At 43.6% G+C, this 288,358-nt stretch overlaps 1 protein-coding gene across 1 annotated transcript; it reads left to right on the forward strand.

The window, feature by feature from the left end:
• Positions 1 to 107,862: 107,862 nt before the first annotated feature.
• BUB1B (BUB1 mitotic checkpoint serine/threonine kinase B) lies at positions 107,863 to 216,669 on the forward strand. Its single transcript, XM_073610189.1, is given in 24 exon segments — positions 107,863 to 107,954; positions 112,913 to 113,062; positions 122,028 to 122,087; positions 132,200 to 132,344; positions 133,934 to 134,130; positions 140,290 to 140,456; positions 144,219 to 144,418; positions 145,033 to 145,127; positions 151,991 to 152,208; positions 160,128 to 160,240; positions 176,289 to 176,437; positions 184,212 to 184,249; positions 185,501 to 185,573; positions 185,928 to 186,006; positions 188,655 to 188,908; positions 189,315 to 189,457; positions 192,824 to 192,955; positions 196,487 to 196,599; positions 196,756 to 196,917; positions 198,953 to 199,095; positions 206,754 to 206,797; positions 206,800 to 206,921; positions 214,229 to 214,335; positions 216,273 to 216,669. Coding segments are annotated over 23 exon segments (3,075 nt in total). The 5' UTR covers positions 107,863 to 107,954; positions 112,913 to 112,922; the 3' UTR covers positions 216,454 to 216,669.
• The last annotated feature ends 71,689 nt before the right edge of the window (positions 216,670 to 288,358 follow it).

Here is a 288,358-nt window from a genome sequence, read left to right on the forward strand (position 1 = left end):
CCAACTGAAGTTGACACAATTCAAAATTCAAAAAGTAAAGGTCCACCAATGTTGATTGGAATACATAAAAGTGAAAAAGCCACCACCAAGAATCTTAGGGGGCTTACCAGGACAAAATAATAAAAGGGGCCATTGTCCACCTAGACGTTTAAGGAAAAAAGACCAACTGGACCAAACAGGTAGGTAGAAATGTGGAAACAGCAAGGGTGAGCAGAGGAGCTGTTGATGGTTCAAGAGCCGTCACCGAAGGTACAAGAGGCTTACCAGAGGTAGTTGACTTGAAAAGACTTACGTCATCCAAGTCAAGAAAGCTTAATGACCACCTGGTCAAGATGATGGATCTTCCTCAAATATACTCAATGACTACCAAATAGGGATGGCAGCTTAACCTCCACAGTTATCCATACGTTATAGAAATAGGATCCCAAAAATGCCACGAACAGATATCATAACCCATGTGAGAAATGGATAGAAAACTCACATAGTATAATGCCCCGTACACACGGTCGGACTTTGTTCGGACATTCCGACAACAAAATCCTAGGATTTTTTCCGACGGATGTTGGCTCAAACTTGTTTTGCCTACACACAGTCGCACAAAGTTGTCGGAATTTCCGATCGACAACCACGCGGTCACGTACACCACGTACGACGAGACTAGAAAAGGCCGGTTCAGAACCAAGCGCGGCACCCTTTGGGTTCCTTTTGCTAATCTCGTGTTAGTAAAAGTTTGGTGAGAGACGATTCGTGCTTTTTCAGACTCGTGGCTTTCAGATCGTTTTCTGCCATTCAGTTTGTGCTTGTGGGTTTGTATCTGCTCTTCAGTGCGTGCAGCAAGTTCCGCGTGACTTTAAGTAGTCATTGTATTCTTGTTCGTTCGTTACTGGTTTTCAGGTGGCTCTTCACAGGCCTTGCTGTTCTTCAGTGCGTTCTGTTACTTCGTTCTGAGCAGCCGACCGTTTTCTAGCCATGTTTCGTATGCGTACTCCTCGTAGAGTTCGTGCTGTGCGGGAGCTTGGTGTTGGGGTCCTGACCTTGACACAAGTCCAGTCCATGAACAGGGTGAGGAGGAGTTCATGAACCAAGAATTGGTTGCTTCAGCGTGACCAGTTCTGTCATATGCCATTGCTCCGTGAGATCCGTGAGAATAATCCTGATGATTTCAGGAACTTTCTCAGGATGACGGACCCCGTATTTCATCGTTTGTTGGCTTCGCTGACCCCCTATATTAGCAGGCAGGATACCTGCATGAGGCAAGCCATCACTCCGGAGCAGAGGTTGGTCGCTACCTTGCGGTATTTGGCCACAGGGAGAATCCTGCAGGACCTCAAGTTCTCAACAGGCATCTCCCCCCAGGCTCTGGGGATCATTATCCCAGAGACCTGTTCTGCCATCATCCAGGTCCTGCAGAAGGAGTATATGAAGGTAAGATTTTTATCCTTTTATATCACATTTTATCGTATTGAATGTTTGCTAATATATTGTATTTCTTCCCTCATTCCCTAATTACCATGATTGTAATATGCTGTGAATGTCCCCTTTGTTCTCATGCATGCTGGATTTTTATGTAATTATTATTTTATGTCCTTCATACATATTTGCCCTTCAATAACCTCCCCAGCATGGTGTCTCCTGGCCTATATTCACCTCATGTAGTCACTTAACAATGTATTTTATCAGCTCCATAGTAGTGCTTTACCCCAAACACCCCCTAAAATGTTTGGAAATGTTATTTTTGATTTAAATTCAGGCAGAGTGCCAGAGGCTTTTTTTTGTGGTGTCCCCAAATTTTTTGTAACCCTCCCTCCCCCAACTGCTAAGTCAGCTGATCCCAATTCTCTATCCTCAATCATCTATCTGACTTTGCCAAACCCATACACACTATACCCACCTCTTTACTGGTCAGATTTATGGATGAATTGCCCAAAGCATGTAGTGCAAGGGCCTGCCTGTATACTTTCCAATGGTACTGTTTAAAGTTTTTGTATCCTATTATTATCTTGATAGGTAATATCAGAATGTTCAAATGTCCTCAAATGTGTACAATGTGTATTTATATCTTTGTATTATGACACTTCTTACCTGTCCAGTGGTCTGCCAATAGTGTAACTAAGGAGGGGCTGTTCCAAGTAATACCCTGTATTTAGGCATTCATTTCTCAATGAAGTGAAGAGGGTTACCTGTCCAAGAGTCCCCCCCCCCCTATAATGTTAGAAATGGCCCATGAGAGGGGGAGGGGGAATATGATAGGTGTACCTTATACTTTGTTGTTGTTAAAGTCCCCTTAGTAAATGCTATCTGGAGGTTGCCCCATAATGTTTGTGTATAATCTGCTTGCCATGTATCTTTGAAAAAATAGTAATGTTTATTGTTTTTTCCTCAACAGTTTCCTTCAATGCCACAGGAATGGCAGACTGTGGCCTCCCACTTTGCCCAGCGGTGGGACTTTCCTAACTGCGGAGGGGCAATTGATGGGAAACACGTCCACATCATCCCACCACCCAACTCGGGGTCGTACTATTATAATTACAAGGGGTTTAATAGTATAGTGATGTTGGCGGTGGTGTCGGCTAATTACGAGTTCTTGTATGTGGACGTGGGGAAGAATAGCCGGATGTCCGATGGTGGAGTGATCGCCCAGACGGAGTTCTACAGGCGTCTCCAGAATGGCAGCTTGGACTTGCCACCTCCAGAGGACAATGTTGAAGGTCTCCCATTTGTGTTCGTTGCTGATTAAGCATTTGTGCTGGGGGACCACCTGATGCGGCCATTCCCGATGAGGACCCTCACCCCGGAACAGAGGGTTTTTAATTACCGGCTGGCCAGAGCCCGAAGAGTGGTGGAGAACACATTTGGAATCCTGGCCAGCCGGTTCCGATTATTTCTGACACCCATCCATATGGCGGAGTATAAACTGAACCATATAATATTTGCCTGCTGTGTTCTCCATAATTTTTTAAGAAAACATTCAGCCAACTATGCTGGCTCAGTTGGGCCTGAGGCCGGAATCCCAAATCCATCAACACTGACGGCGCTTGAAAGTGGCCGTCCTGGTTTGCCCTCCCTGAATGCCCGTGATGTCCGGTTACGCTACCTGGAGTTCTTTGCGGGTAGGGGGGCTATCAATATGCCAGACAATCTGTGACACCTTTTTCAAATAAAAAACAACCAAAAGAAATTCTTTGTGGACATTTACTGCTTGTGTTTGTTTTAGCTGACCCTGACAGAAATGTGTTGAGTGCAGAAAATGTCGTGATTGGGTAACCTTATAAAAAACAGTGTTGGCTGGTACTTCCTAAATGCAAAAACACATTTCACTACAAGTGCACTTGCAACTGCACTGAACCTGCACTTGTAGTGCAAAGTGTATTTGCCCTTAGGAAATAACCCCCATTTTTGCATAAAACAGCAATTACATCACCCCAAAAGTGTTGTAGTGTTGAGACAATAATCCACACATTCTTGAGTAAGGCACTTTTTTATACCTGCACAATCACATGTGCATTTACCAAAGGTTTTTAAAACAAACCAACATGTTTGTTGTATAACAATGTTTGCAGTAGCATTATCAAAAATCGAAATATCCATTTCAGATAAAACAGGCCTGTGTAAAACCAACAAGAAAGCCAAAAAACTTGAACTTACAAAGTTCACATATGGTAAAACCTGAAGGTTATATCAGACATCAGTATTTAGGAACTGGGTTTGATATAGCGTTCAGATGGGGGGAAATCACCCCTGGAAAAGCCAAATTTGGAAGATGCACACCAATTTACGAATGTCAACATGTGCTATCTGCCATCAGGGGGGATCAAGGGACGTGTTTTGGGGGAGCAAGCCCTTCCTCAACGCTACTTTATAATTGAGGAAGGGGTTGCACCCCCAAAACGCGTCCATTGATCTCCCGTGATGGCAGATAGCACATGTTGGCACACTGTGTGCATCCTCCAAATTTGGCTTTTCTAAACATTGAAAAAATTTTGGTAAGATTGGACCACGATAAAACAGGTGATTTTGTGGGGTTTAAATTCGCCCCAAAACATCAATGATGTTATTATTTTTTTTAATAACATCACTGATTTGTTGCTGGATGTTTTGCAATTGGAGATTACACCCCATGATCTCCCCGATCAGTATCTGGGCACTTTCAGATGTAAAGCGTTCTGGATCACGATCACCTAAAAAGAGATAAAGAACAAAAAAAAAAGGTCTCAAAAATCTGCCACCATCCATCTCTTTTACCTGAGCCTGTGGTCGCAGACACTCACCTGTTGTGGTGCCAATCTCCACCACATCTTCTTCTTCCTCCTGCTCAGCTTCTTGGGTTGGTATTTCCCCTTCTTCCAGAGGGGGGGGGTCTCTGGTCACCTGGGATGAGGGGTGTCCGAGTCTTTTCTCCCCTATGTAAAACAAAAATGGTATAATTAGCACACAGATATTTGATGGCAGAACTAGAAATAGGAACCATTGCTTGGAAGTGGGGTACAATTGTCTATTTTAGCCGAGTTCCAAGATGTATATTTTTTATTGCCCTTTGTCAAGCTGCAATACTTTACCTGTTTAGTACAAGCTTCACAGATGTAGCCCCCCCTATAGTATACACTGGAGCATCAGTGTGCCCCCCCTAATAAAAATGGTGTTCTTGTGTCCCACACTAGTGCTCCAGTGTCCAGATGTGAAAACAGCTGCTCAGTGTCCTCTCCTTACACACAATCTAGTTTGCATTTCATTCTAGTAACAAACCCATCTACACAAACAAATATTTGGCATCCAAGTAGGCCCCCAAAAATGTGTGAAAATGCATATGGCCTAAACAATAGTGTTCTAGAGGCCGAAAGAAAAATGTTCGATACGAACGAATAATGGGCCCATGAACATTAAAGTTGACCTTTTTAAACGTTACAATTAATAAAAGCATATGGAGCAGAACGAACGTAATAAAGACAGAAAGAATAGGAACACAGCACAACTACTTACTTTTTTGCAGCACTCTCCGGATCTTTCGGTACTGCTCTGGCTCTCTCAACTTCAGGTCCGACCACCGCTTCCTGAGCTATCTTTAGATCTTCGTACCCCGAAATTCCGCTCAAGACTCCTGACCACTTTCGCCATGATTTTGGCCTTTCGGATGTTGGGGTTGGGATAAGGCCCATATTTTCCGTCATAGTCGGACTTCCTCATGATGTCGACCATCTCCAACATCTCCCCAAACGACATATTTGTGGCCTTAAAACGTCTCCTTCTGGATCGGGACGTGCCTGGATCCGGGCTTTCCTCCTCCTCGTTACTAGAATTAGCACCCACCTGTTGTAACTCCGCCATCATGCTCTTCCCCCACTGCGCCGAACGAAAAGGGGCGGGGAATACACTAGAAAGAACGTCAGGGGCGGGCGGAGTTACACGCATGCGCAGTGTGTATAAAGCGTAACACGCGGGCGTATTACGTACGATCTGTGAGCGGAGGAAGGAGCATTGGACGCGCCGATCGTAAGAACGAAGGTAAGAGACAAACTTGTGCCTATACTGCTTCTAGATTGAGGCCTATATTGTAACAAGATTAGGAGAGTTTTGTCTGACATTAGGCTTTGTCTTGTGTTGTGTCTTGCAGTGAACATGGATATCTTAATGAAAGACAATGACTTCATGTCAGTATTCATAGAGATGCTAAGTGAACTGCCCTGTCTGTGGGAGATTACCCACCCCCATTTCAAGAACCAAGCAAAGAGGAAGGCAGCACTGGAGCAATTGTGTGAAATTGTGAAGCAGGTGATCCCCACGGCAGACATCACTTATTTAAAGATTTTCATTGGTGGCCTGAGGAGCACATATCTGAGGGTGCGCAAGAAAGTCCTGGATTCACAGAGATCCGGAGCAGCAGATGACATCTATGTCCCCAGGATGTTGTACTATGACAGGCTGCACTTTCTGGCAGGCCAGACTGAACCCAGGTCATCACTCTCCAGTCTTCCTTCCACGCTTCCTTCCCCCCTGGCTGAGGCTTCTGACGCCCAACCTGGGCCTTCCAGGCCACATGTAGAGGAGCCCAGATTGAGCCAGGTATAGCATTCCTCTAAATATTTCTGCTTGTACAATCAATGATGTTAACTAGATGTTAGTTGGGAGTACTAATTTAGGATTGTGATTGATGATGCAAAAACTAAAACTATGTCCCTTTTTCATACACAGGGAAGTCTCAGCCAGGAGGTGGCCGGGCCGAGCCGGCTGGCTGATATCAAGGTCCCTCCACCCCCCTGAAAAGAGAAAGTGGCAGTAGGAGGAGTACCCTAGAGGAGGCTGCTATAGCATTCTTTTGGAGGGCTACAGAGGTCCTGGGAGCACCACACACCATGCAGGAGAACATTGCTGCCTTCATAGCCTATAAAATGCAGAGGATGGAGGAGGGCCAAAAAGCCATGTGTGAGGCCCTCATATCGGAGGCTCTGGAGAAAGGTATGAGGGGCCAAATTACACCTCACACACATCTTTGGGATGGTCCTCCTCCTCCTCCTGCAGGTTCTCCTCCTCCTCCTCCCTCTCCTCCAGGTCCTCCCAGTCCTCCTCCAGGTCCCCCCAGTCCTCCTCCTCCTCCAGGTCCTACTCCTCCTCCAGGTCCTACTCCTCCTCCTGCCACATCTCCAACTGCACAGCCACAGCCGTGAAGGAAGCGTGGAAGGAAGACCAGACAGTGATTGCCCTGGGTTCAGTCTGGTCGGCCAAAAGATGCAGCCTCTTGTGGTACCACAGCCTGGGGACACAGATGTCATCTGCTGCTATCCGGATCTCTGCGAATTCTGGACCAGACTGGCCTCCCTTACATATGGACTCCTCAGGCCACCAATTTTGATGTTGAAGAATTGATGTCTGCCGTGGGGGTCCCAGGCTTCGCTAATTTCTCCTGTTGATCCAGTGTTGCCTCCCTCTTTGTTTGGTTCTGATCCCTTAATAAAGGATTTTTGTTTTGAATTATACTCTCCTATGTGTTTTACTTCAAAAAGGACCGTTTGTTTGTGAGGATTCAGGTACAATTCAAATATACAATGTGAAATGAACAAGGGACACCAACAACAAACAATCTCCTGGAGATTAAATAATAAAAGATATCAATGGTGTTGGGGTAACTTGACACACAAAACACACCCAAAAATATTCTGGAGTAAAAATAAAAATAACATTGAACAAAGATCAGCCTTGGAAAAAATCCAAACATTAAAGAAAAAAAAAGGCTTAAAATCCAAAATAAAAAAAAATTAAAAAATATAAAACTGTCAGATGTGACAACTAATAACAATATATTCAGGGAATCCCACTAAAAAAACACAAATAAAAGTTTGTGAGAAGTGTGTGTGAATATGAGCAGCAAAACGACTTAATTCTTGTCACATTATAAAGAAGAAGAGAGAGCACTGTATTAAACCATTTTTAACATTGCAGCGTGACGAAAGTGCTGTATCCATTGCGAACGCTAAGTTTACCAGAACGAGCTGTCCCGTGTCGGAATTTCTTCTGAGCATGCGTGGCACTTTGTGCGTCGGAACAGGCCACACACGGTCGGAATTGACGCGATCGGATTTTGTTGTCGGAAAATTTTATCTCCTGCTCTCCAACTTTGTGTGTCGGAAAATCCGATGGAAAATGTCCGATGGCGCCCACACACGGTCGGAATTTCCGACAACACGCTCCGATTGGACATTGTCCATCGGAAAATCCGACCGTGTGTACGGGGCATAATACTGTAAAACTGGTTTATTTAAAAAATATTACAAAAATAGACTCACATGTTGGAAGATCATCAAAGGCAAAAAGTTAAAATAGCGGAAATTATGAGGGGTCCACCAAACATGTTTCTGCTAAAGAGCCGTCATCTGGGGTGCGGAATCCCCCCACCTCACCGATTTATAAAACAATAATGACCCCTCTTGGAAAGTGTCATAATACCGGAAGTGCATCTAAATTAAATCACTTCCAGTTAGAAAAACTTCAAACTTTACTTTATGTAGGTATAAAACCCAAAAGGTACCACGCTGAAAAGCAAATATAATAATTATAGATCAATATAACCAACTAAGAATGACAATAATTGGCCATAAATTGTTAGTAAGTGAAAAACGGGACCAAGCCTCGCTTTCACAATAGGACATGAGAGGCTGCATAAGCTGTGCACAGCCAAGCCTCGTTCTACAATTCGGATATGACGTCATTACCCGGTGTAAACCCCACTGCATCACCGCGTTCCGCACCAGGAAACCAAGCCTCAATCTGAGGTCAGTCTGGTAATGCGCTAACGTTAGAACGTATTCGACGCCTCAGGGGCCGTAGGCAGGGCCGAATCTTAATAGCGCCATACGTCGTAGCATCACTAGTCACGACGGCGGCGCAGCGTCGTCCTGGCACCACGTAGAAAGCAAACCAGACCTGGACGGTTCTATCGACAACACAAGGGTGTGGCAATGGGAGCTAAGTTTGCTCCCAGCCTGGCTAATTTATTCGTGGCCAAGTGGGAGGAGGATGTCCTCTATGCCATGGGTAACCCACAGCTTCTGCTGTGGGCCCGGTACATAGACGACATCCTCCTCCTATGGACTGGGACCCTCAAAGGTCTGGAGGATTTTTTTCAGGTTCTTAACGATAACGATAGAGGTATAACCCTGACTTTTGAGGCCAGTAATACACTTTTTGGACCTTGCCATTGAAAGAACTGACCATAAATTTACATTTAGTACCTATTTCAAATCAACTGATAGAAATGGGTACATACCCACAGACAGTTGCCATCATAGATCATGGATTAGGTCAGTCCCTAAGAGCCAGTTCCTGCGGCTGCGCAGGAACTGTACAGATCTAAACACCTTTAAGATTCAGGCTAACATCCTGAGAGATAGATTCCTCAAAAAGGGTTATGACCCTTCTGACAAAGATAGAGAAATCGCCAATACTTGTGACATTGACCGTTCTTCACTGTTGGAGGATAAGCCTCGACAGGAAAATGAGGATTTTAAATGGTATTTTTTAACATCTTTTTCCATCCAACACAAGAAAATCAAGAGAATCTTTGAACATCTTTGGGATGTCCTAAAGACTGATAAGGTCCTGGGCCCCCTATTGCCCGATATACCGAAAGTGGTCTTTAGGGGAGTGCCTTCGGAGTAAGTTGGCACCTAATATCAATATCAACCCTCTGAGTAGACCATCTTTTTTCCATGACTGGATTGGGTTCCATCCATGCAAAAAATGTTTGGTATGCCAGTTTAATTCATGCGGTAGGAGAGCTAGTTACAACTTTATTTCCACCGTCACCGGCCGCACATATCAGATTAAGCATTTCTGTACCTGTGCCACCACAGCAGTAGTATATCTGTTAACCTGTCCATGTGGCAAACAATATGTGGGCCGGACCATCAGATCTTTTTCAACTAGAGTATCTGAGCATATAAATTTGATTAAGGCGGGTAGTACTAAGCACACGATCCCCCGGCACTATAGGGAATTTCATGACCGGAATCCTAAGGGCACACAGTTTCTTATTATTGATAAGTATGTTGCCCCATGGAGGGGTGGAGCTATTCTAAGGGGTGTCTCGCGATTAGAGACACATTGGATATATGAGTTGCAGTCCCACTTTCCGCAATGTGGAGTGGGACATCAACTCATTTATCAATCAAGCCTAATAGTAGTTTTTCTTTTTCTTTCTTTTTACTGTTATTATATTTTTTATTGTTAATACAACCCTTTATGGTAATATTAATCCAATTTTTTTATTTTATATCTTTGTTTGGGAATTGTTTATTATCATGTTAATATGCAATGATGACCCCCTTTGGTTGGTGGTATTCAATTATGACCCCCAGTCGACATAGGTCGTGATCTGCATTGTGTTTAGACTTTCCCATACACAAGTATACTGCTCATTTAATATGGCTCATGTTTTATTTTAACCCACAATAAGATCCCCTTTGTGGTCTATGTCCATATTTAATTATTGTAATTTAAACACCAGCTGTCCAATTTGTCCTTGCTTATAGACACTGGTGGACAGTACTGTTTACACTAGGGAAGCCATGTGACCATCCTCATAATGATGGTCTGGTTTGCTTTCTATGTGGTGCCAGGATGCCGCCGCGCCGCCTTCGTGACTAGTGATGTCACGACGTATGGCGCTATTAAGATTTGGCCCCGCCTACGGCCCCTGGGGCGTCGAATACGTTCTAACGTTAGCGCATTACCAGACTGACCTCAGATTGAGGCTTGGTTTCCTGGTGCGGAACGCGGTGACGCCGTAGGGTTTACACGGCATCATGACATCGTATCCGAATTGTAGAACGAGGCTTGGCTGTGCACAGCTTATGCAGCCTCTCATGTCCTATTGTGAAAGCGCGGCTTGGTCCCGTTTTTCACTTACTAACAATTTATGGCCAATTATTGTCATTCTTAGTTGGTTCTATTGATCTATAATTATTATATTTGCTTTTCAGCGTGGTACCTTTAGGGTTTTATACCTACATAAAATAAAGTTTGAAGTTTTTCTAACCAGAAGTGATTTAATTTAGATGCACTTCCGGTATTATGACACTTTCCAAGAGGGGTCATTATTGTTTTATAAAGCGGTGAGGTGGGGGGGGTTCCGCACCCCAGATGACGGCTCTTTAGCAGAAACATGTTGGGTGGACCCCTCATAATTACCGCTATTTTAACTTTTTGCCTTTGATGATCTTCCAACATGTGAGTCTATTTTTGTAATATTTTTTAAATAAACCAGTTTTACGGTATTATACTATGTGAGTTTTCTATCCATTTCTCGCATGGGTTATGATATCCGTTCGTGGCATTTTTGGGATCCTATTTCTATAACGTATGGATAACTGTAGAGGTTAAGCTGCCATCTCTATTTGGAAGTCATTGAGGATATTTGAGGAAGATCCATCATCTTAACCAGGTGGTCATTAAGCTTTTTTGACTTGGATGATGTAAGTCTTTTCAAGTCAACTACCTCTGGTAAGACTCTTGTACCTTCAGTGACGGCTCTTGAACCATCAACAGCTCATCTGCTCACCCTTGCTGTTACCACATTTCTACCTACCTGTTTTGTCCAGTTGGTCGTTTTTCCTTAAACGTCTAGGTGGACATTGGCCCCTTTTATTATTTTGTCCTGGTAAGCCCCCTAAGATTCTTGGTGGTGGCTTTTTCACTTTTATGTATTCCAATCAACATTGGTGGACTTTTACTTTTTGAATTTTGAATGATGTCAACTTCAGTTGGACTTTCTGGACTCTATTTATTATTTTTCATTACCATCCTTTATTTCATTATTTTTACTATACATACAGTACACTATATTTAGTTTGTACGCACCTTTATTGTTTATTTTGTTATTAACATGTACACAGTTATTGTACCTTTAGAGTACATCTAAGCTTTTGATGTTAGTTGTTTGTTACACAACTTTCACTGTGTCTAACAACACTTATTTATATATTTTTTGGGGTTTATAGCACTACACCTTTTTTTTATATTTGTATCTTGATGGACGACTCAGCCCAAGAAAGGGTAACCGAAACCAGGGGCTTATCCTTCTGGATAACTGGGGATGAAACAACGCCACCTAAGGTCTGTCCATGACAGGACCTCAAGGTTTGGGCGTTCCCTGGACGGATAGGACAAGACTTCAAAAAGTGACCTGCCTAACCACAATAAAGGCACAATTTCTCCCTCCTCCTAAAGGCTCTCTTATCCGCAGAGAGACGCGTGAAGCCCAAGTGCATGGGTTCATCTTCCCTGACCGACTCGGTAACAGGAGGCATGGGAGGTGAGGGAAGCACGGGTGGGACTGCAAAGCTTGGAGGCAAACATACAGAAGGTTTCCACAAGTGCTCCTTAAAAGAGAGTCTTTCTCTGGGTCTGGAGTCAATGAGGATGGCAAACGTGATCAACCTCTCCAGCTCAGTGAGTATATCTCGGGCTGCTATCTCATCCTTGATGGAATCTGAGAGACCATGAGAAAAAGCAGCCACAAGGGCCTCATTGTTCCAAGCAACCTCTGCTGCCAGAGTACGGAATTCAATGGCGTAGTCGGCAACAGTTCTCGTACTCTGTTTGATGGACATGAGGCACTTAGCAGCAGAAGCAGAGCGTGTGGGAACGTCAAATACCCTTTTAAAGGAGGCCACAAAATCAGGGTAACTCAAGACAACAGGTTTTTGTGTCTCCCATAGAGGTTTGCCCAGGCCAAGGCTCTCTCAGAAAGCAAAGATATCATAAAAACTACTTTGCTTCTGTCCGTGGGAAACGCCTGGGGCAGCATCTCAAAGTAAATCTTAACCTGGTTGAGAAACCCTCTTCATTGAACTGGATCGCCCCCAAATCACTGGGGAAGTGGAGTGGAACCAGACATACCTCTTGTAGAGGTAATACTCAAGGCGGGTGTCTGCACAGAGACTGGTGCAGCAGAAGGGACGGCCTGCAATTCAGGTTGTACCGGAGCAGCCACAGTGGGAGTTTCCAGGTGAGCCATGCGACTCAGGAGCATTTGTAACGCTATAGCAAACTGATCCATGCGGTGATCTTGCTCATCCAATCTGGAAAAAAAATTACCAACAAGTGGATTGACTGTACCTTCTGAATTCATGGCCTTCGCCTACTATCAGGAACCATGAATCAGACCAAGACAGAAGTATAGTTAAATCACACTTGTTTAATAATAATAATAATAATAAAAAGGTAAACAGAGTAAGCATAGTCAAAACAAGCCAGTGTTCAGTAACCGGATCGGGTAGTCAGCCAAGCAAATGTCAGAGAGCCAGGAGTAAACGTAGTAGTACAGCAAGCAGGTTCAGGAGCCAGAAGGGACGTCAGCCGAGCAAGTCTTCAACAGGAACGCAGGAGAAAATCTCTGTGATGTTGACAAAGGCGAAGGCAGAGATCAAGTGAGCTGGACGACTTTAAGTAGGAAGGACTGACGAGCAGAATCAACAACAGATGGGTAACCGTGGAGAGAGATGGGAGCTGGCAATTAGCTGACAGCTGAGTGGCCAGCTCAGAGAAGGAAGGGCTGAGCCCAGCCCTGACAAATCGCTAACGGCCATTGTGTGTATGATCCCCAAACCCCTCATTGATGACACCTCTTGTACAAATTTTCATCCTATTTCCCTTCTAAACTTAGATATTAAAATCCTAGCAAAGATTTTAGCAAAGCGCTTTAACAGAATCATAGGCAGTCTGGTTCACAGAGACCAAGTGGGCTTCATGCCGACTCACCAAGCTGGTGACAATGTGCGTTGGGCAGTTCTCCTAACACATATCGCTAAAACTTGCCATATCCCTTCTTGCTTTCTCTCTCTTGATATCAAAAAGGCCTTTGATTCTGTATCCTGACCCTATTTACACGACACTTTACAGAAATAGGGTTTTGGCCCACATTTTATGAAATTGATCACAGCACTATATGATAATCCTACAGCATACATAAAATATGCAGGTTATAAATCCAACTCCTTCAATATAGAAAGGGGTACACTTCAATGATGCCCACTTTCCCTCCGTTATTTGCCCTTTTAATAGAACCCCTAGCCCAACAAATCAGAATTGACCCAATGATCACCGGTATAGAGACAGGAGGATAACAACATAAGCTGTGTATGTTCGCAGATGACATCTTCTTGCTTCTGTCATCTCCATAAGTCTCAGGCCCTAACCTCCTGCCCACTCTCAACAGGTTTGCAACATTTTCTGGTTTCTCAATCAATCCCAAGGAATGCTTGGCCCTCAATATGTCCCTCTGTAGATTGGAAATGGACTCAGAAAAAGTTGCGCTTCCATTAACTTGGGCTGAGAAGTCAATTCCTTATCTTGGAATTCACTTGACAGCCTCTTTTTCAGACCTCTTCTCAGCTAATCTTGAAACAGATTACAAATCTTCTGAAACAATGGTTTCATTTTCCATTATCATGGATAGGCAAGATCAATGCAATAAAAATTACAATCCTGCCAAAACTTTTGTACCTGTTTAGAGTCTTACCAATCCCAATCCCTTCCTACTACTTAAGATTAGTGCAGAAAAGGTCAACAACATTTGTTTTGGGTTCCTCCAAACCACTTATACCCTTACACACATTGCATCTCCCTAAAATAAGCGGAGGCCTCGGATTCCCCAATTTTGCAAACTATTATAAAGCTGCGCATATTGCCAGTCTCTCCAAATACCACGCAACACAGGAAATCCCTTTATGGGTGATCATAGAAGCATCACAATTCTACCCTTTTTCAATCTCAAACTTATTATGGCTCCACCCCAAAGATCGTAGGGGCTTGCACAACTCCATCACTAAACATTTTATATCCTTATAGGATAAACTCAAATTTAAACATCACCTACAGTCTTCACACAACCCCCTACTATCCTTCCTCAAAAACCCTGCTTTCTATCCAGCATGGGTTTCTCCCAAATCATTCAAAGCCTGGACCTCATTGGATATCCTTAGGCTACATAAACTTGTCTCCCCCAAATCCTTTCTCTCCTTCCCAACTCTCTGCAAGACTTATAATCTACCACATTCTGAATTGTTCAGATATCTCCAAATTAAAAACTTCTACTCACCTCTTATAAACACAAACGCCTCTATGTCCCAAACCACTAATTTTGAATCTATATGTATGAAGGACCCCCACTCAGAGGAATGATCTCATCCCTGTACACCCAACTTTCAATTAATCCTGACCTGGACAAACCATCCTACACCCAGAAATGGGAGGAGGATTTGGGACGAACCTTGGATATTGCTGATTGGTCTGAAATTTGGTCTGTAAGTAAATCATCTTCACCCAAAATCCTGGCAGTAAAAGCCAATTATAAAGTTTTAACCCGTTGGTACCTTGTGCCTTCTAGAGTGGCCAAATTTGCGCCTACTCATTTAGCTCAATGCGTGGCTGCTGAGATTTAGGTACTCACCTGCATATATGGTGGTCCTGTCCGATAGCCCAAACATATTGGAAAGAAATAATTGAAGTTGCCTCCAGAATGTTTGAACTAATGATACAACCAGATCCAACCACTGCAATACTTAATTTGAAACCAGATTGTTTAACAAATACCCAATTCAAATCCTTTGTTCAACTCCTTACAGCTGCAAAACAAATGATTGCAAAAGCATGGATGTCCCCTACTTTGGTGATGGCTGAGACAAAGCATAGATTAAATACATCCCTGTCTCACGCCAAAATGGTGGTGATTGAAAGAAACCAAATTTCCAAATTTGAAAAAACGTTGTACCCCTGGATAAAATATCACCTTCCACCAACATTTGATGAATCTGTTCTTCTGCCGTGGTAGCTGATTTACATATTTGGATATTTGGATATTTGGATATACAGATATCTAACAGTTTGGGAGATTGTATATTTGTTTGTTTGGATATTTGAATATCCATACAGTCATACTGCAGTCAATCCACTTGTTGGTAATATTTTTTCCATATTTAAAGAAAAAATAGCTAAGGGGGTACCACATCCATATATAGACTGTTTAAAGAGTATAGGACCATTTGAGCAGACTTTAACAGTGCCAGAAAAGAAACATTACATAATCTTATAAAATACAGTTTGTTACAAACATATTACAAGAAAAAAATATTTACAAAATAAAAGCAAGAACATTTGAGCTCTCATTGATATAACCAAATAGTGTATGTAAAACGTATTAGATCCCTATTGCTGCTAGGTCAGGGAGGTCGACGTTTCGCTTTATGCTTCCTCAGGACCCTTATTCCTTGACTGTAAGCAGAGGGATTCTGTATGGTAGACAAAGGAGAGAAACATCATGTTTCAGCAATAGATATAAAATGCAGCATAACATTTGATAATATCATCCCCATATATAGTATGGAGAACAGTGTGATACAAGGGCCACTCACATGTCAGAGGACACTCATACATGTAACATGCCTCTTTATACAGTCTATATATGAATATTTTTTCTTTAAATATAGTATATCAGGCGGAAGACGGTATCTTTAATCCTCACTGTCATTTGAGGTGAGGTTAAAAGGAGATACTAGATTTATTAATACATACGATTATTTGATTTGATATTTTTGGACGCTATGACAGACTATACAGGCATAGAATGGGAGGGACTAATGTTCACAATTCCTTACATGTGGGGATGATCATCTAATTGAATCTCTCCATGTTAATTATATTGCATTACTGATGGAACAATGTTACCCCCATCTGCCTCTGTATGTCCCAATAGGTTGGTTGTCAGTACGGGCATTGAATGAGGGGGGGGGTAATGTTCAAAATTTACTAAGAATGTGGGGATGATCATGGAGTAGAATCTCTCCACATTGGAAATTATTACTTTAAATTAGTGATAGAATGATGTTGCCCCCATCTGCCTGTGTATGTCCCAATAGGTTGTTCGTCAAATCATTAAACTGATTTGTATGTTATAAACTACTATTTTGAGAATAAATACTATAAGGAATTTAATAATGTGCAAACAACAAATTTTGGAGGTTTGGATAATAAATACAGCAATTTTTTATAAGGGTCTGGAAGACATTTGGTAAGTGTACAATGTTGAAGCATGTTGTTGTGCTTCCTGAATGGGGTCTGGACTAAGGATTTTATTCCACCCTTATGCCTGAGGCAACCCCCTGCAGGGAAAATATCTGGCAGCATGGTGGCTTTTTTTATAGCCCCTGCAGTTCCATAGTGGTGGTGTTGCGGTGGTTGGAGCGGGGGGATATCCCCCTAGAGGCATGGATCATACAGACAATGGGTTTATTTTGCATTAGAAATAGGCCCTTGTTCGTAGATTATGTTGCTGATATCCAACATAGCCCCTTGTGAGTAGTTTATATGTTGTTAGGGTATATGCATCTGGCTACAGGTGTCCTTGTTCTGTCTCGGTTGTCTGTGCGACTTTGCTACCATTGGAGATTTTGCTTTTCTATGGTTTAATTTCTAGCCTTATATATAATGCAGGGTCCAGTCTTCCACTCAGGCCACCGAGGTGTGTGCCTTCACAGCTGATTGAAGTCAGCAATTATTTGGCAGTTTCTATTTAAGACTGATGGTGTCAGCAGTAATTGTTGTTGTGGCTTGATCTAGGGTAACACTGCTAGGTAAGTTAACTGATTGTATTATGATGGTGATTCTGATTATCCCTGTCAGTGTTATTATGTGCTATGGAACGACAGAACGTTTATAATTATTTTTACTTTTTAGACATTCTTGCTGATACTGTCTCCAGTGAATGTTGATTATATCTGCGCTGTGCAATCGCATGGTAACTGATGTTAATCTTCACACTGGTCTATTGGTAAGTTTGCATTTGAATGTTGTTCATAATTTGAACAGCTATTCTAACTTTCATTCAGTTGATTGGTGGGTAATTTTCTGACAATATATCATGACTTTTTATCTGACTATTCACTGTTTGGTCTGTGGAAGAGATCTATGGTCCCAATAAGCCACTTCACCACTTACTCCTACCTGTAGACCATTATGCCGCGTACACACAAGCGGACTTTACAGCAGACTTGGTCCGGTGGACCAGAGTCTGCCGCACAATCTGATCGTGTGTAGGCTCCCTCGGACTTTTTTTTTGCGAAAGTCCGAGGGACCTAGAAATGAAACATGTTTCAAATCTTTCCATTGTAACTCCGCCGGACCAGATACGACGCAAGGGCAGGGTACTGTATCTCGCGCTCGCTGCAATAGGAAAAACAAATTTTCCTGTTGCGGCGAGCGTGGGGCATACCAGGCCCTTAGGTCTGGTTTGGATTTTAAGGGGAACCCCCTACGCTGAAAAAACGGCATGGGGTCCCCCCAAAGTGCATACCAGAACCCGATCCGAGCACGCAGCCCGGCCGGTCAGGAAGGGGGGTGGGGACGAACCCCTTATGCCACTGTGACAGCATAAGGGGGCGTTGTCACCGGGTGATGTTGACCACGCCCCCTTATGCTGTCACAGTCCCAGCATGCCCAGTGACTGTGACGGCATAAGGGGGCGTGGTCACCGCCTATATAAGTCACATCGGAGCGCTCAGAGAGCATTCCAGCCAGAGAGAGCATTGTGTCAACATCAGAAGAAGAGAAGAGGGAAGAAGACAAGAAGGCAGAAGGCAGAAGTCTGGGCCACCGCTAACAAAAGAGTGGCAGAAGAGCAGAAGATAGCAGAGGGGCCCGGCAGAAGACCCGGAGAGCGCGGAGAAGAGGTCGAACAACGGGAGAAGAGGATGGAGACAGTGGAGAAGAACCTCCACAGTGGAGAAGAATCCCCGAAGTCAGAAGAAGACCCCCAAAGCCAGAAGAAGACCCCCGGAGCTGTCTAATAAATTACTTTAAAAAACTGTGTAGTGTGTTTTTTTATTGACACTTTTTCCCTAGGTGAATGGGTAGGGGTACCATGTACCCCATACTCATTCACATAGGGTGGGGGGCTGGGATCTGGGGGCCCTCTTATTAAAGGGGGCTCCCGGATTCCGATAAGCCCCCCGCCCGCAGACCCCGACAACCAATGGCCAGGGTTGTCGGGAAGAGGCCCTTGTCCTCATCAACATGGGGACAAGGTGCTTTGGGGTGGGGGGGCCGCAGGATGCCCCCTCCCCTAAAGCACCCACCCACCATGTTAAGGGCATGCGGCCTGGTACGATTCAGGGGGGGTGCTCGCTCGTCCCCACCCCCTTTCCTGACCGGCTGGGCTGCGTGCTCAGATCGGGGTCTGGTATGGACTTTGGGATGGATCCCACAACGTTTTTTTTGGCCTGGGGGGATCCCCTTAAAATCCAGACCAGACCTAAGGGCCTGGTATGCCCCGCGACAGGGCTCGCAAGGTGCCAATCTCGCCGATAAAAGCGGCGAGATTCACTTCCTTTTTCTATCCCGTCGTACCCGAGTCACGTTCAAAATGAACGGACTTGTCTGTGTGTGGGCAAGTCCGTTCATTCTGAAAGTCCGCTGTAACTTCGGCGATAGCCAGTCGGGAAGACCGGCAGACCTAGTCTGCCGGAAAGTCCGGTCGTGTGTAGGCAAGTCCGTCCGTTCAGAAAGTCCGGCGGTAGTCCGGCGGGAAGAATGTCGGACCTAGTTTCCCAGAAAGTCCGGTCGTGTGTACGCGGCATTAAGGTATTTGATTTTGCTTGTTACTTTATTCAGTGACCCCTACGGTTAGAATATGTTACATCTGACATACCGTTTATTTTATGTTTGTTATACTTTATATAGGAGTTGGTTGGATAACTAGCCAGATTGATAAAACACGGCATACTGATTATTAACCCTTATCCTGGTGTAGTGAATCTGGGGATTCTTCTGCCCAGTAAGTAGTGTATTACCGTTGACTGGAAGTTACTATTACTATGCTTATTCTCTGTAGGCTGATTTTCCTTTCTGTCCCTTTCATAGAAGGGGGTGCATTTAGATTTATTGGCTGATTGATCTTGGGAAGCTATTGCTAATCCATCCATGTATGAGTGTCCTTGACATGTGAGTGGCACTTGTATCATACTGTTCTCCATACTATATATGGGGACGATATTATCAAATGTTTTGCTGCATTTTATATCCTTTGCTGAAACATGATGTTTCCCTCCTTTGTCTACCATACAGAATCTCTATGCTTACAGTCAAGGAATAAAGGTCCTGAGGAAGCATAATAAAGGAAATGTCGACTTCCCTGACCTAGCAGCAATAGTGATCTAATATGTTTTACATACACTATGTGGTTATATCAATGAGAGCTCAAATTTTCTTGCTTTTATTTTGTAAATTTTTTTTTATTGTAATATGTTTGTAACAAATTGTATTATATAAGATTATGTAATGTTCCTTTTCTGGTACCAGTAAAATCTGCTCAAATGGTCATATACTCTTTAATATTTTTTCCAGGTTGGATGAGCAGAATCACTGCATGGATTAGTTTGCCATGGCGTTACAAACGCTCCTGAGTCGCACGGCTCACCTGGAATCTACCACTGTGGCTGCACCGGTACAATCTGTGTTGCAGGCCATCCCTGCTGCTGCTCCAGTCTCTGTGCAGGCACCCGTCTCGAGTATTACCTCTATGAGGTATGTCTGGCTCCGCTCCGCTTCCCCAGCGATTTGGGGGCCATCCAGTCCAATGTAGAGGGTTTCTCAACCAGGTTGAGATATACGTTGAGATGCTGCCTCCGGCGTTTACCACAGACAGAAGCAAAGTAGGTTTCATGATATCTTTGTTTTCTGAGAGAGCCTTGGCCTGGGCAAACTCTCTATGGGAGATGCAAAAACCTGTTGTTTTGAGTTACCCTGATTTTGTGGCCTCCTTTAAAAGGGTATTTGGCATTCCCGCACGCTCCGCTTCCGCTGCCAAGTGCCTCATGTCCATCAAACAGAGTATGAGAACTGTTGCCGACTACGCCATTGAATTCCGTACTCTGGCAGCAGAGATTGCTTGGAACAATGAGGCCCTCTTGGATGCTTTTTCTCATGGTCTCTCGGATACCATCAAGGATGAGATTGCAGCCTGAGATATACCCACTGAGCTGGAGAAGTTGATCACATTTGCCATCTTCATTGACTCCAGGCTCAGAGAAAGACTCTTTTAAGAAGCGCTTGTGGAAGTCTCCTGTATATTTGTCTCTGAGCTTTGCAGTCACACCCTTGCCTCCCTCACCTCCCATGCCTCCTGTTACCGAGTCGGTCAGTGAAGATGATCTCATGCACTTGGGCTTCACGCGCCCATGAGATAACCCTTAGGAGGAGGGAGCGATTGTGCCTTTATTGTGGCAAGGCAGGTCACTTTTTGAAGTCTTGTCCTACCAGTTCAGGGAACACCCAACCCTTGAGGTCCTGTCACAGACAGACCTTAGGTGTCGTTGTTTCGTCCCCGGTTATCCAGAAGGATAAGCCCCTGGTTTCAGTTACCCTTTCTTGGGCTGAGTCGTCCGTCGAGATACAGGCTCTAATCGACTCTGGGGCTGCAGGCCTGTTCATTGATGCTGCCTTTGTATCGAAGCACTAAATTCCGCTGCAGCTGCGAGACACTCCACTTGCCATTGAGGCTCTTGACGGGAGACCTCTACAGCCTGCCCATGTGACTCATGAGACTGTTCCGTTGTCCATGGTCGTAGGGGCTCTTCACCATGAGATAATCCAATTCCAAGTTATTTCCTCACCTAAGTTTCCGCTGGTTATTGGTTATCCTTGGTAACAGAGGCACAACCCCTCTTTTGATTGTCTCCGTGCTGAGGTTCTCTCCTGGTCGCCACAATGGAGTAAGACATGCTTCCAGAAGGTAACCAAGGTCCTGTGCACTTCTTCTCTCTCTCCTCCCCGCCGGAAGAGTACAGCGATTTTAGCGATGTCTTTGACTGAGGTTAAGCTGGTAGTTTGCCTCCACACCGGTCGTATGATTGCGCAATTGACCTTCAACCTGGTGCCATACCCTCTCGTGTCCGGGTTTACCCTTTGTTGGTCTTGGAGGATAAGGCCATGAAGGAGTATGTTGCAGACGCACTTTCTCGAGGTTTCATCCGCAAATCCTCATCTTCTGCTGGTGCTGGTTTCTTCTTTGTGAAGAAGAAGAAGAGTGGTGAACTGAGACCTTGTATTGATTATAGGGGTCTCAATCGTTTCACGATTAATAATGCCTGATGTCGGAATGTCTGATTCCGTTGATCACGGAGTTATTTGACTGACCTCAAGGGAGCAATGGTTTTCACAAAGCTTGATTTGAGAGGGGCATACAGTCTCGTGAGGATTAAGGAGAGCGACGAGTGGAAAACTGCGTTTAATACCAGAACAGGCCATTATGAGTACCTCGTAATGCCTTTTGGCCTTTGTAACGTCCCAGCAGTTTTCCAGGAGTTTATTAACAATGTCCTCCGAGATTTGTTGCAGTTATGTGTGGGGGTTTATCTCGACAATATCCTCATATTTTCCAAGTCCCTGGAGAGCCACCACACAGATGTCTGTCGTGTGCTTTAGAAACTAAGAACAATCTCTATTGTAAATTGGAGAAATGCGAATTCCATCGTGAACAGGTTAAATTCCTGGGTTATGTCATTTCCACTGCTGATTTTTTGATAGACCCAAAGAAACTTTCAGCAGTCCTACAGTGGCCCCGACCCGTGGGTTTATATCCTCTGCAGCGTTTTCTTGGCTTTGTCAACTATTATCGAAAGTTTATTCATAACTTCTCGTCTTTGGTCAAGCCCCTGACTGATATGACCAGAAATGACGGTAACCCACAGTGTTGGTCCCAGGAGTCCATTAAGGCCTTTGAGAGTCTCAAGGCTGCCTTTGTTTCTGCTTCTGTGTTGGCATATCCTGATCCTACGTTACCTTTTATCCTTGAGGTTGATGCTTCTGGGACTGGAGTTGGCGCCCTTCTGTCTCAACGTCCTACCTCTGAGAGCTCTATGCTTCCTTGTGGCTACTTTTCCAAGAAATTGTCACCTGCGGAGTGCAATTATGAGATTGGTGACAGAGAGTTGTTAGCGATCATTTTAGCCCTGAAAGAATGGAGACATCTGAAAGGAAATATAACTGGACAGCTGACCACCCTTTGTTCCTTGGTAGCCCACCAGGACCCTTCAGAATTCTGGAGACCCCCAAGGCAGTTTCAGTGTTCAAAGCAGGTCTAAAGTCTTTATTCCGAATTGATAGCTTTATATGCAAGTAACAACACAAGAGGGAGGGGGGTAAACTTACTCCTAACGTTTCTAAGGGTTATGCAAACTTCTACAGAGAGCCCAAAACCTCCTAGACCTTTTAGAGGATCCCAATTTTGTGCAATGTTATCGGCTTCTTGTTGCAACTTATTAACTTCTTTCTGATGTTGTGCAATTATATGATAATAGTCAGGCACTTCCATACTGGTATTGTATATCCAAGCAGAATACTCATAGTCCTCCGTGTGTTCGCAGAGACCAGTCAGTGCTGCACTCATGCTTTTGATAGCCAGATTATGTAATTCTAACTTCTTTCTGAGTGCCCTTTGCTCAATGCTTAATAGATCAATATCATCTGTGTTCTTTTCCATGATATCATCAATAATCCTAAAGTAATTATTTAGCTTTTTCATCATATCTATTCCCCATCCTGTCAATGAAGGGAATCAGGCCCAGGCCTGGTATCCCTTAGTAAACAATTCTCTCTTCATTTTATGCCTAAGAGGGTATCTTGGATACATACTGGCCTCAAGTAGGTGTAGTATTGTTAGTTGGTGTAGTATAGCACTTACATTATCAGGGAGGGAAGAAAAGTTAAACAAGGTATTGTTTAAATCAGGATTAGATATGTGGAACAGTGAACAGGCAGAGTTTCCCTTAGGTTTACATGCGGAAATGTTCAATATTGACCTACTGCATGTAGAGGGGTTAGTCTGTGTATCATTTCCTAAATTGAAACACCAGTCAGGGAAATGAATTCTACCAGTTATTGGAAAATTAACAGTGTTTTCATATAAATATGATATGTTGGTTAAAACAATGGGAGGAGTTTCATCTTTTAAAAAAAGGGTGAAATTTAGATGTACAGTCATAAGGGGAATACGGGCTGTACCAGGATGCAGTTTACTACATATCCAACATTTCTCAAAACCTTTTCGTGCATATGCATATTTGAACTTCTTCAGTAACATTTTATCATGGAATTTGGTTAACCCTTACCCTATCTTATTTTCTCCAAATAATTCTCTTTTTTACCAGTTACGTGTGTCATGTATAGGTTGTGCTCCACATATGCCTTTTATGGCACCCAAGTCCTCAGGGTGATATATTCAGTTAGTTATGATCCATGTGGGTAGGAACACAATCAAAGTGATCAAGAATAGGAGGCACAAGGCCTTCCCAGCAGTCTGTGGTGAAATAAGCGAGGTCATCTTTTTCAGAGTCTTGACCACCTGCTTCACTCACTATTCGAGGATTTTTAATGCTTACTTCACCTCCTTTGTCTTTAATCTTCCTCTTAGGTGTTTGGTTCACCTTCTTCACACGACTGGCATGAATCCAGGCCTGTTATCCCTCTACCAGAATAGCTGTGCAGGTAACTGCGATCATTGTGGTTGAGGGTCTGAAGGGATACTCCTGCTTCTTGGTGTGGTTCAATTGCTGGACACGGTGTCACCCACCTGGAAAGGGTGTGTAGGTTCCTGTGAAGAAGGAGAGGTGCGAGCAACATTTCTTTCAACTGTATCCAAAGTTTCAATAAGTTTCTTTACATATACTTCCTGAATGATATCAAGGTCCCCTGAGTGAAATGAATTTGTAAATGAGTGAATGGTGTGGATGGATAGATTAGGTATTCATGTTTTGCCTTGTAAGGGTTTCTGGGGTTATTCCGGATGCATGTAATGCATCTGGAAACATATGCCTTCACTAAGGAGGGATGACCAGGGATGTAAAAATCCTTGTCTATTAATTCACATGTGACCTGCCAGCCTCTGTGTACTACACCATGGTATTGTGCAATGAATAAAAGAGCACTTGCTGCAGGAATACTTGGTCTCCCCTCTTGGCAGACAAGCTCAGATTCTGAGCTCTTCTGTACACCAACTGCGTTCCATTGTTTTATAACAGTTTCTGTGGCATACCTTTGGAGGTCATGCAATACTTGATCTAGTGGTGGCATTTCTGGTGAAAGTAATGGCATTTGTATGATCACTTGCTGAGTAGCTGCTGCTTCTTTTGCTTTTTTGTCTGCAAGGGCATTTCCCTTGGCTATGTCATCCTGCTGACCTGTATGTGCCTTACAGTGCAATATAGCAATGGATTTTGGTAGTTGTATGGCTTCCAACAAGCTTGTGACAAGTGTGGAATGTGAAATTGACTTACCATCTGCTGCTGTGTAGCCCCTTCTTTGCCATATGAACCCAAAATCGTGCGCTACCCCAAAAGCGTATTTTGAGTCAGTGTCTATGTTTACATCTTGTCCTTTAAAAAGCTGACAAGCTCTTGTGAGGGCTATTAGTTCTGCAGCTTGTGCTGATTGGAATGGGACAGGGTTTGCTTCCAGTATTTTATCTGGCAACTGTACAACAGAGTACCCAGCATGGTATGTGTTATCATTTGGTCTTGAACAAGACCCTTCCACAAAGACATTCAGTGCTCCAGGGAGAGCAGTTAAAGACATGCCTGGTCTGGGGGATGTGTCTTGGTGTATGAGGTCCATGCATTCATTATTATTATTATTAAAGCGGGGGTCCACCTATCTATCGTTTTTTTTTTTTTTGAGTTCATTCACAAACTTTTCTTCTCAGCATTACATACTCACATATTGTGTGTAATATGTCCGCCTGTGTCAGATTTCGTCGGAAAGAATAACTTATATTATTCACTGCAGGCGGTTTCCATCTTCATTGTGGGCATTTGAAGCCCACAAGCATTTATTTCCTGGATGTGGTGAATGCTGTGCTCCCAGCATTCACCGCTCGTTCCTGCACATGCTCAGTGGCATCCTGGGAAGCCTGAGACTAGCTCCCAGGAGTCTGGGAGAGGCTAGATACACGCCTACTCCCACGGGAGGAGAACCAGGAAGTGCAAAGAAGAATAGAAAAATAAAAGGTAATTACGGCGATTTACATTTTTTTAAACGGCATGTCAGCATCTAGGCAAGGAAGAGAATACATACAGATATTGTTCAAAATTTGGGTGGAACCCCGCTTTAATATTATTATTATTATACAGGTTTTATATAGCGCCAACAGTTTGCGCAGCGTTTTACAACATGAGGCCAGACATTACAGTTACATTACAATTTGGTACAAGAGGAATCAGAGGGCCCTGCTCGTTAGAGCTTACAATCTAAAAAGGAAGGGTCAATTGATACAAACGGTAATAGCTGTGAGGGGATGAGCTGATGGAGGAAGTAAAACAGTGTTAGTTAGAAGCAGGATAGGCTTCTTTGAAGAGAAGGGTTTTCAGGGATCGCCTAAAGATGGATAGATTAGGGGACAGTCGGACAGATTGGGGTAGGGATTTCCAAAGAACGGGATTAGCTCTGGAGAAATCCTGGAGGCGAACATGGGAGGAGGTAACAAGGGAGCTAGAGAGTAGGAGTTCTTGGGATGACCGAAGAGAGCGGCTTGGTTGGTATTTTGGGACTAGGTTAGTGATGTAGCTGGGGGCAGAGTTATGGATGGCTTTGTAAATTATTCTTAATACTTTTAATTTTATTCGTTGGGTGAGTGGAAGCCAGTGGAGGGATTGGCAGAGAGGGGTGGAGGACACTGAATGGTTGGTAAGGTGGATGAGTCTTGCAGCGGCATTCATTATGGACTGAAGGGGGATAGTCTATGTAAAGGTAATCCAATGAGGAGGGAGTTGCAGTAATCGAGGCGAGAGATGACCAGGGAGTGAATTAGAAGCTTGGTGGTGTCATTAGTTAAAAAGGGGCGTATTCTGGAAATGTTGCGGAGGCTAAGGCGGCATGATTTGGACAGGGATTGTATGTGGGCCTGAAAGGACAGTTCAAAGTCTAAGGTTACCCCTAGCACCCTGACATATGGGGACGAACTGATAGATGTGCCATTGATCTTGACAGAGAAGTCAGGGTGTCATATACCAGATAAGACCAGAACTGTGTGGACTGCAAGAGAGGGAACCCAGACGTGTATAGTGAAAATATAAATGATTTATTAAATTAAATGAATATAACACAACCACCTCTAATATCACTCAGTGCACCACAACCAATACAAAACAGAACCCCACAAATAATAACAGAGCAAATATATACAAGTAAGGGAAATACTGAGATCTTGATCAGAGCCAGGGCAGAGTCGTCAACGGGAGGTCAGCAGCTGGGGAAGGGAAACAAACATGACACACAGAGAATGGATGGATCACAGGAGGGATGGGTCAGATACAAGGCTCAGGGTCCAGGGTTCAGGAAACAGACAGGGAACAGGATCAACAGGTTCAAGGAATCAGGTTTTAGGAATCAGGTAAACAGGATGCAGGCTGCAGGTCAGGGCTCAAGGACAATACCAGGGCAAGATGAGTGTGCACTTTCCGGGTATTTATACTGCAGCTGCTAATTAAGGTCAGGTGACACCTGTCTGCAGAGGCGAATACCTGCTCCATATTGCCAGGATTCCTCCACTGGTGGACGCCAGTACTTCGGCCCAAAGGTGACAGAATACCAGCAGGAAAAGGCTCTTCTGACAGCTCCAAACTGCCAGGAGACACCTGCTGGTGGACCTCAGTACTGCACGCCAAATGATCGATATTACCAGTGGAGGAAATCTTTCCTGACACTACCCCCCTCGAAAGAGCGACCTCCGGACGCTCCAACTAGCCGTTGCTGGGGAAATTCCATGGTGTCCAGCCGGGCAGCGGGCACCTCAAGCTGGGCAGCAAGCAGTGGCACATCAGGCTGGGCAGCGAGCAGGAACACATCAGGCTGGGCAGCGGGCAGGAACACATCAGGCTGGGCAGCGGGCAGGAACACACCAAGCTGGGCAGCGGGCATGGGCACTTTAAGCTGGGCAGCAGGCACGGGTACTTCAAGCTGGGCGGCAGGCACATCAAGCGGGGCAGCAGACACAGGCACTTCAATCTGGGCAGCAGGCACGGGCACTTCAAGCTGGGCAGCAGGCACTTCAAGCTGGGCAGCAGGCATGGGCACTTTAAGCTGGGCAGCAGGCACGGGCACTTCAAGCTGGGCAGCAGGCACGGGCACTTCAAACTGGGAAGCAGGCACTTCAAGCTGGGCAGCAGGCATTGGCAATGCAAGCTGGGCAGCAGGCATAAGCACTTCAAGCTGGGCAGCAGGCACGTCAGGCTGAGCAGCAGGCACGGGCACTTCAGCTGGGCAGCAGGCATGGGCACTTCAAGCTGGGCAGCAGACACATTAAGCGGGGTAGCAGGCATGGGCACTTCAAGCTGGGCAGCAGGCATGGGCACTTCAAGCTGGGCAGCAGGCACTTCAAGCTGGGCAGCAGGCACGGGCACTTCAAGCTGGGCAGTAGGCACTTCAAGCTGGGCAGCAGGCACGGGCACTTCAAGCTGGGCAGCAGACACTTCAAGCTGGGCAGCAGGCACATCAGGCTGGGCAGCAGGCACGAGCAATGCAAGCTGGGCAGCAGGCACAAGCACTTCAAGCTGGGCAGCAGGCACATCAGGCTGAGCAGCAGGCACGGGCACTTCAGCTGGGCAGCAGGCATGGGCACTTCAAGCTGGGCAGCAGACACATTAGGTGGGGCAGCAGGCACGGGCACTTCAAGCTGGGCAGCAGGCACGGGCACTTCAAGCTGGGCAGCAGGCACTTCAAGCTGGGCAGCAGGCACGGGCACTTCAAGCTGGGCAGTAGGCACTTCAAGCTGGGCAGCAGGCACGGGCACTTCAAGCTGGGCAGCAGGCACTTCAAGCTGGGCAGCAGGCACATCAGGCTGGGCAGCAGGCACGGGTACTTCAAGCTGGGCAGCAGGCACGAGCACTTCAAGATGGGCAGCAGGCATGTCAGGCTGGGCTGCAGGCATGGGCACTTCAAGCTGGGCAGCAGGCACTTCAAGCTGGGCAGCAGGCACATCAAGCGGGGCAGCAGGCATGGGTACCTCAAGCTGGGCAGCAGGCACTTCAAGCTGGGCAGCAGGCACTTCAAGCTGGGCAGCAGTCATGGGCACTTCAAGCTGGGCAGCAGACACGGGCACTTCAAGCGGGAACACTGGCCCCTCAGGCTGGAACACTGGCCCCTCAGGCTGGAACACTGGCGCCTCAGGCTGGAACTCTGGCGCTTCAGGCTGGAAGGCGGGTACCAGGACATCAGGCTGGAAAGTGGACATCAGGACATCGAACTGGATAACAGGCACTGGGACGTCAGACTGGATTGGATTAGCTGGTGTGGAGGCAGGTTGGGTTACTGGCTGGATCGTCTTGGTTGGAAAAAACTTACGTTTTTTCTTGGGGTTTAGTCACTGAGGCTCTGTAGGTGGGGGGTACAGCAGACTGGAAAGGAGGATTGGGATATGGTGGAGAAGAGAAAACAGTAGCTGGGGGAAGTTTTTGTGGATTAGTAGGCAGCTGAGAAGAGGCAGGTGGGTTGAATGCAGGATAGGTATAGGGAGCAGAGACTGGATATGAGTATTTGGTTGGGAGTAATGTATACTGAGCTGCAACTCAGTTTGGCGTGGGTGATGGGGAGACAGACTTGTGGGCAGGTAGGTGTCTGATGGCAGAGGTGGTTTGTTGTGGATTGGTTGGGGCTGGTTGTAACATATCAGACCATGCTGAGAGTATGGGTTGGACAAAGGATGGATCACATGCTGCCTGTCTAACAAGGGTCTGTACTGAGTGAATGCACTCCAAAAGCTTCTGCTGAGAACAGATGGAATAGTGCTTAAAAAAGCATGCAGAATCATCCTCTAATAGCCACACCAGAGACTCCACCTGATCAGCACTGAAAGGGGGAGAAAAATCATCACTGGTCTTAGGAACAGGGATAGCTCAGCACATATTTGCATCAAAGGCTGCACATCCCCAAACAACATACAGCCCTGGTCAACCAGGGAGTGGGCCAAATGGATGATCTCAAGTAGCTGGTCATTGGTCCACTCTTTTAGTGACTGGCGGAGATACTCGCCACTTTCTGATGCCAGCAGAGCATAATATCGGATCACATTGGGATTCATTCCAGCAGAGCCAGCAGAACCAAGATGGCTCCTCTGTGCAGCCACTTCTGGTCAGGGATGGCCCTGGTATTCTGTCATATACCAGATAAGACCAGAACTGTGTGGACTGCAACAGAGAGAACCCAGACGTGTATAGTGAACATATAAATGATTTATTAAAATAAATGAATATAACACAACCACCTCCAATATCACTCAGTGCACCACAACCAATACAAAACAGAACCCCACAAATAATAACAACAGAATAAATATATACAAGTATGGGAAATACCGAGATCGTGAACAGAGCCAGGCCAGGGTCATCAACGGGATGTCAGCAGCTGGGGAAGGGAAACAAACAGGACACAGAGAGGATGGATGGATCACAGGAGGGATGGGTCAGATACAAGGCTCAGGGTCCAGGGTTCAGGAAACAGACAGGGAACAGGATCAACAGGTTCCAGGAATCAGGTTTCAGGAATCAGGTAAACAGGATGCAGACTGCAGGTCAGGGCTCAAGGACAATACCAGGGCAAGATGAGTGTGTACTTGCTGGGTATTTATACTGCAGCTGCTAATTAAGGTCAGGTGACCCTTGTCTGCAGAGGCGAATACCTGCTCCATACTGCCAGGTTTCCTCCGCTGGTGGACGCCAGTAGGTGACAGAAGGTGACAGAATACCAGCAGGAAAAAGCTCTTCTGACAGCTCCAAACTGCCAGGAGACACCTGCTGGTGGACCTCAGTACTGCACGCCAAATGATCGATATTACCAGCGGAGGAGACCTTTCCTGACACAGGGGAAGGGGCACGTGGGGGAGGAAATATTAAGAGCTCAGTTTTAGATTCAGTTTGAGGAAATGGTTTGACATCCAGGCTGATATGTCTGTTAGTAGATCAGTGATGCATGAGGAGATTGATGGGGTGAGCTGAGGGGCAGAGAGATAGATGTGGGTGTCATCAGCATATAAATGGTAGTGAAAGCCATGGGAGGCTATCAGCTGACCCAGGGAGGATGTGTAGATCGAGAATAGTAGAGGTCCAAGGACAAAACCTTGGGGGACCCCAACGGTAAGAGGAGTTGGAGAAGAGGAAGTGGAGTTGTAAGTGACACTGAAGGTGCGATGAGATAGGTAAGATTTGAACCAACGGAAAGTGCAGCCATGGAGACCAAGCAAATTGATTTTTTGAGGAGGAGGGGGTGGTCAACTGTATCAAAGGCAGCAGTAAGGTCCAAGAGTAAGAGTATGGAAAAATGACCGTTGGTTTTGGCTGTTAGTAAGTCGTTTGTGAGTTTTAGGAGGGCAGTTTCTGTGGAGTGCTGTGGGCGAAATCCAGACTGAAGGGTATCAAGAAGGTAATTCTCAATGAGGTGGTCGCTCAGTCGATTGTAGACTAAACGTTCAAGGAGTTTGGAGGCAAAAGGGAGTTAAGAGATGGGTATTAGGTTGTTAAGATTGGTGGGGTCTAGTGAGGCCTTTTTTGTTATGGGAGTGACTAGCGCATGTTTTAGAGGGTTGGGGAAGATGCCAGTAGAGAGGGAGAGGTTGAAGATATGAGTTAAGGAGCGTAGGATTGAGTCAGATGGTGACTAGTATTTGAGAAGGAACAGGGTCCAGGGGGCAGGAGGTTAGGTGGGCATTAGAAAAAAAGTTTAGTGACTTCCTCTATAGTAGCTGGGTTAAAAGAGGGAAGATGATTGATTGTGCAGGAGGACAAGGAGTGTAAAGTGAGGGAGATATCTGTAGAGCGGAGATCTTGAGATGAATTGTCTCAATCTTATTTTTGAAGTGATTAGCAATCTCCTGGGCAGTGAGTAAGTTAGTGGGTGGGGGTAATGGAGGACGAAGTAGAGTGGTAAAGGTAGAAAAGAGTTGATGGGGACTGCGTGAGAGGGTGTTAATGAGAGTGATAAAGTAGGTCTGTTTGGCAGTGTGGAGGCAGGAATGGTATTTTTGGAGGGCAGATTTATATTGGCTGAAATCTTGCTGTGACCTAGTTTTACGCCACAGACGCTACGTTTTTTGAGGCTTCTGGTACTGTCTGTCTGCCAGGGTTGTAGCGGTCAGGCCTGATTCTGTGCATAGTGAGGGGGGAGAAGGTATCCAGGGTGGATGACAGTGAACTATTGTAGACAGAAGTGGCCAAGTTGGGGAAGGACAAGGATGAGATTTTGTCATAGAGACAATCTGTAGCAGAAAAAGAAGAGAAGGGTTAAGATGGTGAAGGTTTCTACGGGTAATAGTTTGGTAGTTGGAAGGCAAGGAGGAGGCAGACAAGGAGAGAGTGAAACTAATGAGGTGGTGATCAGAGAGAGGAAAAGGAATAATGGAGAGGTTGTGCGGAGTGCATAGGTAGGATAATATGAGGTCAAGGCAGTTGCCAACAGAGTGAGTAGAAGCACTTGTCCATTGTTTTAGAACAAAAGAGGAGGTTAGGCTCAGCAGCTTAGAAGTAGCGGGAGTGTTAAGATTAACAGGGATGTTGAAGTCACCAAGAATGATTGTTGGAATTTCAGAAGAGAGAAAGTAGGCTAGCCAGGCAGAGAAGTTGTCAAGGAAGTTTGATACCGGTCCAGGTGGCCGATAGATCACAGCAATTCTCAATGAAACTGGAGAAAATAAACAAATACAGTGAGCTTCAAATGAAGAGGGGGGGGGGGTAGATGAAGAACCTGAAAAGTGCTTTGAGGGGATAGGAGGATTCCAACACCATCTCCTTTCCGTCCACTAGGCCTGGGAGAGTGAGTCCACAGGAGGCCACCATAGGAGAGAGAAGCAGGAGAAGGAAGGTCAGATTCTAGAATCCAGGTCTCAGTAATTGCAAGTAGGTTCAGGGAGTTTGTGATAAATAGGTCATGGACGGTGGTGAGTTTGTTACAAACAGAGGGGGCATTCCAAAGGGCACAGGAGAAGGGGAGGCTGGTTCTAGGCTGACGAGGAATAGAAATGAGATTGTGTGGATTGCGGCTGATATCAGAGGATGGGGGGTGCTGGGTATGTTGGCCAAAGGTAAATGATGGCGGTCCAGGATTTGGGGAAATATCTCCAGAAGTTAGGAGAAGCAGAAGGGCGAGAGAGGTAATATGTGAGTGTGACTTATGTGGGGGGACACGTCCCAGTGGCCTGCAGGTTTTATCAGTATATGGGTTCAGAATTAGCCATAATTGCTGATAAGTGCAGTAATAAGGTGAAGACAGGAGTGAGGGTGATATATATAAGCTGTGGGGTGGAGCAGATGTGTGAAGGAGTGAGAATTTAGGGAGAGAGGATGCAACTGTGAGAAGGAACAGTAGGAAGTGCATGATACAGGGTGGTGAAATTGAGAGGAAGCCTGAATGAGAGATGAAAAAGTTTGATGGAGAATCAGGTCACCTGTAGTCTGTTTAGTGTTCTGCAGAAGTCTGTTGTATATTTTCGCTTTGTGCATTCGCTGAAGTGCTGAGCGGAAGTGTAATACTTAATCCAATATGAATACTTTATCCAAGATGATAATTGCCAATGAAATCCCAGCCTGTGCATCCCCCAGATAAGGTCTAAATTTATACTGAGTTTGGGTGGGGGTATTGCCAACTAATTAGTCAGGATTGCATAGGAGGGACATGGCTAACAGAATGAACTTCTCACACCAAGGCTCACTACAAGACACAGCAAGAGAGCAGAAAGGTCAGAGCCATAAAGATAGGAACTGCTCATAATTTAGATATAGACAATAAGAAAGTAAAATAAACATCACCCTGATATGGACAGAGGTAAAGAATTTGAAGGCAGCATAGATCAACAAAAGCACATATACAGAATTTAGCAAGCAGATCCCAGTTTCAATTAAAGGTGGAGGAAGATGTGGTTGAGCTGACACATACACAGAATTTAGCAAGCAGATCCCAGTTTCAATTAAAGGTGGAGGAAGATGTGGCTGAGCTGACACATACACAGAATTTAGCAAGCAGATCCCAGTTTCAATTAAAGGTGGAGGAAGATGTGGCTGATCTGACACATACCTGTAGGAGGGGTAGAAAAGAGTTGTGTTAGATAGTGCTGAGCAAACGTGTAATAGGTAATCCAATATGAATACTTTATCAAAGATGATAGTTGCCAATTCAATCCCAGCCTGTGCAAACCCCTGTTTGTGCATTCCCCAGGTAAGGTCTACATTTATACTGAGTAATGGAAATTTGTACGTTCTGTATATAATTGTATTCTATTTTGTATGTATTGCACACTGCCCTCACTGTGCACATGGCACTAACAATGTTTTCAGTACATGTTTACATTCTTTCGAGTCCTGATTAGAATTAGCCTGCCTTGATACCATAAACGTACAATTTTAATATTAATGTGATACCTACGTAATCATGTGTATAAAAACCTTCAATTGCGTCATAATAAGGCAGAACAGTTATTTGGAAAGATGCTGAGCGTATCTTTTGTGTCTGTTCCCTACTGCAGTAGTTATTATTAATCTGGAACCACTTATCAATATGAGGATAGGAGTTGCCTATCATCAATTTAACTAAGTCAGCATGGCAAGCTTTGCCTAGGAGGGGTTTCCAGGTGACCCTGAGTATCCAAAACGAGGAGCTTGAGACGGTCCAGAAATATCTGATAATCAGCCGGCTGAGGTAAGCCTTTTGCTTATGTAGCACTAACTCTCGGTGGAGCTGCTGGTTTAAACGGGCTTGTTACCTTCACTCTCGACACCCCTGCTTCACTGGCACCGGGTCTAGGGTTTCGTTGAGTTTACCTGGACGATGAAAGCACCAACACTTGAATACGTTTTCCATGCTTTATTGAACCAAGTAAGGAAGGAAGTAGCAGGAAAGAGGCAGGAGGGAAGCTACAGGGAAGTTCAAATACCCCTCCCCAGGATTCCTGAGAACGTCCTTTAAAGCTGAATATTATTATCGGATGCAATCCCCTTGTGGGACACAATCTTTGCTCGCCTGGATAGGCCTCTCTCACTTGCCTAGCAGCCAGTACGTAGCACGAACAAAAGTCTCTGCCACAGACTTGCTTGAAATAAATCCGTACAATCTTCTGCCACAGGATGTATTAAACTTTGCGGTGAATGTCAGACACAGTACTTGAACCTCTAAGCCAACCCGGCAGTACTATGCTGTAAAACTACTTTAGGATACGTCCTCCAACCGAGTCACCAAGACCCTCTCCAGACCAGCACTCTGCATGATCCTTCCATGATGGGTCCTCCCCTGGGATCTTCTCGGTTGTCCAGCTTCTTCACTCTGGATAGACAGCTCAGGACCATTCCTCGGCTGCTGTGGTAGGCCCAAGACATGCTTCTGGGCCCACCCACGCGCCACAGCGGCGCGGGCCTCCGGAATGGAGGACTACAAGGTAGCACTCTAACGCATACCTGAAGGCCAGGAGGGCCAGCAGCTGGCTGAAAACGAACCCCAAAACATGGCGTCTGTCCCATAAATACCCTCTCCCAGAATGCAACTCGGAGGACCACCTCCACCGAGTTGTCTCCGGGACAGAGGAGCACCCATACGCTTCGACACGTTACCTTTCCAAAACTAGCCAATGGTAACAGCGACACCCACTGGCTCAGTGTGGAACCACACGCAACGTCAGCCAAGCTGGAACAGAGGCAAATCTAACTCCCCTAACGAGCAATTTACTAAATGTACCTATCAGTTGGTAGATCATAAATCTACCAGCGCTACATACTCCCCCCACTACAATAGACGTTGTCCCCAACGTCTGTCCAAAAGTAATGATAATAACTCCCAAGCCTGGGAGCAGGTATTTGAGCTTAGAACTTGGATTAGATAGAGAAGAAGGAAAGACAGTGGAAAGACATTATGAGATTAACATCTATAAAACAATATGTTCACGTCCGTAAACAAAACCATCCTATAACTGTACACAACCTCACTATCTATCTAGCGGAAAAGCCTCACAGCTTGATAGGAGATCAAATGGTTCCTGAATAGGAAAACATGTTAAACACACATATATACTGTACAACTTCAGGAGCAAAGCCTCATTTAAAAATGAAACTCTTCCCATAATCTATTATCAAAATAATCTTTAGGAGTCCATCCCTGTATATAAAAAATTTTTCACATGAAAGGAATCCGGCTAGCAACAAGAAGTCCTTGGATTCAAAACACTGAGATGAATATCCAGACCTTGACCACGAAGATCTCTTTATACTGACACTAACTAACTAACTAACTAACTTCAGAGTTCTATTGTCCATAGTTACCAATAAAACCAGGGATCTGGCAAGGTCAGTGTCTTTCCCAGTTTATCCACCGTGGTAATGAAATATACAGCGTCATCTTTTCCGGGCCTCCAGATGACCACTTTGTCAGCATAGATGTGCCGACCGAAGTTCCAGTGCATAAAACATCCACTAAAACGTTCATCCATTTTAACAGAACATCCAGTCTTTCGGAAAGGCTTAGGCACAGACAAATAGTCCCAAACAGCTTCACTGTACCAAAGTTCCCGGTTAACTTCAATAACTTGCATTACATCCTGGGGAACATAGGGGAACTCCAAGCCATACTCTGTAGCTACATGCTTGTTGAACATTCTCTGCAAACGTGCAAGCTTGGGCAAAGATCTGTTCTTTCCCATGCCAGGAGGCACACAGGAATCCAATGATTCGCTCACCATAGACCCAGCCAGTGTCTGTATCTGTAGTGAATTAACAACTTCCGACAAAGTCTCATTTACAGTGCTGTGTGACTCCACACAGGGTGATGTCTTCCCAGAACTCAGGGCTGTCCATTCAGGGAAAGTCATAGCAGAGGCGACATCCTCGCCTTGTGACCATAACAGTTCTTGTGACATAGTCTCAAACAGGTCATTATCACCGGAAAGATCCGACATGGATTCTATTTCCGAATCTCCCAACTCTTCCGCTGGCAGATATTTATTTACAGTCCCAGATACATTCCCCATCAGCTGCTTACCCATTCCTGTCGCTGACTTTTCTGGATCCGGTTCGGGTAACCTTGGGGGTAGGCCTCGGCCACAGCCGAGGGAAGCCTTCACATATCCCACCCTCCTCTGTACAGGTATAACAGAGACAGGCATGGTGGACTCAGAATTCAAAGCAATGTCCACTGATGAGACGGCAACAGCAGTGTCTCTCTCCAGAACATTCTCAGCAACAACAGGCAAAGTAACGGCCTGCCGCTCTCTCTCCGTAGTAATAGCAGCTTCTACTGTGGCGATACCTGTTGCCCAATCCATCCAATAAGCATGGGGCGACATGGTAGGCTGCTCCACTACAAACAAATACTCTCCACACTGCGGACATCGGCCAAATGGACGGAGATGTACGGCCAGTCCTTCACATTTATGGCAAATCATGCCCAGTCCCTCAATATCTCCTGAGGTATACAGAACAAACCTCCTGCGGCTTCAGGCGAACACCGGTATCTGTAAGCAGGGTTACGGTCAGCACAGTATTTAACGCGGTGCTTGCAGGGAAAATTCTCGGTCCCATAATTGACTGCATCGCTGAAAAAGACATGGCCACACTCTGATCTTCTCAGCTCGATCACAAGGCCTCTCTTCTTCTCTGGCGCCAAACACATACACGCGTCCCACGCGGTATCAAGTAGGGTAGACTCCTCCCACTTGTTCTTCTGATCATGTAGTTCCCGGGCTTTTACTGGCGCCCGCCTCCTACGCATTCAGAAATAAAGTCCTGCAACTTTTAACCTCTTCTTTTCCTGAGAAAATGACAAAGTCCAGCTTTCACCGTAAACTCCCGGGGAAACACCTCTCTGGGTTGCGAGTATTGATGGTCAACAAATCCCAGATGACGCCCCCACATGTAGCACTAACTCTCGGTGGAGCTGCTGGTTTAAACGGGCTTGTTACCTTCACTCTCGACATTCCTGCTTCACAGGCACTGGGCCTAGGGTTCCGTTGAGTTTACCTCTGGACGATGAAAGCACTAACACTTGAATACGTTTTTAATGCTTTATTGAACCAAGTATCGAAGGAAGTAGCAGGAAAGAGGCAGGAGGGAAGCTACAGGGAAGTTCAAATACCCCTCCCCAGGATTCCCGAGAACATCCTTTAAAGCTGAATATTATAATCGGATGCAATCTCCTTGTGGGACACAATCTTTGCTCGCCTGGATAGGCCTCTCTCACTTGCCTAGCAGCCAGTACGTAGCACGAACAAAAGTCTCTGCCACAGACTTGCTTGAAATAAATCTGTACAATCCTCTGCCACAGGATGTATTAAACTTTGCGGTGAATGTCAGACACAGTACTTGGACCTCTAAGCTAACCCGGCAGTACTATGCTGTAAAACTACTTTAGGATACGTCCTCCAACCGAGTCACCAAGCCCTCTCCAGACCAGCACTCTGCATAATCCTTCCATGACGGGTCCTCCCCTGGGATCTTCTCGGTTGTCCAGCTTCTTCACTCTGGATAGACAGCTCAGGACCATTCCTCGGCTGCTGTGGTAGGCCCCAGACATGCTTCTGGGCCCACGCGCCGCAGCGGAACGGAGGACCATGAGGTAGCACTCTAACGCATACCTGTCGGCCAGGAGGGCCAGCAGGTGGCTGAAAACAAACCCCAAAACATGGCGTCTGTCCCATAAATACCCTCTCCCAATATGCAACTCGGAGGACCACCTCCACCGAGTTGTCTCCGGGACAGAGGAGCATCCATACGCTTCGACACGTTGCCTTTCCAACACTAGCCAATGGTAACAGCGACACCCACCGGCTCAGTGTGGAACCACACACAACGTCAGCCAAGCTGGAACAGAGGCAATTTACTAAATTTACCTATCAGTTGGTAGATCATAAATCTACCAGCGCTACACTTAAATTTGAAAAAAAGGGAGATTAAGGTCTGGTGTGACCCCTCTGACACCTCCATCCCTAATAGTGCACAAAAAAAAAAAGAAATAGCCCTGGGACTTTAGATGAGGTGAGAGAGGTTTAGCCAATGTTCACAGCGAACACTGAGACAAAATCAATTGATTCATTTCAAAATGTTATGTAACGGAGTGGCAACAACAATGATTGTGAGTTACCCGGCATAATAGCCAATGCACACAACACAGATGAAAGTAAATATACAAAGATGTATTACAAGTATTGTACATCAATGAGCAACAATGAAACTTAAGTTTTTTTTTTTTTTTGCTTACATTTGAGTTATCAGACTTCCTTGATCAGTAAGGCATTTTTGGGACAAAGGGTACCTATTTTACTCCCCTTAATAGAACTGTATTGATTGGTGGGTATATGTTATGTTGACACTGTCTATTGTCCATCGGAGTATTATAGATAAGAAAGGGAAGAATAGTGCTGTTCACATGTATATGTAGTACATCTGCTAGATAAAGTAGTTTAGAGGCAAGAGGGTATAGGCACATGTAGAGAAGAGAGAAGACTGGCCAGTCATTATGGGCATTGAATTAAGTAAGGGAATGAAGGGTAAGGGACCCTCAAAAATGCCCAGTGCAAAAGGAGCGCTATGTATGAACCGAAGGTGCGGTTCCACCTATACTGAGCCCCTAGATTAATGGTTAAAGTGGACAGGGATCCACAATGGGTAATTGGGTTACCAAGGTCCACAGGGACTAAGAATCATACAGAGTAAACAGCTAGAGAAACAGCTATCTATGTGAGCAGGATGGATCAAGGGTGACAATTAACACTAGACAGAAAGGAACATTTTCATGTTAAGTTGTGGGATGAATTTGGGGTCAGGCACTACAACTAGTAAAATCAGAAATAGAATACTTTATATGTTGTCAGAGAGGGAAAATGGGATGAGCACTCTGGCTGCCCGTCTGATCATAGAAGCTAGATATAAAGGATTTCTGAACAAAATAAAGAAAAGCAGAATTTAGGCAGGGAAATATTAATGAGAGTTAAATGAAAGTGAGAGAATGATATGCATGTGTTGTGTACAAATGGGAAAAATGTAAGCAATTTTAGAGAGATTGGTGTATGTGTGTGCGAATGCTGGGACCTTTAGTTCTATTGCTTGTGTGTGTCATGTACACAGATGTGACCCCCTCCTTTGTGCTCTCCTGAAAGAATGTGGCTGAGAAGAGAGGTCAGTGATAAGCTGGAAAGACACCATGCCAATTCCATTTTTTTTAGACAAAACATTTATAACAAAATGTGCCAGGTTAACGAATCTAATGGTAAACAATGTGATCACAATTATTTTTTTGAATCTGTTTTCCAGGCATGGTAAAATGAAGGTTACATTTAACCGTGTATTACACAAATTGAATATCCTTTGATAGTGGAAACCGTGCATTTAAAAAAGGGAAATTAATTAAAATTAAGTAATAATGAGTATTCATAGCTAATATGAGTTTAACAATTTTATTAATAATATAGATATATTGAAACTGGTTTAGACAACCTTTGGTTGGAAATGAAATCCAGGTTATTGGGGAAATTTTTAAAAATGGGATTAGTTTAGATTAGGATAACAATTTTGTAATTTTACATTTATTCAATAAGCCCTTATTGAGAGAAAAAAAAGATTAAGATGAGGTTGTTATTTGGAATACAGCTGCCATAATATTTAACAAAGCCAAGATGGATGGGAAACATAAGAAGTTTTTCTACAAAAATGCAATTTTAAGGTTTTTGATAATAACTTGATGTGCGGTCTATGATGTGAGAGTAATAATAAATAACATTTAAATATAACAGACCCATCACATCAAGTCCACACACCCAGTTAGGATAGATGCCACCTGCAGCCAGTTGTTTTATAGTTTTTGATGCTTTCTGGTCGATCATACAGAATGTTGGTCCTTTTGTTTTTATTTATTTTTATTTTTGAAATCCAAAGCAGAATGTGTGGATTGTGAAATGATGTGCCCCTTTTCCTTGTAAGTACAGTGGTATAAGCAGAAGAATATTTTGGATTTATGGGCATCTCTCCATGACCGCAGGGTATTGTTATCATTTATTATAATATTGCCAGGAAAAAGTTGTCTTTTGAAACATGAAACTGGAGTTCTTACACAAACAGCATGATAGAAAACAAGCCATTGTAATATATTTATGCAAGCTGGACCCAGTAATGAAGGGTTCATCCCGATATATCAGAGCTGTAGCTTTATACAAAGGTGCTATTAGACAAAGTTAGATATTGTTTTGGTCAAACATTTCATTTTTAATGGTCCGACATTCTGTGCAGCAAATATACAGCTAACTAAATGTTTGTCTAATGAAAGGTTTAAAATATGAGTTTTAAACAAAAAACAAGGCGCCTCTAAGTGCAGAAGTAGACATATTTAATATCCCCAGCGGGAACGCCAACTGGTTCCTTTTTCAACCTATGACCATTAGGGGAATGTGCAGAATATATATACTAACAATAAGATGGCAGTGGGCGGGAACAATAAGAGAGGACGGGACGAAAACACTTTGCAATAATTAAAATAGCGTTCTTAAAGAGAAGAAAGATGTTAGAACAAAAAGAAATATTAAATATTAAAAAGGAGTATTAAAAAATAATATATAAAAAAAGACCATGATAAAAAAACATATTAAAGATATATGGGAAATGATGTATATATAGAGAAAGGGACAATAATTGTTGTTTTGTATAAATAAATGAGTAATGTAAAACTGGTAAGGATGACATACATGGTGTTCCAGATATACGCATGCCAGTCTATATATACGCATACATGCATGTATATACAAAGGACATGTATGTCATAGGTATGTGAATAGCATTACCTATTAGCAGATGTGCATATAATATGATGGCATAGCCGAACAGTAAATGAGATCTTAGATTATAGCACTGACTTCAAAATCCTCATTTAACCCTCCAGGGGCCAAAACGTTTAACAAAAAAATCCAATACATTTCCCTATGACAAAGTCTTCTATAGCGCTCGGCTGGTGGGAGGTCTCTAGGCATGGCTTCAATGACCCAAACCTTCAGACCATCTTTAGATTTATTGTGAAATTGGAGGTAATGTTTAGGAATGTTTATTTTTTTCCTTTTACATGGAAGTTTTTCTGAACATGCGTCACAAACCCGCAGGTTTTACAAAGAGGTTTGCAACATGATTGCTATGATTGTCTAGTCCACCAGTGATAAAACGGCGATGTTCGCCAAACCGTTTACGTAATGGCCGAATGGTTCGCCCTACATAAATAAGGCAACAAGGGCATGTGAGGCAGTAAACGACATGGTCAGAAGAACAGGTGTGAAAGCCCTTTGTTTGGTATGTTTTTCCTTTTACATGGAAGTTTTTCTGACCATGCGTCACAAACCCGCAGGTTTTACAAAGAGGTTTACGACATTGGTACATCCCAGAAATAGCTAAAAAGGTAGGTATATGCTGACCGGGGGGCGGAGGTTTCACTCTTAATTTACTGGGTGCTACCTTACTCTTGATATTAGGCGCTTTCCTATAGGCAAAATGTTTTTTTTTTAGGCAGGGCAGAGGAGAGATGTTCATCTTGAAGTAATAGCGGCCAATGTTTTTTTATAATATTTTCCATCTGTCTGTATCGGGAATGGAACTGAGTAATAAAATGTAAATTATTGTTCTGAGTCTTGGCACGGGAAGAAGAGCCCACAGAAACGGATGAATTCTTATATTGAGAATAGGCCGTTTCAGCAAGGTGGGCTGGGAAACCCTTGTCAAGAAATTTTTCTTTTAGGATTTCACTCTGATTGTCATAGTCCTCACTTAAAGTACAGTTCTTTTTTAATCTACAAAACTGGCTTTTTGGAACATTATTAAGCCATTGAGGATGATGGCAGCTGTTATAGTGAAGAAACGAATTACCATCTGTCGGCTTGGTGTAATTTTTGGCATGTATGTCCTTACCAACCGAAAAAAGTTTGAGATCTAGAAAAGCCAATTTGTTCTTATCTATGACAGAGGTAAACTTGAGGCCCATGTTATTATTGTTGCAATATTTAACAAAATCTGAAACCATGGATGCACTGCCATCCCAGGTGATGATCATATCGTCTATGTAACGACCATAAAAGACGATGTGAGGGGAAAAGGGGTTGTTGTGCCATATGTAGAGGTGTTCCCAATGCCCCATAGGGAGGTTGGCGTATGAGGGAGCAAAATGCGCCCCCATGGCAGTCCCATTTATTTGATGGAAAAAATCATTTTCAAACTTAAAATAATTATGGGTCAAACAGAAGGACGTGGCATTGACAATGAAGGAGGCTTGTCTGGAATTTAACATGGGATCCTGACATAAAAAGAATTGTAGAGCACTGAGACCCACATCATGTGTTATAGAGGTGTACAATGATTGTACATCAAGGGAGACCCAGTGATAACTAGGCTCCCAAGAGTATGTGGACAAAAACTCTAGTAGATGGATACCATATCTGATATAGGACTGGAGAGATTGGGCGAGTGGTTGGAGAAACTGTTCTATATATTGTGAAAAGCCACTACTAATACTGCCCATCGCTGCAACAATGGGTCGTCCGGGAGGATTATTGAGATCCTTTTGCACCTTAGGTAGGTGATAGAAGTATGGGTTAAAATGAGCATCCTTAACTAAGAATGACGCTTCTTGTTTCATGATAAGATGATCACTCAATGCTTCCCTAACAAGAGAGGTAGCTTCAAGGGTAAAGAAGGGCAACGGGTCTTTATTCAATTTGATATATGTATTGTTATCAGATAGAAGTCGGAGAGCTTCTGTAACATAATCAGCCCCATTTTGTATGACTATGCCCCCTCCTTTATCCGCACTCTTAATGACAAGATCAAAATTATTAGTTAAAGTATCAAGAGCACTTTTTTCACAGTTGGTAAGATTTGAAAAGGCCTTATTTTTATTGTTATGTTTGTTCTTCACTGAGTGACACAAATCTTGTATTTCAAAAAAGGCATCAATACACAAGCCTTTTGAATGAGTAGGGTAAAAAACAGATGTGGGTCTAAAAGTGGTGTTTCGGATTGGTGGGGAAGTAATAAGGTGCTGTGTGTATAGAGAATAATCTATCTCAGATTCATCCATGCTGGAAGAGTGGGTGGAAGAATGGCTGTATAGTTCTTCTAAAATAATTAAGCCGTCTGGATCAGTATTGGTACATGAAATATCAACTAACTGGGAATCAACGCTAGACTGATGTTTAGTGGACTGGATATTAAAAAATCTTTTGAGAGTGAGGCGACGGATAAATTTGTTGAGATCCTTAAAAAGGAGAAAGGGATTGGGCTGGACAGATGGTGGAAAATGGTGCCATCACTATTATTGTTGGACATTTTAAGAGACATTCATTTCTTTGAAGCCCTGAGCGCCCTTACTACCCTCTTGTTGTATTGTATTTGTTATTGTCTGAAGCATTTTTTAGTTAAGTTGCTGCACAGGTCTTCTATGGTCTCTGTTTTTAATATACATTTTTTATACACATTTCTAATATACATTTTTTATATATTCAATGCATATTATGCCTATGTTATTGACTATGTAATATCTCCCATGTTCTCTAGCGTTCCTTTCATATTGTCTTCTTTTTTTTTTCTTCTTTTATATATACCTCTTTCTCTTCTTTCAATTGATTTTTTATCAGAAATAGACTCTTTTAAATACTCTAAAATAAATGAACTGTTAGCCATTTTTCCCAATGCTTTTTTATATCCACTCCCCATTTTCCCACTCTGAATTCAAATCCATTTGCCTATTGTTTCGTAGATTAGAGAAACTAATCATCTCTGCCAAACAACACTGGTAGGATGAATTTTTTCTCCTTAAATATCTATCAGCTCACATCACTCCTAGAGGCTTGAGGATTTTAAAGTCTTGTTCCTTTTTGGATTCTGAATCAAAAAAGGAATGGTCCTCTATATCAGAATTTTGTACCAATAAATGGATCAAAATCATTGCCACTCAGAGACACATTAGATACGAACAATCCATACATCAGGTACAAATATTGTTCTCCCAGATTTCAGAACTAACTTCCCATTTGCCCTCTACAGGGGGTCCCCTAGTTACAAACATCCGACTTACAAACAACTCCTACTTACAAACGGAGGCAGACAACAGGAAGTGAGAGGAAATCTACCCCTAGGAAGGGAAATTCTCTCCTGTAAGAGCTATTTTGGGGAAAAGGTACCTCCACTGATGCTTTATCACCAAGGCTTGTTTCCACAACAACCCAAAATTTTCAAAATCTAATTGTCATTGGGACAGAAAGTGAGGTGAAATCTTCTGAACAGGGGCACAGACAGCAAAACAAATGTCACAGGGGTGTTAACCCTTCCCTATGCTATCCAAAAAGCTTAAAAATAGTTTTTTTGGCTGGAGCTACACTTAAAAAATGTACCTGTTCCGACTTACAAACAGATTCGACTTAAGAACAAACCTATAGTCCCTAACTTGTTTGTAACCCGGGGACCCCCTGTATATGGCTGTCGACCATTACCAAAAAAACTCACATGAAGGAAGATACCCTTATCAAATTAAAGCTCGGGAAATTCAGTAGGGACCTGAGAGATTACAGCAACAATAGAATTTTTTCTTGGAAACGGGGATCCATCCATGATTTACCATCTCTCATGGAGATCAATCTATTTGCTACTGTTGTCCCTCGCCAAATTACTTCTGTTCAAAAAACATCTATTTCTGCATCATACAAGCCCACTACCTCACATAATAATAATAAAAATAAAAATATTACCACTCCTCCTCCCACATCGATAGCCATGTCAACTATTGACAATTCAGATCCTGACAAATCAGAACATAAGGTCTCTCCCATAGCTGTAGATGTTCCAGATGCTCTCCCCTTGATCAATTGTTCTTCTATGTCTATCAACACCCAAAAAGAGGCCGTTGCCTTGGATGCCCCCCCCTTGACTACTTGCCCTGCTGCACCAACTAAGATTCCTGTTAGTGTCTCTGTATCCAACTCTACCAGCAATGTAGACAGAGTATCTCCCACTCCATCAGTATCTTTTGGCCCAAATTCCCTTCTTGTGATGCCTACCACAACTATTCACCCCTCTGACTCCACTGCGGTCCCTTTTTTAGCATTTGACTCCCCTCGGGCCAAGCCTCGAAAAAGAAAATACGAAGGCGAGGCTGCCGAGGTGGAAGAGGCAAATCTAAACCCAGACTCCAGCAAAAAGAGAGCACTGTTAAGATCTTCAACCTCTCCAGGCACACCTTAACAAAGGAAGAGACTTCTTTATTGAGTCGAGGTCTAAATTTTGCACCATCTGTCCAGCCCAATCCCTTTCTCCTTTTTAAGGATCTCAACAAATGTATCCGTCGCCTCACTCTCAAAATATTTTTTAATATCCAGTCCACTAAACATCAGTTTAGCGTTGATTCCCAGTTAGTTGATATTTCATGTACCAATACTGATCCAGATGGCTTAATTATTTTAGAAGAACTATACAGCCATTCTTCCACCCACTCTCCCAGCATAGATGAATCTGAGATAGATTATTCTCTATACACACAGCACCTTATTACTTCCCCACCAATCCGAAACACCACTTTTAGACCCACATCTGTTTTTTACCCTACTCATTCAAAAGGCTCGTGTATTGATGACTTTTATCGTATTGTTCATGCTGAAATACAAGATTTGTGTCACTCAGCGAAGAACAAACATAACAATAAAAATAAGGCCTTTTCAAATCTTACCAACTGTGAAAAAAGTGCTCTTGGTACTTTAACTAATAATTTCGATCTTGTCATTAAGAGTGCAGATAAAGGAGGGGGCATAGTCATACAAAACAGGGCTGATTATGTTACAGAAGCTCTCCGACTTCTATCTGATAACAATACATATATCAAATTGAATAAAGACCCGTTGCCCTTCTTTACCCTTGAAGCTACCTCTCTTGTTAGGGAAGCATTGAGTGATCATCTTATCACAAAACAAGAAGCGTCATTCTTAGTTAAGGAAGCTCATTTTACCCCATACTTCTATCACCTACCTAAGGTGCATAAGGATCTCAATAATCCTCCCGGACGACCCATTGTTGCAGTGATGGGCAGTATTAGTAGTGGCTTTTCACAATATATAGACCAGTTTCTCCAACAATTCGCCCAATCTCTCCAGTCCTATATCAGAGATGGTATCCATCTACTAGAGTTTTTGTCCACGTACTCTTGGGAGCCTAGTTATCACTGGGTCTCCCTTGATGTACAATCATTGTACACCTCTATACCACATGATGTGGGTATCAATGCTCTACAATTCTTTTTATGTCAGGATCCCATGTTAAATTCCAGACAAGCCTCCTTCATTGTCAAGGCCACGTCCTTCTGTTTGATCCATAATTATTTTAAGTTTGAAAATGATTTTTTCCTTCAAATAAATGGGACTGCCATGGGGGCGCATTTTGCTCCCTCATACGCCAACCTCACTATGGGGCATTGGGAACACCTCTACATATGGCACAACAACCCCTTTTTCCCCTCTCATCGTCTTTTATGGTCGTTACATAGACGATGTGATCATCATCTGGGATGGCAGTGCATCCATGGTTTCAGATTTTGTTAAATATTGCAACAATAATAACATAGTTACATAGTAGGTGAGGTTGAAAAAAGACACAAGTCCATCAAGTCCAACCTATGTGTGTGATTATGTGTCATGGGCCTCAAGTTTACCTCTGTCATAGATAAGAACAAATTGGCTTTTCTAGATCTCAAACTTTTTTTGGTTGGTAAGGACATACATGCCAAAAATTATACCAAGCCGACAGCTGGTAATTCGTTTCTTCGCTATAACAGCTGCCATTATCCTCAATGGCTTAATAATGTTCCAAAAAGCCAGTTTTGTAGATTAAAAAAGAACTGTACTTTAAGTTAGGACTATGACAATCAGAGTGAAATCCTAAAAGAAAAATTTCTTGACAAGGGTTTCCCAGCCCACCTTGTTGAAACGGCCTATTCTCAATATAAGAATTCATCCGTTTCTGTGGGCTCTTCTTCCCGTGCCAAGATTCAGAACAATAATTTACGTTTTATTACTCAGTTCAATTCCCGATACAGACAGATGGAAAATATTGTAAAAAAACATTGGCCGCTATTACTTCAAAATGAACATCTCTCCTCTGCCCTGCCTAAAAAAACCCATTTTGCCTATAGGAAAGCGCCTAATATCAAGAGTAAGGTAGCACCCAGTAAATTAAGAGTGAAACCTCCGCCCCCCGGTCAACATATACCTACCTTTTTAGCCATTTCTGGGATGTACCAATGTCGCAAACCTCTTTGTAAAACCTGCGGGTTTGTGACGCATGGTCAGAAAAACTTCCATGTAAAAGGAAAAACATACCAAACAAAGGGCTTTCACACCTGTTCTTCTGACCATGTCGTTTACTGCTTCACATGCCCTTGTGGCCTTATTTATGTAGGGCGAACCATTCGGCCATTACGTAAACGGTTTGGTGAACATCGCCGTTTTATCACTGGTGGACTAGACAATCATAGCATTCCTAAACATTACCTCCAATTTTACAATAAATCTACAGATGGTCTGAAGGTTTGGGTCATTGAAGCCATGCCTAGACACCTCCCTCCAGCCGAGCGCTATAGAAGACTTTGTCATAGGGAAATGTATTTTATTTTTTTGTTAAACGTTTTGGCCCCTGGAGGGTTAAATGAGGATTTTGGAGTCAGTGCTATAATCTAAGACCTCATTTACTGTTCGGCTATGCCATCATATTATATGCACATCTGCTAATAGGTAATGCTATTCACATACCTATGACATACATGTCCTTTGTATATACATGCATGTATGCGTATATATAGATTGGCATGCGTATATCTGGAACACCATGTATGTCATCCTTACTAGTTTTACATTACTCATTTATTTATACAAAACAACAATTATTGTCCCTTTCTCTATATATACATCATTTCCCATATATCTTTAATATGTTTTTTTATCATGGTCTTTTTTTATATATTATTTTTTAATACTCCTTTTTAATATTTAATACTTCTTTTTGTTCTAACATCTTTCTTCTCTTTAAGAACACTATTTTAATTATTGCAAAGTGTTTTCGTCCCGTCCTCTCGTATTGTTCCCACCCACTGCCATCTTATTGTTAGTATATATATTCTGCACATCCCCCTAATGGTTATAGGTTGAAAAAAGGAACCAGTTGGTGCTCCGAAACGCGTCCCTTCTTTATGACCACATCCGTCCAGTGCTGCGGTCCAGGCTGGTTTGCTGTCTCTCCCGACTGACATCACTTCCTGGTCTCTCTCCTTTCGCCTCAGATGACGTCAGTTCCGCCGGCGCTTCAGCGTCTGAGATACCCTGCTGCTGACTGATGCTGGATCTCTGAGGATTTCCTCCTGCTGTGACCCCTTCCAATGCCGTATAATACATTTTTATGATGTGCTGGTTTTATCACCTCATCCTGTAAGTGTCTTTTAGTCCCGCTGGGGATATTAAATATGTCTACTTCTGCACTTAGAGGCGCCTTGTTTTTTGTTTATGTCTCCATAGAAACTGCTTCTTTCTGCTAGCTGCTGCCCTTAGTGTTGAAGAACCTTCCCCTTCCTGCCATCACCATTATTGTTGGACATTTTAAGAGACATTCATTTCTTTGAAGCCCTGAGCACCCTTACTACCCTCTTGTTGTATTGTATTAGTTAAAATATGAGTTTGTTTATGTACAAATCTAACAATGAAAAACGCCTCATTTATTCAAAAGAAAGGAAAAACCACATGCGTTAAATTGATGGTGTAGGAATCAGCTGCTGTGAGCCCAGTGCAGGACACACTCCCTGAAGACCCAGATATTAAAGTTTTTGTAGATTTGAGTATGCAGTTAATCACCTAGAAGGATACTCTGTATTCAAAGTCATTGGATCCTTTTTTCCCCAGCTCAAGAAGCAGAGCTCCATGTTTTAGCTAAGCCTGTGAGCTATAAAAAGAATGTATATTTATATAGATAGTCGAGATATAGAGAGCTTTTGGTTCTATTTGAAGGGCCAGAAGTTTGTTTTTACTTCGGCAGGTAAACCAATCAAGCATGCTAAGTTAATTTGATTGGCTGTTTTCAGCCTTCCAGGTTCTTGCTGAGGTAGCCATATTAACTTTCACACATGGAAGCAGACCAGGTGACTAAGGATGCTGCATTTACAGCCCCGGACACTTGATGGGTCTGTGAAACTCACAGATTCCACGCTAGTTCTGGCCCAGTATAGCTGGGATTAATAATTCAACTTTAAGGACCCCAGAACGAGAAGAACAAGTGGTCCACAGGGGGCAACTTCTTATGAAACAGGACTTTGGAAAAGGTGATCATTTATGTCTGCCAGCCACTCTTTTCCCTCCAGCTTGACACAAGGACCGTGTCATCAGTCACAAACAGTTATGGCTGTCTTAGTAAATGAGCGTGGGATAGAGCCAGGGTTCTCCACAGTTGTTTTTATAACATACTACTTCTTGTTTTACCTGTTACCAAAGGTGTTACCAAAAGCTGAATATCCCTTCCAGAGATTACAAAAAGATATATCCAGATGCCCAAGTCAGGATCTTACGAGTATGCATTTTGTCTGTATGGACATGTTTTCTGGATGTTCAGTGGCAAATGCTACTGCAAAGGCCACAGTAAAAAGTGTTATCAGAAGTAGTTTGTAAATTTATGCCCCGTACACACGGTCGGACATTGATCGGACATTCCGACAACAAAATCCTACGGATGTTGGCTCAAACTTGTTTTGCGCACACACGGTCGCACAAAGTTGTCGGAATTTCCGATCGCCAAGAACACGGTGACGTAAACCACGTACGACGATCTAGAAAAGGCCAGTTCAGAACCAAGCGCGGCACCCTTTGGGTTCCTTTTGCTAATCTCGTGTTAGTAAAAGTTTGGTGAGAGACGATTCGCTCTTTTTCAGACTTGTGGTTTTCAGATCGTTTTCTGCTGTTCAGTTTGTGCTTGTGGGTTTGTATCTGCTCTTCAGTGCGTGCAAGCAAGCTACGCGTGACTTGTCATTGTGTTCTTGTTCGTTCGTTACTGTTTCTCAGGTCGCTCTTCACAGGCCTTGCTGTTCTTCAGTGCATTCTGTTACTTCGTTCTGAGCAGCCGACCGTTTTCTAGCCATGTTGCGTATACGTACTCCTCGTAGAGTTCGTGCTGTGCGGGGGCTTGGTGTTGGGGTCCTGACCTTGACACAAGTCCAGTCCATGAACAGGGTGGGAAGGAGTTCATGGACCAAGAATTGGTTGCTTCAGCGTGACCAGTTCTGTCATATGCCTTTGCTCCGTGAGATCTGTGAGAATAATCCTGATGATTTCAGGAACTTTCTCTGGATGACGGACCCCGTATTTCAGCGTTTGTTGGCTTTGCTGACCCCCTACATTAGCAGGCAGGATACCTGCATGAGGCAAGCCATCACTCCGGAGCAGAGGTTGGTCACCACCCTGCGGTACTTGGCGACAGGGAGAAGCCTGCAGGACTTGAAGTTCTCAACAGACATCTCCCCCCAGGCTCTGGGGATCATTATCCCGGAGACCTGTTCTGCCATCATACAGGTCCTGCAGAAGGAGTATATTAAGGTAGGATTTTTATCCTTTAACCTCACATTTTATTGTATTTAATATTTGATAATATATTGTATTTCTATCCTCATTCCCTAATTATCATGATTGTAATATGCTGTGAATGTTCCCTTTGTCCTCATGCATGCTGGATTTTTATGTAATTATTTTTTTTCTCCTTCATACATATTTGCCTTCACTAACTTCCTCAGCATGCTCTCCTGGCCCTATATTCACCTCATGTTGTCACTTAACAATGTATTTTATCAGCTCCATAGTATTGCTTTATCCCAAACACCCCCTAAAATGTGATTTGTGCTTTAAATTCAGGCAGAGTGCCAGAGGCTTTTTTTAGGGGTCCCCAAATCATTTGGAACCCTCCCTCCCCCCAACTGCTAAATCAGTTGATAACAATTCTCTATCTATCCTCAATCATCTATCTGCTGACTTTGACAAACCCATACACACTTTACCCATCTCTTTTGTGCTGAGATTTATGGATGAATTCCCCAAAGCATGTAGTGCAAGGGCCTGCCTGTATACTTTAAAATGGGACTGTTTAAAGTTTTTTTATCCTATTATTATCTTGATAGGTAATAGCAGAATGTCCAAATGTGCTCAAATGTGTACAGTGCGTATTTATATCTTTGTATTATGACACTTCTTACCTGTCCAGTGGGCTGTCAATAGTGTAACTAAGGAGGGGCTGTTCCAAGTAATACACATTATTTAGGCATTCATCTCTCAATGAAGTGGAGAGGGTTACCTGTCCAAGAGCTCCCCCCCTATAATGTTAGAAATGGCGCAGGAGAGGGGGGGGATATGATAGGTGTACCTTATACTTTGGTGTTTAAAAATTCCCATAAATAAATGTTATCTTGATGTTGGCCAAGAATGTTTGTGTCTAATCTGCTTTCCATGTTTTTATGTGCAAATAGACTAATTTTTTTTTTGTTTTCCTCAACAGTTTCCTTCCACGCCACAGGAATGGCAGACTGTGGCCTCCCACTTTGCCCAGTGGTGGGACTTTCCTAACTGCGGAGGGGCAATTGATGGGAAACACGTCCACATCATCCCACAACCCAACTCGGGGTCGTACTATTATAATTATAAGGGGTTCAATAGTATTGTGATGTTGGCGGTGGTGTCGGCTACTTATGAGTTCCTGTATGTGGACATGGGGAAGAATGGCCGGATGTCCGATGGTGGAGTCATCGCCCAGACGGAGTTCTACAGGCGTCTCCAGAATGACAGCTTGGACTTGCCACCTCCAGAAGATGTGGAAGGACTCCCATTCGTCTTCATTGCGGATGAAGCTTTTGCGCTGGGGGACCATCTTATGCGGCCATTCCCAATGAGGACCCTCATCCCGGACCAGAGGGTTTTTAATTACCGGCTGGCCAGGGCCAGAAGAGTGGTGGAGAACACCTTTGGAATCATGGCCAGCCGGTTCCGCCTATTTCTTACACCCATACATATGGCGGAGTATAAACTGAATCATATAATCCTGGCTTGCTGTGTTCTACACAACTTTTTACGGCAACATTCCGCCAACTATGCTGGCTCAGTTGGGCCTGAAGCCGGAATTCAAAATGAACCAACCCTGACGGCGCTTGAAAGTGGCCGTCCTGGCTTGCCCTCCCTGAGTGCCCATTTTATCCGGCTAAGATACCTTGAATTCTTTGTGGGTAGGGGGGCTATCAATATGCCAGATAATGTGTGAAACCTTTATGAAAATAAAAAAAATAAATTAAGCAAATCTTTGGTGACATTTACTGCTTGTGTTTGTTTTAGCTGACCCTGACAGAAATGTGTGGAGTCCTGAAAATGGCATGATTGTGTAACCTTACAAAGCACTGTTGGGTGTTATTTACTAAAGGCAAAGACACTTTACACTACAAGTGCACGTGAAACTGCGCTTGTAGTGCAAAGTGGATTTGCCCTTTTAGGAAATAACCCCCATTGTCACAGAAAGCAGCAATTAGAGCACAACATAAGTGTTGGAGCGTTGAGACAATTATCCACGCATTCTTGATTAACAATCTTTTTAATACCTGCACAATCACATGTGCATTTAGAAACGGTTTTTAAAACAAACCAACATGTTTGTTGTATAACAATTTTTGGGGTCACATTAGAAAAAGTAGAAATGTCCATTTAAGATAAAACAGGCATGTTTCAAACCAACAAGAAAGACACAAATCTTGAACTTACAAAGTTCACTTTTGGTAGAACTTGAGGGCAATATCAGACATGAGTATTTAGGAACTGTGTTTGATATTGCGTTCAGATGGGGTGAAGTCACCCCAGGAAAGCCAAATTTTGAAGATGCACACAAATTTAACAATGTCAACATGTGCTACCTGTCATCACGGGGGATCAAGGGATGTGTTTTGGGGGAGCAACCACTTCCTCTCAGCTACTTTATTATTGAAGAAGGGGTTGCACCACCAAAACGCGTCCATTGATCTCCCGTGATGGCAGATAGCACATGTTGACACACTGTGTACCTCTTCAAAATTTGGCTTTTCTACAATTCGACAATTCGACAAAAAATGTAAAAATTGTAGCACACCATAAAAGAAAGGGATTTGGTGGGGTTTTAAACTCTCCCCAAAACATCAATGATGTTCTTATTTTTTTGAATAACATCATTGATGTTTTTCTTGATGTTTTCCAATGCAACATTACACCCCATGATCTCCCCAATCAGGATCTGTGCACTTTCCGAGGTGAAAGGATCAGGATCCACAACATCACGATCACCTAAAAAGATAGAAACCAAAAAAAAACATGTATTATAAATATGCCGGCATCCATCTCTTACCTGAGCCTGTGGTCGCAGACACTCACCTGTTGTGTTGACTAGTTCTACCACATCTTCCTCCTCCTGCTCTTCTTGTCTTTGGGGGATTTCCCCTTCTTCCGGAGGTGGGGGGTCTCTGGTCTCCTCGGATGAGGGGTGTCCTCCGAGTCTTTTCTCCCCTATGTAAAAAAAAATGGTATACTTAGCACACAGATATTTTATGGCAGAACTATAAATATGAAACATTGCTTGGAAGTGGGGTACAATTGTCTGTTTTGGCAGAGTTCCAAGATGTAGAATGTTTTGTGTCCTTTGTCAAACTTTAATACTTTACCTGTTTTGTCCAAGCTTCACAGATGGAGACACCCCTATAGCATACACTGGAGCACCTGTGTGGGACCCCCTAATAAAAAGGGTGTTCTTGTGTCCCACACTAGTGCTCCAGTGTCCAGATGTGAAAACTGCTGCTGAGTGTCCTCTCCTTACACAGAATCTAGTTTGCATATTATTCTAGTAACAAACCCATCTACACAACCAAATTATTTTCATACAAGTAGGCCCTAAAAAATGTGGTCAAATGCATATGGCCAAAACAATGGTGTTTTATAGGCCGAAAGAAAAATGTTTGATACGAACGAATAATGTGCCCATGAACATGAAAGTTGCCATTTTAAACTATACAACAGTTAAGAAAAGCACATGGATCAGCACAAACGTAATAAACACAAAAAGAATAGGAACACAGCACAACTACTTACTTTTTTGCAGCACTCTCCGGATCTTTCTGTACTGCTCGGGTTCTCTTAATTTTAGGTCCAACCACCGCTTCCTGAGTTGATCTTTCGATCGTCGTACCCCGAAATTCCGGTGCAGACTTTTGACCACTTTCGCCATTATCTTGGCCTTTCTGACATTGGGGTTGGGGTAAGGTCCATACTTTCCATCATAGTCGGCCCTCTTCAGGATGTCGACCATCTCCAACATCTCCCCAAAGGACATATTTGAGGCCTTAAATCGTCTCTTTCTGGATCGGGACGTTTCCGGCTCCGGGCTTTCCTCCTCCTCATTGCTGTAATTAGCACGCACCTGCTGTGTCTCCGCCATGTGCTCTTCCCCCACTGCGCTGAGCGAAAAGGGGCGGGGAATAGACTAGAAAGAACATCAGGGGCGGGCAGAGTTACACGCATGCGCAGTGTGTATAAAGCGTAACACGCGTGCGTAATACGTATGATCTGTGAGCGGAGGAAGGAGTATAGGAGGCGCCGATCGTGATAACGAAGGTAAGGTCTAAACTTGGGCCTATACTGCTTCTAGATTGAGGCCTATATTGTAACAAGATTAGGAGAGTTTTGCCTGACATTAGGGTTTGTCTTGTGTTGTGTCTTGCAGATAAAATGGATGGCTTCAATGACCACAACTTCCTCCCCCTGTTCATAGACAAATACAGGGAGCTGCCCTATCTGTGGCAGGTGAGACATCCACATTATAATAATAAGCAAAAGAGGCAGGCAGCGCTGGAGAAACTGCTGGAGTTGGTGAAGCCGGTGGTCCCCACAGCAAACATCCCCTATTTAAAAGCCAAAATTGGTGGCCTGAGCAGCACTTATCTTAGGGAGCGCAAGAAGGTCACAGATTTCCAGAGATCCGGAGCTGCAGCAGATGACGTTTATGTCCCCAGGCTGTGGTACTATGAGAGACTGCGATTTCTGTCAGACCACACTGGAGTCAGGGAATCCCTCTCCACTCTTCCTTCCACTCTTCCTTCCACCCCAGCTGAGGCTTCCGATGTCCAACCTGGGACTTCCAGCCAGGAAGAAGTGGAGGAGCCCAGATGGAGTCAGGTATAGCATTCTTCTACAGATTTCTGGTCAAGAAATAAATGATGTTTACTAGATGTTATTATTGATCACTGATTGCTGATTTAATAAAATGTTTTACATATCAATAGACAGTAGTGGGCAAAAATATTTGGGACAAGAATGAAAAATGCTGGGCTCATAATGATCATCAGTTATATTTCTTAACATTCAATTTGCAACAGTCATGAGGTGACAATTGTGTGTGATTGATGAATCAAAAACTCAAACTATGTCCCTTTTTCATACACAGGAAGATCTCAGCCAGGATGAGTCTCTGGAATGTGGCACACAGGAGGAGGCTGTGGAATGTGGCAGCCAGGAGGAGGCGGGGGTTAGTGGCAGCCAGGAGGAGGCGGGGCTAAGTGGCAGCCAGGAGAAGCCTGGTACCAGTAGGAGCCTGACCGAATCACAGGTTCCTCCCCTCCGCCTTCCATACAAAAGACCCAGGAAGGGGAGTCACGTTCAGGATTTAGCACTCAGGCTCATTCAGGAGGCTTCTGCGTCCCTCAGAGCCTTACCCACTCCTGAAGAGGCCTTTGCCTGCATGGCTGCCACCAAACTGAAGGGCATGCAGGAGGGTCAACGCCTCATGTGTGAGAAACTTCTTTATAAAGTCCTAACTAAGGGGGTGAGTGGCAAAATCACACCCAAGACCGACGTGATTGAGTTGGTCCATCCTCCTCCTCCTCCTCCTCCTGCTGCCACAACTCCACCACCACAGCCACAGCATGGAAGGAAGCGTGGAAGGAAGACCAGAGAGTGATGGCCCTGGGTTCAGTCTGGTCTGGCAAAAGATGCAGGCTCTTGTATGACCACAGCCTGGGGACACAGATGTCACCTGCTGCTTTCCGGATCTCTGGGACTTCTGGACCAGACTGCACTCCCTTAGATATGGACTCCTCAGGCCACCAATTTTGCAGTAAAATAATTGATGTCTGCCCTGGGGGCCAAAGGCTTCGCCAATTTCAGCTGTTTCTCCACTGTTGCCTCCCTCTTTGTTTGGTTGGGAGCCCTTAATAAAGGAATTTTTGGTTCAATTATACTCGCCTATGTGTGTTTTCCTTAAAAAAAAAACAGTTTGTTTGTGAGGAGGCAGGTACATTTCAAAAATACAATGTGAAATTAACAAGAGACACCAACGCCAAACAATCTCATTGAGATTAAATAATACAAGATAATAATGGTGTTGTGATAACTTGACACACAAAACACACCCAAAAATATTTTTGATTAAAAAGCAAACAAAATTAGAAAAAAAAAAACAGCCTTGAAAAAAAATTTTTTACAATTAAAAACAAACAAAAAAAAAATTGGTCAGATGTGACAAATCCAAAAAATATATTGAGGGAATCACAATAAATAATAAAGAAAGAAGTTTGTGAGAAGTCTATGTGAATATAAGCAGCAAAACTACTTCATTCTTCTCACATTAGAAAGAAGAAGAGAGTGCGCTGTATTAAACCATTTTTTACATTGCAGCGTGACGAAAGTGCTGTATCCATTCCGAACACTAATTTTACCAGACCGAGCTGCTCCGTCTCGGAATTTCTTCTGAGCATGCGTGGCACTTTGTGCGTCAGAACTGGCCACACACGGTCGGAATTGACGCGATCGGATTTTGTTGTCAGAAAATTTTATAGCCTGCTCTCAAACTTTGTGTGTCGGAAAATCCGATGGAAAATGTCCGACAACACGCTCCGATTGGACACTTTCCATCGGAAAATCCGACCGTGTGTACGGGGCATTAGAGTGCAGAAAGTACAGAGAGTAACAGAGGAAATCATTTTTATAGGGGAGTCCTTACTAGAAGTTTTGAGGTTTTATTTTTTACACCCCCTACTGTCTACAATGTAGCGGACAAAGTAGAGTAAGAAACTAGAAAACTTTTGCCTGAATGTTTTCTTATATTTTATCAAGCCTCTAAGGGGGGTGTTGGACTCTCTCCCTATGGGATTTGGTTTGGGAGTGTGTTACTCACTTGCTTATATTTTGTCTCAGCAGCTGAAATCCTCCATTCGGACCTCACAGAGAATGTTGGTGATCTTTTAAAGTTTTTGACAAACTCATTTATGTGTTTTCTCCCCAATTCCAGATCCTAAAAGTTTGGAAGGATCTAAAACTAAAGCCAGGTGACTTGTGGATTGTTAAGAGACATTTATATATAAGGAAATGTTTGGAGACTCAATACAGCATCTATTTCATGTACAGTTTTTGCAAAACTTGAAGGAAAAGTCACCTGGATCCACACCAGACACTGCAAAAATGACTAAATTAAAGAAATCTCTGTGTTTGATTTGTTTCCCTCTTGTGATCACAGTCTAGGGTACTTTTTGATTCAATTACTTTAATTGTAAGGGATATATATATTTGAAAAGTAGTTTAGCCATGTTGAAGTGATATTTTGTTTACATATGCTGATAAGTCAGCATGCCAATAATTCAGCTAGAAGGCCATTCTGGCCACAGTAGTGTACAGCCAGTACTCTGTAAATATGTCTTATCAATCATTTGTTTTTCACAGCTCGGCTATTATATTCTCCACAATGGAGTTTTTGCCTCTTTGGTCGGGACTACCTCCACCTAAGCGTGTGGAGGTTCCAGGTTAAAGGTGATAGCAGGTATGGTTAGTGATCAAAATATTGATCAAAAGAAGGGAGACTGTAATGGAAATTTGTACGTTCTGTATATAATTGTATTCTATTTTGTATGTATTGCACACTGCCCTCACTGTGCACATGGCAGTAATAATGTTTTCAGTACATGTTTACATTCTTTCGAGTCCTGATTAGAATTAGCCTGCCTATGTAACGCCCCTTGTTACCATAAACGTACAATTGTAATATTAATGTGATACCTACGTAATCATGTGTATAAAAACCTTCAATTGCGTCATAATAAAGCAGAACAGTTATTTGGAAAGATGCTGATCATATCTTTTGTGTCTGTTCCCTACTGCAGTAGTTATTATTAATCTGGCACCACTAATCAATATGAGGATAGGAGTTGCCTATCATCAATTTAACCAAGTCAGCTGACACATACACAGAATTTAGCAAGCAGATCCCAGTTTCAATTAAAGGTGGAGGAAGATGTGGTTGAGCTTACACATACACAGAATTTAGCTAGCAAATCCCAGTTTCAATTAAAGGTGGAGGAAGATGTGCTTGAGCTGACACATACACAGAATTTAGCAAGCAGATCCCAGTTTCAATTAAAGGTGGAGGAAGATGTGGTTGAGCTGACACATACACAGAATTTAGCAAGCAGATTCCAGTTTTAATTAAAGTTGGAGGAAGATGTGGTGAGCTGACAAATACCTGTAGGAGGGGTAGAGAAGAGTTGTGTTAGATAGTGCTGGGCAGAAGTGTAATACTTAATCCAATATGAATACTTTATCCAAGATGATAGTTGCCAATGCATTCCCAGCCTGTGCAAACCCCTGCCTGTGCATCCCACGGGTAAGGTCTAAATTTATACTGAGTTTGGGTGGGGGCATTGCCAATTAATTAGACAGGTTTGCATAGGAGGGACACATGGCTAACAGAATGAATTTCTCACACCAAGGCTCACTACAAGACACAGCAAGAGAGCAGAAAGGTCAGAGCCGTAAAGATAGGAACTGCTCATAATTTAGGTATAGACAATAAGAAAGTAAAATAAACATCACTCTGATATGGACAGAGGTAAAGAATTTGAAGGCAGCATAGATCAACAAAAGCACATACACAGAATTTAGCAAGCAGATCCCAGTTTCAATTAAAGGTGGAGGAAGATGTGGTTGAGCTGACACATACACGGAATTTAGCAAGCAGATCCCAGTTTCAATTAAAGGTGGAGGAAGATGTGGTTGAGTTGACACATACCTGTAGGAGGGGTAGAGAAGAGTTGTGTTAGATAGTGCTGAGCGGAAGTGTAATACTTTATCCAATATGAATACTTTATCCAAGATAATAGTTGCCAATGCAATCCCAGCCTGTGCAAACCCCTGCCATTCATGTTGAGGCACTACCTCATCTTCCTCACCTTTCAAGCCTAGCAAGGCATTCAGGATTGGAGCTGGGCCAGAAGTGGGAGAGGCATATTTTATCTCAAGTTTTGGGTTAGAAAGTAAAATTACTTCATAACCGCTCAGCCTCTGGGCTGATGTGCTGGGTATGGATATTTTTTAGTAGTATGGATACATTGTAAGTGGTGTGTAAGGTGGTGGCATGTCCTAGAGTGAATGAAGTAGCCATTTCCACCACGATCGCACAGGATGCCAGAGCTCTGAGACACTCCGGCATGCCCTGTACCAGCATAGGCACGACTCTTGAAAAAAATACAATAGGGCGGAGTTTGCCCCCATGCTCCTGCCCTAGGACCCCCACCATTTTTTTACATTTGTCCCTGGCAAACAAGTGAAACATCTTGCCATATTCAGGTAATCCAAGACCAGGGGCTGTGACCATTGCAGTTTTAAGATACACAAAAGCATTGTACATTTCATCATTCCATTTCACACAATCTGGCATGTCAGTGCCTGTGGCTTGTCTCAGGAGATTATCATAGTAGGAACAATCAGGTATCCATTGTCAGCAGTAACCAATCATACCAAGAAAGGATAGCATGGCCTTCTTAGTGAGTGGGCGGGGCAGACCCATGAGAGCCACAGCTCTCTTATGACTGATTTTAATTTCTCCTTTGGAGAGTACAAAACTAAGGTATTCAACAGTCTCCTGACACCATTGTAGCTTTTTCTTAGAAACCTTATGACCATTATCTGCTAACCAATGTAACAGATCTAAACCATCTTCTTTGCATGCAACCTGGCTTGGACTACACAACAACAAATCATCAACATATTGCAGTAGGACGGAACCATGATGGGGTGTCCAGGACTGCAGGGTTGCCTGGAGGACCACTGAATAGACTACAGGGGAGTCTACATAGCCCTGGGGCGTTCTGCACCAGGTCATCTGGTGTTTTCTAAAACAAAAAAAGCAAGGATTGGCTCTGTCTCCTCATCCACGGGGACACTAAAAATGCGTTTGTTAAATCAATCACAGAAAAATACTCTGCATCGGATGGTATGGAGGTAAGGAGTGATGGCACATCAGGCACTATAGGCGCAATGGGCACCACCAGGTTATCTATAGCTCGAAGGTCTTGAACAAACCTATAACTGCAATCCGGCTTTTTAACTGGGTTGATGGGTGTGTTGTAGGGCGATACAACTTCTTTTAGAGTGCCTTTCTTCACTGGGAAGTCTTGTGTCTGTCTCCTGTACTTCAGTATTTAGCGTTATGGGCCATATGGGGACCTTTTTAGAATGAACAATCACACCTCCCTGATTGGTTATTGTCAGGAAAGGCATAGCCGTGCAGCAGGAATTGCACAGCAGACACGCGCATTCACGGCGCGTCAGCGCGCGCACACATGAACGCCTGTCACCAACATTGGCGCCAAAGGGGTTATTTAAAGTGAGTACACCAAAGACTCTTTCCTGTTTGGTCTGCAGCTTCTGTGTGTCTGAAACCTGTTACCTGTGCTGACCCCTGATCTTGAACCCGGCTTGCTCTCACTAACCTTGTCTGCTTGATACCCTGACTTTGGCTTGTTTTGGACTTCTCTTCTGCCTGCTGCTCTGCCTGATCCACCAGAATGCTACCAACCCGACCTGCCTGACTCTGCATTTGCCTCTCTGCCTGCTGCAGTTCTGCTCTGCCAATCGCACCAGTTCCTGTCTCATCTGTGATCCAGCCTGCCACAGCCCTGGTCTACCCAGCCCTGCCGGTCTGCCTGTTGCATCACCAGCCACGAACATCCAGCCATACCAAATCCCGGACTGATTCTAGGCACTCCTGTGCTTCTGTGGCTACTGTCTCTGCGGTAAGAGAGGCTCTCCTCTACATATCAGGCTCACGATCCAGGTACGTGACAGTACCAAACAGCCATGATTGAGCCTGCAGGAGGATCCTCTCCCTTAGAAAGGATCTGCCAGCATTTAGCTTCTCTCTCCCAGGTGATAACCTCCCTGCATAAAGACTATACTCGGCTAGAGGATCGTGTTCAAGGACTGACTACTCCTGCTGCAACTTCTGCTACTTCCACTGGGGTCTCTGCTTGCCCTCCAGTAATGTTGGCACCCCCCGAACCTCTAGTTCCAGCCCCCAAGAGGTTCTTTGGTGATCAAAGACAGTTTAGAGCTTTTCGGAATGCCTGTCAGCTCTACTTTGATCTACGGCCAAGGACATTCTCTCTGGAAACTACAAAAGTGGGATTTACTATTTCCTTGCTTCGAGGAGAACTACAGTCCTGAGCTCATTGCCTACTGGAAGAAAAGAACGTACAGCTAAATACTCTGCAACTATTCTTTATGGCCGTGTCGCTGCTATACAATGACCCACAACAAACCGCCACTGCAGAATCTGCTTTTTAACATAAAGTTTTTTTATTTAATAAAAGCAAATACAAAAAAAAAAACATACAGTTGATACATTGTGCAGTGGTTACAGTACAGGGTGTACAGGTGTTTAGCAGCAGATGTTACAGAGCAAGTCTTATAGCACATATATAGGCACCAGAAGTAGGTCAGTAGGAACAATGGTGGTGGGGGGGGGAGGGGTATACATGAATTGAGAATATTGTGGCTACATCCCTTCTAAGACCTCCTCATCTTTTCCTTAATAGTAGACTAGTGACTTCAGCTTTGTGTACAATATAGCTATATACTATATAAGCATAGGGGGGGCCCCCTTGATTCACAGATGACCCAACATGGAGATCAGCAGAGTAGAAATAGCTTGCATATGTGAGAGTCGACATGCCCACTGCGCATGAGGAGGAGTTTCGCATCTGCGTGTCAACTCTCTATTCTAAGTCTAGGTGTTCCGCACATATCCAGGGATCCCAGATTTTCCCCAATTTTTTTGGGCAGTTACAGCTTAGATACGTTAACTTATATATCGGTAGTGCCTTGTTAATGAGAGTTTTCCAAAAACCTATTGATGGGGGGACAGATCCCTTCCAATGTAGCAAGATTGCCTTTCTGGCGTAGAAGGCTGCATAGAATATAAAATGTTTTTTAGCTCGGGAAGCATCTAATGTGTCAACTATTCCAAGCAGTAAGGGTATTGGGTCACAGGGGACTTTAAAAACCACCCCTCTCCAGAACGTCTGTATATAGCGGCAAGACCAAACCACATGGAAGAAGGACCCCTCCTCTGCTGCACATTTGGTACAAACCGGGTTGTTAGTGGGGTATATTTTGGCTAGACGCTGAGGAGAGAAGTAGGCTCTGTGCAAAAATTTTAGCTGGATGAATCTGTCTCTGGCAGAGACCACCAGGGGCAAATATTACTGGATACCCTCTTCCCAATCGTCATTGGCCAGCGAAGGTATATCCTTCTGCCAGACCGAAAACAACTGCGAGACTCTAGATGTGTCCAGGCCCGCCAGGGCCGCGTATAGATTGGATAGGACCCTACCCTCACCCTCTTCGCGCAGCAATCGCTAAAGCCCAGTAGTTATGAGTGTCAGGGGTGTGAGAAATTGGGAGTGGTAGGCATGTCTGAGCTGTAGGTATCTGAAGAACATACTGTTGGGTAGTCCTTTTTGTTGTTTTAGGGTATCGAAGGGAAGTAGGCCATCTCGTGATACTATGTCCGCCACGGTGGTTATTCCGTAGTGGGCCCATAGCACTGGGTCTGGGATGGTCTGGAAGTGCGGTAACCGCAGATTCCCCCACAAGGGTGTGCGGGGGGACCAACTGTCCGCTCCTCTAATCTTGCCCCTAACCGTCTCCCAAACCTTCAGAGTAGTTTTCATTGAGGTGGTAACACCAGAGCTAGATCTGGGCCCTCTGTGTATCAGGTTTCTTAGTTCTGAGTATGAGCCCAGCAAAGCCGCCTTCAAAGTGGAAGCAGGATTTGCTGGTTCCTTAGACAGCCACCAGCGGGTAACCAACACCGCCGCCCAATAATACTTTTGGAAGCACGGTAGAGCAAGTCCCCCTAGTGTCAGAGGGAGTTGTAGAGTAGATTTAGAGATTCTAGGTATGCTACCGTTCCATATAAACGCAGTGATCACGGTGTCAATTTTTTAAAAAAAGGCATTCGGTATGTGTACAGGTGTCTGTCTAAAGATATAAAGAAATTTTGGCAATATGGACATTTTTATCAAGTTCACCCTGCCTACTGGGGTCAGAGGCAGTGTTTTACAAATGGTGCATTTTTGGGTCAGAGTAGACATTATAGGAGTTAAGTTAAGGGAATAAACTGCGCAAAGTCTCTGTGTATTTCTACTCCCAGATACCTAAATTGAGATACCTTTTTGAGGGGAGTGTTAGCAGGTATCGAGGCTTCCCCGGGATGTAATGCAAAGATTACCGATTTGGTCCAGTTAACACAGACGCCGGAGAACCCACCAAAGGTATTAATAAGTGACAGGGCAGCACCCAGGGAATCACTGGTATTCCTAAGGTACAGCAGGGTGTCATCCGCATATAGGGATATCTTTTCGAGTACCGTGCCAATCATAATCCCGGTAACTAAAGGGGAGGATCGGAGGAGGATTGCCATTGGTTCTATGGCCAGGGCGAACAGGGCAGGGGAAAGTGGGCATCCCTGCCTGGTACCTCTATGCAGATAGAAGGGTGGCGAGATTGTCGTTTCCGTACGAACCCTAGCCCGTGGGGAAGTATAAAGGGTTTGTACCCAGGATATGAATTTAGGACCAAGGCCGAATCGACGCAGGACCTCCCATAGATAACACCACTCTACTGAGTCGAATGCTTTCTCAGCATCCAGGGAGGCCACTGCGTCAAATTCTGTCAAATATTCCCTGGCACCCATGACCGTGTATAATCTACGAAGGTTAATGTCTGTCCCCTTACCCGGCATGAAGCCAGTTTGATCTTCATGAACCAAATTATGTATAACTCCATTGAGTCTTTTAGCTAGGATCTTGGCAAGTATCTTGGCGTCTGCGTTAAGTAGAGATATGGGGCGGTAGGAGGTGCAAAGCTCAGGATCTTTACCCGACTTAGGTATGACCACTATTATCGCCTCTGTCATGGATGGCGGAAGTGTAGAGTCTTTCAGGGTCCCCACAATCATCTCGTGCACTTTGGGTATCATTTGCTCCCCGTGTTGTTTATAAAATTCAGGAGGGAGGCCGTCCGAGCCCGGAGTCTTCCCTACCTGAAGTTCGCCTATGGCCTGTTTCACCTCCTCCAAGGAGATGGGTGCGTCTAAACAATTTCTGGTCTCCTCGGTAAGTGTAGGGAAGGCGAGTTGACTAAGGAAGGAGTCCAGCTCCCCCTCAGAGTAGCCCGCCCTAGAAGAATATAGAGATTTATAGTATGTGGCAAAACAAGCGTTGATAGCAGCTGGATCGGTCACCAAATTCCCATCATCAGTTTTAATACGGGCTATGGTAGACGCAGGCTGTTGTTCCCTCGCCAACCAAGCCAGCAGGCGTCCTGTCTTTTCACCCTGTTCAAATATACGTTGTGTCTGTGTCAGTTGTTGTTTTCTAGCCCCCGCTACTCGGAGGAGCATCACCTCACGATGCGCCGCCTGCATATCAGACCGGGTAATTGGGTTCTGAGTCTGAATGTATCGGGACTCAAGGTCCTGTGCCCTATTCTCAGCCTCCTCAATGGAGACCCTGGCGTCACGTCTGGCAAGGGAAATCGCGGTCTGATAGCTTCCCCGAGTGTACGCCTTGAAGGCGTCCCACCTAATAGGCAGCACCGAGGAGTTAGCATTAGAGGTCCAGAAGAATCTGCTTTACACACCCTGCAGCAAGGTCACAGACCAGTCGAAGACTACATCACAGATTTCAGGTGGTGGAGTGCGGACGTCGACTGGAATGACGCAGCCCTGCGTCACCGATTCCGTCTGGGCCTCTCGGAAGGACTTAAGGATGAGTTGGCCCGGGTAGGAATACCAAGTACATTTGAGACTTTAATAGCGCTTTCGATTCAGATCGATCGCCGACGACGTGAGCAAAGGTTTGAGAGGTCTTTTCAGCAGTTGGGATCAACATGGACATTAACCAAGTCACCCAGGTCTGCTGACCCCGAGTCCGGAAATTCTGTCCACTTGTTTCCAGTGGCACCCAAACCAAGGCAGTTGGGTTTGATCCATCCGTCACTAACCCCCAAAGAATGTCAATGCCGACAGATGAACAACCTCTGTCTCTACTGTGGGGAGTCCGATCACTACATCTGCACCTGCCTGGCTAAGCCCTGTAAATGTCTTCCTCCTTCTTCAGCTGCACAATCCAACATATCTGCCAACTCTGCCCATGTAGTTGTGCCTATATCATTCCAGCTTCTGGGAAGGACTGTGCCAGTGACTGCAATTATAGATTCAGGTGCCTGTAGTTGCTTTATTGATCTGTCCTTTGCGGCCCAGCAGCACATTCCACTGCAACCAAAGAACCAAAGGCTCTCCATGTTCTTGGCAGATAGATCCTGCATTAAATCAGGACTGGTGACCCAAGAGACTCCCCCACTTCTAACTACAACCAACACCAATCACCAAGAGCTACTTCGCTTGGATGCGATTTCTTCACCTCTCTTCCTCGTTATCCTAGGCCTCCCTTGGTTGCAGGCTCACAACCCACATATTGACTGGGAGTCTGGAAGAATAGAATTCCTCTAATCTTATTGTCAAAAACAGTGCTGCCCGGCACCGCCTCAGCTTCCTGCTTCCTCCATCTCATTAGAGATCCACTGAGGACATGTCAAGAGCGTACTTCTCTGGCTCCACCAGCAAGGACTTTAAGCCAAAGCGGAGAAGTGCGACTTTGAGCAGCAGAGCATCCAGTTCCTTGGATTAATTATTTCCACTGAGGGAATCAGAATGGATCCTCAGAAAGTGTCCGCAATTTTAGATTGGCCAGCCCCTACCGCTAAGAAGGGAATCCAACACTTCGTAGGCTTTGCCAATTTTTGCTGTAAATTCATTAGGAACTTCTCAGCCATTATCTCCCCAATCACTCAACTTACTAAACAAGGCATCCATTTCCACTGGTCCGCAGAGGCACAAGCTGCATTTAAAACCCTGAAAGAACGTTTTTACCACTGCTCCTGTTCTAAGTCATCCAGATTCTTCCCTATCTTACATCTTGGAAGTGGATGCATCAGAGCGCAGTCAGAGCAGTTTTAGCGCAGGGACAGGGCCCAAAGAATGTGATCAATCCGGTCGCTTTCTTTTCTCAGAAACTTACCCAACCAGAAAGGAATTACAATGTGGGAGAAAGGCAGATCCTAGCAATCAAGGCAGCATTAGAGGAGTGGAGGTACCTGCTAGAAGGAGCCACTTACCCGATATTGATCTTCACAGATCATAAAAACCTTGAGTACTTAAGAACTGCAAAATGCCTGAGGCCACGTCAGGCCCGTTGGGCCCTCTTTTTCTCAAGGTTTGTTTTTCACATTACTTACAGACTCGGATCGAAGAACACTAAACATGATGTGCTATCATGCATGTTTGATGATCCAAAAGACATACTTCCACCATACACCATCTTACCAGCTGGAAACTTCCTTCTGTTACAGTCAGGCCTACTACCTAAGTTGCAGCAAGCCTCAGCAGGCACATCCAGTCCTCCAGGGGTCACCTTGCAGGCAAAGAACGGCCTATTATGGAAAGAAGGGCACATTTTTGTACCAGAAAGTGCTAGAGTGGCTGTCCTAGGGCTCTGCCATGACCACCCATTAGCAGGCCATTTCGGTACCCACAAGACCATAGAATTGGTCCAGCGTACGTTTTGGTGGCCTGGGTTGGAGAAGGACTGCAGGGCCTATGTCAATTCATGTATTATCTGCACCCGGAACAAGAGTACCCAAAATAAAGGGCCTTGGAAGATGATTGCCATGGACTTTGTTGTCGAGCTTCCACCTTCTGAAGACTGCTCTGCTATTTTTGTGGTGGTGGATCGCTTATCAAAAATGGCACACTTCCTGCCCCTGAAAGGAACTCCATCTGCAGCCGAGACCGCTCAGGTATTTATCAAAGAGGTTGTCAGACTTCATGGCATTCTGATGAACATCGTATCTGACCGTGGAGTCCAGTTCACGTCAAGATTTTGGAAGGCATTATGTGGATCCCTAAAGATTGAACTATGTTTTTTTCATCAGCATATCACCCCCAGACCAACGTTCAAACAGAACGGACCAATCAAACCCTGAAGCAATATATCTGATGTTTGACGTCCTTCGCCCAAGATGACTGGGTACCTCTCCTTCCATTGGCGGAGTTCGCGTATAATAACTCCAACCACTCTGCCACCAAACAATCCCCATTTTTTGTGAATTATGGGTTCCATCCAACCTTTTCACCTGACTTGATTCCTGAAACTGCTGTTCCTGCTGTCCAGAGCACTCTGGATTTTTTTTTCTTCTAACACCTTGTTGTTACAAGAGGCGATCAAGAAAGCTCAGGAGGACAAGAGGAATTTCGATAAGAGGAGAAGAGGGGAACTGCTGCTGCAACCTGGGGACCAGGTATGGCTCGCCACAATGAACTTAAGGTTGACTTGCCCATCTAAGAAATTGGCACAGAAATTCTTGTGACCCTTGTTGAGGCCATTATAGACTGCAGGAAAAGAAGGGGACAAACGCAGTACCTGATCAAATGGAGAGGTTATGGTCCAGAGAAAAACTCTTGGGAGCCCAGTAATAATGTGCACGCCACGGACTTGGTTCGTGCATTTTTCCATAGCCACCCCTGGAAGAGGAACCAGTTGGGCACCCGGAGGTTGCCCATGGGGGGGCAATGTCAGGAAAGGCATAGCCGTGCAGCAGGAATTGCACGGCAGACACTCGCATTCACAGCGCATCAGCGCACACGTGCGCCTGTCACCAACATTGGCGCCAAAGGGGTTAGTTAAAGTGAGTGCACCAAAGACTCTTTGCTGTTTGGTCTGCAGCTTCTGTGTGCCTGAAACCTGTTACCTGTGCTGAGCCCTGATCTTGAACCCGGCTTGCTCTCACTAACCTTGTATGCTTGATACCCTGACTTCGGCTTGTTTTGGACTTCTCTTCTGCCTGCTGCTCTGCCTGATCCACCAGAACACTACTGACCCGGCCTGCCTGACTCTGCATCTGCCTCTCTGCCTGCTGCAGTTCTGCTCTGCCAATCGCGACAGTTCCTGTCTCATCTGTGATCCAGCCTGCCACAGTTCTGGTCTACACAGCCCTGCCGGTCTGCCTGTTGCATCACCAGCCACGAACATCCAGCCATACCAAATACTGGACTGATCCTTGGCACTCCTGCGTCACCATGCTTCTGTGGCTACTGTCTCAACCTCAGGGTCCCACAAGCCAGTGCGGCAAGAGAGGCTCTCCTCTACACGTCAGGCTCAAGATCCAGGTACGTGACAGTTATCTCCATTCTAATTCCCAACTTAACTAGTAAGTCTCTCCCCAAAAGATAAACAGGGCAGTTTGATATTATTCTGAAACTGTGGTGCAACAACACTGATCCGCGTTCTACATTTACTACTGGGAGGGGAGGGGTTTTGAAAGTTTTGGTGAGTATCCCATTAATTCCCATAGAAGGCTCAGCATTCGTTGTCTCTCCTCTGAAATAATCCTCACTCAGGGTCGATTTAGTTCCGCCTGAATCAAGAAGGAAAGGAATTAGCTTTCCTTGGACATGCAAAGTCACTATTGGTTGTTCATCAAAGGAGCAAGGGACAAGGGGGAATGCTGGGATACTACCTCCTGGGCAGCTTCATTGCTATTGTGGTTTGAGATGGGGTATTTCACTCCCTAATTTGGCTGAGGGTTCTGTATCTGGGCAGGGGCTTGACTGTTGTTGATTTTGTTGTTGTTGGTCAAAAGGTTCATATGGGCATTGATTTTTCCAGTGGCCCTCCTGACCACAGTTGAAACAACTGGTTCTGGTTTGTTCAGGACCCCTTGAAAATCCTCTTCCTCTATTTATTCCTCTTCCTCTGCTTCTACCTCTTCCTCTTCCCCACTGCCCACCATTATCTTGGGGAGGCACTTGTTGCAGCCCCCTTTGATAATGGGCACTTACTGATTTGTCCCTCATATCAAAACATCCTGCAGCATCCTTTTCTGTTAATGTTTTCTGAAAAACATCCAAAATACTTGTTGGCCATTCAGAAATTATTTGCCTGACCATTAGTCCCATCTGTGGTTTCAGGGTAGAGATGTAAGTCTGAATCATCAGACTAGTCATATCTGCCCGCAAGGATAACTCGGCCTCTTGAGTCCAGGTATCCATGAATCCCTTCCAAAAATCCAATACTGATTCACTTGACTTTTGTTTACACGCTATAGCAGTGGGGAGAGAAGACTTATATTTAAAAGCATTTATTATCTCAGCTTCCACCTCCTCCCATATTTTCTTTCTACCATCCTCAGTGTTTAGTGCATAAGCTCCTGCTTTGGTATTGCTATCTTGTATTTCAGACACGGTTTTAACATTTGCCCAATTCCATGCGGTTGTGTGTCCGATTATTCCATCAATAATCAGGCGCATGTCTTCCTGTGTGTAATTTCTACCCTTACAGGCTTTCTTTAAGTAGGTTAGGGTGCCTCCTGTGGAAATACTGGACTTGGGACAATGCTTAATTAATTTATTTATGTCCTCAATGTCTATAACCTTTTTAACCACTTGCCGACCGCCTCACGCAGATATACTGCGGCTGAATGGCACGGGCAGGCAAAATCACGTACCTGTACATGATCTGCCTCCCACGGGCAGGGGGTCCGATCGGACCCCCCCCCCCCCCCCAGTGCCCGAGGCAGTCGGCTTCTGTCCGGGAGCGATGAGAGGTGAGGGGGAGGCCATCCATTCGTGGCCCCCCCCTCGCGATCGCTCCCATCCAATGAAATCCTTCCTTTGCTGCTGTATAGTAAACATCAGCAGAGGAAGGGATGTCATCTCTCCTCGGCTCTGTATTTTCCGTTCCGGCGCCGAGGAGAGAAGACATCCGAGTGAGTGCACAACACACACACAGTAGAACACGCCAGGCATACTTTTCACCCCCCATCACCCCCCGATCACCCCCTGATCACCCCCCAATCACCCCCCCCCCCCGTCACACTGACACCAAGCAGTTTTTTTTTTTTTTCTGATTACTGCATTGGTGTCAGTTTGTGACAAGTAGTGTGGTAGGGCAGTTAGTGTTAGCCCCCTTTAGGTCTAGGGTACCCCCCTAACCCCCCCTAATAAAGTTTTAACCCCTTGATCACCCCCCGTTGTCAGTGTCACTAAGCAATAATTTTTCTGATAGCTGTATTAGTGTCACTGGTGACGCTAGTTAGGGAGGTAAATATATAGGTTCGCCGTCAGTGTTTTATAGTGTCAGGGACCCCCATATACTACCTAATAAAGGTTTTAACCTCTTGATTGCCTCCCAGTTAACCCTTTCACCAGTGATCACCGTATAACTGTTACGGTGACGCTGGTTAGTTAGCTTATTTTTTATAGTGTCAGGGCACCCGCCGGTTATTACCGAATAAAGGTTTAGCCCCCTAATCGCCTGGCGGTGATATAAGTTAGGTTTTAGGGTCAGATAGGGTCTGCATCGCCCCAGGCAGCGTCAGGTTAGCGCCAGTACCGCTAACACCCAAGCATGCCCCGTACACCTCCCTTAGTGGTATAGTATCTGAACGGATCAATATCTGATCCGATCAGATCTATACTAACGTCCCCAGAAGTTTAGGGTTCCCAAAAACGCAGTGTTAGCGGGATCAGCCCAGATACCTGCTAGCACCTGCGTTTTGCCCCTCTGCCCAGCCCAGCCCACCCAAGTGCAGTATCGATCGATCACTGTCACTTACAAAACACTAAATGCATAACTGCAGCGTTCACAGAGTAAGGCCTGATCCCTGTGATCGCTAACAGGTTTTTTGGTAGCGTTTTGGTGAACTGGCAAGCACCAGCGGCCTAGTACACCCCAGTCGTAGTCAAACCAGCACTGCAGTAACACTTGGTGACGTGGCAAGTCCCATAAGTGCAGTTCAAGCTGGTGAGGTGGCAAGCACAAGTAGTGTCCCGCTGCCACCAAGAAGAAGACAAACAAAGGCCCGTCGTGCCCATAATGCCCTTCCTGCTGCATTCGCCAATCCTAATTGGGAACCCACCACTTCTGCAGCACCCGTACTTCCCCCATTCACATCCCCAACCAAATGCAGTTGGCTGCATGAAAGGCATTTTCTTTATGTCCTCCCGAATACCCCTACCCAACGAACCCCCCCCAAAAAGATGTTGTGTCTGCAGCAAGCGCGGATATAGGCGTGACACCCGCTATTATTGTCCCTCCTGTCCTGACAATCCTGGTCTTTGCATTGGTGAATATTTTGAAAGTTACCATACACTAGTTGAATATTAGCGTACAGCATTGCACAGACTAGGCACACTAACACAGGGTCTCCCAAGATGCCATCGCATTTTGAGAGACCCGAACCTGGAACTGGTTACAGTTACAAAAGTTACAGTTACAAAAAAAAGTGTAAAAAAAAAAAAACACAAAAAAATATATAAAATAAAAAAAAAAATAGTTGTCGTTTTATTGTTCCCTCTCTCTCTATTCTCTCTCTATTGTTCTGCTCTTTTTTACTGTATTCTATTCTGCAATGTTTTATTGTTATTATGTTTTATCATGTTTGCTTTTCAGGTATGCAATTTTTTTATACTTTACTGTTTACTGTGTTTTATTGTTAACCATTTTTTTGTCTTCAGGTACGCCATTCAGCTGCAGCGCGGATTTATTTATTTTGCCAGCAACAGCGTTTGCTCCCACGATATACAAAGCCGTAACTTTAGCGGAGGTGATATATGCCGAAGCATGGGGGCAGCAGAGGCAGAGGAGCGATTTGCTCCTACCTTTTGCGGGAGGATGCCCCCATGCTTCGGCATATATAAATGGAGCATGTATGCCCATCATTAGAAGTGGGTGGATGAAGGGAGGTATTCTAATGGTGGGCATACCCACCGATCAATCTCTTTTTTTCGTTCAGCCCACAGGCTGCATGAAAAAAAAAAAGATTACAATATATGCCCAACAAGGACCAGCAACCTACTGGTATGTTGCTGGACTTTGAGTAGTTATACCAGAATGATGCCAGCAGGTTTAGGTATCATCTTGGTATCATTCTTTTCAGCCAGCGGTCGGCTTTCATGTAAAAGCAATCCTAGCAGCTAATTAGCCTCTAGACTGCTTTTACAAGCAGTGGGAGGGAATGCCCCCCCACCGTCTTCCATGTTTTTCTCTGGCTCTCCTGTCCCAACAGGGAACCTGAGAATGCAGCTGGTGATTCAGCCAGCTGACCATAGAGCTGATCAGAGACCAGAGTGGCTCCAAACATCTCTATGGCCTAAGAAACCAGAAGCTACGAGCATTTCATGACTTAGATTTCGCCGGATGTAAACAGCGCCATTGGGAAATTGGGAAGGCATTTTATCACACCGATCTTGGTGTGGTCAGATGCTTTGAGGACAGAGGAGAGATCTAGGGTCTAATAGACCCCATTTTTTTCAAAAAAAGAGTACCTGTCACTACCTATTGCTATCATAGGGGATATTTACATTCCCTGAGATAACAATAAAAATGATTAAAAAAAAAATGAAAGGAACAGTTTAAAAATAAGATAAAAAAGCAAAAAAAAATAACGAAAAAAAAAAGCACCCCTGTCCCCCCTGCTCTCGCGCAAAGGCAAACGCAAGCGTCGGTCTGGCGTCAAATGTAAACAGATTGTGGATGAGGAAAAATTACTCCTGCGCTTGTGAGGGTCTGATTTGGTTTTGAAAAGGGTAGTATTGTAAACTGTAGCACAGCTTGAAGAGATGGTATTGCTTGTCCCGCTGCCCAGAGAGTGACCCCGGGGTGGTCAGGTAAGGCTAAGTGGAGAGTGGTGGATGAAGGGCGCGTGATCAAGCTTACATCAAAACATATAAAATTTATTTCGGAGGAAATAAAGAGCAAATAAAAGCAGTTGAATAATACCAATACTACGTATCATGCAAACAGGTGACAAAATATAAAAAACATGAAAAATTAAAAATGGGTTAGGAATATCATGAGCCCATGTTGAGGCAAGTATTTAGAGTTGGCTAACGCGTTTCGAGGATGACCTCTTCATCAGAGCCTATTTTAGAACCAGGGTGCAGTCTCTATATGCCAGTAGGCCAAAAGTATGTACATCATCTTGATGGCTAGTTGGAAAAAGCGGCCTGAAATGGAAGATGCGATTTTCTGTGTTCCATACCAGTCCACGTTCAAGCGTTCTAGGTGGAACAGAGGTCAGAAAAGAAATATATATATATATATTTATACATATATATGCACACATGTGTACGGATTACAGACGCGTGTGCACCTGTGTGCAAATGCACAGGCACACACGTATACACAAACAGTATAAAGAAGAACATTTATACATGTGTACAAGTCGTACATACATATAGAGAGACAGAATATCAGCTGAAAATACAGTATGGAGCACATGGCGAGAGAATGCAACAAAAAATCAAATAAACGAAACAGAAAACGCATGATGAGTGAATATGCATAAAACAAAAGCACAATCGCACAATAAGTGAATATAAATGGATTGATGAATGAATGTGATAGACTGGACACACAAATGTGTACAGAGAATTGGTAAAGGAACAATGTCTATCCCAATTGGATATGGCATGGTGTTTAGAGATAACAGACATGAATGGTCAGAGAGAGAAAAATATATAAATAAATAAAAATAATAATACATATATACGCATACATGTATGACTCAAAGGGGTTTATTTGAGGGGTGGTTGTATTTGTAGGAAGACATATATATTGGTGAGTAAGAAAAGGTAGTGGGGCTGGTGCCTTATCATGTGAAAAACACACCTACCTATGTGATAGTAGATGGTGTGTAGGTTCTCCTTTAAGTTAGTAGATAAATGGTTATGGGGTGGCGTGAACCTGGAGGAGGGGGGAGGGAGAAAGGGAACATGATGTTAGAGGAGGGGGGGGGGATCCCCCAGGACACTGGCAGACAATCGTTTTAAGGTATATAGCTAGATCAATAGATGGAAGAAACTGTGTACCTGTCTCTGGCTGGGTGGAGGGGAGATCTTTTGACTTGTAAACTCCTGGTGGGGTGCTGTCCAAAAGATGGAGGATGGAGGAGGGTGAAGGTCTCACGAGAGAATGCTGCAGCCGTGTGTGTCCGCAGCAGTCACTCAGTCTCAGGTGAAGGAGGATGGCAGACGAGGAAAGCTTCTAATAGAGCCGGTTGAGGGGGCGGGCCTGAGCTTGGGCTGTAGGAGGATTGGATGAGTGGAAGGTGTATGTGTGGCCAGCGGTGGGACGCACGCCGTCAGGCGGGTGGGCGTGGCTGTGCGCTCCAAGGGCGGTCACATGATCTGGCTCCTGTCAGCGCCTGGAGACGGAAGGAGCTCCAGGCGGAGAGTGAGCCTCTCCTACACTCCTACACTGTTTTCTCTTTCTGCCAGCGGAAAAATGAAGCAAGCGGCTCACTTTCGGGAGTCGGTACCGGCTGCCGTTCGGTTCCCTGGACCCAAAATTTCTACCACATACAGCCAGCGGTGTTCCCTAAAAGTGTGCCAAGTTTGGTGTGTTTTCATTAAGGGGGTTCCCGGAAATCAGAGCTCAAAGTATCTCCTCTAGCCTCTCCTACACTGTGCCTCTCCACTGTATTCTGTGACTCCCGTCGGAAAATGCATCCGACGAACTGCGCATGTGCAGTCTTACGTCATGCCAGCTGATAGGGGAATCAGCTGGTGTGACGTAGTGGATGCATTATTCGACGGGAGGCACTAATCGACAAGACACCGGTCCGGTGTGTGTTGTGTGGGACGGATGGAGACACACGCACATACACACACACACGCTCAGGCGACTCAGGTGTGCAGGAGCATCAGGATGGGGAGGGGGGATGTGTGTTGGGATACAGTTGTATGGAGGATGAAGATGGAATTTATTGAAATGTAAATGAAATGGAAATGAAAATGAAATTAATATGAGAATGAGAATAATAGTGATGGCATTAATAACAAAAGAATAACAATAAATATAAATAAACATAGGAATATTTAGATAAATAAAAATGGAAATAAAAATAAAAATAAAAATAAAAATAAAAATAAAAATGAAAATAAAAATAAATAATAATAATAATAATAATAATAAAGAGACAAGAAAAAAGAAAAACGAAAAAGGGAAAAAGAAAAAGAAAAAAGGAAAAAAAGAAAGAAAAACATATAAATGCATAGTATATGATAAAGTAAAAAAAAAAAAATATATATAAATAGAAATAAAAATAAAAATAAAAATAAAAATAATAATAAAAATAAAATTAAAATAAAATTCAATTAATATAAAAAAATGAAGAATGGAAAATAAAAATAAAAACATTATTATAAATATTAATAATTAATAATGAAAGTGGTGGTGATAACGGCAAAAACGGTAAAAATTGAGAAATTATATGTATATATATATACACACATATACACATATATATATATATATATATATATATATATATATATATATATATATATATATATATATATATATATACATACACATCTATACATACATATATATATATAGGAAATTCGTTATTATATAATGGAATTATCAATACTATCACCATCATTAGTACATACTGAAAGTAGATGGGAATGACAAGTTGGCGGAGGGTGGGATGAACAGAGTGGAACAGGGGGGGTGGGAAGTGCTCAGGGGGGAATGGTGATGATGGAAGCCAATGTAAACTTGGAGCTAAATGATGCCATGTATTTCCAAGTCCTCATTCAATCCATCAGGAACCATAGACCCGAGGGAGAATATCCAGAAAGATTCATGTCTGCAGAGTTTTCTGAATCTCCTCCAGCATCATCGTCTTTTTTGATGGTTTCGATACCAAACACTTTAAGACCTGTTGGGTTTCCATTGTGGTGTTCTCTGAAGTGCCTGGGAACTGAGTAGTTTTGGTTTTCTTATTTTTTATGGACCGATGGTGTGTATTGCTGTTGATGATGCTGCATTTATGCTCGCTAAACCTTGTCCTCAAGGGACGTGTTGTACGTCCGACATATAGTAGCCCGCATGGCAGATTAGGCCATAAATCACATAGGGGGTGCCGCAATTGATGAATTGGCCAATCTTATGGTTTCGGCCGTCTGTTCCAGAGACTTCTTTTTTTCTATGTGCCATGAAGGGGGCAAGCTCCACAGTTTCTGATTCCACAATTTGTAATTACCCTTCTGGTCAAACAGGGATGTCCAGCGGCTGTAGGGGTCTTGGTTAGGTTCAGTGGTTTGCGTACTCTGCTTGGTGCTATTAGACCTCTGAGGTCTTTTGCTTTCCGGAATACAACTTCAGGTTTGGACGGTAGGATTAAATTGAGGATGGGATCTTGCTTGAGAATGTTCCAGTTTTTCTGGATGGCTCTCTGTATGTCAAAGGCTTTGGTGTTGTATTGTGTGCTAAATCTGATGGAATTCTTCATTGTCTGCTTTTTTCTCTCTGTTTTTTTTTCTTCCATCTATTGATCTAGCTATATACCTTAAAACGATTGTCTGCCAGTGTCCTGGGGATCCCCCCCCCCTCCTCTAACATCATGTTCCCTTTCTCCCTCCCCCCTCCTCCAGTTCACTCCACCCCATAACCATTTATCTACTAACTTAAAGGAGAACCTACACACCATCTACTATCACATAGGTAGGTGTGTTTTTCACATGATAAGGCACCAGCCCCACTACCTTTCTTACTCACCAATATATATGTCTTCCTACAAATACAACACCCCTCAAATAAACCCCTTTGAGTCATACATGTATGCGTATATATGTATTATTATTTTTATTTATTTATATATTTTTCTCTCTCTGACCATTCATGTCTGTTATCTCTAAACACCATGCCATATCCAATTGGGATAGACATTGTTCCTTTACCAATTCTCTGTACACATTTGTGTGTCCAGTCTATCACATTCATTCATCAATCCATTTATATTCACTTATTGTGTGATTGTGCTTTTGTTTTATGCATATTTTCTGTTTCGTTTATTTGATTTTTTGTTGCATTCTCTCGCCATGTGCTCCATACTGTATTTTCAGCTGATATTCTGTCTCTCTATATGTATGTACGAATTGTACACATGTATAAATGTTCTTCTTTATACTGTTTGTGTATACGTGTGTGCCTGTGCATTTGCACACAGGTGCACACGCGTCTGTAATCCGTACACATGTGTGCATATATATGTATAAATATATATATATATATATTTCTTTTCTGACCTCTGTTCCACCTAGAACGCTTGAACGTGGACTGGTATGGAACACAGAAAATCGCATCTTCCATTTCAGGCCGCTTTTTCCAACTAGCCATCAAGATGATGTACATACTTTTGGCCTACTGGCATATAGAGACTGCACCCTGGTTCTAAAATAGGCTCTGATGAAGAGGTCATCCTCGAAACGCGTTAGCCAACTCTAAATACTTGCCTCAACATGGGCTCATGATATTCCTAACCCATTTTTAATTTTTCATGTTTTTTATATTTTGTCACCTGTTTGCATGATACGTAGTATTGGTATTATTCAACTGCTTTTATTTGCTCTTTATTTCCTCCGAAATAAATTTTATATGTTTTGATGTAAGCTTGATCACGCGCCCTTCATCCACCACTCTCCACTTAGTCAAATGTAAACAGCAATTGCACCATGCATGTGAGGTATCACCGCGAAGGTCAGATCGAGGGCAGTAATTTTAGCAGTAGACCTCCTCTGTAAATCTAAAGTGGTAACCTGCAAAGGCTTTTAAAGGCTTTTAAAAATGTATCTAGTTTGTCGCCACTGCATGTTTGTGCGCAATTTTAAAGCATGTCATGTTTGGTATCCATGTACGCGGCCTAAGATCATCTTTTTTATTTCATCAAACATTTGGGCAATATAGTGTGTTTTAGTGCATTAAAATTTTAAAAAGTGTGTTTTTTCCCAAAAAAATGCGTTTGAAAAATCGCTGCGCAAATACTGTGCGAAAAAAAAAGAAACACACACCATTTTAATCTGTATGGCATTTGCTTTAAAAAAATATATAATGTTTGGGGGTTCAAAGTAATTTTCTTGCAAAAAAAAATAATTTTTTCATGTAAACAAAATGTGTCAAAAAGGGCTTTGTCTTCAAGTGGTTAGAAGAGTGGGTGATGTGTGACATAAGCTTCTAAATGTTGTGCATAAAATGCCAGGACAGTTCAAACCCCCCCCCCCCCAAATGACCCCATTTTGAAAAGTAGACACCCCAAGCTATTTGCTGAGAGGCATGGCGAGTCCATGAAATATTTTATATTGTGACACAAGTTGCGGGAAAAAGACACATTTTTCTTTTTTGCACAAAGTTGTCACTAAATGATATATTGCTCAAACATGCCATGGGAATATGTAAAATTACACCCCAAAATACATTCTGTTGCTTCTCCTGAGTATGGAGATACCACATGTGTGAGACTTTTTGGGAGCCAGCCGCGTACGGGACCCCGAAAACCGAGCGGCTATGCTCCCAAAAAGTCCTACACATGTGGTATCCCCGTACTCAGGAGAAGCAGCTAAATGTATTTTGTGGTGCAATTCCACATATGCCCATGGCCTGTGTGAGCAATATATCATTTAGTGACAACTTTGTGCAAAAAAAAATAAAAAAAATTGTCACTTTCCCGCAACTTGTGTCAAAATATAAAATATTCAATGGACGCAACATGCCTCTCAGCAAATAGCTTGGGGTGTCTACTTTCCAAAATGGGGTCATTTGGGGGGGGTTGTGCCATCTGGGCATTTTATGGCCTTCAAAACCATGATAGGTAGTGAGGAGTGAAATCAAAAATTTACGCCCTTAGAAATCCTGAAGGCGGTGATTGGTTTTTGGGGCCCCATACACGGCTAGGCTCCCAAAAAAGTCTCACACATGTGGTATCCCCATACTCAGGAGAAGCAGCTGAATGTACTTTGGAGTGCAATTCCACATATGCCCATGGCCTGTGTGAGCAATATATCATTTAGTGACAACTTTTTGTAAATTTTTTTTTGTCATTATTCAATCACTTGGGACAAAAAAATTAATATTCAATGGGCTCAACATGCCTCTCAGCAATTTCCTTGGGGTGTTTACTTTCCAAAATGGGGTCATTTGGGGGGGGTTGTACTGCCCTGCCATTTTAGTACCTCAAGAAATGACATAGGCAATCATAAACTAAAAGCTGTGTAAATTCCAGAAAATGTACCCTAGTTTGTAGACGCTATAACTTTTGCGCAAACCAATAAATATCCACTTATTGACATTTTTTTTACCAAAGACATGTGGCCGAATACATTTTGGCCTAAATGTATGACTAAAATTGAGTTTATTGGATTTTTTTTATAACAAAAAGTAGAAAATATCATTTTTTTTTCAAAATTTTCGGTCTTTTTCCGTTTATAGCGCAAAAAATAAAAAACGCAGAGGTGATCAAATACCATCAAAAGAAAGCTCTATTTGTAGGAAGAAAAGGACGCAAATTTAGTTTGGGTACAGCATTGCATGACCGCGCAATTAGCAGTTAAAGTGACACAGTGACAAATTGTAAAAAGTGCTCTGGTCAGGAAGGGGGTAAATCTTTCCGGGGCTGAAGTGGTTAAGCATGTCATCCCCTATTGTCATAAACGGGGCTTGGAAGCTTGGGTATCCCTCCTCCCCTATTATAATAAGGGGTGCTTGTACATCAGGTGAGTCTTTCTTGTCCTTTTGCCTTCCATACTGTGTTCCTCTTTTGGTATGAGATGGGGTGAGCTGAGTAAGATCATTAACTATCTTTTTAGCTTTCTTAAAAGCTGCTCTGGCTTCTTCTAATTTCTGCATATATTTGTCATGGTAGAAGATGTTGGTGTCCCCCCAGAAGCCCCCTGTTCCTGGTCCTCATTTTCTGTATCAGATGTTTCTGATATGTCAAAGGTACCATGCTCTGACACTACTGGGGTATCATTTCTATCTACCTGTTGAACCTGTACGGGTAGTCGGACCGGAACCTATATAGGCTGCTGTCCTGGAGCTGATGCAGGTGCCTGTCTATGGTGTACAGCATGATGTCCTGCTAACAGATCTGTATCTTCTTTTGTGAGACTGGGATAGATTTGGTTTGTGTATGGTGGAGGAGTAAATGGAAGGGGGGGCAGTTGGGTCTGTTCTCTTTTTATCTGCCTCTTCCTTGTGCTTTCTCTCATAATCCTCCTTTGTTACACACTTGTTGGGTTTCTTTTTTTTCTTATTATCCCTCTGGAATCAATACCGGGGGGAATTTTAACCACTTGCCGACCGCCGCACGACTATATACGTCGACAGAGCGGCACGGGCAGGCAAAAGGACGTGTATGTACGTCCTTGCCTGCCCGCGGGTGGGGGGTCCGATCGGACCCCCCCCCGGTGCCTGCGGCGGTCGGCAAATCTCCCCCGGCGATCGGAGGTGAGGGGGAGGCCATCCATTCGTGGCCCCCCCCTCGCGATCGCTCTCAGCCAATGGGATCATTTCCCTGCCTCTGTATTGTACACAGAGGCAGAGGAAATGATGTCATCTCTCCTCGGCTCGGTATTTTCCGTTCCGGGCCGAGGAGAGAAGACTGCAATGTAAGTGCACCAACACACTACACACAGTAGAACATGCCAGGCACACTAAACACCCCGATCCCCCCCCCGATCGCCCCCCGATCCCCCCCCAATCACCCCCCCCCCCGTCACAAACTGACACCAAGCAGGTTTTTTTTTTTTTTTTTTTTTTTTTCTGATTACTGCATTGGTGTCAGTTTGTGACAGTTACAGTGTCAGGGCAGTGAGTGTTAGGCCCCCTGTAGGTCTAGGGTACCCCCCTAACCCCCCCTAATAAAGTTTTAACCCCTTGATCACCCCCTGTCACCAGTGTCGCTAAGCGATCATTTTTCTGATCGCTGTATTAGTGTCGCTGGTGATGCTAGTTAGGGACGTAAATATTTAGGTTCGCCGTCAGAGTTTTATAGCGACAGGGACCCCCATATACTATCTAATAAATGTTTTAACCCCTTGATTGCCCCCTAGTTAACCCTTTCACCACTGATCACTGTATAACCGTTACGGGTGACGCTGGTTAGTTTGTTTATTTTTTATAGTGTCAGGGCACCCGCCGTTTATTACCGAATAAAGATTTAGCCCCCTGATCGCCCGGCGGTGATATGCGTCGCCCCAGGCAGCGTCAGATAAGCGCCAGTACCGCTAACACCCACGCACGCAGCATACGCCTCCCTTAGTGGTATAGTATCTGTACAGATCAATATCTGATCCGATCAGATCTATACTAGCGTCCCCAGCAGTTTAGGGTTCCCAAAAACACAGTGTTAGCGGGATCAGCCCAGATACCTGCTAGCACCTGCGTTTTGCCCCTCCGCCCAGCTCGGCCCAGCCCACCCAAGTGCAGTATCGATCGATCACTGTCACTTACAAAACACTAAACGCATAACTGCAGCGTTCGCAGAGTCAGGCCTGATCCCTGCGATCGCTAACAGTTTTTTTGGTAGCATTTTGGTGAAATGGCAAGCACCAGCCCCAGGCAGCGTCAGGTTAGTGCCAGTACCGCTAACACCCACACACCGTACACCTCCCTTAGTGGTATAGTATCTGAACGCATCAATATCTGATCCGATCAGATCTATACTAGCGTCCCCAGCAGTTTAGGGTTCCCAAAAACGCAGTGTTAGCGGGATCAACCCAGATACCTGCTAGCAACTGCGTTTTACCCCTCCGCCCGGCCCAGCCCAGCCCACCCAAGTGCAGTATCGATCGATCACTGTCACTTACAAAACACTAAACGCATAACTGCAGCGTTCGCAGAGTCAGGCCTGATCCCTGCGATCGCTAACAGTTTTTTTTGTAGCGTTTTGGTGAACTGGCAAGCACCAGCCCTAGGCAGCGTCAGGTTAGTGCCAGTAGCGCTAACACCCACGCACGCACTGTACACCTCCCTTAGTGGTATAGTATCTGAACTGATCAATATCTGATCCGATCAGATCTATACTGGCGTCCCCAGCAGTTTAGGGTTCCCAAAAACGCAGTGTTAGCGGGATCAGCCCAGATACCTGCTAGCACCTGCGTTTTGCCCCTCCGCCCGGCCCAGCCCAGCCCACCCAAGTGCAGTATCGATCGATCACTGTCACTTACAAAACACTAAATGCATAACTGCAGCGTTCGCAGAGTCAGGCCTGATCCCTGCGATCGTTAACAGTTTTTTTGGTAGCGTTTTGGTGAACTGGCAAGCGCCAGCGGCCTAGTACACCCCGGTCGTAGTCAAACCAGCACTGCAGTAACACTTGGTGACGTGGCGAGTCCCATAAGTGCAGTTCAAGCTGGTGAGGTGGCAAGCACAAATAGTGTCCCGCTGCCACCAAGAAGACAAACACAGGCCCGTCATGCCCATAGTGCCCTTCCTGCTGCATTCGCCAATCCTAATTGGGAACCCACCACTTCTGCAGCGCCCGTACTTCCCCCATTCACATCCCCAACCAAATGCAGTCGGCTGCATGAGAGGCATTTTTATGTCCTCCCGAGTACCCCTACCCAACGAACCCCCCCAAAAAAGATGTTGTGTCTGCAGCAAGCGCGGATATAGGCGTGACACCCGCTATTATTGTCCCCCCTGTCCTGACAATCCTGGTCTTTGCATTGGTGAATGTTTTGAACGCTACCATTCACTAGATGAGTATTAGCGTAGGGTACAGCATTCCACAGACTAGGCACACTTTCACAGGGTCTCCCAAGATGCCATCGCATTTTGAGAGACCCGAACCTGGAACCGGTTACAGTTATAAAAGTTACAGTTACAAAAAAAGTGTAAAAAAAAAAAAAAAAAAAAACACAAACAAAAATATAAAATAAAAAATAATAGTTGTCGTTTTATTGTTCTCTCTCTATTCTCTCTTTCTCTATTCTCTCTATTGTTCTGCTCTTTTTTACTGTATTCTATTCTGCAATGTTTTATTGTTATTATGTTTTATCATGTTTGCTTTTCAGGTCTGCAATTTTTTATACTTTACCGTTTACTGTGCTTTATTGTTAACCATATTTTTGTCTTCAGGTACAGCATTCACGACTTTGAGTGGTTATACCAGAATGATGCTTGCAGGTTTAGGTATCATCTTGGTATCATTCTTTTCAGCCAGCGGTCGGCTTTCATGTAGAAGCAATCCTAGCGGTTAATTAGCCTCTAGACTGCTTTTACAAGCAGTGGGAGAGAATGCCCCCCCCCCCACCGTCTTCCGTGTTTTTCTCTGGCTCTCCTGTCTCAACAGGGAACCTGAGAATGCAGCCGGTGATTCAGCCAGCTGACCATAGAGCTGATCAGAGACCAGAGTGGCTCCAAACATCTCTATGGCCTAAGAAACCGGAAGCTACGAGCATTTTATGACTTAGATTTCGCCGGATGTAAATAGCGCCATTGGGAAATTGGGAAAGCATTTTATCATACCTATCTTGGTGTGGTCAGATGCTTTGAGGGCAGAGGAGAAATCTAGGGTCTAATAGACCCCAATTTTTTCAAAAAAGAGTACCTGTCACTACCTATTGCTATCATAGGGGATATTTACATTCCCTGAGATAACAATAAAAATGATTAAAAAAAAAAAAAAATGAAAGGAACAGTTTTAAAATAAGATAAAAAAGAAAAAAAATAATAAAGAAAAAAAAAAAAAAAAAAAAAAAGCACCCCTGTCCCCCCTGCTCTCGCGCTAAGGCGAACGCAAGCGTCGGTCTGGCGTCAAATGTAAACAGCAATTGCACCATGCATGTGAGGTATCACCGCGACGGTCAGATCGAGGGCAGTAATTTTAGCAGTAGACCTCCTCTGTAAATCTAAAGTGGTAACCTGTAAAGGCTTTTAAAGGCTTTTAAAAATGTATTTATTTTGTTGTCACTGCACGTTTGTGCGCAATTGTAAAGCATGTCATGTTTGGTATCCATGTACTCGGCCTAAGATCATCTTTTTTATTTCATCAAACATTTGGGCAATATAGTGTGTTTTAGTGCATTAAAATGTAAAAAAGTGTGTTTTTTCCCCAAAAAATGCGTTTGAAAAATCGCTGCGCAAATACTGTGTGAAAAAAAAAAATTAAACACCCACCATTTTAATCTGTAGGGCATTTGCTTTAAAAAAATATATAATGTGTGGGGGTTCAAAGTAATTTTCTTGCAAAAAAAAATAATTTTTTCATGTAATCAAAAAGTGTCAGAAAGGGCTTTGTCTTCAAGTGGTTAGAAGAGTGGGTGATGTGTGACATAAGCTTCTAAATGTTGTGCATAAAATGCCAGGACAGTTCAAACCCCCCCAAATGACCCCATTTTGGAAAGTAGACACCCCAAGCTATTTGCTGAGAGGCATGTCGAGTCCATGGAATATTTTATATTGTGACACAAGTTGCGGGAAAGAGACAAATTATTATTTTTTTTTTTTTTTTTTGCACAAAGTTGTCACTAAATGATATATTGCTCAAACATGCCATGGGAATATGTGAAATTACACCCCAAAATACATTCTGTTGCTTCTCCTGAGTACGGGGATACCACATGTGTGAGACTTTTTGGGAGCCTAGCCACGTATGGGACCCCGAAAACCAAGCACCGCCTTCAGGCTTTCTAAGGGCGTAAATTTTTGATTTCACTCTTCACTGCCTATCACAGTCTCGGAGGCCATGGAATGCCCAGGTGGCACAAACCCCCCCCAAATGACCCCATTTTGGAAAGTAGACACCCCAAGCTATTTGCTGAGAGGTATAGTGAGTATTTTGCAGACCTCACTTTTTGTCACAAAGTTTTGAAAATTAAAAAAAGAAAAAAAAAATTTTTTTTTTTGTCTTTCTTCATTTTCAAAAACAAATGAGAGCTGCAAAATACTCACCATGCCTCTCAGCAAATAGCTTGGGGTGTCTACTTTCCAAAATGGGGTCATTTGGGGGGGGTTTGTGCCACCTGGGCATTCCATGGCCTCCGAAACTGTGATAGGCAGTGAAGAGTGAAATCAAAAATGTACACCCTTAGAAATCCTGAAGGCGGTGATTGGTTTTCGGGGTCCCGTACGCGGCTAGGCTCCTAAAAAGTCCCACACATGTGGTATCCCCGTACTCAAGAGAAGCAGCAGAATGTATTTTGGGGTGCAATTCCACATATGCCCATGACCTGTGTGAGCAATATATCATTTAGTGACAACTTTGTGCAAAAAAAAAAAAAAATAAATAAATAAATTGTCACTTTCCCGCAACTTGTGTCAAAATATAAAATATTCCATGGACTCAACATGCCTCTCAGCAAATAGCTTGGGGTGTCTACTTTCCAAAATGGGGTCATTTGGGGGGGGTTTGTGCCATCTGGGCATTTTATGGCCTTCAAAACTGTGATAGGTAGTGAGGAGTAAAATCAAAAATGTACGCCCTTAGAAATCCTGAAGGCAGTGATTGGTTTTCGGGGCCCCGTATGCGGCTAGGCTCCCAAAAAGTCCCACACATGTGGTATCCCCATACTCAGGAGAAGCAGCTAAATGTATTTTGGGGTGCAATTCCACATATGCCCATGGCCTGTGTGAGCAATATATCATTTAGTGACAACTTTTTGTAATTTTTTTTTTTTTTTTTTTTCATTATTCAATCACTTGGGACAAAAAAAATGAATATTCAATGGGCTCAACATGCCTCTCAGCAATTTCCTTGGGGTGTCTACTTTCCAAAATGGGGTCATTTGTGGGGGTTTTGTACTGCCCTGTCATTTTAGCACCTCAAGAAATGACATAGGCAGTCATAAATTAAAGACTGTGTAAATTCCAGAAAATGTACCCTAGTTTGTAGGCGCTATAACTTTTGCGCAAACCAATAAATATACACTTATTGACATTTTTTTTACCAAAGACATGTGGCCAAATACATTTTGGCCTAAATGTATGACTAAAATTGAGTTTATTGGATTTTTTTTAGAACAAAAAGTAGAAAATATCATTTTTTTTCAAAATTTTCGGTCTTTTTCCGTGTATAGTGCAAAAAATAAAAACGGCAGAGGTGATCAAATACCATCAAAAGAAAGCTCTATTTGTGGGAAGAAAAGGACGCAAATTTCGTTTGGTTACAGCATTGCATGACCGCGCAATTAGCAGTTAAAGCGACGCAGTGCCAAATTGTAAAAAGTGCTCTGGTCAGGAAGGGGGTAAATCCTTCCGGGGCTGAAGTGGTTAACCAGTTCTCCCCTCCCTGTCTCATATAAGTCATGTCCCATTGTGGGTCCCCGGAGTACCAGGGAAACGCTTTTTTATCTCCTAGACATAATCCTTTTACCATATCCATATGGAACTCATCATTGTCACCATCCCAGGGGAAAGGATCGGAGCTATGCATAGTTTCAGTCCACCCTGATAAATGTGATACCCAGTGGACTATAAACTCATAATCCGTACCACAAACCCTAGCTACATAATTTTACATGTTTCCCCAGGGTTGGGAAGAGGGGGAAGAGCCTCTTTACCATGTAGTTGACCCATATTGACAGTGGGGAACGACTGTCTTACCTTACAGTTGTCTGATCCATAAAACAAATTATCTTATATTTTTATGCGACAGAAAGGAATAAGCAGAAAAGTTTTAGGTCGCGGTGGATTTACCTCATAGACTATTCTCCTTCTCAAAAGGAGTCACAGCACTGTTTAAAATGTTATGCCCTTCCAAAGGGCTTTCTTAGGTCTACCAAAGACCTTTTTCTATATTAGTCTATGTAGGCGTGGTCCGTCTCCTTTCTATACAATTTAAAAGGGACTAAAGCTTTATCAGATCCGCGGCAAGAAAGTAATTTGTCAGATAAGACAAAAATTCACTTACCGTGGATGATTGCTTTATCCTGGACGAGCCCTCATTTGAAAGGAAATATTACTGGACAGCCGACCACCCTTTGTTCCTTAGTAGCCCACCGGGACCCTTCAGAATTCTGGAGACCCCAATGACACACACAACAGACAGTTTCAGTGCTTTAAGCAGGTCTAAAGTCTTTATTCGGAATTGATAGCTTTATATGCAAGTAACAACACAAGGGGGGTAAACTTACTCCTAACGTTTCTAATGGTTATACAAACTTCTACAGAGATTTTTTTCATCATGAGTTTAGGTAGCTAAAAGGAATTTACAAAGATAGCTTATCTCACAAGGACACAGGATGCCGTTCCCGAGAATCGGCCTAACAACAATGACTCATAGAGTAGGGGGTTTAATTAAACTTCAACTCAAGCAAGAAGTTTAATAAACTTTAACTCAAGCAAAAAGTGTAAGATAAGGCACGTACATTCTGAAAAACAAGAACTGTAAAATGGAGGGAAAATTACAAAATGGAGTCGCAGTTGATTATATGTTCTATTACAACATCTCCTCGAAGGTACCACTGTGCCGGTTCTCATTCTTACTGACCATAAGAATCTCACATTCTTGTCTGTGGCTAAAAGTCTCTCCCAGAAGGACACGATGGGCTCTTTTCTTGTCTAGTTTCAACCCCATTGTCACATTCTTACCCGTTACTAAGAATGTAAGGGCTGATGCTTTGTCACTACAATTTTCCTCCACTTTCAAGATGGGGTCGGTTCGGTTCCTGTGATTCCTCCTGATCGTATTCTTGCTACGGTTCGCACCAGTCTTACTTCTCATTTGGGTGACAAAATTATTGCTGCTCAAGTTCATGCTCCTCCTGAGAAACCTTGTGACCACTGCTGTGTCCCAGAGAGTCTCCGTATTGCCGTGCTCCACTAAGTATTCCACTTAGACCCCTTTCACACTGGAGGCTTTTTTCAGGCACTTTAGCGCTAAAAATAGCGCCTGAAAAAAGCCTCAGCTGTAATCCCAGTGTGAAAGCCCCAGTGCTTTCACACTGAGGCGTTGCACTGGCAGGGCGTCACAAAAAGTCCTGCAAGCAGCTGCTTTGCAGCGCTGTAGGAGCGGTGAATACACCACTCCTAAAGTGCCCCTGCCCATTGAAATCAATGGGCAGAGCCGCTGAACGCTGCAGCAGTGTTTTGAGGGCGGTTTTAACCCTTTTTCAGTCGCTAGTGGGGGTTAAAACCACCCCGCTAGCGGCCGAATAGCACCACTAAAACGGCGCTAAAAATAGCGCCACTTTACCGCCGCTGCCCGGGCGCTGGCAATGTGAAAGTGCCCTTAAGAAGTTGGACAATTCCCCTAAAAAAGCGCTAATGAAGAAACGTGAAGATCTCCTTACCACACAGAAAAAAACCCACACAGCAGCTGAATCATGAGGAGGATTTTCCTAGGATTATTACCAGATTTGGTTCCCAATGGACTGAAGTCTATCAGATTCTTAATAGACACTGGCATATTTTGAGGTCTGCTCCGCTTACTGCCAATATTGTTAGTCCAAAACCCCTACTAACTGCTAGAAGAGCATGTAACCTGGGTGATGTTCTAGTCCATTCCGTATATACGCGAACCACAAGTGAGAATTGGCTTACTAGATCTAAACCTCCCCCAGGTATGCACGCTTGTGGACACTGTAGCATTTGTAAGTATATACACCAAACTGATATGTTAGACCAATCCATGCGGAGGTAAAACTTATAAAATCAAACAGTTTATTAACTGTTCAACTACAGGAGTTATCTATATGCTTACCTGCCCCTGCAATAAAATCTACATAGGCAAAACCAAACGCCAACTGCTCATTAGGATTGGCGAGCACATCAGTAGTATTAAGAAAAAGGACGATGATGATTCCCATTCACTTTGCTAAATTCCATATTGGTGATCCAAAAGGCCTCCTAGTAAAGGGTATCTATGTTCTAAATCTGCCCTCTAGAAGGGGAGATTTCGACACCATTCTTCTCCAGAAAGAGAAGATGTGGACGTACCATTTGGACTCTCTAGTACCTAAAGGGTTAAATACCGAATTTAGTTTACAGCCTTTTTTTCAAAAGTGACAACTGTGCTAATCTATTGTTCTGCTATCGGGTCCTATTCTTCCCTTATCTGTCTATTATATGTGGATTCTTGCGGTATTAAAACCTTGTTGTTTGAAATATTGATATATTACTATTGTCTATATCCTCTATTTCTGCTTTATTAACAGCGAGACCGTTAATGAAACTGTTTGATTTTTTTCTCCACCTCTGCCGTTATCTACAATCTCTTCCCCCTGACTTTAATAAGCCAGTGCACTTCTTGAGTATTTTTGCTGAACGTTTGAAGTGAGAAGTGTTTCGGATGACATCTAGTGGTACTTGTTAGGAATCACACCTAAATTGCCTATTTAAACTTACTTCCCCAACTCCTCCCTGCTCTGAAGAAACCAGGGTCTATTGGCTGGTGAAACACGTCAGCGGTGTGACGTCAGCACATTTCTGGAAGCCGCACGCTCCTTGACTTGAGTGTCAGCATGGAACAAACAGCTGACTGCTTTTTTTCTTTTCGGACCTATGTCGAAACATACGGAGGCAGCGAACACTTCTTGAGGGGTTCCCCTCTCCGGTCGAATTTCCGGGTCGAATATCCCGGTCGAATATTGCTGCTGGCTAATGCGGAGCGGGGCTCTTAGCCATTATCCATTCATCCACTCAGGGGTAGAGTTACGCTGCAGGAAGACGGTGGACCTCATTCAGTTGGTGAAAGTATCCACATTATAATTAGAAGCCACTATATGGATGCCTGCTTAATTCATCACAGCACTCCCCCTACTGACATCAAATCTGAATAGTTCATTGCTATGTTTGCCTCTACTTCTCTTATCTGCTGTTTATGAACATCCGTAGTCAAGCTGTTTGGTACATATGCTATATTGCCTGTTTATTCACCTATGCTGATAGTCTGTGTTCTGACCTTTAAGACCCCGCTGAATGGTTACGCTCATGCAAACAGGACCAGTACACTCAAGTCACCCACCTGTTGGAGCTCATATATTGTGAACTGTACCGATTAGGAATCTCTAGGTTTTTTTCTCACTCCCAATAGCCATTTTTCTAACTAGTGTATGCTAGGGGTTATATTGGTGTCTGGTGTGCATGTGTGGGATGTGTTGCCGTGGCTTCCTTTGTTTTTAACAATGTGACAACGTTGTCCCATTTTTTAAATTGTCTATGTTAGTCATTTATAGTCATTTATCTGTGCCTCATTTTCGTTAAATTTAGTTTGCTGTGGTATTTTTTTGTATTAATAAAGCTAGTTTTGTACTAACCACGAGTCTTCTGTTTTGGCCCTCTTAAGAGAACTCTATTCTCTTAGTCTTTTTTTGTATGCCCTAGGGTTACCAGAACTGCACCCTACGAGTATCGTATGGGTGAAGGTTATTTACATACTTGCTAAATTTACTCTATATCCTTATTATTTAGTTTCGGTTGATGCAGGCAGTTCTCTTTTGTTTATCCCTTAAGAAGTTGCCCACTTCTAAGGAACTGGCTTCCATTTTTGCTCGGGGGATCTTTTGCTTACATTGGCTACCCAAGGTGATTGTCTCGGACAGGGGTAGTCAGTTTGTCCCGGTTCTGGCAAACCTTTTGTGCACAGTTGGGAATTCAGCTTGCTTTCTCCTCTGTGTATCACATGCAGTCTAATGGGGCCGCAGAACGAGCTAATCAGTCCTTAGAGCAATTCCTACGTTGCTATATTTCTGACCATCATAAAAACTTTGCTCACAATAGTGCCTTGAATTCTGCTTCCCGATTGTCCCTGTTTATGGCGAACTATGGTTTCCAACCTTCCATGTTGCCTGACTCATGTGTTCTGCAAAGTATTCCTGCATTAGAGGAGCATCTCCGTGGTCTTCGTTCCACTTGGGCACAAGTCCAGGATGCTTTGCGACATGCTAATGATAGGTACAGACTCCATGCTGACCGCAGATGCCTGCCTGCGCCTTCCTACCAGGTTGGGAACAGGGTCTGGCTGTCATCTGCGCAACCTCCGACTTCATGTTCGCTCTCTGAAGTTCGCACCTCGGTTTATTGGGCCTTTCCTTATTCTTCGCAAGATTAACCCAGTGGCTTACGCATTAGACCTTGCTTCTAATATGCATATCTCAAATGTATTTCATGTCTCCTTATTAAACCTTTGGTTTGCAACTGCTTTACCACCTCGGTGCCTCGTCCTCACCGTGTACAGGTTGAGAACCATGAGGAGTATGAAGTACAGTCCATTGTTGAATCCCGTAGGTTCCGTGGGCGCATATAGTACCTGGTACATTGGAAAGGGTACGGTCCGGAGGAAAGCGATTGGGTCCCATCCTCGGACGTACATGCCCCGTCCTCCTTCGTGATTTCCATAGATGTGTTCCCCTCAAGCCTGGTGGTCCTCCGAGGGGGAGGGGTCATTGAGGAGGGGGGTACTGTCAGGGCTGGGCTCAGCCCTTTCTTCTCTGAGCTGGCCGCTCAGCTGTCGGCTAATTGCAAGCTCCTATCTCTCCACAGTGACATACCTGCTGATGATATCTTGCTCATCAGTCCTGCCTACTTAAGTTGTCCAGCCCAGATGATCTTTGCCTTCACCCTGGTCATATCTCTAGACACGCTCTCCTGTGTTCCTGTTAAAGACTTGCTTGGCTGACATTCCTTCTGGCTCCAGATCCTGCTTGCTGTTCTACTACGCTCATCTCTGGCTCCCTGACATTTTGGCTTGTCTGACTATCCGTTCGGGTTCCTGAACTTTTTTAATTATTATTAAACAAGTGAGATAATAATAGACTGAAGGGGGGATAGCATGTGTAAAGGTAGGCCAGTGAGGAGGGAGTTGCAGTAGTCAAGGCGGAAAATAACCAAGGAGTGAATAAGTTGTTTTGTGGTGTCTTTAGTTAGGAAGGGGTGAATTCTGGAAATGTATACACAAGAGATCATGGTGCTTGACCAAGTAGAAATCAGTGTGGATGTAAGATTAGGGAAGGTGGGAGAATTTATATATGTACAAGGGGTCTTTAAAACGTTTCCGCACTTTTATATTTTCGTTGTAAACAGAGAGGATGGGAGGAGTGGTAATTGGCCATGTCTGAAAGTGTTCTGTGACTAGTCTGTCTGGCTGACCTTGCAGCTTAGTATAAAGGTCAGTTCACATCAGATGCAGTTCTGTTCAGTTCTGTGCGCTTTTTTTCTGCACTAAAAATGCATGCACAGTGTTTTTTATGTATTCCAATGGCTCTAGTTCACACCATGCAGTCAGTTTCCGGTCAGTTTCCGGTGCAAAAACTGACCGGAAACTGACTGCATGGTATGAACTAGAGCCATTGGAATACATGGAAAATACTGTGCATGCATTTTGTGCAGAAAAAAAGCACACAGAACTGAACGGAACTGCGTCTGGTGTGAACTAGCACTAATGCCATGTACATGCGGGTGGACTTTTCGGCATCAAAGGTCCGACGGTCTTTCCGACTGACTTTTGACGGACTTTCAAACGAACGGACTTGCCTACACACGATCACACCAAAGTCCGATGGATTCGTACATGATGACGTACGACCGGACTAATATAAGGAAGTTGATAGCCAGTAGCCAATAGCCGTCCTAGCTTTGGTTTTCGTCCGTCGGACTAGCATACAGACAAGCGGATTTTTCGACTGGATTCAAGTCAGTCGGAAAGATTTGAAACATGTTCCAAATCTAAAGTCCGACTGATTTTCCACTGAAAAAGTCCGCTGCAGGTCCGATGAAGCCCACACACGTTCGGATTGTCCGACAGATTCATCCCGTCGGACCAGTCCGTTCGAAAAGTCCGCCCGTGTGTAAACAGCATAAGAGTTGTCACGCTGTGGTGAAGATGGCTGCAGACACTTATAAAAAAAAGTGCGGAAACTTTTTGAAGAACCCTTGTACATATACCAAACAATGGTGCACATTTTGCTTTTCTTTTTTTTATTCTACCTAAAACACACTGACACTAAAGCTGGCTATACATTATACAATTCTCTTCTTCAGTTCCCTTTAGATTTACCTTCAACTATGTAGTGCAAGGGCCTGCCTGATTGCACACAAATTGAAAATGTTTAGGTTTGACCTCATATTATATGGTTTTGGTAAATCTAAAGGAAAATTGTACAAGAAAATTGTATAATGTATGGCCAGCCTAACTGACACTATTACTATTGTAAAAAATGTTTTGTTTTTTTAAATCCTGCCCAAAAAATACTGACCATGACCTTTGACCCTTACTTGATCCAAACACTATCCCTGGCACTGACCTAGATCACACCTTGACCTAGCTATTTTTTCTTTAATTCTTCTTTATTTTTTTATTATTATTTTTTCTACACGCTTTTGTTTATATACATCAGGGGTAGGCAACCCCCGGCACTGGTGCTGCAAGCGGCACAAGAAGCCTCTTTTGCCGGCACTTGACTCCCTCCCTATCAGCAGAGCAGCGCAGGTAAGTGTCAGTGAGACACTAATGCATTCCAATTTCAGAGTTCCCCACACCGCACCTGCATTGAGGGGAAACATTGATTGGTTCTCTAACTTTGCTGTAGCTGCGATTGTCAGCTCTGATGAGGAAGAGATTGGGTGCAGTTCTGCTGGGGGGAGGCGATCCCTGTTTCCAGGAGGAAGACTGTCATTAGCCACTGCTAAAGCCAATCACAGTCCTGCTAGCCCCGCCCACCATCTGGAGGAAGATGACTAGCTTGGTTGCCACTACCAATCTCAGAATGAAGGGATTTCACTGTGATTAAGAAAAACACAATCAGGTGACAGTTTGTGGAATTATTGTTGAGCTTCTGGGAACTTTTTTGAAATTATTCCTGAACCTTTGCGTCACTTACTACTGAACCCCTGCACTCTGTGTCCCTTTAAGCCACAGCCAGCATTCAGTGCAATGAAAATCATACCCAACTTTTGCTGCAGCGCAGAGTGCCACACTTTTCCTCAGCTGTGGGGGCCCAACTTATGATCCTGCACACAGGCCCACTGATTTCAGAAAATGCCCCTGAACTGAGCTCATCATTGCGCATCCATTTCATATGTGCAGGGGGGTACAGTGGTGAAACAGATTTGCAGGGGGGACAGTGATCTGAGGTGTGAAGGTGCAGGAATTGGGGCGGATCTAAGGATTGAACGTGCAGAAATTGGGGCTGATCTGAGACGTAAAGGTGCAGGAATTGTAGCTGATCTGAGGTGTGAAGGTGCATGAATTAGGGCTGATCTGAGGTGTGAAGGTGCAGGAATTGGGACTGATCTGAGGTGTGAAGGTGCATGAATTGGGGCTGATCTGAGGTGTGAAGGTGCAGGAATTGGGGCTTATCAGAGGTGTGAAGGTGCAGAAATTTCGGCTGATCTCAGGTGTGAAGGTGCAGGAATTTGGACTGATCTGAGGTGTGAAGGTGCAGGAATCGGGGCTGATCTTAGGCATGAAGGTGCAGGAATTGGGGCTGATCTGAGGCATGAAGGTGCAAGAATTGGGGCTGATCAGAGGTGTGAAGGTGCAGGAATTGGGGCTGATCAGAGGTGTGAAGGTGCATAAATTGGGGCTGATCTGAGATGTGAAGGTGCAGGAATTGGGGCTGATCTGAGGTGTGAAGGTGCAGGAATTGGGGCTGATCTGAGATGTGAAGGTGCAGGAAATGGGGCTGATCTGAGATGTGAAGGTCAAGGAATTGGGGTTGATCTGAGGTGTGAACGTGTAGGAATTGGCGCTGATCTGAGGTGTGAAGGTGCATGAATTGGGGCTACACTGAGGTGTGAAGGTGCTGGAATTGGGGCTGATCTGAGGTGTGAAGGTGCAGGAACTGGGGCTGATCTGAGAAGGTGCAGGAATTGGGGCTGATCAGAGGGGTGAAGGTGCATAAATTGGGGCTGATCTGAGGTGTAAAGGTGCAGGAATTGGGGCTGATCTGAGGCGTGAAGGTGCATGAATTCGCAGAAGCGAATGCGTATGTAAGTCGCACCCGCATATGTAAACGGTGTTCAAACCACACATGTGAGGTATTGCCGCGATCATTAGAGGGATAGCAATAATTCTAGCAAAAGACCTCCACTGTAACTCAAAACTGGTAACCTGTAAAAAAAAATTAAAATGTCGCCTATGGAGATTTTTAAGGCTCAAAGTTTGTCACCATTCCACTTGTGGACGCAATTTTAAGCTTGACATGTTGGGTATCAATCTACTTGGCGTAACATTATCTTTTACACTATAAAAAAAAATGTTTTTCTTATTAAATCAGATAATTTTTATTGTGAACAAACGCAAGAAACAAACAAGTTTTTCATTTCACTACAAAAAACAGTCCTATACTTGGGAGGACACAGAGGTATCAATGTTAGGTGACCAGCCGGTCATACATAACATACGTTTATACAGCAACAGTTGCAACAGTGCATTCAGAAATAAAGATACAATTGCAATACAAGGTAACTGAGATTGTAGTTCTTGGGTCTTGTTACATGTCACTAGGGATGAGCCGAACACCCCACGGTTCGGTTCGCACCAGAACCTGCGAACGGACCGAAAATTTGCACGAACGTCAGAACCCCATTGACGTCTATGGGACTCGAACGTTCGAAATCAAAAGTGCTCATTTTAAAGGCTAATTTGCATGGTATTGTCCTAAAAGGGGTTTGGGGACCCGGGTCCTGCGCCAGGGGACATGTATCAATGCAAAAAAACTTTTAAAAACGGCTGTTTTTTCGGGAGCAGTGATTTTAATGATGCTTAAAGTAAAAAAAAAAGTGAAATATTCCTTTAAATATCGTACCTGGGGGGTGTCTATAGTATGCCTGTAAAGTGGCGCGTGTTTCCCGTGTTTAGAACAGTCCCTGCACAAAATGTCATTTTTAAAGGAAAAAATCTCATTTAAAACTGCTTGCGGGTTTAATGTAATGTCGGGTCCTGGTAATATGGATGAAAATCAGTGAGACAAACGGCATGGGTACCCCCCAGTCCATTACCAGGCCCTTTGGGTCTTGTATGGATATTAAGGGGAACCCCGCACCCAAATTAAAATAAGGAAAGGTGTGGGACCACCAGGCCCTATATACTCTGAACAGCAGTATACAGGCGGTGCAAACAAGACAGGGACTGTAGGTTTGTTGTTAAGTAGAATCTGTTTGTAACCCCACTTTTTGTCCCAATGACAAATGTTTTTTGAAAATTTGGGTTTTTTTGTGAAACAAGGACTGGAAAACATCAGTGGAAAGGAGAAATGTTTTTCCCATATTAACTCTTACAGGAGAGAATTTCCCTTCCCAGGGGTAGATTTCATCTCACTTCCTGTTGTCTCCTTCCGTTTGCAAGTAGGAGTCGTTTGTAAGTTAGATGTTTGAAAGTAGGGGCCTGCCCTATATACTCAGCAGAAATTTGGGCCTTAGGTGTTGTAGTGGCCACAACACTGTAAGCCCTCACAGGGCCCTGCTGTGAAATATTAGATCAAGAATTGTAATTACATGCCCCTGTTGACCAGGGGCAGAAAAATTGGGCCTTTGGTGGTGGTGCTGGTGCCACAACACTGTAAGTCCTCACTCGCTCTTGGTGGGCGCAGAAATGGGCCCTGCTGTGAAATATTAGATCAAGAATTGTAATTACATGCCCCTGTTGAACAAGGGCAGAAAAATTGGGCCTTTGGTGCTGGTGGTGGTGCTGGTGCCACAACACTGTAAGTTCTCACTCGCTCTTGGTGTGCGCAGAAATGGGCCCTGCTGTGAAATTTTAGATCAAGAATTGTAATTACATGCTCCTGTTGAACAAGGGCAGAAAAATTGGGCCTTTGGTGGTGGTGCTGGTGCCACAACACTGTAAGTCCTCAAAGACACTCTAGTTGGAACGCAGGAACGAGCCCTGCTGCAAAGTATTGCATCAAAAATTGTAATTACACGCCCCTGTTAAACAGGGGCTGAAAAATTGGGCCTTAGGCACTGGTGCTGGTGCCACAACACTGCAACCCCTCACAGATACTCTAGTTGGAAAGCAGAAACGAGCCCTGCTGCAAAGTATTGCATCAAAAATTGTAATTACACGCCCCTGTTAAACAGGGGCTGAAAAATTGGGCCTTAGGCACTGGTGCTGGTGCCACAACACTGCAACCCCTCACAGATACTCTAGTTGGAATGTAGAAACGAGCCCTGCTGCAAAGTATTGCATCAAAAATTGTAATTACACGCTCCTGTTAAACAGGGGCTGAAAAATTGGGCCTTAGGCACTGGTGGTGGTGCCCAGAACCAAAAATGTTCTTACAAGCTATCAGCGTGATCATTGAGGAGGAAGAGGATAATTACTCAGGGATAGTCACTCAGCATCAGCATAGGCAGTCTTTGAAGGGATCTGAGATTTCAAAAAAAATTATTCGGTTACATCAGCATCAGGTGCTTGGTAGCTGGTGGTGATCCAAGACTGATTCATTTTTATGAAGGTCAGTCGATCGACCGAGTCGGTGGACAGACGCACCCTGTGATCGGTTACAAAGCCTCCAGCAGCACTGAATGTGCGTTCCGAAAGAACGCTGGATGCAGGACAGGCCAGTAGCTCAATTGCATACTGTGTAAGCTCTGGCCAGTGATCCATCCTCAAGATCCAGTAACCCAGAGGATTTTCGGTGGGAAAGGTGTCCAAGTCAGATCTTGCCCCTAGGTATTCCTGCACCATGTAAAACAGACGCTGGCGATGGTTGCTGGAACCGATCATACCTTGGGGCTGCGGACCAAAAAATTGTCTGAACGCATCGGTCAGACGGCCACCTTCTCCACCGCTCCTTCTTTGACCGAAGCCTCAGCAACACGTTGTCCAGAAACAGGAGTTTGTAACCTCCCAGTCTCTGGGAACACGTTGCACAGACCTTTCTGCAAGGCCTCCCGAAGATGTTTCATCCCCTGCTCCCTCTGCAATGGCAAGATAAGGTCCGCAACCTTACCCTTGTAACGTGGATCAAGGAGGGTTGCCAGCCAGTATTGGTCCTTCTCCTTGATACCACGAATACGAGGATCCTTACGCAGGCTTTGCAGGATCAGGGAGGCCATGCAGCGTAGGTTTGCTGAGGCATTCGGTCCGGAGTCCTCTGGGTCACTAAGGACGACATGGTCCGCAGCCACCTCCTCCCAGCCACGTACAAGTCCATGTGTTTCTTATGACTGATCCCTTAAAGACTGCTGCTGATGCTGAGTGCCAGGCTCCACCTCCATACTGACACAATCTTCCTCTTCCTCCTCCTCCTCGTCCTCTTCCTGTGTGATCAGCGGGCACGCAGGAACACTGTCTGGATAAAGTGGGCCTTGAGAGCTAAAGAAGTCCTCCTCTTCCTGCCTCTGTTCTGCCTCAAGTGCCCTGTCCATTATTCCACGCAGCGTGTGTCCAACAGGTGGACAAGGGGGACAGTGTCACTGATGCATGCACTGTCACTGCTCACCATCCTCGTGGCCTCCTCAAATGGTGACAGGACAGTGCATGCATTCCTGATCATGGCCCACTGGCGTGGGGAAAAAAAAACAAGCTCCCCTGACCCTGTCCTGGTGCCATAGTCGCACAGGTACTCATTGATGGCCCTATGCTGCGTGTGCAGCCGCTGAAGCATGGCCAACGTTGAGTTCCACCTGGTGGGCATGTCACAGATTAGGCGGTTCTTGGGCAGGTTAAACTCCTTTTGGAGGTCCGCCAGCCGAGCACTGGCATTATAAGACCGGCGGAAATGCACACAGACTTTCCTGGCCTGCCTCAGGACATCCTGTAAGCCCGGGTACCTGCCCAAGAACCGCTGCACCACCAAGTTAAGGACGTGAGCCAAACAGGGCACATGGGTCATTTGTCCCTGTCGGAGGGCAGAGAGGATGTTGGTGCCATTGTCGCAAACCACCATTCCTGCCTTAAGTTGGTGTGGCGTCAACCACCTCTAAACCTGCCCCTGCAGAGCTGACAGAACCTCTGCCCCAGTGTGGCTCCTGTCCCCCAAGCACACCAGCTCAAGCACCGCATGGCATCTTTTGGCCTGCGTACTTGCGTAGCCCCTTGAACGGCTACGGAGCACCGTAAAAAGCAAAAAGCACAGGAAGAGGCCATGGAGGAAGAAGAAGAGGAGGGGGTGGAGGAGAGAGATGTGTCACAATCATTAGTAGTGGCATTTTGGAGGCGTGGTGGCGGAACAACCTCCAACGCTACTGCACCTTGTCCTGCATCCTTCCCAGCTGCCAGCAGAGTCACCCAATGCGCCGTGAAACTTAGGTAACATCCCTGTCCATGCCTGCTGGACCATGAGTCAGCGGTAATATGCACCTTACCGCTGACCGCCCTGTCCAGCGAGGCATGGACATTGCCTTCCACATGCCGGTAGAGAGCCGGAATCGCCTTCCATGAGAAAAAGTGGCGTTTGGGTACCTGCCACTGAGGAACCGCACATTCCACAAACTCACGGAAGGGGGCAGAGTCTACCAACTGAAAAGGCAGCAGTTGAAGTGCTAGCAATTTTGCCAAGCTAGCATTCAACCGCTGGGCATGTGGATGGCTGGGAGCAAACTTCTTTCGGCGGTGCAGCAGCTGGGGCAGGGAAATTTGCCTGGTACAATCTGACGTCGGTGTACCAAAAGCAGATTGCCCACAAGTACTTGGCTGTGACACACCTAATTCTACACCTTCATTCCTCTCAGTGCAGGTCTCAGAGAGGACTGAAGGTATAGTGGGGTTGGAGATCTCAGCTGATGAGGAGCAAGGAGAGGTCCTCTTTGTTCTTTGGTGTGTGTCTTTTAGATACGCTTGCCAACGAACTGCATGGCAGGTCAACATATGTCTGGTCAAGCATGTGGTACCCAAGCGGGAGATGTTTTGGCCACGCGAGATACGCTTGAGACATATGTTGCAAATAACAGCGGTGCGATCTGATGCACTCGTCTCAAAAAAGGCCCACACCAAAGAACTTTTTGAATAACGCGCACAGACTGCAGCGCCCTCCACATGTGGAGCTTTGGGGTGTGATGCAGTCAATGTGCTGCCCTTAGGCTGGCCCCTGGAGGGCATCCTGCCTCGTTGGTGATGTGCCGCCTCCTCCTCCTCTCTCCTATCAGGCACCCACGTTGAGTCAGTGACCTCATCATCCCCTCCCTCCTCATCACTGGAGCAAACCTGGCAGTATGCTGCAGCAGGGGGAGCATGACTGCCAAATTGCTGTCCTTCTTGGGCACCCCCTCTGTCCATGCTCATGTTACTGCCTTCATCGAGCTCAGTATCATCATCAGAGCCTTCCAAACGCTGGACATCCTCCTGGAGCATGTACCCAACACTGTGGTCAAACAGTTCGAGGGACTCCTCAGGAGGACATGGTGGGGCTAGGGAAGGAGTCACTGATGACACTGAGCCGAGGGAAGAGGCCGCTGCTTTGCCAGACAAAGTACCCTGAGCATGAGTGAGAGAGGATGAGGAGGATGAGGACAGCTTGGTCATCCACTCGACCAAGTCTTCGGCATGTTGCGGCTCAACGCGGCCAGCTGCCGAAAAAAAGGCCAAGCGTGTCCCACGGCCACGTGCTGATGAGGATGCACCGTCTCCACGACCAGCACTAGACACAAAGCCTGCTTGCCCTCTCTTATTGGCTTGTGACTGTCTGCCTCTCCTTCTTGGCCTTCCAGACATAATAATGGCCTGTAGCTGCACTAAGCTGGGATATATATATATATATATATATATATATATATATATATATATACTGATACTGCAGCTAGCAAAATCAACTGCCTTCCTGTAGTATGTAGAACACCACCAACCTTCTACAGGTAGCTTTAGCTGAACACTGTGCAGAGCTCGCAAAAAAATAACTTGTAGGTTTAGCTGAACACTGTGAGGAGGACGCACCACACTAACATGTAGTTTTAGCTGAACACTGTGAGCAGGACGCACTACACTAACTTGTAGTTTTAGCTGAACACTGTGCAGAGGTCTTACTACACTAACTTGTAGTTTTAGCTGAACACTGTGAGGACGCACTACACTAATTTGTAGTTTTAGCTGAACACTGTGAGGAGGACGCACCACCTTAACTTGTAGTTTTAGCTGAACACTGTGAGCAGGACGCACTGCACTAACTTGTAGCTTTAGATGAACACTGTGCAGAGCTCGCAAAAAAATAACTTGTAGGTTTAGCTGAACACTGTGAGGAGGACGCACCACACTAACTTGTAGTTTTAGCTGAACACTGTGAGCAGGACGCACTACACTAACTTGTAGTTTTAGCTGAACACTGTGCAGAGGTCTCACTACACTAACTTGTAGTTTTAGCTGAACACTGTGAGAACGCACTACACTAACTTGTACTTTTAGCTGAACACTGTGAGGAGGACGCACCACACTAACTTGTAGTTTTAGCTGAACACTGTGAGCAGGACGCACTACACTAACTTGTAGCTTTAGATGAACACTGTGCAGAGCTCGCAAAAAAATAACTTGTAGGTTTAGCTGAACACTGTGAGGAGGACGCACCACACTAACTTGTAGTTTTAGCTGAACACTGTGAGCAGGACGCACTGCACTAACTTGTAGCTTTAGATGAACACTGTGCAGAGCTCGCAAAAAAATAACTTGTAGGTTTAGCTGAACACTGTGAGGAGGACGCACCACACTGACTTGTTGTTTTAGCTGAACACTGTGAGCAGGACGCACTGCACTAACTTGTAGCTTTAGATGAACACTGTGCAGAGGTCTCACTACACTAACTTGTAGTTTTAGCTGAACACTGTGAGCAGGACGCACTGCACTAACTTGTAGCTTTAGATGAACACTGTGCAGAGTTCACAAAAAAATAACTTGTAGGTTTAGCTGAACACTGTGAGGAGGATGCACCACACTAACATGTAGTTTTAGCTGAACACTGTGAGCAGGACGCATTGCACTAACTTGTAGCTTTAGATGAACACTGTGCGGAGGTTTCACTACACTAACTTGTAGTTTTAGCTGAACACTGTGAGCAGGACGCACTACACTAACTTGTAGCTTTAGATGAACACTGTGCAGAGCTCACAAAAAAAATAACTTGTAGGTTTAGCTGAACACTGTGAGGAGGACGCACCACACTAACATGTAGTTTTAGCTGAACACTGTGAGCAGGACGCACTGCACTAACTTGTAGCTTTAGATGAACACTGTGCAGAGGTCTCACTACACTAACTTGTAGTTTTAGCTGAACACTGTGAGCAGGATGCACTACACTAACTTGTAGCTTTAGATGAACACTGTGCAGAGGTCTCACTACACCAACTTGTAGTTTTAGCTGAACACTGTGAACAGGACGCACTGCACTAACTTGTAGCTTTAGATGAACACTGTGCAGAGGTCTCACTACACTAACTTGTAGTTTTAGCTGAACACTGTGAGCAGGATGCACTGCACTAACTTGTAGCTTTAGATGAACACTGTGCAGAGCTCGCAAAAAAATAACTTGTAGGTTTAGCTGAACACTGTGAGGAGGACGCACCACACTGACTTGTTGTTTTAGCTGAACACTGTGAGCAGGACGCACTGCACTAACTTGTAGCTTTAGATGAACACTGTGCAGAGGTCTCACTACACTAACTTGTAGTTTTAGCTGAACACTGTGAGCAGGACGCACTGCACTAACTTGTAGCTTTAGATGAACACTGTGCAGAGCTCGCAAAAAAAATAACTTGTAGGTTTAGCTGAACACTGTGAGGAGGATGCACCACACTAACATGTAGTTTTAGCTGAACACTGTGAGCAGGACGCACTGCACTAACTTGTAGCTTTAGATGAACACTGTGCAGAGGTTTCACTACACTAACTTGTAGTTTTAGCTGAACACTGTGAGCAGGACGCACTACACTAACTTGTAGCTTTAGATGAACACTGTGCAGAGCTCGCAAAAAAAATAACCTGTAGGTTTAGCTGAACACTGTGAGGAGGACGCACCACACTAACATGTAGTTTTAGCTGAACACTGTGAGCAGGACGCACTGCACTAACTTGTAGCTTTAGATGAACACTGTGCAGAGGTCTCACTACACTAACTTGTAGTTTTAGCTGAACACTGTGAGCAGGATGCACTACACTAAATTGTAGCTTTAGATGAACACTGTGCAGAGGTCTCACTACACCAACTTGTAGTTTTAGCTGAACACTGTGAACAGGACGCACTGCACTAACTTGTAGCTTTAGATGAACACTGTGCAGAGGTCTCACTACACTAACTTGTAGTTTTAGCTGAACACTGTGAGCAGGATGCACTGCACTAACTTGTAGCTTTAGATGAACACTGTGCAGAGCTCGCAAAAAATAACTTGTAGGTTTAGCTGAACACTGTGAGCAGGACGCACCACACTAACTTGTAGTTTTAGCTGAACACTGTGAGCAGGACGCACTGCACTAACTGTAAATAGTCTAGCTGCCTGACTGTGGTACTAATAGGATCAAAAGAACACCAGCAATTTTCTTCAGGTAGCTGTAAATACTGTAACAAGACAAGCCTGCCTGTCAGTAAGAAGATAACAGGAACGGATCTAGCTAAACTGAATACAGTGTATATATATATATATATATATATATATATATATATATATATATATATATATATACAACACCTGGGGTGCATATATATATATACACAATACACTGTAAGTGCAGCTAACTCACTGATTGTCCTGCCTAATCTATCTAACTCAAATGAAATGACACTGTCTCTCTATCTATCTCTCTTTCAACGCTGGAACACACACTACACAGGGCCGCCGTGCAGGCGGCCTTATATAGTGTGGGGCTTGTTCTAAACCCCCTGAGCCATAAATGGCCAAAGCCACCCTGGCTTTGGCCAATTACAGCTCTCTCTCCCGACGGCGCTGTGATTGGCCAAGCATGCGGGTCATAGTGCATGCTTGGCCAATCATCAGCCAGCAATGCACTGCAATGCCGCAGTGAATTATGGGCTGTGACGCGCCACACATAATTCGGTGAACGACTGATCAGCCAATGTTCGAGTCGAACATGGGTTCGACTCAAACACGAAGCTCATCCCTACATGTCACGTGTGTCCTCGTTATATCCTTATTTCCCTTTCCGCTCCCGACCCTTTTCAGGGCCACCAAGCGGAACAGGGGTGCCACCACTGGCGCCACCATAACCGGCGGGCTATGGTTTACAGTGATTCTGTACATTAACCATTGGGTAAAACTAAACAAAAACATTTAACCTCTGCAGAACCTGACACCATCATAAGTGCTTCTCATTGGAGTAATTGTATACATGAAGTGGCGTTACGCCCTTTCCCCTTATTCTGTACAAGTTCATCTAGGTAATAGGTTCTAAAGTTAAGTGGGTGCTGGTGTTGTCTTACCACAGAGAATTCTATTGTGAACCAGGTGTAGTGGAGCTAAACCAGGGGTTTCCAGCCAGGCATCCCATATGTTGTCAAATTTTCTCGGGCTACCTTGATGTTTGTATGTTAGTTGTTCCCTCATAAGAGAATTGCTTACGGAGGCAGTCCATTCTGTATGTGTAGGAGGCGCCGTTGATAGCCACTTTCTAGCTATGAGTTTCCTAGCTAGGAATAGTACCCTAAGAATGGCAGTATAGGTATGGGGTGTATGTTGTTCTTCAACCAGCCATCAAAGTAAGCAGAGTTTAGGGTCAGCTATAAGTTTGAGGTTCCATATGCTATTGATAGTGTTTATCACTGTGGCCCAATATCTTTGCAGCTTCGGGCATTTCCATAGCATATGGACAAGGGTACCGCTGTCTATCAGGCAGCGAGGGCAAAGTGGATCATCCCTTCTATGCCATTTGTGCAAATTCTCAGGTATGCGGTATGTGCGGTGGATAATGAACAACTTGGTAAGTTTTTGAGGAGGAGAGTGACACCTTAAGTACATTATCTAGTAAGGTGTTCCATTCCTCATTTGAAATACGTCCTATGTCATCTCCCCAACCAGTTCTACAGTTCAAGGACATAGCTTTAGATACATGACAAAGAAGAGAGCTATATATAGAGGAAATTTGTCCCTTCCGAGATGATGACAACATTAGTTGTGTTAGTACCGTGGGCCAAGTTGGTTCCCAAGTGGAAGCCGTGGCTTGTGCCGCTATAGCGCTCCTAAGTTGTAGGTACTGGAAGAATGAGGTGTTTGGCAGGTTAAATTCCACGCGCAGTGATTGGAAGTCTTGAAGTATGCCCCCACAATATAATTGCGGGCTATAAATTATTCCACTTCTAGACCAATTTGAGAAGCCCTGTAGTTTGTTTAGTTCTGGGTAATTTTGGTTATTCCAAATACGTGACCAGTTAGTATAGCCTGTATATTGCCGATGTTGTTTAGTTTTATTCCATATTCTATCTATAAGTAGTAATGTGGGGTAAGAGGTCAATGCCCCTAGCTCACCTGCCTCTATGCATTCCACAAGTCCATCGCCAGACATCTGCGTACGTACAATGTTCCAAATAGGGGTTTTCGTATTTTTTAATTTAAAAAAAAAAATAAATGTATTTTTTCCAAAAAGAATTGCGTTTATAAGACCGCTGCGCAAACACGGTGTGGCATAAAGTATTGCAACGACTGCCATTTTAGTTTTATTCTAGGGTGTATAATATATATATATATATATATATATATATATATATATATATATATATATATATATATATATATATATATATATATATATATATATATATATATATATATTATAAATGTTTGGGGGCTCTAAGCAATTTTCTAGGAAAAAAATATGATTTTAACTTAAACTTTAACGTAGGTTAAGCACTCCTCACCCCCACATTTGGCATGTCATTTTTTTGGGGGGGGGGGAAGCAGGTACCTAGTTTTGACAGGTACCCAGCTCCCACTTCGCTCGGGCTGCCTAGGCAACTTGAGTGGAAGTTCTCCTCTCCCCCTCCCTCCCTGCAATCTTTTGGGACACGTCACAGGTCCCAGAATGCCCGACCATTAAGGAGGTGCAGCGTGACTCATGCATGTGCAGTGTGCGCCCAGGTGTAAAGCCACAAGCTGTCACAGCCGGGTACCCACACTTGTAATGCCAGCGCCGGGGAGAGGAGAGGGTGAGAACTGAGGGTTTGGGCGGTCACATCGCTGGATTGTGGAACAGGCGAGTGGCTGTTTATTAAAAGTCAGCAGATACACTTTTTGTAGCTGCTGACTTTTAATAAACACAAATAGTTGGAACTCTGCTTTAAGGAGATTCACCCTCTCTATTTGTCCTGTTTATCATTATCATTCAAAGTAAAAGAAAATCTCAAATTTTGAGTTGTCCCCACAAAAATAATAGAGGGGAAATCTTCAAATGGGGACACTGGTTCTAGTGACCTGGGGGGGCCCCCAAAGAATTCCCTTAATTTGCATGGATTTCCTCTCCCTTCCTGTTTGTCTTTAGAACAGGAAGTGAAGCAAAATATCCACAATGGGACGCAGATGGCGAAAAAAAAATTTGATGGGTTTTAAACCTCTTTTGCTCGATCCAAAATGAAAAAAAGAAGTTTTGCCTATAGTTCTACTTTAAGGTATAAGTGAGGATACAATAGGTATAAGAGCTTACAATCTATTACGGTACGAAAGAAAACCTTTATATTTCGAATTAATCCAAAGCAACTTGTTAGGCTACATTCACATCTGTGCATTTCACTGCAATGTTGCGCTTGCAGTGTCAGAAAACGTTCATGGCACCCCAAACGCGCCCGTTTTGTGGCACAACAAATGTGTGCTATACAAACTCCCCAAGCTCCGCACCCGATAAAGGTTCAGGGGCTTGTTTGGCACATTTGCCATGCACAGGACGGCCCATTCAATGACTGTGACAATGCTCATTATTGTAATGCACAGAAGTGAATGGGGACTTGTAGGAAAGTGGAGTGCTGCTAATGCTCATGAATGGTGATCAGGCTCCTGATTTCTATACCAGACAGGTCCTGTACTCTTTATCGTTCGCACAACACTAACATTTCATAAAATATCATCCCTTATTCTATAATAATGAACACAAGTCAGCAGAAAATAGGAAAGCGAAGCCTGTCACATACAGCAGGAATACCGCCATTCTCATGGGTATGACAATAAACTACATTTCCCGGAATGCTTTGCTCCTCGATAAGTGGTCACGTGAGACGAAATATCTGGTGAACGGGAGGGGTTTTCACGTGACAGGGTACACCGCTGACCAATCAGAATACAGGCGTGTGATTTGAATGTACGGAGCGCAGTGTGTTCTGTGGAGGATAGGACGGGAGGTGAGTGTGGGGCTCTAGATTTCTGTACACCTCAGATAACGGCGCTTTACAGCTGATGTAACCGAGTGACTGACCCGCCGGGCTGTGTGTGCAGTACTGTTCCCAGAGACTGGCTGGGTGAGGCCTCTGTGAGTGGTGGGGACTGGAAGTCTGCTCCATGGCTCGGCTGCTCAGGCCTGGCATAAATGTGGGGCAGCAGTGCATAGTAACCAATCAGCTTCTACCTTTAGCACGTTCAGTTAAGCTTTGAAAATGAAAGCTAGAAGCTGATTGGCCGCCATGCACAGCTAATCCCCCATTATAGTGATATTAGTGGTATTTGATGGAAGCATTGTAATGGGTAGACGCTCCTCCACACATGTTATATAACGGTGGTGTTCTGTCAGATTAGCGAACCCGTCAGAGTAGGTAACAGAAGTGACGGACCACTACCAGGTTTGCTCATCTGACAGAACACCTGCAATTAGAAGAAGGCAGCGGACATCTTAGTACACCCAGCTATGTCCTGAATGTAATATTACGTTTAGCAATAAAGCGAGCGTATAGAAATCTAGTATATTGACATCCGTGATGCTGTTTGGATGTTGAATTTTGAAAGCCTAAAGTTTTAGCGCTGAGCAGTATGGGGTGTACCAACATGACCTCTGCCACCTTCCTATTGCTGCTGTCCAGCTTCTTATAAAATGTAATATCCAAACAGTATCACAGATGTCAATATACTATATTTCTATACGCTCACTTTATTGCTAAACTTCGTGTTAAATTAGCTTCTTCTGACTGCACAGACAGCCCAACCTGCAAAAACTCATTTCAGGGAGGTGACGCTTTGCGCCGACCCGTCGACTGGGCACACATCAGGACATAGGGCATGGGGCACACAGCAGGGCACACATCAGGACAAGGGGCCTACAGCAGGGCATGGGGCACACAGCAGGACACATCAGGATATGGGACACACAGAGGGGCATGGGGTACACAGCAGGGCATAGGGCACACATCAGGACAAGGGGCCTACAGCAGGGCATGGGGCACGCAGCGGGGCATGGAGGACACATCAGGACATGGGGCACACAGCAGGGCATGGGGCATACATCAGAACACGGGGAACACAGCAGGGTATACAGCAGGGCATGGGGCATACAGCAGGGCACTGGGCACACAGCAGGGCATGAGACACACAGTAGTCACTATGCACACAGCAGGGCACTGGGCACACCATGGGACATGCATCAAGGCATGGAACATGCAGCCAGCCACTGGGCACACCATGGGACACGCAGCCAGGCACTGGGCGCACCATGGGACACACAATGGGGGAAACACATCAGCAAGATCCAAGCAGCTGCTGTTTACATTACTTGCAGAGTAGTGTGGGAAGCGGCTGTTATTAGACCTCACCGCCGGCCCCTCCTCTCTTCTTGTCCATCCCAGGTGATGACAGATCTGGTCCCTGCAAAGCGGCTGTCATTAGACCTCTCATGGCTCCTCCAAGCCGGCCCCTCCTGTCCACCCAAGAAGCACCTAAGGTGGATGGGAGGGAAGGAGGGACCGGCAGGGAGGAGCGTGCTACGAGAGGTCTAATGAAAGCCGCTTTGCAGCGACCAGATCTACCTGTCAACTAGCTGTGATTGACGGGTGGATCGCAGTCATGGGGACCCCTTTTGGCAATGTGCCGCCTCAGTGTTCACCAGCGGAGTGCTCCCGGCTCTGTCCTGCCCCCTCCCCTGGCCACAGATAGAAGACAGAGCAGCCAAAGCAGGCGCCATGGCTGTACTCCATTCGGCTGCTCGGGCTGCTCTGTCAGTGGCTGAGTGACAGGCTCAGCCGGGAGATTGTCCGGGAGACCACAGTCAAATGCGGGAGATTTGGGATGTCTGGACTGCAGGTGTTCTGTCAGATGAGCAAACCTGGGAGCAAATACCAGAGCACAGTACAGAACATTTGTGGAGTAGTGAGATCCTGCAGCTTCCAAATCTTGAATGATCCATTGCAGCTCAAAAGACAAGAAGACTGGGCATGGGATCCAAATTTGAGTAAAAGCAACTGATTTGTTCTCCTTTATGATGAACATCTGTCTCTTAGAACGGAAGATTACACCAGATCATAAGTCCAGTGCTCCAGCATCACCCACTATGTACTTCCGCCATAAGGCAAAATAGGTTCTTTTCGTGGGTCTGGCAAGGACATAGTGAAGCTGATGTTTTTTTCAGAATAGAAAGCACCCTGAATAACGGGGATCATTGCAACCTCCAAAATGCATTGGACTTATCTTGTGGACGCCTTTGTAGTGGAGTGACATTGTTATTGCTACTCTTTCTTCATGCCATGACGTGGGACTATTACTATGGTTGTGTGGGACAATATGGTGGTGCCCCATAGGGAAGTGACTACAAAGGTGTGAATGGAGCCCAGGACAAAAAGACAAAACGGAACCAAATTACAACATATGTTCTGTCCTTATTGTATCCCATAGCCCAGAGAGGTAGTGAGAGGAAATCCCTGCAAATTAAAGTGGTCTTAAAGTCCCTATTGTTTACTTGTACTTGCATGTAAGATATTGTCTAAACATGCACCATTTAAAGGAGAAGTACAGCCAAAGCTTGTCTGGCTGTACTTCTCCTGTGGATCACAGGAGTGCAGTTCGTTCTGCACTCCTGTGACCCTTTTTTAGCAGACAGCGGGGTGAAGCTACAGAGCCAGTCCAGGCTGAGGCAGGATCGTGACAGTATGGTCAGGATCCACTCACAAGCCTGGAACAGGACCTGGCTCAGCCTCTCAGCGAACCGCTGAGAGGCTGAGCCAGCCACTCCCGCCCCCTCCACAGCCCAGCGCTCCATTGAGCGTGGGGGGGGGCTGACAGAGCAGAGAGCAAGCAATCCTCGTTTCTCAGTCTTAGAGCTGGCGGGGGACCAATCATTCACCTAGGTAAGTATGATTCTAAAAAAAAAAAAAAAAAAAATATTCCCATACTTCTCTAAGAGATATTTACTATATAGTTACATAGTAGGTGAGGTTGAAAAAAGACACAAGTCCAACCTATGTGTGTGATTATATGTCAGTATTACATTGTATATCCCTGTGTGTTGTGGTCGCTCAGGTGCGTATCTAAAAGTTTTTTTGAAATTATCGATGCTCCCCGCTGAAACTACTGTCTGTGGAAGAGAATTCCACATCCTTACTGCTCTTACAATAAAGAACCCTCTACGCAGTTTATGGTAAACCGCTTCTCTTCTAATTTTAGTGAATGGCCGCATGTCTTTTTAAATTCCCTTTCGTGGAAAAGTTTTATCCCTATTGTGGGGTCACCAGTACGGTATTTGTAAATTGAAATCATATCCCCTCTCAAGCGTCTCTTCTCCAGAGAGAATAAGTTCAGTGCTCGCAATATTTCCTCGTAACTAAGATCCTCCAGAGCCTTTGGCTTCATTCTCACGAGGCGGATCCGCTGCCTCGGAGTCCGCCTCTGTCCGCCAGCTCAGCAGGAGATCTCTCCGTTGATCTCCGAGTCGGCGGATGACAGGTCCCTCTCTTCTCACTGAGCGAGGAGGGGCTTGTTGAGCGCCACTGGTTACTATGGAGAGATCGGAAGAAAACGGACAGCATGTCTCACCCGATCCGATGCGCCAGGGACGGATGCGAACGTAGGGGCATCCGTCTGATTGGGTCAGATGTCAGCGGACATGTCACCGCTGACATTCGCCGCTTCATAGACTAGCATGGAGCGCCCGTTCAGGTCCGCCGACAAAACTGACAGGTGGACCTGAACGGTCCGACAGTGTGAAAGGGACCTTTATTAGTTTTGTTGCCCTTCTCTGGACTTTCTCCAGTTCCAGCACATCCTTCCTGAGGACTGGTGCCCAGAACTGGACAGCATACTCCAGGTGCAGCCGGACCAGAGTCTTGTAGAGCGGGAGAATTATCGCTTTATCTTTTGAGTTAATTCCCTTTTTAAAGCATGCCAATATTCTGTTTGCTTTTCTTTGCAGCAGCTTTTGCTGAGCCTATCATCTACTAGGACCTCCAGGTCCTTTTCCATCCTAGATCCCCCCCAGTGTATAGATTGCATTCATTTTTTTTGCCACCCAAATGCATTATTTTACATTTTTCTACATTAAACCTCATTTGCCATGTAGTTGCCCACCCCATTAATTTGTTCAGATCTTCTTGCAAGGTTTCCACATCCTGCAGAGAAGTTATTGTCCTACGTAGCATTGTATCGTCTTCAAATACTGAGATACTATAGTAGCAGTTGGTGACCTCACCAGCGCATGTTATTCTGCAGGGGATCATTTGGTGGAACTTTTTTTTTTTTTTTTTTTTTTGCGGTTTTCCTCCACTTTAAGGGAATCTCTTGGGGGGGGGGGGGTTCCCCTAGGTCACCAGAACTGGTTTCCCCATTGGAAGATTTCCTCTGTATTTTCTGGGGACAACCCAAAATTGGGATTTTCTTTTACTGTCACGTTTAATAATAAAGGTAAACAGGAAAAATGCAATAAAAACTGACACGCATTCTAATCCCTCTGCACTTTTTACACAATAAAAAAAAAAAAAAAAAAAAAAAGTTTTACCTTTTTAGTTATACATTAAAAGCCCATTTGGATTTGACATGTTCACTTTTTGAGATCACATATCTGGTTACAAGCAGGTCATAAGAAAAAGCTTTGCATTTGTGTTGCTGACTGCAGAGTTTATCCCAAACCTGAATGCTTTTTAGACATTGCTGGAGTTTTGCGTTGATCATATTGGCAGTCTGCATACAGTATGGTTTAACATGTTGTCTGAGATTATTTTTTTCTCAGCTTTTTGGGATTATAGAGAAATATAATAAACTGTGGAAAATCATATCCTCCTTCTCCTTGACAACTGGTCTCGCTTTTTTTTTTTTTTTTTGTTTGATTAAAAAAAAAAAAAAAATCACCTGACCTATCTACATTGTGTACCATTGTTTTGTCCTATAGGCTGTTCACCATGGCACAAGCTGGGGATGAATGGGAGCTGTCAAAAGAAAATGTTCAGCCTCTTCGACAAGGGAGAGCTATGTCTACTCTTCAAGAAGTGCTTTCCCAGCAAGAAAGCTCTAATCATAATTCCATTCAGCAACAGAAACAGTAAGTGTTATTATACTGCCTCAGCATGATACATAATATCTTCAAATAACACACGATTTTATTTTTATTTTTTTTTTTTTTTGTATAGTGGTATCAACATATATACATACACTATATTACCAAAAGTATTGGGATGCCTGCCTTTACACGCACATGAACTTTAATGGCATCCCAGTCTTAGTCCGTAGGGTTCAATATTGAGTTGGCCCACCCTTTGCAGCTATAACAGCTTCAACTCTTCTGGGAAGACTGTCCACAAGGTTTAGAAGTGTGTCTATGGGAATGTTTGACCATTCTTCCAGAAGCGCATTTGTGAGGTCAGGCAATAATGTTGGATGAGAAGGTCTGGTTCACAGTCTCCGGTCTAATTCATCCAAGAGGTGTTCTATCGGTTTGAGGTCAGGACTCAAACACCCCAAACTCACTCATCCATTTCTTTATGGACCTTGCTTTGTGCACTGGTCCAAATCATTTGATGGGGGGGATTATGGTGTGGGGGTGTTTTTCAGGAATTGGCCTTGGCCTCTTCATTCTAGTGAAGGGAACTCTTAAGGTATCAGCATACCAAGACATTTTGGACAAATGTCTTGGTATGCTTCCCAACTTTGTGGGAATGGTTTGGGGATGGCCCCTTCCTGTTCCAACATGACTGCGCACCAGTGCACAAAGCAAGGTCCATAAAGACATGGATGAGCGAGTTTGGAGTGGAGGAACTTGGTTAGCCCGCACAGAGTCCTGACCTCAACCTGATAGAATACGCTTGGGATGAAATAATGCGGAGACTGCGAGCCAGACCTTCTCATCCAACATCCATGCCTGACCTCACAAATGTGCTTCTGGAAGAATGGTGAAACATTCCCATAGACACACTCTTAAACCTTGTGTACAGCCTTCCCAGAAGAGCTGAAGCGGTTATAGCTGCAAAGGGTGGGTCAACTTTGCTTTTTGGTAGCATAGTGTGAACAACAAAACAAAAAATGGTCTCCTGCAGTGTAATGGCATAATGTGCAAGTATGCATGAAGAACTTACCATAGAACGCAGCCCTCCAGTGGTGTGCTGTCACCGCTGACAGGGCTTCCATGTTCACCCGGTCTTCCTTTCGGAATCGCCGGCTCCGGCTGTTTTAATGGCTGAGCCACGGTGAGAGTATGCCGTCTATTGAGAGCGGAGTGCGCATGCACGGGTGACGTTACCGGCTGCTACTATCGTAAATCTTTCCTAAAAGGTGCATGTTTAGGAGATATGTACTGTATCTACAGGCATGCCTTATTATACAGTGTATGTCAGGCCAAAAAAAAAAATTTTTTACATCTGTAATACATGCACATTTCCCTATATTTTGTCTCTAGACAGATTCAAGTTTTGATTTGGTAGTGGATTTGGAGACATAAGTTTGGAGTTCCTTGTTTTTTCATATATTTTATTCAGGATGGGCGATCAAGTGACCACTGTAACAGTGGTCACATGATCGTAAGCTGGTCCCGCCAGCTACCATTCTGTAGCCCGGACTGAGAGCTGTCTACGGCAATATTTGATCCTTCTGCCAGGAGTGAGCACATAAACAATGGCCGATCAGTGATGCATATATGTGGGAGTTAAAGCCCACCCTTTTGCTGACACAAATATGTTGGGTAGTCATAAAGGGTTTAAGAATGCTGAATTTGCAGGAAAAAAAAACCTGCCAATTTCACATGCGAACACCCCACCTTCGTGTTATGGTGAGGAGGAATTGTTCTGCATTCCACAAAGGAAAACTGGGCAGAGCTGGCGGCTCTGCCTCTGCTGCACTAAAATCCAAGGCAGTTTTTTCATCTTTGCCCAGTTTTATATGTGGACTGCAGAACGTTTCCTCCCCTCCTTAACATAAGGGTGGGGTGTTCTGACATCCAGCAGAGAACTAGGCAGGGATGACAACACTTCCTGGGAATTTTGTGCAGAGACAGTATTGTTGGCACATGGCAGGAATTAGAAGCTCACAGCATTTCATAGCAGATATTTTTCTCTGCTCATACAGACAAGCACTGTACTAGTGCTTTTAGACAATGGAGAGAATGTGCTTGTAGAGATTTTATGCATATTATTATTTATTTATTTTTTATTTTAATTTGTCCAAACATACTTAAACCACTTAAGCCCTGGACCATTTTGTTGGTCAAAGACCAAAGCTCTTTTTGCGATAAGACGCTGCGTCACTTTAACTGACAATTGCGCGGTCGTGGCTCCCAAACAAAATTGACATCCTTTTTTTCCCACAAATAGCGCTTTCTTTTGGTGGGATTTGATCACCGCTGCGGTTTTTCATTTTTGCGCTATAAACAAAAAAAATCGCCAATTTTGAAAAAACACATTTTTTACTTTTTGCTATTATAAATATCCCCAAAAAATATATAAAAAAAATTTTTTTTTTCCTCAGTTTAGGCCAATACGTATTCTTCTACATATTTTTGGTAAAAAAAAAATCGCAATAAGCGTTTATTGATTGGTTTGTGCAAAAGTTATAGCGTCTACAAAATGGAGGATAGATTTATGGCATTTTTATTGATATAGATAGATATATATATATATATATTTTTTTTTTACTAGTAATGGCGGTGATCAGCGATTTTATTTTTTTATCGTGACTGCGACATTATGGCGGACACGTCGGACAATTGACACATTTTTGGGACCACTGGCATTAATACAGCGATTAATGCTAAAAAATTGCATTGATTACTGTAAAAATGTCACTGGGAGTGATTCTAACTGTGGGGGGGGGGATGGGCTTTGTGTGACACATCACTGATCGCTGCTCCCAATTACAGGGAGCTGTGATCAGTGACCGTGTCACTAGGCAGAATGGGGAGATGCTTATTTACATTAGCATCTCCCTGTTCTTCCTCACCGTGAGACGATTGCGGGTATCCCCGCGGACATCGGGTCAGCGGGACCGGCGATCACGGAGCTCCCAGCGGGCGTGCGCGCAAGCTGCCTCTTAAAGGGCAACATAAAGGTACATTAATCTGCCTGTATGTGCCCTTCTGCCACAGTATATCTGTGTAAGGCGGTCAGGAAGTGGTTAAAGTGTAAACCCCAATTTTTTTTTTTTTGTCTGCAGTATATGTTGTATTAGATCCTGCTGTATACAGTTTTGTGTCTATAGCCAAACATATTTTATTTTTATTTTTTTTTGGCTAGAGTAAGGAAAGGTTAAGAACATCTTTTTAACTGCTATGCAGGCCTCCTGTTCTGGGGACAATCTTTTACCAGATGGAAAGTGAAGGAAGATCTTCAGTGGGGAAATGGACTTCATTCAGTACCCGGTTGTGTGGCCAGTGCCTAGGAGTAGACTAAAATTGGCTGGGGAACTGATGTTCTGTCAGAAGCAGACAGTGGCAGTGCAGAATGTGATGGTATGAGTCGGGGTACCCAGCACCAGTGTGTGAACCCCCAAGTTTAGTGGTAGATCAGGTAAAGTTTGAGTGTGTGTATGTATAACATAAATATATAATATATGTATATGTGAATGCGTAATCTATAAGTCCTGTCTGCCACTGTGGCAGATGAACTTCTAGTTTTGGTTGCAGTGAGTAATCACTTTGGTTGCAGTGAGTAATCACTGCACTCGTAATCAATTGACCCTTTTTCTAGCTCTCAAACTGAAAGCCTGTACCTTGGTATGGACATATAGCTGGAGGAAGAGTCTGCAGGAGCCTGGCATTGCACACTGCTTTGCAGGCTCATTGCAGAAAAATTGTGCATTTATTCATTTTTTTTTTTTTTTTTGCAAAATGTGGCGTTAGCCTGTATGCTTAGAAGCAGAACCTAACATGCTGATAGCTTACACAACACCACTACCTACAGCCAAATAACTTAAGACAAGAAAAAGACCTTGACGGTTCCAGTTAATCTTTCAGCTGCAATAAAATCAGGATTTTTTTTTTTTAATCAAGAAAACGTTTATTGAGCATAAAAGAAAAAGGATATATAATCAAGTACCAAGTGCAACAGGCACTAAACAAAGGGATGACACATTTGACATTACTTTCATATAAGCGATACACTGATGACTGATCTCAGCAATTAGAGCATGACCAGGAGTCCGGATGAGGGGATCAGTAGGTCTACCCAAGAGGGTGACCCGCAGCTCTCACCCATGGAGACATATAGAATACAGAAGGCACATAATATTGTACTTGGTAACAAATCATGGGGTTAAGGGGCATCAAGCAAGTGCTTAGGTCACATTGAGGCAACGCCACAGCTGGGGATTGGTCCTACTCAGTACATGTGGACGTGTCTTCCAGCCACCTGTCCCAAATTTCGTTTTGTACTAGGCTGTGCAGCCTCTATGCAAGTACACCACCTTTTTGTAAGGAAGGGTGACGTTAACCGCCCCCATCCATTGCTGGATGGTGGGGGGAGTTGCTTTGATCCAGGTGCGGGCGATTTGCATTCTCGCGAGGAATAGAGATTCCTGTAGGAATATATTGAGGTACTTCTCCTCTTCGGGAAGAGAGAGGATGCCGAGTAGACATTGGTGGGGGCACAAAGATAGGGGAGAGCCCATGCAGTCATGGAGGAACTTAACCACCTGGGACCAGTATTCCTGAAGTCTTGGGCAAGACCATAGCAGGTGGTAAAATGTGCCTTGGGGGTCTCCGCACTTGGGGCATGCCGAGCTGTAACCTGTCTTGAACTTGGATTGGCGAGTCGGGGTGAGGTAGGACCTATGCAAAATGTATAAGTGTGTGAGTCTGTCTGATAGTTTAGGAGAAATTGTCTTAGAGGTGGCCAATGCATCCTCCCAATCCTCATCCTCCACGGCCCCCAGGTCCGTCTCCCATTTGGACTTCAGTCGGAGAGCCTGTGAGATGGCCATTGGTAACATAAGGTGGTTGTAAAAAAAAGGATATCAGTCCTTTGGGGTCCTGACCGCGGACCACACTCAAGTCTGCCACTGAAGTCTGGGAACGGACTCTCCAAATTGGGAGTTGAGGGCGTGTCGAAGCTGGAGGTAGGGAAAGAGCATTTGGTTGGATAGGTCGAATTCATCTTTAATGGCTTGGAACGAACTGATTGTCCCGTTATCTAGAACATGGGAGAGGAACAGAATTCCTTTGGCTATCCAGAGATTTTGGTCAGGGACTGTGCGTAATTCAGGGAGTTGGGAATTGTCCCACAAAGGCTTGTGGGTGTGAAATATAGGGGTCTTGGTTGTGGTCATGGCATGTTGCCAAATTTTACAGTGATGAGACATGTAATTTCTGATGTCCGAGGGCCCATGGGTGCCACGCAGGAGAACTAGGAATGGGTGGGCGACCTGGCCGATACGGGGGGGAGCACACTAGGGATAAGTAGCGGTCCCTATCTATTTGGTTGTAGTAGTAGAAATGCGACAATTGGGAAGCAATATAATATAGGGCAAAGTCGGGAAGGGCAGTGCCCCCCAGGTGGACAGGACACTTCAGAGTGTGCCAGGATGAGCCCCATACAAATGTGTTGAAGATAGCTTCCATGGACTTAAAAATTCGGGGGGGAATGTAGAATGGAGCATGCCAGAACAAATAAAGCAGCATGGGGAGGAGAATCACCTTAACTAAGTTAACGTCCAAGAGGGAGTCGGGACCAAACTTGGGTCTTTGTTTTAGGAGGGCAAATAGAGGTTCTAGGTTCAGGCTTATATAGTCTGCTAGGGCTCTTGAACGATGCACGCCTAGATACTTAATTTGACTTGCTCTGATGAGGGGGAGTGCTGCCTGGGCTGCAGATTGGGCATCCAGGTCCAGCGGGAGGATTTGAGATTTGGACCTGTTGATTTGCCAGCCGAAATATTCCCCACATTGCTTTATCAGCCGCAGGGCTGCCTCAAGGGAGGGACCCGAGTCTTCTAAATAAAGGAGCATGTCGTCCGCGTATAGGCTAAGGGTCACAGTCACCTGGCCCATGCGGAGACCTTTAATATGGGGGTGAGCCATGATGGCAACAGCCAAAGGTTCCACGGCCAGAGCATACAGTAGTGGAGATATGGGGCACCCTTGTCGAGTGCCTCTGGACAGTGAGAACGGATCAAAAATCCTGCCATTGACCTAGATCCGGGCAGTGGGGGCCTGGTAAAGAAGCTGTAGCCATTTGACAATTTTGGGGCCGAAGCCAAATCTGCGGAGACATTCCCAAAGGTAGCTCCATTCCACAGAATCGAACGCCTTAGCGGCGTCCAAACTCACCACTACCCCGGATCCAGTATTGTCATGTATGGCCTGTAGATTCATAAAGAGCCTGCAAAGATTGAACGCAGTGTTCTTATTGGGTATGAACCCGGTTTGATCAGGGTGGATCAAACTAAGTATTACTTTGTTGAGTCGTAGGGCAAGAATTTTGGCTAGGATTTTTATGTCTAGTTGCAGGAGCGATATGGGGCGATAGGACTCTGGAAAGAGGGGGTCCTTGCCAGGTTTAGGGATGAGGACAATGAGAGCCTCTCCCATGGATGATGGGAGAGTCGCGGAGTCAAAGATGTGGGCATATAGAATTTGTAGTTTGGGAGTGAGGACGACTTGGAATTGTGTGTAGAATTCTCGTGGGAGGCCATCAGAGCCTGGCGTCTTAGAGGCCATCAGAGCCTGGCGCCTCTAATTGGGACCTTTGGGAGTGGGCGAGTTTGGGAAATCAATGTTTTGGAGGAACTGGGTTAATTCGGTTTGTGTGTGTGTGTGTGGCACGCCGTGGACGTATAGAGATTGGAGTAGAATCGCTTGAACTCCTCTGCCACCAGGTTGGGGTCCGAAATCATGGCTCCATTAGCTGTCTGGAGCTGGACCACGACTGGGGGGCTGTGGTCAAGATGAGCCATGTAGGCTAGCAGTTTACCCACATGTTCGCCATGTTCAAATAATTGCTGCTTGCTGAAGAAAATACCGTGCTACGCCTTTACAAAGTGTAGTTGATTGATTAATCCAAACTGTAAACGGACAAGGGAAGCGTTGGCTGCCGAGGGGTCTGCAAGAAATAACTGTTCGAAGGGAGCTCAGCCGCTCTTCAGATTGTTGTAGCGCAAGTTTGGATGTGGCATTGTGTCTATTTATGCGTGTAGACAGGACCAGTCGGCATGAAGTTTGAAAGCCTCCCAGACCAATCCAATAGGCGCCCGAGCCCAGGATAGTGCAAAAGTGTATCCACTCTCTCTGGATGGCTTCCAGGTCTGGCAGAACAGTGAGCCAGACTGGGTTCAGCCACCGCATACGGGGGAGCCAAGGGAAGCCTCTTTGTCATCCAGTATGGGGAGTGATCTGAGAGCAACCTGGTGCCGAACCCCACGTCTCTATGAGGTCGGGCAACAGGGCGGGGGAGATCAGAATTAGATCTATATGCGACATGGCTAGTTGTGAGGGGTTGAAACAGGAGAAAGCTATTTTGGTTGGGTATTTATGCCTCCAAAAGTCTATCATGGCAAACTCTGATATGAACCTGCCAAACCTGGTGATAGATGGGGGGGTGGCTGGGCTGGGATTAAGTGTCATGTTGAAGTCACCCAACCACATTGCAGGTACTGTGGGGTATTTGGACATTTGAAAGTAAGTCCCTCCTGTAGGGCATGGAACTGGAATGGTGGTGGGATGTAAAATGCCATATGAAGCACCTCCAGGCCACCCATGGTAGCATGAAGGAACAGGAACTGACCCTGAGGATCCGACTACAAATCGTGAAGTTGGAATTGCACTGTTTTGGCAATGAGGATGGCTGTTTCGCGGGAGGTAGAGGTGTATGGGGCATGATATAGCCAGCCAACCTAGGGTTTCTTGAGTGCCATTTGGGTTTGGCCCGTAATGTGGGTTTCAACTAGGACAGAAACATCTGCTCGTATATGTTTTAAGGTGAGAAAAGGACAGCTACTCGCTTAGGCTTAGCGCATAGCCCTCGAACATTCCAAGTAATTATCTTAAACGAGGCCATGAGGTGTCTTGGGGGTTTTGGGCATGCAGTCTGATCCTTCAGTGGAGGCACCCAGCAGAGGGGTCAGACATGTAACATGCAACATAAAACAATGCAAAATATAAAGAGAAAAAGGCATTACACGTGGGAGTGCAGCGAATCTGTGCAAGCAGACGGCTGGGGTGTAAGGATCTACATGACTAGTTGCACAGAGTATCACTCTTGGCATTGCAAAACAAGCAAGACACAGTATGAAGTATATACTGTTAAATTGAAGCATACAGTGAGCAATATGTCAGGTAACACTTATAAACTTTGCCATCTCTTGACCAGCGTGGCATGATGCAGAAACAGTCACCCACGACGGCCATTGGGGTGGCAGCTGGCCAGGGAAACAAAATTTGTTGAAATGTTAATAACCGTCAGATCAAAACAGCAATGGGGGGGATGCACAATACTGTGTGCGACCATAGCGGGTTTATGGGGGCGACAAAAAAAAAACTGCAGAGCACACAACTGAGTGGGGTGGAAAGTGTGCTGTTAGTCCAAGTGAGTGCCCATTGAGTGTCTGAGAACAGAGCAAAAAACAATGGAAGAGGGGGAAATGCAATGACCGGGGACGGAGTGGGAAAGGCAGGGTGCCCAGTATGTTGGCACATGTATGGAGGCTGACTGAAGGAGCCAAACTGTTCATCTTAAGTCTCTGGGAACGGGAGAAAGGGGGGTGGTAAAGGAGGGGGGGGGGGGGGAACAGGCATCGGTAAACTCACAGTTCGTGTGGGAGTTGGCAGTCCAGATCCGGAGCAATCAGTACACATCCAGGGGGTCACATGCAGCAGGTGGGGAACGTGTGAGGTGGTTCAGCAGTTAGCAGGGCTAAAAGAGGCTAAAAAAACTGATTCAGCCACCACATCTAATGATTGTACTCTGCAATATTTAAAATATTTGGTTTTCGGTTTAATACTGCTTTAACTACAGGGGTGGTATGTGGTGTAATTTAATCTGATAAATCTGTCTTTATGAGTCTTTAATTAAACATTTTTATTGTTTCAGAACGTTTGAGTTAGAACTTCGCTTCTATAATGGCGATGACCCATTGGATGTTTGGGACAGGTATGAATTAATTTAATTCTTTTTTTAATTCAACAATATCTGTGAGCCATATTCTAGATCTCATGTAACGGAGTGCGGAGTGAAAGGTGGTCCAGTGTCCCAAATGAGGTCATACTAACCACTTCAGCTCCGGAAGGTTTACCCCTCCTTCATGACCAGGCCATGTTTTGCAATACGGCACTGCGTTACTTTAACAATTGTGCGGACATGCGACACTGTTCCCAAATAAAATATGTCCCCCACCCCCCACCAATAGAGCTTTCTTTTGATGGTATTTAATCACCTGTGTTTTTTATTTTTGATGCTATAAACAAAAAAGGATCAACACTTTTGAAAAAAAAAAAAAAAATATTTTTTACTTTATGCTATAAAACATCCAATAAAAAAATGAAAAATCAAATTTCTTCATCAATTTAGGCCAATATGTATTCTGCTACATATTTTTGGTAAAAATAAAAAAATCCCAAAAAGCGTATATTGATTGGTTTGTGCAAAAGTTATAGCGTCTACAAACTATATGGGATATATTTTTGCAATTTTTATTTATTTCATTTTTTTTTTTACTAATAATGGCGGCGATCAGTGACTTATAGCGGGACTATAATATTGCGGCGGACGAATCGGACACCTTACTGACACTTTTTGGGGACCAGTGACACTAATACAGTGATCAATGCTAAAAAATATGCACTTCACTGTACTAATGACACTGGCAGGGAAGGGGGTTAACATCATGAGCGATCAAAGGTTTAAATGTGTTCCCTGGGAGTGCTTGCTAACACTGTGGGGGTGTTTGTACTGTGGTAAGGCAGAGTTCCGTGTTCTTGCTTAGCGGAAACGCAGGACCTCTACCTCGACTTCTCACCGAACGGAGATCTGTCTTGTTTACTTAGGCAGATCCCCATTCTACCTGTCCCCCGAATGATCAGTGGGTCCTGGTGAACATTGCGCCCCCCTGGACCCGCTGATTGGACAGGTACGTGATTCTGCCCAAAGGGGCCGCCCTTTCCCAGTAAAAGTACACGGGGCATCTGGTTAAGCTGTCGTAAGAGCATGGTACATAATCCATCTCAACCGCTATGTAAACCAGCCTGCCTTAACCTTTTTTTCTCCAAACATCTTCCAGGACAGCCCATGAGACCTTGGGCTCCTCCTACCAGGACAGGAAAACATCACCCCCACCAGATAAAAGGGCGGTCCTCCAGGCCCATGTCAGTTATTTGTGTTTCCACCGGACGGGGGGGTAACATGTTCATGGAACCTGCTCCCATAGGCCTTATAAGCAGGGGCTTTGTATGGCTATTTTCTGGGGCATATCACTTACCTCTTCCTCTGCCAGAAGCAGCACACCGCTGGGGAGGGACCCCTAAAATAGTTTCAGGTCTCAGTGAACCCCTACTAAAACTATAAGACGTACAGCTTATAGAACATTAGAGTGATCAGTGACTTGTAGGTTTTAAATAAAAATAGTCATGAAATAAAAAAATATAATGCAAGAAAGGAAACGCAGAATGCAAATTGTAGTGACCCCTTACTTTGGTTGTCAGCGTAAAATTAATTAGCTTTTTCTTTCTCGAACATCACGGGACACAGAGCCACAGTAATTACTGATGGGTTATATAGGTATCACTGGTGATTGGACACTGGCACACCCTATCAGGAAGTTCAACCCCCTATATAATCCCTCCCCCTTGCAGGGATACCTCAGTTTTTACGCCAGTGTCTTAGGTGATGGACGTGTAAAGATGTCCTGTGCTGAGCTCCAAAGGGAATATCCTAAGATCCTATACTGGGGCAAGCCAGGCGAACCGGATCCATTCAAAGTGTCTTTTTATGGCCGAATTGAATGGTACCTGGGCCTCGTGTCCGAAGAAACCCGTAATGCTTCTCTTTTTAGAGAGCTGGACCCCGCAGATCAGAAAATGGCTTTAAACTTCCTAATTTCTGGCGAGGTGCTTTACGGTCCCAGAACTGTTGGATCCCCCTACTGATGGGGGCCCCAGTCTCTGATGGTTTTTTCAAACGGAGCCCACCGTGAGAGGTGAAGATTGGGTCTGTGTAAACAGCACCCTGCGGCTGGATAAGGTAAGAGGAGATTCCACAGAATTTTTGAGTTCTAGTGGCTTTTCTCCTTTAAGGTAAATGCATGCTATGCCTATTGTGACCACCGGGGGCTGCCAAGAGCACAAACCTACACATGCTGACTCTGTCTCAGGTGTTGTAATCGCTGTTTATGTCCCAGCGTCTCAAGCAGACTGCAAACAGGTAAGGTGGAAAGGGGGATTTCTCATGTTTGAATGTTCCCCCCCAGGCTAGAGAGAGCCCACAGGGGTCTAGAAAGTGGTTATACCACCCGGGCTCTGCGGCCTAATGGCCACCATCTCTCAAGATAGCCGTTCAGGCAGATCTTGTTACCAGCCTCCCTCCCCCCCCCCCCCCCCATCCCCAGCCTTTCTCCGGAAGCATGACAGGAGAGTCGGCAGCGCGGGAAGCGCTCGTTTTTTTCAAAACTCGAGGGGGGGGGGGGCGGTAGAGGAGGGGGCGGGACGTCAGCACAGGTGCTTAGACTCCCACTCAGGCCAGCTGCAGGCTATTAGAGGCACTCTGTACAGGTGCACACAGCCTTCTGAGAGACACAGAGCTGACGGTCGCATGTAAGGTGGGACACAGGCATTCTCCTAGGCAGCATTTACTGAAGTAACACCAGACTGAGCATTGGGTAGCAAGGCTTTTAGCCAGACTACATCGCTCAGCGGGCAGTGTTCATTTGTAAACCTCACACCTTGTTGCTTTGCACTATGGGTAGAAGAGGTTCAAGCACCCCAGGAACCAGAGACACTAGGGGATCTCGTTCAGGTTCTGAGGGCCCCCTGTCGGCAGCATCTTCCCCCCCTAAAGATGGGCCAGGGACGGCTAGCCAGGGAGAGCCATCGGGGTCAGGGGCTACACCTGCTTCTGGCACTTCAGCCCCTGTATATATTACACAAGAGGTTTTTTCCTCAACCATTAATGGTCGTGATTACGTCTTCACTCAGTGGAAGAAAACGCACTAGGCTTTCCTCTGTTCCCCAAGACCATCAGACAGAGGAGCTCTGGGATAAAGGAGATGAATCCCTTTCAGAGGATCGGGATGGAATGGATGATTCCTCTTCGGAGGATTCAGGTGGAGAGGGACCCTCTGCGACTTCCCAAGAGGAGAAAGTCTTAGTGCAGATCCTCACTGGATTGGTCCGCTCCACATTTAAGTTGCCCATACCTGAAACTGCTAAAGAATCCTCTTCTGCTTTGGGGTCACTGAAACCTTTCCAAGCAGCACATGCTTTTCCTGTTCATACTTTACTTGAAAAGCTTATTTATTCTGAGTGGGATCACCCAGACAAACGTTTTTTTCCGCCGAGAAAGTTTTCAACACTTTATCCGATGGAAGAAAAGTTTATTAAAATGTGGGGAATACCGGCTATTGATGCCGCCATTTCCTCCGTAAATAATAGCCTGACTTGTCCTGTAGACAATGCTCAGATGCTCAGGGATCCTGTAGATAAAAGGATGGAATCCCTATTGAAGGATGTTTTCTCCTTAGCAGGATCAGTGGCCCAACCTGCAGTAGCAGCGATTGGAGTCTGTCAATACTTAAGAGACCATGTTAAGCAGGTCATCAAAGTATTACCTGAACAGCAGGCCCAGGGGTTTGCTAACCTTCCAGCGGCCTTATGCTTTGTGGTTGACGCCATTAGAGATTCTATCGTGCAAACCTCCCGTCTTTCACTGGGGTTGGTGCATATACGTAGAATCCTATGGTTGAAAAATTGGTCAGCCGAAGCACCATGTAAGAAGCTACTGGCTGGGTTTCCATTTCGTGGTGCAAGGTTGTTTGGAGAGGACTTGGATAACTATATCAAGAGAATCTCTTGTGGGAAAAGCACTCTCTTACCTGTCAAGAAGAAGAGTAAGCGTCCCTCTTTCAAACGGACTCTTTCCCCAGCGCCGGGGGCTTCAGCCTCCAGGCAGTCTCGACGGCCGCCTCCATCGGGGTCCAGAGACGAGTCAACCCCAGGGACAAAAGAAGTCCTGGGGAAAGAAGCCTACTAGGCAAAACACTAAGACCTCTGCATGAGGGGGCGCCCCCGCTCACTCGAGTGGGGGGAAGACTGCGACAGTTCTCAGAGCTCTGGCACGAGGACTTCCAGGACAGATGGGTAGTCTCCACGGTAACCTTAGGGTACAAGCTGGAGTTTCAGGAATTCCCTTCTCCTCGGTTCCTCAGATCAAATGTTCCCAGAGACCCAGAGAAGAAGCAGTCGCTCCTTCTAGTGTTAGAGCGACTTTTGTCGCAGGAGGTCATTATGATAGTTCCCGCAAAGGACCAGGGATTGGGCTTCTATTCCAACCTTTTTACGGTCCAAAAGCCAAATGGGGATGTCAGGCCCATTTTGGACTTAAGGGATCTGAACCGATTCCTAAGGATTCAATCCTTCCGCATGGAATCAATTCGAACAGTAGTTCCCACCCTGCAGCAAGGAGAATTTCTGGCATCAATAGACATCAGAGATGCATATCTGCATGTGCCCATTTTTCCTGCTCATCAGAAGTTTCTGCGCTTCGAGGTAGGAGGGCGCCATTTCCAGTTTGTGGCTCTGCCTTTCGGGATAGCCACTGCACCTCGAGTGTTCACAAAGATCTTGGCTCCTCCTCTGGCCAGATTAACCCCTTCCCGCCGACCGTACGCACATATGCGTACTCGGATTTCCGGGGTTATACCGTGATGATGCCCGCAGCTGCAGGCATCATCCCGGTACCGTTGTTTACAGCGGGCGATCGGCTACCCGTGTATAACAACCGATGCGGCTAAAAGCCGCTCGGTTGTTATACCGGAGGAGCGGGAGGGGACATCCCCCCCCCTCCCGCCGCTGTTACCGGGCCTCCCGTGCGATCGGGAAGCCCGGTATCCAATCGGGTACTTTCGGCGGCTGGGGGCGGGCTGGAACGAAGCTGTGAGCAGCTTCGTTCCAGCCTTCTTGTTGTAAACGCGGAAGCGACGTCATGACGTCACTTCCCGTTTACTCGGCTGCCAATGGCGCCGAATTTAAAAAAGTACACAGTATTCAGAATCGCCGTTTTCGGCGATCTGAATACTTTGAAGTGTAAAGGAGGGATGGGGGGTCTTTTAGACCCCCGATCTCTCCATAAAGAGTACCTGTCACCACCTATTACTGTCACAAGGGATGTTTACATTCCTTGTGACAGCAATAAAAGTAAAAAAAAAAAAAAAATTTTAAAACACAATTTATAAAGTAAAAAAAAAATAAAATAAAAAAAAAAAAAAAATTTTAAAGTGCCCCTGTCCCCGCGAGCTCGCGCAGCGAAGAAAACGCATACGGAAGTCGCGCCCGCATATGTAAACGGTGTTCAAATCACACATGTGAGGTATCGCCGCGATCGTCAGAGCAAGAGCAATAATTCTAGCCCTAGACCTCCTCTGTAACTCTAACCTGGTAACCGTAAAAAATTTTTAAAGCGTCGCCTATGGAAATTCATAGGTACCGTAGTTTGTCGCCATTCCACGAGTGCGTGCAATTATAAAGGGTGCCATGTTTGGTATCTATTTACTCGGCGTAACATCATCTTTCACATTATACAAAAAAATTGGGGTAACTTTACTGTTTGGATTTTTTAAAATTCATGAAAGTGTCCCTTTTCCAAAAATTTGCGTTTAAAACACCGCTGCACAAATACCGTGTGATAAAAAATATTGCAACAATCGCCATTTTATTCTCTAGATTCTCTGCTAAAAAATATATATATATAATGTTTGGGGGCTCTAAGTAATTTTCTAGCAAAAAATATGGATTTTAACTTGTAAACACCAAATTTCAAAAATAGGCTTAGTCATGAAAGGGTTAAGGGCTCAGGGTATAGCTGTCATAGCATACCTAGACGACCTGCTCTTGATAGACCGGTCGGTAGCCTCTTTGAATGGAAACTTGAGGACCACGGTCAGGTATCTAGAACACCTGGGTGGGATCCTCAACTTAGAAAAGTCTTTCCTAAAACCAGTAAGAAGACTGGAGTATTTAGGTCTGATTATAGATACAAGCCAGGAGAAAATATTTCTACCCCAGGCAAAGATCACTGCTTTGAGAGAGCTGATTCTGACAGTAAGGACCAAGAAGGGTCCCTCAATCCGCCTTTGTATGAGGCTACTAGGGAAGATGGTGTCTTCATTCGAAGCAGTTCCCTATGCTCAGTTTCACTCAAGAATGCTGCAACACAGTATTCTGTCAACCTGGAACAAGAAGGTTCAGGCATTAGACTTTCCGATGCACCTGTCGCATGCGGTGCGTCAGAGCCTCAATTGGTGGCTCGTACCCGAAAACCTGCAGAAGGGGAAAGCCTTTCTACCGGTTACCTGGACGGTGGTAACAACAGATGCCAGTCTGTCAGGTTGGGGAGCAGTTCTGGAACAGGCTGCGGTCCAAGGGGTATGGTCCAAGACAGAGAGGACCTTACCCATCAACATTCTGGAGATCCGGGCGATACATCTAGCTCTAAAAGCCTGGACTATCAGGCTACAGGGTTGTCCGGTCAGGATCCAGTCCGACAATGCCACAGCAGTGGCTTATGTCAATCATCAGGGAGGCACCCGGAGCCGAGCTGCTCAAAAAGAGGTGAACCAGATCTTAGTCTGGGCAGAGATGCATGTGTCATGCATATCGGCAGTTTTCATCCCGGGAATAGAAAATTGGCAGGCGGACTATCTAAGTCGCCAGCAGTTACTTCCAGGGGAATGGTCTCTGCAGCCCGACGTCTTTTGGGCCATATGCCAAAGATGGGGGGTTCCAGATGTAGATCTCTTTGCATCCCGATTCAACAAAAAGATAGACAGATTTGTGGCAAGGACAAAAGAACCTCTTGCATGCGGGACGGATGCGTTGGTGATTCCGTGGCATCGGTTCTCACTGATTTACGCATTCCCGCCTATTCTGCTACTACCACGACTCCTTCGCAGGATCAGGCAGGAAAAGAAGTCGGTACTTCTGGTGGCCCCCGCTTGGCCCAGAAGGACTTGGTATGCAGAAATAGTAAGGATGACGGTGGGTTCCCCGTGGACCCTACCGGTACGCCCAGACCTGTTATCTCAAGGTCCAGTGTTCCATCCTGCCTTACAAACGCTAAATTTGACGGTTTGGCTATTGAGACCCACGTTCTGAAGAGTCGTGGGCTCTCAGGTCCTGTCATATCTACCTTGATTAATGCAAGGAAGCCAGCTTCCAGGATGATTTATCATAGAGTCTGGAAGGCTTATATAACCTGGTGTGAATCCAGAGGTTGGCATCCCAGGAAATATGTCATAGGTAGAATCCTTGATTTTCTACAGATGGGCACAAATTTTGAGTATAGCCTCATGTAAACAAAAGTAATAATTTGTTAAAAACGTACCATCATCCAAATTTAATATACAACAACAAGGAAGAGTGGGATCAAGGGGACAGTGGCTGATGTTGGCCCAATCATGCTCCCACCCTGGAAAAGACTGGACTATATCGGTACAGATAAATAACAATGAACAGTTGAGTAAAAGGATTTATTACAAAGAAAGAAATTACATAGTGTACTTGTTAAAATTGCAAAAACAGAGGCTCGGAATTGCCTTGATTTTATTTGTATATTGTCTGTATTATTATGTACTATCTTTTTCATAGATTGGTCCTGAGGAAGCGGTAATACCGCGAAACTAGTCGAGAACCAGACCATTCTATACCCTGTAACAACAGATGCCTCTTGGGCAATTCCGAGCCTCTGTTTTTGCAATTTTAACAAGTACACTATGTAATTTCTTTCTTTGTAATAAATCCTTCTACTCAACTGTTCATTGTTATTTATCTGTACCGATATAGTCCAGTCTTTTCCAGGGTGGGAGCATGATTGGGCCAACATCAGCCACTGTCCCCTTGATCCCACTCTTCCTTGTTGTTGTATTTCTACAGATGGGATTAGAGATGAAGCTGGCCTTGAGTACCATCAAGGGTCAGGTTTCTGCTTTATCAGTATTATTTCAGCGGCCACTTGCTTCGCATTCTTTGGTCCGAAACTTTATGCAGGGGGTGATGCGTCTTAATCCTCCGGTTAAAGCGCCCCTAAACCCCTGGGACTTGAATTTGGTCCTGGCTGTGTTACAGAAACAGCCTTTTGAACCAATAAGTCAGATTCCTTTGGTCTTGTTGACAAGGAAATTAATTTTTCTGGTGGCCATCTCTTCTGCTAGAAGAGTATCAGAATTAGCAGCTCTTTCCTGTAAGGAGCCTTATTTGATTATACACAAGAATAGAGTGGTACTACGCCCTCATCCTAGTTTTTTACCGAAGGTGGTTTCTGATTTTCATTTAAACCAAGACATTGTTCTACCTTCCTTTTTTCCAGATCCCTGTTCTCCGGAAGAGAGATCTCTACATTCGTTGGATGTAGTAAGAGCAGTTAAGGCCTATCTAGGGGCAACTACTCAGATCCGCAAGACGGATGTTTTGTTTGTGCTGCCAGAGGGTCCCAATAGAGGACAGGCAGCGTCAAAAGCTACCATTTCTAAATGGATTCGACAGTTGATCAATCAAGCTTACGGTTTGAAACAGAAGATTCCTCCGTTTCAGATCAGGGCACATTCCACAAGGGCTATTGGTGCTTCTTGGGCAGTGCATCACCGGGCCTCTATGGCTCAAATCTGCAAGGCCGCAACCTGGTCTTCAGTTCATACATTCACCAGATTCTATCAGGTGGATGTGAGAAGGCATGAGGATATCGCCTTTGGGCGTAGTGTGCTGCAGGCAGCGGTACAGGGTCCTCAGGTCTGATTGCACCCTACTTGGTCGTGGTTCCCCCCCCTCAGGTAGCATTGCTCTGGGACATCCCATCAGTAATTACTGTGGCTCTGTGTCCCGTGATGTTCGAGAAAGAAAATAGGATTTTTTAAAACAGCTTACCTGTAAAATCCTTTTCTTTCGAAGGACATCACGGGACACAGAGGTCCCGCCCCTCTTCTAATACACTATATTGCTTGGCTACAAAACTGAGGTATCCCTGCAAGGGGGAGGGATTATATAGGGGGTTGAACTTCCTGATAGGGTGTGCCAGTGTCCAATCACCAGTGATACCTATATAACCCATCAGTAATTACTGTGGCTCTGTGTCCCGTGATGTCCATCGAAAGAAAAGGATTTTACAGGTAAGCTGTTTTAAAAAATCCTATTTTTCCACAATTATCTAATCTTACAGATTGCTCTATCATGTAACCTGAAAAACCCATATAAAGAAAATGAGTTCTGCCCTGAACAGAGAAACTTATTGTTTTAATACCCAGCGGTATTCAGGCATGAAGATGAACCTTTTTATTGTCTTTCTAACAATTTTTTGAGCAACATCTTCAGGGGACCCATGTTTTCACATGTACTAGTATGGTGATGCAACAACTCGGAGTTGGGAGGGTGTTGGCAGGATAAAGAACTGTAATTGCTTTCCACACTGCTATATGTTGTTTGCTGAGACAGAGCGTTAAACTTGTAGGCAAATGTATAACATGGAGAACACTATTCAAATCGATTTGTTGCAGAGGGAAAGTTTTTTCTTCCTCGTTAATTGAGGGACACAAGGAGTCTTGAAGGATAAGTTCACCTTCGAGAGCATGTTACACGCTACACTCATATTTAGGGTGTAATGTGTAACATGCTCCAGCAGACACTCCCCCTTTGACAGCAGGTTGGGATTCCTTTCCCTACACCCGCTGTCAATATTTAAAAATAGCACAGCTGTGTGTGGTTCTACCTACACAGCCACATCATTCATTCACCGTGATCTGGCAGTGGCAGATGGCTTGTAGCTCTTCATGAGCTGTGAGGGTGCTGGTGAATGCTCTCATAATTCATTCATCTTCCTGCTCTTTAGTAAGTAAACTGTAGGCCAGCCCAGAGTATAACTCCCCCACTCCAGCTTCAGGCAAAAAGCCCTTCAAACGTTGTTTTGAGCTATAGGCAGTTGCCTGTTCATGTTTTGTATGGGGCCTGTTAGCTGATTTGTTTTCTGTTCTTTATATTGTAACCTTTTGTTTATAATCTAATATATTTCAGGTATATAAAATGGGCAGAACAGGCATTCCCCCAGGGTGGTAAGGAAAGCAATCTGTCTCCTCTTCTGGAGAGGGTGGTCAAGATCTTCCATCAGGAGAAGCGCTATTATGATGATTTGCGCTACCTGAACATCTGCCTCAAGTTTGTAAGTATGAAATGTATTAGTTTACATATGACAATATAAAGACTGAGGGGGTAAATATGAGATCACAACGCAGGAAGTTATTGGAAGATGGTATTAATGTGTTACAAAACCCATAACAGTTAAATCAGTCTGTATATGCAGTAAAGCATGCTTGCTGCACTTACTGTGGAACCTAAGGGGTTAATCCTCCGCACTGTGTAAAAATACTGTTTGATCCGGTATGCACAGATCCTCCCTTCCTTCCACTGTCCCCTGATAATTTCCTGATAACACAGAGCCTATGGAGTCAGGTTGCACATGCTCAGTTTGGTGTGTATTGCTAGAGGGTTTTTTTTTTTCCTTGAGAGGGTGCATGTGATCAGCACAGGGCCAATCAGCACTGTCCAGACAGAGGGTCCAGGCTCTTGCAGTCTCATAGGACAGTTGGAAAACTACTTCTACAAACTTTAACTAGTGCTTGGCTGGACAATGAGAGAAGTCACAAGACTGCTTTAACTGCTTATGAGAAAATGTATTTAGCAGTTTATATTTACTAAAATAGTTGCATCCCCATGTTCTGTGTACTGTGGGAGACCAGATATAGTGAATGCAGGGTCCTGGGTTTAGTAACACTTCAAAATGCATTTGGTGTTTGTATTTTTTTTGTTACAAACATACCAGTCTTCAAGTGTAACACTTGACGATAGTTTATTACCTTTCACAGATCATAGTATGCCTTCTGACAATGGCCTCATCTGGCATATTTTATTTAGACATCATGCTGAGTCAGTATGTACTAAATGCATTAATGTCCTACAATAGATTAAATAATTATTTAAATCCAGATTAAATGCATGCTGACCATTAGTCAAGCTTCCAGGGTCCAACACTTGTTTACAGTAATGATACTGCTGAAGTGTAAGTACTTTGTAATGTCTGAAACTACTTGTGTTTGGTCTTTAAATCAGTCCTATGTTCCTACATTCCTGACTTGGGCTGTACACAGGACTTTGGCTTCTCTTCAAATCCTCAGCCCTGCACTACCATTATTCCAAGGTCAGAGCCTTGTAGTGTGTGTGTGTGTGTGTGTGTGTGTATGTATCTCACCTTTCTGTTAACTTTTTTTGTATTTCTTTCTGTGATCCCATTGAGCAGATTATTTTTCAAATACTGTCATTTCATTGTGACACCCATACTAGAAATGCAAGGTTCAATTATAACCAAAAAGGCTTGGACAGTAATGGAATCATTGTCAGAAGTCTAGCTCTTTCTCGCTCTACTGAAAATGTACTTTGGCACATTGACGGATTTCTTTCTGATCTGTGCATTGGTCCCACATGGATGCACAGTCGGGGATGCGCTTTGAGGTCCATGCAACCACCCGCCTGTCATTGATTTAAATGGGCTGCCAAAACATCTGTGCATCTTGCACGGGTGAAGATGGCCCTTCGCATGGATATACAGATCAGTACGCCCATGTGAATGAGGCATAAATCCATTTATTGAATGCCAAATTATCAGCATGGACGTCAGCCTTAAGATTTATTGAGCTGACCTTTTCTGCAATGTGATCATAATTCTTTTTTTGTTTTTTTTGTATTTTTTGTTAGGCTAATTGTTGCACAGAGCCTGCAGATTTGTACAGCTACTTACACAGCCAAGGAATTGGAGTTCTACATGCACAGCTGTACATTTCCTGGGCAGACGAATATGAAGCCAAAGGCAATTTCAAGAAAGCAGATTCTGTGTTCCAAGATGGCATTCATCGCAGGGCTAAACCTCTGGATAAACTGGAGGCCAGTCACAGGTAAGGAACTGAAAAGTAAAGAACTTTCTATTTTGGTGAGATTTCCCTTTTATATCCTTTCCAGAGACACAACAGGACCTGAGTGAAAATCTCTCTAGAGTGAGAGACAATTCCCACATACGTCACTGAAACAGGTGTCCCCCATGGGAAAATTTCCGCACCTCCCTGTTCTGTTGACATCCATCGCATTTTGGATTTCCCTTTACTTTCTATCCCAGTGAAAATGGTCACCAGAATAAATAGGAACAGCAAAAAAGACTTTAAAGAGATTTTTAGTAGCCTGATTATTATTGTACATTTTCTTTAACTGTCCTTATAGGTAGAACAATGGAATGTAGCATAAATGTCATGTGTTCAATTAATCGAGTTTAACCGGCTCATGCAGATACACTGCTGCACAATGGCTCTCCTGGGTGAAATCCCGTATGGGTACGTCCTTCCCTTTTTCGGCCGCCAGAGGGCGCGTGCCCGCCACTTGGCGTTCATGATCGCCGCCGGCCATGCGCGATCGCGTGCACGAGCCCAAGCACGGGGATTTGTGTGTAAACGCACAAATCCCTGTGCTGTCAGAGAGGAGACATGTCGTTTGTTCCTACTAAGCAGGAACAGCGATATGTCTCCTCTCCTACTCAGTCCTATCCCCATACATTTAGAACACACATTTAACCCCTTGATCGCCCCCTAGTGTTAACCCCCATTACATTCAGTGACATTTACACAGTAATCAGTGCATTTTTATAGCACTGATCGCTGTATAAATGTCAGTGGTCCCAAAAATGTGTCAAAAGTGTCTGATCTGTCTGTCACAATGTCGCAGTACCGTTATAAATCACAGATTGCCGTCATTGCTAGTACAAAAAAAAAAATGCCATAAATCTTTCCCATAGTTTGTAGACACTATAATTTTTGCACAAACAAATCAATATACGATTATTGCGATTTTATTTATTTTTACCAAAAATATATAGAAGAATATATATTGGCCTAATCTGATGAATTATAGTGAAAAGTAAAATATATTGTTTGTGTTTTTTTTTTTTTTTTTTTCCTCTTTCTTTTTTTTTTTTTTTTTTTGTTAGCACAAAAAATAAAAACTGCAGGGGTGATCAAATACCACCAAAAGAAAGCTCTATTTGTGGGGAAAAAGGATGCAAATTTTGTTTGGGTACAGCATTGCATGACTGTGCAATTGTCAGTTAAAGCGTTGCAGTGCCAAATTGTAAAAAGTGCTCTGGTCAGGAAGGGGGTAAAATCTTCCGGGGCTGAAGTGGTTAAAAAAACAATGACTACACGGTTATTTGTATAAAGTACCCAGCCAGTAAGAGAAGAGGCAATGTACTACCAGTGGCCTGTTAGTTAAAAACCCTGCCGCTTAGCTGGTCCACAGCCCCTGCATGTATTCCTCATTTTCCAGTGTGTGTGGAATACCTGCCCCTATTTCACACTGTGGTTTCTCTTGCTGATTTGTATGTTGCCACAGGATGTACATGCTAGCTGGAGGAACCGCTGTGTGCGGCTTAGGTTTTTGCAAGAATTTTGGGTGCCAGAATGTTCCACAAGGAGGGAAGTTTTTAGACTAGAAGACAAATCCCTCTCACATTTAAGAATAAGCCAATATTTCAGGGAAAATAAAATGTTTTGTCCATTCAGAGACAATTTTCTTCTAATGCAGATGAATTGTTCTTTCACGACACTATTAACTAAGAAAGATGGTGCCAGTTTTTTTTTTTTTTTTTTTTGCATATGTACCCATTTCTGTCAATGGCTTTGACATAAGACTTTGTATGTAGCTCACCATCCTTTACACAAATAATAATATCGTTTTTATTGAGCCGTGCAATAGGTATTCATCGATTTTATATCATACCTATTCTATATAAACAAAATGTTCTCAATATACCTTCTCCAGTGTATTAAGCAGATTTAGTTCACGTTGCTACATCCTTCTGCTTAATATAATAGTCATTCCCTAATCAAAAATAATTGTGGGACATTGCAAATGTAAGACCGTCTCTAAAAGAAAATCAGCCTGTATACTAATCCTCTGATTCATGTAACAATCCTACAAGCTCAAATCTCATAAGAAGAACACAATCCTCTTTGTGTCTCACCTTAATAACTAATCGGTACACTGTAAAATTTGTCAGCTTTGTGTATGTCTTAAAGGGGCAAGCCCAGAGGGAAGGGGAACTAAACTCTTGAAGCTGTGGACTAGTGTTGCCAGTTGTCACCCTGCAGGTAATCTTTTCCTCTTTTACTTACTTGCCGTGTCTCTGGGTGGAGGGGCCATGTTGGTAGATGCAGGGCTTTGCTTCCTCATGTCAGAGCCTCCAGCAATGAGAACAGTAGTGACATCGCCAAGTTTAACTCCCCAATTTCTCTGAGTCTAGCAGTCAGACAGCAATGCTTAAGTTTCACACTGCAGCTATACAGTTATAAGGTTGGAGACACAGATCTATCACACACATGTAGGAAGAGCATTCACAGGCAAACAGAGCGCACCATGCAGCTGGAAGCTGTTCCTTCTTCCCTTTTTTTTTTCTTTATTTATTACAGCAGCTCTCCTACATTTGTGATGTGACACAGAGCGGATGGCAAGGCATGCTTGGGACTCTGTGTGACCTGGAAAAGGAAGGTGACTTGTTCCTTTGGTGCAATGGGACAAGGTAGCTGAAGCAATACACAGACATAGGGGAATCAATCAGCTATCGCTACAAACTGCAGCTACAACATTTGAGCCCATCATTACAGGGCAAACAAATTACAGGAAATATGACTACACTAATAAGTTAAAAGTGTACACTACCTTTAAAAACAAAACCTGTAACAGGTGCATACTGTAGTTGGCACCTCAAGGTGCCTAAATGTCTAGTTTGCTACTTAATACTGCCCTGTGAACCCAGAAAAGCATTGCACATTCATTAAGACACACAGCAGTATCTGTGGTGGCTGGCTCTGATCCACCCACCCTTGCTTTCCCTGCCTCACACTTGATTAGGCTGCCTGTGATATTGAATATTAAAAACTGCATGACAGCAGCTGGAGTCTTCAGATACAGTAGGCGAGTATCTGTTAGATATGTTTAATAAGGACACAGATTTAGTTTAGTACTTGGGAGTAATTTAGTAACTGGGGGTACCTCTTTTGCCAGGTAAGTACCCTTAGTGCTGGGAGTAACCTTATTACCTTGGAATACCTTTTTAGTAACTGGGGGTGTCTATAGGGCCTGGGAGTACCCTTAGTCCCGAGAGTGTGGTAGGGAGAGCTGGAAGTAGTTTAGGATATCAATAGCAAGCTTTTTCTTATTATCCCCAATAGAATAGCGGGTAAAATGTCCAACAAGATCTGTGATGCCAAACGGTGTACATCCTGCTCCATGTATGCGTTCCTTGATTTGCTAATCGAGGGCGAATACTGTGTGCGACACGTGAGTGAGTTGTTTCTTTGGAAGCCCAGATCCTGGAGAATCAGGTGGCAACACTGAGAAGAATTCGCAACCTGGAAATGAGCTTGGACATTACCCAGCAGGTGCTGGCAGGGGTCAGTGAAGAGGAGGTTGGAGAAATGGAGGCCCAGGAGCCAGAGGTAGGTAGCTGGGTGACAACTAGAAGGTGGGTTATGGGGTAGAGTGCTAGGGAGGCCAGTCCTGAGCTGGTACACCCCAACAAATATGCCAAGTTGTATGATGCTGGGGATATAAGCTCAGGGGTGGCAGTGCTCGAGCAGGCGCCATCCCCTAGCTGCCAGGGGAGTGATGGCTCCAGTATGGAGGTGGGCAGAGATGCAGGTAAGGCTAGACAAGTGCTGGTAGTGGGGGACTCAATTATTAGGAGAACAGAGAGCAATCTGCCAGAAAGACCATGGTCACCGAACAGTATGTTTACCGGGCGATCGGGTTTGGCACATCGCGAATTGGGTGGACAGATTTTTAGGCGGGGCTGGGGAGGACCCAGAGGTCATGGTACACGTTGGCACCAATAACAAAGTGAGAAGAAGGTGGAAAGTCCTAAAAAAATGATTTCAGGGACTTGAGGAATAGATGGAGGAAAAGGACCCCCAAGGTAGTTTTCTCTGAAATACTACCTGTACCTCGAGCCACACCAGAGAGGCAGCAGGAGCTTAGGGAACTGAACAAGTGGCTGAGGAATTGGTGTAGGAAAGAGGGGTTTGGGTTCCTGGAGAACTGGGCTGACTTCTCAATCAGTTACCGTCTCTTTTGTAAGGACGGGCTGCACCTTAATGGGGATGGTACAGCCCTACTGGAAAGAAAGATGGCCACTAAGTTGGAGGGGCTTTTAAACTAGGTATTGGGGGAGAGTCAGAGGAAGCAATAGCCGGCAGCGAGCAAAGGACAGAGGGTAATAGTGGAGTCAGCAGGGATAATACAGCTGTAATTTCTAATCCTGGGGTGAATGCAAGGACAATTTGGAAACAAAGCCTGAGGAAAACTAAGGGGAAGTTAATATGCACCCATACAACGATAAGGGGAAGTTACACAAATGCTATGAGACTAGCTAACAAAATGGAGGAACTGGAGCTGCTATTACATGAGGAGGACATAGACTTTATTTGAATAAGTGGGGTGCCCTAGGGTTCTGTCTTGGGTCAATTCTATTCAGTTTATTCATAAATGATATAGAGGATGGAATAAATAGCTCAATCTCAGTTTTTGCAGACGACACAAAATTAAGCAGGGCAATAACTTCACATCAGGTTATAGACATTTTACAGAAAGACCTGAACAAAATAATGGAGTGGGCAAATACATGGCAAATGATGTTAAATGTGGAGAAATGTAAAGTAATGCACTCGGGCGCAAAAAACATAAATGTAAACTACTCACTAGGGGGAGAACCGCTGGGGAAATCAAGGATGGAGAAAGATCTGGGGGTCGTAGTAGATGACAGATTGAGCAATAGCATGCAATGTCAAGCTGCAGCTACCAAAGCCGGCAGAATATTAGCAGGCATAAAAAAAAGGGGTGTACTCCAGGGATAAAACTATAATCCTGCCACTTTATAAAACTGGAGTCTGGAGTATTCTGTGCAGTTCTGGTCACCAGTCCTCAGAAGGGATGTGCTGGAACTGGAGAAAGTCCAAAGAAGGGCACCAAAACTAATAAGGGGATTGGAGGATCTCAATTATGAGGAACGACTGCAAACACTAAATGAAATATATTCTCGTTGGAGAAATGACGCTTGAGAGGAGATATGATGGCGATTTTACAAATACCTCAATGGTGATCCCAGCATAGGAAAAAAAATATTCTGCCTCAAGGGACACGGGGCCACACAATGAGATTGGAGAAGCGGTTTAACCTCAAACTGCGCAGGGGGTTTTTCACTGTCCGGGCAATAAGAATGTGGAACACTCTTCCACAATTGGTAATAGCTTCGGGGAGTATGGATATTTTTAAGAGGCTCTTGGATGTGTATCTTAAAGAACACAACATGCAGGGATATGGGAAATTAATTATAGACACTAACACACGGTCACCTACACAGGTTGAACTGGATGGACTATTGTCTTTATTCAATCTTGCTTACTGTGAAGTATTTATAATTACTTGGCAGTTAAAGTGATATATTTCAAGGGTTTTTTTTTTCCTAAAATAACAATGTTATACTTGCTGCAGTGGTTTTGCACAGAGCACCCCTGATCCTCCTCTTCTCGGGTCCCCCGCTGATGCTTCTGTCCCCCTCCCCCGGACCAGTGCCCCCAATAGTAAGCCGCCTGTCCCACTATATGCGTCCATAATACACATAGAGCTGTGGCTTGGCTTGCCCCCACTCTCTCCTCATTGGCCCACTGGCTGTGATTGCCACCCGCTACTGTGTTGCAGGCAATGAGGAGAGAGAGACCCAGAAAAGCCGAGGCTCCCATTCATGTCACTTGATCGAGAGGGGACTCGGGTGCCTACTGGGAGGCTGTGGGAAGAGCAGCACACAGAAGGTTTTTTACCTTCATGCATAGAATGCATGAAGATAAACCTTCAGCCTTTCTAACTACTTTACTTTAAGTACATCATTCTTATTTATTTCACATATACAGATAGTGTTGCTCACAGCAATTTAATTTAAGAACTTTAATCTTTTAAATTTGTGCTGCAGTAGTCTTTAATAAACTTCCGAAAGTGTTTTCCTCATAATGTCCTTGCAGGCAGTTCCAGGCCCGGGTTTCTCGTCAAGTGTTGCAAAGTCTTGCTGATGAAGATATTGAGGAGCCTGAATCCTCAGAACCTCAGCGCAGCTCTCTGTTGGATTTAAAAGCCAGAGGGAAAAATAAAGCAAGAGCTCCAGTGAGCAGAGTGGGAGATGCCATAAAACGTAAGTCGTTGTTCAGAAAACTGTTTTTCTCTTTGTACTGCAATTGTTTGTTTGTATTACATACTAGTAGTTTTTTTTTTTCTTTTTCTGTAAAGAACTCCACCAAATTTTATTTTCTGTTGGGATACCTGACTAGCTCTTTTGAAACTTACTCCATGCCCTTGTTACATTTGTAGCACTCTGATGTTTAGGCAGGGTTGCTAGTAAATTTACCTGCCAGGTATAGTCGCCTTGGCCAATTGATAGGGGATCAATTGATTCCACCCTAAATCTGGAATTGCTGCACTTCTCTCTTGTGTCACTAGATGGCCGGGTATCTGGTGGCATTGAATAAAACAAGGGCATTGCAAGGACAGATTAGGAATAAATGGGGTATCTCAGCCAATGGGCAGGGATTTTCTCGGGTCCCTTGGCCTGCTGGGAGAGTCTATTTATTTGGATGAGCTCAGGTGGTCGGAGTTCTGTGCCACCTGGACGGATGTCTGGGTGGACGTGTGTTGTGCTGCCCCAGCTTGCAGTCCAACCAGAAGTGACGGTTCTGCTGACTGGAGAGCCTGTTGTGGTCGGAGGTAGAGGGGAAGCTGTCGCCACTAAGGAGCAAGTACCAGAGCAGCATTCTCGCCAACCGGGGACGGTGAAGAATTGGGAAACTTTAGCAGGTGTCAAGCCAGGGACCCAGCCAGCGGAGGTGATGCTTGCAGAGCTGTTTTGTGTGCCAAGCCAGGGACCGAGCAAGCCAGTGGGGTGTCTGATGGCAATGTTCATACCTCACTTAAATTATGATACATAAAATAAGTGATTAAAACCTTTTGTCTATATAAGAATCAACCAATGCGGTTGCAGCTATTACGGATAGGATTAAAAACGAATGATAACTGTGCGAAAAGAATAAAAATCAAATTTATTTATGCAGAAAAGAAATGTTAGAATAATCAGATATTACCAAATATAACATAGTAATGTTACAAATAATGGACATACAAATGCTATCAGTGTATTAAGGCAAATCCTAGGACAGAAAAAGTTAGATAAAAGAAAAGAGAAATAAGATAATATGGATATGTTACACAGACAGATCTTACGTGACCATGCTTTGTCTTCCATGAGGCTAATGCCGTGTACACACGGTCGGACTTTTTGACAGGTCTGCTCCGACGGACGCCGGTGGACAATCCGATTGTGTGTGGGCTTCACCGAACCTTCAGCGGACTTTTCCAGTTGCAAATCTGACGGACTTTAGATTTGGAACTTGCTTCAAATCTTTACGTCGTAACTCCGCCGGACCCAGAAATCCGTTTGTCTGTATGCTAGTCCGACGGACAAAAACCGACACTAGGGCAGCTATTGGCTACTGGCTATCAACTTCCTTATTTTAGTCCGGTGTACGTCATCACGTACGAATCCGTCGGACTTTGGTGTGATCATGTGTAGGCAAGTCCATTCGTTAGAAAGTCCGTCGAAAGTATGCTGGAAAGTCTGTCAGACCCGTCCGGTCGAAAAGTCCGACCGTGTGTACGCGGCATAAGAGAGGGCATCAATGGGAGCTTTGATTTTTATGTTCCCTCTCTACCCATCCCCACCAATCGCACAAATGGACTCCTTTTAATTGGTTCAGAGTTGCATCAAATTCTGATTGGCTGTACCTGAAGCCTAGTTGGCCATCATGCTTCTCACATAAGCATTAGACTCTTCAGTGCCTCTCTGTCTACCATGTTTATGGTTGTTAGGTAAGCAACCCTCTTTGATCCTAGCATAACCAGTTCTGTTGATATGGCTATCTCTATAAACAATAGGGTAACTTGGTTATCACCTGACTATTACAGACATCAAATGGCTTTTGAGAAACCGGAAAAAGAAGTCTTGTGAGCCGGGCCCATATCTCATAATATCATAAAATATATTATGTACATCTTCCTGTGAAAATTTTTTTTTTTTTTTTTATATATAAACGCAATGTAACACAATGGTTCCCTTGATATAAAGATGAAGCTCAATATTTCCACATCAGGTGACGCTTGAGGAGTATGTTGGATGCCAATCTAGGGACCCAGCAGGGAAGGGGGGGTGGATGTGTTACGCTTGAGAAAGATACTGAAAGAGAAGGTTGGAAGATCTCAGGAGATCCAGTAGAAGTGGATCAGCAAATCTAGTGAGAGACTGGGAGCTCAGTTGAGTGAAGATCTACAATAGGAGATGGTATTGGAAGTGTAAGAGTTAATTGTAACCTTTGTTAGAAACTGTTCAAGATTATTGCCATAGGAGACGGCATGTTTACACATGCAGATGTGGTGTCCGGCTGGGGGCATTTCCCTGCATGGCTGTCTACCTATAGAAGTCTCAGAATCTGCCAATTAACATTGCAACTGCTAAAGGGTGTTCTGGCCCTAAACCCTCCCACAGTTCTGTTTAAGAGACAAAAAATCTCTTTACATTCAAGAAGTGTCTGGCGCCCATGAAGCTACCTTGCATTACACCAACCATGCCTCATAACCCACTCTACATAGGATGTCAGCTATCCCTAACTCAGGAGGTTCTGTAACCACTTACCGACCACCCGCTGTCGTCATACGTTGGCTGTTTACAGAGTTGTTATTGTTATGGTAGCAGCTAGCTACCATAACCCCGGTATCCTCTTCTTCAGCGGGCGGACTGCTTTCAGATAAAAGTGGTCTCTGCGGCGGATTCGCCGGAAGATCACTTTTATGGGCGGCGGGAGAGGCCCCCCCCGCCACTCTTCGGTGTTACTGGAGCCGTCGGTAGCGGCGGAGACGATCGGATCCTTCTCCCTGTTGGGTATGGAGATGAGTGAGGGGAAGATGGCCCCCACCTGTCTCCATACCATTGCAGGGCGGAAGCGGGCGTCAAAGTGTCACTTCCGCCCTAGCTCTTAAAGCAACATTTTATTTTTTATTTTTTTATTGCATTTTAGTGTAAATATGAGATCTGAGGTCTTTTTGAACCCAGATCTCATATTTAAGAGGTCCTGTCGTGCTTTTTTTTTTTCTATTACAAGGGATGTTTACATTTCTTGTATTAGGGATTAAAGTGACACTTTTTTTTTTTTAAAGAACAGTGCAAATTATTAAAAATAAAAAGGCAAAATTTAAATAAGAAAAATTTTTTTAAGCGTGCCCCGTCCCGCTGCGCTCGCATGCAGAAGCGAACACATACGTGAGTAGCGTCCGCTGCTGAAAAAGGTGTTCAAACCACACGTGAGGTATCGCTGCGATCGTTAGAACGAGAGCAATAATTCTAGCCCTAGACCTCCTCTAACTCAAAACATGCAACCTGTAGATATTTTTAAACATCGCATATGGAGATTTTTAAGGGTAAAAGTTTGTCGCCATTCCATGAGCGGGCGCAACTTTAAAGCGTGACATGTTGGGTGTTAATTTACTCGGCGTAACATCATCTTTCACAATATAAAAAAAATGCTATGAGGGGCAGACATAGAAGAGGAGGAGACAAGATCCCCAGTGGAGGAGGTTCAAGGCTGCTCTGTACAATACCATTGCACAGAGGTGAGTATAACATATTTATTATTTTAATAAAAATAAAAATTGCCTTAACAAATGCTTTAAGCTGATTTTACCATAACTAAATAATTGTCATTTACCTATTACTGTTAACATGCTATCTTGCCTTGAAAATGCTTGTTTCACTCTCATTGGAAATAAATAGGACTTCAGGTGGCCTTAAAGCATTATATGATGGAGGAAGTTCCCAGATTACAGTGTGTTTTTTTTATTTTTTTTATTTTAGGCTCTAGCCAGAGTTTTAGTGCACCGATGGCTCCCCCGCAACAAATCCCCAGCCGGACACGTTTTGCTGTGTTTGATGAAAGTTCAAGAATTCCTGTCCCTAAAAGTCAGCCAACGCTTGCTGCTCAACCCTGGGCAGCGTTGCCTCCATCACGGGCCAAAGAAAATGAACAAAAAGCAGGGACCTGGAACTCTGGCCGGGTAAGAAGAAAAAGCAGGTCTAAAAAGACAACGAAACATCTAGCATCAGATATTTTTGATGTTATTCATTACTTCTCACAAAGATATCAGGTCTACCCAAGGCAATGCTTTCATCTGATTTTATCTCCAGAACAGAGCCATCTTTGTTTAGGCATCATGCAGGGTAAGCAATTTGACTGGATTGGGATGATGGCTTGGAGATAACACAGTAGTGATTTGCAGGTTGCCATAGTTAATTGAATTCTGATTGGTTGCCATGAAGCATTTCACTTCGCAATTACTGTTTACTATATCGGCTACAGTAGTTTGTATTTGGTTCCATATTGTGAAGTTTTGCATACTTTGCTTTCCAAGCTCTGATTTTACACATGACTAAAAAGTGCAAAAGCTTTAAGGCAAGTGGATAAATTACATTTGGAGTTTGGATGTTATGGGTAACATGGTTTAATGTATTCTGATTACCTTCGTAATCACAATCTGCATTTTTTTAAATTTTATTTATTTTATTTTATTGCGCAAGACCTATGCCATGAACAGAAATAAGGATAAAATCTTTATACTTGCTGTTTTCTTTGAACTTTCAGTTACGTTTTTATATGATTGTTTTGTTTCAGCCTCGCAGCACCCATCAGAGTTCCGGCCATGACTCAACTCCATGTCTTCCCAGCTTCACACCCTATGTGGATGAACTGGCAGAGCAGCAGACAGTGTAAGATTTATTCAGGCATTATTTACAACTTTTCAGATAAGTACACTACCTAAAGTATATCATCGTTTCTGTGGAATTCTCCTTGTAAAGAAGGAAGTTGGAATAATGTTCAGACAATGAAAGAACAACAGTTTATAGTGTCCATAATGATCTGTCTGTTTGTGTTGTACACGATAACCTGCCCTAATCTCAGCTTCATTTTCTAAACTGCAGTCAAACATTAGCAGCAGTTATAGGCAGCACAGGTAATGACTGTTACAAAGTTTTAACCATGAGACTATTGTTCAACAACTTGGTAGACTTAATACTTTCTTTTCAGCTTATGTACATCTGTTATACGTTGCTTTTATAATTTACCGCTAATATAGATGGATCTGTGTTGGTGGAATTATGTATGTTGTGAAACACCTTGTGATTAAAACAAACCTACATTTTACCTGTTCAGAGCAAAGCAACAGGTTTGCTATAATCTCCCCATAGCTAGCAGAACATGCATATCATTTATTACTTCCTCCAGTGACTTGTAACTTGCATCTGGTTTTTCTTCAATTCCCAGTGGATGAACAGCAGGGGAGCAAAAGGGAAATATGTGCCTATGATGGCCTGGGTAAAAGTTAGTCTGTTATGCCCTTTGTGAACAAAGCACTGATTTAATTTACGGCGGCATTAAACACAAAAACAAAAAATGTAATCTTGCATCTTACCAATTCTTAGATGCGGTAGCTGCGCTACTTTCCTTTTTTAGGCTTTTTGCCCCCCCGCCCTTTTCATCTGTTGATTTGGCCAGTAAGTCAGTTATTTACCTTTGTTTGACGGACCGAGCTGTCCAGCAAGAGTCAATGTTAGAATGATGAGACAAACCATTTATCATGGAGAGTGGTGCTTACAATGATCAGATTATATATAACTATGAAAAACTTTTATTCCAAAAGAAAAAAAAAAAGTGTTAACTGGGGATCAGCTTTAAATTGTTAGTCGCATCCATCCAATTCTGTTAGTGCAATCTAGTCTAGTTTCATATGGACTATGCTGCTGTTCAGGGGTATATTAACAGGTGTTACTGGCCAGATGACGAGGTGGAAAAAAGCCTACATTTTTTTTTTTTTTAAATGGAATGTGGCTGGAACACATAACAAATATACTGTATGTAGTGGGGGGTGTCTTAAATTTTAGCTGCAAAAGTTGAAATACAGTTTAATTTATCACTTATCTTTGTACTTCAAAAGTAAAAATTTGTGAACTTGGGCTCCATTTACTAAAGCAGATTGCATGAGGTATTTAGGTGTCCGGACACATTTTCCTCAAATATCGCATGCAGTCCTGAAACTGTCAGTTCACTTTATAGGTTTGTGGCATTTACTCCTAACTCTGAAAACGTTCGGTAAATGCCACATGAAAAGGTGTTAAACAAAATTCACAGAAGGAAATGATTAAACGTGTGCTGTAATTGGGGAGTGGTCCAGACATTCAGTATTTAAGGAATGTAATTTTTTTGTTTAGTAGACTCTGCCTATTTGGAGCAGTTCTCTCAACAGTAATACATATGAACCTAAATATGGAAATCATTGGGAGCTTTACTTAAAGAGACCCCCTGACATGCCACATTTTGGCATGTCGTTTTTGGGGGGGGCGCGAGACCCTCTTTTTAGAGGGTCCCAGCTCCCACTTCCTCCCGACGCACGGCGGCACTGGAAGGGAGATCACCTCTCCCCTCTCCCTCTCGGCAATCATCTGGGACACGTTACAGGTCAGATGATTGCCCGGCCAGTCTTGGCGCGCGGCTCGCGCATGCGCAGTGGGTGCCCAGCTGTGCGCCCACAGTTACAATTCCGGCGCTGCAGAGAGGAGGGGGAGATGAGTGGGGCTTCGTTCCCCCGCATTGCTGGACCCTGGGACAGGTAAGTGTCCGATTTATTAAAAGTCAGCAGCTGCAGTATTTGTAGCTGCTGACGTTTAATTTTCTTGTTTTAAGCGGAATTCCTCTTTAAAGTATAACTAAAGGTAAAACTTTTTTTTTTTTTTTTCAGCTTTGGATAGAGTAGAGGTGGATTAGTACACCTGTCAGGTTTTTATTGTCTGTGCCCCCATTAGGGAGATTCACCCTTTTCTATTTGTTCTGTTTACCATTATCATTGAAAGTGAAATTAAAAGAAAATCACAAATTTTGGGTTGTTCCCAGAAAAGTAATAGAGAGGAAATCTTCCAATGGAGGCACTAGTTCTTCTTCTTTTAATACAAAATATCTTTAAACACACATAATAATACCCTTCTTCCACCAATAAAAAATAAGTTGTGTGTTTTTTTTTTTTTTTTTTTTTAATTGACGGAAGAAGGGTATTTATATATGTGTAATTTTCATTCCTATTTTCGTTCAATATTTTACATTTACAAAGATCTTTTGTATTTGCTTCATTTGACTTTGTTCTTTTTGATACTTCATGTGTGTCCTGTGGAAGCAGATTTCTTTTGACTGGTATTCCTGTCACCTATTTTCTTTTGTATTAATACATGCCGCAGGGACCTCACTGACTTCGTGAGTTGGCATATTTCTACATAGTTACATAGTAGGCGAGGTTGAAAAGACACAAGTCCATTAAGTCCAACCTATGTATGTGATTTTATGTCAGTATTACATTGTCTATCCCTGTATGTTGTGGTCGTTCAGGTGCTTATCTAATAGTTTTTTGAAAATATCGATGCTCCCTGCTGAAACCACTGCCTGTGGAAGAGAATTCCACATCCTTACTGCTCTTACAGTAAAGAACCCTCTACGCAGTTTAACGTTAAATCGATTTTCTTATTTTAGTGAATGGCCGCATGTCTTATTAAATTTCCTTTCGCAGAAACGTTTTATCCCTATTGTGGGGTAACCAGTATGGTATTTGTACATTAAAATCATATCCCCTCTCAGGCGTCTCTTCTCCAGAAAGATTAAGCTCAGTGCTCGTAACCTTTCCTCATAACTAATGTCCTCCAGTCCCTTTTATTAGTTTTGTTGCCCTTCTCTGCACTCTCTCCAGTTCCAGCCCATTCTTTCAGAGGACTGGTGCCCAGAACTGGATGGCATACTCCAGGTGCGGCCAGACCAGAGTCTTGTAGTGTGGGAGAATTATTGTTTTATCTCTGGAGTTAATCCCCTTTTTAATGCATGCCAATATCCTGTTTACTTTGCTTGCAGCAGCTTAGATGCCATTGCTGAGCCTGTCATCTACCAGGACCCCCAGGTCCTTTTCCATCCTAGATTCCCCCAGAGGTTCTCCCCCCAGTGAGTAGATTGTATTCATATTTTTGCCACCCAAATGCATTATTTTACATTTTTCTACATTAAACCTCATTTGCCATGTAGTTGCCTACCCCATTGATTTTGTTCAGATCTTCTTGCAAGGTTTCCACATCCTGCAGTGAAGTTATTGCCCTGCTTAGCTTAGTATCCGCAAATACTGAGATTTAGCTGTTTATCCCATCCTCCATGTCGTTTATGAATAAATTAAATACAATTGGTCCCAGGACAGAACCCTGGTGGACCCCACTTTCCACCCCCTGGACCATTCTGAGTACTCCCCATTTATCACTACCCTCTGAACTCACCCCTGTAGCCAGTTTTCAATCCATGTACAGTAAAAGTTTATGGGGAACTGTGTCAAATGCTTTTGCAAAATCCAGATACACCATGTCTACGGGCCTTCCTTTATCTAGATGGCAACTCACCTCCTCATAGAAGGTAATAAATTGGTTTGGCAAGATTGCTTCTTCATGAATCCATACTGATTACTGCTGATACTGTTCTCATTACTAAACTCTTGTATAATAGTCCCTTATCATCCCCTCCAAGAACTTGCATACAATTGATGTTAGGCTAACTGGTCTGTAATTTCCAGGGATGTATCTTGGCCCTTTTTTTAATATTGGTGCTACATTGGCTTTTCTTCAATCAGCTGGTACCATTCCAGTCAGTAGACTGTTCGTAAAAATTAGGAACAATGGTCTGGCAGTTACTTGACTGAGTTCTTTAAGGATCCTTGGGTGCCACTCATCTGGTCCCGGTGACTTATTCGTTTTTCAAGTCTATTTCTAATTCTGTCTTCTCTTAGCCATGAGGGTGCTTCCTGTGACGTGCATGAGGCTAAACATTGCAGTTTTGGTTACTGAAGCCCCCCGATTCCCTCGTGAAGACTAATGAGAAGAATACATTCAGTACCTTTGCCATCTCTCTATCCTTAGTAACCAGATTCCCTTCATCATTCTTTGTGGGACCAATATGATCTGACCTCCCTTTCTTACTATTTATGTACTTAAAGAATTTCTTGGGATTTTTTTTACTCTCCTCCGCTATGTTTCTTTCGTGTTCTATGTTAGCCACCCTGATTGCACCCTTACATTTCTTGTTGCATTCTTTGTAAAGTTGAAATGCTGATAATGATCCCTCAGCCTTGTATTTTTTTTTTTTTTTTTAAGGCTTTCTCCTTTGCTTTTATATGCATTCTTACATTGGAGTTAAACCACCCAGGATTTTTATTAGCTCTTTTAAATTTCTTTCTCATTGGGATGCTCTGGCTAATACCCTTGTTTAATATGCTCTTAAAGCATACCCATTTTTCCTCCGTGTTCTTTGTTCCTAAGATTTTATCCCATTTAGTATCTTCTAGCAAGGATCGTAGTTTAGGGAAGTTGGCTCTTTTGAAATTCACTGTCTTTGTATTCCCCTTATGTTTCCTATTTGTGTGATTTATACTGAAACTAATTGACCTGTGATCGTTGTTTAATAAATTGTCCTGTATTTCCACATCCGTGATCAGGTCTGTATTGGTAATCAGTAGGTCTAGTAACGCTTTGTTCCTAGTTGGTGCATTTACCATCTGACCTATGAAATTGTCCTGCAAGACATTTAGGAACTGGCGAGCCCTAGATGAATGCGCGATTCCTTCCACCCAGTCTATGTCTGGATAATCCCCCATTATAATGACACTTCCCATCCTTACCGCTAATCCAAATTGTGATAGGTCTGCCTCCTCCCTCTGGTTAGGGGGCCTATAGCATACTCCCAGTTTTACTTTTCCCTTAGTTTCCTCCGTTTTGTAGCTCTACCCATAAGGATTCCACCTCCTCCTTTGCTCCCTTAGTGATGTCGTCTCTCACATTCACTTGTACATCATTTTTGATATACGGGCATACCCCTCCCCCTTTTTTACCCTCTCTATCCCTGCGCTATAGGGATTAACCCTGAATAGTTGCCAGCCAATCTACGGTTTACACCATTTTACCTGTTAGCAATAAAAACTGACGGGGGTTCTAAATCTTCTCTACTGTATCCATCTCACTGGATCACATCATGAGATAAAATACCACATGGTTTCATGAGATAAATACTGCATATTTCCAAAAAATACTGCGTGCAGTATTTTAAAAGCATTTTTTAGAGAATGACATTTGTTTGGGAAAAAAACATTATGCTGTATTTTAATGCATTTCATGAATGGATACCCTTATGTTTATAGAAACTTCATGTGTAACGTGGATAATCCACCCAAAAAATAGTGCTGATAAAAATAGATCTATATAAAAAAAAAATCTATACTTTGATGAAAACTGTAAATGTGATGGTGCTGCAACTTAAAAAAAACAAATATTCAGCTCAAAAACGTGTATAACATAAAATTAGATGCGCAACCAAACAATGTGCAAACAAATATGTGCAAAGTAAATATATCATCAACATGTGTTAATTAATGAATGAAAAATGTCCATAGTGAATGACATTCAGTATAACTCCATTGGGAGTAAGTCCTTCGGTAGGAAGGCAGATAGTTCTTTTCACTGTATACTCCCACAAGACAGCCAAGGAAAAATGAAATGCCAGAGGGCCGCTTACCAGATCTGTAGGATCTCTATTACGGAGATCTTGTGGGCACATACAGGAGGGATCACTCAGGCAGGGGCGGTAAATTCACACATCCATCTGGATCCTCTCCTCCACTGGCAATTCTAAATGCTACAATGCTCTCCGTAGGACCTGTATCAGGGTAGGTGCACTCGTGGGGTATATTCTAAAAGTAAGAGAAAGGGCTTCATAGTGCAGTAGGTTTAAAATCAATTTCCATGTGATGGGCAACTGACAATGTTTATGCCTAGTATGGAGAAACGCTGCATCGGGTGGAGCTATAGGACCTAACGTCACCACGCACCAGCTGGCTGGCCTGACCAGCGGCTGTGTATTTCGTTTGAATTGTCTGCAATCGCTTTTTAAGATGTCAGTTGCCCATCATATGGAAAAAAGGAACCTCGGATTTTAAAACCTACTGCACTATGAAGCCCTTTCTCCCTTTTTTTTTTTTTTTTTTTTTTTTTAGTATACCCCACGAGTGCACCTACCCTGATAGGGGTCCTACGGAGAGTATTGCAGCATTTAGAATTGCCGGTGGAGGAGAGGATCCAGATGGATGTGTGAATTTACCGCCCTTGCCTGAGTGATCCCTCCTGAATGTGCCCATAAGATCTCCGTAATAGAGATCCTACAGATCTGGTAAGCGGCCCTCTGGCATTTCATTTTTCCTTGGCTGTTTTTGTGGGAGTATACGGTGAAAAGAACCATCTGCCTTCCTACCGAAGGACTTGCTCCCAATGGAGTTATACTGAATGTCATTCACTATGGACGTTTTTCATTCATTAATTAACACATGTTGATATTTACTTTGCACATATTTGCACATTGTTTGTTTGCGCATCTGCAGTATAGAAACTTCATGACTTGGTGTGAGAAGGGAGTAGATCATAACAGTTTGTAGATATAGGCACAGTGTTAGTAGGGGATAAACGGCATATAAGGATTCACGTTTATGTATTCTTCTCTATTGTTTGATTCTCAGCACGCCGTGCAAGATTAACCCCTCAGTTACTAGTGTACTGAGTGCTCGTAAGCCTAGCAAGGAGGAGGATCCTCTACAGAGACTGCAGAGCAGCACACAAGGGAAAGAGGAGATGGTTATGTACTGTAAAAACAAGGTCTATGCTGGAGTGGAAGAGTTTTCAATCGAGGAAATCCGTGCAGAAATGTACATGGCAAAGGTTCGCAAGAAGAGAGAAGGTAATCCAGTTACACAATGTTATTCTATTTACTGTGTATTTCATAGTAATTATCACAGCCAGTATTAGGTAAATTATTTATGAATGCTGTCAGTTACCAGATTTTACATTACATATCCAAAAACTTTCATACTTCGAGCCACTGACCCAGAACACCCATGATCATGAGGAGTTTTAGTTTCATAGTTACATAGTTAATCAGGTTGAAAAAAAAAGACACATTTCCATCTAGTTCAACCATAAAAATAAATAAAAATTATCATACAATCCCATCAAGTTTCCTCTGACTTCTAGTTGGGTGCTCTTTCTTGGGACAATTACTTAAAGTTCTCAGGCCTCTGCAATAGCCTTGCCAATGCCTTTTGTATTTCTTTCCGTACAGGTTTTCTTTAACAATTAAAGAAGCATCGTAATTAATTGTAATCTCTTTAAGCAGGCTATACTTCATGCAATTTTCTTTTCTTCAATCGCAGGTTGAAGGAAGGAAAATTGCTCGATACCCCCATAAACACAGACAGTGTTGATGGGGGAATCCCTCCCACAGCGTTATTGTGTTCTGGCGGGTAGCCGTCCCAACCGGCAGAATACAGTAATCACTGCTATCGGCTACAGCCACCAGCAGTGATTGGACTAAGAAAACCCGACAGGCTGGTTGTATTGATGTTGATCGATGGACCAACTGCAGTACAACTAGCCTTTCCATAGAAGGATCGTAATTTATCCATTCCTTGCTGAACCAGCTGCATTTCGATCTGTCTATGGCCGGCTTTACACTGCCTATGCAGTCTCTGCCTGGAGGTAATTTTTTTTTTTTTTTTTTCATTTCTTTTTATTTTATTTTTTTTTTTTTATCTGGTATATTAAAAACCTTACCTTGTTACTGTTGTGTCATTATCTAAAAATGTAAGGACAGCCTTTTCTTTCTCGAACATCACGGGACACAGAGCCACAGTAATTACTGATGGGTTATATAGGTATCACTGGTGATTGGACACTGGCACACCCTATCAGGAAGTTCAACCCCCTATATAATCCCTCCCCCTTGCAGGGATACCTCAGTTTTTACGCCAGTGTCTTAGGTGATGGACGTGTAAAGATGTCCTGTGCTGAGCTCCAAAGGGAATATCCTAAGATCCTATACTGGGGCAAGCCAGGCGAACCGGATCCATTCAAAGTGTCTTTTCATGGCCGAATTGAATGGTACCCGGGCCTCGTGTCCGAAGAAACGAGGTTTTACCCGTAATGCTTCTCTTTTTAGAGAGCTGGACCCCGCAGATCAGAAAATGGCTTTAAACTTCCTAATTTCTGGCGAGGTGCTTTACGGTCCCAGAACTGTTGGATCGCCCTACTGATGGGGGCCCCAGTCTCTGACGTTTTTTTCAAACGGAGCCCACCGTGAGAGGTGAAGATTGGGTCTGTGTAAACAGCACCCTGCGGCTGGATAAGGTAAGAGGAGATTCCACAGAATTTTTGAGTTCTAGTGGCTTTTCTCCTTTAAGGTAAATGCATGCTATGCCTATTGTGACCACCGGGGGCTGCCAAGAGCACAAACCTACACATGCTGACTGACTGTCTCAGGTGTTCAGTGCTGATTATGTCCCAGCATCTCAAAGCAGGCTGCAAGCAGGTAAGGTGGAAAGGGGGATTTCTCATGTTTGAATGTTCCCCCCAGGCTAGAGAGGGGCCACAGGGGTCTAGAAAGTGGTTATACCACCCGGGCTCTGCGGCCTAATGGCCACCATCTCTGAAGATAGCCGTTCAGGCAGATCTTGTTACCAGTCTCCCTCCTTCCCCCCCCCCCCATCCCCAGCCTTTTCTCCAGAAGCATGACAGGAGAGTCGGCAGTGCGGGAAGCGCTCGTTTTTTTCAAAACTCGAGGGGGGGGGGGGGGGCGGTAGAGGAGGGGGCGGGATGTCAGCACAGAGTGTTTAGACTCCCACTCAGGCCAGCTGCAGGCTATTAAAGGCACTCTGTACAGGTGCACTCAGCCTTCTGAGAGACACAGAGCTGACGGTCGCATGTAAGGTGGGACACAGGCATTCTCCTAGGCAGCATTTACTGAAGTAACACCAGACTGAGCATTGGGTAGCAAGGCTTTTAGCCAGACTACATCGCTCAGCGGGCAGTGTTCATTTGTATACCTCACACCTTGTTGCTTTGCACTATGGGTAGAAGAGGTTCAAGCACCCCAGGAACCAGAGACACTAGGGGATCTCGTTCAGGTTCTGAGGGCCCCCTGTCGGCAGCATCCTCCCCCCCTAAAGATGGGCCAGGGACGGCTAGCCAGGGAGAGCCATCGGGGTCAGGGGCTACACCTGCTTCTGGCACTTCAGCCCCTCTATATATTACACAAGAGGTTTTTTCCTCAACCATTAATGGTCTAGAGGAAAGATTAATGGCCGTGATTACGTCTTCACTCAGTGAACAAGAAAACGCACTAGGCTTTCCTCTGTTCCCCAAGACCCTCAGACAGAGGAGCTCTGGGATAAAGGAGATGAATCCCTTTCAGAGGATCGGGATGGGATGGATGATTCCTCTTCGGAGGATTCAGGTGGAGAGGGACCCTCTGCGACTTCCCAAGAGGAGAAAGTCTTAGTGCAGATCCTCACTGGATTGGTCCGCTCCACATTTAAGTTGCCCATACCTGAAACTGCTAAAGAATCCTCTTCTGCTTTGGGGTCACTGAAACCTTTCCAAGCAGCACATGCTTTTCCTGTTCATACTTTACTTGAAAAGCTTATTTATTCTGAGTGGGATCACCCAGACAAACGTTTTTTTCCGCCGAGAAAGTTTTCAACACTTTATCCGATGGAAGAAAAGTTTATTAAAATGTGGGGAATACCGGCTATTGATGCCGCCATTTCCTCCGTAAATAATAGCCTGACTTGTCCTGTAGACAATGCTCAGATGCTCAGGGATCCTGTAGATAAAAGGATGGAATCCCTATTGAAGGATGTTTTCTCCTTAGCAGGATCAGTGGCCCAACCTGCAGTAGCAGCGATTGGAGTCTGTCAATACTTAAGAGACCATGTTAAGCAGGTCATCAAAGTATTACCTGAACAGCAGGCCCAGGGGTTTGCTAACCTTCCAGCGGCCTTATGCTTTGTGGTTGACGCCATTAGAGATTCTATCGTGCAAACCTCCCGTCTTTCACTGGGGTTGGTGCATATACGTAGAATCCTATGGTTGAAAAATTGGTCAGCCGAAGCACCATGTAAGAAGCTACTGGCTGGGTTTCCATTTCGTGGTGCAAGGTTGTTTGGAGAGGACTTGGATAACTATATCAAGAGAATCTCTTGTGGGAAAAGCACTCTCTTACCTGTCAAGAAGAAGAGTAAGCGTCCCTCTTTCAAACGGACTCTTTCCCCAGCGCCGGGGGCTTCAGCCTCCAGGCAGTCTCGACGGCCGCCTCCATCGGGGTCCAGAGACGAGTCAACCCCAGGGACAAAAGAAGTCCTGGGGAAAGAAGCCTACTAGGCAAAACACTAAGACCTCTGCATGAGGGGGCGCCCCCGCTCACTCGAGTGGGGGGAAGACTGCGACAGTTCTCAGAGCTCTGGCACGAGGACTTCCAGGACAGATGGGTAGTCTCCACGGTAACCTTAGGGTACAAGCTGGAGTTTCAGGAATTCCCTTCTCCTTGGTTCCTCAGATCAAAGTTCCCAGAGACCCAGAGAAGAAGCAGTCGCTCCTTCTAGCGTTAGAGCGACTTTTGTCGCAGGAGGTCATTATGATAGTTCCCGCAAAGGACCAGGGATTGGGCTTCTATTCCAACCTTTTTACGGTCCAAAAGCCAAATGGGGATGTCAGGCCCATTTTGGACTTAAGGGATCTGAACCGATTCCTAAGGATTCAATCCTTCCGCATGGAATCAATTCGAACAGTAGTTCCCACCCTGCAGGGAGGAGAATTTCTGGCATCAATAGACATCAGAGATGCATATCTGCATGTGCCCATTTTTCCTGCTCATCAGAAGTTTCTGCGCTTCGAGGTAGGAGGGCGCCATTTCCAGTTTGTGGCTCTGCCTTTTGGGATAGCCACTGCACCTCGAGTGTTCACAAAGATCTTGGCTCCTCCTCTGGCCAGATTAAGGGCTCAGGGTATAGCTGTCATAGCATACCTAGACGACCTGCTCTTGATAGACCGGTCGGTAGCCTCTTTGAATGGAAACTTGAGGACCACGGTCAGGTATCTAGAACACCTGGGTTGGATCCTCAACTTAGAAAAGTCTTTCCTAAAACCAGTAAGAAGACTGGAGTATTTAGGTCTGATTATAGATACAAGCCAGGAGAAAATATTTCTACCCCAGGCAAAGATCACTGCTTTGAGAGAGCTGATTCTGACAGTAAGGACCAAGAAGGGTCCCTCAGTCCGCCTTTGTATGAGGCTACTAGGGAAGATGGTGTCTTCATTCGAAGCAGTTCCCTATGCTCAGTTTCACTCAAGAATGCTGCAACACAGTATTCTGTCGACCTGGAACAAGAAGGTTCAGGCATTAGACTTTCCGATGCACCTGTCGCATGCGGTGCGTCAGAGCCTCAATTGGTGGCTCATACCCGAAAACCTGCAGAAGGGGAAATCCTTTCTACCGGTTACCTGGACGGTGGTAACAACAGATGCCAGTCTGTCAGGTTGGGGAGCAGTTCTGGAACAGGCTGCGGTCCAAGGGGTATGGTCCAAGACAGAGAGGACCTTACCCATCAACATTCTGGAGATCCGGGCGATACATCTAGCTCTAAAAGCCTGGACTATCAGGCTACAGGGTTGTCCGGTCAGGATCCAGTCCGACAATGCCACAGCAGTGGCTTATGTCAATCATCAGGGAGGCACCCGGAGCCGAGCTGCTCAAAAAGAGGTGAACCAGATCTTAGTCTGGGCAGAGATGCATGTGCCATGCATATCGGCAGTTTTCATCCCGGGAATAGAAAATTGGCAGGCGGACTATCTAAGTCGCCAGCAGTTACTTCCAGGGGAATGGTCTCTGCATCCCGACGTCTTTTGGGCCATATGCCAAAGATGGGGGGTTCCAGATGTAGATCTCTTTGCATCCCGATTCAACAAAAAGATAGACAGATTTGTGGCAAGGACAAAAGATCCTCTTGCATGCGGGACGGATGCGTTGGTGATTCCGTGGCATCGGTTCTCACTGATTTATGCATTCCCGCCTATTCTGCTACTACCACAACTCCTTCGCAGGATCAGGCAGGAAAGGAAGTCGGTACTTCTGGTGGCCCCCGCTTGGCCCAGAAGGACTTGGTATGCAGAAATAGTAAGGATGACGGTAGGTTCCCCGTGGACACTACCGGAACGCCCAGACCTGTTATCTCAAGGTCCAGTGTTCCATCCTGCCTTACAAACGCTAAATTTGACGGTTTGGCTATTGATACCCACGTTCTGAAGAGTCGTTGGCTCTCAGGTCCTGTCATATCTACCTTGATTAATGCAAGGAAGCCAGCTTCCAGGATGATTTATCATAGTCTGGAAGGCTTATATAACCTGGTGTGAATCCAGAGGTTGGCATCCCAGGAAATATGTCATAGGTAGAATCCTTGATTTTCTACAGATGGGATTAGAGATGAAGCTGGCCTTGAGTACCATCAAGGGCCAGGTCTCTGCTTTATCAGTATTATTTCAGCGGCCACTTGCTTCGCATTCTTTGGTCCGAAACTTTATGCAGGGGGTGATGCGTCTTAATCCTCCGGTTAAAGCGCCCCTAAACCCCTGGGACTTGAATTTGGTCCTGGCTGTGTTACAGAAACGGCCTTTTGAACCAATAAGTCAGATTCCTTTGGTCTTGTTGACAAGGAAATTAATTTTTCTGGTGGCCATCTCTTCTGCTAGAAGAGTATCAGAATTAGCAGCTCTTTCCTGTAAGGAGCCTTATTTGATTATACACAAGGATAGAGTGGTACTACGCCCTCATCCTAGTTTTTTACCAAAGGTGGTTTCTGATTTTCATTTAAACCAAGACATTGTTCTACCTTCCTTTTTTCCAGATCCCTGTTCTCCGGAAGAGAGATCTCTACATTCGTTGGATGTAGTAAGAGCAGTTAAGGCCTATCTAGGGGCAACTACTCAGATCCGCAAGACGGATGTTTTGTTTGTGCTGCCAGAGGGTCCAAATAGAGGACAGGCAGCGTCAAAAGCTACCATTTCTAAATGGATTCGACAGTTGATCATTCAAGCTTACGGTTTGAAACAGAAGATTCCTCAGTTTCAGATCAGGGCACATTCCACAAGGGCTATTGGTGCTTCTTGGGCAGTGCATCACCGAGCCTCTATGGCTCAAATCTGCATGGCCGCAACCTGGTCTTCAGTTCATACATTCACCAGATTCTATCAGGTGGATGTGAGAAGGCATGAGGATATCGCCTTTGGGCGTAGTGTGCTGCAGGCAGCGGTACAGGGTCCTCAGGTCTGATTGCACCCTACTTGGTCGTGGTTCCCCCCCCTCAGGTAGCATTGCTCTGGGACATCCCATCAGTAATTACTGTGGCTCTGCGTCCTGTGATGTTCGAGAAAGAAAATAGGATTTTTTAAAACAGCTTACCTGTAAAATCCTTTTCTTGCGAAGGACATCACGGGACACAGAGGTCCCACCCCTCTTCTAATACACTATATTGCTTGGCTACAAAACTGAGGTATCCCTGCAAGGGGGAGGGATTATATAGGGGGTTGAACTTCCTGATAGGGTGTGCCAGTGTCCAATCACCAGTGATACCTATATAACCCATCAGTAATTACTGTGGCTCTGTGTCCCGTGATGTCCTTCGAAAGAAAAGGATTTTACAGGTAAGCTGTTTTAAAAAATCCTATTTTTTGTTCCTCTTATCTCACTGTGGACTTTGGTCAGAACTTGCAAAAAAACCTAATGATCTCCTAGACCCAATAACAAAGATTAAATATATTGCTGCTTACTAGTTCGAAGATTTTTAATTTTTTTTTTGTATTGTTCAGGCTAAAACATTTTCCCCAAGTACAGAAAATATCTGTTGATCTTGCCGGGATCAGTGTCCTTATCAATGCCTGTAAGCTGAAATGAAACCCAAAGATGTTATCATTCTGTAAATTGCTAATGTGCTCATCTCCTCATTATGGAAATAAAGAGAGGAACACGTGTGTGAAATCCAGCCAGGGCTCCCTCCTATAGATATAGTGGAGTCAGCATAGGTACCACTAGACAGGAAGCCGGTTATTCATAGGAACAAAAAGGGGGGAAAAAAGTTTGAAAAAGAGAAAAATAATGCAGCCACGTCATCTAAGGACTAGTAAGCTGCAATATATTATGTTTTAGTTTTGGGGGTTTAAGGCTCACTACCACCTGCCTCCTTGAGAATTTTTCAAGCAGCTGATTAAAGTGCCGGGGGAGCAAAGGGAAGGTGAGGGTATATGGGAGAGAGGGCATTTAGGAAAACTTGTTGTTTTGCCCTACATATGAAAAATATAGATTTGCTTTAAGGCGGAGGTTTGGCATCCCTGTCGACCGCAGCTGTCTGACAGGTAGATTGCGACTGCTGGACTGCCAGCACCTGACTGCGCCTGCCAGCTCTCAGATCACAGAGGCATCTATAACAGACAAGAAAAGTACTAAGGGGTGGGCTGGGCCAGGCAGAAACAGGAGAGCCAACGCCAGTTAGTGAGCAATGCAAGCTCCCCTCTAGCTAGCACTGCAAAGCAGCAACACTTAGTTTAGTTGATTCAATAAAAAAAAAAGAGGGCTTTTCCTCCAACAGTCAATCTGTCACTGAATTTTACTTGAGGGATAAAACCTTTTGTTACGGACAGTGCCGATACTTTTGTTTCAGTTTTGATAAATCATTGCCATGTCTTCTTAGTCTTTGTGATGATCTGTGCCTTACTCTGACACCTTCCTAAACCTGTCTGTCCTGTGACAACATTGCTTTTGCATTGATTTTGCAGAAGATCTTCTAGCCAGTGCTCTACGTCGACATGAGATGGAGAGGCAAATTGAAGAGTTGGAGAAGAGGCTAAAAGGATCATGCACTGAAAACCAGAAACAAGTGGGCATGGAGGTAGGATAGAAGCGCCATTACCAAGGCTGATCTGTGCTTCAACTTTAACTTTGTTGCACGATCTAAACAATCTCAACCTTGTCTTCACTATACTCAGACTTCCAGGCCTAACTTCAGACTGGTGTCTCAGTATAATGTCCTCCAGTTCTACTTATTTAGCGTTCTCTGTGCTTCCTAACCAAATTAAAACATGATAAATATGTTTCATTTTGTCTTTAATATGTGTGCAATTTGCTGTATGACTTCTCAGCACTTTTTCTCTACATTTAATTTGCATATCAGGCTATGCTCTTTGAATGTGAAAATCTCCTTCTGAAAATGCTAGTGGTCTTTGACTTTAGTTCTTGGTTCACTGATCCAAAACAAACCTGGAAATCAGGGATGCCATAGTGAAGTTAGAATCCTTTTATGTGCATTTGTTATCTAGGTTAGTCACTCAGAAATGACTGAAGCCATTGATTCATCATGGCTGTTGGACAGCTATAATTCTCATGAGAGGCCAGCAAAGGCAACCTACATAGTACCTGAAAAACCCAAACACAGAAAATTCAAATATTTGTGTTACATTTTTTCATAAAGAACATGTATAGATTTCTTAGTGATAGAATTGTACTCAGGTGATTGTCAACTCCTGTCCTGAAAATTCAAATTAATCCAAATTAAAAAGGTTCTGGACTATATTGCACACCCATGAGCTTTTTTGACTTTTAATGAGATGAAATGCCTTTTATTCTGGAAATGTTATCAATAGGCAAATCTTATCCTCATATTTATCAGTGGTTCCAAATTAAATAACTACTACTCCAGTAGGGAACAGACACAAAGATACTCAGCATTTTTTCAAATAACTGTTCTGTGTGTCTGTGTGAAAACATTATTAGTGTAGTGGGCACAATGAGTGCAGTGTGCAATACATAGACAAAGCATACAAAATAGAATACAATTCTATACAGATTTTACAATTTCTTTAAAGAGGAGGAGGGGAGGGGAGAGTCAGCAGCTACAAATACTGTAGCTGCTGACTTTTAATATAAGGATGCTTACCTGTCCAGGGATCCCGTGATGTCGGCACCTCAAGCCGATTCATCAATTGTAAGTAAGTAAAACCAGGAGTGAATCCTTCAGGCTTCACAGCTGGTTTCCTACTGCACATACACGAGTTGCGCTGTGCTTTCTGAATGGTCCCCCATTGTCTTGGACCTGCGTGTCCCCCGGAAGGGGGGGTGGGGTGGAGGAGGGTCCGGAAATGCACGTCGATCTTACCCGGAAGTGGAAGCGTGTACCTGGCAGTGGAGGGCGGAGGGTGCGAACAAGCGGAGCTCTGCTTTAACAATTTTGATCAATATTTTACAGTTCTTTATCGTACATCACGGGACACAGAGCCATAGTAATAACTATGTGGGTATATAGGCCACCTTTAGGTGATGGACACTGGCACGCCCTAAGACAAAAAGTTCACTCCCTATATAACCCCTCCCATTACTGGGAATACCTCAGTTTTTTTCGCCAGTGTCTTAGGTGTTGGTCATAAGTAAAGATGTGCTATGCAGAGGCTCCACTGGAGTAATCCTTGCTGGAGCAAGCTTTGCAACCGGATGCATTCAAAGTGCCATTGAGGCAAAGGTGGATGGTACCCCGGCTTCGTGGCGGAAGAAACAAGGTTTTGCTTGTAACGCTTCTCTTTGAGAGCTGGACCCTGGGATCCAGTGCTTGGGTCATACTACAATACCATAAAGCTTCCTGGCAGGGTGCTATACAGGTCCAAGGCAGTGGAACCCCGATAAAAAGGGACCCCGTTCCTTGAAGGTTTTTTAACGGAGCCCGCCGCGATGGGTGAAGATTGGGTCTGTTTGGTTTTACCACAGAATCTTGCGGCGGAATAAGGTAAGTGGAGATTCCTAAGGAATTTAAAACATTTTCTTTGGATTTCTCCTTGCAGTAAATGTTGTCGTGCCTAAAGTTGCCACTAGCGTGTGTAAAGAGCACGTACCTGTTCCATTGCTCTGTGTCAACAGAAGCTGCAGACTCCTCCAGCTATCCGTTCCTGGCCACCGGTAAGATGTTTGGAGGGGGGGGGTTTTGGTTGGAATTACCCCCACCTGGGCAGTGTTTCCTCTCCCCTCTCCAGGAGCAGGCAGGGGGACGCTAAAGGGTCTGGCGGTTTGCCACTCCCTTCCACCGCCCTCAGCAGTGGCGGCTCTCCTCTCTTCCCCCAGTGCCTTCCTCCTCCACAGCCAGCCCCCCCACACACACACAAAAACGCTGATCCGATGGGATGCCCGCACGCGAGTGGGAATCACTTTTTTAAAAAAGAGAGAGGGGTGTAGTGAGGAAGTAGGGGACGTGGCTTGGCACGGGCGTCACAGCGCAAGGAGAGATAGATTACAAAACCTCCATTGCCAGACTCATTTGGCTGACGGAAGGACACAGAAGCAGACCTGGGCATGTGGGTGCGTTTTTCTTTGTAAGTACCTCTGCATTTGTGATTAGGACTATGCTTAGGACTATGCATTCCAGAAGGGGACGTATAAGTTCCTCAAAAAGGAGACCAAAGGTATCACCCTCAGGCTCTGAGGACCCTAGTCTCACCTCAGCAATGCCACCCCCCTGAAGATCCAGGGGTAGCTGATCAGGGTGAGCCATCGGGTTTGTCAAGTGTTGCAAATGTTTCCAACACTTCAGCCCCTGTCTACATTACTGAGGATGTTTTCTCCTCAGCCTTGGTGGGGTTGGAGGAAAGATTGACTGCTCTAATCGCATCTTCCCAGCATGGGAGAAAACGCGATGGGTCCCTTTCTACCACCCTGGACCCTCAGAGTATCAGTGGGCGGGGGAGGATGAGGGACCGTGAGGAGGCTGACTCCTCTTCCGAGGGGTCAATTGTGGAAGAACCTTTTTCAGCTTCACAATATGAAAAATTGCTGGCACAATCACTTACAGAAATGGTTTGCTCCACATTTAAGCTACCCTTAAATGAGTCAGGTGAAAGACCCACTTCTTTGGGTTCCCTAAAGCCTCCCCAAGCTATGCATGCTTTTCCTGTCCATCCATTTCTGGAACAGCTTATGTATTCTGAGTGGGATCACCCAGATAAGCATTTTCTCCCGCCTAAAAAGTTCTCAACACTTTATCCTATAGAAGAAAAATTCACAACAAGGTGGAATATACCAGCAATTGATGCTACTATTTCCTCTGTGAATAAAAATGTAACTTGTCTGGTAGACAATGCTCAAATGCTTGGGGGTCCAACAGATAAAAGATTGAAATTCCTGTTAAAAAGCTTGTTTTCTTTGGCAGGAACAGTAACTCAACCTGCAGTGGTGGCAATAGGTGTATGTCAATCCCTGAAGGACCAGTTGAGACAGGTACTCAAGGTCATCCCTGATCAGCAGGCACCGGATTTAGCCGAGCTGCGGGGGGCATTATGTTTTGCTATTGACGCTATTATAGATTCTATTCTTCAGTCTTCACTCCTTACGCTTGTACTTGTGCATATGCGTAGGATCTTTATGGTTAAAAAATTGGTCAGCCGAAGCGCCATGCAAAAAACTCCTGGCTGGTTTTCTCTTTCACGGTGAATGGTTGATTTGGATAAATACATCCAGAAAATTCCAAGTGGAAAAAGAACCCTTTTGCCTATTAAGAAAAGGAATAAACGTCCTTCATTTAAACAGGCTCCTTCTCCAGGGTCAGGGGCATTGGCGCGACGGCCTCCACCGTCAGGTTCAAGACATAAACTTCAGGGTCAACCCCAGGAACAGAAGAAATCCTGGGGAAGGAAACCTACAAAATAGAATGCTAAGGCCTCTTTATGAAGGGGCGCCTCCGCTCGTGCGAGTGGAGGGAAGACTTCTGCAGTTCTCAAGGGTCTGGCAGGAAGAATTTCGGGACAGATGGGTGGTCTCCATGGTAGCTCTAGGTTACAAACTAAAGTTTCTGTCTCCTCGTTTTCTGAGATCAAACATCCCCAAAGATCCAGAGAAAAAGAAGTCTTTCTTTCAAGCATTAGACTGGCTTTTGTCTCAAAAAGTGACCATGGAGATCCCCATGGAAGAGCCAGGGGTTGGGGTTTTTTTTCAAACCTCTTCATGGTGCCAAAACCAAATGGAGATGTCAGACCCATTCTAGATCTCAAGGATCTGAACCGATTCCTAAATATCTACTCGTTTCGCATGGAATCAATCAGATCAGTAGTCTCCATCCTGCAGGGAGGAGAATTGGCATCAATCCACATCAAGGATGCATACCTGTATGTGCCTATTTTCCCCACTCACCATAAATATCTGTTTCGAGGTAGAAAAGCTCCATTTTCAGTTTGTGGCTTTGCCTTCCAGTCTAGCCACTGCACCTTGGGTGTTTACAAAAGTTCTCCTCTGGCCAGACTAAGGGCTCAAGGTATAACAGTTGTTGCATACCTAGACGATCTGCTCTTGATAGACAGGTCAGTAGCCCGCTTAGACAAAAGCGTGGTCACCACAGTCAACTACCTGGAAGACCTAGGTTGGATCCTCAACCTAGAGAAGTCTTCCATTAAAAAGGCTAGAATACTTGGATCTGATCATAGATACAGACCAGAAAAGAGTATTTTTGCCCCAAGCAAAGAACAGCGCCATAAAGGAGCTGGTCCAGGTCATAAGGGCAAAGAAGGACCCTCCTATTCGCCTTTTGCATGAGGTTGTTAGGGAAGATGGTGGCTTTGTTCGAAGCCGTTCCCTATGCTCAGTTTCATTTGAAACTGCTGCAAAACAGTATCCTATCTGCTTAGAACAAAAGGGTCCAAGCCTTAGACCTCCCAATGCATCTGTCTCCAAAGGTGCACCAGAGCCTCAGTTGGCGGTGGTTAACTAAGAATCTGCACAAGGGGAAATCCTTCATATCAGTTACATGGAAAGTGGTAACAACAGATGCCAGCCTTTCAGTTGGGGAGCAGTCCTGGAAGAGGCGACTGCCCAGGGGAAATGGTCCAGAACCGAAAGGACCTTGCCCATCAATATTCTAGAGATTCGAGCAGCACACTTGGCCCTGAGGGCCTGGACATTCAGATTGCAGAATTGTCCTATCAGGATCCAATCCGACAATGCCATGGCCACTGAATTTTTGTATAGATCCTGACCTAGATAGTACGTTTCGGGTGCAGGGGACGAAAAACGTATTGTTAAAAATGATCAAGCAGAAAATATATCAGTCAAATGTTGGATGTGTGGAGGGTCCAACAACCTAAAATACGAGATTACACGTTCTACTCCCCTGTACATGGGACGTACTCCAGGATCGATTATATAATGGTAGATCACACATCACTGGAATTGGTAACTGAAACATATATATAAAAATCTACACTATCTGACCACTCCCCCGTGACAATGAAAATGAGAGCAATAGGTATCCAAAGACCCCCTTACTCATGGCGACTGAATGAAGCTCTAATTCAGGATAAGAAAGAAGCAGAATTGGTTAAAAAAGAAATAGTACAATATTTCCTAATCAATAATACAAAATAAATATCGAATGCTATCCTATGGGAGGCCCACAAGGCCTACATTAGGGGTATCCTTATTGCTATAGGAGCAGGGAAAAAAAGAGAGAACAAAAAATATTAACTCTCTAATAGAAGATATATACAGATATAAAGGCCAACATCAAGAAATATATCACTCATTCGTCATGAAGAGAGACGAATTAAAAGATCTGATGGAATTGGAGACGAAAAGGACATTCAATAGAATTTCAAAAGAAAGATACCTATGGGGAAATAAAGCGAGTAAACATTTAGCCAGGATGTTAAAGAAAAAAATCAATTAATTTTATAGAAAAAATACACCAAATAAGAGGGGGGAGATGGTATATAAGACCAAGGAGAGGGGCAACAGGATACAGAAAAAACAGAAAAGATAAAAGATTTCTTAAAAAATGCATGCTTACCCCATTTATGTGAAAGTGAAAAGGATATGTTAGAAAAACCTTTAACTGAGGAAGAAATCAACAAAGCATTACTAGAATCGGCCCCGGGTAAAAGTCCAGGACCGGATGGTTTTATGACTTTTTTTATACTTTATTTAAAAAAAAAAAAAAGAGATCCGAAATTATGCCATTATATGAACGGATTGGGGACAGAATTTGGGATGAGTGGAAAAGCCCCGGCGGCCTCAATAACAGTCGTTTTGAAGGAGGGGAAAGATGGTACCCTCTGTTCTAGCTACCAGCCAATATCCTTGTTAAATGCTGATACAAAATTATATGCTAAAGTATTAGCGACAAGGATGAAGGATTTGATGAATAAGCTGGTACACTTTGACCAGGTGGGGTTCATCCCAGGGAGGGAGGGGAGAGACAACGGAGTGAGAACATTGCTCCTCTTCCAGGAAATAAAAAAAGGGGGGTCCCCAGTTCTATTCCTGTTGATTGAAGCTGAAAAAGCTTTTGACAGGGTAGACTGGGGATTCATGATAACACTGGAATCCATTGGAAGTGGGCCCAAGAATGATCCAATGGATCAAAGTATTGTATAAACAACCGACTGCGACAGTAAAAAGCAACGGGGCGCCATCACCCTTCTTTGAAATGAGAAACGGGACGAGACAGGGGTGTCCCCTTTCACCACTTCTTTTTGTGTTGTCTCTAGAACTTCTCCTTGCAATGATTCGAAGCAACCCAGATATAAGTGGTATTAATACAGGGGAGAAAGAACATAAACTGGCAGCATTTGCCGACGATGTGGTGTTCTATTTATCGAACCCTAGGACGACAATGCTAAATCTAATAAAAACATTAAAACAATATGGAGAGTTGTCAAATTTTAAAAAAAAACTTACTAAATCATAGATACTCAACATAAATATAAGTAAACAGGAAGAACAGAACCTGCAAAAGGAATTCCAATTCCCATGGAGGAAGGTGGTAAAATATTTGGGGATAAGGCTAACGTCGTCCTTGGGAAAATATATAGAGCAAACTATATACCAGGGATCTTCAAACTACGGCCCTCCAGCTGTTGCAGAACTACAAGTCCCATGAGGCATTATAAAACTCTGACAGTCACAGACATGACTAGGCATGATGGGAATTGTAGTTCCTGAACGACCGGAGGGCCGTAGTTTGAGGACCCCTGCTATATACCCTTATTAGACGAAATAAAAAAAAAATAGCAATAAGGCCCCTTTCCTGGATAGGGCGTATTAACACTGTAAAGATGGTAATGGTACCCAAAATAATGTATAAGTTTCAAGTGCTGCCTATATCATTACCGCAATATTATTTTAAAGCACTAAAAACTGATAATGACATTTATCTGGCAAAATAAAAAACCTAGAATCTCATTTTTCGTATTAAGCCAAGGGAAAAAAACAAGGGGGCTTAGGGGTCCCCGACCTTCAAAAGTATTATAATGCAGTGGTGTTATCACGAGTAGTTGAATGGGCAAAAGACAAAAATGATAAGAGGTGGGTTTTAAATTAGAGAATAATATGTGTAGCGCACAATTAAGAAGTATAATATGGAATCCCCCACAATACAGGGCACTGGGTGTGAACACGCACAAAATGACACGTAATGCACTTAAAATCTGGGACTTAATTCACAAACAAAATAAGTGGTATAACAATTCACCTTTAATTTTGTTGAAGCAAAATTATTATTTTAAACCGGGAAAAAGGATAATAGGTGGGAATTGGATAATAAGGGATAATGCACAATTAAGAGATATCATAAGAAAGGGGAAAATGAGCACATTTCAAAAGATGCAATATAGCACTGATTTAATGGTGATAAATGAATGGTGCTACCTCCAGTTGAAGCACTTTGTAGAGCATTTGCCTCAATCAACAAGAACAGGAGAAGAATTAACGCCGCTGGAACGGGTATGTACAGCATACTGTACTGAATTATACAAAAGGGTAATTTTGTATAATTCAGATGTAAAACATGATGCGGAATGTAAACTGTGTGGACTATCTTGTTTTATAATTTTTGTATGTTGAGAATTTTGATAAAATTAAAAAAAAAAAGACACAAGTCCAACCTATGTGTGTGTGAGATTATATGTCAGTATTACATTGTATATCCCTGTATGTTGTAGGTTCTATCCGGAAAAGCCTCTACAGGGGCATATATATCAACCACCAGGGCGGCACCAGGAGTCATGTGGCTCAGGAGGGTGAACCATGGTCTGTCTGGGACAGCACAAGTGCTGTCTCTATCGTCAGTGCATATTCCAGGTATAGAATAGTGGCAGGTGGTACTCTGCAGGTGAATCTACTAGATTCCAAGTTCTACAACAAGTTGAGACAGGTTGTGTCCAGGACGAGGATCCCTGTGGCAATAGGGATAGATGCACTGGTAACTCCTTAGGGACCAGTGCTCCCTTATTACATGCTTTCCTTCTGTTTTGACTTCTTCTGCCACATCTTTTGCAAACAATCCAAAAGGGGGTAACACTGATAATGTTAGCCGAATTAGCCCAGGAGGGTTTGGTACACTGACATAGCAAGTCTTGCGGGGTTGGCTTCTTGGACACTCCCTGTCCAGCGGGACCTAATGGTCTTGAGTCCTGTATCTCAGCACTGTTGGGCCCCTGGAAGAAGGGGAACTTCAATTACAGGACTTGTAAATATATATATTTTTTTTTGCCTGGGGTGAAGCCAGGAAGTGGCACCCGCAGAAATATGTGAGTGGGAGATTTTCTTTCTCCAATCAGTAGGGGAAAGGAGATTGGCCTTAAGTACCGTTAAGGGTCAGAGTTCGGCCCTATACATTTTTTTTACAGAGGCCGTTGTTTCTCACTCCTTGATTTATACTTCATACAGCGTGTAACGTAGACAGTCCCGCATGTCAGGCCATTCTTGTGTTCTTGGGACTTGAATTTTTAATCTTGACTGTCCTTGCAGAGGCCACTTTTTGTACCAATCGGGGGATTCTGTTGGTCCTTTATCTTGGAAAGTGGCTTCTTTGTGGCTATCACTTCACTAAGTGGAATGTCAGAGTTGGCGACTCCTTCATGCAAGGTGATCAATATTCCTATTGCACACGTTCCTGGTAGAAATGGCTCACAAATGGACGAATAACTGCTGATCCATGGTGTGCTGGTGAATATGTACGCTTCCTTCATGCAAGGAGCCGTTCCTGGTCTCACATAAGGTGATCTTGCGTCCTCATTAATTTTTTGCCTAGAATGGTGTCTAGTTTTCACTTGAATCAAGACAATGTCTTGCATTCTTTTCTGATCCTCAGTTGATAGGCGTTAGATCACTGCATACTCTGGAGGTAGTTCTGGCGGTCAGAATTACTTGATTTGTCAGTATAGGTCAGGAATCCTGGTTTGTGCTACCAGTAGAGCCCAGGATGAGCAGGAGGCATCCACGTTAACTAATTTAATTGGGTTTGCCAGTTAATTATTCAAGCCTATGTCTTGAAAGGGCAAGGTCCTCCACCCCTTTGGTAAAAGTACTTGCTACCAGGTGTGTGGGGGCATCTTGGGCCATCCACCATCAGGAGTCAGTGTCTCAGGATTTTAAGGCCATTACATGGTCTTTTGTTCATACATTGACAGAATTTTACCAGATGGATATCAAAGCCACGGAGGATACTGCTTTGGCCACGGTATGTTTTGGGCGGCAGAAGAAGTCCTCCTCAGGTGGCAGTTTCTGTGATTGTCTCCCTCCCCTCAAGTGCATTGCTTTAGGACATCCCATATAGTTATTATTATGGTTGCTCTGTGTCCCGTGATGTACGATGAAGAAAATAGGATTTTTTCATCAAACTTACCTGTAAAATCTTTTCTTGGAGCACATCATGGCACACAATGTCCCTCCCATCTTTTTTGGGATATTCATTGCTTTACTACAAAACTGTGTAGGAGGGGGTTATATAGGGGAGGACTTCCTGTTTGACTATCTGCCAGTGTCCATCCACCAATAGGTGGCGTATAACCCATATAGTCATTATTATGGTTGCTCTGTGTCCCGTGATGTACTCCAAGAAAAGGTTTTTACAGCTAAGTATGATGAAAAAAATCTTATTACAAATTGACCTTTCATTGCGATTGAAACAAATGATTGATAAAAAAATATGTATACAGTAATTGGCTGTAGACACAGATCATGTGGCCAGAATGGCCTTGTAACTGGCTATGCTGACATATCGGCATAGTTAAACACAGACAATTCTACATAAAATGGAAGACCTATAAAAGTCAATATGACTTCAAAATGGATAAACTACTTTTTAAATCGCATTAAATTTATATATTTGAACCCCTTACAAATAAAACATTTGAATAAATAGTACCCCAGACTGTGATTCCAAGAGGAAAGCAAATCAAACCCCGAAATACTTTCATTTGGTCATTTTTGCAGTGTCTGGTGTGTATCCAGGTGACTTTTCCTTCAAGTTTTGTAAACTGTACATGAAATAGACGCTGTATTGTGTATCCAAACATTTCCTTATAAACAAAAGGCTTAACAGTCCACAAGTCACATGACTTTAGTTTGAGATCCTTCCAAACTGTTAGGATCTGGAATTGGGGAAAAAACACATAAATGAGTTTGTCAAAAACCTTAAGAGATTAGTAACATTCACTGAGATCCAAGTGGAGGACTTGAGCTGGCGAGCAACACACTCCAAAACAAACTCATAGGAAGAGGGTCCAGTGTCCCCTTAGGGGCTTAAATAAAATATTAGACATTCAGGCCACAGTTTTCTAGTTTCCAAAATCCCTTTAGTTACTCTACTTTTTTTCACTAAATTGTAGACGGTAGGGGGTATAAAATAGAACCTCAAAACTTCTTGCATGAACTCTCCCAGAAAATGAGTTTCTCTGTAGCTTCTGGCACTCTGCTTACAAACTACTTCTGGCAACACTTTTTGTTTTTTTTTTTTTTTGTTTTTTTTACTGTGGCCTTTGCAGTAGCATTTGAAACTGGCCAAGCTTCTGGCCATCCGGAAAAAATGTCTATACAGACAAGTGCATACTCTTAAGATCCTGACTTGGGAGTCTGGATATATCTTTTTGTAATCTCTGGAAGGGATGTTCTGCTTTTGGTACCAGGTAAAACGAGGACAGTATAGTATAAAATCAACTGTGGTGAATCCTGGCCCTATCCCATGCTAATTTACTAAGGCGGTCAATGCTTTTGACTGATGTCACGGTCCATGTGTCAAGCTGGAAGGAAATGCATGGCTGACAGACATAAAAGATCACCTTTTTTTTCCAAAGTCCTGTTTCATAAAAACTTGCCCCCTGTGGACCACTTGTTTTTTCTTGTTCTGGGGTCCTCAAAGTTAAATTACTAATCCCATCTCTACTGGGCTGGAACTAGGGTGGAATCTGAGTTGCACAGACCCAGCAAGTGTCCAGGGCTGTGTTGCAGTATTCTTAACCGCCTGGTCTGCTTCCATGTGTGCATTCTAATATGGCTACGTCTGCAAGAAACTGGAAGAATGAAGACAGCCAATCAATTAACTTGGCATGCTTGATTGGTTTACCTGACGAAGTAAAAAACTTCTAGCCCTTCAAATGGAACCAAAATCATGCACCACCCCAAAAACCTCTCTAATTTTCTACTATCTATATAAATGTATACACTTTTGATGGCTCACAGGCTTTGCTAAAGCATGGAGCTCTGCTTCTTGAGCTGGGGAAGAAGGATTCAATCACTCTGAATACAGTTTGCAAGCTTTCATGCTGTCATCCTGATCCTGGCTTCAATACCTAGTAAATCACTGACTAAACAGGCACGCAGGGTGGGAGTTCAGACTTTACTGAGTTTGCTGGCTGCATTCTTGTTCTAGGTCATTGACAAACAGATGTTGAAGCCAGGACAGGATGAAAGCCAGGTAACTAAAATTTTCAGAAGAATGGCAGCAATCCATCTGTCTTATAGTACAGACTTCCCTAAATGGTCTTTAAAGTGAATGTGAGACAAAAAGTGATTAAAAATAAAACCTTGGTGCTATATAAATCCTGTATTATAATAATAATATAGTGTTGTCACTGAAGCAAGAGGTGAGGGTTTCATTAATGGGAACAAATGTTCCAGTGACAGCTATCTCAGATAGGAATTTCCATCTCTTTGATGAGATGTTCCCTTGTTTCCTGTTGTGCCTGCAGAAAAGGAAATGAAGAGAAATACACCCAAGTGGGACACAAACCACAAATACCCTGATGAGTGTTTTAACCGCATTTTTACATTTGACTTCACATATATTTAGGGTTTTTATAGACTTTTTATATTGTCTGTTTTCATTCTATGAAAAAAAGGGGAGCGAGAGGATTAATGGACTTTAAAGGTGCCACTATGTCTCGAATTGAAAAAAGAAATTTCTCACACATATGTATGTATAAAATTTACATTTTATTATGACATATAAAATTGCATATTAAAAAAATATGAAATGCTGTGTGTCTGTCTCTCTATATATCTCTCTATCTATATATCTCTCTAGCTCTAAATCACAAGGCTACACAGACACCTGTATGGATTGGCTCACAAGTAAAATAAGACATATGTGGTAATCCTGCACATGGGTGTGGGGGTCAGCTCCAGAGTCACTGTGACAACACCAATAGATCGCTACGGATTTCACCAAAGGCTTCTTCAGGGGATCCTGTTGGTACTGGAAGATATGCCAGAATTGGCATCTAGTTACAAAAATTCATTTATAAATAAAGCTTTAAACATATTGCAATAAAAAAAAAAAAAAAAGTGTGGGGGGGGGGGGGGGATCCAGTGCTTACGTCTCAACTTACATGCTACAATCTCGATAAGGGACATGGAGTGCTCAGTTCACCATACACAAGGGAAGGGAGGAATGTATAGTCAGCCAAAGAGAGGGAAGGGCCCTATGTTGTAGCCAAATAACAGGGGCTCACCCAGGGTCCAATCTATATAGCAGTATATAAGTAAATAGATCAAAGATCATTAATGGTCCCCTCTCTCAATCCACGGGAAACGATACCTATCGGTTATTAGACAAGATTGATCACAAGGTTCTCTCAACAACATTCACAAGTATGTACCATATTGGCACCTACTAACCGATAATGCCATAGTAGCTAAATACGTGGGTAAACAGCCATTTGTGACCTACAGGAGAGCTAAATCTCTTCAAGGCCATTTAACAAGAAGTCACCTCCCTAAGAGTCGTACACTCTCACATACCAAACTGAAAGTAAGAGGAACCTTCTCCTGTAGAAGTGTTTGAATATTGTGAGTGGATTCAAATAAGTAGGCACATAATCCTGCCCAATGGCTCAACATGGACTCCTCGATACAGTATAAAATGACAAACAATAGGGGTGGTATATATGATATGCAAGTGTAAAGTGTTCTATGTTGGAAAAATTCGAAGGCCATTTTGGAAATGAATACCTCACCATGTCTACCGACTTAGAAATGGCAAAATGGAATCGGCCATTAGTAGACACGTTGGATTGTATCACAACTTTGATTTATCGGTTATGAGATTTTTCGCTCTAGAACATGCTCTGACCTCAGAGGGGGTAATCTTGACCCCCCCAACTTCTGAGACTAGAAACCAAATGGATTGTCAATCTACAGGCCACAAAGTTTCCAGGCCTGAATGAATGTGTGTGCTATAAGCCCTTTTTGTGTGGGGCTAAAGACCACTGGCAATTGGGGTGTAGGACAGATGGGAGATGGTTCGTTTGTCAATCATCTGTTCACCCTCACTTCATGTTTTCCTCCTCTCCCCTCCTTTTACCCCCCTGGGTCATTTCATATTACTATTCCAACTGATGGGAATACCTATGGGTTGGGATAACCATTCCCAGACATATACAAGATCACTCATTATTCCTCTTCTTCCTTTTTTTTTTTTTTTTACCTCCCTTTTGGATGATTTGTTCTTAAATCCAATGCCATCAAGTATCTAAATATTTTTGTATAATCTTTGACTGTATATCTAATTTGGACCGTTCACTTTGTTAGGCACTGGTAACATGGAGAATGCTGATGTTTCTTCATGGAAGTGTATGGGAGGAAGTTGTGTGAGCTGGCCGAAGAGATTGTGTGTGTATATATGGGGGTTGTGTGTGTATATCTATATACATAGATTTATTTATTTTTGCAGCCAAAAAAGTGTAAGAGGATTGCGGCTTGGACCCGTCATGCTAATTATGGTTATCCCCCACTTCTCTTTGGGTACCAGGAAAAGAACCGTCATTGGATTTAGGTGTTGTGCTGTTCATTCAGCATGCTGCCTAAAGGAGATATGTAAACACATCGTTGAGATGCGTATCTCAGGCTGCAATCCTTGGGGCCTCTTGGTCTTCTGCTGCCTTCAAACCCCCGTCCTGATTTCCTGCTGATCCGAGTTGCAGGGGAGACATATTATTGGCCCCGCCCGCCATGCGCAACGTGGTGGGCGGGGGGGTCTCACCCAGAGCAGCTATCTTTCTTTCTTACACACATAAATAGGATAGGAGGATACAAGACGGCGGACGTCTTGCTGTCCCCATCTGGGGGTCTATTTGCGGCCGGGATCGGTGATAGTTGCACTTTTTTTGGAGTCTTAGCTATCAGGTTGGTACCAAGGGACATTACGAGGAAAAACAATTATGTACTGGACACTTGGTCAGTTTTTTTGTATTCATACATCTACACATTTGTTTCATAGTGAGTATACATACAAGACTCTAGTTCCTGGTGTTACACATCCTGATTGGCTCCTTACAATTTGACTGTGCGGACCCCAATGGCACTTATATTTGTAAGTGAGTTTCCGTAATACATGCATTTGTGTTTATAGAGATACAAAACTATGCACATATATACTGGTGACCGCAATGACCCCCTGTCTGTCCACGGGATATCATTTCCCATGGATTGAGAGAGGGGACCGTTAATGATCTTTGATCTATTTACTTTGTTATATAGATTGGACCCTGCGTGAGCCCCTGTTATTTGGCTACAACATAGGGCCCCTCCCTCTCTTTGGCTGACTCAACATTCCTCCATTCCCTTATGTGTGGTGAACTGGGCACCCCATGTCTCTTTTCGTGATTGTGGCATGTAAGTTGAGGCGTAAGCACTGGATCTCCCCCCCTTCTTCTTTTTTTTTTTTTTTTTGTTTGATTGCAATATGTTTAATGCTCAATATGTAATATATTTGTAATGAGATTTATTTATAAATTTTTTGTAAACTAAAATTTTTTAAAATTTTAGTTACCTGGCTTTCATCCTGTCCTGGCTTCAACATCTGTTTGTCAATGACCTAGAACAAGAATGCAGCCAGCAAACTCAGTAAAGTCTGAACTCCCACCCTGCGTGCCTGTTTAGTCAGTGATTTACTAGGTATTGAAGCCAGGATCAGGATGACAGCATGAAAGCTTGCAAACTGTATTCAGAGTGATTGAATCCTTCTTCCCCAGCTCAAGAAGCAGAGCTCCATGCTTTAGCAAAGCCTGTGAGCCATCAAAAGTGTATACATTTATATAGATAGTAGAAAATTAGAGAGGTTTTTGGGGTGGTGCATGATTTTGGTTCCATTTGAAGGGCTATCATGTTGGTACTGGGAGATATACCAGAGTTAGCATCTAGTTACAAAAAATGTGCAGGATTACCACATATGTCTTATTTTACTTGTGATTGACTTGTGGGCCAATCCATACAGGTGTCTCTCTGTAGCCTTGTGATTTATACACATGGGGGAGATATATTTAGACAGCATGCATACATTTCATATTGTTGTTAATATCCAATTTTACATTTGTCATAATAAAATGTAAATTTTATACATACATATGTGAGCAATTTATTTTTTCAATTTGGGGCCATAGTGGCACCTTTTAAAGTCCTTGAATCCTCTTCCTCCCCCTTTTTTTCTTATTTTTTTTGTTTGTAATTACTCTTGACGTGGTTCCCCACACAGTGAACCACATCTCTACATTTTTTGCATACTCATTCTATGAAACTTTTTTATTTTATTTTTGTTTCTGCTTTGTCTATAATTTGCAAAGCACATTTTGCTATTTGTTTCAAGTTATAAATGTAACCAGCTGACTGAAGTTTATTTACTCGGAATTTATTCACAGGCGACACAAGCTGAAGGGTCAAATAGAATTCCTGGGACGGTGGAAAGTGAGCCTCAATCTGAGCAGACCACTGCGTCCAGCGATTGTACACCTTCAAATAAAGATGTGGATCCTGTGCGATGCTCCCTTTCAGCTCTTCTGTCACCAAGGTATGTTCTGATTTTTATGTTGACCTATGAGCGAATAGACTTTCCCTAGATATTATTACACTGCCTTCTTTAGTTCTTTTGAAGTTACTAGAATGGTGAGGTCCCAATTCCTTCAGAAGTGCAGTTTTCATATTGCTACTCGCCCTATGATTTTATTTCCCAAGTTAAAATTAGAGGGAGTTTGGTAGACTGAGCCCAGCATATCCTAGATTAAAGTCCTTCAGAGAACCCACCTGCTTCTACTTCCAGACCTTTAACAGCTACTAGTAGCAACAACCTATAACTTTTATAGCTTTTTTTTTGTTCAAAAGCCTCAAAGACCAGAGTTTAATAGTCTGAAAACGTACAATGCAATAGAATATCCTATGCTGTCCGTGTGGAGGGGGTCAGGAATTTTTAGATGACCCAAAGCTGATCGGATTATCTGACAAGGTTGCTGATAATTCATTTGTTCTGTAAACCTCATGTGCCTTTTTTGAGTCAAGGCTGTTGTATAGAATTACTGTAACCGTTGTGAAATAAATAATATAACCCTTTTATTTCCTATTAAGCTAGCCATTGTGATTATGCACACCTTTTCTTTTATAAAGTTTTCTAGCAGTATGGGTTCAGCAGGGTGCTCTAGAATTCCCCAGTATTATGTCCATATTACAGAAGCACAGTAACACAGCTTTTTTTCTTAAAGTATCCCTAAATAGGGAGGTCAGGGATGATAAAGCTGAAACTTTTTTTTTTTAAATGTAATTCTTATGCAGTGAAGAACTATCTTACCTACATTTCCTGCACCTACCATACTATTTCTTATGCACCATAGGGGCACTGTCCTGTTATTTATAGCCTAGCACCACTGGTCAGTTGTTATAATTTAGGTTAAACATGTACTTTGGCTTCTGTCAAACAGTTTGGTCTGTGCTGCAGCAGTAAGAAATAAAGTGGTTCTAAAGTCTAATTTTTTTCTTGCCATAATGCAGGGAATGCGTTAAGGTAAAAAACATTCTGTACTTGTGCCCCCTCCCTAAACACTCACCTGACTCCTCCACCGATCCCGCGCTGTCCCATCTGAAGCACCGCTGTTCGCTCTTCCTTGTCTCACAGGAGACACTGAGATCACGGGAGCCATAGCTGTAGAGAAGTGAGTGGGGGGGGGTTTGGGGCATGGCTGAGCCATGCTGTGTGTGTCTATGGAAGCACTCAGGAGAACTCAGGAGTGTGCCCACACAGGTGCCACCTCAGCACACAGCTTGCTGAAGGGGCACCCATTGGAGAAGGAGGAGTGGAGAGCGCTAGTGGGGGACTGCTGAAAAGGAGGTAGGCCACTGCTCTGTGCAGTAGTGTTTCACAGAGCAGGTAAGTTTAACTTTTTTTTATTTTTTTAACTGCCTGCCAACCAGCCACCGTTATTATACGGCGACAGGTTGGCTCTCCTGCGCAAAACACCGTAGCTGTACGTCGGTTCGTGCAGTTGCGGACGCTCGCGCCCAGTGCATACTGCGGGAGCGCACCCGTGGGTTGAGCGGAGTCAATGTCCGCTGGCGACCCGCGATCGCCTAGTACAGAGGCAGAATGGGGATCTGCCTTTGTAAACAAGGAGAATACCTGTTCTGACAGGGGACATGACTGAGATCTACTGTTCCCAGTCATCGGGAACAGGGATCTCTGTCATGTCCCTGGCAGCCCATCCCCCCTACAATTAGAACACACCCAGGGAACACAGTTAACCCCTTGATCACCTCCTAGTGTTAACTCTTTCCCTGCCAGTGTCATTTTTACATTGATCAGTGCATTTTTATAACGCTGATCAATGTAATAATGTCACTGCTCCCCAAAAAGTGCCATTTGGGGTCAGATTTGTCCGCCGCAGTGTCGCAGTCCCGCTAAAAATCGCAGATCGCCGCCATTACTAGTAAAAACTATTTTTAAAAGTACCTAAATCTATCCCAAAGTTTGTGGGTGTGATAACTTTTGCTCAAACCAATCAATATACGCCTATTGGGATTTTTTTTAACCAAAAATATGTAGAATATATATCAGCCTAAACTGATGAATAAACCTGTTTTTTATCATATATTTTGTTTTTGATATGTTTTATAGCAAAAAGTAAAAAAAAAAAAATTTTTTTTAAAAAGATTTTTTTTGTTTATAGCGCAAAAAATAAAAACCGCAGATATTACTAAAAGAAAGCTCTATATGTGGGGGAAAAAAAGGACGTCAATTTTGTTTGGGTACAGCGTGGTACAACTGTGCAATTGTCAGTTAAAGCGACGCAGGGCCGTATCGCAAAAAAATGGCCTGGTCATTAAGGGGGCAAATCCTTCCAGGGCTAAAGTGGTTAACCACTTGCCAACCGCCGCACTCCGATATATGTCGGCACAATGGCAGTGGTGGGCAAATGGGCATACCTGTACGTCCCCTTTAAATGGCAGGGTCACAGCGTGACCGTGCCCGTGGGACTCTATGGCCGCCGGTGTCCTGGCGATCGTGTCATGGAGCCGCAGAACAGGGAAATGCCCCGTAAACAAGGCATTTCCCCCGTTCTGCCTAGTGACATGACTGATCACTGCTCCCTGTCATCGGGAGCAGTGATCGCTGTTATGTGAGTTGTAGCCCATCCCCCCCCCCACAGTTACTCCCTAGGACACACTTAACCCCTTCATCGCCCCCCCCCCCCGTGTTTAACCCCTTCCCTGACAGTGTCATTTATACAGTAATCAGTGCATTTTTATAGCACCGAATGCTGTATAAATGACAATGGTCCCAAAATAGTGTCTGATGTGTCCGCCATAATGTCGCAGTCACGATAAAAATCGCAGATCGCTGCCATTACTAATTAAAAAAAATAAAATAAAATAATAAAAATGCCATAAAACTATCCCCTATTTTGTAGACATGATAACTTTTGCGCAAACCAATTAATATACACTTATTGCGATTTATTTTATTTTTATTTATTTATTTTATCAAAAATGTGTAGAAGAATACATATCGGCCTAAACTGAGGGAAAAAAAGTGTGTTTTTTTTTTTTTTTGTTTTTTTTTTGTTTTTTTTTTTAATATTTTTGGGGGATATTTATTATAGCAAAAAGTTAAATATTGCTTTTATTTCAAAATTGAGGCTTTTTTCTTTGTTTATAGCGCAAAAAATAAAAACCACAGAGGTGATCAAATACCGCCAAAAGAAAGCTCTATTTGTGGGAAAAAAAGGACGTCAATTTTGTTTGGGTGCAACGTCGCACAACCGGGCAATTGTCAGTTAAAGCGACGCAGTGCCGAATCGCAAAAAGTGCTCTGGTCAGGAAGGGGGTAAAATCTTCCGGGGCTGAAGCGGTTAAAAAAAAAAAAAAAACTATCCTTTTAATATTACTTTAAAGAGGAACTGCAGTATGCTCACATAATTTGTAATAAAAACATCTTTGCCATTCTGAAGCTTCCCTCCAACCACTTTGCATATTATTTTATATATACTGGGATTCTGTACTTGCCAAATATGCTGCAGAAATCTCCCTCCACTGAGTCTGGCTGCAACCATTTTAACTGTGGGCAGCTGAAGCTGCTGCCTGTTTACTTCCTGGATTTACAGAGGTACACCTCCAGCCCTGCAGCTCTCATTGGTCCTCTTATGACTCATCTCCCTCCCTTCCTGGAAAACTCTCAGGAGAGTGAGAGAGAGATCTGTTCATGATTTCAAAAGCCTAGCCTTTTTACCAGACAACAAACCAGAAGTGGGCTGTACAGTGGAACCTCGGATTGCGAGTAACGCGGTTAACGAGCGCTTCGCAATACAAGCTATTATTTTTTTAAAATCCTGACTCGGTTTGCGAGTGTTGTTTTGCAAAACGAGCAGGAGTTAAGCCTCTGCCTTGTGCAGTACCGCATTTGGCCAGAGGTGACACTCTGAGCCGTTCAGAGCCGCTCGGAAATATTCCGATTCCAAGTGCATCCGAGCGATTATCCGGCGCCCCCCCACCTCTGGCCACATGCGGTACTGCATGCAATAGAAGTCAATGTGGATCAATTTATCTTCGTTTCCATTGACTTCTATGGGGAAACTCGCTTTGATATGCGAGGGCTTTGGATTACAAGCATTCTCCTGGAATGGATTATGCTTGTAATCCAAGGTTCCATTGTATAAGGTATTTACTGGCAGAAAAAAAGTTTTTTTTCTATCCAAAGTTAAAACAAGGGCAGAAGATTTAATAAATGGAAAGTGGAAAAAAAATTACTGAAGGTCCGTTCCAATACGTAGCACTAGACTAGGGAGGTTGCATATTTGGCTTTTTTAGGGACAAGCAGGCATATATCTAAAAGTCAACGTTAGTATAATTGAGAACTAGATATTGTTTACACTATGCAGCCTGCTGATTCTTTGCATGGGTATTGTACAATCAGGTTGTATGTGGCTAGCATTATGTGGACATGTGAAGTCTAGAATTTGCAGGTTCCTTACCACTGTATTTACTAGGGATGAGCCGAAAACACCCCCCGGTTCGGTTCGCAGCAGAACATGGCAAAAAAGTTGTTTGAACACCTTTTAAAGTCTATGGGACATGAACGTGAAAAATTAAAAGTGCTAATTTGAAAGGCTTATATGCAAGTTATTGCCATAAAAAGTGTTTGGGGACCCAGGTCCTGCCCCAGGGGACATGTATCAATGCAAAAAAAAGTTTTAAAAACAGCCGTTTTTTCGGGAGCAGTGATTTTAATAATGCTTAAAGTGAAACAATAAAAATGAAATACCGTATTTATCGGAATATAACACGCACATTTTCCCCCTGAAAATCAGGGGGAAATCGTGTGTGCGTGTTATACGCCAATCCCTGCTGTCTCTGAGGGAAGGGGAGCGAGCGCCGCTGAATTACATAGAGCCGCGATCTCCTCTGTACTTGGTGCTCCGTCACTCACAGCCACGCCTCCTGGCCCCGCATTGGGCCACTGTTCTGTCTATCATATGAGCAAGGCCAGGAGGCGTGGCTGTGAGTGACGGAGCGCCGGGTACACAGGTGATCGCGGCTCTGTGTAATTCAGTGGTGCTCGCTCCTCTTCCCTCGGAGACAGCAGAGATAATCCAACACTGGCGAGGTTGCAATGATGGGAAAGGTGAGGCTGCAGATGAGCACTGAACAGGCTGCATTGTTGGGCAATTTAATGGCTGCAGATGGGCACTGAGCAGGGCGCATTGATGGGCAATTTAATGGCTTTAGATGGGCACTGAGCAGGGTGCATTGTTGGGCATTTTATTGGCGGCAGATGGGCACTGAGCAGGGTGCATTGTTGGGCAATTTTATGGCGGCAGGTGGGCACTAAGCAGGGTGCATTGTTGGGCAATTTAGTGGCTGCAGATGGGCACTGGTGAGGCTGCATTGATGAGCTGTGACCCTAATTTTGCTTCAAAGTTCTTTATTTAAAAGATTTTCCTTTTTCCTTCCTATTTAGAAGATTTTCCTGAAAATTCCCCCCTTAAAATGAAGGTGCATGTTATATGTCGATAAATACGGTATTCCTTTAAATATCGTGCCTGGGGGGGTGTCCTTAGTATGCCTGTAGCATAAAGTAGCGCATCTTTCCCATGTTTATAACAGTGCCACAGCAAAATGACATTACTAAAGGAAAAAATGTCATTTAAACTGCTCGCAGCTGTAATGTATTGTCGGATCCCGGCAATTTAGATAAAAATACCAAAAAAAAATGTGGATGTCACCCCCAAAATCCATACCAGGCCCTTCAGGTCAATGTTTTTAAAAAATGGCGTGGGCGTCCCCCAGGCACTATATACTCCGAACAGCAGGATATATTCTATACGGCCTGCCCTATATACTCTGCAGAATATTGGGCCTTAGGTGTTGTTGGTACCAGAACACTGTTACTCTTGTTGGGCGCAGTAACATGCCCTGCTGTGAAATATAAGCTCAAAAATTTTTTTTTTTCACAATAGAGTAAGCTCAAAAATTTTAATTATATGCCCCTGTTAAACAGGGGCAGAAAAATTGGGTCTTGGGTGGTGGTGGTGCCCTAAACCAAAAATATTGTTGGAAGCGAGCATCATCAAGATTGAGGAGGAATAGGATAGTCAGCATAGGAAGTCTTCAAGGAATCCCACATTCATAGCAAATTCAATCAGTTACATCAGCATCAGGTGCTTGATAGCTGCTGATCCAAGACTGATTCATTTTTAGTCTGTGGACAGGTGCACTCTTTGATCCATTACAAACTCTCCAGCAGCACTAAATGTGCATTCAGAAAGCATGCTGGATGCAGGACAGGCCAGTAGCTCAATTGCATATTAAGCAAGTTCTGGCCAGTGGTCCATCCTCAAGACCCAGTAACCCAGAGGATTCTCTGTTGGAAAGGTTTCCAAGTCTGCTCTTGCCCCTAGATATTCTTGCACCATGTAATGCAGACGCTGGCGATGGTTGCTTGAACCGATCAGACCTTGATGCTGAGGACTGAAAAATTGTTTAAAGGCCGGCCACCTTCTCCACCGCTCTTCCTCTGACTGAACCTCAGCAACACGTTCTCCAGCACCAGGAAATGGTAACCTCCCAGAGTCTGGAAATGCGTTGCACAAACCTTTCTTCAAGGCCTCCTGAAGATGTTTCATCCTCTACTCTCTCTGCGAAGGCAGGATGATTTCTGCAACCTTACCCTTGTAACGTGGCTCAAGAAGGGTTGCCAGCCAGTAATGATCCCTCTCCTTGATACCACGAATCCTAGGGTCCTTTTGCAAGCTTTGCAGAATCAGGGAGGCCAGGCAACATAAGTTTGCAGAGACCTTCGATTCTGAGTCCTTTGGGTCACTAAGGATCACATGATCCGTAACTACCCCCTCTTAGCCATGTACAACTCCTTGGGTTTCTGGGGACTGAAAACCATCCCTTAAAGACTGCTGCTGAGTATCCTCCCTCCCTCCTCCTTCCTCCCTTCATGCACTGACTGAATATATAGTCTATGCTAAATGCAGAGTATATATGTATATGTGTATATATATATGTGTGTGTGTGTGTGTGTGTGTATATATATATATGTGTATATATATATATATATATATATATATATATATATATATAATATATACACATACACTGTATATCTATCTAATATCTATATATACACACACTCAAATAACATGATTCGCAGCAGATTGATAGCTTACCGTGAGTGGGACATCATCATGAATAGCAGCAAGTGGACATATACACACACAGTGGGGACGGAAAGTATTTCTTAAATTTTTTAAGTTTCTTAAATTTTTCACTCTTTGTTATATTGCAGCCATTTGCTAAAATCATTTAAGTTCATTTTTTTTCCTCATTAATGTACACACAGCACCCCATATTGACAGAAAAACACAGAATTGCTGACATTTTTGCAGATTTATTAAAAAAGAAAAACTGAAATATCACATGGTCGTTGTGAAGCCACTCAGGACAGGGCACAAGCTGGATAATCAAGAAAATATTTTTTGGATTTCTACTTTAAATAACTAATAATAATAATATATAATTCTACTTTAATAACATTTTGTTCACAATAATTTTGTTAGCCATATTACATCTTTCTGGTCAATCTGCCTCAGATATTGATCTGTATATTTGATACTGATCTATATTGATCTGATCTACTATGATGCTTTATATATTGCAGTATGAAGATAAACTGACTCCTGCAGTTGTGTTGTTGGATATGTTCCCCCTGCCTTGTAGTTGCCCTTTATTAATGGTATTTTAAATTTTCAAGTATTTTTTTTTTTAGATAAATGTGTGTGTATTTTCTTTTAAAGCATTGATGTCTTGGATCAAAACAAACCCAGATGTACTGGTAAGTACAGATGAACGTCTGATTAGTATTTTCTATATAGATATATGCAGTGTTCAGGTTTTGTTTGGGGAATTAGTCGAATGATGTTTGAAAGAGGCAGTATCTGAAGGAAATACGGAACCTATGGAAGTAATACCAGAGAATCCTCTTGGCTTGCTTCCTACTATAGCCAATGTGGAGATGATTATTAAAGTGGATGTAAACCCTCACATATTACCAGGGGATGAAACAAATCTCCCTAAATAAGTTTTACATGTATATCTGCAGTCTTCAGCTTTCTACACTCTTGTTATAAAGTGCGCATTGTGTTACAAATTTGATGGCCCTCTGCTGCGTGTGCAGCCGCTGCAGCATTGCCAACGTTGAGTTCCACCTGGTGGGCATGTCACAATTGAGGAGGTTGGTGGGCAGGTTGCATTCCCTTTGAATGTCCCTTTGAATGTCAGCCAGCCGAGCACTGGCATTGTATGACCGACGGTGCAGCCTCATCAGTGCCCATTAGCGAAGGAGAAAATTTACTTATATACAAAATTTTATAACAGAAACAAAAACTTTTTTTTCAAAATTTTTGGTCTTTTTTTTAAAATTTGTTTAGCAAAGAAAAAAAACCCCAGAGGTGATCAAATACCACTAAAAAAAAGCTCTATTTGTGGGAACAAAATGATAAAAATTTAGTTTGGGTACAGTGTTGCATGACGGCGCAATTGTTATTTAACCATTTCAATATCAGGCTCTTTTGTCCCTTCCTGCCCAGGACAATTTTGAGCTTTCAGTGCTGTCGCACTTTGAATAACAATTGCGCGGTCATACAACACTGTACCCAAACTAAATTTTTACCATTTTCTTCCCACAAATAGAGCTTTTTTTTGGTGGTATTTGATCACCTCTGTGGTTTTTATTTTTTGCTAAGGATGTCATAAGCCTAGACTAATGACCAGACAAGAAAGAGGAAGCTGGCTGTATAAGGTATTTACTGGCAGAAAAAAAAAGAAAAATGTTGTACTGTCCAAAGTTAAAACAACAAGGGCAGAAGATTTAATAGATGGAAAGTTGAAAAAAATGACTGAAGGTCAGCTTTAAACTCTTATGTGTTAGTGAGAATACGGGAGTCTTCAGAACTGGCAGCCATATTATTTGTATTTTGAGTTTTGCTGCCACATTATAGCTCTGTACAGCCTCTATTGTCTATACTGAATGCATCTAACATCTAGTTACTGCAGGTGATCCATTGCTGTGCATTCTTATTCACAGACCTGTCATCAATGCTGTCCACTGATGGACTTTTTACCATTTATGATGAAACATGTGAAAGGCAGCCCAGCGTGTAAGTGCTTTTTTGTTCTAACCTGCTTATGCTAAAAAGTGTTTATCCAAAGTTCAATTGCTTACTCCACCTAAAACAGAATCCAATAACTGGAGAAGGATATAGTGGATAACCAGTCAGGTAAAACCAGTCACCTTTACAGGCATTTGCAGTTCTGACTTTTAACACCTTTTTTTTTTTTCCATTACTGTAAACTAGACAACAAAATATGTAGAGCTGACACCAAATAAAAGTGTTTAGAACTGAATCAGATTCATCTGTACAATATACACTGTCTAACAGAAACTCTTAGTTACTAAAAGATTGTTCCTTTCCTTACTTTATTGGTTATCAAATCTACCTTTTCTTTAATAGTGCCTCACAAAGTTTAAATAGGATGCCACCTACAGCCCGTTGTCCACTTGCTGCTATTCATGATGATGTCCCACTCACGGTAAGCTATCGATCTGCTGCGACTCATGTTATTTGAGTGTGTGTATAAAGATATACAGTGTATGTATATACATGTGTGTGTGTGTGTGTGTGTGTGTATATATGTAATATATATATAAAATTTGTTTAGCAAAGAATAAAAACCCCAGAGGTGATCAAATACCACCAAAATAAAGCTTGATTTGTGGGAACAAAATGATAAAAATTTAGTTTGGGTACAGTGTTGCATGACGGCGCAATTATTATTTAACCACTTCAATACCAGGCTCTTTTGTCCCTTCCTGCCCAAGACAATTTTGAGATATATAGTGTGTGTATAACTCGTATGCTCTAGAATAAACTGTCATAAATATCTTATAGCATTAGCAGCGCTTCCTAGAAAAATCCACCCAGTGTTTCTCCAATAATAACACAAATAAAAGTCCTATACAGACTATACGATAACTATAACACGATTCTTAGACCAATGTCAGAAAACAATCCACAGTCCTGTGAAAATGCGCCTGTAATAAATCCGTTCCTGGATCTGGGACCGTCTTTAATCTAGTTAGCACTCATGACAAAAAAATAGTGCACTTGTTTTATGCGCCTTTATACAGGCTAGAATTTGTTTCTGAGTAACACGATAATTCTGCATACTGCCAATGGTTGAAAGCTGTGCACGTCTGCATTGAACTATGCCATTGGCCAAAATTTTTGTTGATTATAAGCCAGAAGTACTTTCACTACTACAAAGTGTATTTTCCTGTACCTTTTATGTTGGAAATTCCTTTTTTCTTTAAAAATCAATAAAAATTGTCAGTTCTCAAAAAAAAAAAAAAAAAAAAAAAATCGTGAACATAGCGTGATACCGTCTCAAAATATTTATTTAAAACAAGTACCCCTTTACAGATGTACACTTACAAACAAAACCGTAGTAAAAGCATGTGACATAATATGGTGCGGTTTTTGTGTCCACGGATCTCTCGATGAGCGATGTTACCCGGGCAGAGACTTCACCTGCTTGCACATATGATGGTCACGCCCTGACCGGTTTCGTCATTACTTTGTCAGGGGGGATATATATATAAATTTTATATTCTCTCAAAAAAATTTAAGGAACACTTTGAAAACGTATCAGGTCTCAGTGGGGAAAAATATATCATGCTGGATATCTATACCAACATGGTCTGGGTAATGTGTTAGGAACGTAAAGGATGCCACATTTTCCGTGATGAAAATAATCAACCTACAGGGGGCTGAATTCAAAGACACCCATATCAAAGTAAAAAAAAAAAGATGCAGTAGGGTAGTCCATTTTGCTGAAATTTCATTGCACCAACTCAAAATGGTACTCAGTAGTTTGTATGGCCCCTGACAACATCGAGGCATGCTCCTAATGAGATGACGGATGGTGTCCTAAGGTATTTCCTCCCAGATCTGGACCAGCGCATCACTGGGCTCCTGAACAGACTGACGTGCAATAATGGCCAAAACATAATGTCACAGAGATGTTCTATTGGATTTAGGCTATTCAATGGTATCAATTCCTTCATCCTCCAGGAACTGGCTACATACTCTCGTCACATGAGGCATTGTCGTGCACCAGGAGGAACCCAAGACTCACTGCACCAGCATAGGCTCTGACAAAGGGTCCAAGGATTTCATCCAGATACCTAATGGCAGTCAGGGTGTCATTGTCCAGCCTGTAGAGGTCTGTGCATCCCTCTATTGATGTGCCTCCCCAGACCATCACTGACCCACCACCAAACCGGTCATGCTGAACGATTTTACAGGCAGCGTAACATTCGCCATGGCTTTTCCAGACCCTTTCATGTCTATCTCATGTGATCAGGGTGAACCTGCTCTCATCTGTGAAAAGCACAGGGTGCCAATGCTGGACCCATTCAATGGCAAATGCCAATCGAGCTACATAGTGCGGGGCAGTGAGTACAGGGCTCAATAGAGGACGTCGGGCCCTCAGGCCACCCTCATGAAGTCTGTTTGGTCAGAGACATTTACACCACTGGCCTGTTGGAGGTCATTTTGTAGGGCTCTGGCAGTGCTCATCCTATTCCTTCTTGCACAAAGGAGCAGATACCAGGCCTGCTGATGGGTTAGGGACCTTCTAGGGCCCTGTCCAACTCTCCTAGAGTAACTGCCTGTCTCCTGGAATCTCCTCCATGCACTTGACACACCGCAAACCTTTTGGCAATGACACATGTTGATGTGCCATCCTGGAGGAGTTGAACTGCCTGCGCACCCTCTATAGGGTCCAGGTATCGCCTCATGCTGCCAGTAGTGACAGTCAGAAAAGATGGATAAGGGAAAAAAATGTCGGTGACCTCTACCTGTAAAAAATTCCTGTTTTGGAGGTTGTCTCATTGTTGCCCATCTAGTGCACTTGTTAATTTCATGAACGCCAAAGAAGCCGATTAACAACCCCCTCTGCTACTTTATTGACCAGATCAATATCCCAGGAGTTTAATTGGGTTAATTGACTTGATGCTATACTCTGAATAAAAAGTGTTTCCTAAACTTTTTTGAGCAGTGTATATGTACTGTATGTAAGCATGTCCATTATTTTTAAAACTGGTTTTCCCAAAATTTGATGTTAAATTGTTTTTGTAGTTTAAAAGCTGGTAATTTCTACCTGATCTTTCTATAAAGGACACACTTGATGGTATTGAACCCCTGAATGAAGAGGCTATAGTGTCTGGGTCACACAGGAACAAGACTTTGTTTGCAGATCCAGAGGACACCTGTGACTTTATAAGAGCTGCTCAGCTGGCGTCCACACCTTTCCACAAGACCAAAGACGAGTTAAAAGAAAGCGACTTGTCTGATCTGGGAAGGCTTCCACTTAGAGAGAAAACTCCTGTGTATGAGGAGTCTTTCCAACAAGTTTGTCCCAAGAAGTTGAGGTACAAGAGTAGTATGTATACGTTTGTTTATTGAGGGTATCCCTTATTTTGCTGATGTCATGTAGTCATCCACTGCACAATTCTAATGCCAGGCATTGATTTTTGTAGTGTTTCAGAATAATTCAGAAGAGACCTGACGTGATTTATATAGTAGGATTGTCTTTTTTTTTTTTTTTACTGTTATAGAAATTGGAAATCTATCAGAGAAATTTTCCAGCTTGCGTAAATATTTCTGTTATTTGAGAAACTGAGGTAACCTAAATCTGCTTGTTGGAAACTACTTATTGAAAAAGAGCATTATTGTCCCTCTAATAAATTCTTTGATGTGCAAAAATGGTCTTTATGCTACATAAAGGAACCTACAGCCACTGTATTACACATATATTTGCCTTTTTGTGATCAACAGCCCAATTTTAGAAGCAAGTAGAGAGGATACTCCTTCCTCTGTGTCTTCTGGATCTACTAGCCTGCTCACCTCGAAGACTCTGCTTGTCCAAGAAAAGTTCGACCCTGCAGGCCAGATGTCAGGGGTGTATGAACATGCTCTGGGTATGTTTTAATATTTTTGAATTAATTTCTGTAGCTGCCCACAGATTTGAGACCAAAGAATGTGCAACTGAAAAAAATTGTTCTGTGAGAAAACATGTGAACATGCTTAGCTGGACCTGTTTCAAATGTGCTAAAAAAAACCACGTTGCACAATAAGACCATTTGCACCTATTAAAATAATTTTTAGAAATTCAAGAAGAAGGTGTGTATGTGTAAACAATTCTCAGTAGGCAAAAATGTAATAAGATTCCCCAGCACTTAATCTAGCTAAGTAGTGTCTAACCTTTTAGATCAAAAACAGGTTATTGTTGGATACGTACTGTGCAACTCTGAAGTATGGCCCATATTCTGAACTATCTGAACACCCAAACTGTAACTAATATTAATATTTATATTAAATGCTGTCTGTTGATGCGAGGCAGAGCTAGGATAAAGATCATTAGCTTTTGTATAATGAAGCTACTAGAAAGCCAAATACATGTGTAACCGCTTGCCGACCTCATCAGTTAGATATATAGCGTCAGATCAGCTCTTATGTGCCAGATCACGTACCTAGTACATGATCTGGCACTTCCGGGTAGAGGGCGCGCTTGCTGCCAGTGACCCGTCTGTGCTGTGATTAGACACAGCACAAGCTGTTCAGCGGGTGCTGGCCAATGGCTATCTGCCTGCATGTAATGATCGGCGAGGAGAGAGACAAGACAGTGCTCTATGTAAACAAGGCAGAAATCTGTCCTGTCAGTGGGGAAGTGATGAATTTTGATGCCCTGCAGGTAATGAGATCTACTACATCCCTTAGTAAAACCACAACATAGTACACAGAAAAACATGTTAGGCACACGGTTAACCCTTTGCATGCCCTAGATGTTCAATATACGCTTATTGTGATATTTTTTTTTTTTTTTTTTTTTAACAAAAAAAAGCAGAATACATATCAAATACCACCAAAAGAGAGCTCTATTTGTGGGAAACAAATGACATTAATTTTATTTGGGTACAGCATTGCATGACTGCGCAATTGTCGGTTAAAGTAACGCAGTGCCATATCGCAAAAAAAGGTCATCAAGTAGAGCTGCACCATTCGGGCTAAAATGAGAATCACAATTTTTTTGCTTAAAAGATAGATCACGATTCTCACGGTGTAACATCATCTTTCAGATTAAAACAAAAAAATTGGGCTAAGTTACCGTTTCGTTTTTTTTTTTTTTTAATTCATTGAAGTGTTTTTTTTTCCCAAAAAATTGCGTTTGAAAGACCACTGGGCAAATACAGTGTGACATAAAATATTGCAGCAATTGACATTTTATACCCTAGGGTCTCTGCTAAAATATATATAATGTTTGGGGGTTCCAAGTAATTTTCTAGAAAAAAATATTGATTTTAACTTAAACAAGTGTCAGAAAAAGATTTTAAGTGATTAAACTTCCTGCCTTGTTAAAAACTTGGCAGACTGCCTGGATTTTTTTTCACACAGAAGTTTATCCCTTTGATCCAAGAAGCAAGAGTTAGTTACAATGTTTCATGCTAAAAACTTGGCAGACTGCCCGGATGTTTTCTTTTGACAGCTGAGTGAGCAGATAAGTCTCTCCATTTGTTATATGAAAGAATCGGCAAACTCTGCAATAGAGATTGTCAGGGGGGTTAAATCGAGATCACGATTTTTTAACGATTAATTGTGCAGCTCTATCATGTAGGGGTTATTTTATTTGGCTTCCTTATCCCAAAGTCTGTATTCAGGCCTAAGTATCTCTACCTTTTTTTTCTTCTAAAATTCAAATTTTTATTTGTGGGTGGATATGAAAATGTTTTAATGCCTTCTGTAAGAAGGCCTCCCGCAGACCTCTAACCCCAAACATTATATTAAAGAGGAAAACCCTGGTGTGTTTTTACTTCCTCTTTTGCTCCCTGCAAAGCCTGCAAATCAAAAGCATAATGGGCTAGTGTGAATCGCATACTAGCCCATTATGTGACGCTTACCTGCAAACAAATCCATCACTGTCCCCTGTGCAGGCTGCGTCCATCTTCGCCTCTCTTCCTTCCAGGGGCCGCGGACTCCGGCTCTGTGACTGGCCAGAGCCGCGTGACATCACTCCCGCGCATGCGCGCGGGAGTCGTCAGTAACGGCACACGCTGGGGAAGAAATGGCATGGAATTCTGTTTCTTCACAGCGCATGCGCCGATTACATCATCGACGCACTGAGAGAGTGAAATATCTTCTAGAAAGCGCACGTTTAGATATTTCCACTACCTATAGGTAAGTTTTATTCTAGGCTTACCTATAGTTAAAAGTCACTAGGGAGGGTTTACAACCACTTTAAGAAACTTTTCTTGTCAGCCTTCCTAAATTATTGTTGCATGATACAGTACATCATGGTGAATGTACATGATGTTGGGAAAAGATGTTTAGTAATGTTCATCAGGATTCAGGGTGCAAACAAAATGATTTGAAAAACCCCTAACAAAAGTGAATGTCATTAATAATGCCCAGTATAGTAAATATGTTGAGTAAGATGCAATATGCCACTGCAAAAGCTCAGGAGTGTATGCTGTTTGTAATTCCATAGGGCAACACTGGTCAGTAATGCTCATCATCTTTATGTTTATTTAAAGCGTTTGTTACACTAAAAAAAAAAAAAAAGGATCCTGTTTCTTTAAAGCATGAATAACAGCACAGTGCTTGTGCTGTGTAATTTGGCCCCCCACATCACCTGAAATACCTGGTTGATCCTGCCTTGCCTTGTAAGGATAAGCTCAGGCATGTTTGCAAACAGCACGTGCAGAGCCCGCCAAGAAGTCGGCACTGTGGAGAACTAATCACAAGCAGTGAGACATTGTCCCGATGCACGGCTGCAGAGATCGGGAAATGTCTTGCAGCTTGTGCTTTGCGTTTCCCAGTGCCGACTTCCTGGCGGGCTCTGCACGTGCTGTTTGCGAACACGCCTGAGCTCATCCTTACTGCCTGGCTATGTCTCCCAACCCCCCCAAACTGACAATGGTTAATCATGGCTGCTGAACCCTGACACCATGGTCAGTTTATGAGGGAGATCGCGTGACCGCCCAGCAAATGTCAGAGGGAGATCTTGGCCCCTCTCTCCCTAGGTACGCCATACAGTATATACTACAGGTTATCCTTGCAGAGAGGGCGGTCAGTGATTGTGTGCACTGCCTTAACAACCTTTAAAATTGTTGACCACTATTGTGCCTTGCCCACGTTGACATATAATACTGCAATATTACTGTCACCAAATCATGATACCAGGAGATTTTTATACATTTTAAAGCTCTTATAGGGTAAAAAAAAAATTTTTTTTTTTTTTTTGTTCTGTTCTGATCGGTTTTGTTTTGAACTTCTTACTGCACTTTTAGACTGCTCTGTGGATTTAGAGGAGCTGCACAAAAACTTGCTGTTGCCCACATCTGAACTATTGACATTACAGCATATCCACCAGGAGGCCAGACAGATGCCCTCTTTGAAGGACCAGGAAGAGTTCCACCTTGGTAAGAAAAAAAGCATCTACAAAGGTAGTTCTTTTGAGTTGGGCACATGTTGTGATTAAAGGGATTACAATGCATGCAGTAACTACGGTTAGTTGGTTTGGCCCCTTGGTGTCAAATCTCGTGTTTTTTTTTTTCGGGCACCTGAGAGGCACAGATTTGCCCAGCCTGCCATGATATAGTGTACGCCCACCACGTATTTCCACATATCGAGCAGTACACACATTCAAGGCTATATGCATTGAGGGAAATTGCCCTGAATGCCCAATTACTGCATTTGGGGCATACATCCCTGAATGCTTATGGCTGTAAATGTGAGTACCTATCAGTGTAGTGTTAGGCCGCTGCGTATTTTAGTCGGTCATGAATTTTGACAGGCTGTTAACAGCAGGGCTGAATGCTGCACCTATGCTTCCCAGAAGCCCAAAAATGCCAGGATTGACTCCTATGACTCTTATGGCATAAAGCCTATGGAAACGACTGAAATGATGTTTAATATAAAAAGCTATTTAGCTATCACCACAATCTCATGTATAACGAACCACACCAAGTATGAGATGTTTTAACAATGCAGCATTTGATGTTGCTAGCATCTCTTTATAGACATAAACCAACAACAACAAGTTTTAAAGAATAAGTTCACCTTTTGTAAAAAAAAATAAAATAAAATAAATGCACATATTTTTGCAGGTAAAATATGCATTTATTTTTTTACTTGGAGCCTGAAAAGCATTGCATCCGCAATCGGCAGATTGTGTAGTAGCCAGGCGTGTTTTAAGCCAACATGATAATTACAATAAACTTTAATTCTGAGAGACCACACAAATCCTTTCCCATGTATCTCATAGAACACAAGAGAACTGAAAACCTACAGTAGGTTAGGTCCGATCATAGGCCAATACAAAACAGCTTCTGATTCTCCATTTTGTTATCATCAATCTCTCCTTTTGTTAATTTTCAGAGTTTGTAAGCACTTATCTATCGCATAAAAGGTTTTACTGAAGCCAATAAAGTAGAGGATTTAATGTAAGGTTCCAGAAAACTATCCCCACTAAAGAGGCAACAAGTGCCAACAGCAGTACACATTCCCACATGACTGGCAGTTGGCGAATATAAAAACAGCCTGTGCTGAACACTGGTATCATTTTGATTCTGATCTACGGCTTTTTTCCTCTGCGTTACTTTCTTGCCTGTTCTGTGGGATCGTGATGGAGGGCATCCTGGTAATAATTCTCGCAATGAACTGTGGGCTCCCTAGACCATGCAGATCTTTTGTCCCAAGGACCAGTTTACCACCCTGCTTCGAGGTCACTGGCTTTAACATGGCTGTTAAGGCCCAGGTCCTAAAGGATAGGTGTCTGATTCTTTCTTTCCTACGCTACAAAAAGCAAGGAAATATGCTTCTAACAAGGTCTACTATTACACTTGAAACGCTTACTTCGCTTGATGTAGGGCTAGGAGGTTTTTTCCAGAAATAGTCTGTGGGATGCATTATGACCTTCCTCCAATTAGGTCTGGATCAACATTTTGCCTTGTACTTTCAAAGGCCAGCACCCTGCTAGCTCTGTAATTGCCCTTTGGGCCTTTCAGCATCAGGCATCGGTTTCTCAGATTTTCAAGGCTGCCACCTGGTGTCCTGTTCACACGTTTCCAAAGTTTTACCAGGTGAATGTTTAGTACTCATCTGATGCCAGTTTTGAATATAAGGCCCTTCAGGCAACTCTTCGAGCTGAAAACGGCTCCACTATGGTTTTGTTGGCCTGTTTGCATTTTGCTTGCCCTGTTGTCCATTTGGACTGTTTTGGAACATCCCATACTGTAAGACCCCTTTCACACTGGGGCGGTTTTCAAGCGCTTTAGCACTAGAAATCTGCTTAGTGCCTGAAAACCGCCTTTCATTCATTCCTATGTGACTTTTCACACTGGGGCGGTGCGCTTGCGGGATGGGAAAAAAGGTCCTGCAAGCAGCATCTTTGGGGCATCATAGGAATGAATGGGCAGCGCTTTCAAAGTGCCAAAAATGGGTGTTTTTAACCCTTTTTTGGGGTTAAAACACCCCGCTAGCAGCCTAAATGCGCTGGTTAAACAGCGGTAAAGTCCCGCTAAAACAAGCAGTGTCCTCACCTGAGCCAGTCCTTCAATCAGCTATCGGGTGCTGCCGCCCCCATCATCTCTACTAAGGGAAACCAGCATTGAACCCCTGCAGCTTCACAGCCACTTCCCTACTGCTCGTGCACGAATCACGCTGTGCTCTGTGACTGGGCCAGCTGCCGGAAAAGGAGGCGGGGGGCTGAACTTCTGGCTGAGTTTGCCACGGGAGCGAGTTCCTGTCAAATCCACATTTGCCTAATTTGGCACCGTTGAGAGGGGGTGAGGGGAAACAAGTGAAGCTTTCCCTTTTTGGGTGGAGCTCTGCTTTCATAAATTAATCAGGAAAAAGGATTTTTGACTTGCCATATGTTTGATTTTTTTTTTTTTTTTTTTTTTTGGAGTTTATTAAAAGATGCAGGCCCATACCCATCTGTCTTAAGAACACTCCTCCTCTTGCTTTTACACAAATCTAAAGCAGGATGGGAGTGGTGGAATTATACTGGCTGATTTAAAGCAGTAGTAAAGTCGTATCTTAAAAACACAAAAGCTGGTCCCCTGGTAAGTTTAAGTCATAATGTACTAGTACGCACTGCATACTGGCACATTATGTCAGACTTGCCTGCAAATGGAGACCTCCAGCGCAGCGCTGTCATCTATCCCCCAGTACTTCCATCTTCCCTGGTGTTCCTTCTAGGTTTCAGATCTTCAGCCCGCTTGAATGGCTGGGCTGCAGTGATGCCACTCCCCACGCATGCTCAAGAGAGTAATGTCTCTTCTGTTTTAAAAATCCTGCCTGTCAGCGAATTTTAAATACCAAGACTTAACTGCCACTTTTGACCTATTGAACTCCAAGAAAATATACTTTTTTCTTTTTTTGGAAAGTCAAAAATCTTGTTTTTTTTCCAAGAGCATCCAACAGGGTTGAGGTCAGGGCTTTGTGCAGTCCATTCAGATTTCTCTGCAAACTTGTCAAACCATCTTTTTATATAATTGGATTTGTTCTCGGGGACACGGTTATGCTGGAACAAAAAAGGGGTGTTCCCTAAACTGTTGCCATGAGGTTGAAAGCGCACAATTGTCTATACAATACCCTTCACTGGAAACCCCTGCACTCAATAATCTGGAGACATGAGCTCATAATTTTAGCTATATAGTGTAGGTGTGATTGGTTAGTTGACTGCAGATGCTTGGCCATATAGTATAGATGTGTGATTGTCAGGTATCTGCACATTTTTGGCCATATAGTGTAGTCCTTATGTCTTGGCACAGGGGTGAGAAAACTTTTACTGCTGTCAGATGTCTGCAACTTGGCCTCTGTACGTGATGCATTTGTTGAATAGGTGGCTGCTTGCATCCCTTCTAGCTTCATGGTTCCAGTCATTTAATGACCTTTTCATGGTTTCTGTCACTGAATTGTGTTTATCTGGTTACCTTTATTTACAGATGGTGAAACATATCAACTAAGAAGTAAACTTAGTATCGGAGAGAGCAGAAACCTTTTTAAAGCAACATTGTCTGATGAGGAGATGGAAAGTATTAAAGGGGTATTTATAAAGGTTAGTTACATTTTGTGTTTGTCCTACCCATAATTTTGTGTTAAAAAGCATTTAAGCTACATTTCTTTGGTACTGTCAAATTTTTGTTTTTAGTTTTTGTGCAATTTTTAATAATGTGGACCTGATTAATGTCTTATTTAATATTTCCTCTTGCAGATGGACTCCCAGCCAGTTCCGTGGGATTTCTATATTACACAGCAACTGACAGAACGGCTCGGGGAGGCCTTTAACAGTTGTCTCTTAGAACAAAGTGACTGCTTCCTCTTCCAGGATGGCTGTTTTATGGTTTATAAGGATACCACTCACTTTACTATTCAGGTGAATGTCCGTTCAAAAACATTTAAAAATACTAAATTATGACCAAAGCAGGTTTTATAGTCTGTCAACATAAACCCGCCAGTAGTGTGAGGATTCTTCTACCAGAGATCTAGGCTCTGTCCACTCCAGCTATTTGAATGACTTTAGCTAGACAGTGCTCTTTCATCTTATTTCTCATCGCTCTTGTGAAGATTTACACAGAAGTTAGACTACAGTATGTCCACAGAAGAACATATTTGGAAAAGCGGAAATCCTTGTGGTGGCCTGACCTTTCATTTACTGATATTGAATATCTGTGCTTATAGTTGCGTTCCATCTAAACAGCTGAATATACAGATTAACCAGTTCCCGACCGCGCTATATCCAAAAGACCGCTACAGAGCGGCTCTCCAGTTCTGGGAGGACGTCCATGGACGTCCTCCCACACGTGCACCCCCTGAGGTATAGATGATCACAGATCAGGGTAAAGAGCCAATTACAGTGGCCCTGTACCATGTGATCAGCTGTGTTCAATCACAGGCGGTCACATGTAAACAGACTCGCCGGTTATTGGCATTCCTTTCCTCACATGCTGTCTCTGTGTGAGGAAAGGAGAAGCGATAACCACAAAGTTAAATTGGCTTGGGCAGGAAGGGGGTGAAAGTGTCCAGTGTTGAAGTAGTTAAATACATATACTGTATACAAACTGTTTTGGCCTCCAACAGATTTTTGTTCATCTTTTCCTGAGATTTGTATAGCCTGGAAGATGAAACCACTGTTACAATTAAAGAAGTAGTAAAGCCTCTGGAAAAAAAAATACACCCTGCAAGACAAAGGCATAATGAGCTAGTATGCATAGCATTCGCCTCCTCCGATGCCGCCATCTATCCTGGCTCCGGCGCTGTGACTGGTCAGAACCGCGATGACGTCACTTACGCGCATGCGCGCTGGTGCCACCACTAACGGCAGGATCGCCATTAGAAACAGAACGCTCAGTACGCCTGCGCATGCGCCGTAGACCTCGGTGCCGCTATTTCTGCAAATATCTCCTAAACCTTTTAGGTTTGGGAGATATTTCTTGCACCTACAGGTAAGCCAGTGTAACATGTTTGTTATTTTTAAACAAAAAAATAAAAACTTTAAGGAATAGAGTGGTGTCATCTTTCCACCCCGAGCATGTTGACTAGACAATGAAAGGACAGTAGCACTGATGTTTTGTATCTCTGCTTTCCCCTTTTATCAGCATGCTTCTTGTCAGCATATTTACATTTAGCATACCTGGTTGGCACCCAGTACTGCCTCTCCCAATCTGAATGCTGTTTGACTGGGGATTCCAAGAGGTTAATATGAATTCAACAGATGTAAAATACATTTATTGATTTTTTTTTTTTTTTCCCCACTCAATTTTTGAGTTTTAAGAGAAGATATACAGCAATAGACATAGTTGCGGGCGCAGCCGCTGTAATAACAATGAACAGTGAACAAAATCTCGCCAATGTATTTGTAAAGTGTAGTATGACACACACAATGGTACTAGTGTCATACATATGATAATCCTGTTGCAAGGCATTGAACAGGCTGAGTATAGCAAACCAAAACAAAATAAAATAAAGTGAAATATAAAGAAAAGGCCCTTAGTGTAGCATACCTATCCAGACTTTTTGTGGTTGGGGGACCTGGGGCTTTAGATAAGACATTCATGGCTCCTTTGTAGGTATAGATTGAACACGGAGGAAAGATGTAAGGATAAAAAAGGATGGAGGTACTAGCGAAGAGATAGGGGGTGAGATGGGGGTGTGGGTGTCGTAAGTGATTTTTTTTTTTTGTTTTTTTTTAATAAATACAGAACTGCATTGATTTGTGTTTTTATATCTACCTATAGAATTTTATTATATAGAATTTTGTAATGTTTACTACATCAAATTGCTACATTTTTGTGTAGAAACGATGGGTTGCATACCAACATTGCCACAGTATTTACCCCCCCCCCCCCCTACTGCTTCTCAGAAAACTGTTGATCATTTATGGATTTACCTTGCTTTGCCTTCTCCACCAGGACATACTTGAAGACCAAGAGACTTTGACTGAGGAGGTCATTATCCTGTTTGCATACAATTTGCTGAGTCTTGTAGAAAAACTCCATTCAGTGGAAATCATTCACGGAGACCTGAGGACAGAAACACTTCTGCTGGACAACAAGTGAGTATTCCTACTTGTGGGCTACATGTTTTCCTGGCTGTACATATGGCCAGTTATGAATATTTCAATTAAAATACTAGATAAGCTACAATGGTCTGTTACAATCTACCTATGTTTCCAAACAACCCAGTGATTACGTTTTTAGTTTTAATTGATATAAAAAACACATTTGGCCAGGTGTTTTTTTTTTTTTTTATTTTTTTATTTCCAGCTCGTTTGGAATAGTTACTGTAAGCCATGGATGGTAGATTGCTATGGTTTGTTTTAATGACATCATTTTTTCATTTAAAATAGAAAAATTTCCACATACCTTCCAAATACCTTCCAAATTTGAGTTCAGCATAAGAATTTGGGCTGCACAATTATTTAAAAACAATGTTACTCTTTACAAAGGGCAAAAAGCATATTTTTTTTTTTTTTTACATTTTACTTACAATTTATTTAGTGACAGCTATTTCAATGAGTTTCTTAAGCAGACCACTCTTCAACCATTTTTTTTCCTCCGCACTTGGGGTCTACTAATAATAAATGAAAAATTGTTGAACGACTGTGACAAGCCCTTGTCTATCCTTGATTAATTATGACTGTGTTTTGTTTAATACAGCAATTTCATATAATCACCTGCTCCATCTAGTGCCCATAATGCAGATTTTTTCTTTGACTGCATTTTTTACCATATTATGGCCACTAAATGGAGCTGACGATCATAGGAGATCTCTGTATTAGGCAAAATACAGTCAGTTCGTCATGGATGGGCAAATGCTTGTCAGATTCTTCCAACAATTTTTTTTCTTTTTAAATAGAACGCTTGGTGCTTGTTATGTGGAAGTCTTGTGGTAGAAGACTGTGATACAGGTTCTGTAGCTAATATGAGTAGCACCAGCAGTACCAAGCCAGCAGTACAAGCCAGCAGTACCAAGTGTATTGGCAGAACTTCTGAATAATGTCTCAGGTTTTTTTCTTGAGCATTCAGTAAATACTAGGGGTGCGCATCTTCACTGGTCTCGCGAATCAATTTCGATTACGATTATCTAGTCAACGATTCGATTAGATTCCGCGATGCATCACGATTACCGACGAGCTCCCACTTCCGCTTGGGCCGCCTAGGCGGCCCTTCTACCCTGCAATCTTCTGGGAGACATCACAGTTCCCAAAAGATTGCCCGGCTATGCAGGAAAGCACAGTGAGACATGCGCACCTGGCTGTGAAGCTGCAAGCTGTCACAGCCGGATGCCCACAGTAGTATTGCCAGCGCTGTGGACAGGCAGGGGAGAGAAGGGAGGCTTTGGGTGGCCACGTTGCTGGATTGGGGGACAGGTGAGTGTCTATTAAAAGTCTGAAGATGCACTTTTTTTGTAGCTGCTGACTTCTAATAAACAGAAAATTGACTGGAACTCTGCTTTGAATTAAAAATAACCTCACTCCCTTAAAGTGCACTAATCTGGTGCACTACAGGGTACAGAGATTCACACACACACACGCCTGCTTGGAGGTCAGAAGGGATAGAATCCCCAGATGACAAACAGCCCTGTGAAGTTCCCTGTACTGTCTCTGTGCTGACCAGTGGCAGCTGGTGCTCAAAATTTTTTTGGGGGGCGCAAACAAACTGAAAAATACTGAACCTCCCCCATCAAATGCAGCCTCACTGTGCCCGTCAAACGCAGCCGCCTGTGCCCATTAAATGCAGCCATTACTAACCCCCCCCCCACAATTACTTTCTTTTAATAAATGTTGTATTACAATGGATGCTGTGCCCCCGCTGTATGTGCTTTTTAAAAAACGATGTCACTTCATACCGAATTTCTCCGTACTACGATCATGTGACTCCTGGCTCGTCCCGCCCCTCTCCGCTCTCCTCTCTGCTCTCCTCTCACATGTCTCCTGAGTCCTGACGTCAGCGGGGAATTCTCAGTCCCGCCCCTCTCCTCCCACGTGTCTCCTGAGTCCTGACGTCAGCGGGGAATTCTCAGTCCCGCCCGCTGACTATAGTTATTGTATCAGAAGAGAGGCGGGCGGGACTGAGAATTCCCTGCTGACGTCAGGACTCAGGAGACGGAAGAGGAGAGCGGAGAGGGACGGGACGGGAGTCACATGATCGTACTACGGAGAAATTCGGTATGAAGTGACATCGTTTTTTAAAAAGCACATACAGCGGGGGCACAGCAGCCATTGTAATACAACATTAATTAAAGTCATTTTAAAAATACGCTCGGCGCACTTTCCCGGGAGGGGCGGGCTAGTAATAATGACGTCACCGGACATCGATTTTCCGGTCCTTATGCATTGATGCCGCATCGGGGACACCCGAATCGCGATGCAACGATTAATTTCAGCACCCCTAGTAAATACTGCCACAGTGCTAAAGTCAGACAGTCCACACAATATACCTCCTTATATAACCCGTTACAGTCAGGTTCAGTTGGTTTGTCACACTGCTTCTGGATGATGTTGTGGAGGGGAAGAGGGGTGGCTTTGGCTCTGTCCTTGCTTTGCTGGTCCCTGTGGGTGCATGTAAGTTAGTAGCTCTAAACGTGAGCACATATGTAGTGGAGACTAGGGCGGGACTCCATAGGTCTCAGCAGGCACAGGGGCACCCACATACATGGGAATTGGGCAAGATGGCTGGGGGCAGTATGAGAAGGAAGCTCAGTGGAGACAAATTGTAAAAAGAATAAATATAAAGTATGTGAGCTCTGCTATTAGCATCTGGTTTTACATAAAGTAAATTTGACTTTAATGATGATTATGATAAATTCCTAGGAGTAGGGCAACCCTGGATAGCCAACACGCAGCCTTTGGACTTTTATAAAACTCTTCTGCAACTCTTTAATTCTTCCTTGCGCATATATATATATATATATAATTTATTTATTTTCCCCCTTGTTCACCTTTTCTTTACCTCCTATTTTATACTGTACAATTTCCAGTCTGGCTATACATTTATGCTTAAGAAAACACCTAAGTAGATGTCCAGTAATAAATTATGGTCATATGCATTTCCTTCTGGTTATCCTTTGCTATAAATTCTACTCCTACACACTCCTCCTTTTCACCTAGATGCTACACACGAGGCATAGCTAACTCACATATGTTACTTGGAAATCAAACTCTTAAACCTTCAGGTGATATTAAAGTCTTGCTTTTTATTGTGTGTTTTTTTTTTTCGTGCATTCTACAGCGAAGGAACAAAGTATTTAATCCTCTGCTGATTTTGTACATTTGATCTTTTTTTGTCAGTGGGCAGTCTATAATTTTAATGGTAGGTTTATTTTGACAGTGAAATTCAGAATAACAAAAAAAATCCAGAAAAAAATTTAAAAAAAAGTTATGAATTGATTTGCATTTAAATGAGTAAAATAAGTATCTGACCCCGTGGCAAAACCATTGTTGGCAATCAGAGGTCAGACGTTTCTTGTAGTTGGCCACCAGGTTTGCACATATCTCAGGCGGGATCTTGTCGCACTCCTCTTTGCAGATCCAATCCAAGTCATTAAAGTGATTGTAAGGCTTTGTGTTTTATTTTTTAAAAATAACAAACATGTCATACTTACCTCCACTGTGCAGCTTGTTTTGCACAGAGTGGCCCCGATCATCCTCTTCTGAGGTCCCTCGGCGGCTTTCACGGCTCCTCCTCGCATCAGATAACCCCTTAGCAGAAGTGCTCTCCGGGGGGGGTCACCTTGCGGGCATGACCCGGAGTCAAGCATTTGCGCCCATAGACTCAAATGCCGGAGCCCCGGCGCCCGCGTCATTGGATTTGATTGACAGCAGCGGGAGCCAATGACTGCAATCCAATTAAGAGCCGAGAACCCCCGTGCAGAGAGGGAGAGCGTGTGTCTGCCGAGGGGATGAGGGGGCTCAGGTAAGTAAAACTGGGGGGCTGGTCACTGCCAGGAGTTTTTTCACCTTAATGCATATGATGCATTAAGGTGAAAAAACACGAGGGTTTACAACCCCTTTAAAGTTTCGAGGCTGAGGTTTGGTAACTCGAACCTTCAGCTCCCTCCACATATTTTCTATAGGGTTAAAGCGGAGCTCCACCCTATTTTATAACATTAGCGCATTCAGATTGCAGTAATGTAATAACATAAAAACGGATCTTTTTTTTTTTTTTTTTTTCAACAGTACCTGTGCTTTGCAGATGTTCCTCTCTGCTTCCTGTCTATTCTGTGGATATGGGCGGCTATTTCGTCATTTCCTCTCAGCCGCACTGACTCCTGGGAGCTTGTCATTGTTCCCAGGAGTCATTGCAGAGGCAAAGAATGCTGGTAGCTCAGCATCAAGGGAACAAGGAAGTAAATGCTTGTGTTTAAAATGTCCGTTCAGAGCCCACATTTATTATTACATGTTATTTTATACATAGATAAGAAAGGGGTGGTGTGAGATGTTATTAAAAACTAACAAATAGAAATATGTTATTAAGAGCTAAGAAATAGAAATATATTATTAAAAGCTAGCGAATAGAACAATTGCAAAAGTAAAACCTTGAGGGGGGGGGGGAGTAGAGACAGAGAGAGAGTGCTTCTAGTAGAAGGGGTGTGTGTGTGTGTGTGTGTGTGTGTGTGTGTGTGTGTGTGTGTGTGTTAGGTGAAGGTTACAGAACACATTTCAACAGTGAGAACAAAATGCAGTCTCTTGTGCTTAAATGAACAATACAGTGAATGTCCATGTCAGTCTCTTAGCCCATTCCAGCCTTGTTTAGGTCTACAATCTTGTCCCTGACATCCTTGGACAGCTCTCTGGTGTTGGCCATGGTGGAGAGATTGAATTTGATTGATTCTGTGGACAGGTGTCTTTTATTCAGGTAACAAGCTAAGATTAGGAGCACTCCCTTTAAGAGAGTGCTCCTAATTCTGCTCATTACCTGTATAGGAGACACCTGGGGGGCAGAAATCTTGCTGATTGATAGGGGATCAAGTACTTATTTCACTAATTAAAATGCAAATCAATTAATAACTTTTTAAATGCTTTTTTCTGGATATTTTTGTTGTTATTCTATATCTCACTGTTAAAATAAACTTACCATTCAAATTATAGACTGATCATTTCTTTGTCAGTGGGCAAACTTACGAAATCAGCAGGGGATCAAATACTTTTTTCCCTCACTGTATGCATGAAGGTAAAAAAAAACCTATGGTGTGCAGCAGCAGCTCCCCAGCCCACCCTAATACTTACCTGAGCCCCCTCTTGATCCAGCAATGTCCGTGAGAGCCTTGCCTCGATCCAGCGCACTCCCGTTTTTGGCAGGAGCCATTGGCTTCCTGTTGGTTTTGCACAGAGCAGCCAGGATCCTCCTCTTAGTTTCCATGCTGGCGCTCATCCTTCCTGCCAGGTGTCCCCACAGCAAGCGGCTTTCTCTGGGTGCACCCAAGTAGGTGCAATCCCAGTCCGCGGATCTGTGTCCATTCACACACAGAGCCATGGCTTTGCCCCACCTCCTCCATCACCTGATTGGCTTACCGGCTGTGATCGAGCACCAGCGGAAGGTAATGGCTCCTGCTGCTGCTAAAAACCAATCAGGACTGCGAGTCCCTGGAGAGGCAAGGCTCTCGTGGACTTCGCTGGATCGAGAGGGGGCTCATGTAAGTATTGGGGGGGGGGGGGGGCTGCTGCACACAGAAGGTTTTTTACCTGAATGCATGAAGGTAAAAAAATCTTGTGTCTTTACAACCACTTCAAATTCTTCTTGTTTAGATGCGTGCGTATGTATTTTTCATGTATATCTCTCTATATATATCTCTCTCTATATATCTCTCTCATATCTATCTATCTATCTATCTATCTATATATATATATATATATATATATATATATATATATATATATATATATATATATATATATATATATATATATATATATATATATATATATATATATATATATATATATATATATATACATATACACACACACACACACCTACCTTTTTCTAAACAACTTTTGGATGGAGTGCCAAAGTAGAATTTAAAGATATTTTTATCAATTAACAAAATGGAAAATGATTGAACAGAAGAGAAATCCAAATCAAATCAATATTTGGTGTGACCCCTTTTGCCTTCAAAACAGCATCAGTTCACAATAGTTAATAGCAAATCACAATAGTTAATCAAACAGCAAAATTTACAAAATCCTAGCTTAAATCAAGCTATCAAAAAAAGATCCGTCATAAAAGGGGTCTGGACACCCAGAACACCACACCATCAGTCTAGTATAGCATCGAAAAAGGCATAAAATGACAATAGATATGCAGAAAACACAGTGCACAAAGATAGGAATACATACAAATGAACGTAATGTAGAATCAATATTACACAACCAGAAAGAAGAAACGAGAGGATTCAGAAATATGAATAGTTGCAGAGGAAGAATTATGGTGAAAACCCTAAGACTAACACCACTAGGAAAAGAACATGCCATCCCAAATAGGAGTGGGTATGAAAACCAAGTGAGGTTTCCCTTAAAGAAAAAGGGTGTGGACCCCAGAACACCACACAGAAGAATCAATCTAATGTATCACCAACCAGGCAAAAAAAGGCATACTGTACCATTTAGCACATATACAGTATGTCAAAAAGTCTGCCAAAGAGGTAAGGGTCAGATCGCATAAGTATGAAGAAGGCCATCGGCTGGATATCCATCCAGTCAAGGAGCATATATACCACCAACTGTTCTGCCCATCGTTTGTCAATAGCACCAGCAGGTAGTCAGCCAGACATTCCAAAGGATCATAAAAAAGCAATTGAGCCTTAGCTGTTCATTAAGCCCCTTAGGGGCCAAAGTTTGTAAATCGTGGACCCATCAGCTTTCCTTCTATAACAGCTGGCGATGGCGGGCAACCCCCCACTTTAAAGTTGGTATAGAATGATGGCATGCCACCAGTTGGTTAGATGTCCGGGAAGCAATTGCCTGGCAGATCTGTGATTGTTGAACCGATGCCTAAAATAAGTGATAGGCTTGCCTATATAGTACAGACTGCAGGGACAGCAAAGCAAATATATCACATATTCTGATGTACAAGAAGGTTTAATATACACACATTTGCCCGATTATGGGTGTAGAAAGAATTGACTGGTCAGCATATGGCATCTTGTGGTATGATCTGGACAGCGGTAACAGCCGGGATTTTCCAGGACTAAGCCAGGTGGATGTTTAATGGGTGGTAATTCAGTGTGCATCAGGAGATCTTTCAAGCTTTTTCCATTCTAATAACTCATGATAGGTCTATTAGCTAATGTTATGGTTTGATCGCTAGAAATTGTCTGCCAACAGGATTAAACCACATCCTTCACTGTATGACTCCTCAATAACAAGTAGGAAAAAAAGGTTCAGTTTTGTGGGATGTTGTCCCAGGGACAGAATAGGTACTCTCCAGCATATTTTACTCATTGTCTCTGTTGGTGGAGGAGTTTTTTTTGGAGTAGCCACGTTAAGAAAATCGTTCCATCATATCGTCAAGCTGTAGTTCAGCTGTTATGGGGTTGGAGTTGCTCCTTTTAACTCTCAGCATCTGGGCATTTGGAATTCTACGTACTAGTGTTGGGGGGGGGGGGGGGGGGGGGTGCACTGCGTGTATGAAGCAAAGTGTTTCTATCAGTCGGCTTGCAGTATAACCGGCGGGTCCCCAAGATGAACAGTTTTTTTTTCTCCCACAACAGGGTTTTTGACCTGACTTCTTGCACAGAGATGAATGGTTGCATTAACCAACAGACTTCTCCCACAGCATGGACATGCGGCTCTGCCCTACACTGACATCAAGAGCTTTCCCCATAGCACAAACTGAATATGGGCAGCAGGTTCTAGCTGGCCGAACTTCACCTTACCAGGTAAATATACGAAACTGACATTGTCTGTTTTACCTCATTCATATCTTTGCATTATGTAAAACATATTGGAAATCTGTGCTGCAGATACAGTTGGTTGGAGGTTATTGCAGTCATACCATTTGTCTTGTCTGCCTGTACTTAGATGAATTTGATGAATTTGTTGATCCTGCATATTACCCACTGACCCTATAGTAGTTGCTTGCTTGGCTACCTTGGTAGTTCCACAACTTAATAATGAAACATTCCTGACATTGACAAATATCAAATTGACATGAACATATGCTGATGGTCAACAATACACAGAACATCAACGTGACAGCAGTAAAGAAGCTATACATTCTGAAATGTGTTGGGTTAGGGCACCCTTTTTTAAGTCCAGTCAGATAAACTTATAAACAATCACAGCTGGTCACATGAAAACAGACTTGGCGGGTTTTTGGCATTCCTTTCCTCACACACTGTCTCTCTGAGAAAGGAGAGCTGATAACCAGCAGGTCTGACAGGGCTCAGTGAGTACATCGTTTACACTGATAATTATCAGTCCTGTGTCATTAGTGCAGTCTCATCAGTGCCCATCAGTGAAGAAGAAAAATTACTTATTTGCAAAATTTTATAACTGAAAAACCCTTTTTTTTTTGTCTTTTTTTCATTTGCTTAGCAAAGAATAAAAACACAGCAGTGATTAAATGCCACCAAAATAAAAATAAAGCTCTATCTGTTTTAAAAAAAAAAAAAAGATACAAATTTTATATGGGTACAGTGTTGCATGACCATGCAATTGTCATTCAAAGTTCGACAGCACTGAAAGCTAAAAATTGGCCTGAGCAGGAAGGGGGGTGAAAGTGCTCAGTATTGAAGTGGTTAAATACATATACTGTATACAATTTTTTTTACCCTTCAACAGATTTTTTGTTCATCTTTCCCTGATATTTGAATAGCCTGGAGGATGACACAACTGTTACAATTAAGGAATACAATGGTGTCTCCCTTTCACCCCCAGCATAATGATTGAACAATGAAAGGACAGTAGAACTGATGATGTCTTGTACCTCTGCTTTCACCTTTTATCAGATCAGCATGCTCCTTGTCAGCATATCTGCATACAGCATACCTGACTGGCTCCCAGTACTGCCTCTTCCAATCTGAATGTTGTTTGACTGGGGATTGCAGGAGGCTAATATGAAGTCAATAGATGTAAAATACTTCATTGATTATTTAAAATAAAAATAACTGCATTCATTTGTGTTATACCTACGTATAATTTTTTATTTTTCAGTATTTTTTAATGTTTGCGACATCTATTTGCTAAATTTTTGTGTAAGTACGATGGGTCACATACCCGCATTGTCTCTGGATTTGCCCACCTAGTGCTGCTCAGAAAAGTATTGATCAGTTATGGATTTATCTAAGAAGCTGCTTTGCCTTCTCCACCAGGACATACTTTAAGACCAAGAGACTTTGAGGAGGGCATTATTCTGTTTGCATACAATTTGCTGAGTCTTGTAGAAAAGCTCCATTCAGTTGAAATCATTCACGGAGACTTGAGGAGAAAGATCTGGAGACCAGGGTCATAGAGTCCCAGGTGTAGCTAATGAGCGTGGGTCAGAGCATCAAATCAAAAAGAAGGTGGGGATGGGGAAGGGGGGTCAGCCCATAAGTGAATCAAATGGGCAAAAGAATAGAGAATCATCAGTTCATGGAGATTGGGAGGAAGATATCCGAGGCTGCCAAATGAGGAGGAATTTAGCATGTGTATCAGCTAGGATTCCCATAAACTTCTATCATATTGGTCAACCTGTTTTTCGCTGCTTCAAAACTTAGGGTGAGGGTCTTCTAGGCCACAGCTATTGTGATTCTGGTGGCTGTGAAAATATGGAGCACCAACAGCTGGTCCATGTATAAAGGATCAGTAATAGATTTATTGAGTAATGGTTCATAGAGGTTTTATGACGATTTGTGTGGAGAATTGTGCGAATTTAATTATAAAACTGTATCCAGAATCTGTTCTCTATTGGGCAAATCAACTAAATGAGTCGTTGTCAGTATACTATGAGCCAGACAGGCCAGAGTGTAATACCACCTGTAAATGGTTTTATAGGAATATTTAAGAATTAGAACAATTCTAGAGCTTTGGGCTGTAGCTTGCCAGATGGTTTGCCAGTCCTCTCGTTCCAAGGACATGTTAAAATTAGTTTTCCATAGAGTTTAGAATGCCTGGTAATCGTTCTTTTAGACTACTACACAACTGAGCCATAAATGAAGGAGATAAGTCATAATGTGTGTGGGTCAATGGGCATGTACTTTTTAAAGAAGTAAAAACGAGGAGAATGGAGGCAGAGTGAAAGTATTAAGTGCATATGTTGGGCATAGCGGGGAAATGTTGCCAACTATTTTCATAATCTATTAGTTGGTCAGCCGATTAGTTGGCCTGCATATGGAATTCATTACTTGTTTACATACCAGAAAATATAGTGAAGCACACGTAAAGCTCAGTACACCATCCATACATGTCAGTAAGTGCCTGAGAACTTGTTAATGTGTGAGGAGCAATGCCTCATGGAACTTGTAGTCCTGGGCAGGAAGTGAGTGGTTCTAAAGGCAGAAGTTTTTTTTTTTTACCTTGCTATAAGGGCACTCTATACTATACTTTGCAGCTTGCTATTGGAGCACTCTGAAGGCAGGAAAAGCCAGAAGAGGAGAATCAGGGCTGCTCTGTGCAAAACCATTACACAGAGCAGGTAAGTATACCATGTTTGTTAAAAAAAAAAAAAAATTACGTTATAAACTCTGTGCAGGGAAGATCAGCATGTAAACCCAGAGAAGGTGGAGGATGATAGACTTGAGGTAATATAAGGCATTACAATTACATTCAAAGTAAACTTTTAAAAGTATTGTGCATTATATATAAAATGATCATATCCATGAAAAAAGTCTCAGCTTTTAGTACTACTTTAATATAAAAGATTTATATCTCCCTTCCACCCTTAACCTTAATATAGCTTCATGTCTGGCGCCTAGTTAAAATGCCCATATAGCCTACTTCTGGGCGTATTTATTTTTTTTATATATATGTATGTGTGTGTGTGTATATGTATATGTGTGTATATGTATATGTGTGTGTGTATATATATGTATATGTGTGTGTGTGTGTGTATATATATATATATATATATATATATATATATATATATATATATATATGTGTGTGTGTGTGTGTGTGTGTGTGTGTGTGTGTATATATATCTAAGTAATATATACTATTATCTTCACCATTTCACAGTATAAATTAACCCTTATAGTAGGGATTATCTGTTATTTTTGTACTATAAAGGGATAATTTTCAGTTTTATTTTAACCCCATTATGACATGTGATACAAAAAAAAGCATGTTGCTGTTACTAAAGTCTTAGGCCTGGTTCACAGCTTTTCATTTTTTGGTGCTTTTTGCAGAAATACACTACAGTTCATTTAACATGGTGTCTTATGGGACATGTTCACATCTATGCTTTTTTCAGCCGCTGCGTATTTGGAAAGGGTTTACGGACTTTTTTCAATGCAAAACGGCGCTTTTTTTGCTCTTTTGGTTCAATAGACTTCAATTGAGAAGCTGCAGAAAAGCATGTAGTGTGTTTTTGCCACAATTTGCGTTTTTTAATCTGCCCAACAACAAATTGGCCAAAAAAAGCATAAAAAAATGCGCAATACGCAAAAACGCACAGCAAAAAGCACTGCAGAAACGGACCAAAAGCAAACTGCATAGGTGTGAACCAAGCCTTATGCTGGCCATACATCAACTTTACGACGAGAATATTCATACGGAAAATCTTTGTACATTCGCTGAATGAAAGAATGTTGTTTGAAAATTTCACTTGCTTTTAACATTGTTTTAAAATTAATGTAATTTCTGAACGAAAGCCACATACACGGTCTGAAAATTCCTTTGACCAAGAAGTTTTATATTCTCCTTTGAAATTTCCCGCCACTGTGGTCGAAAACAAACGTCAATTTGACCCCGCTTACGATTAGAAAATCGAACAAACTTTTTTAAAAAACATTTTTTGAAGGAACACTTTTTTTTTTGCTGGCATAAGTGACAGCAGGCACAGGTAGCTTTTATGAAGCCACCTGCCTATGACAAGGAAGTCTGTCATACATAATATATTACAGTTCTGTCTGAAAATCAGCAAAACAGTCTTTTAATTATTATTTTTTTTTTTTTTTCTCTTTACATAAAAAATTTGATCTCCGAGTCTAATGATATTTACCAGTTTCAACCTCTAATAGTATATACAGTATATCTCGTCTGTCTGCTGTTCTCAGAGTGGAGAGATTTTTGCTCCCTAACTATATAGTTGGATATTTATATTTACCACTGCATAGAGATATTTAACCACTTAAGCCCCGGACCATTTGGCTGGCCAAAGACCAGAGCACTTTTTGCGTTTCGGCCTTGCGTCGCTTTAACTGACAATTGCGCGGTGGTGCGACGTGGCTCCCAAACAAAATCAATGTCCTTTTTTTCCCCGCAAATAGAGCTTTCTTTTGGTGGTATTTGATCACCTCTGCGTTTTTTATTTTTTTGCGCTATAAACAAAAAAAGCGACAATTTTGAAAAAAACGCATTATTTACTTTTTGCTATAATAAATATCCCCCAAAAATACCGTATTTATCGGCGTATAACACGCACCCCAAGTTTAGGAGGGAAGTTTAAGGAAAAAAAACTTACATTTTAAATTCCCATCAATGCAGCCTTGCCCAGTGTCCGTCTGCAGCCTTGCCCAAAATTGCAGCACGTTTGGGTTTTAAATTTAGTGCCACCACCTCTGGGCTCCTCTCGCCGCCGTCATAGACTGAGCTGAGTGTACTTTGTACTCGGCTTCGCTCGCAGTCCCGCCCCCGTCCCGCCCCTTGGCCCGACTCTTATGATGGACACAGCACCGGTCCAATGGCGAGACGAAAAGGCTAGGAGGCGGGACTGGGCGTGACTGCGAGCTGAGCCTAGCCAAGTACACTCGGCTCGGTCAATGTCGGCGGTGTTCCTCTTGCCCTCACAGACAGCGGGGATCGGCATATAACACGCACCCACAGTTTTCCTCTGATTTTAAGGGGGAAAAAAGTGCATGTTATACGCCGATAAATACGGTATATAAAAAAAACATGTTTTTCCCTCAGTTTAGGCCGATACGTATTCTTCTACATATTTTTGGTATTAAAAAAAAATCGCAATGAGCGTATATTGATTGGTTTGCGCAAAAGTTATAGCGTCTACAAAATAGGGGATAGTTTTATGGCATTTTTATTTATTTATTTATTTTTACTAGTAATGGCGGCGATCAGCGATTTTTATCGTGACTGCGACATTATGGCAGACACGTCGGACAATTTTGACACATTTTTTGGGACCATTGATATTAATACAGCTATCAGTGCGATTTAAAAATGCATTGTTTACTGTAAAAATGTCACTGGCAGTGAAGGGGTTAACACTAGGGGGCAGTGAAGGGGTTAATGTGTGTCCTAGTTTGTGTTCTAACTGAAGGGGGATGTGGACTGTGCAGGGAAGCTAAAAGATCGTCTGTTCATACTCTGTATGAACAGACAATTTGTCAGTTCTCCCCTCAGAGAACCGGAAACTGTGTTTTACACACACAGTTCCGGATTCTCCGTGTGCCACGAGCGATCGCGGGAGCCCGGCGGTGAACGAGACCGCCGGGCACTCGCATCGGCTCGGGGGGTGCGCACACTCCCTAGTGGTCACAGGGCGAAGCGATGTTACATAACGTTGTTTCGCCCAGCCGTGCCATTTTGCCGAAGTACAACTGCGGTGGCTGGTCGGCATGTGGTTACAGGAGTTGTAAAGGCAGAAGGTTTTTTATCTTATTGCCTTCTATGCATTAAGATAAAAAACCTTCTGTAGCAGCACCCCCATTTACCTACCTGAGCTCCTTCTCTCTCCAGCGATGTCCACTATCCCCTCAGTCATCCAGTACATCTGATTGGCTGAGACAGAGCAGCAGTGCCATTGGCTCCCGCGGCTGTCAATCAAAGTCAGCCAGTCAGGGGAGAGGGGGAGGGTCCAGGTTGGGGCTCCGTGTCTGAATGGATACATGGAGCTCTGACTCTGCTTGGGTGCCCCCTGTAGCAAGCTGCTGGCTGAGGGGCACTCAAAGGAGGCTGGGACTAGGAGCAGCAAAGAGGGACCCAAGAAGAGAAGGATCCGGGCTGCTCTGTGCAAAACCAACTGCAAGGAGGTAAGTATAACATGTTTGTTATTTTTTTTTAAAATAGCCTTTACAATCCCTTTAAGAATAAATTGCTTTTTTTTTTTTTTTTTTTTTAACTTTACATCTTAACTTAATTATACGCCACACTTTTTTAAGGTTATTATCCAATTAATCGAAACAATAATCGTCCAACTAACCGATTATGAAAATAATCGTTCGTTGCAGCTCTATAATCAAACTATACATAAGCCACCTAAATCTCAAGGTTATCATTTTTTATTTATTTTTTTCCCTAACCTCTTTCAAAACATGTAAAAGACCACCCCAGACCAGACATTTTCACATTTTGTGAAAGCGCAGGTAGAATAAAAAGTTTGTGCTGGTGATTTTTCGGGTCCTGTGATAGTTGCACAAATGTGCAGCAAAAGGAAATTTATAATAGAAATACACTAAAATCATTTACTGGCACTCACAAACAAAAATAACTACAAAATTTCTATTAAATTCCTACTACACATAAAAGCTAAATCTGTATTAAGTTGTTGAATAACAAAAATGTATACATTTTAAAATGTTTGCCTTTTTGCAAAACGGTTAAAAGCAGAGGTTCATGAAACTGGAAATAAGCATCTTGCGCTGTAAATCTGGAGGTTGGCTTTACACTTATGTGTTGTGGTAACATCAGTTCCACCATGTTTTGTGAACAGTGCAATAAAATGATCCAGGCATACATTTTATCACAACACATTGCATGGACTTTGTAAAACTCTGACAATTGCAACATGAACTAACATACTAACCATTAGGGTTTGAAGAGCCATAATTTGTATGCAGACAGATCTGCATGTCATTACATTTGTAGAAATGCTTTGAAATGCACCCTGCTCCTGTGTCTGTGTATACGTTTATTTGTTTCATTTATGTTAATGGTACTTGTATAGTGGTGGTTTTCTGGCAGTATTTATTGACTTGATTTTTTTTTTTTCTTTGAAGTCATGTTAAAATGTGTTTTGCTCACATACAGTGCTTTTATTGAGTTAGATAACTCTGTAATTTTAACCACTTTAATTTGCTGCCCCCAGGTGGATCTTCTTGGCATTGCAAATGTGGTACACTTAATGATCTTCAGCAAGTGCCTGGAGGTTCATCATGAAGATTCAGTATGGAAAATCAACAAAGCATTTCCCAGGTGAATCATTTTTTATAAATTACTTAAATATTTTTTGTGAGATGCTGGTTAAAAGCGAATTGATACAAGCCAGTTCTTAGTGTTTCTATGAAAAGCATGTTGTAAAGCTAAGCCAGACTGTATCGGCCTGTGGCATTGCAACAGAGTTTTGCATTGGCATGCGATTTCATGCATGTTTTCCATAGCCTGTGCTATTCCATGCAGGAAATATCAGAAACAGACTTCAAATAAAAGGAAAATTAGCAGAAGGGATTAAAAATGCCTAGTAGGATCCTCTGGGGTTACAGCCTAGATGTAAGTCTGAATATCTAATATGTGGTGAAGTTGGAGCATAAAACACTAGAAGAGCAGGAAAGAGGCATAACTAAACCGCTTAGTTTCATTCAGAATTTATGGAAGTCAGCTGACACATGAGCATCTCTGAACCTTGTAGGGAAAGTATGTATCCTCTAACAAGGCCTGTTGGAATGAGGTAGGTACACCTTGTCTTTTGGTTCTGGAAAGGAAGCCTATGTATACTGCTATGTTTGTTCTGCTTCGCAACACAACTGTGAGCAGAGAAACACATGCTCAAAACTATTTCAACTTGTAATGTTCATATCAGTCTGATGGGTGTGAGTAGTAGAAGTGTTTAAAAGATATAATTTCGTGAAAGTTCCCTTTAGATTAGCTCATATTAAGATTTCCTTTTTTTTTAATAGCCACATTAATAAGTGTTTTTTTAATATGAGGGTTCGTCAAAACATTTCCACGCTTTTTTAAACTATTATATATTTTTAAAAAATTGAAACTTTTTGAAGGCTCTTTGTAGAAACTGTTGGTTACTTATAGCTGTTAAGTATAAACTGTAACCGACTGCTCACAGTAAATATACTGCGAGTGAGCGGGAGGTGCAGGCTTGGCAATATACATGTACGTTGCTAACTTGCTTCTGTGTTTGGGGCGGCATGCATGTGCTTCCTGCTGACCGGTGCAGTGATTGGATACAGTGCAAGTTTGGCACCAGATTTCAGCCAATGATTTTGGCAAAAACCTGCTGATTGGCGGTATTCTGTGTTTACAAACACACTTACAGAGTACAGAGAACAGCAATCTGGCTGTTCTCCCTAAAAAGCAGGGAATAAAAAACAGACAGATCAGTAAGTAAAAGCAGCATATATTACACTTGTTGGGCTCACAGTTGACTCCTTGATTTCCTTTAGATGTTAACCCCTTCCCAGCCAGTGTCATTAGTGTCAGTGTGCAGTATTACTGATCACTGTATTAGTGTCACTAAAGACATTAGAGTGAGTTAGTGACCCTCCCAGCCAGTGTCTGTTAGTGCCAGATTGCTCGCCATCCTATCACAGTCCCATTATAAGTCACTGATCACCGCCATTAGCAGTATAGCGCCTATAGCTTGTAAATTTCAGTGTATATATATATATATATATATACCATAGTTTGTAGATGCTATAACTTTCTCACAAACCAATTAATATACACTCATTTGGATTTTCTTTTAGCAGGCATGTAGCACACTACATATTGGCCTAAATGTATGAAGAAATTTGTTATAAAACATATCCAATAATAAAATAAAGTAGAAAATATTTTCATTTCAAAATTTTAATAAAAGAAAACCCCAGTGATCAAATACCACCAAAAGGAAGTTCTATTTGTGTGAAAAAAAAAAAACTATACATTTAATTTGCATACATTGTTGCATGACCACGCAATTGCCAGTTAAACTAGCACAGTACTGAATATTAAAAAAATGCCCTGGTCATGAAGGGGGTAAAACCTTCTTGAGGTCAAGTGGTTAAGATACTTAAACTTTACAAACTTAAACTTTTTGTGTTTGAATATGCAGAATTGAGTTATGCACTATAATTAAGACCTAAAGTAGTATGCAGATGATCACTTTTTCACATTAACAATTTCTGGTCTGTTTCTAGTTCATGGCGTGGGGACCTTTGGAATTCCTTCTTTTCCAAAATATTGAATACGGACAGTGAATCTCCATCATATGTTTTAAAGGAACTCAAAGATGAGATGGAACAGGTATTGGACAGCAGCTGTCAAGATGGGCTATGTATTTACTTCATCCAGCTTGAAACCCGTCTTAGCCCCCTTTAGGATCAGCAGGCACATTTCAGAAGAAGCAGTGTGTTAGATTTTCATATCTTTTCTTCTAGACTGGAGAACACACTCTCCTTCAGCTTAGTCTTAATTTACACTATCACCTTCTCTGTGTTTATATTGTATGTTTCAATCTATAGGTGTCGTTGTGTTTTGTTTTTTTTTTTTGTAATTTGTACATTCACTAAACCTATTGTATTAAACTTTTTTTTTAAAATGAATTATTATACAAAATGTGGACACGATCAAATTAGAAAAAGTACAATATTCTATACAACTCTAATTCCAAAAAAGTTGGGGCTCTGTGTAAAATCTACATAAAAACAGAATGCTATGATTTGCAAATCTCATAAACCCATATTTTAATCACGGAAGAAAATAGAAAACATATCAAATGTTTAAACTGGTGAGAAAATGCAGCATTTTAAGAAAACTAGAAGGTAATTTTGAAATTGATATCCGAAACGCATCACAAAAAAGGCTGGAACTGGGAAACAAAAAGCTGGTGGTACTAACAAGGAAGAGCTGGAAGAACATTTTGAAACTAATTAGGTTAATTGGCAACAGGTCAGTTGGGTATAAAAAGAGAGAGTTGGGGTGTCTCAGAACCAGGGCTTTTTTTTTTTTTAGCAGGTACGCGGGGGATCGCAGGTCCGGCACCTCCAGAACTAAATGTATGTAAGGGTGATGGAGGGTCTATTGATGCTGGCTGTTGGGGAATCTATTCTTGCTTGAGGGGATCTATTTTGCGGTGGAGGGGGATCTATTGCTGCTGGGAAGGTTTTCTGTTGCTAGTGGGGAATCTATTGTTGCTGGAGTGGGTCTAATGTTGCTAGGGGGTCAATCATTGCTGGAAAGAATCTACTGTTGAGGGAGGGGGTCTATTGATGCTGGCTGCTGGGGAATCTATTGTTGCTGAAGAAGATATATCTTTGCACGGGGGTCTGTTGTTGCTGGTGAGGTCTTTTGTTGCTGGTGGGGGATCTAATGTTACAGGGGGTCAATTGTTGCTGGATGGGATCTACTGTTGAGGGAGGGGTCTATTGATGCTGGCTGTTGGGAGTTCATTGTTGCTAGATTTGTGCCTCTGTTATCATTCACAAATTCCATACAAAACACTTAGCACCACAAAATGATACTTGGTTCTGTATTCTCTAAAAAGGGGCGTTACTGAGAGGTGGGTAAAGGGTGGAACCAAGGAACAGTGCTCGGAGTTGGGTAGGGGGCCGATTCAAGGGCTGACTTGGAAGGAATGAGTTCCTGCACCTATTCTCTTGAGAAAAAAAAGCCCTGCTCAGAACTAGAGATGCGTAGAGGTTCACCAAGCTATGAAAGCTACCTCTAAAAATGTTCCAATAATTTTAGAAGAATGTTTCTCAACTTAAAATTGCAAAGACTTTAACCCCTTGCCAGCCAGCACACGACGATGTATGTCGGCACAATGGCACGGCTGGGAAAATGGGCCTACAAGTACGTCCCCTTTAAATCGAGGCATAGTGGGCGAGCTATCGTGTCCCACCGGGGGCCCGCGATCATGTCACGGACGTAAACAGGGCATTTCCCTGTTCTGCCTAGCAACATAACAGAGATCTACTTCTCCTTGTCATCGGGAGCAGTAATCTCTGTCATGTTCTAGTGAGATGATCCCCCCTACAGTTAGAATCACTCCCTAGGACACACTTAACCCCTTGATCGCCCCCTAGTGTTTAACCCCTTCCCTGCCAGTGTCATTTACACAGTAATCATTGCATTTTTATAGCACTGATTCACTGTATAAAGGACAATGGTCCCAAAATAGTGTCAAAGGTGTTCGATGTGTCCGCCATAATGTCGCAGTCACGATAAAAATCGCAGATCGCTGCCTTTACTAATAAAAAAATTTATAATAAAAATGCCATAAATCTGTCCCCTATTTTGTAGACACTATGTAGACCTAACTTTTGCGCAAACCGGGGCTGAAGTGGTTAAATATAGCATCTAAAGTACATAATATCAAATGATTATGAGAATCTGTGAGCAAGGCACAGAGCCAAAATGCAATATTGGAGTGATCTTCGGGCCCTCAGACTGCACTACATTTAAAAGCATATTCAGTGTCCCTGCAGGTGGTGATGTCACCGGCACATGCGCTCTGAAAGAATGGCATACCCATGCCATTCCTTTATAGACCTGTGCTGTAAACGCTGACTCCCGTGCGCATGCGTGGGAGTGATGTCATGGCGTCTCGGCCACTGAACCACAGCCTGTGAACTGGGAAGGAAGACCAGGTGAAGATGGAAGCCCTGTTATCAGTGACACCGTGCTGCTGGAGGGATACGTTTCAAGGCAAGTCTTTCACACTGTGCTAGTATGCGTTACTACCATATTATGGCTATACCTTGCAAGGGAGAAGGTTTTTTTTTTTTTTTTTTTTTTTCCAACTTCTGCTTTAAGGACCCCAATGAGAAGCAACTGGAGGCCCTTTCTAGAGTAGTGTTATTGATGGACACGGTCCTGCAACCTGCCTTGGCTGTGACCTTAAAGTAGAACTATAGGCAAAACCTTTTTTCTTTTTTAATTTTGGATAAAGCAAGGGGGGGGGGGGGGTAGAACCTGTAAGATTTTTTTTTTTTTTTTTTTTTTGATATTTGCGTCCTTAACTTTCTGTCCCATAGCCAAACAAGAAGTGAGAGGTCACTCCAAGGTCACCAGAATTAGTGCCCCTATTGGAAGATCCCCACCCCATTGCCTTTCTGGGGTTAATGACACCTTAACCTGTTGCTTGCCTAACACGTGTGGTGGCAAAAGGGTGGCCTTTAAGGTCTACACGCCACACATGTAAATCAATGGGCAGTTTATGTTTCGGGGCTGAGAGTGTGCTTCCTGCACAGAGACCAAGCTGTTGAAGATCGCTCTTAAACCCCACTAACGATTGGTAGCTGGTGGGACTGGCTCACAATCATGTGACAACTGTTGTGACAGTCGATCACAGTGATCACGATTGCCAATCCTATATTGCATAAATTGGTGTTTTCTAATCTGGTGTTTTTCCAAGTTTTAAATTGCAAATATGTAATTATAGTTCAAATGGTAACTATGCAGTGTTATTGGAAAAGAGGACAAGGGTTCCCCACTATGGGACTTTTAAGGCCTATAGAGGATAAGAAATGGAGTGGAACTTTGCATGAGGCATGTCAATGTGTATGATACTGTATAAAATTATATATTTAACTGTAAATTTGATTTAATGTCTCAATCCCATAGGTAGTCTATGATTGTAAAAAACATAATATATCAATAATCATAATCTAATATAATAATGTAATCATAAAAGATTGACATATCGAATATATAATATAGCATATTTAATACGAATAATCAATGGACACGATTGGTACAATTAATACAGAATAAATAGTTCATCCAAAGTACAGAGCGTATGGGTACGATTCACATGATGCATGTACAGATAATAGACAATATTATTGAAAATGCATAATTTGGGCGAGCATGTCTCGGCACCCTTATTTAGAAACTCAGTGCGTTTCAGGCATTATAGCCAATCATCAGGAATAAGATGCATGTTAAATGCTGAAAAGTCAGATAAATATCTATTAATATATAATGCCCTCTGTAAAGGGAAATGATCAAAAGCAAACAATTTTTAAATTACTTACACAGACAGCCCGCAGGCTGAGCCCAGCTTCTATGATGTAATTGGGCGGTGGCCTAGGATGAGCTGTCTCACCCGGGCTTGAGGCGGAAGACCCCCCTACCCCCCAAATCAAAATAAGGGGCAGCAGCCAAGGAGCAGGCCAGACCAGCCACGACATAGTCCCGAGGTTTATTATGTGTGCACACTTAACATGAACCCAATCTGTGAAAAAAAAAAAAAAAAAGGTGAGGGAATGGGTAAAAACAAAAACTAACCAAAACAAAAGCCAACCATTGAATTTGAAGACTAGCATTTGTGTTCTAATTAAGGGAGTATGTGTGTGTGTATGTAAATAATGTGGGTTGGTCCTAATATTAAAACCAAAGTGTGTGTATATATAAGTACACAGTGCATTAGTGCAAGTAGGAGTGCGCTGGTGTCTGCAAAAAATGAAACCAATGTATTCAAAATATGTGTGGAGTGATAGAAAAAAAGACCCCATGTACCGTAGGTGAAGCGAATGTGGGGTAATGAATGTCCCTCCTCGTAATGGAATCATATGACGTGAATAGTTGGCCGCCCCTGGCTAAAATACCCCCCAGGTCCAGGGCAGGTCCCTGCCGACATCATGATAGGCGTCAGCACTGGAGGGGCGATGGGGACCAGCCCACTTGCGGTATGTGATGACCGCAGTGGATACCCGCTCGCCTTCACTGCAACGTAAGATGAAAAAGAACCCACAATCCCTGCATTACGACAGCTGATGCCGATGTGCAGAGGTCCAACCCTACCCCCATCACAGAACAGAATGAGCAGGGGGAAGGAACTGAGCGCATCACAACCTCAGAAGTGGAACAAAACAAACATCTGTCCCCATCGCCAATGAGCTGGGCTGGCTATCAACTAAAAGAAGAGATAATTATTATGCATTTTTAATATCATTGTCTATCATTTGTATCATGTGAATCCTTTCTGTATGCTCTGTACTTTGTATGAACTATTCTGTATTAATTGTACCAATCATGTCAATTGATTATTTGTATTAAATATGCTATATTATATATTCAATATGTCAATCTTATGATTACATTATTATATTATATATTTTTATTATGATTATTATTGATACATTATGTTTTTTACATTCATGGACTATTGAGATGGGATTGAGACATTAAATCAATTCACAGTTAAATATATCATTCTATACAGTATCATACACATTGATATGCCTCATGCAAAGTCCCACTCCATTGCTTCTCTTTATGCAATATTAAGGGACGGAGGCAGGTCGTTGTTTTATTATGGTTGTGACAGGCCACATTTATTTCTAGTTTTAGGGCCTATAGTTATCAAAGTACACCAATTTTTTGTTAAAAATATCTTGATACAAATTTTATTGAGAACAATAGTTAAAAGAAATCTGGCTGATATCATAAGGCATGAAAAGTAAGCAATAGAATACATGAACCAGTACTGTACATGGTCAATACAAGACCAGTTATGATCCAGCAGTGGTCTGTCTGGTGGCAGTCCCCTATGAGCACCCAACGCGTTTCAGGATCTTATAATTTTATCAGGGGTGTGGAGCAGGTCAGACCAGAAACACTTCTAGAGGTAAGCATACATATGTAGTCTCCAATATCACACAAATGACCAACGAATAACCTTACCATAGACTTCTCCTTCTTCTTACTTACACATACTGTTCGATGTACAGACAATAGCAACCAGGAATTCTAAAAATTTATAGCAGTATTCATCCAAATACCAGGGGAGCTGTAAAATCCTGTTTCCCTGCTTGGGCACAAAATGGAGATAGCCCAGGAGCAGGGCGGGGGACAGGCCAAAATTCATATACAAGGTATCTAGTGAGAAATGGTATACGTGTGGATAGTAAAATGTTTAAATGGAAAATAAAAATTAAAATATAAGTAGATCCCAATATAGAGGTCTATAGGGCGTCCAACATGCAATAGTGCAAGTGTGTGTGTGTGTGTATAGATCTATATATATAAATCTCTATACAGTATCTCACAAAAGTGAGTACACCCCTCATATTTTTATCAATATTTTATATCTTTTCATGTGAGAACACTGAAGAAATGATACTTTGCTACAATATAAAGTAGTGAGTGTACAGCTTGTATAACCATGTAAATTTGCTGTCCCCTCAAAATAACTCAACACTCAGCCATTAATGTCTAAACCACTGGCAACAAAAGTGAGTACACCCCTAAATGAAAAATGCCCAAATTGGGTCCAATTAGCCATTTTCCCTACCCAGTGTCATGTGACTCGTTAGTGTTACAAGGTCTCACGTGTGAATGGGGAGCAGGTGTGTTAAATTTGGTTTTATCGCTCTCACCCTCACATACTTGTCACTGGAAGTTCAACATGGCACCTCATGGCAAAGAACTCTGAGGATCTGAAAAAAAGAATTGTTGCTCTACATAAAGATGGCCCAGGCTATAAGAAGATTGCCAAGACCCTGAAACTGAGAGCAGCACGGTGGTCAAGACCATACAGTGGTTTAACAGGACAAGTTCCACTCAAAACAGGCCTCGCCATGGTCAACCAAAGAAGTTGAGTGCACGTGCTCAGCGTCATATCCAGAAGTTGTCTTTGGAAAATAGACGTATGAGTGCTGCCAGCGTTGCTGCAGAGGTTGAAGGGGTGGGGGGTCAGCCTGTCAGTGCCCAGACCATATGCGTCCCACTGCATCAAACTGGTCTGCCTGGCTCTTGTCCCAGAAAGAAGCCTCTTCTAAAGATGATGCGCAAGAGAGGCCACAAACTGATGAAGCCAAGCAGACTAAGGGCAAGGATTACTGGAGCAATGTCCTGTGGTCTGATGAGAGCAAGATAAACTTATTTGGTTCAGATGGTGTCAAGCATGTGTGGCTGTAACAAACCCCTTTGCTCGCTTGGTTCCACTCTCCCGACACTCCTCTGCAGCTATTGAATCAGACTGCAGATCGCAACATCTGATTGCTCAGTCATCCAATGCTCCGGGATTAGAACTACAGCTCTGTGCCGTTCTAGTCCAATTGTGATAGTTCAGAACAAACACCAGGCAGGCTGTATGTAAGTTCAACCAGGAATATCCTTTATTGCAAAATACAGGCTTTTATACACTCAAAGTGGAGGTGCAGACCTCCTGCTCATATTACTCTAACAATACAGCTGTAATAACCTAATTAACATGATCTAATTAACTAATCCCTTTAGACAGCCTAGATGACTCAGACATGACCGTTAGGCCAGACTGGCCGTCTTGTAGTTCAGAAAATCCAATCAACATTATCACAATCAGCATAGACTCTTCTTCACACAATAGCAGAGTTAATTAACACAAATAACAATGGGGATCTAATGACTCTTAGATCCCATAGTATAGACTTATTTACAATACACATTTTAGCAGACAATAGACAGACAGGTGTTGGAATTTACATCAGCATCTCCTAACAGTATCTGTCCCAGCATTATGAATCAGCCACTATTCCAATATGGCAAATCCAGGGTCCCCAGAGTCTGTGTGTCCTGGGGGACCAGGACCCGAATCCACAGTAATACCACCTCAAGGGTCCCCAGGCATATAGCTCACAAAGAGCACCGTTCCCCCAAATGCAAGGGCCCCCGATCGATTGGCAAGAGGCTTGCATACAGTCCCCTCCAAAAGTCTCTTTCCCGGCTAGGTCTGTCACATTTCTCCCCTTTCGGCAGGAGACTAACACGGGAGGAGACCCCAGAGGGGTTGACTCCGAAGTTAGTCAGTAGTTCCAGTCCTCTAATGCCTGTACCCACACAGTACCCCAAACAAATTGTTCCAAACAAAGCATTACTCACCCAGCCAACCTCTGTCTCTCTCAGAGAACATATCTGCCGCTGGGGAGAGGCCTGGACTGGCCCTTCTCCCTGGAGTCCTTTCTGCCGCTGGAGAGAAGACAGGGTGTCTGGGCTCACTCCGTCATGCTGTTGGGGATCTGGGCCGACTGCCCAGCATCCCTGGGGTATACAGGTGGAGACTGAAGTCCCATCCAACTTCACAGGACATCCATCCTCTGTTAGTTGAGGGCAGAGTCCAGCAGTACTCGGCCCTGTTGCCAGCCCTTCTGCTGGAAACCCCACACCATCTGCTCCGGCTAACTGTTGGGGAGGGATGACGAACACCTCCTCTCCCTTCTCCCCCTGTATCCTGATCTGCTGCTGGGAAGTGACCACCTCCTTCTCACCCTGAGCCTCCGGAACCGCCGCAGGTGTAGGGCAGAGATCTTGGACCCTCTGTCCGGTTGCCAGCGCTTCAGCTGGGGAAGTTCCTTGTGACTTCACAGATACTTTTGTTGGTGCTGGGCAGAGCATAGTGAAGTTTGGCCCTAATAACAGCTCCTCTTCTGCTGGAGGCTCACCAGGTTGTTCTTCCTCAGCAGAAAAGTCTATCAAATCCCCTGTCTCTGCAACTGGTGTCTGGGGATAAAGGTTCACCATCTCCTCTCCGTGGAACCCAGAAGATGCTATCAGTGCTGGGCAGAGGTTAGCAGAGCTCTGCCCTGTTGTCAGCACTTCAGGTTTAGGGACGGCAATCTTCAGATTTTCCACTGCCGATTCTCTGGCATTCTGCTGGACAGGAACATTCCTCCATCCAAGATCATCCAATGCAGAAACAGGTTCATCAAGGTCAGTCAGCACTTGCTGCATCCGCCATAAGACCTCCGCCTCCATAGCTGCGGTTGCAGGTTGGCAAAGCACACCGTTACTCACATTGTCAACTCTTCAGCCAGGATTTCAGAGTTGTCAACTGGTATTTCATGATAGTCCCAGGCAAAGGGAGCACCACCCTGCTGCTGAGCAGAGTCTAACAGCTGTTTGTAGGGGATCTCCAACTCCCATTTCTGAACGGCCAGAAACTCCAAATCTTCCAGTGCCCAGTGCACTTCTGAGACATTCAGTCTCCGCTCTCTGTGCTCCATTATTTCCTCCAAACGCCACTCCCGATCACTTCCAAAGTCAGGGTCCCTGGACAGCCTCCAGTATAACAATCCCAGGCCATCATAGTCAAAGCCTTCCGTGGGGCTGTCATCCGCTGTCCATGGGCACACTTGGGCTACATACCACTGGAGGGCTCTGTAGCTCTCGTCCAACTGCATTTCTGCCCGGATCAGCCTGCTTAACTCGGCTGTCCACTCCTGGTTCAGCTGTTCCCCCAAAAATAGCATTCACACTTCATACTGCAACCAGTACCTTACATGGATGGAGGGGAGAACTTTTCCCTGGTGTCGCTGCTCACGGGCTAGCGCTTCCTTCCAGAGTTCACAGCGGATAGAATTAAACCATCCTAGCAGGACCTGCTCTGATGCTGGTCCTCTGTGCTGTATCTCCTTCTCTCGCAACCTCCTTCTGAATTCCTCATTGATGGTGGCTGGTATGTCTTCTCTCCTGCTACCTTGGATCCGGGTGATGGTTTGGATGTGTTCACGGCAAGGAAGCACGATCCCACCATTCCCTCCACGGCTCTCAAATAAGTCTTTCAGCGTGGCTCTCCTGCAGGCTGGTTTGGAGTGTCCCAGTAACTGGAGAGCAAATCCCACGGCTGCCAACCAATGTAACGAGCCCCTTTGCTCGCTTGGTTCCACTCTCCCGACACTCCTCTGCAGCTATTGAATCAGACTGCAGATCGCAACATCTGATTGCTCGGTCATCCAATGCTCTGGGATTAGAACTACAGCTCTGTGCCGTTCTAGTCCAATTGTGATAGCTCAGAACAAACACCAGGCAGGCTGTATGTAAGTTCAACCAGGAATATCCTTTATTGCAAAATACAGGCTTTTATACACTCAAAGTGGAGGTGCAGACCTCCTGCTCATATTACTCCAACAATACAGCTGTAACCTAATTAACCTAATTAACATGAGCTAATTAACTAATCCCTTTCGACAGCCTAGATGACTCAGACATGACCGTTAGGCCAGACTGGCCATCTTGTAGTTCAGAAAATCCAATCAACATTATCACAATCAACATAGACTCTTCTTCACACAATAGCAGAGTTAATTAACACAAATAACAATGGGGATCTAATGACTCTTAGATCCCATAGTATAGACTTATTTACTTTTTTTTTTTTTTTTTTTTTTTTTCCACTTTAGCGAAAGTTTTTTTTGAGAGATATTATATCAACTTTATATGTCAAACTTTATCTCTTATTTTTCACATCATTGTGGATTGTTTCCGTCTTATCTTTATTTATTTTCCCTTCAAGGGTCTTGATTAATAAATTTTAAAAACCAAACAAAACCCCTCCTGTAAATATAAAACCGCTATTACCTTATTCTCTCTCAGTCCCTCTTATCTCCTCCCACCCCCCCCTTCCCTATGTTTGGTCCACACTTTTATATTTATTTATCATCTTGGCTCTACACCTATTCTTTCTTTCATCTTGTCTAGATAGATGTTTGAGGCTTTATATTTTTTCCAGCTTTCCCATCTACTGTTATCCTTTTTCTCCCCTCCTTCCCCACTCCTCCGCTGGTCCATTTTATAGTAATAATCTATTTCCTCTAACCAATTTCTGATATCTGGTTTTCCACTTTTTAGCCAGTTTTCGGGTATCAAGGCCTTAGCCGCATTCAGGAGGTTGGGGGCTATTGATTTCATATATTGTTTCTTAGGTTTATTATGTATATGGAAAAGGCAAGTCCAGATATTTTGTTCTATTTCTTCTTCAGTTATTTCCCTTATATTATTTAATACTTCTAGTACTCCGTTATTATTGGACATTCCCACCAAAGGTGTGTGATCGTTGCTTTTTGGCCACATTTTCTCCAGCACAAAGATGTTTTATCTTGTTGAAATTTATGTATTCTTACAGGGGTCATATACCATCTTGTTACTAGTTTGTAATTCATTTCAATAGTCTTCATGTCCCAGGCCTTATTATATCCCATTTCTATCATTTTTTTCACTTTTTGATTATCTATTTTTAAATTCATTTCTTTTTCCCATTGTTTTATGTATTCTGGTCTTTCTTGTGCTTCCAAATCTGTCAGTATACCATAGATTTTTGATGTTCCATTTTTCAGTGGTGTTTCATTAATACATAATTTTTCCAATGCGGTTAGTTTCGTTTCGTCTCTAAGTGGATGTGGTATTGTGCTTACTAAGTGCCTTAATTGACAATAATTCCATTTATTCATCTTCCATCCATTCCTTTCCTATAATTCTAGTCGTGTTCTTATTTTGCCATTTCTGGTGATATCCTTCAATTGTGGGTTCCATATTCCTTGGGCTCCAAATATTTCCTTCCCGGGGGTAAAGTAATTCGATCCTGTGAGTGCTATTAATGGTGAGTTGTATTTCCATTAATTCTTTAAGTGAATAGTGTCCCAAATTTTAAATATATTTTTGTTATTTCATGTGTGTCTGTGTCCAATATTCTATATTTTCGTGGGATCCAAATATTCTTATATAGTGTGACTCCGCTTATTATGTTTTTCATTTCGACCCATTTTTTTTCATTTTTCTCATTCGTCCACTCTAACATTCGTGTTAAGACTATGGCTTTGTAATACCTGCTTATATCTGGGGTAGCCAGACCTCCGTGCTCCTTTTTCCTTGTAATCAGCGTGTATTTGATTCTTGGTTTTTTATTAAGCCATATATATTTTAACAAAATTGTTTTAATTATTTTAAAAAAGCTCTGGGGAATCTTTACTGGTAACATCTGTATTCTGTAAATTATTTTTGGAAGTATCGTCATCTTGAACATATTTATTCTTCCAATCCATGAAAGTGGCTGTATTCTTAATTTTTTCATTTCTTCTTTGACCTCGTTGATCAATGGGATAATGTTTGCCTGGTAGATCTTTTCGACTCTAGGTGTTATTTTGATTCCGAGGTAATTTAATTCTTTTACCCAAGTGAATGGGAATTCTTTTTGTAGGAACTGGACTTCCTTTTTCTCTAGTCCTATATTTAATATTTCCGTTTTTATTGGATTAATTTTGAAGTTTGACAGTTCTCCATATTTTTTTATTTCTTTCAATATGTTTGGGAGTGACGCTCTTGGGTTGGATACGTACATCAGAATGTCGTCCGCGTATGCTGCGATCTTATGTTCTTTTCCTCCTAATCTCGCTCCTTCCACCTCTTGATTATTGCGGAGCGTTGCTAATAGTGGTTCTAAAGCCAATACATATTTACAATACACATTTTAGCAGACAATAGACAGACAGGTGTTGGAATTTACATCAGCATCTCCTAACAGTATCTGTCCCAGCATTATGAATCAGCCACTATTCCAATATGGCAAATCCAGGGTCCCCAGAGTCTGTGTGTCCTGGGGGACCAGGACCCGAATCCACAGTAATACCACCTCAAGGGTCCCCAGGCATACAGCTCACAAAGAGCACCGTTCCCCCAAATGCAAGGGCCCCCGATCGATCGACAAGAGGCTAGCATACAGTCTCCTTCAAAAGTCTCTTTCCCGGCTAGGTCTGTCACAGTGGCGGTAACCAGATGAGGAGTACAAAAACAAGTGTGTCTTGCCTACAGTCAAGCATGGTGGTGGGAGTGTCATGGTCTGGGGCTGCATGAGTGCTGCTGGCACTCTCCCTGGGCAGAGAACCTCTGGGGGAATCTAGGATGCAAAAGGACCTGGGGGTCATAGTAGAGGATAGGCTCAGCAATGGCATGCAATGCCAAGCTGCTGCTAACAAAGCAAACAGAATATTGGCATGCATTAAAAAGGGGATTAACTCCAGAGATAAAACGATAGTTCTCCCACTCTACAAGACTCTGGTCCTGGAGTATGCTGTCCAGTTATGGGCCCCAGTCCTCAGGAAGGATGTACTGGAAATGGAGCGAGTACAAAGAAGGGCAACTAAGCTAATAAAGGGTCTGGAGGATATTAGTTATGAGGAAAGGTTGCGAGCACTGAACTTATTTTCTCTGAAGAAGAGATGCTTGAGAGGGGATATGATTTTAATTTATAAATACTGTACTGGTGACCCCACAATAGGGATAAAACTTTTTAGCGTAAAGGGAGTCTAACAAGACACGCGGCCACTCATTAAAATTAGAAGAAATTAGTTTTAACCTTAAACTACGTTGAGGGTTCTTTACTGTAAGAGCGGCAAGAATGTGGAAGTCCCTTCCACAGGCAGTGGTCTCAGCGGGGAGCATCAATAGTTTCAAAAAATGATTAGATAAGCACCTGCACGACTGCAACATATAGGGATATACAATGTAATACTGACATATAATCACACACACAGGTTGGACTTGTGTCTTTTTTCAACCTCACCTACTATGTAACTATATGTAACTGGGGAACCGCAGTTCATTGAGGGAACCAAAAATGCCAACATGTACTGTGACATACTAAAGAACAGCATGATTTCCTCCCTTCGGAGACTGGGCCACAGTAGCAAAGTGTCATTTCTTCAGTGTTGTCACATGAAAATATATAATAAAATATTTACAAAAATGTAAGGGGTGTACTCACATTTGTGAGATTCTGTGTATGTATGTATATATATTATATATATTGCAGTGGGGATGGAAAGTATTCAGACCCCCTTACATTTTTCACTCTTTGTTATATTGCAGCCATTCGCTAAAATCATTTCAGTTCATTTTGTTTTCCTCATTAATGTACACACAGCACCCCATATTGACAGAAAAAAACTGAATTGTTGACATTTTTGCAGATTTATTAAAAAAGAAAAACTGAAATATCACATGGTCCTAAGTATTTAGACCCTTTGCTCAGTATTTAGTAGAAGCACCCTTTTGATCTAATACAGCCATGAGTCTTTTTGGGTAAGATGCAAGTTTTTCACACCTGGATTTGGGGATCCTCTGCCATTCCTCCTTGCAGATCCTCTCCAGTTCTGTCAGGTTGGATGGTAAACGTTGGTGGACAGCCATTTTTAGGTCTCTCCAGAGATGGTCAATTGGGTTTAAGTCAGGGCTCTGGCTGGGCCATTCAAGAACAGTCACGGAATTGTTGTGAAGCCACTCCTTCGTTATTTTAGCTGTGTGCTTAGGGTCATTGTCTTGTTGGAAGGTAAACCTTTGGCCCAGTCTGAGGTCCTGAGCATTCTGGAGAAGGTTTTCGTCCAGGATATCCCTGTACTTGGCCGCATTTATCTTTCCCTCGATTGCAACCAGTCCTGTTCCTGCAGCTGAAAAACACCCCCACAGCATGATGCTGCCACCGCCATGCTTCACTGTTGGGACTGTATTGGACAGGTGATGAGCAGTGCCTGGTTTTCTCCACATATACCGCTTAGAATTAAGGCCAAAAAGTTCTATCTTGGTCTCATCAGACCAGAGAATCTTATTTCTCACCATCTTGGAGTCCTTTGGGTGTTTTTTTTTAGCAAAGTCCATGCGGACTTTCATCTGTCTTGCACTGAGGAGAAAACGAGGGTTGCACTCACAAACATCCAGCGTTAAATGGCATAAACAGCTCCATAATAGCCTCCTCTCCTGGTCTGTAGGGATCAGTTAGCTCACAGCAACTAGCAGCGTGGTAAAGTATTTCAGTAAGCACAGACCGCCTGCTTCCTTGTAACACACACCACCCAAAGCACTCGCACGGACCAGCCGGCGCTGCCTGACGTCAGTCGTGGCCAGGGAGGGGATGCACAGTGATGCAGCTGACTCCTCTCGTAAGCTTCATGCAATTGCTAGGACAACATGTTTCGGAGGCGTGGCCTCCTTCTACCTGAAGTACTTTACTACGCTGCTAGTTGCTGTGAGCTAACTGATCCCTACAGACCAGGGGAGGAGGCTATTATGGAGCTGTTTATGCCATTTAACGCTGGATGTTTGTGAGTGCAACCCTCGTTTTTTATCCACTTATCTTATCAATTAAACGATAACACATTAGTGCTGGCGTGCGCTCTCTCTCTTGTCTTTATATATTTTCAGAATCATGTCTACCACCCAGTGGACTTTTGGGAGAGCTGCAACACCTTAAGCGAGGAATATACATACAGACTGTTTACTGTTGGAATAGGTATAGTGGGGACAGCGCTAAACTTGGTTTGTTGTGTGTGTTTGCACTGAGGAGAGGCTTCAGTCGGGCCACTCTGCCATAAAGCCCCGACTGGTGGAGGGCTGCAGTGATGGTTGACTTTCTACAACTTTCGCCTATCTCCCGACTGCATCTCTGGAGCTCAGCCACAGTGATCTTTGGGTTCTTCTTTACCTCTCTCACCAAGGCTCTTCTCCCCCGCTAGCTCAGTTTGGCCAGACGGCCAGCTCTAGGAAGGATTCTGGTCGTCCCAAACATCTTCCATTTAAGGATTATGGAGGCCACTGTGCTCTTAGGAACCTTAAGTGCAGCAGAAGTTTTTTTTGGAACCTTGGCCAGATCTAAGCCTTGCCACAATTCTGTCTCTGAGCTCTTCAGGCAGTTCCTTTGACCTCATGATTCTCATTTGCTCTGACATGCACTTTGAGCTGTAAGGTCTTATACAGACAGGTGTGTGGCTTTCCTAATCAAGGCCAATCAGTATAATTAAACACAGCTGGACTCAATGAAGGTGTAGAACCATCTCAAGGATGATCAGAAGAAATGGACAATACCTGAGTTAAATATATGAGTGTCACAACAGTCTGAATACTTAGGACCATGTGATATTTGAGTTTTTCTTTTTTAATAAATCTGCAAAAAATGTCAACAATATAAAAAAGAGTGAAAAATGTAAGGGGGTCTGAATACTTTCCGTCCCCACTGCGTATATATATATATATATATACACATATATATATTTGACTCGCTGGGACTTGTAGTTCACCGCCTCCACATGTACTCCTTTCAGGAAGCTCAGAGTTGAGCAGGTGAGGTCAGAGGTAGCTTCCTCTTTGGGTTGCCTAGCAAACACCAGAATGCTCACTGCTGATTTGCAGCAGTCTCTGTCCTCTAGGCTGATCTCAGTCTCCAGCTGTTCAATCTGCTACTCTGCTCTGGTAAGCCTCCTTCCAGGTCTCTCATTACTTTCTGCTGTGTTACTTGTCCGTCAGAGTATTTTTATTATCCTGTACCTTCTAGGACTGGGGAATTTTGCCTGCCTGCCTAGCTGCCTTATGCACTGAAGATTTGGATGGAGAAGTTTATTTTAATTGTATTTATTGTATTGTATTTAAGTCGCACCAATTAGAACGGGGACCATTGAAATACAGGGGTTTTGACTTGTCATGCGACTTCGCATGTGTCAGGTCGCACAACAACTCGCAGTAGTGGAGACAGAGTCTAAAGCTTCAAATAAGTCCTTCTGAAGCTGTCTCCGCTTAACCCTCTCAAGTAGGCGCAAGACTAGCCCAATTCAGGGGGGGTTTGGGCAGACAAATTACATGATGCCTGGATTGTAGCCGTCATTCGATCACGTTATCGTCTCGAGTTCAGAACAAGGCTCCCTCAGACCTTGTTCATAGAAACTGGACTTCCTACGGATTTGGAAAGGAGGCAATGTTTTCAAGGATATACAGGGGAGCTGTTGGCAGCAAGGGCCATCCTTCAGGTTCCAAGGCATGAATTGGGTCAAAGAGTATGTTCCCCCTCTGTTTTTGGTCCCAGAGGCTTCAGGGGGTTTCGGACCAGTTTTTGACCTCAAAGTCCTGAATTCTTAAATGAAGGTTCCACCAATCAAAATGGAGTCATTGGAAGCGATCGTTTCAGTTGTGGAGTCAGGAGACTGGATGGTTTCCATCGATCTGGCAGATGCGTATCTTCATGTTTCCATAGACGCATATCACCATCGCTTGGAAGGCTTTCATTTTCATTTTTAATCTCTCCCATTCGGTCTCTGCACGATAACGTTTTTAAAGCTACTGTCTGCTGTCGTTGCGACTCTCAGGGTCAAGGGAGTGCAAATATTTCATTATCTAGATGACATGCTACTTCTGGGTCCGTCAAATGAGTTCCTTCTAGTTCATGTGAATTCACCTGCAAAACACTAGCTCGTTTCGGTTGGTTGATCAACTTTCGGAAGAGCCAGATGCATCTGACCCAAATGTTGGAGTATTTTGGGAGTACAATTCAACACGGTTTGGGGTTGTGTTTCTCTTCCTCAGAGGAAGGTCCAGGAGATCCAGTCTCAGACAAAGCAGTGATGGCCAGGCCTTCTATGATGCTGAAGGAATGCATGCAGTATCTGGGGGTTTTATCAGCCACAGTTCCAGTAGTCCCGTGGGTCAGGTGGCACAGAAGGAGGTTTCAATGCAGCTTTCTTCTTCAGTGGGATCGTCTGCCAATTCCGATTATCTGGTCCCTGGTTGGTGGTCAGTAGCTCGCAATCTTTCCCGCAGAGTTCCGTTGAAGGCCTCAGAACCAATAGTGGTGTCGACCAAAGCCAGACTGGCAGGCTGCAGGGCAAACTGCCTGGGACAGCAGGTTCAAGGCCAATGGTACCTTTGTGGGGCGAAGAGTTCAAATTTACAGGGATTGGATGCTGTCAGATGCGCTCTTGAAATTCCAACCTATGTTGCGAGGTCGAGCTGTCAAGATTCTTTTGGACAACAAAACTACGGTGGCTTGTGTCTCATCAAGGGGTACAAGAAGTCACCCTCTCCTTCAGGTGGCATGTCAATCTTCCTCTGCACAGAGAAGAATCTCGGCTCTCTTACAGCATCTTTTTTTTTTTTTTTTTTTTGTTTTTTCTTTTGCCACATCAGCGAGAAGATTTACCATGGGAATAAGTTTTTCAAATAGATATTCAAAAATACTTCCCCTTAATCATCACATCATTATGGCTTTTGGTTTATTTCATTAATTGGAATATTTCATATCACAGAGAATAAGAGGATAACAAAAACCCCCATCTATTTCTACTATTTACTATTAATTTCTTGCTCCCTGCCCCACCTCCCCCCTCCCCCCCCGCCCACCCCGAGACCGTACCTCCTCCCTCCTCGCGATTTTTCTTTAGTTTCCCGTTTCTCCCCCTGGGTCGGCATCTACCCTCTCTACTACTCAGGTTGTCCATATCTCAGCTGCTCTTATAGATTTTTAAAATTTTTCCCATACTCCCCACTTTATCCTATAGGCCTCCATTTTTATCCCTTCACTGAACCTTAAGTACTCTAAATCCTGTATCTCATTTATTTTATTGATCCATTCCCTCATGGTTGGTCTTTCTTTTCTTTTCCAGTTTTTAGAGATTAGGCTTTTGGCTGCATCTATAAGGTGGGGTAGAAGTGTTCTGAGATAGGCCCTAGTGGATATCTCGCTCAAATGAAATAGAAGAACCCTGGGGTCTTTTGGCAGATCAAAATTTGTAATCTCTTTAGTGTATTTTTTAATCTCATCCCAGAAGACCCCTATCTCAGGACACGACCACCACATATGAGCCATCGTCCCTATTTCGTTACATCCCCTCCAACATAGCTGAGATTTCTCCTCATCAATTTTATGCATCTTGTCCGGGGTCATGTACATTCTTGTTAAGCATTTATAGTTTAACTCTAGCAGTTTGTAATTGACTGACGTAATCAAGAGTCGCTTCAGTATCGTATCTACTTCTGTCTCTGTCAACGTTAATCCTAACTCCTTCTCCCATTTACCTATAAAAGCCAAGGTGTCTGTCCTCCTCAACTCCACCAATATTTTATATATACGAGAAAAACCACCTTTTTCGTCCGTTTCCATGCATATTTTCTCTAATGGAAGTAAATTTTTTGTTGTCCTGATTGGTTGAGGTAGAGATTCAACAAAATGTTTTAATTGACCATAGCGCCATGGATTGATGTTTATCCTATCTCTTCTATTCTTAAGCTCTTGAATTGAGCATATTTTACCCCTGTCCACTACGTCCTTCAGTTGCACATTCTCATCTAGGAGCCATTTACCAAACCACTCTTCCTTCCCCGGAGGAAAATAATCTACATCCTTTAATGACATTAGCAGTGAATTATATTCCCAGTGTTCCCTTTTGTGAATAAGATCCCATATTCTAAGTGCATGCCTAGTGATTTCATGTGGTTCTATGTTATATTTTCTTAATTTTAGTGAACACCATATTATTTTGTGTAGTTTTAGCTTACTAATTTTGTTTTCAATTTCTACCCATTGTTTTCCTTTATTTTTAACCCAATCTACCACTCTCGCAAGTGCAATGGCTTCATAATATTTACAAATGTCAGGTGCTCCCCATCCCCCTTTACTTTTAGTATTTATTAGTTGAGTATATTTTAGCCGTGGTGTTTTTCCTTTCCATATAAACCTTAGTATCATTGAATGTAGTCTTTGGAGGTATGCAGGTGGAAGTGTGATTGGGAGCATTTGCATTTTGTATGTTATTTTTGGTAATAAAACCATTTTAAATATATTAATTCTTCCCGCCCACGACAGTTGCCCCTGCTGTATTCTGTTTAATTCTGATTTTACCTCATTTATGAGCGGCATAAAATTCGCTTGATATAGTTTTTCTACAGATGATGTGACTTTGATTCCTAGGTAATTTAAAGCTTCCTTCTCCCACCTAAAAGGAAAATGTTCTTGGTATGCGTAGTCTCTTGTCTTATTGGGATTTATGTCTAATACTTCTGATTTGGTAGTATTTACTTTAAAGTTGGACAGTTTCCCATACTCTTCTAGTGTGGCCAGGGCATTCGGTAGGGAAACTCTTGGATTTGTTATATAGAGGAGGATATCATCCGCATAGGCTGCGAGCTTATACTCTGTTCCACCTATATTTACACCTCTAATGTCCGGATTCTGTCTTAACCTAGTAAGGAGGGGTTCTAGTGCCAGCAGGAAGAGCATTGGGGAAATTGGACACCCCTGTCTTGTTCCATTATACATATAAAAGGGCTCAGACAAGGTCCCATTTATTTTAACTCTCGCTGATGGTTTTGTGTAGAGCGCCCCAATCCAGCTACAGATCTTATCCCCATAGCCCACTTCTTTGAGTGACTCCATCATGAAGTCCCAGTCTACTCTGTCAAATGCTTTTTCAGCGTCTATTGACAGCAGTAGACCTGGGACTCCACTATTTTTAATTTCCTGGGTTATCAAGAGGGTTTTAATACTATTGTCCTTTCCTTGTCTGCCTGGTATAAACCCCACTTGATCAGGGTGGATGATATTTTTAATCGTTTGCTTTACTCTACCCGCAATTACTTTTTGCGAATAGTTTTGTGTCGTTGTTTAAGAGAGATATGGGCCTAAAACTAGAGCATAGGGTGTCATCCTTTCCTTCCTTGTGAATAATCGCTATGTTGGCTGCCAATGCATCTCTGCTCATTTCCCCTCTCTCTCCTATCTCATTCATGTAAGCACATAGTTTTGGCACTAAGTAGTCTTGGTATTTTTTATAATATAATGCTGTCAGCCCATCTGGACCTGGGCTCTTTCCTGTCTGGGTCTCCTTGATGGCCTTCCTTACTTCGGACTCTGTAATGGGGGCCTCTAAGGATGCTCTCTCCTCTTTCGATATTTTAACCATCCCAGTTTCCTTTAAATAGTTTTTAATTTTTTCTTGTTTTTGCCCTCTCTCTTTGTCCTTCTCCTTTTTATTTATTGAATAAAGTTCCCCATAGAATTCTTGAAAGGTTTTCGCTATATCCACATCTTTATATCTTACTTCTCCTGATTTCGTCTTTATTTTATCAATGTATCTATTACTCTTCTTTTTACTTAGTGCCCTTGCCAGGAGTCGCCCAGGTCTATTTCTAGTAACATATCTTTCTTTTTTGACTAAGTTGTACTTTCTACGATTTTCTACCTCTATCTGCTGTCTCATGGCCTCTCTAGCTCTATATAGTTTTCCCAAAATCCCTCCTTCCCCCGTTTCCTTATGCTGCCGTTCTAATTTTTTAACTTCCTCCTGAAGCGCACGAAAATTTTTAGTCTGCCTTCTTTCTTTCTCCACTCCCGCCTTTATTATTATCCCCCTAATATAAGCCTTATGGGCCTCCCAGACTATTGATTCTGATGTTTCCTTTGATGTGTTTATTCTGAAGTAGAATTCCAGTTCTTCTTTTATTAACTTATCAATTTCCCTATCATGAAGGAGGTCCTCATTTAGTCTCCAGTTATTAAAAAGGGGTATTTGAGTGTTTTGTTTTATTCGCAGTGTCACCGGGGCGTGATCTGAAAATGTTATGGATCCTATGTTTGTGTCTTCTACCTCTTCTAGGTTCCTATGATCTACAAAAAAATAGTCAAGTCTTGAATACGTCGCGTGTACGGGGGAGTATTAAGTGTAGTCTTTTGTTTTCTGATGTTGCATCCTCCATACATCAACTAGCTGACAATGATGTAGTTTTTTCTTAAGTTTATTCAGCCATACCCCTCCAGTCCCCCGAACACGCGACGCATTGTCTCTACCCGGCTCTAGACATAGGTTCAAGTCTCCTGCCACAATAACCCTCCCTCTCCTAAAACCCTCTAGTTTCGATAAGACTCCAATTAGATATTTACCTGGGTTGGTATTTGGGCAGTAAATGTTAGCTAAGGTATATTCCTCACCATTTAGTTTGCCCATCAGAAACAAAAATCGGCCATCAGGATCGGTTAGTCTCTCCTCTATCTGGAAGCAAATTTCCCTTGCAAAACCGATCTCCACCCCCTTTCCACCCCTTATCGGGGAGTCACTACAAATCCAAAACGGGTAATCCCTAGACATTATCCTCTGATTTCTCCCCAGGTATAGATGTGTCTCCTGGAGAAAGACCACCTCAGCTTTATTGGATCTCAACTCGCCCATTATGTTAGCGCATTTTATGGGCGAGTTGAGACCCCTCACGTTATATGTTACCAGGTTTATTCCGACCATCTGTTCTTCCTTTCTAGGCCCAACAGCGGGAGACAAAGAGGTTTGTACTGGTCTCGCCCCTCCCTTACCCCCCCCATCCCCCCAGTGCCCCCCCTCCCTCCCCTTCCCCATACCCCCCTGTTTATGGGGGCATCAGGCCTCCCAGTGGCCCTATTAACCGTGGCCTCACCTTCTCCACCCGGCCCTACGGTTATCCCCCCAAGGGTTGAGCTCAGTGTGGGAATCTTTGAGTCCCCCAGCCCACCCCGGGATCTACCAGGCCCTCCCTCCCTTCCATTCCCCCATCACCCCCCCTTTCCCGGGGACCCCCCCTCCCCCCCACAGGACTCTGGGTTCCGAGCCCATTGTCCCCCACACCCCCCATCTCAGACCATATATTTTCCGGCCCCTCTGGTCAAGGTTTAGCAACCTATTCTATCTGATTATTTTAACACTTGTTTAGACCCTTCTCCTGTTGTATACTGGTTTCCAGTTTTGTGTATCTTCTGCAATGTTCTGCCCTCCTACTTTCTCCCACCACCCCGGGATTTCTACAGGTGGAATATCCAGCTTGCGGCAGAAATTTTGTGTCTCTTCTGGGAACCTTAACTTCGCTGAGCGCCCATCTTTTCGCCCAATCAGGCACGCTGGGAACCCCCAGGAATAATGCACATCTCAAGCTTTGAGTTGCTCTAATAAGGGTCTGAGAACTCTTTTCCTTGCCCGTGTCTCAATTGCCAGGTCTGGATATACTTGTAAATTAGATTCACCATATTTAACTGTTTGATTGTTTCTCAGACTCGCCCTGATTTTCTCTTTATCTTGATAGTTGTGGGACCTCACTATCACATCTCGAGGTGCTTCCTTGTTAATCTCAGCTGGTTTCCTGATTCTATGCACTCTGTCCAGTTTAATCCTCTTATCATTTGGGTTAATAAGGCCTCCAAAGATTTGATCCACCTTTTCCTGCAGATTTTCCCCCTCCTTCTGTGCCTCTGGGAGGCCTCTGATCCTCAGATTTTTCCTTCGGCTTCGGTTTTCCTGGTCTTCTAATCTGTATCTTAAATCCCTATGCTCACGTTGCATCTCCTCTATCTGGCTTCTCAGGTTCCCCATCTCCATCCTCTGTCTTTCAGCTACTGTTTCCACCTCTTCTACTCTTCTCAGTATGTGGCCCATGTCTCCCCGTATTGCTTCTGTTTCAGCTTTAGTAAAGGTTTCCAGTCTAGCAAACATCTCCACTATTTCGTTCTTCGTTGGCATTACTCCTTCCCGTTGGCTCTTCATTGGGGCTTCTTCTACTATTGCTGGGTTTGAACTGAGAGATTCTGCTTCAGCTAACTGTCTCCTTGTATTAATTTTAGACGGGCGTTCAGGGGTTTTACTTTTTGAACCAGATGCCTTTCCCGGACTTGCATGAGTGTTTTCCTGGACCATATACTTCCTTATTGTACCTGGACTGGAACTTATTCTAGCAGACGTTCCTGTTGGGTTTGTTGTTGTTCCCCCCCTACCCGCCTTTCCTCTCATTCTTTGCTGTCTTTTACCTCCTTTACTGTGTCCTTTTACACTAAATAACCACAGTACCTGTGGCCATCTAGTGCAATTCCAATCCTGAGAGAGTTTCTTCCTCTGACCTAAGGAAGGTCCAGGTAGTACAGTTTTAATCTATTAAGAATTGAGTTTGAGCTGGCTGTATATCACTGATTCAAGCTAGGGACAATTTACAGGTCTTAGTCCATTTATATTAGGGTATCCCTCCTCAGTGAGGGGTCCTGTGATTTAGGCCCCTCTCTACCTCTCCCTTTTACGGTCTCTATTGGCGCCCCCTTGTACCGAGGTTGGATAGAAAATTCAGAGAGTACAATACAAGTATTATCATCATTTGCCTTTTAAGCTGATCCCATCCTTTGTATGTCTTAGATATATAGCTCAAGTCCCAGCGTAGGTACCCACAGGCCAGAAAGGGAGAGCAATGTTATTCATACAAACAGTACAAACAGTAATACGTCCTCAGCTATACAATTGTATCACCTTTAATATGGGACTTATCCAGAGACCCTGGACCAGAAGGTTTAAAACCCTTGCGTATAGGTTATGTGCCTTGAAAAAAAAAAAACAACTTTTAGGTAAAGGCCTGGCTAGGTTTGTACGGCTCCCTGTCCGTGGGTGATTTACCTATGCTTTATTTCAACCTCATATAATTTCATATCATGCAGTTTTGATCCTCATTGGCCCTCCCTTGTACCCGATATTGCATAGAAAGTTCGGGAAGCTCGGTACAAACAGCGCCTTCACATGCGGTTTAGACTGGTCCCATCCCTTGTAGATCTTTAGTTATAAACGTCAAGTCCCAGAAGACATCGGCAAACCCAAAAGGGAAAGAGGAAATACACTGATCTTACAGACAATTTTGGCAGATCCTCTCCTTTAAGTTTATATCACTTTAATATAGGACAGTACCCATATCCTTAGAAAAGAAGATTCACACTTTTAGAGATAGTTTTGTGTACCTTGGAGTGTCCTGAAGTCCTGGGTAAGTTGTGTATATTACTGTCCATGCATAGTTGACCTGCGATTTTACTTTCAACTCATATAGCCTTTTATATTGCATATTAATGCTCCAGCAGTGTTACTACATATAAGGCACTTACCCTCTCCGTATCCTACATTCTAATACTTATCTGAGGGTTGCCAATCTTGACTTCTCCAGCGGTTTCTGTGTTCCTAGGGAGCTATCGATAGTATCCTTCAACACTTCTCAACCAGCTCCCTCTCCAGGTGCTTCGGTAGGTCGTGGGCTTGTGCTGGGGTTTCCCGGAGCCTCAGCTCCCCTTATCAGTTGTCTCTCACCGCACCTCCTCGATTCACTGCTCAGCCTGAGCTCCGAGGGGGAAGGGAGGTAACGAAGACGGAACGGGGGGGGGGGACAGGGGGAGGCAGCGGCCGCGATCATACAGGGACCCAAGTCCCGCGGCGTGTTCCCGAGGTGGAGGGCTAGGAGGCGGCCGCTCGCATCTACGTGACAGGCGCTGTTACTAGCGTCACCGCACCACCGCTAGCCACGAGGAGGGAGGAGAGACCCGGCATCCCAGAGCGCTCTCTGAGGTCAGCCAAGCGCCCATATCCGGCTCCTCCCCTCCAGTGCTCCCTTACAGCATCTTAACTCCCAGGGCCTGGCAATGTTTTAGCAGATCGCTTGAGTCGAGGCTTTGGGGATCACAACAAATGGGGCCTCAACCCCAAGTACCTACGCAAGATCTTCAAGGTCTGGGGGATACCTTTGATAGATCTTATGGCATTGGAGAATTGTCAACTGCCTTGCTTCTTCTCCCAGACCTAGCATCCACAGGCATTGGGTCAGGGTGCTCTGTCCAGGTCTTGGAACTTCCCCTTGGTGTATGTGTTCCCGCCGCTTCCATTGGCGCTCAAAATCCTGCTGAAGATTCAGCGAGAAAGGATCACAGCAATAGTAGTCCTACCTTACTGGCTCAGGAAGCTTTGGTTCCCTTTGGCTTGGAGGATAAAGTTGGGCTCACCAAACCCTCTGCCTCCTTGTCAAAATCTCCTTCTGCATAGTTGGGCCTGACACCCGAACCGCAGGAGGATAAAATTAATGACATTATTGCAGGATCGTCAGAACGAATGTAACCTATCACTGGATCTGGAATACTACGGAAAGGGGTTGGGACCTTGGATCTCCTTCAGTATCTAACATTTTGGAGTTTCTGCAGAGAGTCTCCAAGGGTTAGCTTATAATTCCCTGAAGGGTCAATCCCTGCCTTGTCGGCTATGTCGTGTACAAGATATGCTCTACATCCGTTGGTGATCTGATTTTTTTTTTCCAAAAGAGGACTTAACACTAGTCTTGGGAACATTGCTGGTTCCTCCATTTGATCAAGCTTTCTCTTGTTCATTATTTCTTTTAACGTTTTTTTTGTTTTTTACTAGCTGTGGCCTCGGCCAGGAGAGACTCCGAGTTGTGCGCCTTCTCATCTAAAGAACCATATTGTTTGGTGCTCCCAGATAAGATAGTCCCTAGGCCAATACCGAGCTTTCTACCTAAGGTGGCCACATAATTTCGTATGAACTGGGAGGTCATTCTCCCAGCCTTTCAGGCAGATACAGCGGATGATGAGTGGAGTAGGTTAGACCTGCTCTCTGCGGTTTCAACCTACCTGAAATGGACTAAAAGCTTTGGAAAAACAAAATCAGCTGTAGGTTTTCCCAATGGGCCCTAAAAAAGGGTATGCCAGCAACATCCAGAGTTGTGTCTTCCTGGTTTGTCAAGACCATGCATATTGCATTCAAAACGCTGGGCCTTCCTCCTCCTTCAGAGATCAAAGCACATTCGACGAGGGGTATGGCAGCATCCTAGGTAGGGATGAGCCGAACACCCCCAGTCGGTTCGCACCAGAACCTGCGAACGGACCGAAAATTTGTCCGAACGTTAGAACCCCATTGACGTCTATGGGACTCAAACGTTCAAAATCAAAAGTGCTCATTTTAAAGGCTAATGGTATTGTCCTAAAAAGGGTTTGGGGACCCGGGTCCTGCCCCAGGGGACATGTATCAATGCAAAAAATTTTTTTAAAAATGGCCGTTTTTTCGGGAGCAGTGATTTTAATGATGCTTAAAGTAAAAAAAAAAAAAAAGTGAAATATTCCTTTAAATATCGTACCTGGGGGGTGTCTATAGTATGCCTGTAAAGTGGCGCGTGTTTCAAAAAACATATCCTTAAGTATACCTTTTTATTATTCCCAGAAAAATGTTTAAAAACCCCTATCTATCCTTATAACATCCCAAGATTGATAATTGTATTCAAAATAATTATATCCATGAAGTAAAAAATAAATAAAAAATAAAAAGGTATACTTAAGGATATGTTTTTTGCTGTTCCATATTGCCTATAGGTCAGTACTTGCGGCGGAATGGGGAAAAATGCTTATAATGTTCAAAATGTTTGAAATGTTTAAAATGTTTAAAATGTTTAGCAAATTGTAAAAGCCTCTCCAGCAGATATAGATGGGCCAAATTTCGGAACATAAACACATCCAAATATATAATCTAATTAGTGGCAACAAAGGGAAGCGGGTATGTATATCTAGGAAATACAAAGTGGGTAAGGCCCTTAGTTAAAATGGCGATACAAGGAAGGAAGCTACAGAAGAAACGGAAAAGGGAAAAGAACCTTAGCTAAGATGGCAGAACATCTACTTCCGGCCACACGCAATATAAATAGAACACACACCAATCACACGGCAGCTTCCTGATGACGCATTCTATGATGCGAAACGCGTAGAGGCTGCTGGGAGATTTTTTTTACATCAGGTGATCGGATACGAACGTGAACGAGGTTTGAAGCGCAAGCTGAACGTGGAGGCCGCATATTACAACTAGGCGGACCATGCAACCGCTCAATACCCATCCGTAACTGCTGGATTAGCTTCGTGCCGGCTCGAGGGCACTTTTAAATGTGAGTGTACACTTTTCTTTGGATTCTATATAATAAATAGTTTTAAACGCATTGCGCAATGATCGTTTTATCCCTATACTTTCATATGAGGAATACTAAAGTCCAAACATAGCCGGTGAGGAGTTATCCCATGAATGAACCAAAGGCGCATCACTTAAGAAGCATCTGGTGAGTGGCCAATCTAAAAGGTGGTGGTGTGTCACTCAGTCACATATGATTATTGAAGGAACACAGGAGCATGTCAGTCACAGCAATTGATAGAAGATTTGGCAGCATTTTTGTGGACTTTATGACACATATTGGATATGATAGCTGATTTATGTTTTGATTTTTGTTTTGATTTATGTTTTTGGTTCAGTTTGGTGCACATGATATAACTTATGGGAGATTGTTTAGGTAAAGTTTTTTCACATAACAATAGGAAGGGAATATTGCAAGTGGTGTTGATATGGGAGTAGCTCATTCGCACACACTAATCAGCATTTCCAGCCCATTCTAATGAAGGGCCTTTTTTGAATGCAGCAACTTTGGAATTAACCTTTAAGGATTTTGAGGGAGCAGTTGTTTTGCGCCGGTGACACACACATACTAACCTCCAAAACTACTGCACCTTGTCCTGCGTCCTTCCCAGCTGCCAGCAGAGTCACCCAATGCGCTTTGAAACTTAGGTAATGTCCCTGTCCATGCCTGCTGGACCATGAGTCAGCGGTAATATGCACCTTACCGCTGACCGCCCTGTCCAGCGAGGCATGGACATTGCCTTCCACATGCCGGTAGAGAGCCGAAATCGACTTCCGTGAGAAAAAGTGGCGTTTGGGTACCTGCCACTGAGGAACCCCACAAACTCACGGAAGGGGGCAGAGTCTACCATCTGAAAAGGTAGCAGTTGAAGTGCTTGCAATTTTGCCAAGCTAGCATTCAACCGCTGGGCATGTGGATGGCTGGGAGCGAACTTCTTTCGGTGGTGCAGCAGCTGGGGCAGGGAAATTTGCCTGGTACAATCTGACGGTGTACCGAAAGCAGATTGCCCACAAGTACTTGGCTGTGACACACCTAATTCTACACCTTCATTCCTCTCAGTGAAGGTCTCAGAGAGGACTGAAGGTATAGTGGGATTGGAGATCTCAGCTGATGAGGAGCAAGGAGAGGTCCTCTTTGTTCTTTGGTGTGGGTCTTTTAGATACGTTTGCCAACGAACTGCATGGCAGGTCAACATATGTCTGGTCAAGCAGGTGGTGCCCAAGCGGGAGATGTTTTGGCCACGCGAGATACGCTTGAGACATATGTTGCAAATAGCAGCGGTGCGATCTGATGCACTTGTCTCAAAAAAGGCCCACACCAAAGAACTTTTGGAATAACGCGCAGAGACAGCAGTGCCCTGCACATGCGGAGCTTTGCGGTGTGATGCAGTCAGTGTGCTGCCCTTAGACTGGCCCCTGGAGGGCATCCTGCCTCGTTGGTGATGTGCCTCCTCCTCCTCCTCTCTTATCAGGCACCCAAGTTGAGTCAGTGACCTCATCATCCCCTCCCTCCTCATCACTGGAGCAAACCTGGCAGTATGCTGCAGCAGGGGGAGCATGACTGCCAAATTGCTGTCCTTCTTGGGCACCCCCTCTGTCCGTGCTCATGTTACTGCCTTCATCTAGCTCAGTATCATCATCAAAGCCTTCTAAACGCTGGGCATCCTCCTGGAGCATGTACCCAACACTGTGGTCAAACAGTTCGAGGGACTCCTCAGGAGGACATGGTTGGGGCTAGGGAAGGTGTCACTGATGCCATTGAGCCGAGGTAAGAGGCCGCTTTGGCAGCTGCTTTGCCAGACAAATACCCTGAGCATGGGTGAGAGAGGATGAGGAGGATGAGGACGGCTTGGTCATCCACTCGACCAAGTCTTCGGCATGTTGCGGCTCAACACGGCCAGCTGCCGAAAAAAAGGCCAAGCGTGTCCCATAGCAAAAATCAACTGCCTGCCTGTAGTATGAGAACACCACCAATCTTCTACAGGTAGCTTTAGATGAACACTGTGCAGAGGTCGCACTACACTAACTTGTAGCTTTAGCTGAACTCTGTGCAGAGGATGCACTACACCAATGTTAAAATAATGTAGCTGCCTGCGGTAGTGATAGGATCAGGAAAACACCACCAACCTTCTACAGATAGCTTTAGCTGAACACTGTGCAGAGGACTCACTACACTAACGTGTAAATAATGTAGCTGCCTGCGGTAGTGATAGGATCAGGAAAACACCACCAACCTTCTACAGGTAGCTTTAGCTGAACACTGTGAAGAGAACGCGCTACACAAACGTGTAAATAATGTAGCTGCCTGCGGTAGTGATAGGATCAGGAAAACACCACCAACCTTCTACAGGTAGCTTTAGCTGAACACTGTGCAGAGGTCGCACTACACTAACTTGTAGCTTTCGCTGAACACTGTTCAGAGGACGCACTACACTAACTTGTAGCTTTAGCTGAACACTGTGCAGAGGTCGCACCACACTAACTTGAAGCTTTAGCTGAACACTGTGAGGAGGACGCACTACACTAACGTGTAGCTTTAGCTGAACACTGTGCACTACACTAACTTGTAGCTTTAGCTGAACACTGTGCAGAGGACGCACTACAGCAACGTTAAAATAATGTAGCTGCCTGCGGTAGTGATGGGATCAGGAAAACACCACCAACCTTCTACAGGTAGCTTTAGCTGAACACTAGACTAACGTCTAGTGTCGCATTAGACTAACTTGTAAATAATGTAGCTGCCTGCGGTAGTGATAGGATCAGGAAAACACCACCAACCTTCTACAGATAGCTTTAGCTGAACACTGTGCAGAGGACGAACTACGCTAACATTAAAATAATGTAGCTGCCTGCGGTAGTGATAGGATCAGGAAAACACCACCAACCTTCTACAGGTAGCTTTAGCTGAACACTAGACTAATGTCTAGTGTCGCACTAGACTAACGTGTAAATAATGTACCTGCCTGCGGTGGTGATAGGATCAGGAAAACACCACCAACCTTCTACAGGTAGCTTTAGCTGAACACTGTGCAGAGTTTGCACTACACTAATGTGTAAATAATGTAGCTGCCTGCGGTAGTGTAAAATAGAGTAAAACCCTGTGCCCCTTTCGAATACAGGAACCTCTACAATCACTCCTTGATGCACTAGATAATGTAGTGCCTGAAGCAATAAGTTTCTTTTTGGAGGATCCAAGGGAATGCTGGATCTTAGAACCCTCTGAGGGGGAACCCCCCACAACTCCAGCTTGTAACCGTGAGATATAATTGAGGTGACCCACTCGTCCTGAATTTTTGTTTTCCAAATGTCCGAAAGTGCAGCAGCCTTCCCCCCACCCGATGGAGTGGGGGCGTCCCCTCAAAAGGAGGGATTGGTGCTGGGTTTAGAAGAATTTTGGACCCAGGGCCTTTTCTGGCCCTGGGCTTTCGGCTTGCCCCTGGCCCTAGGGCCCTGTTGGCAGCGGAACCGCCCTGACGCTGAGACATTTGAAGAAGCAGTCCCTGGGTTTTTAAACGAGGGACATCTGATGCTTTTCTTCACAGGAAGTGGAGAACTCTTCCCTTCAGAAATCTTTTGGATATATTTGTCCAAGTGATCACCGAATAAATGTGCCCCCTGAAACGGGAAACCTGCCAATAACTTTTTACAAGGAAGCTCGGCTGACCAGTTCTTAAGCCATAAAAGTCTGCGCGTATGTACAGAAAGAAAAACCTGCTGTATTGAATTCTTTAAAGCATCAACAGCAAAACACAGCACTCGAGGAATATCTGTCTTACTTTCAGGCAGATCATCCTCCTGGTTAGGCCTTTCCGACCGTTTGACCTGATCCTTTACGGACTGGCAAATACGAATTGCTGCAGCAGCTGGCTGTATAGCTGAATTGGCCAAAGAAAAGGAAGCCTTTAATAATAACTCCAGTTTCTTGTTAACAGGGTCTTTCAAGCCCTGTGCGTTATCTACCGGACAAGTTAAGTTCTTGTTTAAGGAAGAGACTGCTGCATCTATGGCTGGCATGCTCCATTTTTTAACTAACTTTTCCTCCATGGGATATAAAAGGGAAAACCTCTTCTGCCACGTACACACAGTGGGATTTTCCGACAGGAAATGTTCGATGTGAGCTTGTTGTCGGAAAGTCCGACCGTGTGTATGCTCCATTGAACATTTGCTGTCGGAATTTCTGCCAACAAATGTTTGAGAGCAGGTTCTCAAATTTTCAGCCAACTTCACTTTGTTGTCGGAAAGTCTGATCGTGTGTACACAAGTCCTTGCACCAAAGTTGACGCATGCTCGGAATCAAGTGCGAGACTGAAGCGCTCGGTCTTGTAAAATTAGCGTTCGTAATGGAGATAGCACATTTGTCACGCTGCAAATTTTTAAATCTTTCAATGCAGCGCATTCTCTTCTTTATAGAATGCTAGAACAATGAAGTTGCTTTGCTGCTGATATTCAAACGGATTTTTTATTATTTCTTGTGATCTCCTGAATAATCTTTGTTTTTGTTGTTTTTTTTTCTCAAGATCTCCAGAATATAATTAATTTTTTTTTTTTTTTTTTTCTAGTGATCTCCTTTTTTTAATTTTTTTCTCTATATCTCCAGAATAATTATTTTCTCTAGATCTCCAGAATAGTGTTTTTTTTTTTTATATAGTGATCTCCCTAATATTTTTTGTGGTTTTGTGTGTCAAGTTACCACAACACCATTATTATCTTGTATTTTTTAACCTCAAAGAGATACAACTATGTTGGTGTCCCTTGTACCTGCCTACTCACAAACAAATTGTCCTTTTTGAAGTAAAATACATAGCCAAGTATTTGTCAAAACAAACATTAAAATTTTAATAGGGGTCATAACAAAATAAAAAGGAAGGCAACGCTTGGAATTGGGGAAGCCTTTGTACCCCAGGACAGACATCAATTATTTGACAGGCAAAATTGGTAACCTGAGGAGTCCATTTAATAGGGAGCACAATCCGGTCCAGAACTCCAAGAGATCGGGAGCAGTAACAAATGACATATATGTCCCGAGGCTGTGGTCTTATAACAGCTTGCGTCTTTTGCCAGACCACACCAAACCCAGGCCATCACTCTCAACACTTCCTTCCACACTTCCTTCCAGGCTGCTGTGATGGGTTGGGTGGCTGTGGTGGTGGTGGTGTTGCTGGAGGTGGTGGAGGAGTATGGTCCAACTCACACACGTGGCTTTTAGTTGTGAGTTGGCCCCTCATCCCCTTGTTTAGGGCCTAAAGAAGTATCTCCTCACAGATGAGGCTTTGGCCCTCCTCCATTTGTTCCAGTTTACTGGCTATCAGACAGCCATATGACTCGGGGGCCACCAGGGGTCGTTGTTAGTACTGCAGTAGCCTGGCGAATTAAAGTAGTCGCTGACTCCTCCAGGTTCCTTGCCTTCCTGGTCCTTTTGGTTGAAATGCGGAGGGGAGGAACATGGGATTCAGTCAGGCTGCTTGCCACGGCCTCCTTCTGGCTGAGACTTTCCTGTGTATGAAAATGGTACATAGTTTTAGTTTTTTGATCATCAATCACACACAATTTTGAGCTCATGACTGTTGCAAATTGAATGTTGACAAATAGAAAAGACTATCATTCTGACCCCAGCGTTTTTCATTCTTGTCCCAATCATTTTGGCTACTATTGTCTATTGATATGTAAACCACTTTGTTAAATCAGAAATTGGTGATCAATAATAGTTAACATCATTTAATTTTTGTCCAAAAATATGTTGAACAATACTATACCTGGCTCAAGCTGGGCTCCTCCACATTTTCCTAAGGGGAAGGCCCAGGTTGAACATCTGAAAACTCATCTGATGTTGAAGGAAGTGTGGAAGGAAGGGTTGAGAGCGATGGCCTGGGTTCACTCTGGTCTGACAAAAAACGCAGTCTGTCGTAGTACCACAGCCTGGGGACATAAACATCATCTGCTGCTGCTCCTGATCTCATGGAATCCTGGACCTTTTTGCGCTCCCTATTATATGTGCTCCTCAGGCCACCAATTTTGGCCTTCAAATAGGTGATGTTTGCCACGGGAGTCATCAGCTTCACCGATTCCAGCAGTTGCTCCAGCGCTGCCTTCCTCTTTAGCTTGTTGGAGTAGTCACTGTTTTTGACTTTCCAGAGACACGGCAATTCCCTGTACCTGTCTATGAAGTTTGGCAGGAACTCTGGGTCTGTAAATGTATCCATTTTCTCTGCAAGATACAACACAAGACAAACCCTAATTGTAGTGATCGGGTATATTAATCGGGTGGATATTGGGTGATATGATGTCGAGTGGGTATGATAATTAATATTTAGGTATTATTATAATGATGATGTAAGTACTCTTCCGCAGCAACCCAATTCTTCCAGAGAGATGCACTTTGTTGACTTCCAACACAGAACAAAGTCCAAAGTCCACAGATGACAAAGAAATCCGACAGAGGAAATATAATTCAGAGACCCATATTATTCAGTCTTCCCATATAATTCAGTCTTCCCAGCCATGCACAGACAAGCCTCCCTCATACACAGACAAGCCTCACTTAAAACTATAGACTGAATGCCATGTTATATTCACCAGACATTGAATGGCTGAGCAATTTGATTGGCCATTTCAATTTAGGACTTTGATAAGCTTTAGTCTATCAAACAGACAACAACCCCCAGCCGTGAACAGCCGTGAACCACCCCAATTTGCACTCCCGCATATCAACATCAACAAGTCCCCTTTAGATATATGTAATTAGATTAACAGAACACCCTTTTGAGCCCTTGGAATACCTACATTCCTGCATATCAACAAGCCCCCCCCTGATAAATTAGCCCCACAGGAGGGAGCCTCCGCTAGGCCAACCCAAAACACTCCTTGATCCCATTGTTACCCCCTCAAGTCTAATTACCATCAATAAATATTTCTTCTATGGTCCTTTAAACAATGTACCCTTTGAAATGTTCAATTAGGTTAACAGCCCATACCTCACACCCCTAGGTAGACTTGCATGAGACTAACCCATCAAAGAGTCTTCAGCTGTTAAAATTCAGTTGGACAAATCAACCATTCTGTCATTGTCATTCTGGCCTGGTCAACATTGACTGCATGTGTACATACACACAACAATGTCCCACATAAATCGGTGAACATTACAACATATTACAACACTAATGTCAGGCTAAAATCTCCTAATCTTGTCCCAATATAGACCTCAATCTATAAGCAGCATAGGCCACTAACCACTGCTGCCCCGAGTTAAAATTGTACCTTCGTTTGCACGATCGGCGCTTACTCTACTCCGTCCTCCGCTTTTAGATCGTACGTACGATGCACGCGTGTTATGCTTTATATACACTGCACATGCATGAAACTCCGCCCCTCTTTCTAGTGTATTCCCCGCCTCTTCTCTTTCGGCGCAGTGGGAGAGCACATGGCGGAGATACAGCAGGTGCGTACAGAGAGCAGCAACAACGAAAGCCCGGAGCAAGGCAGTTCCCGATCCAGGAGGAAATATAAGGCCTCAAATATGTCCTTTGTAGAGATGGTGGACATCTTGAAGAGGGCAGACTATTATTATTATTATTATTATTATACAGGATTTATATAGCGCCAACAGTTTGCGCAGCACTTTACAACATGGGGCAGACAGTACACTTACAATACAAATCAATACAGGAGGGATCAGAGGGCCCTGCTCGTTAGAGCTTACAATCTAGAAGGGAGGGTCAAGTGGAGACAAAAGGTAATAACTGTGAGGGATGCGCTGATGGGAAGAAAAAAAAAAAAAGTACAGTTGTTAGGTGTGGGTAGGATAGGCTTCTCTGAAGAAAAGGGTTTTCAGGGATCTTCTGAAAGCTAATAAAGTAGGAGATAAGCGGACAGATTGGGGTAGGGAGTTCCATAGGTTTGGAGAGGCTTTGGAAAAGGCCTGGAGGCGAGCATGGGAGGAGGTGACAAGGGAGCTAGAGAGCAGGAGGTCTTGAGAGGAACGAAGAGAACGAGTAGGTTGGCATTTAGAGACTAAGCAAGTGATGTAGCTGGGGGCGAAATTGTGGATGGCTTTGTACGTAGTTGTTAGAATTTTGAATTTAATTCTTTGGCCGAGCGGAAGCCAGTGGAGGGATTGACAGAGAGGAGTGGCAGACACAGAGCGATTGGTAAGGTGGATGAGTCTGGCAGCGGCATTCATAATGGATTGAAGAGGTGATAGACTATGTAGAGGTAAGCCAATGAGAAGGGAGTTGCAGTAGTCAAGGCGAGAGATGACCAGCGAGTGAATTAAGAGCTTTGTTGTGTCATTGGTTAGAAAGGGGCGTATTTTGGAGATGTTGCGGAGGTTGAGGCGGCAAGATTTGGACAGTGATTGGATGTGTTGCTTGAAGGAGAGTTCAGAGTCTAGGACTACACCTAGAACCTTGGCATGTGGGGATGGGCTTATAGTTGTGCCATCTGTTTTGACAGAGAGATCAGGGGAAGAGGCATGGGGGGGGGGGAATTAAAAGTTCGGTTTTGGCTAGATTGAGTTTAAGGAAGTGGTGAGACATCCAGACTGATATATCTGAGAGTAAATTACTGATACGTGAGGAGACAGAGGGAGTGAGCTGAGGGGTAGAGAAATAGATTTGGGTGTCATCAGCGTAGAGGTGGTATTGGAAGCCATGGGAGGCTATCAGTTGACCCAGGGAGGCAGAGTAGATTGAAAATAGTAGAGGTCCAAGAACAGAACCCTGAGGGACCCCAACAGAGAAAGGAAGAGGAGAGGAGGAAGTAGAGTTATAAGAAACGCTAAAGGTGCGGTTGGATAAGTAGGAGGAGAACCAGCGAAGTGTACAGTCACGGAGACCAAAGGCGTGTAGTTTTTTGAGGAGGGGGGGTGGGACTATGATGGGAAGCATGGACCTTACCCAAACCCAAATGTGAGAAAGGCCAAGGTCATGACTAAGGTTGTGAGAAGTCTGCACAGGAAATTTGGGGTACGACGATCCAAGGAGCAATTAAGGAAACACTGGTCAGACCTAAAATTGAGGGAGCACGATCAGTATAGAAGGATCAGGAAAGTGCTGCAAAAAAGTAAGTATTTGTCGTGTGTTTCTATTATTATTATTATTCTTAGTGCTCCTCCATGTGCTTTTCTTTACTGTTGTACAGTTTAAAATGGCAAGTTTGAGGTTCGTGGGTACAGTAATCGTTCGTAGTAAACATCGTTTGTTCAACCACTAATACAATGTTTTTGGCAGATGCAGGTTAACTACATTTGTTCATGCCTATTTGTATGAAAAAAAGTTTAGTACATTGTTGTCTAGATGTGTGTGTAACTATAATGAAATGCAAACTTGATTCAGTGTAAAGAGAGGACACTCAGCAGCTGTTTACACATCTGGACGCAGGAGCACTAGTGTGGGATACCAGAACAACCTTTTTATGGTGTCCCACACAGGTGCTCCAGTGTATACTAGGGGACTCTCCATGTGTGAAACTTACACAAAACAGGTAAGTATTCCAGTTTTTTAAATGGAAAAAAATTGTGTCTTCAGCTTGGAACTCTGCCAAAACAGATAATTTGACGACCCTTCAAAGCAATATTTCATATTACTATTTCTCGCCTCAAATATCTGTGTGCCAAGTATACCTTTTTTGTATTCACATAAGGTAGAAAAGAATTGAACATATGAGGACACCAGGAACCCCACACCTCCTGAAGAAGGGAAACTCCCCACACACCATGAAGATGTGGATTCCGAGGTTCAGGAAGTGGGCAAAATGGTGACCACAACAGGTCAGTGTCTGAGACCACAGCTTCATATAATAGATGTATGCCTGCATATATATAATATATGGTATGTATTTTTTTTTTAGGTGATGTGGATGTTGTGGAAGAAGAAACTCACTTCAACAGTGCAAGTGCACAAATCCTGATCAGCGAAATAATGGTGTGCAATCGTGAATTAGAGAAGGTCAAGGAAAACATCAGTGATGTTAAAAAAGACTCACCAACATTATTGATGTTTTAGCCAAAATCTAACAAAAAACAAAAATTTCAATGTTGTTGTTATTTTTTATGTTTTTATATAAATTTTTTAAAGTAATATGAAAGCCAAATTTTGAAGATGTATACAGTGTGTCAACATGTGCTATCAGCCATCATGGGATATCAATGTATGCGTTTTGTGGGTGTAACCCCTTCCTCGCAACTAAAGTAAGTGAGAGGAAGGGGTTGCATCGCCGAAAAACGTCCATTGATCCCCCATGATGTGATCTAGCACATGTTAACGCACTGTGTGTTTTGTGGCTTTAGAAAAATAGATGTAGGGAAAAGACGCACATTTTAGGCATGGGATCATGATGAAATCCACATTTTTGAGTCGCAATTTGTGTGCATCTTCAAAATTTGGCTTTTACAGGGGTGACATCACCCCATCTGATGAAGGCAAAATCAACACAGTTTTGACATAATAATGTCTCATATTGCCTTCACTTTATCAAAGTTGAACTTTGTAAGTTCCTGATTTGGGGATGTGTATGTTATGGTTTTAAACATGCCTGTTTAGCCACAAAAAAGGCGATATATGGTCACACGTACATGTTATACACCAAAGATGTTGGTTTGTTAAAAAACCCTTTTATAATGCACATATGAATGTGCTTGGAGTAAAATGTTTTATACTCAACAATGTGTGGCTTCTTCTTTCAATGCTCAATACCAGTTTTTGGATTAAGTTGGTGTAGTTACAGTGACAATGAGGGTTATTTACTAATGGCAAATCCACTTTGCACTACAAGTGCAGTTTCAGTGCACTTTCAAGTGCAATTGCAGTGCAAAGTGGATTTGCCTTTAGTAAATAACCCCCACAGTGCTCTAAAATTTGCCCCAATAAGGCCATTTTAGAGACTCCAAGCAATTAATTCATGGAGTTGAAAAGGATGATTATTTTTATCATTAATGCATTACATACATTAACAACAAAAACATTGTGTGTGTGTGTAGCAGACCCATAGCACAACATAATAGTTAGCTGAAGAAGAGATTGTCACCTCATGTATCAAATAAGTTACGTTTGCACTATTGAAGAAAATGCACAAAAAACAAAACAAAAGGCCATTGGAGAACCTAGGAGACAGATAAAAGAAACACAAGCAGTAAATCAAATGAATGAGTTCAGTTTTTAACAACAAATTTATTTTCTATAGGTTTTAAACGACGTCACCTTTGACAAAACGGCATAGGGAGGAGCAGCGTGCTGACATCACCATTACAACGTGTAGTCCTGGAAGCAACGGGCGATCAACTGAAGAGCCGGCCCGCTCGAATGTGTTATAGATGCTACTTTTCTGATTATTTTGTAAATGCAATATTTTTTATGATTAATAAAAACGCATACAGTTTTACACTATGGTAGCCTTTCTTTTCAATTGGGTCAACTGCTGATCGTGAGGCATCCAGGGACGATCTAAGAGGAGGAGAGGTACCATTTGGTGGACAAACACAGAGACCTTGGCTGGGTTATAAGCCTAAAGCGGATGTGATCTCCCTAAAAAGAGATCAGTGCAGCTGGTAAGCGGTAGTTATTTTCCAGGTGGAGGAACCTTTCTATCTCAAATCACTTTTTTCTACGGTGTTTTCCTGTTTTAAGTCACAAATCAATCAGTAAGGGAAAGACATTCCATAAAATGTGAACACTCCGCGATCAGCAGCAATATTTGTTTTGAGAATCTGTGTTGATAAGAATTTTTCCAGTGACATTTTTTTGACCTTATTATGTGGAAGATTTACAATGCATCCAGGCTTAAATATTGTGACGCAAGTTGTTTATTATTTTACTATAGGTCTTAGAACTTTTTTATAGATTGGGAGTAAATATGTCCCTTATTTGATAGGGATACTCAATACTTGTGGACAAATATCATCATTTACATGGTCTCACAATGCGCGTTTTTTTCCTTTGCAAAGTGGATTTGCCTTTCGTAAGTAACCCCCACTGTGTTTTTTTCAAAATTGTCGCTCTTCTTTTGTTTATAGCGCAAAAAATAAAAACCCTAGAGGTGATCAAATACCATCAAGAGAAAGCTCTATTTGTGGGAAAAAAAGGACATCAATTTTGTTTGGGTACAGCGCCGCATGACCGCGCAATTGTCAGTTAAAGTGACGCAGTGCCGTATCGCAAAAAATGGCCTGGTCATTGAGCAGCCAAATCTTCCGGGGCTGAAGTGGTTAAAGAATTTCTTGGGATTTTTTATGCTCTCCTCCACTATGTGTCTTTCGTGTTCTATCCTGGCCGCCCTAATTGCAACCTTACATTTCTTGTTGCATTCTTTATAAAGTCTGAATCCTGATGATGATCCCTCAACCTTGTATTGTTTGAAGGCCTTCTCCTTTGTTTTTTTATGCATTTTTGCATTGGAATTAAGCCATCAAGGACTTTTGTTCGCTCTTTTAACCACTTCCATACCGGGCCTATTCTGGCACTCCTCTCCTATATGGCAGACACCCTAAGGAATAAAATGGCGGTCATTGCAACTTTTTCATATCGCACGGTATTTGCGCAACAATTTTTCAAACGTGTTTTTTTATCATGATTTAAAAAATAACAAAACAGTAAAGTTAGCCTCATTTTTTTATATAATGTGATGTTACGCCAAGTAAATAGATACCCAACATGTCACGCTTTAAAATCGCACACACTCATGTAATGACGCCAAACTTCAGTACTTAAAAATCTCCATAGGCAACACGCTTTAAAATTTTTTACAGGTTACATGTTTTGAGTAACAGAGGAGGTCTAGTGCTAGAATTGTTGCTCGTGCTCTAACGCATGCGGCAATACCTCACATGTGTGGTTTGAACGGCGTTTACATATGTGGGTGGGACTAACGCGTGCGTTCGCTTCTGAGCGCGAGCTAACGGGGACAGGGGCGTTTTAAATTATTTTTATTTTTTTTATTTTTTATTTTACTTTATTTTTTTTATTTTTACTTTCTTTTGCAACATTTTTTTTGATCACTTTTATTCCTTTTACAAGGAATGTAAACATCCCTTGTAATAGGAATCATTCGTGACAGGTCCTCTTTATGGAAAGATGCAGGGTCAATAAGACCACACATCTCTCCTCCAGGCTGGAAAGCATGAGGTCGGAAAAAAAAAATCCACGATCATGGCTTTGTTTACAACCTCGGGCTGGACATGACGTCATAACGTCATGCCCGGGCCTCCGACGGTCATAGAGATGACCAGTGACCATCTGGTCACCGGAAATCTCTATGCTCGTCATTCGGCGGCGGGGCGATTCTTTCTTTGCGTCCCCACTGGCATGGGAGAGCCTGGAGAAGCACGGCGGCGGGAGTGGAGTGTCCCCTCCCGTCACCTGTAAGAACGATCAAGTGGTGGAACTGCCGCTATGATCATTCTTATGGTGCACAGAATCGCCGGCTGCAAGCAACAATATCTGAATGATGCCTGTAACTGCAGGCATCATTCTGATATTCCCACTGAAAGTCCAGGACGTCATATGATGTCCTTGGGCGGGAAGTGGTTAAATTTATTACCCAATGGGATGCACTGGCTAATGCCCTTACTTAATATGCTCTTAATGCAAACCCATCTCTCCTCTGTGTTCTTTGTTCCTAAGTAGGGATGAGCCGAACACCCCCCGGTTCGGTTCGCACCAGAACCTGCGAACGGACTGAAAATTCGCACGAACGTTAGAACCCCATTGACGTCTATGGGACTCAAACATTCAAAATCAAAAGTGCTAATTTTAAAGGCTAATTTGCATGGTATTGTCCTAAAAAGGGTTTGGGGACCCGGGTCCTACCCCAGGGGACATGTATCAATGCAAAAAAAACTTTTAAAAACGGACGTTTTTTCGGGAGCAGTGATTTTAATGATGCTTAAAGTAAAAAAAAAAAAAAGTGAAATATTCCTTTAAATATCGTACCTGTGGTGTGTCTATAGTATGCCTGTAAAGTGGCGCGTGTTTCCCGTGTTTAGAACAGTCCCTGCACAAAATGTCATTTTTAAAGGAAAAAATCTCATTTGTCGGGTCCTGGCAATATGGATGAAAATCAGTGAGACAAACGGCATGGGTACCCCCCAGTCCATTAACAGGCCCTTTGGGTCTTGTATGGATATTAAGGGGAACCCCACACCCAAATTAAAATAAGGAAAGGTGTGGGGCCACCAGGCCCTATATACTCTGAACAGCAGTATACAGGTGGTGCAAACAAGACAGGGACTGTAGGTTTGTTGTTAAGTAGAATCTGTTTGTAATTTTTAACGGGTACATTTTTAACGTGTTTAGCTCCAGCCAAAAAATCTTTTTTAAGCTTTTTGGAAAACATAGGGAAGGGTTATCACCCCTGTGACATTTGTTTTGCTGTCTTTCCTCCTCTTCAGAAGATTTCACCTCACTTTTTGTCCCAATGACAAATGTTTTTTGAAAATTTTGAGTTTTTTGTGGAACAAGGATTGGAAAGCATCAGTGGAAAGGAGAAATGTTTTTCCCATATTAACTCTTACAGGAGAGAATTTCCCTTCCTAAATTTCATCTCACTTCCTGTTGTCTCCTTCCGTTTGCAAGTAGGAGTCGTTTGTAAGTTAGATGTTTGAAAGTAGGGGCCTGCCCTATATACTCAGCAGAAATTTGGGCCTTAGGTGTTGTTGTGGCCACAACACTGTAAGCCCTCACAGGGCCCTGCTGTGAAATATTAGATCAAGAATTGTAATTACATGCCCCTGTTGAACAAGGGCAGAAAAATTGGGCCTTTGGTGGTGGTGGTGCTGGTGCCACAACACTGTAAGTCTTCACTCGCTCTTGGTGGGTGCAGAAATGGGCCCTGTTGTGAAATATTAGATCAAGAATTGTAATTACATGCCCCTGTTGAACAGGGGCTGAAAAATTAGGCCTTAGGCACTGGTGCTGGTGCCACAACACTGCAACCCCTCACAGATACTCTAGTTGGAACGCAGAAATGAGCCCTGCTGCAAAGTATTGCATCAAAAATTGTAATAACACGCCAGGGGCTGAAAAATTGGGCCTTAGGCACTGGTGCTGGTGCCACAACACTGCAACCCCTCACAGATACTCTAGTTGGAATGCAGAAATGAGCCCTGCTGCAAAGTATTGCATCAAAAATTGTAATTACACGCCCCTGTTAAACAGGGGCTGAAAAATTGGGCCTTAGGCACTGGTGCTGGTGCCACAACACTGCAACCCCTCACAGATACTCTAGTTGTAACGCAGAAATGAGCCCTGCTGCAAAGTATTGCATCAAAAATTGTAAGTACAAGCCCCTGTTAAACAGGGGCTGAAAAATTGGGCCTTAGGCACTGGTGGTGGCGCCCAGAACCAAAAATGTTCTTACAAGCTATCAGCGTGATGATTGAGGAGGAAGAGGATAATTACTCAGGGATAGTCACTCAGCATCAGCATAGGCAGTCTTTGAAGGGATCTGAGATTTAAAAAAAAATTATTCGGTTACATCAGCATCAGGTGCTTGGTAGCTGGTGGTGATCCAAGACTGATTCATTTTTATGAAGGTCAGTCGATCGACCGAGTCGGTGGACAGACGCACCCTGTGATCGGTTACAAAGCCTCCAGCAGCACTGAAGCACTGAATGTGCGTTCCGAAAGAACACTGGATGCAGGACAGGCCAGTAGCTCAATTGCATACTGTGCAAGCTCTGGCCAGTGATCCATCCTCAAGACCCGGTAACCCAGAGGATTTTCGGTGGGAAAGGTGTCCAAGTCAGATCTTGCCCCTAGGTATTCCTGCACCATGTAAAACAGACGCTGGCGATGGTTGCTGGAACCGATCATACCTTGGGGCTGCGGACCAAAACATTGTCTGAACGCATCGGTCAGGCGGCCACCTTCTCCACCGCTCCTTCTTTGACTGACCGAAGCCTCTGCAACACGTCCAGAAACAGGAGTTTGTAACCTCCCTGTCTCTGGAAACGCGTTGCACAGACCTTTCTGCAAGGCCTCCCGAAGATGTTTCATCCTCTGCTCCCTCTGCGATGGCAAGATAAGGTCCGCAACCTTACCCTTGTAACGTGGATCAAGGAGGGTTGCCAGCCAGTATTGGTCCTTCTCCTTGATACCACAAATACGAGGATCCTTACGCAGGCTTTGCAGGATCAGGGAGGCCATGCAGCTTAGGTTTGCTGAGGCATTCGGTCCGGAGTCCTCTGGGTCACTAAGGACGACATGGTCCGCAGCCACCTCCTCCCAGCCACGTACAAGTCCATGTGTTTCTTGGGACTGATCCCTTACAGACTGCTGCTGATGCTGAGTGCCAGGCTCCACCTCCATACTGACACAACCTTCCTCCTCCTCCACCTCCTCTTCCTGTGTGATCGGCGGGCACGCAGGAACACTGTCTGGATAAAGGGGGCCTTGAGAGCTAAGGAAGTCCTCCTCTTCCTGCCTCTGTTCTGCCTCAAGTGCCCTGTCCATTATTCCACGCAGCGTGTGCTCCAACAGGTGGACAAGGGGGACAGTGTCACTGATGCATGCACTGTCACTGCTCACCATCCTCGTGGCCTCCTCAAATGGTGACAGGACAGTGCATGCATCCCTGATCATGGCCCACTGGCGTGGGGAAAAAAAACAAGCTCCCCTGACCCTGTCCTGGTGCCATAGTCGCACAGGTACTCATTGATGGCCCTCTGCTGTGTGTGCAGCCGCTGCAGCATGGCCAACATTGAGTTCCACCTGGTGGGCATGTCACAGATTAGGCGGTTCTTGGGCAGGTTAAACTCCTATTGGAGGTCCGTCAGTCGAGCACTGGCATTATATGACCGTCGGAAATGCACACAGACTTTCCTGGCCTGCCTCAGGACATCCTGTAAGCCTTGGTACCTGCCCAAGAACCGCTGCACCACCAAGTTAAGGACGTGAGCCAAACAGGGCACATGGGTCATTTGTCCCTGTCGGAGGGCAGAGAGGAGGTTGGTGCCATTGTCGCAAACCACCATTCCTGCCTTAAGTTGGCGTGGCGTCAACCACCTCTGAACCTGCCCCTGCAGAGCTGACAGAACCTCTGCCCCAGTGTGGCTCCTGTCCCCCAAGCACACCAGCTCAAGCACCGCATGGCATCTTTTGGCCTGCGTACTTGCGTAGCCCCTTGAATGGCTACGGAGCACCGCTGGTTCCGAGCACAGGAAGAGGCCATGGAGGAAGAAGAAGAGGAGGGGGTGGAGGAGAGAGGTGTGTCACAATCATTAGCATTTTGGAGGCGTGGTGGTGGAACAACCTCCAACACTACTGCACCTTGTCCTGCATCCTTCCCAGCTGCCAGCAGAGTCACCCAATGCGCCGTGAAACTTAGGTAACGTCCCTGTCCATGCCTGCTGGACAATGAGTCAGCAGTAATATGCACCTTACCGCTGACCGCCCTGTCCAGCGAGGCATGGACATTGCCTTCCACATGCCGGTAGAGAGCCGGAATTGCATTCCGTGATAAAAAGTGGCGTTTGGGTACTTGCCACTGAGGAACCGCACATTCCACAAACTCACGGAAGGGGGCAGAGTCTACCAACTGAAAAGGCAGCAGTTGAAGTGCTAGCAATTTTGCCAAGCTAGCATTCAACCGCTGGGCATGTGGATGGCTGGGAGCAAACTTCTTTCGGCGGTGCAGCAGCTGGGGCAGGGAAATTTGCCTGGTACAATCTGACGTCGGTGTACTGAAAGCAGATTGCCCACAAGTACTTGGCTGTGACACACCTAATTCTACACCTTCATTCCTCTCAGTGCAGGTCTCAGAGAGGACTGAAGGTATAGTGGGGTTGGAGATCTCAGCTGATGAAGAGCAAGGAGAGGTCCTCTTTGTTCTTTGGTGTGAGTCTTTTAGATACGCTTGCCAACGAACTGCATGGCAGGTCAACATATGTCTGGTCAAGCATGTGGTACCCAAGCGAGAGATGTTTTGGCCACGCGAGATACGCTTGAGACATATGTTGCAAATAGCAGCGGTGCGATCTGATGCTCTCGTCTCAAAAAAGGCCCACACCAAAGAACTTTTTGAATAACACACAGAGACTGCAGTGCCCTCCACATGTGGAGCTTTGGGGTGTGATGCAGTCAAGGTGCTGCCCTTAGGCTGGCCCCTGGAGGGCATCCTGCCTCGTTGGTGATGTGCCGCCTCCTCCTCCTCCTCTCTCCTATCAGGCACCCACGTTGAGTCAGTGACCTCATCATCCCCTCCCTCCTCATCACTGGAGCAAACCTGGCAGTATGCTGCAGCAGGGGGAGCATGACTGCCAGATTGCTGTCCTTCTTGGGCACCCCCTCTGTCCGTGCTCACGTTACTGCCTTTATCAAGCTCAGTATCATCATCAGAGCCTTCCAAACGCTGGGCATCCTCCTGGAGCATGTACCCAACACTGTGGTCAAACAGTTCGAGGGACTCCTCAGGAGGATATGGTGGGGCTAGGGAAGGAGTCACTGATGACATTGAGCCAAGGGAAGAGGCCGCTGCTTTGCCAGACAAAGTACCCTGGGCGTGGGTGAGAGAGGATGAGGAGGATGAGGACGGCTTGGTCATCCACTCGACCAAGTCTTCCGCATGTTGCGGCTCAATGCGGCCAGCTGCCGAAAAAAAGGCCAAGCGTGTCCCACGGCCACGTGCTGATGAGGATGCACCATCTCCACGACCAGCAATAGACACAGAGCCTGCTTGCCCTCTCTTATTGGCTTGTGACTGTCTGCCTCTCCTTCTTGGCCTTCCAGACATACTAATGGCCTGTAGCTGCACTAAGCTGGGATATATATATATATGTACTGATACTGCAGCTAGCAAAATCAACTGCCTGCCTGTAGAACACCACCAACCTTCTACAGGTAGCTTTAGCTGAACACTGTGCAGAGCTCGCAAAAAACTAACTTGTAGCTTTTTTAGCTGCCTGCGGCAGTGATAGGATCAGGAAAACACCACCAACCTTCTACAGGTAGCTTTAGCTGAACACTGTGCAGAGCTCACAAAAAATAACTTGTAGGTTTAGCTGGACACTTGAGGAGGACGCACCACACTAACTTGTAGGTTTAGCTAAACACTGTGAGCTGAACACTGTGAGGTGGACGCACCCCACTAACTTGTAGGTTTAGCTGAACACTGTGAGCAGGACGCACCCCACTAACTTGTAGTTTTAGCTGAACACTGTGAGCAGGACACACTGCACTAACTGTAAATAGTCTAGCTGCCTGACTGTGGTACTAATAGGATCAAAAGAACACCAGCAATTTTCTTCAGGTAGCTGTAAATACTGTAACAAGACAAGCCTGCCTGTCAGTAAGAAGATAACAGGAACGGATCTAGCTGAACACTGTGAGCAGGACGCACTGCACTAACTTGTAGCTTTAGACGAACACTGTGCAGAGGTCTCACTACACTAACTTGTAGGTTTAGCTGAACACTGTGAGCAGGACGCACAGCACTAACTTGTAGTTCTAGCTGAACACTGTGAGCAGGACGCACCGCACTAACTTGTAGGTTTAGCTGAACACTGTGAGGTGGACACACCACACTAACTTGTAGTTTTAGCTGAACACTGTGAGCAGGACGCACCGCACTAACTTGTAGCTTTAGATGAACACTGTGCAGAGGTCTCACTACACTAACTTGTAGGTTTAGCTGAACACTGTGAGCAGGACGCACAGCACTAACTTCTAGCTTTAGCTGAACACTGTGAGGTGGACGCACCACACTAACTTGTAGTTTTAGCTGAACACTGTGAGCAGGACGCACTGCACTAACTTGTAGTTTTAGCTGAACACTGAGCAGGACGCACCGCACTAACTTGTAGGTTTAGCTGAACACTGTGAGGTGGACGCACCACACTAACTTGTAGTTTTAGCTGAACACTGTGAGCAGGATGCACTGCACTAACTTGTTGCTTTAGATGAACACTGTGCAGAGGTCTCACTACACTAACTTGTAGGTTTAGCTGAACACTGTGAGCAGGACACACCGCACTAACTTCTAGGTTTAGCTGAACACTGTGAGGTGGACGCACCACACTAACTTGTAGTTTTAGCTGAACACTGTGAGCAGGATGCACCGCACTAACTTATAGGTTTAGCTGAACACTGTGAGGTGGACGCACCACACTAACTTGTAGTTTTAGCTGAACACTGTGAGCAGGACGCACTGCACTAACTTGTAGTTTTAGCTGAACACTGTGAGCAGGACGTACCGCACTAACTTGTAGGTTTAGCTGAACACTGTGAGGTGGACGCACCACACTAACTTGTAGTTTTAGCTGAACACTGTGAGCAGGATGCACTGCACTAACTTGTTGCTTTAGATGAACACTGTGCAGAGGTCTCACTACACTAACTTGTAGGTTTAGCTGAACACTGTGAGCAGGACGCACTGCACTAACTTCTAGGTTTAGCTGAACACTGTGAGGTGGACGCACCACACTAACTTGTAGTTTTAGCTGAACACTGTGAGCAGGATGCACCGCACTAACTTATAGGTTTAGCTGAACACCGTGAGGTGGACGCACCACACTAACTTGTAGTTTTAGCTGAACACTGTGAGCAGGATGCACTGCACTAACTTGTAGCTTTAGATGAACACTGTGCAGAGGTCTCACTACACTAACTTGTAGGTTTAGCTGAACACTGTGAGCAGGATGCACTGCACTAACTTGTAGCTTTAGATGAACACTGTGCAGAGGTCTCACTACACTAACTTGTAGGTTTAGCTGAACACTGTGAGCAGGACTCACCGCACTAACTTGTAGGTTTAGCTGAACACTGTGAGGTGGACGCACCGCACTAACTTGTAGTTTTAGCTGAACACTGTGAGCAGGACGCACCGCACTAACTTGTAGGTTTAGCTGAACACTGTGAGGTGGACGCACCACACTAACTTGTAGGTTTAGCTGAACACTGTGAGCAGGACGCACCCCACTAACTTGTAGGTTTAGCTGAACACTGTGAGCAGGACGCACCCCACTAACTTGTAGTTTTAGCTGAACACTGTGAGCAGGACCCACTGCACTAACTGTAAATAGTCTAGCTGCCTGACTGTGGTACTAATAGGATCAAAAGAACACCAGCAATTTTCTTCAGGTAGGTGTAAATACTGTAACAAGACAAGCCTGCCTGTCAGTAAGAAGATAACAGGAACGGATCTAGCTAAACTGAATACAGTGTATATATATATATATGCAACACCTGGGATGCATATATTTACACAATACACTGTAAGTGCAGCTAACTGACTGACTGTTCTGCCTAATCTATCTAACTTAAATCAAATGACACTGTCTGTCTCTCTCTCTCTCTGTCTATGAATGCCGGAACACACACTACACAGGGCCGCCGTGCAGGCGGCCTTATATAGTGTGGGGCGTGTACTAAATCCCCTGAGCCATAATTGGCCAAAGCCTCCTTGGCTTTGGCCAATTATGGCTCTCTGTTCAGACGGCACTGTGATTGGCCAAGCATGCGGGTCATAGTGCATGCTTGGCCAATCATCAGCCAGCAATGCACTGCGATGCCGCAGTGAATTATGGGCCATGACGCTCCACGCGAATTTGGCGCGAACGGCCCATATCGTTCGCAATTCGGCGAACGGGCGAACAGACGATGTTCGAGTCGAACATGGGTTCGACTCGAACACGAAGCTCATCCCTATTCCTAAGATTTTTTCCCAACCTTCCAGCAAGGTTCGTAGTTTAGGGAAGTTGGCTCTTTTGAAATTCAGTGTCTTTGTATTCCCCTTATGTTTCCTATTTGTGTGATTTATACTGAAGCCAATTGACCTGTGATCGCTGTTTCCTAAATTGGTCCGTATTTCCAGATCAGTGATCAGGTCTGTATTGTTGGTAATCAGAAGATCTAGTAACGCTTTATTTCTAGTTGGTGCGTCTACCATTTGACCCATGAAATTGCCCTGCAAGACAATTAGTAACTGGCGAGCCTTAGACGAATGCGTAGTTCCCTCCACCCAGTCTGTCAGGATAATTAAAATCCCCCATTATGATGACACTTCCCATCCTTGCTGCTAATCAAAGTTGTGATAGGAGGTCCACCTCCACCTCCTCCCTCAGGTTAGGGGGCCTATAGCATACTCCCAGTATTATTTTCCTCTTAGCTTCCTCCCTTTTGGAGCTCTACCCATAAGGATTCCACCTCGTCCCTAGCTCCCTTAGTGATGTCATCTCTCATATTCACTTGTAAATTATTCTTGATATATAGACATACCCCTCCCCCTTTTTTACCCTCTCTATCCCTGCAATAAAGGGAATACCCTTGAATGGTTGCCAGTCAATCATGAGAGCTGTTGAACCAGGTCTCTGAAATTCCCACAAAATCCAAATCCTCCTCATACAACAGTATCTCTAGTTCACCCATCTTGTCCACTAGTTTAGACCGGTCGCATACTATCCTCTTATTGGGTGTTCTGAGAGTGCAACTAGGACTTGTTACTATAGTTACCTTTTGGGTTTATGTGCTTTAGTCAACCTACCACTAATGCCCCTAATACTACCCTATGGAATATGTTCAGCGCTGACTATCTCTACCTCTGGACCCTTCCCCCCCGTCGCTTAGTTTAAAAACCCCTCTAACTTTTTGGCCACCTTTTCTCCCAGCAGATCTGCACCCTCCTCATTTAGGTGCAGTCCGTTCCTTCTATAGTACTGGTGACCGACTGAGAAGTCGGCTCCCAGTCCTCCAGGAGCCCAAACCCCTCCTTACTACACCAGCTCCTCAGCCACTTGTTTACTTCCCTAATCTACCTCTGCCTTTCTGGTGTGGCTCAAGGTACCGGTAGTATTCCTGAGAATACTACCTTGGAGGCCCTTTTCCTCAATTTAGCTCCCAAGTCCCTAAAATCATTCTTTAGGACACTCCATCTGCCTCTGACTTTGTCATTGGTGCCAACCTGCACCACGACAGCCGGGTCTTCCCCAGCTCCTCCCAGTAATCTGTCCACCAGATCTGTGGTGTGCCGAACCCGAGTGCCCGGTAGACAGCATACAGTTCGGCGCTTCAGGTCTTTGTGACAGGTTGCCCTCTCTGTCCTTCTAAGAATTGAGTCCCCTTCCACCAGAATTTGTTTATTCTTTCCCTTCACTTCCCCCCCACTCTCACTGGAGGAGTTCTTCCCCTGGCAGCTAGGAGAGTCCCTCAGCTCCAGCAGTGCTAGTCCCTGACTGGTTTCACCAATGTCACTCAATGGAGCGTACTTATTGGGATGCTCCAACCCTGGATTGGCTTCCCTGGCACTTCCCCCTCTATCCTTCCTGACTGTCACCCATCTACTTTTCTGGTGCCTGCACCTCATTGTCTCCACCCTCCTCCGTGCTGGCCCCTCCCGGGTACGTTCCTGGCTCTCCTTTAGTGTGGAGGGTCTTCTCAGTGCTGACAGTCGCTTCCCTAGATTCAGAACCTGGGCTTTCAGGAAATGTGCTTACATTTTGCACAACAGTATTCGCCTTCGATCAGATAATCAAGGAACGCATACAAGATGTACACTGAGTCGCATCTCCACACCCGCCGGGCATCGTATCTACCAATTTAATGAGGATTAGAGACTATCCCCTGTCCAAATTATCTAACAACTAGCTTCCTGACACTAATACTCAACAATACACTACACAGGTACTCAACAAGACAATACACAGGTACTTGCAGACCCGTGTGCACCGCGGACCCATGTGAAACCGCAGACCCACAAATGACTTGTTGGTCGTTTGTGTGATATTTGTGACTACATATGTATGCTTACCTCCTAGAAGTGTTTCTGGTTTGACCTGCTCCACAACCCCGATGAAAGGATAAGCTCCTGGAACGCGTTGGTTGCTGATAGGGGACTGCCACCGGACAGACTACTGCTGGACGATAATTTGTCTTGTATTGACAGTGTACAATACTGGTCCATGTATTCTATTGCTTACTGTTCATGCCTCATAATATCAGCCTGATTTCTTTTAGCTATCGTTCCCAATAAAATTTGTATTAAGATGTTTTTAACAGAAGATTTGTATACTGTGTGTCCCATAGTGGGGAACCCCTGTCCTCTTTTCCAATTATGTTGGGATGTTGGCCTAATCCTTCACTGATCTGACCAATATCCACTGATATTTATGCAGTGTTATTTGCCCACAAAAGGGGAAAAATGAGAGTAGTGTGAAAACTGTACTCTCCTTCATGTCTATTATTCTCAAAACTTGTACTATAATGTGGAGGACTTGAATAAATGTTGTCCTCAGGATCCTAAACAACTCAGCTTTTGAGATATATATATATATATCAGTATACTCCAACTCAAGTTAGTGAGTTTTTTTCTCTTATCTGTTGCGTCTTTGAACCTTGGTCGTGTCCTGAAGAAGCCTAATGGCGAAACGTGTGGACGCACAAGGGGTCACTGCACAATATTATAATTCATATGTATGATGGTTTTTATCTTCATTATTTTGTGTATATTTTGTAAATTTTTCAATACATATGATTTTTTTTTTTTGCAACATTCCTTTCTCCATTGTTTCCTGGCCCATAAAGTATGGTTTTGGTAGTACTGTCAGTATTGCCCCTTTCTTTCCCCTATATTACGGATGTGGCTTGGAAGTGCCTTTTCTCTATTTATTCCTAAAAAAATCAGCACATTTAAACACTCACCCCACACATTCCCTTTGATTAGCCTGGATTTGCGTAAATATCAGAACCAACTACTAACAGAATCGGGCTGGTAAGTTACTTACCTTATCTCCACCATGCCTTTGTTATGAAGCATAATGCACATCGTTATTTAACCTTGTGATTGGCTGACACTTCACCTCACTAGTATTGCATCACTATTTAGAGGACATGGCATTCTTACCCGTATACTATATTTGAAATTTAATATCTCTCAGATATGATTTGGGTCAAATGAGTGTTATTTGACTATGAGTGAAAGCTTTAACACAATAACAAAAATGTATTGGTATATAGTAAAGTAGGCCTAGACTAATACACATCAAGCTATCTAATTGTAGAGGAAAAGGGTAAAAAGCATGGATTACATGAAGGAATACAGAGTATATTCCTTAAATCATTCATCTACAAACAGTAGGACATACAGTAAAAGACTTATGACCAACATATTTAGATACAAGTACAAGGGAGATTTCCCATATTTACCATTCCCGTAAAGGTTCCATTCACATGACTGCTCTGCCATAGAGTGTGTGTTTTCCTCCCATCTAATCGGTGTATATCATTACAGGCTGATGCCTCATTGGTTGGCATGGCGTGGCTCTGATTGGTGGGCTTCCCTATTCCTGGTTAAGGACTGGCTACATCTCCAATCCCTATACTTTGCATAAGTCAGCCCCCTTTAATGCAAATCCTTGTGACTATTCTGAGCAGGAGATTAACTTGACCTTTTCCCGGGAAGTGAAGTATTGATTGCGGGTTTGCCTCCCTTCATTGCATATCCAAACATGGGATCCTTGGAAGTGAATATATGTAGAACAATGAAGTTTGTGTCCCATTGTTTAAATACACTAGCCTAGGCACCAAATTGTCTGGTCTAACAGACACTTCTGTGAAGCTATGGTGCACGCCCTCCATAGATACAAGCTAAATTAAATATATTCATAATTATACAGCTATTATATTTTACAGCTATTAATGGAGATTTCACATAAACTCATAAGGCAACAGAATAACCTGGGATGTCATCCTAAAAAAACAAAAAACGTGTGATTTAATCACTAGCAATGGTACTACATGCAAACATTTCTGTTATTTAACCCCTTCATGGTACAATGGGCTGGACGGGAGCCCTATTATCCTGGGAGGACATCATATGATGTCCTCCCAGGCTTGTGCCTTGCATGCCCCACGGGCTGTGGCCAATTACAGCAGATCACATGACAATTGTACACAATGAATTGCTTTGTTTCATGGCAGTTGTGTACTATTGTGATGAGCTCTGTGATTGGTCACAGGGATCACATAGTACAGGGCCAATCACAGTTCATCTGTACCATGTGATTAGCTTTGGCAAATCACAACTAATCACAATTGTAAACATTGAATGAATAATTTTATAATAATTAAAAAAAAAAAAAGATTGCTTATAACTGTAAAATTCTCATTTATAAGCAATCATAGTGTGTAAAAAAAAAAAATCCCGATCACCAGCCCCTGGGAATTACAGATCAGTTAGCCTAACATTAATTGTATGCAAGCTAATGTAGGGGATGATAAGGGACTATATACAAGATTTTAGTAATGACAACGGTATCATTAGCAGTAATCGGCATGGATTCATGAAGAATAATTCTTGCCAAACCAATCTAGTAACCTTATATGAGGAGGTGAGCTGCCATCTAGATAAAGGAAGGCCTGTAGACGTAGTGTATCTGGATTTAGCAAAAGCATTTCACAGTTCCCCATAAATGTTTACTATACAAAGTTAGGTCCATTGGCATGGACCATACGGTGAGTACATGGATTGAAAAGTGGCTACAGGGACGAGTACAGAGGGTAGTGATAAATGGGCAGTACTCGGAATGGGCAGGGATGGAAAGTGGGGTCCCCCGGGGTTCTGTCCTGGGACCAATCTTTTTTAATTTATTCATAAACGACCTGAAGGATGGGATAAACAGCTCAATCTTTGTGTTTGTGGATCATACTAAGCTAAGCAGGGCAATAGCTTCTCCACAGGAGGTGGGAGCCTTGCAAGAAGATCTGAACAAATTAATGGGGTGGGCAACTACATGGCAAATGAGGTTTAATGTAGAAAAATGTAAAATAATGCATTTGGGTGGCAAAAATATAATTGCAATATACTCACTAGGGGAAAACCTCTGGGGAGATCTAGGATGGAAAAGGACCTGGGGGTCCTAGTAGATAGCAGGCTCAGCAATGGCATGCAATGCCAAGCTGCTGCAAGCAAAGAAAACAGAATATTGCCATGCATTGAAGAGGGGATTAACTCCAGAGATAAAACGATAATTCTCTTACTCTACAAGACTCTGGTCAGGTTGCACCTGGAGTATGCTGTCCAGTTCTGGGCACCAGTCCTCAGGAAGGATGTGCTGGAACTGGAGAGAATCCAGAGAAGGGCAACAAAACTAATAAAGGGACTGCAGGACCTTAGTTATGAACTTGTTCTCTCTGGAGAGGAGACGCTTGAGAGGGGATCTGATTTCAATGTACAAATACCGTACTGGTGACCCCACAATAGGGATAAAACTTTTCCACAAAAGGGAATTTAATAAGACACGCAGCCATTCACTAAAATTAGAAGAAAAGCGGTTTAACCTTGAACTGCGTTGAGGGTTCTTTACTGTAAGAGCGGTTAGGATGTTGAATTCTCTTCCACAGGCAGTGGTTTCTTTTTTTTTTTTTTTTTCTTTTTTTGCTACATCAGCTTTTAGATTGAGAGGATTTAAATCACCATTTATGGCTCATTTTTTCCCATCTCATAATCGTCACATCATAGTAGCAGAAGCGTAGCTTTTTATTTTTTGTTTCAAAAAATCTTTATTTATTCTTTACAAAAGTTTAAAAATCCCAACACTAATACTACGCCCCACTATACCACTAGAAATCCCAAACCCCAGCCTACCCCGCCTATCCCCGCCCACCCCCCCTCCCCCTTCCTGCAGGTCTACTCCCAATAAAACATGCGTTCATTACATACATTTCTCGGCGAATCTCCCTGTTTTTTTAAAGGATATCCACTTTGCCCACTTTGCTCCACCCAAATCCTCTTCTGACTCTGGCCTAAAATCTTCCGCCTCACCCACCTCTAAGATATAGGTTTCGTTAACCCTCACTAACCAGTCGCGAATGCTTGGGCCCTCCACCTCTTGACATTTTTTTGGTATTAGACTTTTTGCCACATTAAGTAGAACTGGAGTTAAAGATGCATTGTACTTACTGATATGACCTTCCGTCTTATGGAACAAGCACACCCACGGGTCCTCCTTGATCTCTGTACCTATTATCTCCTGTATTGTCTTTAACACATCCTGCCAGAATCTGCTGATAATAGGGCATTCCCACCAAAGGTGGGCCATCGTTCCCCTGGTAGAGCACCCCCTCCAGCAGTTTCCAGGAATTTCTGGCTGCATCTTGTTTAATCTATCTGGTGTCATATACCATCTGGCTAAACATTTAAAATTTGATTCAACCAATCTCATGTCTACTGCTGATTTATGTATAGCATTTGAGATGGCCTCCCAAGTTACTCCACTGGGTAAAGAACCCAATTCGGATTCCCATTTGTTGAAGTAGAGCGGTTTCACTACTTCCCCCTCCTCCCGCATTATTTTATATAATTCTTTTGTTTTCCTTATGACTCTGTTCTTCAAGAACAATTTCTCCAAAGAGCTGAGGTTCTTCTTATCTCTAATGGGGCCAGGAAGGCTTTTAATAAAGAGCACAAGCTAGTTATAACGCCATGTGTCTATTTTCACTAGGTCCTTGAGTAGGTTTAACTCCTGAAACTTGACAATTTTACCATTATTCATAATATCTATCAATTGTGTATCATTATTTTTTATCCAGTTCCCTCCCACTTCCCACAACCCTGGCGGAAAAACTCATTATCTTTTAAATATATAAATGGTGAATTAAACTCCCAAGCATTTTGTTTATGTAACTGATCCCATATCTTTAAAGTGTAACGTGTAATTATATGTGCATTTGGACCTAATTTCCTAAAGTGTGGGGGATTCCAAATCAATTGGTGAAGTATTGCGTTACTCATATTTTTTTCTAAGTTTACCCATCTTTTATTTGTCGATTCCTTTCCCCAATCTAACACCCATGATAGTGCTATCGCTCTGTGATATTTTTTAAAATCCGGGAGTGCCAAACCCCCCTGTGCTTTACCCCTACTCAGTACCTTGTAGGCAATCCGTGGCTTCTTGTTTTTCCATATGAATCTAGTGAGAATATTATTCAATACCCTGAAAAAGGTCTGTGCTAACGGGATTGGGAGAAGCTGCATTTTGTACAGGATCTTCGGGGCCAGGGTCATTTTTACAGTATTTATTCGACCAATCCAAGAGATCGGAAGATGCATATTTTTTCTCGTTTCCTGCTTGATCTCGTCAAGAAGAGGAATAAAATTTAATAGATATAATTTCCTTATGGAATTTGCTAATACAACTCCCAGATAGCTGATTTTTTTGTTCCATGGAAAATGAAAATTTTCCTTAAGTTTAGATGCTTGTTGTCCATCGATATTGATGTTTAAAACAACAGATTTTCTATGGTTAACCTTGAAGTTCGATAACTCCCCATATCTCCTCAGAGTAGCCAGGAGATTGGGAAGTGTAATCCTTGGTTTAACAATGTAAAACAGTACGTCATCGGCGAACGCCGAGAGCTTGTGTTCTTCACCCTCCACCACGCATCCGCATATGTCCGGATTCTTTCGGATCGAGGCAAGTAAGGGTTCTAGGGTTAAAACGAACAGGAGGGGGGGCAGGGGACAGCCCTGCCTGGTCCCGTTCTCCATCCTGAACTCCGCCAATGGTAAGCCATTTACCCTGACGAATGCCGTGGGAGATCTATACAGTGCTCTAATCCAATTCAACATGGTACCCCCCAGACCGACTGCGCTCAACGTCCTCAACATGAACCCCCAGTCTACTATGTCGAAGGATTTCTCTGCATCAAGCGACAGAAGTAGGCCGGGGGTCCCCCCTGTTTTCATCGCTTTCATTACCAGGAGCGACCTAACGCAGTTATCCCTCCCCTCTCTCCCCGGTATGAAACCGATCTGGTCTGGATGGACCCAGTACGACATTTTGTCCTTTAATCTGCTGGCTAATACCTTGGCTATAATTTAATGTCTGCGTTGAGTAATGCTATCGGCCTGTAGCTTGAACACAACGAGCTATCTTTTCCTTCCTTTGGTATTAGAGTTACTGAGGCCATCAATGCCCCCTCACATAACTCTTCCTGGCCCCCTAGCCTATTCCAAATCTGACAAAGCTTGGGGATCAAGGGCTCCTTAAATTTTTTGTAGAAATAGGAAGTAAAGCCATCAGGCCCTGGGCTCTTTCCAGAGGGAGATAACTTCAAGTGTTAAAACAAAAAAGAAAAATACTGCGCTATCCCTTAAAACAAATAATCTACGAACATGGTTAGTGAAAAACGGAAAAAACAAAGAACTGAAAAAAAAAAAAAAAAACTAAAATGCTGCTGCAGCCTTAAATGTGAGACAACCCCCACCTCAATATCTATACAAAACGGTAGGCTGCGCTGCTAATAAATGAACGTGATCATAATTGATACAACCAACGCTGTGACAAACCTGCGTGAACAATATACAAATGAATAAGAGATATAAATAACTAGGAAACTTGAATCACACAAATAGAATAATAAATGATGGTGAATAAGGATTCAGTAACCAGAAAAATTATATTGAGTCCATATAGTCAGAAAGAAAGTCCTTATGAGTACAGAAAATTTGCTGGTAAAGGGAGAAAAACACCTTTCTTCAAGTGGTGTGAGGCATGCAAAAATAGTCTCCCTAGGGAGCGTGATGTTGCTCCCAGTGCCATGCCCCCAGTTTAGCCAACCTATTTATGGCCAAGTGGGATGAGGACGTCATCTATAAGGACCGGAGCCCTTATCTCAAGTTTTGGGCCAGGTATATAGACGATGTCCTCCTCCTATGGGAGGGATCCATCTCCCAACTTGAAAACTTTTTTTCCTCAATTAATGACAACAATAGGGGGATAAGGTTTGTCCATGAAAACAGCTATGAGAGGATCAATTTCCTTGATCTCACTATTTCTAAGGAAGGAGATATGTTTAAAACAATTTCTTTTTAAAAAAAAAACTGATCGGAACTCCTTTATTCCCATCGGAAGTTGCCATCATGATCCGTGGCTTAAATCCATTCCGAAAAGCCAGTTCACTAGAATGAGGCGTAATTGCACTGACATCAGGGACTACAGGATACAGGCTGATATTATATCCAAAAGATTGGAGGAAAAAGGATATGATAAAGAATTTCTGGTTAAAACCAAGCAACAAGTGGAAACCATTGATAGAGCCTCCTTGTTGAATGAGACCCCCAAAGACAACTCAGGGGGACCATCATTACCGTTTATTACGGGTTTCTCTACACAACACTACCAGATTACTAAGATCTTGCGAAAACACTGGCACCTCTTAGAAAATGATAGGGTTATCAAAACAATTTTGCCCAACAAACCACAAATTGTATTTAGGGGGGTCCCCTCGTTGCGGGACAGAATTGCCCCTCATGTAGTGGACCCACCTACCCAAAAGATATCCTTTTTCCAGAACTTATCTGGTTATCATCAATGTCGAAGGTGCCAGATTTGCTCACTAAATATAAGTAAGCAGAGGAAAACAGAGTCTTTTACATCTTTCAGTACATCCAAGGTCCATAAAATTGAGCCTTTTGTCACATGTAGTACAAAAGGGGTGGTGTATTTATTGCAATGCCCATGCGGGTTGCAATATATAGGCTGGACAAAACGTCCTATGCAGGTCCGTCTAGGAGAACATATCACCAATATCAAAAATGGATATCAATACCATTCGGTATCAAAACATTATGCGCTACATCACAATCGGAACCCTGCTAACACTTTATTTTTGGGGATAGACAGGTACAGTGCCCACTGCAGGGGTGGATCTCTGGTCAGGGAACTGTCCAGATTGGAAATGGCTTGGATCCATCGTGTCCAGTGTTACACCCCCCACGGTTTAAACATTGATACCGATGTAAACGCTTTCATTGATAATGGTTAGATATGTAATTTTAGGGCCTTGCTCTGAGATCAAGGTGTCCAGTGGTGGGTGGATAGTGTATGGGCTAACCCTCCCCATATTCCCAGCCCTGGATGGATATCTAGCTTTTTAGCGTGTTAAACAACCAACTCATGGATTGAATATTTTCAATATCCCTATTGGTATACTAGCTCACTGGGAAAAAGTTGTAAGGGTTGTACCTTATCAGGAGCTTTAGTCCACCCATTTATTTAAACTCGAGGAAGTAAGTTTTTATATTTAAAGAAAATTTTTTTGAAAACCAATTTTAATTTATTTAAATATAATTAATTCAGTTTTTATATATATTTTTTTCATACATCTATTTACATTTAGGTTCCAAAGGTATTTGAGTAATATTTTTTAAATCTTACTCTATATGCCTAGCATGGATTGACAGCGGTTCATTGTCTAACATTAGCAGGGATGGTGTGACCCCCTTATTCACACTGTCTTATACCATAATTTAATGGGTTACTCTATTGGAGGATTTTTGATCACATGGGTTAATTACCTGGTGTTTTAAGGTGAGCAAAGAATAATATTAGACCACTAGGGTACACAGATATGCTTTAGATTTGATGCTCATGTTTTACACTTTAACGTTTTTCATGCTATTAATTAGCCTCAGATGTGGCATATTCCGATCTGAGTTTTTTAGTTTTGCTAATATCCAGGATAGCAATATGGTCCATATGCTGTTGGCAACAGTATAGCGAATAGGCTTACCAGACGGACTTTTCTTTTGCCCTGGCACAAATAACATTTTAATTTATGACACACAGATCCCAGTTGCCCTAATCAAGTATGGCGGCGGTGACCTTGGACGCCTTGATTTCAGAGGGGGGCGTTCCCTTGTTAGCAATTTTACCCATATAGGTGGTGTGTCAGCACGCCGCCCGTACCCCAGGAAGACGACAGATTTGTCGAAACGGCGTAGGGAGGAGCGGCATGCTGACGTCACCACCACACCACGCTGATCCCGGAAGTTGACGGGCAGCAGCTGAGAGCCGGCCGGCGCACATTGATTTTATAAGCGATCTTATACCTGCACACACTGTAAGTGCATTTCTTTATTTTTATTTAATAAACGTGTTTTACTGTATTACGCTATGGAGCATTTTTTCTTTTCTTGTTCATCTGTGGAATGGGAGCGATAACTTCTTCATTAAGTTGATCTCCTGGAGCGGTGACCTGTGATTTACATCTCAGCAGAGACCCAGTGGCTGGGGGACACAGCCACATGCGTGCATGATCTCTGTGACAGGAGATCTATGGATCTGGTAAGGGGCTGATTTATTTGAGGTGGAGGAACTCCCTGCAACATCACGCTCCCTAGGGAGACTATTTTTGCATGCCTCACACCACTTGAAGAAAGGTGTTTTTCTCCCTTTACCAGCAAATTTTCTGTACTCATAAGGACTTTCTTTCTGACTATATGGACTCAATATAATTTTTCTGGTTACTGAATCCTTATTCACCATCATTTATTATTCTATTTGTGTGATTCAAGTTTCCTAGTTATTTATATCTCTTATTCATTTGTATATTGTTCACGCAGGATTGTCACAGCGTTGGTTGTATCAATTATGATCACGTTCATTTATTAGCAGCGCAGCCTACCGTTTTGTATAGATACCTTCAAGACCCTCTCGATCTCTTCCACGGTGATCGGACGCTCTAGTTCTTCAGCATCGCTGTCGGAGAGGCATGGTAAACCTGCCTCCCTTATAAACTCGTCTATTTTTCCCTCTCTTTCCGAGGTGCAAAACCCGCCTTGCCTCACCTTATAGAGGGATGAAAAGTAATTCCGGAATTCTTCGGCTATATCTCTGGAAGTATATTTTAGTACCCCCCTTTTATTTTGAATTCTCTCTATAAAATTGGTACCTCTTTTCCTTTTCAAAACTGTGGCCAGATGCTTCCCCACCTTATTACTCCATCTAAATATATCTTTTAAGTTTTTATTTAAAGTACGTTTAGAATCGATCTCCATTAAATCTTTTAGTTCTTCTCTTTTTATAATTAGTTGATGTAGGGTTGAATTATGTCTACCACCGGCCGTTTTATGTAACTGTTCGAGCTGATAAATTTCTTCTAACAGTTCTGTTTTCCTCCTTACACTATCTTTTTTCACTATGGCCCCTAGTGAAATCAGAATACCTCTTAAATACGCTTTTTAGGACTCCCACAAAACTGATCCGGAAATCTCACCGGTATCGTTTATCGATAAAAACCCATCTATTTCTACCCGTATCTTACTACTGACACTCGGAATCTCGATGAGCCTTTCATCCAGCAGCCATGAAAATGGGGACCCCCGGAATCCCAGGATCCCCACCCTCATCGCGACCGGAGCGTGGTCGGACAGCGTAGCCACTCCAATCTGCGTATCCTTAACATGTTCTAATAGGCTATGATCCACCAAAAAATAATCGAACCTTGAATAAAACCCGTGGACCGAAGAAAAAAAAAGTATAGTCCCTATCCTTCACGTGCTGTATTCTCCATGCGTCCATCATATGGCAACTATGCAATTTCTGTCCGATTTTTTTTAGGAGTTTCCTACTCACTCCCTGTGAACTAGTAGTACTATCTAATGTTGGGTCCAAGCAAAAATTGAGATCTCCTGCCAATATCACCTCCCCTGCTCTAAAATCCATCAACTTATTCAATACCTGAGACAGAAAATCGCTAGCATTTCTATTAGGGCAATAAACATTTGCCAGGGTAAAAACCCTTTCCCCACCCTCACCTTCAGAAAGAGGTAACGGCCCTCCATATCTGCGCTCCTCTCCAAGAGCGCAAACTTAATCCTTTTTGAGAACCCTATTGCCACCCCTTTGGCCCTCCTAATGGGGGAATCGCTGTAGAACCAGTTGGGGAAGCACCTGGAAAATAACCTGACATGTGTGTCCTGAGCGAGATGGGTCTCCTCAAGAAACACTACGTCTGCCTTAAGATGCTCCAGCTCTCTCAACACCTTGTGTCTCTTAAGGGGGGAGTTCAACCCTTTAATGTTGTATGTGAGACAAGTGAACTCTGACATCTAATCTCTAAGTAGAACTGCGTTGTAGTATCGCATGTTGCTCTTCAACCCCTTTATACGGAGCCTCTGCAGGACCAAATCCCCCCCCCAATCCACCCCCCCCATACCCCAACTCCCTCCCTCCCTAGCCCGGCCTCCCTCTCACCCCCCTCCTCCCCCTCCCCCCTACCAGCCAATGCCTAGCACTGGGTCCGCGGCAGAGAGATAACATTGCTCTCTGCTTACGTCCAGCCAAATTCTTGGGGTGTGACTCCGACAGCGGGTCGCCACGGTCGCCCCCCCTCTCATGCGGGGGGGGGATGGGGCCAGCGGGCGGCCGAAGTAGTTTAAGCCTCTCGATCCTTTATGCTTAACACACCCCCCCTCCCCCGATCAGCCACCCTCCCCCCCACCCCGTCCCCCCGTCACCTGCCCAATATTTAGGAATTTTTTCATGAGCGACCATCTACTCCATTTGTCGCCTGACCTCGTTCTCAGTCATCTTCGACCTAATTGGACATATCTGGGGCTGGTATGTCCAAATCTCTGCAAAAGTCCTGTAGGTTCTCTATATATTTCAGTCTGACTGTTCTACCTGCTTTCACAACATTCAGAGATGTAGGGAAACCCCAACTGTATTTTAAATTCGCCTTTTTCAGGACCTCTAGCAGAGGCCTTAACTGGCGTCTCCTAGCCAAGGTCCCTGCCGAAATATCGGCAAAGATCTGGACCACAGTCCCCTCAAATTTTACCGGCTGAGCTCTTCTGAGGTTGGTCCAGATCCTTGCCTTATCCTCGTAATTATGAAATCTGATAATAACGTCTCTAGGTGTATCTTCACTGATGCTTAGGGGTTTCTGTATCCTATGGATCTGATTGATCTTTATTTCTTCGTCAGGACCTCTGTTTAATAATGGATTGAAAATCGCTTTAATTTTGATGGTCAGATCTTCTTCGTGTTGTTCTGGTAGGCCTCGCACTCTTAAATTCTGTCTGCGGCTTTGATTTTCTTGTTCTTCTATTTTTTACTGTATGTCTCGTTGGGCCAATTGCAGATTCCTTATTTGTTGTTTTAAATCCGCTATTTCTCGATCTTGTTGCTCCGAAACCTCCTCCACTGTTTCCACTCGCTTCAGCAAGTGGCCCATGTCAGTTCTAACATTTAGAATCTCGGATTTAATTACGTTTTCCAGCTTAGCAAACATGTCTATGAGTTCCATTTTTGTTGGTAGTGATTCCATAATATTCTCCTCTTCAAGACTAGTATCTTTCGCTTCTTCTCTGGGTAATCCGCCGTGAGCGCCTTTGTTCTTCCCTGGATATTTTTTCTTATCCTTCCCTCCCTGCTGTCCGCTTTCTTGCGCTGGACTTTTTGGACTTCCTGGATTTGACTCCTTCAGGTACTTCTGAATAGAGCTAAAGTTTAGGCTCTCTCTCGACTTCTTTAATTCTGCCCCTCTTTGTGGGTGTCCACGCATGTTCGCTCCCACTCACCAGCACCCCCGACCCTTCCTCTCCCTCCAGCACAACCTCCTTATTCTCTTTGCTCTACACCTCCTTGTCTCCCGTAGAGCAAGCTTGTTGTAGATTAGTGCGGTCACACCGATCGAAAGTTTGGCTCCAGGAACCTTGGATGTGGGTTTGAGCTCTAGTGTTACCAAGATGTACCAAGATGTAATCAGTTCCACTTACCCTGCCCCACTCCTCCTCTAGCTGAAATCTATTCAACCCACCTCTAGAGAGATATGTGGGTTTTTTTTTTTCTTTTAACGTGCAGGGAGGGTATTAACACATACCTTAAAACCTATCATCATTCTGCCAGCTCCTTAAGTTCGATTTATATAGGCCCCCAAAGAGTACCCAGAGTAGCCTAGTTCCCCTTTATTTCCTTTACAGACGCTTCACCGGTAAACTATGGAAACCTCTTCATCTAGGACATGTCATGCAATGATCCAACCGTAAAAATAGAATCACCATCAAAGTGTTACCTCGGTTTGCTGTTCTTTTCTCCCAGTGAGCCTTCCAGGGGGACAGCAGGGAGCCGCAGCTCCAGCCTTCAATACTCACAGCCGTCTCCAGATATCCAGCGATCCGACTTGCGATCCGGCTTGCTTCTTTCCCCAGATTGGGGGAAATCCAGGGGGGCAGGGGAGCCGACTCCCAGCGTGCCGCTGCTACCGGCTCCTCTCAGAAAGATCCTAGATGTATAGTAGGCGGCTTCACTCACGCTGCCACTACGGCCTTACCCGGGGATGGCCGAGGCTGGCCGGGGATGGCCGTGTACAGGAACGGGGCGGGGGGGGCGGCTCCGGAGAGGCGCAGGGAGGACTCGCTCCAGAAACAAGTCCGGACCGACAACCGGGGGGAGGGGGGGTGGAGCACACAGCCCGCGCAGGGGGCCCCAGGCCGGCCCGTAGACCTTGGCTCTAACCGAGTCAGCTGTTGCACATACGGCTCCGGCCGCTAGATCATTGGCCCTACACTGCACTTGCCGGCGTCTTCAGCAGCACGAACAGATCCGCCGCCCGCATCCACACCACCGCCGTCAGGCCCCTCCCCCAACTCTAGAGCATCACATCCTCCTCCCCAAGTGCATCCGATCTTTACTTTAGACACCCTTCCGCCTCCACAGGCAGTGGTTTCAGCGGGGTTATAAATTTAAAAAAACTTTTAGATAGGCACCTGAACGACCACAACATACAGGGAAATACAATGTAATAGTGACAAAATCACACATATAGATTGGACTAGATGGACTTGTGTCTTTTTTCAACCTCACCTACTATGTAACTGCATTGCTCTGGTCACAGAAAAAGAAAAACAATATTTAAGAAAAAAAGTTTTTTTATTTTTTCATACTGTCACCAGTCAGTGTCCCTAATCACCACCACACCAGTTATATGATGATGCTAGCAGCAACAGGATGATTGGGATTATAATGGTGCCCAAAATTAAGAAGAATACATTTAATATAAAAGTAGAACATTTATTCATAAAATAACAACATATATCGGGTTCAATAAAAAAATCAGTATGATACAAATCACATTGAGTCACTGGTATCCATATATAGAAGGTGATCAATACTTGATGTTGTATCCCAACATGTTTTGCCAACATTGGCTTCTTCTGGGGATTTCTAAGAACCACCAATTCTTTTAAAGCTCCAGAGAGACATCAAGAAAGTCACCAGGCAAGTCCACAAAATATGGAGAGGAGGCTCTGTGCGATCACAGGGGATACATGGGTACCAGGAAGACTCTGATATTGACACAGATTAATGCAGGGGCGCCAGAAACTTTCTGCAATCACGCATACATGGTGCTGTCATATAATGACCACTCTCATTTGCAGCACAAAATCATAATGGTCGTCCCTGCCTTCCAGCTTTGTGCTGCAACTGAGAGTGAGCTGTTATGTGATGATGCTGTACTGCTGACAGTATGTAAACAATTTTAAAAAATTGTGAAAGATATTTTTTTTTAATTTCTTCTTCCCCAAAAAATTGTAACAAAAAAATGTACAACTTTAAAATTCTCGCCATGCCTCGTACTAAATACCTTGGACTGCCTACTTTCCATTAGGGGGATATTTGTACTGTACTGGAGTTATTGGACCTCAAGAAATGAGGCCGTTAGTACATTAGGATTTTCAGATATTTACACCATAGTTTGTGGATTCTATAACTTTCCTACAGACTAAAAAATATACACCGATTTGGGTTATTTTCACCAAAAAGTGGCAGTATACATTGTGGCCTAAAATTATAAAATAAAATTATTTATTTGCAAAATGTTATAACAGAAACAGAGAAAAACATGATTTTTTTTCAAAATGTTTTTTTTTTTTTATTTAGCAAAAAAGAAAAAAAGGCAGTGGTGATTAAATACCACCAAAATAAAAGCTCTATCTGTGTGAAAAAAAAAGAAAAGATTTCATATGGGTACAGCTTTGTGTGACCATGCAATTGTCATTCAAAATGTGAAAATGCTGATAGCTGAAAATTGGCCTGGGCAGGAAGGGGGTAAAAGTGTTTGGTATTGAAGCAGTTAAAATACAGTAAAAAGATTTTCATCAAAGAAAATGCACTATTCTATGCATTTCCACATATTGGCAAATGTGTTTTCCTTAGTCATAAAGCACAGGTAGCAGGCTTTTTAATCATGACTGGGGTACATGCAGCTAACATCTGGTGACTGGACAATGGAAAAAAAAAAAGCTGCTGGGACATCCCCTATATGACCCCTCCCAATCCAAGCAAGCCTCGATAGTTTGCCTGTGCCCTTAGGTGATGGACCTCTTCTCTCTACTGAAAGAAGCTAATGCCCCGTACACACGGTCGGACTTTGTTCGGACATTCCGACAACAAAATCCTAGGATTTTTTCCGACGGATGTTGGCTCAAACTTGTCTTGCATACACACGGTCACACAAAGTTGTCGGAAAATCCGATCGTTCTGAACGCGGTGACGTAAAACACGTACGTCGGGACTATAAACGGGGCAGTGGCCAATAGCTTTCATCTCTTTATTTATTCTGAGCATGCCTGGCACTTTGTCCGTCGGATTTGTGTACACACGATCGGAATTTCCGACAACGGATTTTGTTGTCGGAAAATTTTATCTCCTGCTCTCCAACTTTGTGTGTCGGAAAATCCGATGGAAAATGTCCGATGGAGCCCACACACGGTCGGAATTTCCGACAACACGCTCCGATCGGACATTTTCCATCGGAAAATCCGACCGTGTATACGGAGCATTAGAGTCTTCTATGAAGGTTTACTTATATCACTTTCAGCTACTGCTTCCGTTTGGAAATCGTATTCTTTCTGTGCTTCCTGAAGGTTTCTGTAAATGTTTCCCTGTCTCTCATTCCACCATTTATAGGTGGATCAGACCATTGGAGGCTATAGTCTGAAGAACAGGATTCTTCCCTTCCATGTTAGGGCACACTCTACCAGATCTGTGAGTGCTTCATGGGCTTTTCCAGCATTGGGCATTCTCAGGATTTGCAAGGCTTCTGTTCACATGTTTAAAGTGATATTAAAGTCTTGTTTGTTATTTTAAATAAATAAATAAATCATGTTATACTTACCTGCTCTGTGCAGTGGTTTTGCTCAGAACGCCCTGGGTCAACCGCCGGTGCTCCTGGCCTCTCCCTCCTGCCAAATGCCCCCAGGGCAAGCAGTTTTCTCTGGGGGCACCCGAGCAGGCTCACTCCCGAGCCTAGGCTCTGCGTGTTCATTCACACACAGAGCAGTGACTCGGCCCTGCTCCCCCCTCTCCTAATTGGCTCACTGGCTGTGATTGGCTAAAGGAGACTGGGCCTCTGAAACGCATTGTACACACCCCTTTACAGCCTTGTTGCTGGCCTTGTTCATCGAGGTAGTCCACAGACTACACTATTGTCTCATCCACACAAAGGGGTCCAGCTCTCCGTGCATGACAGATGGTTGGCTGTGCTGCATTCCATCTCCTCACACTGTATGTTCCCTCCATGTCCTAGTAGCATTTCTAAATGTAAGTGTGGATTTTTGTTTAAATAAATGGTACTATGCTCTTATTAATTTCTGCGCTGTGGCCACCTTTGTGTCTACTTGCTATCGAGAATCCATCCCAGATCTAATGAGGCCTGCTGTGAAACAATCTGATCTTCCACCCCCCCCAGCCATCCCTTCGCTCATCCATGCTTATGGTTTATCCTGTATTGACTGTTTTAAAGGCTGCTGATCATCCCTTCCCATCCCATTGATGCTGAGTATTCATAAAAGCACTGACTTTGGAGTTTCTGCATTATATTTAAGCACTTATTTACAATGTATTATTATTGTCGTTTGCACCTTACCATCCCCACTCCAATGGTTTATAGTGTTTGAAACTAAGAGCGCAGAGAGACTTGTTTTCTTTTTGAATATGGTCTTGTCCAAGGGTTTCCTTCCACAAGACAAACAAGACTCTCTAACATAAAAATAAAAAACACACAAAGCTAGTGTGAAACTCAGTGCTTAAAACCTAAAAGTTGCAAAAGTGGTGAATAAACACACACTCTTGAGTCTGGTTAGTGATATAAAAGGGAAAAAAACAAGTGTAGCGCTAAGTGTAAAAGAATACAACAGCAGTGAACTGGAATTGTTAATACGTGGAACATATAGACATGTAAAAAACATGTAAAATACGAATAAAATATTCATATGTGCAAAAACAGCAAATCACTTCCTAAGAAGTGTGTCCATTGAATAAATGACTTGTAGGTCTTCTATAGAGATGATGATGGTGCAAGGTGAAGCAAGCTGTGGGACTGTAAGGACGGGGATGTCTTCTGTTACAAAGATATGGATGGGTACTCTTACCGGATAAGGTGGACACACTTGCCACCAGCAGTGGGTCAATCAGGCTCATATAGGCCGAATGCCTCAAGATCGAGAGTTGTACCGACTCTAGTGTGGCTGGGACCCAGAAGATGGTCACTCCAAAACGGGTTAGGCCCACTCTTCAGCTGTATGGATATAACCGAAAGGCCAGAAATCTGATAACTCTCCAGGCACTGACGGATTGTCACCCAATGGGAGAGCCGTCTGGAGACCGGTGGTAGGTAAAGGCTCAGTCAAACCAGAATGCAAATAGGAAAAAAATGGAGAGGCTCCATATGGTGCAGGTCAAAAACAGGAGGATTTTTTCTTAAAAAGTACACAACATCAATGATAGATAAGTACAAAAATTGTTTGGTGATCACAAGTTGAAAGGTATTAAAAGCAATGTGGGAAGCAAGTATAGTGGGGCCCAGTGATATAAAAATGACATCAAAATGATGTAAATGAAAGTTATCAATGAAAGAAAGTTAATCTTGATAGAATGTTCTGGGGGGGAACCCCTTTAAATAAGTCTTTGGTTTAAATGCTGCAGATAGTAGCAAGGCTGCTTTAGGTTCAGGCTGGGGACCCGGAGACTATGACAGATAAGAGAGCAGGAAAAAGAAAGAGAAGTGGCAGGCCAATCCTAGTGCAGCATTATTTTGTTTTATTTAAATAAATCAAAGGCATAACAGTATAAAATGCACTCACATAGTGCTCAGTAGGTGGCGGCTTGCCACGTTCAGCATTGGAACAGAACTGCCAGTGAATCCCTTGGATGTTGAGCCACAAGCGCTTTGTATCAGCGGGGAGTGGAAGGCTCGAGGGAGGACGCCGGCTGGGTTACCCTGCGTGGAGGTGATCCGGAGCTGTCAAACTGGGGAGCCGCATACGGCTGTGTTAGGCCAATCAGAACGCGCTTCGGAGGCAAGGCCACGCCTCCATCAGCTGATCCTCTGATGCTGACATCAGGTTTAAATAGGGGATGCAATTAACCCAGGATGTGCCGCGGGAACGGCTTTAGCTGGATTACCAATCGCATTAAAATAATCCAATGTGGTCAGAGCATACATAAAAAGAATGTACAAGGTGATAAGAATTAGTGAGAATGAACTTTTTTATGAGGTAGATAAGTGTTCTGGATATATAAGTCAAAGATATCAAAAAAAGTATAGAAAAAAAAATATATACGAATACAAAAATGAGTACACCCCTCACATTTTTGTAAATATTTTATCATATCTTTTCATGTGACAACACTGAAGAAATGACACTTTGCTACAATGTAAAGTAGTGAGTGTACAGCTTGTATAATAGTGTAAATCTGCTGTCCCCTCAACATAACTCAACACACAGCTATTAATGTCTAAACCACTGGCAACAAAAGTGAGTACACCCCTAAGTAAAAATGTCCAAATTGGGCCCAAAGTGTCAATATTTTGTGTGGCCACCGTTATTTTCCAGCACTGCCTTAACCTTCTTGGGCATGGAGTTCACTAGAGCTTCACAGGTTTCCACTGGAGTCCTCTTCCACTCCTACATGACAACATCACGGAGCTGGTGGCTGTTAGAGACCTTGCGCTCTTCCACCTTCCATTTGAGGATGCCCCACAGATGCTCAATAGGGTTTAGGTCTGGAGACATGCTTGGCCAGTCCATCACCTTTACCCTCAGCTTCTTTAGCAAGGCAGTGGTCATCTTGGAGGTGTGTTTGGAGTCATTATCATGTTGGAATACTGCCCTGTGGCCCAGTCTCTGAAGGGAGGGGATCATGCTCTGCTTCATTATGTCACAGTATATGTTGGCATTCATGGTTCCCTCAATGAACTGTAGTTCCCCAGTGCTGGCAGCACTTATGGCCAGCCTGTATTTGTGGGAGGAGTCTGGTACTATTTAGCCCTCCTCCCCTGCCAGGCCAGCGTCGGCTCGTGATTCTGGTTTCTGGGGCAACGGTCAACATAGCCTCACTTCCTGTGCGACCGTTGGACCTCACTTCTGGTCGTCTGTACTGTGGAGGAAATCCTCGTGGGGGCCATCTCATCCATCTCGTGGGGGCCATCTCAATCCATCGCTCACATCTCGGGCTGCTGGACTAGGGGATCGCCGGTCGGAAGGGCCACACGGCACCGCTGGGTGATGGGTCTCAGGTACCATTAGGGGGGCTGGTTCCAGGTGGAGGCCGGCAGCAGATGGACCAGTCTTTGCCGGGTTGTTGAGGCACGGTACAGCTCACCACCGTCATGGCCGGTGGGGGGGCAGGCTCCGGGCAGGGGGCTGGCAGCATGTCTGACAGTGCGGCCAAGTTTCACGGGCACTTTGCAGCACACCGCCGTCATGGCCGGGGGGGGAGGCATGCAGCTGTCCAGCCAGGCATCTGTGGGCCATGGGGGTGTCAGGCTGCAGATAGGGGTGGGGGGAGTCGCTTGTGCACTCAGGCCAGTTCTCATTATGCTCAGTGGTGGACACTCCACAGAGGAGGGGAATAAGCTGCAGGTCACAGACATCAGGGTCCATGCCTGTTGGCACAAGTCACGGTGGGTTCTAGGTGGCTCACAGCTGGGGGGGGTGCGGGCTGCTGTGGATCCTCCCCTGTGGGGTTGCGGCACTTTGGTGGGTGCACTGCTCTAGTGGTCATCCGACACCCGGCGGGGGTGGCACAGGCATGGGGGTATTTGGGGGGTCATCAGGCTGGGATGGGACTTGTGGTTCCCTATCATGTGACATCATTTCCATTGATACAGAGATTATTGAGGCTTTGCAGGGGTGGGTATGCATCCAGTCACATCTTACTGTTCAAGCATCACTCCATGGGGTATTGATGATTACTGCATGGAGGGTCTATTCTTATGTGTGTTTCTTTGTCTGTCAGATTTGTTTTCACTTTTCAGGTGCATCTTTTGTACAGGTGTGTTCTTCGTGTGGATCCTTGCATTTACGCAGGAGCATCAGGTGCGTCCAGGTCATTTCTTGCACGGGCAGTCAGCTGGTTGCTGCTTAGTGGGTGTTGGATTTAGGGTATTGCCATCCACCAGCAGTGTTTGGTGTCCAGGCTAGAGGTGTGGTTGGCATGGTAAGTGCTTCCAGTTGGTCATTTTCTGTTGTATTTTACCTTTTCAGGTGCATCACCTTGCAGGTGATTCATTTACATCGGTCCAGCTATTACGCATGAGCTGCAGGTGCGTGCTTGTCATTCGGGGTTCTCGGGTGGCAGGTAGTTGGGTCACATCTCAGGATCTATCACATCCATAGATCCATATAGTCCAGAATGTATTTGTAAGAGTCATACATATTCTTGGCCGTTGCTTATACATCATACGCTGCAAGATCATTTCCAACGCCTATCTGTTACCCACCACGCTCTGTGGGTATCGCAGCCCAGAGTGTTCATTGTTAATTACCTGTCATAGCGCTAGAGGTGGCTCGGGCTAGCTCATTGCATTCACGTGGGGTGGGCGGGGCATCTGGTTCATTCACGTGCCGGTTTGACATGTTACTGCACCCACATATTCAGTGTTAGGTTGGTGGAGGTAGGGGTGTTTTGGTCCATAAGTATTTCTTCAAGGTTTTTTCTTGCCATTTTTTCATCTAAGATACGATCATGTCTCATGTGTCAGAAAGTGACGAGTTTGCGTTCATTCCTCCATCATTAGCTGGGGGTTCAGAGCATGGCATGGCATCACTGCTGATAGCTTCACAAGATGTCACAGAGAATAAGTTTTACAATTGCGGGGAGGTTTCGGTTGTGCTAAAAACCAAAGACCCCAGGCTCAATCGCAAGCTTACTGTGGCGGAATTTGTGCTGGCTTTAGTGATCTGTGACATCATTTGTGTGGTTAGCCCTGACAGGACGGTGGAACTGGACTTGTATT

The sequence above is a fragment of the Aquarana catesbeiana genome, linkage group LG13 (assembly GCF_042186555.1).
Source record: "Aquarana catesbeiana isolate 2022-GZ linkage group LG13, ASM4218655v1, whole genome shotgun sequence".
NCBI classification, from domain to species: domain Eukaryota; kingdom Metazoa; phylum Chordata; class Amphibia; order Anura; family Ranidae; genus Aquarana; species Aquarana catesbeiana.